We start from the raw sequence: 254,074 nt of genomic DNA on the forward strand, positions 1-254,074 counted from the left end.
TAGTGATTTCAAAGCCATGTGAATATATTAAAAATCACTGAACTGTATACTTTGAAATTATGAATTTTATGATAAATATAAATTTTATGGTAAATGGTAAATACCTTTTTAAAAAGTGACGACCGAGTAAAATTAAAATGTAAGTAACAAACCAGAAAATTATTTGCAATTTTACAACAAACAAAATGTTACTATCCTTAAGATACATAAAGTTCTGCTGAAATTCATCTTTAAAACATCAATAGAAAAAATGGCAAAAGACATGAAAACACAGCAAACAATCTCACATAAAATGAAAAGAAATTTAAAGGGTAAGAAGTGGATAAGGAAATACCTATCTCACTGGCAAATTAGTTCAAATTAAAAGGGGATATCATTATTGATTTTTTTTTTCCGGAGTCTTGCTCTGTCACCCCAGGCTGGAGTGCAGTAGCGTGATCTCGGCTCACTGCAACCTCCACCTCCCGGGTTCAAGCAGTTCTCTGCCTCAGCCTTCCGAGTATCTGGGATTATAGGCGGCCACCACCACACCCAGCTAATTTTTGTTTTTGTTTTTGTTTTTGTTTTTCAGTAAAGATGGAGTTTCACCATCTTGGCCAGGCTAGTCTTGAACTCCTGACCTCGTTATCCACCCGCCTTGATCTCCCAAAGTGCTGGGATTACAGGCATGAACCACTGTGCCAGGCCTGATGTTCTTACAGTTCTCTATTTTTAAAAAATATTTTCTGTATTGTGTGTTAGTTTTTTTTTTTTTTAGAATCAAAAAAGCTAATTTAAAAGCTATATAATACAGTTAACCTAAGCCCCTGGAGAATGCTCAGGCAGCAGATGCATCAGCAGGCAGGTGGGGGTCTGACTCTACAAGCCCTGGTAGGTGCCTTACACAGTCAGTTCCTTTTAATCCTATAATATATATCAACCTTCTCTTTACAGGTGGAGAAACTGAGGCCCTGCCCATGATAGGACTCATCAAAGGCCACATGTCAATAATCGGTAAATAACCTGAAAAGTGAGTTCAACCAGGAGCCCTCAAAGTCATGCCACTTCCTGCCCCAGGAAGCACGAGGAACCTCCATCTTCATTTGTGCTGACAACATAACCTTAGAGATGAGAAGTCTTATCAGAAGCCATCTGAATCCAGCCATCCCAGAAGCATCCTGAGCCAAAGCCAAAGTGTAGTAGCCAGGCTGCTGGAGGGCTCGGATGTGGCCTGGACCTGGCTCCACGAAGATGAAGTGCTCCACAGCCCCTCTCACAGGAATGAAGGCAGGAGATAAAGGATGTACCACATCAGCAAGGAAGCAGCCCTTCATGTGTACCTCACAGGTGCAGAAGAGCTCAGGAGAAAACTGGGGACAAAAGGCACTGACTTTGAAAGCCCTGAAAGGCCAGAACACCCACTACCAGGTATGAACAGAAATATTGCAGCAAAGATTTGACACCTAGTGGAGACCTCCAAGGTACAGTGGAGGGGGTGCTTCTTGGGGATGGGGGAGTGCATTTGACAGGGGAGACCCATTAGGAGGGGCTGCCGCTTCATGAGAATCCTCCTCCTTATGATTGCTGGACAATGTGTGTGTGTATGCCTGTTTGGGTGTGTGTATATGTGTTTGCATGCGTGTGTGCCGGTATGTGTGTGCTTGCATGTACTCATCAGAACCTACATGAGAGCATGGATGCATCAATGGCAGCTTCGCATCAAAACACAGTTTTCTCACTGCCTGTGTGGCCTTGGCAACATCCGTTTCTTTGGACTTCAACTTACAGACCCACAACGTGGAGCTAAGGCTACTCCATCACAAAACTGAGTGTGGATCCCCTGGGAGCAGGTTACCACCTGCACAATGCTGTTCTGATGTGAAGGATCTCCTGTCCTTGGGCCAAAAGGCTAAGAAGGCCTTTCCTGGCTTTGTTATCTGTATCAGAGAAAAGTCCTTTTGGAGATTATAGGAGTGAGCCCCCACACCTGGCCAGCATACTTGCATCTTTACAGTTACCCACATTGAAAAGAGGCTGATGCAGGAGTGACAGCTAGAATGTGGGGTCTGGGTTACCATCGTGGGACCTTGGGCAAGTTACCTACAGTCTGTGACTCAGTGTCCCCACATGCACCTACTTCCAGGAACACCATAAGGACAGCATGAGCTATGGTATGGAAAATGCTTAGAGCAGGGCTTGGCATGTAGCGTGGGCTCTGAGTGTCAGTGACTATGATTTTTACTTACTGGAGAAAACATGGACTTTTATATAGGAAACCGTATCTTCTGTACACTGGATATTTTAACATGCTTAGAATCATGCTGGATGTTAAATTTTCTTTTCCATTTAACATTAGTTCATAAAAGCCTGTCTATATCATTAATAATTTTAAGACTCTTAATGCACCAAAAGCTCTACATTTTCATCTGTATAAATATGTGAGCTAGAAAGTATGGGGAGAATGAATACTTCTCCCATGGAAACTCTGCTCATCCTGTAGCTCTTTAACATAAAACTCATTTAAATCATCAGCGTGAGTCTTTGGGGTTATGCAAAGCATTTAGGTAAACATTAAAGTCCTTTCTCCATCCTTCAAATCAATTTAGTGACATCAATTATGAGTCCTCTGTTCGTTGGTGGCTGTGTATGTGTGGATTGGGTCAGGATGATTTAATCTCATCTGACCTGCTCAAAATGAGAGTAAACACATATACCACTGGGAATTTTAATAGGAAGAGTTATTGCTTCTATAATTGTGTAGTTATAAATAGAACAGATTATGTCTGTCAAATAGAATTGCTAATTTTTATTCCAGTTCAGATAATAGAAAATGCAAATTTTAACTATTTAAAAATATTTTCCCAGCTTTTCAATTAGATTTTAGTTCTTCTAATCTTATAAACAGAGTGAGGAAATAGATAAGATTCTTTAGGCAGAAAGTTTGTAACAAATATAGTGGGATTCTTAAAGTGGGGTGCCTGGACCATAGCATCATATCATCTGGGAAATCATTTAAAATGCGTATTTTCTGACTCGACCCCAGACAGACTAAAAAAGAAACCTTGCAAAGGGGTGGGGAGCAACTCAATGTTTTGCAAGCCCTCTAGGTGAGATGATTCTGATGCTGGCTCACATTTGAGAAGCACTCTCAATTACAATAAAAAATGTGGGATAATATTCTTGGTTCTGCGATTCAGCAAAATACATACATACATAATATACACCCATATAATACATACACACATATACAGCCATACATAATACACTTATATACATATACACATACACCCACATAACATACACATGCATAATACATATACACATTCACATATGCACACAGGTACATAAACATACATAATATACACATACCAAAATAGTTTAAGGCTCTCTTGAGACCTTCACAGAACAGGTTCACTCTGTGAATGACAGCCTAAACTTCTCTGCAGCTCAGTTTTTTTGTCTGTAAAAACAGGGTCATGCCAACCTGTCAGTTCTCTAAGAAACGAGAGTTGCCCAGATTTTGAATCAGAACATCACTGAATCCTGGGGTCTGACACTGCAGATCATCCCATCCATCTCCACCCCAGTCTGTGATTGGTGACCTGCCACAGGGTTGTGGCTGGGTGATGGCTTAGCCTGTCAGAGGTGTTTAAACCAGAGCAACTCTATCTTGAATAGGGGCTGGTTAAAATAAGGCTGAGACCTACTGGGCTGCATTCCCAGGAGGTTAGGCATTCTAAGTCCCAGGTTAGATGGGGGTTGGCACAAGATACAGGTCATAAAGACCTTGCTGATAAAACAGGCTGTGGTAAAGAAGCCAGCCAAAGCCCACCAAAACATGAGATGGCGATGAAAGTGACCTCTGGTCATCCTCACTGCTCATTATAAGCTCATTATAATCTATTAGCATGCTAAAAGACACTCCCACCAGCACCATTAAAGTTTAAAAATGCCATGAAAATATCAGGAAAATTTTAGACCCTATATGGTCTAAAAAGGGAGGAACCCTCAGTTCCAGGAATTATCCAGCCCTTTTCTAAAGCTCATGAATAATCCACCCCCTATTAAGCATATAATCAATAAATAACCATAAAAATAGGCAACCAGCAGCCCTCGCGTGGCTTCGCTTATGAAGTAGCCATTCGTTATTCCTTTACTTTCTTAATAAACTTGCTTTCACTTTATGGACTCATCCTGAATTCTTTCTTGCACTAGATCCAAGAACCCTCTTTTGGGGTCTGGATTGGGATCTCTTTCCAGTAACAAGCCCAGTAGTGTCTCTGTGGGTCTTCAGAACCATTTGAGGGGTGAGGCTCAGGTTCTGCCTTGGTTCTACCTCCATCTCCTCAAAACATCCCAGGGAGTGTGGACCTGGGCACTCCATGCTTGGGTAGCATTTGCTGTCATGCTGGGGAACTTTCTGTCAAAGCAGCACGTTACAGCTTCATTTTTAAACGTTTTCATTACATAATATTTAATTGATACAAAGCAAGTTTAAGCATAAAAACATTAAAAGTAAAAAATGTTTTGCACTAATGCCCAACTCAAGCGCTGAATCCTTCCTAATGTTCCATTTCTCCAGTCTAAAATCCTGCTTCTGAACCAGAGGCCATTGCCATCCTGAACTGCATGCTTATTAGGTTCCTGATCTTGTAGAAAAAGTTTTTTTAATGTGGGTGCGCTACGTAATATATAGTTAGCCATAATCCTCATAATTTTTTTTAAAACCCAAAATCATACCTACCACACTCTCAAATAACAGTACAAGAAAATTAGAAATAAATGCTAAGAAAATCACTCAAAACCGTATAGTTACATGGTAGTTGAAAAACCTGCTCTTGAAGAACTTTGGGATAAACAATTAAACAGAAATCAAGAAATTCCTTGATACTAACGAGAATAAAGATACAGCATGCCAGAACCTCTGGGACACAGACAATGCAATGTTAAGAGGGAAGTTTATAGCACTAAACACCCAAATCGAAAAGTTAGAAAGATCTAAAATTAACATCTTATCATCACACCTAGAGGAACTAGAGAAACAAGAGCCAACAAACCCCAACGCTAGTAGAATATAAGCAATAACCAAAATCAGAGCTGAAATGAAAAAAAATCGAGATGCAGAAAACCATTTAGAAAATAAGCAAATCCAAGAATTGATTCTTTTTTTTTTTTTTTTTTTTTTTGGAGACAGAGTTTGGCTCTTGTCACCCAGGCTGGAGTGCAATGGCGCGATCTCGGCTCACTGCAACCTCCACCTACTGGGTTCAGGCAATTCTCCTGCCTCAGCCTCCCGAGTAGCTGGGATTACAGGCACACGCCACCATGCCCAGCTAATTTTTTAAATATTTTTAGTAGAGACGGGGTTTCACCATGTTGACCAGGATGGTCTCGATCTCTTGACCTCGTGATCCACCTGCCTCGGCCTCCCAAAGTGCTGGGACTACAGGCGTGAGCCACCGTGCCCGGCCCGAATTGATTCTTTAAAAGAAGAAATAAGATGGATAGACTGCTAATTAGGCTAATAAAAAAAGAGAGAAGATTCAAATAAACACAATCAGCAATTACAAAGAGGCCATTACCACCAACCCCACAGAAATACAAAAACCCTCAGAGAATACTTTGAACAACGGTATGTACACAAACTAGAAAACCTGGAAGAAATGGATAAATAGCTGGACACATAAGACCTCCCAAGATTGAACCATGACGAAATTGAATGGTTGAACAGACTAATAACTAGATTAAAAATTGAATAAGTAATAAAAAGCCTACCAACCAGAAAAAGCCCAGGACCAGACAGATTCATAACCAAGTCCTACTAGGTCTATAAAGAAGAGTTTGTACTCTTGATACTGGTGATTACTACTTAAACAACTCCAAGAAAATGGAGGAGGGAGGCCATTCTATGAGGCCAGCACTATCCTGATACCAAAACCTGGCAGAGACACAAACGTTAAGTATTGTTAACCTTATGTAATAGTATCTGGGCAGGGGATTGGTGCATTTCTGTTGTACAAAGGATAGTTCTGATAGTTGTATTATGTTAGGTGTAATTATGACCTTATTATTGTCTTTATTTGAAGATTATGTATGATCTCAGGAGATGTGTACGGGTTCAAGTTGACAAGAGGTGGACTTGTGATGGACTTCTGACAAGGAGTGGACTTGTGATTACTACTCCAAGAAAATTGAGACAGGACCTCTCCCTAACTCATTCTATGAGGCCAGCATTATCCTGATACCAAAACCTGGCAGAGATACAAAACAACAACAAAAATCTTCAGGCCAATATCCTTGATGACCGTAGATGCGGAAATCCTCAACAAAATACTAGCAAAATACTAGAATTGAGCAGCACATCAAAAAGCAAATCTACCATAGTCAAGTAGGCCTTAACTCTGGGACGCGAGGTTGCATTCAATATTAAATAAATGAATGTGATTCATCACATGAGCAGAACTAAAACTGGAAACCACATAATCATCTGGATAGGTGTAGAAAGGTTTCTGATAAAATGTAATGTCACTTTATGGTAAATACCCTCAAAAAACTAGTTACTGAAGGAACCTAACTCAAAATCATAAGAGCCATCTATGATAAACCCACAGCCAACATCATACTTAATGGGCAAAAGTTGGAAGCATTCCCCTTGAGAATTACACAAGACAAGGATGCTTTCTTTCCCCACTCCTATTCAACATAGTACTGAAAGTCCTTGCCAGAGTAACCAGGCAAGACAAATAAATAAAAGACATCTAAATAGAAGGAGAGGAAATCAAACTACCTCTGTTTGCAGATGATATGATTCTATGTGAAGAAAACCTCATAGACTCTGCCCCAAATCTCCCAGATCTGATGAAGCAACTTCAGCAAAGTTTCAGGATACAAAATCAATGTACAAAAATCAGTAGCACTTCAATACACCAACTGTTCAAGCTGAGAGTCCTGGGTATTTCCTACTTGTTTTGTTAAAAACGTATTTGTGCATGTATACACTTGTACTATGAAAAGATCTTCATTTTATTTCCTTTTACTTTATCATGCAACATAAGATTTATTGACTTCATATCAGCATTTAAGTATTGTTAACCCTATGTAATAGTATTTGGGCAGGGGATTGGTGCATTTCTGGTGGTACAAAGAATAGTTGTGCTAGTTGTATTATGTTAGGCATAATTATGATCTTATTATTGTCTTTATTTGAAGATTATGTATGATCTCAGGAGATATGTATGGGTTAAAGCTGACAAGGGATGGACTTGTGATGGTTAATATTGAGTGTCAACTTCATTGGGCTGAAGGATGCAAAGTATTGATCCCGGGTGTGTCTGTGAGACTGTTGCCAGAGGAGATGAACATTTGAGTCAGTGGGCTGGGGAAGGCAGATCCACCCTTAATCTGGTGGGCATAATCTGATCAGCTGCCAGTAACTATAAAGAAGGCAGAAAATGTGAAAAGGCGACACTGGCCTAACCTCCCAGCCTACATCTTTCTCCCATGCTGGATACTTCCTGCTCTCAAACACTGGACTCCAAGTTCTTCAGTTTTGAGACTTGGACTGGCTCTCCTTGTTCTTCGAGCTTGCAGACATCCTATTGTGGAACGTTGTGTTTATTTAAGTTCATACTTATGAGCTTATTAAGTATTAACCAATGGAGAAGAAATATATGAAAAAACACTGAACACCACTCATCACTGGAGAAATGCAAACCAAAACCACAATGAGAGACCATCTCACACCAGTCAGAATGGCATTATTAAATTAAAAAATAACAAATGCTGGTGAGGTTGCAGAGAAAAGGGAGTGCTTATATCCTGCTGGTGGGAATGTAAATGAGTTCAACCATTGTAGAAAGCAGCTTAGCAATTTCTCAAAGAACTTAAAACAGAATTACAATATACCCATGACTGGGTATATACCCAAAGAAATGCAAATCATTCTACCATAAAGATGTATATGTGTATATGTTTATCAGTGTTATTCACAATAGCAGACATGGAATCAACCTAAATGCCCGTCAGTGCTAGACTGGATAAAGAAAATGTGGTACACAGACACCATGGAATACTATGGAGCCAGAGCCATAAAAAAGAATGAGATAATTAATGACCTTTTCTAGAACATGGATTGAGCTGAAGGCCATTATCCTATGTGAATAAATGTAGGAACATAAAACCAAATGCTTATATATCTTCGCACTACGTCTTCTCACTTATATGTGGGAAGTAAACATTGAATACACATGGGCACAAAGAAGGTAACAACAGACACTGGGGCCTACTTGAGGGTAGAAGGTGGTAGATGGGTGAGGATAGGAAAATTGCTTATCAGGTGCTATGCTTATTACCTGGGTGGCAAAATAATCTGTTCCCCAAACCCCTGTGACACACAATTTACCTATATAACAAACCTGCACATATAGCTCTGAACCTACATAGACTTTTTTTTAAAGCATAGTAATGACACAAACAAGACACGTAGACCAATGTTAACAGAATAGAAAACCCAGAAATAAACCCATGAATATACAGTCAACAGATTTTTTGACAAAAGTGTCAAGAATATATAATGAGTAAAGGACAGGCTGTTTAATAAATGGCGCCAAAGAACTGGATACACAAGCAAAAGGGTGAAACTGGACGTTTTTTTTTTTTTTTTTTTTTTTTTGAGACGGAGTTTTGCTCTTGTTACCCAGGCTGGAGTGCAATGGTGCGATCTCGGCTCACCGCAACCTCCGCCTCCTGGGTTCAGGCAATTCTCCTGCCTCAGCCTCCTGAGTAGCTGGGATTACAGGCACGCGCCACCATGCCCAGCTAATTTTTTGTATTTTTAGTAGAGACGGGGTTTCACCATGTTGACCAGGATGGTCTCAATCTCTTGAGCTAGTGATCCACCCGCCTCGGCCTCCCAAAGTGCTGAGATTACAGGCTTGAGCCACCGCGCCCAGCCCGAAACTGGACCTTATGTTATGTTATGCCACATGCACACATCAACTCAAAATGGATTAAAGACTTTAACACAAAACATGAAACCATAAAACTAGTAGAAGAAAACATGGAAAGGGGCCGTCTTTCTTCTTATTTATGTATTGGAGACTATAAATTCCTTATTAAGCACTTTTTCCATTGCATCTCTTAAGTTTTGATATTTTTCATTTATTTTTGCTCAGTGTTAAGTATTTATGACTTTTCAGTTATGTCATTTTGAGTCATGATTTATTTAGAAATATGTTTAAAAATTATACATATATAGGAACATCTCAGCAATTTTTTTAACAAAACACATTTTAATTTTATTGTGACCAGATAACTGGTCTGTTGGAATCTGAGTCTTTGAGACTTTTGAGGTTTCTTTGTGAGCTAATATCACGTTTTTGTAAATATTGCATATGTGCCTACAAGAGTGTGTATTCTCTAATTGTGTACAACACAGCTCTCTATGCACAATAAATAAATCTGTTAACAGTGTTGTTCAAAACTCCATTATCTTTACTAATTTTTTTTGTCAGCTTTATCCATTAGTAATTAAGAGACGTGGATTGAAATATACCACTCTAATGATATGTTTGTCAATTTCTCCTCGTAGTTCTAACAATTCTTACTTTATAGATATGCAGTTCATTCTTAGTGTGCAAGTTTAGAATTATTATATCTTCCTGACAAATTGAAGCTTTGGTCATTTTGTTTTGAATTTCTGTATTAATAATGCTTTTATTATTAAAGTTGATTTTGCCTTATACCAACTTTACATTGCTTTCCTGTTTCTTGATTTGTAACTTGTGTGTGTTATTATTTGTAGAGCTCTTGCAAATAATAGATTGCTTAATTTTGTTGGTAGGCCTGGTGTTTATCTTTTAGTTCACTGTACGATGCTGGTATCTTTCTTGGTTCATTTTATTCCAGGAGTACTTCTTTGGAAGTTTAATTATTGTAGTGCAATATTTTGGTGCAATTCTTTTGGTCTTTGATTTTCTTGGAATGTCTTTATTATCTTTTATATAATTTATTCTGCAAATTGCACAATTCTAGGTTGAGAGGTATTGTTTTCTCAGTTCTTTGAAATGATAATCCATGTTTTTATACTTCTCTTTGTTGCTGTTGAAAAGTTTGTTCTCAGTTCACCTGTTGTTCTTGCATAGGTGACAGATCTTTCTCTTCTGGCTATTCTTAGGATCTCCTTTTTATTACATTTTCTACCGGTGGCTCGCTTTTGTAACTACACCTTTAGTTCCTTAAAATGTGATTTACTATTATTGTTTTTTTTTTTTTTTTTTTTTTTGAGACAGTGTTGTGCTTTGTCACCCAGGCTGGAGTGCAATGGCACGATCTTTGCTTACTGCAACCTCCATCTCCACCTCAGCCTCCCGAGTAGCTGGGATTACAGGCACCTGCCACCACACCTGGCTAATTTTTGTATTTTTAGTAGAGATGGGGTTTCACTATGTTGACCAGACTGGTCTTGAACTCCTGACCTTACTCTGTATCTGATAATTACAACATCTGGGGTCTGTGAAGATGTAAATCTATCATTTGTTTTTCTGCTGGCTGTCTCTCTCAGTAGTTTGTCCCCTTATCTCTTTGTTCATCTCTGAGTATGAACTTGGGCCTAGTTTGTTTATCTTTATCTGTGGAGAAGTGAGGGCCTAAATTATGGATGCTTTCCCACAGAGAGTATTTATGCTTCTAATGGTAGCCAAGAGTACTTCTGATCTGATTCTCTAGGCAGGTTCTTTCCTTTCTTCCCTCCCTCTTCCCTTTCCTAATCTTTGACATGAAGACTTTTTTTTTTTTTTTTTGATGCAGAGGCTTGGTCCATCACCCAGGCTGGAGTACAGTGGTGCGATCTTGGCTCACCTCCTGGTTTCAAGAGATTCTCCTGCCTCCTGAGTAGCTGGGATTACAGGCACCTGCCACCATGCCTGGCTAATATATATATTTTTTCCAGTAGAGAGGGGTTTCCCTATGTTGGCCAGGCTGGTCTTGAACTCCTGACCTCAGGTGATTGGCCCGCCTTGGCCTCCCAAATTGCTGAGATTATAGCTTGAGCCACTGCGTCTAGTCAAAAACTTTCAAACATACCCAAAAGTGGAAAGAGTTTTCCTTTACTGAACCAATTCCATGAAAGATTATAGACACAGTGAAACTTTATCCCTGAGCACTTCAACATGCATTGCCTAAAAATAAGGACATTAGTTCATCATTTCCAAATCATTATCTTAAGGAAAGTAAGTCCACTGGCTCTTTAGTCATTCTCTAATATCATTCAAGACCAGGCCATGCTCACATTTCCAACATGTTCCCCAAGGGCTCTATTAGGGGTTTGCTTATATATACTGGGATTCAGTCAAGATTCTTGGATTGCAACTGATGATCAGTATGTTTCTTTTATTCTAGAACAGTCCCCATGCCTTTTTGTATAAAATAGAAGGTTTTATTTTCTCTCACATATAATCATCTAAATGGGAGTGAGTGGTCTAGGGCAGGCCCACCCACCTATATCATGGAATTCCATTCCTGGGTCCAAAGTGGTGACTCCAGTTGTCATTTTCTACCCAGACACCAGGAAGCAAGAAAGCAAACGTGGAAGAAGCATCCTCCTGCAACCCCCCAGTGGGGCCAACCCTCTCCTCCTGAAACTGCCTTTGCAGATTATGGCAGAGAGAGAAGGCTAGCATGGCTTCTAGCCTCACAGGCTGGCTCTCCTCACTCACTCCTGGGCATAGTCCAAGCTAACCATGGAAGGAATTTAATTTATAGTTTAACTTTGAAGCAAGGATGAGAATAGTTTCTCCTTAAAACTGACCCCCTTCTTGTTTAGGGACCAAAACCACTTTTGTAAGACTAATGGAAGGCCACAAGATTAGGATTATTGGATTGGCCTGAATTCTGCTAAAATGAAGGTAGAGTTAAATGATGACCAGCCATTGTTTCCTAGCTTACTTTTCCCTCATCCTGTGCTGCTCAGCAGTCGTGTGGCCAGAGGTCACAAGACTGTTGACTTTCTTAATTGCTCTTCTAGAAAGTAAGATTGGTCTTTTGAGATGTTTTTCAGACTTTTACATTATGGTGGCCAACTGACTGTACCTGAACCCATGACTCATGACTGAACTGGTCCTATGACCCCCCACCCAGGGGGATGGCTTAGCACACAATGACAGGTTTTCTACCCCACTATGATTTTATTCCCAACCAATCAGCAGCATCCATTCCCTAACTCCTTGGCCACCAAATTATCCATAAAATTCCCAGCCTCTAAGCTCTCCAAGAGGTTGATTTGAGTAATTACTCCTGCATTTCCATTTGGATAGCCCTGTGATTATTAAAGCCTTTCTCTACTGCAATACCACTGTAGCAGTCAACTGATTTTATCTGAGCGGCAGGCAGGAGGAATCCATCAGGCAATTACACTCCTCCCCATGTCCACTTCCCTGAAGTGGGGCTCACCTTCTCTTTTTCCCCTCACCCACTCTCTTGTTCCCTCCCCCCAGTGGGGCTAATGCTCCCTTCTTCCCCTCTCCAACTCTTACCATTCCTGAGCTGACCCTCTCCTCTTCCTATCTCCCGCACCCCTCAGTGGCTGATTCTCTCCTCAGAAGGCCCTGGCTGTGACAGTCTGGCTTCCCTCACTCCCCAGTCTCTCAGCAATTCCAGGAAGGTCAATTAATCACTTCATTTGAGAGTTACCCTCCCCTTTACAGATGAAAATGTTGAGGCCTAGAGATTGGAATCTCACCTGGACAGGTGAGCAGAAAGAGGCTGTGGAAGTAAGTAATTCAAAATCCAAGCTGTTAAAACTCTAAATTCTTTTGATTTTGGGGCCTGAGTCATGTGACAGACAGCTGTTACCTATGCAGCTGCAAACTTTTGTTCCTCTGATTACAATTTTAAGTCTTTCTGTTATCTTCATTGTTTTGTAAAACATTGTAGATGACCAAAGGCCACCAGGAAGACCCCTTTTCTCTCTGCTGCTGATTTTCATTGTAGATTAACCTTTCTCACCCAAAACTTCATGGGTATCACATTGCGTTAAGATAGAATGCTAAATACACTCTTTAAGTTGGAAGTTAAATGAATACCAGCTATAAAGAAAACAAACCACACAGAAAAAAAGCCAAACTATAACTAATCAGTTTGTTGTAACTCATAACCAGCCTCGTATAGAAAATGTAATGCTGTAAAATTTTTTATCTGCTTCCTATATAAGCAGTAATGTTGTTTTAACTTTGGAGAACTGACCCCATTTCTCTAAAGTATGTGCATCCTGATATGGCCATCCCCACCTTTTTTCTTCAAGAATTCTTTAAAATGGGACTCGGAGCCTTTTGATTATTTCAGGTTGACAAGGTCAAGGACAAATAATGAACCTGCAGAGTGTGCACTGGCAGACACTGAGCTTCACAGATTTTTGTAAAGTTACTACTCCTCCTAGTAACTCCCTCTAAAACTAAGGTACAGCACCCAGGAGCATCTCTAAGGCCTGCTTGGCATGTTCAAGGGTACATGTGTGTGGCCCAGAGCCAGGGGCACAGGAGGCTTGGGTTTTAGGGCCATCCCACTAGCCAAGAGCCAGCATGATCTGATGTTGCTGCACGTGTCAGGCTGTTCTTGCATTACTATAAAGAAATACCCAAGGCTGGGTAATTTGGTTCATGGTTTTACAGGCTTTACAGGAAGAATGGTGTTGGCATCTGCTTCTGGGGAGTCTCATGGAGCTTTCTCTTGGATTGAAGGTGAAGTGGGAGCAGAGACTATCTCATGGTGAGAGATGAAGCAACAGTGAAAAGTGGGGGAGGGTGCCACACCCTTTCAAACAACCGGATCTCACTAGAAGTCATTCACCGTCACAAGGACAGCACCAGGTAATGAGGGATCTGCCCCCATGACCCAAGCACCTCCCACCAGGCCCCACTTCCGCTACTGGGGATTACATTTCAACACGAGATTTGGAGGAGACAAATATCCAAGCTATACCATTGTACCCTTGTCAGCACTTCTGAGCTGAACCGTTCTTCTGGGTACACATGTAGTGGCATCTCCTTGGAGTTTTAATTCTCCTGTGATGACTACGGTAGCATTTTGACTCTTACCGTTTCTCCCTGTGAATGCTAATTAAGGAGCAATAACTAACCAATTACCCCCTGCTTGTGTAAAGCACCAGGAGAAAAGCTGATGAAAGAAAAGACAGAGTTTGTCAGGAAAAGTTTGTCAGGACTTGGCAAAGGCTTGCATGAGCCAGCCCCACTGCTTTGGGCTTCTAATCCTTTGAGTTGCAAGTGGAAATTATCTTGCAAATGCAATGGTAAAACTATGTGTGAATATTAATAACAAGAAATATATATATAAATATTTTGAGACAGAATCTTTCTCTGTCACCCAGGATGGAGTACAGTGGCACGATCTTGGTTCACTGCAACCTCCACCTCCCGGGTTCAAGCAATTCTCCTGCCTTAGCCTCCCTGGTAGCTGGAATTATAGGCGTGAACCAGGACGCCTGGCTAATTTTTGTATTTTCAGTAGAGACATGGTTTCAACATGTTGGTCAGGCTGGTCTTGAACTCCTGACCTCAGATGATGCATCTGTCTCGGCCTCCCAAAGTGCTGGAATTACAGGCATGAGCCACAGTGTCCCACAGAAATATATATTTGGTCTCTGTCCACACATATGTGTTTCCTGGCATACGGTTCCTGGAACCCTTGGAATCTCTGAAGTCGTAAGTGTCTTTGTATTCTCATGAAATTACTGGTGACTGGGGACACCTGCATAGCTTCAGGATGTGGACTGGTTGCCAGGGGAACCAACCCTGTGGTTAAAGGGTTGGACTCTTCAGCCCTACCTTTGAACTCTGGGGAGGGGAAAAGGGCTAGTGATTGAGTTGATCACTAATGACCAACAGTGTAATCAATCTTGGTTGCATAATGAAACCTCCAAAGAGTTCAGAGACCTTATGCATTGGTGAGCAAGAACACATCCAGGTGCTGAGAGGATGGCACACCCCCCAACTTACAGAGACAGAAGATCCTGTACTGAGGGCCCTTCCCAACCTCACCTGTCAGATCTCTTCCTCTGGCAATTTATTTGTATCTTTTCACGTATCTGTTGTAATAAACTGATAACTTAATAAATACACTGTTTTCCTTGGCTCTGTGAACCACTCAAGCAAATGATGGAAACAGAGACACAGAGACGGGGTTTGTGAGGGGTTATGAGATCTTCCAATATGTAACCAAGTTGGAAGGAAGGTGTGGGTGACCTGGGGGGCCTATTACTTGAGATTGGTGCCTGATGTAGGGGCAGTCTATGGGACCAAGACCTTAACCTGTGGGTTATGAGGCCAACTCCAGCTTGATAGTGTCAGAATTGAGTTGAATTGTTCCACCCCAGCTGGTGGTGTGGGAAAAACACACACATTTTGGTAATCGGAAGTATTCTGTGTTGTGTGTAAATATACAGTTGGGAAAAATAGTGATTTTTCCTATATACTCTGCCAGGTGGACAAGTGATTTGCAGGAGGCCCAGTCTCCCATGGAGAACAAGCAAGGTACATAAATAGAATACAAGGAACAGGTCAAGAGTCCTCAGTGGGGGATGCAGGTGACTGTCAGGCAGGCGTTCTGGGGGAGGGAGTGCTGGGGCTGAGAGAGCACTGTCAGGATTCCACCAGGATTCTCTTCAGCGGGTTTCCTGGCTGCAGCATCCCTCCAATGCATTCAATCACTGCATTTCTTTTTTTAGGATTTTCTTTAGGACTGTGTGCTGTAAAAACACACTCTAGGGGATGCTTAGAGGCACTAAGAAGTCATCAATTTTTTTAGAGCAAGAAATGAATAAGACCCTCTGTACATTTTAGGAAAAATGTGCTGGTGACTGAGTGGCAGAGGGAGAGGAGCCTGGAGGCAGAGGGCGACTGGTGGCAGCTCCAGTGGTCCTGGCAGGAATCCGTGAAGACCTGAATGAAGGCAGCAGTGGTGGGCAAGGGGCGGAGACGCACAGGAGGAAGCTATTTCAGGATACATCTATAGGACTCGGTGACAGATTGGGTGTGGGGAGGAGAGGAAAATGTGGAGTGTGGCTGCCGGGTTCCTGGCTGGGGTTAGGTGGTGCATGGAGAAGCAAAGAATCCAGAATGGGTTGGGTGGGGTCCTGGCTCCTATTCACCACGTGCTGACAGGGGCGTGGTCATCAACCTTCAGTGTGATCAGAGCTGCCACCCTTTCCTGGCTCTTCAGCATGAGAAGAGAACTGCAGTTTAGCCAGAACTCCAAAAGCAGCCAGTGGGACCACACTGGGCACAGGTCCAGGGAGAGCACTGAGGCTCTGCTGAGCCACTGGCCCTCTCCATGAACCTGAAGGCTCATCTCTCAGGTCCCTTCCGTGCAGCCGCTGCATTTATACAGTCTAAGTCCCCTTCCCTTAAAGGAGATGCAACATTTATTTTAAAATCTTTCTGAGGTTTTGGTTTTCTTTTTAATCCCAAATGGCCTTTTAAGCTTCTGGCTCCTATATTTAACCTATCTAATGAGATTTCTTTTCCAGTAATTCCTGAAACTGGTAATCTCTAATTGGGTCAAATTCTCTACCCACAAGCCAGCGATTCTATTTTTAGTGCAAATCCTCAGGCTGAAGCTCCTCCGGCCTTTCAGACGCAGCTGTCAGAGCCGACTTTCTGCCGCGCCCCGCTCTCCCGAGCCAGACCCTATTTTGAATATTTTCCCAGTGCATTTCAGGGTAGGCCTGCCTGTCCGGCCTTCCTGGCCTGCTCTCCATCTTCAGCCCCCAGGATGGCTTACACAAATCCATTTAGCGCTCATCAGCTTAGGTACCCAGTGTTACCATAAATAACGGAGCCCAGAAGGCCCGCTTGGGGAAAGCACCTGAGCCCTCCCCACTCCCGTTGCCTTTTGTCCCAGTTGTGGGTGATCCCCCTGGGAGAAGGACACGTATCACAGCAGAAAGACAACCCCAGCTTCTGTTACCAAGAGCATTCTTGACCCTGAAAGTCACCAGGGATTTGGAGAATTCCTGTCTACTGTCCTCATTTGGCTGGGGAACTCCGCCCATTCTGAGGATGCACACGGCCCAGTCATCCTGCCCGCAGCCTTCTGCCTACCCCCGCCCCACCTCACTGTGAGCTCCTGGAGGGCAGGGTGGGCCCTGTCTAGACCTCTGTGTCTCCAACAGGGCACAGTGTGTCCTAGGCAAGTAATCGATCTTTCTCACAAGGCTGCCCTCAGGGGGGCCTCTGTCTGGGGACACCCTGGCTGCAGCCCCTGTTTGAAGTGCACACATCTCATCTCAGTTTGAGGGTAAAGGAATAGGTGCCAGGGAGAACACAAGCTGAGTTTGGTGTGGGTGTGCATGTGTCCAGAGTACACCATGCTGAGCTGAGCACCAAGGGGACCAGGGCCAGGAAAGCCCGGGCCCTGTTTCTTCAAAAGCGAGGATAGGCGGGGCGAGTGGCTCACACGCCTGTATCTCTGCACTTGGGGAGGCTGAGGCTGGCAGAACACAAGGTCCAGCATTCGAGACCAGCCTGGCCAACATGGGGACCCTCTTCTGTCTCTGTAAGTTGTGGGGTGTGCCATCCCCAACTCTACTAAAAACACAAAAATAAGCCTGGCATGGTGGTGGGTGCCTGTAATCCCAGCTACTTGGGAGGCTGACGCAGGAGAATCAATTGAATTCAGTAGGCGGAGGTTATAGTGAGCTGAGATCACACCACTGCATTGCAGTCTGGGCAACAAAGCAAGACTCCTTCTCCAAAAAAAAGCAAGGATGTTGGTGAGGAGGGAGGCAGGCTCAGGGCATCCAAGGTTTCTCGTCCCCTGTCCAGCCTTTCCCCCAAGGCCTTCAGCCCTCAGCCGTCTCCATTAAGCAACGCTCTCCGCTGGGCTGTGTCCACAATGAGACTCTGCTTTCTCTGGAAGGTTCTTTCCCCCTTCCTACCCTCACAGAGATACTCAAAAGAAGGACACCAGACCAATTTCACCTTCACCTCACAAGCCTCAAGTCTTGGATTAGGGAAGACATTCCTAATTTCAAACAATTTGACCACTGGTACTCTCTGGATGTGACTTGATTTTGATTCACCAAAATAGAGTCATCATAACCATAAGTTTTCCCTTTTGTTGACTTTGGCCAAACTCCCCATGAGGGTTAATGTCATGTGTCAACTTGGCTGGGCCATAGTGCCCAGATATATTTGTGGTCAGACATTATTCTGGATGTTTCTGTGAGAGTGTTTTGGGATGAGATTCACATTTAAATCAGTGGACTCTGGGTGAAGCAGTGTGCATTCCCTAATGTGGGTGGGACTCGTCTAATCAGTTGAAGCCTGAAGAATACAAAAGACCAACCTTCCACAAGGAAGAAGGAATTCTCCCGCAGATGGACTTTGGACTTGAACTGCAGCATGGACTTTTCCCTGGATCTCCAGCCTTCTAGCCCACCCTGTAGATTTTGGACTTGCCAGCTTCCATAATTACATGAGCCAATTCCTTAACATAAATCTATTTTTCCATATATATATGTGTGTGTGTGTATGTATGTATAGACATACACACATCCTATTAGTTCTGTTTCTCTGGAATGCCCTGACTAATATACTCCCCCTGTCCAGCAGACTCCAGATATTACCACAAAATGTCCTTCTTGAGAGAGCTGTGTGAACATGGTTCAGAATCAACCAGGAGGTGCTGGAAGAAAGGGGGCGATTTGTGGCCTGGTTGTACAAGTGCTCCTGAGTGATGTGGTGCTCAGCGGGGAAGGACCCTAGGGCAGCTGAAGCTTCTTTCAATGTCACATTCCCTGAGCACCTTTGGGCATCCTGGTCCATTGAAAACACACCCAAACAGGATATGTGGCAGAGACTGGGTACTACTTATAAAGTCAGCATTTATTCGCAAGACCACTTGGGACATGCAAAAACCTGTCCCAAGAATCCACACTCAAGACTGACATCCTTGATGGAAGCCATGTAGAACATGGATGGGGATGCACCTCAGGAATCAGGAACCCAGGAAGTACCCAGGAGGGTGATGATCCCCCAGTCCAGGATGTGCTGCAACATCCCAGGGAGCGTAGCAAGGACAGAGCTTGCACCCACACCGCGGTTTCCACCAGACAGGAGAGCTCACCTTCACTCTCAAAGTGGAGATTTGCAGTTCCTTAGCATACCTGCTGTAAATCTAACTTCTTTTGAATTTAGTAGAAAGACATTGCAATTAAAAAGAACAAGAGCAAGATGCACCTGCTTTGGGCTCTTGAGCAATGCACGACGTACATCAAGGAAGATGGGTCTGCCTTAGAAAAACCCAGTGGGTGCGGGTGGGCTGGAATTACCTGCTGTCTCCATCCAGGAGTTTGGGCAGAATGGAACAAGCAGGCTACAGGGCTCTGCATAAAGATAGTATTAGGATGTTAAAGTTTTTGCTGGAAGTTCAAGAAGCTGGGGCATCAGTTGGTCTGAAATGGGGAGGGGGAAAAAAGAAAGGGTCTCAAAGGGACTTTGAGGGACATCAGGGTCCTAGTGCACTGGGGGCAATGGAGTTCTGGCAAATGAAGTCTTAGAACATCCATATCTTATGTATAGCTTGAAAATGTCTCTCTCGAGCAGCGCTGTGTTCTCTCTTTCTCTCATCCTCTGTGAAGTTTGCTGTGCAGAAGAGCTTTGCTTAGCAATGTGTTAGAGGATAAAGGAATGAGGGAAGGTGATATGGTGAGAGAAGACAGGAGCAAGAGGCCACCAAAGATATGCAAGCCCCACCCATTCCTGCAAATGTTGGGGATGCTGGTTTTCCCTCAATACAAGGGAAAACCCTCTGCTGGCCCCAGGGGAGAAGGTCATCTTGCAAGCCAGCAGGATTGGGGACCACAGGATGCCAGCAATGGTTACTTATGGAATCTTGGAGATCGCTGCCCTCATGCTACATGGGGCCTGAGTTTTCAGAGGCATCTCCAGCTGTGGTTTGAGTGAGATCCTATTTACATAATCAATCTAATGTCCAGCTCTCAGGCCTGGCCTGGTGCACAGCCTCTAGCCCTCTACCATGGCCCCCATCCTGGGGTCATCCAGACCCTTCCACCCTGGCCCATGGCTGACATCCACTGCTGTGAGACCACTTGCTGTCTCAGAAGGGCAACAAGAAAACTTCACAGGGACTCCAGCTTCATGCAGGTGGGTAGAGCAGCTTCTGCCCACCCAGTGTCAGGGTCCCATGTCCTGCCCCTCTGGGAATACAGGTCTCCCTGCTGCTGCCTATAACCCTTCTTTTCGGGGCTGGGCACTCTTACAGAACCCAGCATAGCCTTGACAACTTGCAGCTCCTCATGCACTGTTATCCGAAATCCATTGCTGTATTCCCTCTGTTTGCATCTCCTTACCCTGGTACAGGCCCCGCCCCCACCCCACCTCCCACATTCAGACCTCAGCAATAGCCTCCTCAGTCTCCTCAGAGAGCATCATGAGGGCCAGATGCTGACCAGCTGCTACCTCACCATCATGACCCCTTTTGGCATGTTGGGGGGCTCCCAAGCCACGCCATAGCCCTGCTCTTGTGGCTTTTTCCTCTAGAAGCACTGGGTATATTTATGGTCACAGATTTAGAATTATTGGGTTAGTGTCTGCCTCTCCCACCTGGCCAGGGTTCCTGACAGAGTGGACCCCCACCTGTTCTGCTCACTACTGAATTCTGAGTGACAAGGACCATACACAAACCTCCTCCTGCCAGCCAGTTCTCCCTGCATACCAGGACACACAGTCATGTTTATCTGTCTCCTGATGTCCCTTAGTCCAGCCTGAGACCCTGGCACAGCACTAAGGACACTGAGATCTCCAGGACCCACGAGCACTACCCACAGTCACATGGAGGTGAGTAGCAGAGCCGGGTCTGAAGCCTTGATCAGTGCTGTCACTCAGTCTTCTTCCCATGATGCAAGGGAAAGCCACACAGTGCAGGAACAACAATGCTTAGAGTGGCCAAATTAGCGAGACCAGAGCCTGCTGCCCTTGTGCACACAGGCTGCTGCCGACTCACCCTCCAGTTCGTTTATCCAGTTGTAGCTCCTGCCTTTAGCTCCAGGACTCTTGCGCTGGGTTCCAGCTGCCTGGGTAGTGCCCTCCCTCCCAGGTTCTAGGAGTGGAGGAAATGGGGGACCAGCAACCTCCACCGTGGTCGTGTATCCTGGCCAGACCGGGCAGAGTGACATGGGCCAGTAGTGGGAGCCACTACCCAGTAGCCCTCTCCAGACCCCGGAGCTGTGAATTTGACTGAGCTCAGCCATTTCCTGCTGAGTGTAGACGTGTTTCTGCCACTACTGGGCCTTCTATTATGACACCCAACACAGTCATAGTTTTGGATTAAGGTAGTTTGAGTTGGCGTTTTCTGTCACCTGTTGACTGGAGGAGTCCTAAACCGATATACATGCTATGGTTTCTAACTGCCATCTGCAAGGGAATTAAAGACCCCTTTCATTTGTCCCCACATGCCCTCAGAGGAAATATTCAGAGAAGGGCTGGGACACACGCTGTGTCTTGGATTGGATGAATTTTGCTGGGAGCTGCCCCTATGGAGGGGAGAGTCAGGGACGAGGCTGCATCTTACGACCGGATCCGTCTGAGCTGAGCCCCACTGCATGTCAGCTGGTTTCCAGTGTTTCACTGTTTCGAGCCTGTTGTGTGGATCATTTGATTACCTAGAAATTGCTGTGACAAAATTAACTCTATGGACTGTCCTATAGACACAAATCAACCTCTTCCCTAACCAGCCTCATTTCCACAAGTGGCTCAGAGTCAATCAACCATAGAGAGGCTGCTCTCTCTTTTACAAATTCACAAGGGAAATTTTGTCCCAAAAGACAGAGCGGGAGTGGAGTATGATACACACTCATCTGGAAGCTGAATGTCTGACCGAAGTTCGTGGAAATCAATGAGCTCTCCCACAACAGAAGCTGGGTAGCTGGCTTCCCTGGCTGTCATGGCTGCTGTCCAGATGCCTAAATGGATATATTTAGCTCTAAGAGTTTGAATGACACTTACCCATTTCTGTCTACCCAGAACACTGAATTGTTAGAGAAAAAAATGGTCTTTACTTTGTGCGTATAAAGTATAGGCTCTGGTTGGGTGCGGTGGCTCACGCCTGTAATCCCAGCACTTTGGGAGGCTGAGGCGGGCAGACCACGAGGTTAGGAGTTCGAGACAGCCATGGCCAACATGGTGAACCCCCATCTCTACTAAAAATACAAAAATTAGCTGGGTGTGGTGGTGGGCGCCTGTAATCCCAACTACTCAGAAGGCTGAGGCAGGAGGATGGCTTGAAACCGGGAAGCGGAGGTTGCAGTGAGCAGAGACTGTGCCACTGCACTTCAGCCTGACTGAAACCCCATCTCAAAAATAAATAAATAATCAAAAAATAAAGTACAGGCTCTGTGTGCATGTGGGCCTCTCTTCCGATGATAATCCTGGGGGCTAGGTGCTAAATTCCCAGTCTACAGAAGAGATGAAGCACAGAGAGGTTGAGTAACTTGCTAAAAGTCACACAGCTGGGAGGGGTGGTGCTGAGATGTTAGCCCAACGACCCACCTCAGGGGTCCACACTTTTACCCATGACACCATGTAGTTCCCCCTGCGGTGGCTGTGAGCTGGGCCGGATGGGCTGAGGCTCCAGGCTGGGCCTATCCTGCACCATCCCCATGATCTGGGCAATTCATTTAGTTCATACAAAGACCAGGACTTTCAGCAGTGATGGGGCTCCAATGCAAAGGTAGACAAGAGAAATCTGTAAATGGTGAAAAGCCACACCCAGCGGTGTTACTGTAGCAAGAAGCACTGCGCAGAAAACCAGATACCACATGTTCTTACGTATGGGTGGAAGCTAAACATTGGCCACTCATGGACAAAAGGATGAGAACCGTAGACACTGGGGACTGCTAGATGGGGAGGGAGGGGAACGTAGACTGGAAAAATACCTGTGGGGCACTATGCTTGTTACTTGGGCGATAGGATCTGTACCTCAAACCTCAGCATCATGAGTATTCCCATGTAATGAACCTGCATGTGCACCCCACGAATCTAAAATAAAAGTTAAAAAAAAAAGCACCGCAGTCATGTCTTGAATAAGGCACCAGCCTCCCGTTTTGGGGAGAGGGAAAGAACTAGAGCCCCCACTGTGTGAACAAGCAGGCTCAAATTACCCAGTGAGTTTGCTTTTACTGAGGAGAAGTATATCTGTGGCTATACGGGGGTAACTGCATGTCACTTCTCCCGATGAGCAGACACAGTGTCAAGGATGATGGTGCCCTGCTATTTGCTGGCCTCTGATGAAGGAGGCAGGTGCTCCCCAGAAGATCAGAATCGCTCACTGTATTCCTCCCAGCCCCTCCCTTGGCCATTGTTCTTTATTTACCCAGTACAAGTGGGAGTGTTAGCCAGGGTAGATTATATGCTAGGTGTATTTGTTGACGTGGGCTGCCATTCAAACCCACCACAGACTGGGTGGGCTTACGCAGCAGACATTTATGGCCTTGAAGTTCTGTAGGCTGGAAGTCCCAGATGAAGGTGTTGGCAGGGCTGGTTGTTCTGAAGGTTCCAGGGGAGCATCTTTCCCAGTTTCTGGTAGTTCCTTGGCTTGTGGCAACATCACTGCAATTTTCACCTGGTGTTCTCCCTGTGTGCCTGTGTGTCCACAGTTTTCATAAGGACACCAGCCATATTGGAGGAGGGGCCCACACTACTCCAATATAACCTCATCTTAACTAATTACATCAGGAATTACCTTATTTCCAGATAAGGCCACATTCTGAGGTGGGGATTAGGACTTCAGCATATGAATGGTGGGGAGAGGGGAATACAATTCAACTTCTGACACCCACAGAGAGGACACCTTGCAATCACTTCGTTATATCTCAGATAATTTCCCTATTATGTCTGATGCAAACTGCCCGTTTGAAGGCCTTCTCCTTCTAATCTGGCAAATGCAGAGACAGTATTAACATATTCACAGCTCAAGTCCATGCCACTGACAATAACAGTTTTGGACTCTTATCCCTTCCAGGGTTTAACGACACGAGTTGGATTCCCACTAGAATCTGGTCCTCTCTGTGCCTTGGGGCCAGCTCTAGAGCATCTCTAGATCTCTGCTTCTTCATCAACAAAATGAAAGTAATGAAATCTGCCTTCCAAGATACCATGGACATCAATGAGAAGTACAGACATGAGAATGACATGTAAACCACACTACAGCATGTAGCCCTGGACGCTTTATTAGGACAAGCGTGTGTGGCAGTAAGCAAGGGATACTGTACATGGAGTGAACCTCTTTCCATCCAAACCCTAATCTAAATCCTTATAAACTCTTTTGGAAGCAGTTGCTGCCACTCCTGCCAATGATTCTTCCTTCCCTTCCCTTCCCTCCCTCCCTCCCTTCCCTTCCCTTCCCTCCCTCCCTCCCTCCCTTTCTTCCTTCCTTCCTTTCTTTCTCTTTCCTCTTCCTTCCTTCCTTTCTTTCTTTCCTTTCCCTCCTTCCTTCCTTCCTTTCTTTTTTCTTTCTCTCCTTCCTTTCTTTTGTTCTTTCCTCCTCCCCTCCCTTCCCCTCCTCTCCCTTCCCTTCCCCTTCCCTCTTCCTTCCCCTTCCGTCTCCTCCCCTTCCCTCCTCTCCCCTCCCCTGCCCTTTCTTGACAGGCTCTTGTTAAGAGACAAGTCACCCAAGCTGGAGTGCAAGATCATGGTTCACTGCAGCCTCAAACTCCTGGGCTCATGTAATCCTCCCACCTCAGCCTCTCTTAAAACTCATTGGCAGCTGGGACCATGGATGCGTGCCACCATGCTCAGCTAATTTTTAAATTTTTTTGGAGATGGGTCCTCTTTATGTTGCTCAGGCTGGTCTCATATTCTTGGACCCAGGTGCTCCTGCCTTGGCCTCCCAAAGTGCTGGGATTACAGGCATGAGCCACTGAACCTGTTCCAATGTCATTTTTTGAGTGAGGACAGAGTTGAGAACCAAAACAGGTAAAAGAAGGCACCATTTATTTGTAAACTTTGTGCCCAGATAACTTTATCATACGTTTTTCGTTTTCATGTAGTCTGATCATTTTTGGATATTATTCAGCTTTTCTTTCATAAAATTGTGAAGATACAAAAATATACCACATCACTTAACAAGGAAATCTTCACTTCAATCTTAACACTTGAAAAATCTTGCAGACTTTGCTACTATTTGGGGACAAGCAGGGGACCAGTGAATAGAAGAAGGCGCTTTCTCAAGCCAGTGACAAAGGGAGGCTGAGCCACGCCATCTTTTCAGAGCCAGTGCTGCCCTCAGAGGGCTTCAGCTCAAAGAAGCGAGGAAGACAAATGAAGAGAAAATGAGGTTACAGAGTGGTGGGTATGAACTTTCATGAAGACTGGGACTGGGAAGAAAGCAATGAGCGGTGCCAGAAGGAACCAAAAAGGTTTCATAAAGGATGTTGTGTTGGGGATGCTATTCCAGAGGGAGGGACCAGCTGTCATCGTGTGTTTGCTGGGGGCCTTTGGTGTGGGCTACTGGGGACAAGTGGTGGGAAAGTGCCCCTACTCTAGACAAAGACTAGAGGTGTCTTCATCTGCAATTATTAAATTGAAGCATATGAAAGAGCTAACGTGACAACTTTGGCCCTTTTACAAAAATGGCAATTTCGGATGGTTCAACCTGACACCGATTCCAGATAAAATGGAAATGCTTCATATTCTAATCTTTGTTCCATATAACTACACGTGGAATCCCTGAGCGTCACTGGAATCCCTGGGGCATTTCTAAAATAGACCAATGCTTGGACGAGATCCCTTAAATCGGGGTTTCTGGGAGTGGGGCCTTCTGCAGGGGGCCTAGCCTCCTGGTCTCCATGATTTCATGGGATTCCAGTTCCTGGTCTATCCATATTGAGGGGATGAGAAGCAACCGGGATAATGGAGGAGACAGGGATTCTGGCAGCGGCTACTCCTCTCCAGGCTCCCTGGAGGGAGCTGATCATCCGGGATCCTCACTGTAAGGGATCCGCAGGCAGCCCAGGGGCCTCCAACCCAGGGGCCCTCTCAGCAACCAAATCACATCTTGTAGTTGAGGCACCAATAAAAAGTTGCCTTCTTCATAGTAAATGAATGCAAGCAGTGGATCATTTTTGGATATGATTCGACTCCTGGGTCGAATTAACCCCCATGGGCCAGCGGGTCCTTCCGTCCCAATTGTCCTGCTAGAAGAAAAGGTTTCACTATCTCCTGGGCGTCCAGCTCCTCTTTAGGACAAACAGCGGCGCCCCTTCTCCTTCCATCTCTTGCCCCATCCCTGCACCCACAGCCTCACACCTTCTTTCCGGGACACAGCACTGCCAGGACCCCAGGCCGGTTCAGTTCAGCACCCAGGTGGGAGCCCTCGGGCCGACTCCCGGGACTTTGTTTCTTGGACTTCCGCCGCCCGCCGCCTCCCTAGCACAGCTCCCGCACCCCGCACCCCCCCACAGGGGCTCCGGGACCCTAGAACTTAGGGAAGAATTGCCGGGCGGGGGTCCCGCGCGCGCGTGGAGGGGACGTACGCCCCAGGCCTCCACCTTTCTTCTGACCCCGGGCTTCCTTGGGCGTCGCTTTTCCGTCTCGGAGGGGCGAAGGCCCTGGGTTCGCAGTCAGACTCCGGCCTCTCTCAAATCAAGTGGCCTGGTTTTATTGAGGAGGGGGAAGGCACACATTTTGCAGGATTGGAGCATTTTCGACTCCCCAGGTGACGCCAAGAGGGTGGGTTCCACTGTGCACGGTGGGGAAACTGAGGCTCGGAGGGGACAAGGCAGGTGCTCGAGGTCACGCGGTTCCTCCGGCGGGCGGGAACGCAGGACGCGGAGTTGGGGCGCGGGCTGTGCGCGCCCAGGTTCGCGGTTCCCGGGGATCGGCTGTCGCAGCGCGGTCGCCGCCGAGGACCACGGTCGGGGCGCGGGCGGGCCCCAGTGCGCAGGCGCGGCGGGCGGGAGGGGACGCGCTCCGGGCGCGCGCGCGGGGCAGCCGGCGCCCCAACTCCGCCCGCCCCGCGCCCCGGCGCCTCGCCGCCCGCCGCCCGCCCGCCCCGGCGCCGCCGCCCGCGCCCCGGCGCCCCGGGCCGGCGAGGGGCGCGCCCGCGGCCGCGGCCGCTGCATGGCGCTGAGATGGCGGGGGCGCCGCGCGGCAGAGGCGGCGGCGGAGGCGGCGCGGGCGAGCCCGGGGGCGCCGAGCGGGCGGCCGGGCCAAGCCGCCGGCGCGGGCTCCGGGCGTGCGACGAGGAGTTCGCTTGCCCAGAGCTGGAGGCGCTGTTCCGCGGCTACACGCTGCGGCTGGAGCAGGCGGCCACGCTGAAGGCGCTGGCCGTTCTCAGCCTGCTGGCGGGCGCGCTGGCGCTGGCGGAGCTGCTGGGCGCGCCGGGGCCCGCGCCCGGCCTGGCCAAGGGCTCGCACCCGGTGCACTGCGTCCTCTTCCTGGCGCTGCTCGTGGTCACCAACGTCCGGTCCCTGCAGGTGCCCCAGCTGCAGCAGGTCGGCCAGCTGGCGCTGCTCTTCAGCCTCACCTTCGCGCTGCTCTGCTGTCCTTTCGCGCTGGGCGGCCCCGCCCGGGGTTCCGCCGGGGCGGCCGGGGGACCAGCGGCCGCCGAACAAGGGGTTTGGCAGCTCCTTTTGGTCACCTTCGTGTCCTATGCCTTGCTGCCCGTGCGCAGCCTGCTGGCCATCGGCTTTGGGCTCGTGGTGGCTGCGTCGCACTTGCTGGTCACAGCCACCTTGGTCCCGGCCAAGCGCCCACGTCTCTGGAGGACGGTAAGTGCCGCCGCGCGCCCCGCATCTGGTCGGACACACTTGCTGGGACGATGCGCGCTTTTTCCTAGGCAGCGGGTGGGGACACTGAGGCTCCTACTGGGGGTGTGTTCAAGGTCACTCCAGCGAGTTGGGGACGCAGTAGGGGCTGCCACCCTCCGGCCAAGGCTCTCTTCAGAGTTACAATCCGTAAAGCGCCCCTGGGCGTGAAGTGTGGAGAGGGGAGACAGGTGTGGAGAGAGAAAGATCTGGCCAAGGTCAGGTAGCTGGTGAGCTGCCAGACGGCGGCCAGAGGGGTCCGCCGCTCTTTTGCCGCACCCATCCCCGCGGAGGGACTGAAAGTGGGCGAGGGGATCGGGCCCCCAGGGTGGGCTCAAAGGTCGGCTCTGCGCGCAGCGCGGGGCTCTTCTCCTGTGCACTTAGAGCGCGTGCGGGGTTCGCCTCCCAGCCCTGCGGACCCAGGGGAGTATATAGGTGGTGGGAAAGGACTTCGGCCCTTTCAGCCTTGCTGGGCACCCTATTGTGGATCTGCCTCCGGCCTGGAAGGAGTGGGGTTTGCCAAGGTCAAACACAGGCTAGTCCTTGTCTCTGCCACTCGGCCGTTGCCCCGAACCTGCCTTCTCTGCTCCCGAACTTTGTTACTGTCTTCCCAGTCGGGCCGGCGAGATGGTTGCAAGGACGAGGACGCTGTCTGCCTCCTGCGGGCTCTTCCTGGGCCCTGGAGGAGCTTGCTCTTCCAATTGTCCGGAGGTGGAAGTGGACCAGGGGTCTTTGCCCCCGGCGGGGCTTTGAGAGCTTCCCCTTGTGCCCATCTCCAGCTGACGGCGGGGATGGGGCTGGGGAGTAGGGGATGGGGAGATTTGGAAGACCTGAGGAGGGTTTTGTTTCTGCCTCTAGCTGCAGTTTAGCAGGGGGATGGTATGAATCAAATGGAGTGGGGAAGCCCATCTCAGGAAAGGAAGCAGTGATGGGAGCAAATTTGAGAGAGGCAAGGGGTCCGAGGAGAAGCTGAATCCAGGGAGATTAGGGAAGAATAACTGGGGGGCGGTTGTGAGGATTCCCTTAGCCTGGCCCCAGGGCACCAGCACCCAAGGATCTAAGGAGGCGTCCTCAGGCGGTGATGCCAGGGGCAGCACACAGAGGAGCCATGAGATGCTCAGCCTGGCACAGGGATAGACACATCACTGGACTTGTGTCTTAGGGTTAGAGAGAGACCAGCATGTGTTCAATCCATGGGTAAGGGCAGGAGGGAAGGAGGGAGTACATGGAGAATTGTCAAAGAGGGCGTCGGAGGAAGAGAGGAAGAGAGGTAGAGGTGAAGGGCAGAGGCAAAAAGGCACAGCTAAAGCCGGAGGAAAGGGGAAAAGAGGCAGAGGACTGCATGCCGGGGAGGAGAGGGAGGCTGGGTTCTTCCACAACCTCTTCCACAGCCTCCTGTGGGCAGCACGTGGCCTTGCCTGACCATTCTCAGGGGGACATTCCTGTATCTCTTACCTCCACCCCCCATCTGTCTGTGTTTAGTCTGGACCTCATGCTGGCCCCCACAGCCAGACCCGCACCCGAAAGATGGCCTCCCCAATCTGACCAGGTGTTAGGGCAGCTCGGGAATAGGGAGGGGCTGAGCTTGGTCCCTGGGCAGGCCCAGGGATCCCAACCACACTGCATTCTCTCTGTGTTTATTACGCCAGGGAGTCAGCTGGTGTAATAAAAGGCTGGGTTATTGTCTTTCCCTTTTGAAATAGACATTTCCCATGTAGCCTTTAGTCATTTCTTTTAGAGAATTAAAGACTAAAAATGAGAGAGAGGGGAGAGTCTGTAAAGGAGTTTCTGGACACAGAGCTCGGCCCCTCCCCCTGGGATAAGATGAGCCCCTGTGACTGTTACTGTAGTGGGGAAGGAAGCCCATCCTAGGAGCAAGGATTCTTAGGGAGCAGACATCTGGGTTTCCCCGCTAGCTGTACTCCCTGGGCAATCCAAACCCTTCCCTCAGTGAGCCTCAGGTTCTCACCTATGTAAAGGGCAGAACACCCCTGCCCCCCCACCCCACAGGGTTGTAGTGAAGACAAAACTTCATATTGGAAAAGCACATTTTGGCCTCTTTAGAATGTTCTAGTCCATGTGTTCAAGTCCACGTGTCTATATAGGTGATAGTGATATTGACAAACGCACAGGGATCAATGCAGGGAAACATACAATGAGGGGAGTGGGGCACATGATTCCTCAGGGATTCTGTCTTCCAATTAGAGAATTCCAGGAGCCTGTGAAATCTGTCCTTAATGAGCTGTGCAACTTGGTGCTTGAGAGGTGAAGAAGACGGCACACACATTTACACAGTGTTGGTGTTGCTGCTGCTCCTCGCTGCTTTACCGCCTCTTCTTCAGACCTGTGCCGCTCTGCAGTGCAGTCACTTGTTGACAGCACCTTGTCCTCCATACTGAATTTTGGGCAGGAGTAGCCATGCTGGGCATGGAGTGGATGACCCAAAAGGGATGAAAGATGGACTGAATGAACGAAGGAGTCTTTGCAGGGGATTTCCCTTGCTGCATACATAGCAGGATGCCGCTTCAGAGTCTGAGATCTCCACGGTGATCTCCTAGTGCTGAGCCCAGTGACTAGGCAGCCCAGTGAGTTCCAGAGTCAGGTTAACTCCATGGGGCAAAGGAGCTCCTTCCCTCAAATCCCACCTGTTTCTCTGAGACCCAAATGCTTTCTCATCAAGGATAGCCCTGAGGAGGCCTGGAAGAATCCTGTGCATTCTGAGGCATGGATTCAAGTCCGTGCTCTGAGCTATGGAGCAAGTTCCTGTGTTGTCTTTTCTGAGCCTTTGCCCCTCTGAAGCAAGGCTCTTGGGGTTCCCTGCAGCATTCATGTTCCATTTCTGGTGCACAGGGCTTTGGGAATGCAGCCTGGGTGCTTTGGGGCATCTGGTTGCTCCTCTGAAAAGCCCAAGCGGGCCAAGGACTCTGGGAGGCAGAGGAGAGAACTCTGAAAGCTAGGGTGCGTGATTATTAGCACAGGTGGAATTGAGTAGCTAGGGCTTAGCTTCTGCCCCGGAGGCGTGCTTGATGCTGATGACCCTGAGCAGAAAGGTCTGTAGGGAAACAGCGTTGTTCCTACCTGGGCCAGCACTGAGGAGGTACCCATAAATATGTGCTAAGTGGCTGGAAATGAGTTTCTTTCCTCTCCCAGCCCCTTGCTTTTGGGTCACTGATTGTACCTAAATGAAATACAATTCATTTTTATTTAGCTAAGCACCTGTCAGAACTGAAAGCATCCTGTTCAAGACATCCATAGCTGCTCACAGTCAGTAGGGGGCAAGGCCCGCCAGGGTGGGCTGGAGATCATAGGGGTGGGGTAGGGGTGAGTGCCAAGGAACATGGAGGATGAGGAAGGGGAGAAAGGGAGACACTGGATGTCTGGGCTTGGCCCCTTGTGATGCTACCCACAGACTCAGAGCCTCAGAGGGAGCAGCTTGGAATCTTGGGAAAGGAGGGCCTGGGTAGGGCCCCAGTCCTTCCCGCAGAGGTCTCCCTCCCAGCCTGTGCCCTGCATTTCGGGGGGAGAACCGGGGTGCAGCACATGTGTGCAAGAGGAAGACACGGTCTCTGCCAGCTCTGAGCTTCCTCCCTTTGCTACTTTACACATCCTTGAAACACCCACTTTTTGACCAGTGTGAATCAGGATATTACATTTTTACTTAATTTTTTTCTGAAGTAGTAAGGGCTCCATTGCAGTGTGCAAATTATATGCTTTCAATTTGGTTGCTTATCAATGTAAATGAAATACATTTCGGTTTCTACTGAGTTCTTAGCTGTAGGCAGGATAACAGAAATCATGATTATCATGGAGAAATGGGAGTCAGCTGAAATTTCCCGGTGTGGCTCTAGTTCTGCCTGAGCTCTGGTGCAGAACCATGGCTTGCTTGCTTGGAGGTGAAACAACCTAACCTCAGGGAGCAGAATTGAAGGGCGCAGGGCCCTGGATGACCTGGTTGTTGATAGCAAAGCTCATGGCCTAGGTGTACTCTGGTGACACCAATCTGCCAGCACTTAGGCTGTGCCCCCATGCCTTTGCACACCCTGTACCCACTGCCCAACCGCTGTCTCCTCCCAGTTCACCCCATGCCCGCCCTGCCTCCCTTTCCCTAGCCTCTTCTTCTGTTGGCCATACCTCCCCAGATGGCCCCTCCTCTGGCCAGGCCTTCTTCCCCAGCTGGAACCCTCTTCTCCCACCATCTCCATCTCCTGCTGCTGGTCCCTCCCCTGGCTGGGTCCCACCTCCCTCCCCTGGCTGGCTCCTCCTCCCCCACGAGCCCCTCCTTTATTTCCCCTCCCACTGGCCCCCTTATCCTCATGGCCCTCAGCCTGGTCCTGTCACCATGGAGTGCCCATCTGCTGTGCATCCCCCTGCCTTGGCAGAGCCAGTGCCTAGAGGGACAGGACTAGGGTTAGAGCTGGGCCAGGGAGGGTGACAGGTGGGTGGTCCTCCTAGCACAGGGGTCAGGCTATGTGAAGGCAGGGAGTGGGCTTTCCTGTCCCCTGCTGCGCCCAGGACTGGCAATTGGCAGGTAGTCTTCTTGTCCTTGGCTGGACACGCTTCTGAGGTCAGCGTTGCTGCTCTCCTGGGCACAATCCCCAGCTCCTATGCTCCGGCCTCTGGCTTTAGTCCTGCTGCAGCCTCACTGATCCTTCCAGCCCCACATTGCCTCCAGGCCCATGTTTAGTGTTTAGGGAACAATGGCAGGGGACATCCATTACGCTGGAACCTGCTCCCCGCCCCCTGTTTTTCTTATAGGGTTGGGTGGTCCCCTGGTCCATTTCCCTTCACCACCTGGCTCATCCTCCCTCAAGGGCAGTCAACTTTAACTTTAAAAAGCTTCCAGAATTGCCCCTGTCAGAGCAGCTGAAATGAGGGTGAGCAGGAAATGGGCCTGGTCAAAAGAGAGGGAGAATGGTTCTGGGCATCGGGCCAGGGGCTCCCACCGGCTCCACCTCTGAGGTGCTCCAGTGGGTCCAGGGGCTTTCCTCTGCCCCTCCACAATGTGCCCTGTAGGGGCTGCACTGTGGAAGGAGCCCTAGACATGTGTTGAGTCTGGTCACACTGATGGACCGTGGGCTGAGGGGCACGGGGGCAGCTCCTTCACCGACCTGAGAAGAGCTGGGAGCAGACACAGGGTGGAGACTGCAGCTGCCAGGTCCTCCCTGCCTCTCTGTGCTGGTTCCCATGACCCCAGTGTTTGGTGCTGGGGGCTGGGGTGCTGGGGGAATAATGGCTCCCTTCCTCTGGGAAGCTGCAGTCTATTAGGGAGACCCTGGCCAATAACTTGGACTGCAGTCCCACGGGGCAGGACATTCAGGTGACCTTTGAAGGTGTGCACAGTGGACAGACCAGGCCTAACCGCTTGAGGAGGCCTCCCTGTGGACTGGGCGCTCAGCCAGGATTCCTGGACCAAGCACAGGCTGTGAGTGCGAGTAGTGGGGCGACTCCCACAGAGGCCCCGGTGGGGCAAAACCACACTGAGGACTTGCCCTTTCTCCCAAGAGCAGTGCTGAGTGTGGTCACAAGGAGGTGGAAGTGGACTGGGGGCTGTGTTGGGACCCGAGGGGACCGCTCAGCAGGCTCCTGTGGGTGTTGTCAGCCCGCCGCTCTTCCCCACCCCCGGCTTTTAGAGCTGTGTGCCTGCCCTTTTGGGGCTCACAGTGGTTTTAGGTGGATGTCCGTCTCCTGTCACATCTCTGAGGTCGGGAGGGCCAGGGATCAACTCCTTAGCTTCATAGGTTCCTACAGATGTCCAGAAATGTCCTTGGACCATTTCCTGGCTCATACGGAAGCTGCTGGGCATGTGAGGTGGGTGACTCCTGGCATTTCAGGGGCTCCAGTGTATTTGTGTGAATTTGGGCTTGCGATCATCCCCATGCCTCAGTTTTTCCCTCACCGAAGGGAACAGTAGCTCCCTCCTGTGGTTTTCTATAACAGATACATCCTCCAGGTACTATGAATCGATTGTGCCTGGGAAGCATTCCCTGTCCTCCCCACACTGCTCTGGGCTCAGTGAAGTGAGACCCACCTCTTACGGTCACATACATAGCTATATGTAGCTGATGACCTGCTAATTAGTCTCTGACTTACTAAAACTGAATAGTTGCAGTGAGGTGCTGGTCTTGATCAATTGTTGGGAGAGACCTGCATGATGCAGGTGGCAGGCGTAGTCTGTTCAGCCCATATTCTCCGCCAGTTGTACTAGTGGAACACCTTGTGAAACAGCCCATTTGGAGGTGGCCTGTGTCCACAGTGGAGGCTGGCATCCCTGTGGCCACGATGCCAGGCTGACCCCTTTTCAGTCAGGTTTTTGAGTTCTAAGAAGCATGGGGGCTGAAGTGGCAGGGGCAGGGTTTTGGGCAAGGGTTTGGGCAGGAGAAGCAGCCTGGATGCCTAACCTTGTCCATGTAACCCCTTGAGGAGTTCACACGGATACGTGCTCCTCCTTTTACCCTGAGAGGCTGAGCAAGGGAAGAGACCTTTCCTGCCTCGATCCCTTTGCGTGCCCTGCGCCCACTGCCCAGCACACCGTCTTCTCCCAGTTCACCCCATGCTCTGCCTTCCTTTCCCCAGCCGCTCCCTCTGCTGACCATACCTCCCCTGCTGGCCCCTCCTCTGGCTGTGCCTTCCTCCCCAGCTGGAACCCTCCTCCCCTACAAGCCTGCCTCCTGCTGCTGGTCCCTCCCCTGCTGGGCCCCACCTCTCCTCCCAGATGGACCCCTCCTTCACTTCCCCTCCCACTGGCCCCCTTATCCTCGTGGCCCTCAGCCTGGTCCTGTCACCATGGAGTGCCCATCTGCTGTGCATCCACCTGCCTTGGCAGTGGGAAGAGACCTTTCCTGCTCTCCATTTGGGCATATGAATTATATCCATCCCTCCTCTTTTCATGAACATATACAAACACACATGCTCATGCGTAAACACATATTTATACACACACATAAACACACACAGACCTGTACATGCACGTACCCACACAAAACACTCCCAGATGCATACAATCATACTCATTCTCCCCCCAGCATGCATGCACATAATCACACAGAAACACACTCATAAACCAGTACATACTCACACATCCATACCGACTTGCATGCGTGCATCTACACATGCACACTCACACGAATACCTACACACTAGCTCACACACTCACGTGGTGCACTCACAAATACACACATGCTCACCCACTTACATAGATTCACACACTCACAAATCAATGCACACTTGCACACTGATGCATACTCACAAACTAATGCACACTCACACATTCTCATGCTCACCTACATTCACTTCACTGTTACTAGTATGTGGGTCTTTTGAGTAGATGTCCTATCCTGTTCTCTGAGGGAGGGCAGCCTGTGCCATTTGTCTCAGCAGCACTACCACAGAGACCTGGGCTGAAGCCCAGTTCCCGCACCTCCAGCTCCGTGACCCTGGCAACCTCAGAATCTGGTCTGCGAAGGGAAACCAGGCTGCCAGTCTTACCTGCATCAAGGAGGTGTAGTGAAGGCAGGTGGGAGGGCAGGCATGTCCACATGGGACTTGGGAGCTGTGAAGGCAGGGAACTGGCCAGTACTCTAAAGCCTTCCTTAGGGAAGGGACTGGGGCTGCCCGCCACTCAGCTGTGCCCCTCTCCAGTGCAGGCCAGGGCTGGCACCTGGGGCATGGGGGCGTGCTGCCTCCACTGCCCAGCCCAGTCTTTCTGTTCTCCCTCCCAGTGCTTCTCCTCTGACTCCTTTAACCCTTCGGCTCCCTGCGCCCTCTTCAGGCTGTTCTGAGCTCCTTTCCCAGTGGAGCATGGTGTCTTCTGCATTATTTTGCTAAGGGGGTCCCATTTGTTTGTTTCCTTCTGCCATGCAGAGATGCCAGCCTCAGGAAGGAGGTATGTGGTGTGTGGGAGTCCCTGGGGTCAGGGTTAGGAGAATATGAGCCCACCACAGCAGCCCAGCTCTGGCTTTGTGCTGAAGGCAGCACAGACCCTGAAACAATCCCATCTCCCTGGATTAAAGGGATGGCAGGAACTGCTTTGATCTCCGGGCTTTAGTGTTCACTGTGCCTTCAGTCTGGGCTGGGAAGAAAGCCTGGAGCTGAGAAGAGCTGTCTGCTTCCCAGAGCTTGGGTGTGACTTTGTAGAGCCTGAACACAGCTCTCTGGGTGGGGCCTCTGTGTGGGCGTGTGCCTGTGCACACATGTGTATGTGGATACGTGCGACTGTATGTACACATCGTGTGGATGTGCATGTGTATGTGTTGGGGCATGCCCATGCACATGTGTGCACATGTGTCTTCTTGCATGTATGTGTTTTCATGCATGTGTTCTTGTGTGTGCATACAAGTGCAAGAGCATTGGTAACATTTAGAGGAACCTGGGAGCAGGTGGACAGGACGCTGCCACAAGTGTGATGGGGTCCCCAGTAGTGCTGGGAGCCCTACACTCCAGCCTCTGAGCCTTGCAGAAGAAAAAGTCCATGCTGGTAGCACATTCTGAATCTGAGCACAACTTTTTGTTTCGATTCCAAAAATACAGAGCAGCTCTTTTATCAGAGTACAGTGCTTCCTTGTTGCCTTCTCCAAAGTAGACTCTTCTCTGAAGTAGACTCTTGTGTTCGAGAAGTGGCTCAGCCTGAGAAAATGCAGATGCATGGTGCTTGGCTGGCCTGGCTCCTCTGTGCTTGGCCACCTGGGTGTTCTTTTCTCTCCGCACCCCCCCCCGCTTTTTTTTTTTTCAGACAAGGTCTCTCTCTGTAGCCGAGGCTGAAGTGCAGTGGCATTATCACGGTTCACTGCAGCCTTGAGCTCCTGGGCTCAAGTGATCTCAGCCTCCAGAGTAGGTAGAGCTACAGGAGAGCACCATCATGGCTGGCTAATTGTTTCACAGGCTGGTCTTGAATTCCTGTGCTCAGGCGATCTCCTGCCTTGGCCTCCCAGAGTGCTGCGATTATAGGTGTGAACCACCGTGCTGGGTCCTGAGTGCCCTTTTCTTTTTTTTTTTTGAGTGGAGTTTCGCTTGTTACCCAGGCTGGAGTGCCATGGCGCGATCTCGGCTCACCGAAACCTCCGCCTCCTGGGTTCAGACAATTTTCCTGCCTCAGCCTCCCAAGTAGCTGAGATTATAGGCACCCGCCACCATGCCCAGCTTATTTTTTGTATTTTTAGTAGAGACGGGATTTCACCATGTTGACCAGGATGGTCTCAATCTCTTGACCTCGTGATCCACCCGCCTCGGCCTCCTAAAGTGCTGGGATTATAGGCTTGAGCCACGGCGCCCGGCCCTGAGTGCCCTTTTCTTACTGACCTGGTTCACTTGATTGTTGTCCTGCTGCATGTGGCACACCCTGTCTCTGGTGGCCCTGACTTCCTGGGAGCACCGATGCTTCTGATGGATGGACCATTGTTATTTACGTAGCAGCTGGCATTGGGCCCAAGGCACCTCATGTCTGAGTGTGGGGATGTCGGACACCCACTGTGGACAAAGAAGATGGCTATCTCACAGCACGGCAGTACCCACTGTGATGAGCAGAGCCCCCCGCTGTCCCCTGCTGTCTGTCTCTAACTGTGGTCCTCTGGCTGGCTCTTGCCCACTAGCCCTAAGGACTCACTTGACCTCTTGTCCCTGGACATGGTCCTTCTAGTGCCCTTTTCTGGCAACTGACCTCAGTGCTTTCTCAAGAAACCTGTTTAATACTGCATTCTTTGGAGGGTGCCACCTGTGTCCTTCACTTACCACATAGTCTGGAGCCAGGTCTAGAGGTCGCAGCCTGTGACCAGCATCCACCCCTTCCACATAAAGCATCATCTTCCTACGCTCTGGGAGGGCCCCTATCCCAGCCTGTGGGGACCTGTAGATTTTCTCTGCTCTACTGTCCAGCCTCTGGAAGCAGCATTATCATAGCAAGCGTGTAGCTGATAAGAGCGAGTCTGCTTAGGAGGATGGTGGAAAGTTCAGGAGATGCCTGGCAGTTGCAGGTATGTGCTGGGAGTCAGGGCAGCTTGCTCTGGAACATTCTGTTCCCCAGGGAGCATGTGGCAGTGAACGTCCTGGTTGATCATGTGTGCCGCCAGTGCAGTGAGCCTGTGCTGGAGCCATGCTCCATGGCGATGCTTCCGAAAATCAGGAGTGCCTTCGCCTTCATTGCCCTAACGCATTGCCTTTCTGAAACAACCTTGGCCTCAAAAAGGGATCTTAAATACTTGTTCGTTGAACTTGTTTTCTCAAAACCTACCTGCCCTGCAGCGTCAATGATTAACTGAGGGAACAGATTTTAGGAAACATTGGCTTAGCCTGAAGATTTTGAAATATCTCTGATAGTTGATTTTTTAAAATCTCTACTTGCAGACATCACAATGTTTCCTGAGCACTGGTGCTGGGTGGGGTCTCGTTACTGGCAGGGTCCCGTTCTGTGGTCACATCTTTAATGCCAAGTGCCTTGGCTTGAATTTGTTAAAGGGTCAGAAATGGGCCTGAGAGCTTAGCTGGTGGTGTGGCTCCTTGTGGCTAGTGTCACAGCTGCTGTGGGTGGGGGTGGACAAGCTGGAAGTGGCGCTGTTCTGAGGTTCTGGTGTGCTTGAGCCTGAGTCACCCTCTCTGGGAGGCTCAGATGGTCACTGTGTCGTTCTTTGATCCTCTGGGCAGGGATGTGGTGAGATACATGGGGAGCAGACTGCCTTTGATGGGAGCTGTCTCCAGGGTGCTCTGCCGCCCAGGCTTGCATCTGTCTTCCTAACTTCCCTGCCCTGTGTTCCTCGCTTTCCTGCTGGTTTCTTCATGTCAGATTCTACCAGTGCTTTTTCCTTTCTCCCTCCTAAGCTGACCTCGAGGTTGTGCATGACCTGGGAGGAGGGGCTGGGCTGGCTGGAGAGGGGCACCATGGAGGAATAGGTTGTATGCGGCCCTAACGCCCCCCTGGAACTGAGGTGCCAGTGGTTACACAGGAAGCACCAAAGACGGCTGCTTCTCCAGGTCCCCATGAGAATCCTTTCCGAGGTCTGGTGAACATAGCTTCATGCATTAGAAACCTCATGACGGGAGCTCAGGGAGAGCCTGCCAAATTCATTTAAAAATAACTTGTGTTATATTATTTTTATTATGGAAAATTCAAATAGACACAGAAGTAGAGAGACCAGCACAGTGATTCTTTGAGTACCCGTCACTGGCTCCAACAGTTATCCGCATTCTGCCGGCCCTCTTTCAAACGACGCTAATTCTAAAATGCTTTTATTAATTCAAACACCAGAAGCTAACAAGCAATTACGTTAATTAAAAAACCCGCTTGTGTGCGACACTGAAGAAGCAGAAATGGTTTAAAGAGAATGATGTCACGCCAGCACCCAGCTCCTGGTGAGCATCTCAGAGGGACTGGATGGTGTCCACCGAGGGCTTAGTCAGGAGGGACCACCACACCATCCAGACACCTGGGAGATGGCAGGCTGACCGCAGTCTGGGAATTTACCAATGAGAACATGCCCAGTGCTGTGTAGGGAGCAGTTGTGTGGGGTCAGCTCCTTCACTGGCCTGTGGCCCAAGTGCTGTTAGTTCACGTGAGAAAGCACTCCCTCCAGCAGGATCCCCTTCCCTGTCACCATGGCCTCTGCTTAGGAGAGGCTGGTTTGGAGGACTGCCCTGCAGCCGTTCTTTTGTCCTCTTGGGTAGTCTGAATGCCACCCTGGCTGAATGACTGTGCTGGGGCAGCCCCGGTGATGGCAGGTTGAAAATGGGAGCAAATTCAATGGAGAGGTTTTCATACCCAATGAGAGTGATCCCGGGTTGAGAAGAGACCACTCAGACCAGTCCAGAGATCAGGAGGCTGCCCAGTGAAAGGAGGGAAAACCCTCTTGGCCAAGGCTGCAGTGAGGGTTGTGGGTCTGAACACGTGCTCTACCCAGAGGTGTGGCATGGCCGGGGGATGTGCTCTATGTGCATGGGACAGGTCAGGGGTGAGTCCAGGGCTCAGCGGGTCTCTAATGTGCTAGGAAGGTGGGGCTCCACCAAGAGTCTGGGTTGAAGGGAGGGTCTGCCTCACACGGACTTTGATTGCAGCCTGATTGTAGGTTGTGCCAGGCAGTGGAGTTGGAGAGAAGTCAGTGGCATAGGGTTGTCAGGGGCAGGACCTGATGAAGGTTTGAGAAGGACAGAGAGAGAAGGTCAGGGGACTTGTGGGTTTTGCCAGGGCAGAGGCCCCTGTCCCTGGAGGGGAGGAAGGACAGGTACCTGGGGGTGTGGGATGATGTCAGATTGGGATACTTTCTCCAAGGACTGTGAGACATCTTGGGTTGGGGGAAGGGCTCAGGGCTCCTGCAGGGTGCTAGTCTAGTGACCATGAGTGGTGTCAGCCCAGTGACCACGAGGGGCACTGGTCCAGGGACCCCCAGTGTGTGATGATTTTCTCATGGTTAGACTGGGGTGTTGGTTTTTAGCAGGAGGCCTCAGAGGACATGTCCTCATCCCATTGTCAGGCACATCTGTCAACAGGACTCATCATGGCCGGTGTGGCAGTTACCAGCTGGCTAAGGTGGCATTGGGAGGTTTCTCTGCCCTAAGGTTTTCTCTTTTCTTTTCTTTTTCCATTTTGTGCTTTTTCCAAAGGAAGTCACTGTGCTGAGCTGATACTCAAGAGTTTACCTTCTTGAGGGTAGAGTAGCTATAAATGATTTGGAATGCTCCAAATTTTTGCCTATTCATCTGTTATCCTTCATTTAGTTTTATTTCATCGTTGATTTATATCAGTGCTGATGTTTATTTTATACGTTCGGTTACAATTCAGTACTGCTTTGTGTTGCTCAAATTGTTCCAACTTTGGCCATTGGGAGTTCTTGTGTCCAATGGCTCTTGTGTCCTTTGACATCCCCCATTTGTGTGTGTGTGTGTGCGTGCGTGAGAGAGAGAGAGAGAGAGAGAGAGAGAGAGACAGAGAGAGAGAGAGGGGAGAGAGAGAGAGAGAGAGGGAGAGAGAGAGAGAGAGAGGGAGAGAGAGAAACAGAGAGACACTTGCCTTACTTTCTGACAAGGTGCTCCAGGCCCATCTGCTTGATTAGCAAATATTTTCTCTGCCTGAGCCCAAGTATCAGTCATTTCTCCAGGGAGTCCCAGCTCCTTTTATTGGAGAATTTTATTAAAGACCATGACCTGGCCTCCTGGTGTCCTTATTGCTCCTGGGGAGCCATTGCTTCTAGTTTTCTTTCATTAGGCAGAGCTAGGACCTATATGTACACACACATTTCTATAAACATTTGTATATGTATCCATCTGTGGATTAAGCCAAACATGAGCCCATCCTGGTAGCTCAGAGTCTGACCTGCCTCTCATAGCAGGTTATGTTTTCAGGTGGTGCACAGTCAAGTAGAGATGCCCCAGGTCCTGTTCCCCCTGGTTGCCTTCCCCAAGCATGCTGGTGCTCAGCCCAGCTACTCCCTGGGAAGCCCTTCTTTTCTCGGCTGTCTGGCTGAGTTAATCTGGCCCATGAAGGTTTCTTCAGGGTGTTTCCAAGTGCTGGCTGTTTGGCCACTGGGAGCTCTTTCAGTTGGCTGCTGTGTCCCTTGACATGCCCCCATCATTGCATGTGTGCGTGCGTGCATGCGTGTGTGTGTGTGTGTGTGTTTAATACTTTCCTTACTGTCTGGCACTGCACAGTGCTCCAGACTCATCCTGATGCCTCAGAGTCTAACCTGCCTCCCACGCAGTGTCCTTTGTTGAGTTTCTCCTTAGGTCTCCTTGAGAAGGTCATTTGGTAGATACTATAATTGCCACCAATGTGCCCGTCTGTTTGATAGAGAGACTGAGGCACAGAGGCGGTGCAGGCAGAAGACAGGGGTAGGGCAGGGTCTGACCCTGGTGAGGACACCTGGACTCCTGTCCTCGCTCGCAGCCCAGGTCAGCCCTTGCTGGGATGAGGGCTTGAGAGGGTGTCCAGACTGGGAGACCAGCAGCCTGGTGGTACTCAGGGCCTGGGTGGTGTGGGCAGCATGTGGCTCTGGGCCACCATGCGGTCAGGGAGTGTGGTGGTGGGGTGCGGATGGCTGGAGCCAGGCCAGAGTTGGATCCCCTGCTCCAGGAGTGGCCAGTGGGCTGTGGTGGGGAGGCTGCCTCTCCCCCAGACTCCTGCAGTCCCTGGAGCCCTCATCCCTGAGTAGCTCATGGTCACTTTAGCCTGCCTTTTTTGTCATTGTGATGTGTGCTAAGCCACATCACGATTGTCTTACCCTGGGACATGCATCTTTTGGACCTAAATACCCCTCTAGCTGTGAGTTCGGCGAGCTTCATCAGGAGAATTGAGAGTTCCAGACCTTGGGGACAGATTTGGAATTCTCAATTCCAATGCAGTGGGTCCATTTGGTGGGTGAGTATGCTCATCTGGGAAAATGCAGGGGCATGCTTGTCCTGGCGGGTGAGCCCTGTGTTCATGGGTGGTTGTGGGGCACTTGGCAGATGACACCCAGCTCTCCTGAAGTGTCCTTTCCACAGCAATCCCTTCTCAATCATCCCCCTCCATGGTTTTTTTTTTTGAAGGGAGGCAGTGCCCAGCTCATAGAGTACTGGGTTGTTTGATGGTGCTTTCCTTTCCCGGGTCCATGGGGGTCTGAAGCTTCCAGTGGGAGTGTTGGTTTCATTGGTGACAGTGCCCCTCAGACATCCTAAGGGCAGGTAGTGATGGTTCCCCATTCTAGTGAGGATAGATTGTGGCTAACAGAAATGGGGGGGCGAACTAATGGGAAGAGAGGAGCGGCTGCTTCCATCTGAGAAAGGGGTCCCTGGGCTCCGAGAGGGCTTGCAGGGGCACCTCCATATAGTGCAGAGATGAGGGGGACTGGCCGCCATTCCTCCCAGCCTCCTTGGGCTGCCATCCCGCACCGAACAGCTCTGATGCACATGGGGAGGGTCGGTCATCTTGATAACTGACCTGCCAGCTGTGCTGTGTTTCCACTTCCCGTGGACTCTTTGTCATATGCTTGTAATCTAAGCCCATTGTGTTCCAGGAGGAAACCAGGGGAGAAAGGAAGCTAAGATGTGGAAGATCTCCAAGGGAAGTTTTATTGTTCCTGATTATCTTTTTTGTTTTAACTGCTGTGGTCCACCTGCCTTTCACTTCTTTTAGAAAGTGGGTGGTGGCCTCTCGTGCAGGCCCCTCCACAGACCTCGCTGACTCAGCTCTGGCAGCTCCAGCACCCCAGGTGTCTGATAACCTTGGGTCTTCCGGCTCCCTGCTCCATCCCTGACCCTTTCCAGACATCCATGGTGTTTGCTGATTCTGAGCACTGAACACATGCTAACATGCTTTGCGTTTTGTTTGTGGAAAAAGCTGGATCTGAGAGGTATCCACACCATGATGACAGCAGCTATGTCATGTGCACTGAGAGGGAAGCTAAATGGCCATATTCAGGTCCGGTGGAGATCTTCAGGGTCATAGTGGAGATTTCAAGGTCACCTTCTTGATGCTCAGGGTCCGGGAGAGGTCTTGCTGCCTTCTCTGACCCCTCACAGGCAACAGCCATCCCACTTCTGGCTTGCAGAGGCTGTGGTCAGGATGGTGCCGTCCGGCAGGGGTAACTTCCTGCCTATGCCTTTGCCAGTGTGTGGTGATTAATGTTGTCAGCCCCACAGAGTCAGGTGGGTGTGTGTCTGACATGTGTCGGGAGCTGTGCTGGGCCAGGGTCAGGTCCTCTGTGGAGGTGTCAGGCAGAGGATGGCTTTTGGCTGGGGCCCTGCAGATTTGTGCTCCCTATCCTCCCTCCCTGTCACCTCCTTGAGAGTGGCTCTGATGTTTCTAGATTGCATGTGACCATTGGTCCTAGGTTTGTTTTTCAGCCTCGTGATGGATGCACCTTTGAGGCCATTATCATACACCTCGGGTTTGAAGGTGCCCCAAATCTATCCTTGCCCCTCCCTGTGGCCCCTGCCCCTGGTCAGTCTCAGCCCTCCCGCCTGCTCCTCAGCACCAGCATCCAGTAGGTGGCCAGAAACTTGTCAGGTCTCCTTCCTCAAGCTGTCTGGGGGCTCCTGTCCTGCTGTCTGTAGGTTCGCCCCATCAGGGTGACACCCATCTCCCCTGTCTCATGGGTCCGCGTCCTGGACTCTCTTGGCTCCCTGTCGGCAGCAGCTGCTCCCCACACTACTGTGTGAGCATGTTTTTGATTTTAGTTCTGTTTCACAGTGTGCGGCACACATTTACATGTGGGGGTGTTTGTGGTTAATCCGTGTGGAGCAGTGACAGCCGGAGCCTTCAGGTTTCTGCTCCTGGCTCAGCTGGCTCAGCTCTGGCATACAAGTAGAAATGCCTGGGCTTAATCAGACAAAAAAATTCTCCAATTTTGCAAGTGACCAAGGGACACTTGTTTCATACAGTACTTACAAACTGCAGCCCCCGACTTGAGGGCCCCTGGCAGGACATGCCATGGCCCTGCATGGTTTGTCAGAGATGCCTCTGTCCAGGCCCAGTGGCCTGCGGGACGTAGAGACAGAACAGTTGAGACCAGCTGCAGGCAGTGGGGAGCAGGAAGTGATCATGGAGGGGAACCCTGGGTCAGGCTGGCACCTGGTGCCTGATGCCTGGGTCTGAGCCTGGTCCTGAGCCTGGAGTGTGGGCACACTGCTAGCGCTGGCCCCTTCTCAGGCTGGTGGCCCCTTCCTTGTGTCTCATCTGTTGAAGCTGAAGTGGGGACAGGACTGAGGCAGTGTGCAGACACCGGGCTCTGGACACTGCATTTCCCCATCTTGTGCTGGTGCTCACTGTGTACCCAAATCAACATATGGGCTGTTTTTTTTTTTTTGTGAGCTCACCTTTCGCCTTTTCCTGAATCTTTCCAGAGCAGTTTGTGCAGGCTTTCTGGGAACAGCCACTCTTTACATACGTATTCTCCAGGGGTCTTGGTTTTCTGAGGCTGCTGTAACGAAGTGCAGCAGACTGGACACCTTAAATAACAGAAATAGTCCGGAGGCTGGAAGTTCAAGATCAAGCTGTGGGCGGGGCTGGGCTCTCCCGAGGCCTTGCTCCTAGGCTTGCAGACAGCCATCTTCGCTGTGCCCTCGCGGGGTCTTCCCGCTGCCTGTGTCTGTGTCCTCATCTCCCTTCTTCTAAGGACACCAGGCAGATTGGATTAGTGCCCACCCTGATGGCCTCATTTTAACTTAATTGCCTCTGTCAAGACCCTGTTTTCAATTAGTCACATCCTGGAGTCCTGGGGGTTAGGACTTTATGCATTTTGGGGGACACAATTCAGCCTTGAAACTAGATCTGGTTACTCCTTATACCCTGACATGCTGTCTCACAGCTGCCCCACAGCTGCCCAGACAGGGCGAGGGCAGGCTTTTTCCTGGCTGGCTCCCTGTGTCCCCGGCCTGCGCTGTGGGTCTGGCCCGGGCGGTGCGGCTTTTGGAGAGCTCATGCCATGTTCTCTGGGTGGCCTGGGCCCTCTTCATGTGTGCGGGATGTCAGGCTCCACACGTTGCCTCCTTCTCTCCCTGCAGCTCGGCGCCAATGCCTTGCTCTTTGTCGGCGTGAACATGTATGGGGTGTTCGTGCGGATTCTGACTGAGCGTTCGCAGAGGAAGGCGTTCCTCCAGGCCCGGAGCTGCATCGAGGACCGGCTGAGGCTGGAGGATGAGAACGAGAAGCAGGTCAGTGGCTTGGACCAGTCAGCCTAGAGGGGTTGGCTGTGGTGCTGGGGAGGTAGAGGGAGCTGCCTTCCTGTGCCTCAGTTTGCCCAGTGGTGACATGGGCCACAATTCCCAGTGGTACCATTTGGTATTTGAGGCTGTGGAGGAGATGCCCTGAGGTTTTTTTAGTTAGCAAACGGGCAGGCAGGCTAGGTTTGCTGCCCTGTGGAGCTGAGCAGCTCATGGGATAGTGCTGGGAAGGGGCTACTCTGAGAACAGCATTTGGGCGCATTGACTTCCAGTTGCAGCTGGAATAGGCCAGCTGCCCAGGGAGGACGAGGCCATGCCTCAGGTGAACGTGACCGAGCAGGTGGTGCTGATCTACTGGCCTAAGGCTCCCACCCGCCCTGCCTTTGGCTCAGTGTCACTGACCCCAGAGCACGCTGTCACTTCTGGAAGGCAGAGGTACCCTTGTGCTGGGAGTTGTAGAGAGGTCACGGTGGCCATGATACAGCACCCACAGCCCTTGGAGTTCCTCCAGTGGCCGGCATCACCCCATTTTCAGGATGAAACAGCCACGAGGGAAAGGGCAATGGCTTGGAGGTAGCCATGCCTGGGTTCCCAACGCCCTCTGTGACTCCTCTTCTGTGTTCCCTGTCTGCTGCCCAGGGCCTATGCCCATCAGGCCCAGTAGGCCCAGTAGGCTGAGGAGGGACCATCTGGGAGTCTCTGGGATAAGCCTGGCACATTCCAGGAACCTTCCCTGGAGGGATCTAGACTCTTCCCCCAGCCTTGGGGCTCACGGGCCTTTGTGACACCAAACTGCTTATGTCTTAGGCCTGCAGCTGATAGACAGGATCTCTTTCTCAACTATGTGAATACAAGATGTTATACTGAATATAAATGTAAAAACACACATACACATTTCATGTATAGACATTGTTTTGATCCCTAATATTTACAAAAAAATAAGATACAGTTGAGAAATAGATCACATATGTGTGTTTAGATGGTGTGTGTATTGCCGTGTATGTGAACATGTAGGAGGATGTGTCCATGTGGACGATATGTGGGTGGTGGCACGTGTCTGTGTATATGTACATGTGCATCCCTGTGCAGTTGCATGTGTGGATATGTGCACATTTGCCTTTGCCTCTGTACACGTGTGTCTGTGAATGCCTGTGCTCATGTGCGTGTGTGCATGCATGCGTGTGTCTTTACATCCAGACATGTGGTTGCATGTATGTGTGGCTGCGTATTCATGTAGATGCGTGTGTCTGTGTGGGCATGCCTGTGTGTCTGTGTGTTTGTGATATGCATGGACATGTGTATGCACGTGTGCTGATGTGTGTTTTGTGTGTGTGCATGAATGTGTCGATGTATATACAAATTGAGCATCTTTTAAGGCTGAGCCCTGAGCATTTTTTCTCAGACCGGAGTCACTCACACTGGGAGAGGCGCCTCCTTTGTGCTTTCTGAGAGGTGATAGCCTTATTTTGTTACCTCCGTGAGATCCCGGAAGTGAATCTTCGGAAGCCCTGCTCTCCCTTTAACTACACCCTCTGTAGTGGAGAAGGCAAAGCCTCTTTCGTGGGTCCTGCCTGTGTGTATTTCTGAATCATCCTTTTCTTTTCCGCTTTTATCTCCCTCCCATCTCCTTTTCCATACCTTTGTGCTTGTTCACGTTCTGTGGTGGTGTTTTTTCATCTCTTTTCTGGCGTTTGCTGCCTCTCCTAGTTACTCTCTTTCCTCCCAGTATTGTCTAGTCTAGCCTTTGCTGCCTGATCTGCAGTGTTTCACTGGGTTTTATAGCAGCTCTGTGAGCAAGGGATTCTCTCCTCAGCCCTGGGAGGAGGCAGTCACACTCAGGGAGGCTCAGAGGCACATCCGAGTTTTAGCTGCAGCACGTACTTAAGCAGGACGTTTTCAAAATGTTCACCCAATCCAGTTAACCCAGCCGAATGCTATTTACTGTTCAGATTTTGTCTCTGTGTGTATTTTTCCCCACATAATTGTCATTTCAGTGTATATGTAATTTTATTTTCTGCCATTTTGCACAGACATCAATACTGGTGTGATAAATGTGATTTAAAACATCTGCTTATTCTTCCCTTAATGCACATTCTGTGGTGTTCTCAGCATCTGACATTTAGATACGTTCTAAGAGAGATTTTTCTTCATGCACATGAAGTATTCACGGAGTAACATTTTTAGCAGTGTAAATATGTCATTTCTCTCCCAAGTTTCTGAGGTATTTTCCCAAATTTTACATCGTATTTATGTGCTCTTTCACATCTTTATAAGTGATGTCTGCTTACACTCTGCTCTCTATAGCAGTCCAGGCCAACCACGGCATCAGCAGCAGTGGGGAGCCTGTCAGGAATGCAGATTGGCAGGCCCCGCCCAGCCCTGTAGGTGGGAAAGCCCAGGGGTTGGGTTCCTGTGAGCTGCTCTGCAGTGTGCTGTGTCCCTGTGTGCCCCTGTCTTTTTCCCCTTCTCCCTCTCCTTCTGTGTATTGGTTTCTGCCTTTCCCCCTCCTTTCCTCCCTCTCTGTGTGAGGACTTGGCACCTCCTGTTTCCCTTGCCCCTTTCTGTTTACTAAGGCGGATGGCAACTCCTTCGTGCTTGCTCACCCTCTGCATTTCTTTGTGACTTGTACACTCCAACCCTCCGCCCGTTATGTTCTGACTTCCCTGGCAGTCGAGTGAACTGCTCAGTGTATAACAGAAACACTGATGCCTCCTCAGAAGGGGCCCCATGTTACCCCAGGTCTGTTCCTCTAGCTCTGCTTTCCCTTGCATTAAAAATTCAATCCTTTTATTTTCAAATTGAAGGATCGTTTACCTTCATGATTTTCTCTGTTGCTTCAAAGCTGAGCTGATGTTTTGACACACGAACACTGAATGAGGACATGCCTTGTGACTTTCCCAAGTGGTTCCTGAGACCTCAGCCGTCCTGACATTCGCTGTATTTTTTCTGTCGATTCCCTTTGATCATTCAGGGTTGTATCTCATGATAACTGTTTGCCTTGATGGCTGGTAATCAGCACTGAGGTTTCTCCTGGCTGCCTGCTGCCCAATGCCACTGCAGGGAGCCTTGTTTCTTGGGGATGGCAGAGGGGAACACTTGGGGCCCAGTGGGGCCCTGCCAGCTCTCGAGGCTCTCAGGTATACAGGCACTTTGTCCCTCAGCCTCTGCCTGGGGCCCGCCTGGCCATCCAGAGAGCCTGGAGGTGGCCATAGCAGCCCTGTCCAGGCCTCACACATGCCAGCATGAAATGGCAGTCTCCTGAGTGACAGGTGATGGAGCCTTACCATACGGCTAGTTGTAGGCATCTGCCCTTCATGTTTTAATCTCGTTAATGACACACTTCCATTCAGCACCTGTTCTCAAAGCCTTCTCCAGCTTCTTGGACCGTCCAAGCAACACAACAGGTGATGGGAGAGGATCGGGGATGCACTTAGGTTCTGAGAGGAGGTATGGGGGCATGTGACCTGATTCTGTGGGGAGATCCAGGAAGACACACCTGGTCCTGGGAGTGGATCTGGGTGTGGACACACGCCAGTCTGGGAGGGTTTCTGGGTGGATGTACCCTGGTCCAAGAGGGGATCTGAGGGAAACACTTTGGTTTCAGGATGGGATCTGGGGGGACACACACCAGTCTGAAAGGGATTCTGGGCCAATGCACCCTGGTCCTGGAAGTGGATGTGGGCATCACTGGGAGGAGGCGGTAGAATGCACTGCACGTTCAGAGGGAGCAGAAGATGGGGGCTGAGTGAGGTCAAGTCGAGGGGAGGCGTGTGGGCAGACTCCAAGCCTTTGCTCCCATGCACAGGCATTGAGGGAAATCATTTCATGTCCTGTGGCCTCAGCTGGAAGGAGATGGCTCTGACCGCTGGAGAGGTGGGCAGGGCTGGCTCCTGCATGTCTGTGCTCACAGAGGGGAGCTTCTGGGCCTAGCAGGAAAAAGACATCATGAACACGTTTTGGGGGTCAGCGCACAGGTAAGAGCATGGAGGCAGGGGAGCAGACACACTGGGGAGTTTGGCGGTGGTTTTCTTTGTTTATTCTTGGGGGATGAATGTGTAATCCAGGGGCTCTGTCGTCAGTGGCTTTGTGAGCAGGGAGAGCATTGTGCTCAGTTCACAAAGCAGGAGTTTGGCTCAGGAGGCTCAGAAAACACCTCCCAGGGATGTGCCTGTGGACAGGTCCACACTTTGTGGTCCCCACTGACTGCCTGGTCTGCAAGAGTCTGCAACAGGGTACTGCTGTTCTGAAATGCAGACTCCCAACATTAAACCCCTCGTCCTGTCCCTGTGGAAGCAGTTTTGTTCCAGAATGGAAACTGATGGAACAGATGGACACGGCTGCAGCAGCAGTGCCCTTGCTCTGGGGCTCCTGGCAGTGCCAAGGGTGGAGGCCACTGGCGCTCGCCCTTCTCCACTCTGTTTACGCATCGGATGCCCCAATGCCAGATCGTTCTTGCCTGGTTTGGTAAGTTATGTTTTGACACCAGTAGTAGGGTGTGCTTCACCTTAAGCCCTGGGGAGCACCTCTCAGTGTCCTGGTTTATGATGCCACTGTTGCCTTTTACCAGCCAGATTGCATCCCTGGGTGCCCTGTCCCTACTTGCTGCTAACTTTTGCAGCTACCCATGAACAAGGTGACAACAGACACAGCCACTAGGCGCTGTCTTTCTCCTTCCTCTCCTATACTGTTTAGTGCCAGTAGCCCTGTGGTTGCCCTGCAGAATGTTAGAGGCTTTAGGAGTCTGGTCTGCTTCTGCTGAGGCAGGTGCCAGCCTCAAGCAGAGAGGCCTCTATCAACATTCTTATCAGGGGAATATTACAGTAGCTCTCCCTGATTTCCCCTTCACCTTCTCAGGGCAGTCCATGAAACAAGAGGCTGTGGAGGACACGGGTGGGGTGGGGATGAGGGCTTGTCTCTTTCCTTGCACTGCTTACTGTCTGTCTGGAAAGTTCTCTGCTGTAGTTGGGTAAAGTTTACCTGAATTGTCAGTGTATCTGAGGCTGATTCCTTTGGGGGGACTTGGATGAGCTAAAATGACCCCTCCTCTCAACACAGCAAAACAAAGAAACAGAACAAAGGGTCACCTTGGGCCCCTGCCCTTCATCTGTCCTTGCCTGCAGGATCTGGGCAGAATAGAAGAGGGTCAAGGTACCAAGATGTTCTTTCTGAGTTGTCAGATCTCTTTAAAATTAATATCAGCCCTCTGTATCATGGTTAGGAATGTAAGGACTTTATTCTGCTTAGTAAATCTGAGAACCGTGGCTCTGAAAATTTAAATAACCCAGGAAAGATAATGGCGTGAATAACAGTGGCCAGTGGCAGAGCCAGGGTGAGCCCAGGATCTTCCAAGGGAACCACATGGCTGTCTCCTCCCTTCGTGGCCACAGACCTCCTCAGCTAAAAAACGCTCACTCAGATGTTTTAGGCTCACAAATAACCGAGCTAACATGCTCCAAAGGGGTGTGAAGGTTCTTTTAACAGGGCTTTTTCCATTTCTGAACAAAAATGTCAAAAGTTGGTTCTTTGAAATAGAAAAGCCTTAGAGAGACTGATCAAGAAGAGAAAGAGCAGACACAAATAAGGAACATGAGGCACGAGAAAGGCTGCAGATAAAGCAGGGAGTAAAAATAGATAGTAGGGAAATGCTGAGAATAATTTTATGCCAGTATATTTGAAGAGAGACAAAATGGCCAAATTTCCAGAAAAAGTGTGAGTTACCAAAGATGATCCGCGAAGAAAAAGAAAGCCTGAAAAATCCTGTAATTATTAAAAAGATTGATTCAGTAATTTACAAGCTCATCAAAAAGTAAACAGCAAGCCCAGATGGTTTTACAGATGAGTTAGACAGAACTTCAAGGAAAACGCGATTCCAGTTTGATCAGTCACAGCGTGGATCGTGCTCTGAGCCCAGGTCAAGCTGGCTGGTGATTATGGAGGACAGAGGTCAGATTCCCACATCTCACAAAGTCCTGTTATGTGAACTGCAGGGAAAGCCTGTTTCTCAGTCCTGTTTCATTAGTGGTTTGGTGCCGAAGTGGATTGGGCGAGCATCAGGTGGACGCTTGGTCCCTGCCCTGCTGCTATTTAATGCACCAGGTTCTAGGAGCGAGGGGCAGGTCGTGACACCTGGTTAGGGTGACATGAATCCTGCATGCCATCAGCCCCTTGCCATTGCCAGGACACTCGTGCAAGTGGAACTGAGGTCCAGGGTGTTTGTGGTCAGTGTCAGAGGCTCTAGAATGCTCCCAGATCCCAACCTGTTGGTCGTATGCTGGGTAGTGGAGGTGACATGCTCCCTGGCCTCCTGGAGCAGCTCCTGCCCAGCCTCCTTCCTGCCTTGAATGCCAGTGTCCTTTTGGGGGACTGTCAGAAGGGGTTCCACAGGGCATCCCCCTCCTGTGTGGATGTCACACATCTGGCTCCATGCTGAGGCATCCTGTTCCCCTGTGGCCCCCACAGCCCTCTGGGTTCTTCAGTCTCCCTAGCTCTCCAGGAGCACCACATTGGGCCCCTGGGTCACTTTCTGCTGCATGGTTTTTGTGGCTTGTGCTTCACAGTTTGCTCTGTATCAGCTCTGGGGATCCCAGTCTCTTCCCTGTCATTCTGTGGCCAGTGCTGCAATATTGCCGAGGAAGATGCCAGAACTGGTTGTCAGCTTGGACTGTCTGTGGGAGGCTCTGCAGCATGTCCTGGGGGGCTGTGAGGAGGTTTGTGGGGACCCACTTGTTTGCTACATCTGTCTGTTTTTTTAGACAGAATCTCATTCTTTTGCCCCACCTGGAGCACAGTGGCACAATCTCAGCTCACCACAACCTCTGCCTCCCGGGTTCAAGCTATTCTCCTGCCTCAGCCTCCTGAGTATCCGGGATTACAGGCATGCATCACTGTGGCCGGCTAATTTTGCATTTTTAGTAGAGACGGTATTTCACCATGTTGGTCAGGCTGGTCTCGATCTCCTGACCTTAGGTGATCTGCCTGCCTCAGCCTCCCAAAATGCTAGGATTACAGGCGTGAGCCACCTGTGTGGCCTTGTTACATCTGTCTTGTTCCTTGTTTGTCTGAAATATGCATGGAAGTTGGAGGTGGTGGCCAGTGTGTGGCTCCTGGACACACTGTGGTCTCCCTGATGGAACAGCCCAGGCTCAGGAGCCACATGCCAAGATCTAGAGCCCAGATGTTGCTGGGAAAGGAAGAGTCCCTGAGTTGACCAGGGCCCGCCTCCATGCTGGCGATGTGGGATCTGCTGTGCTGTGAGCATCTGGTGGTCCGTGAGGGAGAGGGCACATCTACAAGGAGTCCAGCATCTGCAGCCTGGCTCAGATGATTAGGGAACCGGGCCCAGCTGTGTCCAGTATAGTGACATGAAGTGACCCATGGAAGGGACCTCTGACAGGGTGAGGGACTCGGCACACACAGCTGCAGGCTGCAGGGAGCTTTTGCAGTTTCCTACCGGGCTTTCCTGGGAAAACCTGGGCAGCAGAGCCTGAGGAGGGGAGAGTAGCCACGGGAAGGCAGGCCCTGACCCCGCCTGCTGAGGAAGACAGAGCTCGGAGAGCCCGGCTGAAGTAAAGTGGCCCCTTGGGACAGCATGCCAGCTAGAATCTGGTTTGGCTGCCAGTAACTGACCTGGAAAATGGTGGCTTAAACAAAATAGAAATTGTCTTTTCATGGACAAGGTCTGAAGGGAGGCAGCCCAGGGTGGGTGTGGTCAGCTCAGGCTGCATAACAGAGACTGGGTGGCTGCAACAAGAGAAATTCATTTCCTCACGTTCTGGAGGCGGCAAAGTCCAAGATCAAGGTGTTGTCAGGGCCAGTTCCGTCCGAGGCCTCTCTGTGACTTGCCGATGGCCATCTTCTCCCTGCGTCCTCACGTGGTCTTCCCTCTGTGCACACACCCTTGGTGTCTGTGTCTCCTAATCTTTTCTTAGGAGGAGAAGAGGAATCCAGCCACATTGGATTAGGACCCACCCAATTACCGCATTTTAATTTGATACTTTCCTAGAGGCCCTGCCTTCAAATATAGTCGCCACATTGGGTGTTAAGGCTTCAACCTATGAATTTGGAGAGGAGGGTCACAATTTACGTTATAGCAGCCACGAAACATCTTATTTGATTTCAAATAAAAGTCAAGTGTATGATTTAAAAATAAGGAGATGCTGCGTGCAAGTCCTGGATGAGTGTGCCTGGAGTTGTGAGTGCCCAGCTTTGGACTCCCTGGGTGGCTGAGTGCAAACAGAAGTACACATCGCAGCCCCTGTGCAGCTGGTGGAGAAGCAGGCCTGGGCTGGGGGACAGCCCTTTCCTGCTGGGTTTCCTCCCTTCCCCACCGCCACCCCCTGCTCTTACTTGAGCTGCATGTGGCAGGAGGCAGGAGCGAGGATCCTGCCAGGTTTTCGGCTCACTCTGATGGACTGTGGCTGGGCAGCTCACTGACCGGCTCCAGGCCTCAGATCCACGAGCCCTGAGTGTGGCTGTTTGTGGGTGATGAGGGGTGGTGGTATCTAACCTGAGCGCACCGCACCCTTAGCCTGCTCCTCTGCTCAGGGCCTGCTGTCCACCCTGGAAGGAGACTCCTTTTTGCAATACTGCCACAACTGTAGAGACCATTATTGTTTGTTTCTTCCAACCTCTTTCTGGTTTGTCTTGATGCTGATTTTACCCTGTGGAGCAATGGCTGGTAGAGGGGCAGTGAGTGAGTCCTCATTAATAGGTGTGTAGTGAATGAATGCGATTGAGCATGATTGGCGAATTGATCCTGTAGCTTCCTTGGCCCAGCACTCCCAGCGGTGGCCTCTTTGTGTGTGCATCTCATACACATGCTTGTGACCTTGCCAGTGAGCTTGGGGTGAGAGGTAGGGGTGAGGAAAAGTGGAGATGACCCTCACTTTCCAGACATGTCCAGCCTGGAGTTGTTGCCAGGAGAAGGGAAGGAAAGGGGCCTGAACCCAGCCAGCAGAGTGGATGGAGGACACCGCGGCTAAGAACACTCACTGGGCTCGGGGCAGGGCGGAGGGCACCAGCACTGCTCTGGCTGTAGAGATGCTGTCATAGGTGACCAGTGCCAGGGCTTCAGGAGGTGGCCTTGACTGAACTGAGTAGGGACATGCTATGTGGAGGAGCAAGAGTGATCAGGGTTATCAGGGATGAATGAGGGGTTTGCCAGGTAGAGGCATGGAGGCAGGAACTGGAGGAGGCATTCAGGCAGCAAACCGAGTTGGAGGTGGTCACCGGTATTACTTTTGTAAGTGTGATCTCTGCCTTCTGCTTGGAGAGGGTGGGGATGTGGGCTGGAAGTGCAGCTCCACTCTTTGGTAAAGACCACTTGGGGGCTTCAGGGTGTTCATGGCCCCCCACAAGGGTCTAGCCTGAGGTCTGTGCCTGTCACAGCTGGAGAGCATGGGGTGAGAGACACCGGAGGTCACTCTCACCTTCCTCCTTTGCCGCCTGCATCCTGTCCAGGAAGCCCTGTATCCCTGAGTTCAGCTTCCTCTTCCATCATATGGGACTGGCCCCTCCCAGAGCCCTGGCTGTTCCTCAGATGCCATTATTAAATCAGAATTCCAAAAATAATATGCAGCTGTTTAAAGCACATGCTCAATTTGTTGTCCTAACAAGGTAAATGGAACAATTTTGAGTTCTCATCATATGGAGAAATTTATCTAGAGAATGAAGACTTCCATTTAGGTGATGTAGTGTGGGTTTTAAATGGGGCTGGCCCATGGATAGCACCTTCCCAAACCACTGCAGATGGGATTTATTTTTCATTTTTTAAAATAGCTTTATTGAGCTTATATACCATAAAGTTAAATTAAATGAACTTTGTTCAATTAAATGCGTTTTTAGATCTCAGAATTATTATTATGTAGGATTTTACAAGAATCTTAATCTTATTTAATACATATGTCAAATGATCTTATTGTAGAGAATCAGTATGTAATAATCTAAATTTAGGATATTTTTATTATCCCCCAAAGTCACCTCGTATCCATTAGTGGTCACTCTCTATGTATACCCACATAGGCACTCACTACTACTCTACTTCCTGTCTCTGTAGATTTACCAAACGGAATCATATGATAGGTGATTTTTTGTGACTGGCTCCTTCCACTTAGAATAATGTTTTTGAGGTGCATGCTGATAGTAGCATCTGGATTGTATTTCATTCTTTTTCATGGCCAAATAATATTCTACTGTATGGATGGATCACATTTTGTTTATCTGGTTCACAGTTGATACATATTTGGGTTGTATCCACTCTGGGTATAATAAGTAATGCTACTATAAAAAATCATGTACAAGTTTTTGTGTGAACACATTTTCATTTCTTTTGGATAAATACCTAGGCGTAGAATTGCTAGTCTACGTGGTAACTATGGTTAGAATTTTAAGGAGCTACTAGACTGTTTTCCAAAGTGGCTGCACCATTTTCCATTCTTACCAGGAGTATGCAAAGCCTCTATCTGGTTTCTCCATATTCAGAATCTGTTTTTTTAAAAATTAAACTTTATTTTGAACTACTTGTAGATTCACATGTAGTTGTCAGAAATAACACAGATAGATCCCATGTGCCCTTTACCCAGTTTCCCCAATGGCAACATCTGCAGAACTGTGGTACAATATCACAACCAGGATATTGACATTGGGACACCCAAGATATGCCACATCCGCCATATCCCTTTAAATAGCCACATCTACTGAGATTCCCTCATGTCCCTTTAAATAGCCACAGCTACTTCCCTCCACGATCTTCATTCTGAAGACCTGGCAGTCACTAACCTGTCACCCATTTCTATAAATCTGTAATTTCAAAAAGCTCATATAAATGGAATCATACAATATGTAGATGTTTGGGATTGGCATTTTTCACTCAGTATAATTACTTGGAGAGTCATCCGTATTGTTGAATATATCAATATTTGTTTCTTTTTATTGCTAAGTGGCATTCTATGGTGTGGCTGTATCACAGTTTGTTTAATTGTTGGCCCATTGAAGGATGTCTTGATAGTTTCCAGTTTTGGCCTATTAGAAATAAAGCTGCTATGAGCATTCATACACAGGTTTTTGTGTGAACATAGGTACTAATTTTGCTGGCATGAATATCTAGAAGTACAGTTACTGGGTCATATGGAAGTTGTCTATTTAGTTGTTTGAGAAATAGTGAAACTTTCCCAGAATGGTTGTACCATTTACGTACCCAGCAACATATCCATGTCTTTTGCCTGCTTTCTAATTGGGTTTTTTAAACTGCTGAACTTTGAGAGTTCTTTATATGTTCTAGTTAACAGTACTTTTTTGGATATGTGGTTTATGAATATTAAAGCCTACAGCTTATCTTTTTATCCTTTTAACAGGGTCTTTTTGAGAGAAAACATTCTTAATTTTGGTGAGGTTTAATTTATTATTTTTTTTCCTTTTATGGATTGTACTTTTGGTGTTGAGTCTAAAGACTTCTTGCCTAGCCCTAGTTCTTATGTGTTTTTCTAAAAGTTTTATCTTTCACATTTAAGTCTATGATGTATTTTAATTTAATATTTGCTTAAGGTATGAGGTTTAGGTTAAAATTCATTTTTTGTCTATGAATGTCAAATTGCTGTGGCATTTGTTGAAAAGACTACTACCCTTCCTCCATTGAATTACTTTTGAACCTTTGTCAAAAATTTGTTGTGCATATTCGTGTGTCTATTTGTGGATTCTAGATTCTGTTCTATATGTTTATCTGTCAACCAACATCACACTGTCTGGATTATTGTTACTTCACGACAAGTCTTGAAATCAGGTAAACTGATTTATTCTATCTTATTGTTCTTTTTCAAAATTGTATTAGGTAGTATTCTTTCTTTTCCTTTATATTTCAGTGTTAGAATAATTTTGCCTATATGTACTAAAGACTTTGCTGGGATTTTGATAGGACTTATATTAAAACCATATCCATTTGGAGTGGGTTGACATCTTTACTAAGTTGAGTCTTTCAATCCATGAACATGGTATGTCTCTCCATTTATTTATATCTTCTCTGATCTCTTTAATCAGTCTTCTATGGTTTTTTAACATACAAGTCCTATACATGTTTTGTTAGATTTACACCTAAGTATTTCATTTTTGAGCAACTGTTAATGGTATTGTATCTTAAATATCAGTGTCCATGTCTTTATTATTAGTATATAGAAATGTAATTGACTTTTATAGATTGGTCTTGTATCCTGTGACCTTCTGAACTTAATTATTTGTTCTAGGAGTCTTTTTGGTATAATTTTCTTTTGTTTTTGTTTTTGTAACATCCATTGTACTTCCCATGTAAATCATATTAATTTTATTTCTTCCTTTCCAATCTGTATGCCTTTTCTTTCTTTTTCTTAACTTACTGCACTAAAAAGACCTTCCCATAAGATGTTGAATATGAGTAATGGGAGCCAACATCCTTGCCTTGTTCCCAGTGAAAGCATTCAATGTTTGGCTGTTAAGTATAATGTTAGGTGTAGGCCTTTTCTGAGTATTCTTTATGAAGAGATGGAAGTTTTTTTCTATTTTCATTTTTTCTGAAAGTTTTCATCATAAATGGATATTGAATTTTGTCAAATTCTTTCTTGATATCAATTACTACGTGATTTTTATTTTTTATTCTGTTGATGTGGTGTATAGCTTGATTGATGTTTCAATTTTGAATTAGCATTACATCCCTGAATTAAAACCCCATGTGGTTGGGGTGTAAACTTCTTGTGACATATTACTGAATTGCTATCTTGTAAAAGATTGTTACATTTACATTTATTTCTAAAGTGCATTTATAGTTCTTTATTTAGTCATTCTTATGATGGTTGCTTTACAGTCTTTGTTAGTTATTCTTGCATCTCTGTCTTCTTGGTATTGGTGTGTGTTGGTTGCCTTTGTTCACTTGATGGGTTTGTTCTAGTTCTTGCTGTGTTGAATGATGGTTCACTGTAACCTAGACATTTGGAATGTTATGTATGAGGCTCTGTATCTTACTTGGACCTTTTGTATTTGATGATTTTCTGTCACATCACTGTGGTTGGGAAAGGAGGGCTGCTGTCTCTTTACTGCCAGGTGGGGTTAGAAGTTTAGGCTTCACACTGGGCCTCTGTTGACACCATGTGAGTAGGGGTCCTTCTTACTGATGAGCAGGAATAAGAGTTCTAGCCCCCTATGGTCCCCACTGACAGCACCTGGCTTGGGGGAGAATGAGAGTCCCTTGATTCCCACTGACTCTGCAGAGTTGGGGGATGCTCGTTACTAGCAGGTGGAAAAGAAAGGCTTGGCTCCCTCTGGGAGTGGGTGGGTTGGTTGGGGACCCTTTCAAAGCCTGGGTAGAGGTCTGGCCTCTCTACTTGGCCTTTGCTGGTGTGGGTAGGGTTGAAGCACAGACTTTTCAGTGTCTCTGACCTGGGGCAGGGAAGTTATTGTCTGAAAGTTTTCTTCTTGTGAAGCTGCCCAGTCCTGGGCCTTTGGCGGAAGAGAGCTGCTTTTGTTGTGTTTTCTTTTGGTCTGTGCCCACTGTGTTGCTGACTTGCCCACTTCTCCAGCACTCAGTCTGGTATATATGAGACTAAAGAAACCTCAGGAACTCACGTTTATGTCTTTTCTTGGTCTCAAGATTTCTGCCTTCTTCCCTCTGCTTGTTTGATATGTAACATCCAGGACTTTCAGTTGTGCTCAGCAGGAGGAATAGGGAAAAATACTGCTCTATCTTCCCAGAAGTAGAGTCTTCACAGTTGTCACTGAAATATCTAGTTTTTGTTAAGAGTACATATAATTCACTTTGATAGTCAAGATAAATGCGTTAAGATTTTTACATAGCCTTCATAAGACACTGGGGTACTTTGTATGACCCATATTCACATTAGCTTTTATATTTTTGACTTCTGGCTTTTTAAGTTATTTTGTTGGCTAGAGCTTACTGACATGTTGTCTGTTCTCGGCACTAATGTTTATTGTTGCTTGGGGCTTTAGGGTTTTGAGGTTGGATGTGAATTTCAGGTAGAATTCTATTATGTGGATGAGCTACTTTGTCTTTGTTTTTAATCAGAAAATGATGAATGCTGAGTCTTATAAGATGGCTGCTTGCTTCCTGTGGGAAAGGTTTTGTACTTGAGTCTGTGGTTATTAATGTGTGTTGGCTTAGATGCTGCTGTTAATCCAGTGGACAGAGCTAATGCTGAGCCCTTGGCTGGAAATGCAGTTGTCCTTAGGAATGTCGTGTGACAGCGGCTTACTGAAGGGACATAGCCCTTTTTGTGTTATGTATACATTGCAGGTTAGGCACTTTATGGAGATGCAGCAGGTGTGATCCATGAAATCCTCAGCAGTCTCCGTCCAGCTCCCTGTGCCCGTAGTGTGTTGCCTTCATCCTCCCAAACCAAGATGGTAGGTGGAGATCTGGCTGTTATGACTGTATTCCCAACAACAGCAGGAGAAGAAGGGAAGAGGAACAAGCTGTTTTCTTTTTAAAATTTTAAACTTCATTTTAGATTTGAGGGTACATGTGTAGGTTTGTTACATGGGTATACTGTGTGATACTCAGGTTTGAGGTACAATTATTCGATAACCCAGGTACTAAGCATAGTACCCAATAGTTAGTTTTTAACTCTTGCCTCCCTCCATCCCTTCTTCCCCCTTTTTGGAGTCCCCACTATCTGTTCTTTCCATCTTTATGTTCATATGTATCCAATGTTTAGATTCTACTCATAAGTGAGAACATGCAGTACTTGGTTTTCTGTTCCTGCATTACTTCAGTAGCCTCCAGCTGCATCCATGTTGCTGTAAAGGACATAATTTCATTCCTTTTTATGGCTGCATAGTATTCCATGGTGTATATGTACCACATTTTCTTTATCCAGCCCACATTGTTGGGCACCTGTGTTGATTCCATGTCTTTTATTGTAAATAGTGCTGCAATGTACATACACATGTATGTGCCTTTTTGGTAGAATGATTTATTTTGTTTTGGTTATGTACCCAGTAATGGGATTGCTAGATTTGAAGGCAGTTCTAAGTTCTTTGAGAAATCTCCAAATTCCTTTCCACAATGGCTGAACTAAGTTACGTTCCCACCTGCAGTGTATTCCCACCAAGTGTTCCCTTTTCTCCGTGGCCTCACCAGCATCTGTTGTTTTTTGACTTTTTAGTAATAGCCATTCTGACTGCTGTAAGAAGATATCTCATGGTGGTTTTGATTTGCATTTCTCTGATGATTATTAATGATGAGTGTTTTTGCATGTTTGTTGACTACTTGTATGTCTTCTTTTGAGAAGTGACTATTCATGTCCTTTCCCCATTTTTTAAATGAGGGTTATTTGTTTTTTGCTAGAACAAGCTGTTTTTAAGGAACATTTCCAAAGCTTCCACATGACCCTTCAACTTATATCTCCTTGGCCACATCTAGCTTCACGGGAAGCTGGAAAATATGGTCTTTATTACAGGTAGTCAAACACCCCAGTGAAAATAGGGGGCTCTCTTGTCAGGCCAGCAGTGGAGCAGGGCTACTGGGGACAGCCAGCTGATGGCTGGGTAACTGCCACAGCTGGTTCTTGCAGCGCCCCATGCCACAGCTCAGTTGTCCATGTGAGCTCCAGTCCCCCATGCTGGGGGCCATGTGCAGGGAGTCAGGGTGTGTGCCAGGGGCTTCCCAGCAGTCTTTCTTTCCTTCCCTCTGAGATCAGCACTTGTTCTGGATGCTCCTCCATCACCTGTCACTTTGTGTGGCCCCTGGAGGTCAGTATCCTGCATTTTTCAATTCCTCAGATATTATCATCACCTGAGCCAAGGTGGGAGCCAAGGTGGAGGTCACATGGGGGCTGCAGCAGAGTTTCATGGGAGCCACTTAGGGGCTATAGTGGGGGCTCAGGTGGGAACTGCGGTGGGGCCCTTTTTGGGGTGGGTCCTCAGTGTAGACTTTGGCCTTGCTTAGGACACACCTCCAGGCCACAGACCCCAGGCCAGGACCCAGGCAGGCTTCACCTGGAGGCAGAGACCTGGCCCCACTTGGTATCAGGCAGGGCTGGACTTGGTGTTCATCCTCCGAAGTTTATGTGGAAGTAACTTACCAGGGAAAACTTTAGAGTGTCAAGTTTGTTTTCCCATTGTAAAATGGACCATACACATGGAACACTATCTGCCATGTGGAGCAGAGGGGTGAGGCCCTCATAGTCACTTCCCAGAAGTCAGCTGGGCTTTCGGGATGTGGGTGGCTATTTTCATTGTGGCTGCTCCTATGGCCCCTGAGTGTGATGGTGGAGCAGAGGGGTGAGGCCCTCATGGTCACTTCCCAGAAGTCAGCTGGGCTTTCGGGATGTGGGTGGCTATTTTCATTGTGGCTGCTCCTATGGCCCCTGAGTGTGATGGTGTCCGGGCACCTGTGCTCCTTCTGAGAAAGTCACACAGGATGGCGACCGCTCCTGGGTCAGGGATATAGCCTATGTGCTACAGGAGGGATTCCCAGGGGTCTGCCCGGCAGGCCTGTGCAGCTGGGGATGGAAAGGAAGTGGAAGCATCTCAGTGCTAGGCGCTGCGTGGCTCCTGCCAAGGCTCCTTGGAGAAAGGTAGAGTGGCTGGCGCTGAGCAAGGCAGGCCACTGTAGTGGGTCTCTGAGCTGGAGGGCATGGTGGGAGTCATGGAGCTTCTTCCCTCCTCCAGCCCTTTTCCTTGCTTGTCAGTGGGATATTCTACCTGATTCTACATAGGATTTAAACTCTGCTCTTTTGTTGTTCTTTTCAAAGCAGAGTGGGAGGGGCATGGGAAGGACTGAGGGGTGAGTCGGGGACCCTCACACCACATTTCTGGAACATGGTCTCTCAGACATAGGAGTGTGCCCAACAGGTCAAGGGCCAGCTTGGGTTGGGGTCAGGGAACATCCACCTGGTTCTCATCCACTTAGATGAGAATCTAAGTCCTACTTACTCCTTCAGTCCAGACAAGGAAACTGAGGCCTAGGAAGGGGAGAGGATTCTCCAGGATGGCATAGTTTGTTTTGAAAAATCGAAACATTTATTCTTTTCTCTTGGGGCAAAAAAGAAAATGCTTGACCTACACAGCTAAGGGAGAAAGAAGAAGACAAAGACCAAGACAGAAAGCCATATGGTCCCCTAGGCTGCTTATCTGTGTAAGAACAAGGGAACTCTCTGGGTACCCTAGGAGGACAGCTCATTTTTTTAAGCCAATGTGGAAGACTCTTTCTGGGGTGTTGTTGGAGCAGTGAGGGGAGGGAGAAAGGGAAGGTGGGAGCTCTGGTGGAGACCCTGATGTACACTGAAGCACAGCCTGAGACTCAGCAGTGCACCCAGGGAGTAGTGTGAGGGACGCCGCAGAGAGATCTGGGCGTTGGGGAGGCTGTGCCAGCCCTGGCTAATGCTCCTGGAGAGAGTTGCTTGTTCAGTGGCAGTGCAGGCCTGGGCGTGGGCCTCCCCAGGCTCAGGGGCCAGGCATCCTCACTGGGGGGAGGGTGAGGTGAAGAGTGGAGGGAGGGGGCCCTGCTGTCTGACATGGGCCCTTCTCTCCTATCTAGGAGCGGCTCCTCATGAGCCTTCTGCCCCGGAACGTTGCCATGGAGATGAAGGAGGACTTCCTGAAGCCCCCTGAGAGGATTTTCCACAAGATTTACATCCAGAGGCATGACAACGTGAGGTAGGGCTTGTGCTGACCCAGCACAGTGGGGAGCCTGGGAAGCTCAGGTGTGGAGGTCATGGTGAAGGTGGGGAGGCAATGACAGAGGTGGGGAAAGGATAGAGGGAGGTGGAGAAAGAATGGGGGGGTGGAGTTAATGGTGGAGGTGGAGAAGTGATGGAAGTGAGGAGGTGATAGGTGGAGGTGAGGAGGTGATAGTGAAGGTGTGGAGGTGAGGAGGTGACTGTGGAGGTGAGGAGGTGATGGCTGAGGTCAAGAGTTGATGGTGGAGGTGAAAAGGTGATGGTAGAGGTGGTAGGTGATGGTGGGGATGGGGAGGTGATGGTTGAGGTGAAAATGTGATGGTGGTGGTGAGGAGGTGATTGTGGTGGTGAGTAGGTGATGGTGGAGGTGGGGAGGTGATGGTGGAGGTGTGGAGGTGATAGTGGAGGTGAGGAGGTGATGGTGGAGGTATTGAGTTGATGATGGGGTTGGGGAGGTGATGACGGGTGTGTGGTGGTGTTGATGAAGGTAGGGAGGTGATGGTGGAGGTGAGGAGGGGATGGTGGAGATGGGGAGGTGATAATGGAGGTGGGTGGTGATAGTGGAGGTGGAAGGTGATAGTGGAGGTGGTGTGATGGTGGAGGTGAGGAGGTGATGGTGGAGGTGAGGATGTGACAGTGGTGGTGAGGAGGTGATGGTGGAGGTGAGGAGGTGATTGTGGAGGTGGGGAGGTGATGATGGAGATGTGGATGTGATGGTGGAGCTGGGGAGGTGCTAATGGAGGTGTATAGGTAATGGTAGAGGTGGGGGTGATTGTGGAGGTGAGGAGGTTATGGTGGAGATGAGGAGGTGATGGTGGAGGTGGGGAGGTGATGGTGGAGGTGTGGAGGTGATAGTGGAGGTGAGGAGGTGATGGTGGAGGTGTTGAGTTGATGATGGGGTTGGGGAGGTGATGACGGGTGTGTGGTGGTGATGGTGAAGTTAGGGAGGTGATGGTGGAGGTGAGGAAGGGATGGTGGAGATGGGGAGGTGATAATGGAGGTGGTGTGATGGTGGAGGTGAGGAGGTGATGGTGGAGGTGAGGATGTGACAGTGGTGGTGAGGAGGTGATGGTGGAGGTGAGGAGGTGATTGTGGAGGTGGGGAGGTGATGATGGAGATGTGGATGTGATGGTGGAGCTGGGGAGGTGCTAATGGAGGTGTATAGGTAATGGTAGAGGTGGGGGTGATTGTGGAGGTGAGGAGGGGATGGTGGAGATGGGGAGGTGCTAATGGAGGTGTATAGGTAATGGTAGAGGTGGGGGTGATTGTGGAGGTGAGGAGGGGATGGTGGAGATGGGGAGGTGCTAATGGAGGTGTATAGGTAATGGTAGAGGTGGGGGTGATTGTGGAGGTGAGGAGGGGATGGTGGAGATGGGGAGGTGCTAATGGAGGTGTATAGGTAATGGTAGAGGTGGGGGTGATTGTGGAGGTGAGGAGGTTATGGTGGAAGTGTGGTGGTGATGGTGGAGGTGATGGTGGAGAGTTATAGCTTTTGTAAGCAGCAAGGTAAACACAAAGAAAAAAATGCCTATAGAAATTACACAAAAGAGAAAGAAAAAGGAATAAAAGCATATTATAACAAAAAATTAACATAACACAAAGGAAATCAGAAAGAGAGGAAAAAGCAAATAACTAAAATATTCAAAAATGTGTTGAAATTAAACAGCACATCATTGAACAATTATTGAGTCAAAGAAGAAATCAAAAAGAAAATTAGAAAATACCTCCAGGCTGGGCATGGTGACTCACACTTGTAATCCCAGCACTTTGGGAGGCTGAGGTGGGAGGTTTGCTTTAGCCCAAGATTTCAAGATCAGTTTAGACAACATAGTAAGACCTAATCTCTCAAAAAAATGTTTAATAAGTAGCCAGGCATGGTGGCAGGGACCTGTAGTGTCAGCTACTCAGGAGGCTGAAGTGGGAGGATTCCTTGAGTCCAGAAGTTCAAGGCTGAAGTGAGCTATGAGCACACCACTGCACTCCAGCAGTCTGGGTGACAGAGCAAGACCCTGTCTCAACAAAATGAAACAACACAAAACAAACCTGAAAATACCTTCAGACAAAGAAAATGAAAACACAGTATACCAAAACTTATGGGCTAGAACAGAAGCAAGTAATAAGAGGGACGTTCATAGCAATAAATGCTTACATTAAAAAAGATCTTAAATTAACAGTCTTAATATTGCTCCTCAAGAAGCCAAAAATACAAGAGCATATTAAGGCCAAAATTACTAGAATGAAGGAAATAACAGAGATCAGAGCAGAAATAAATGAAATAGAAAATAGAAAGCAATATTTAAAAATCTACAGAACTAAGAGTCTCTTTGTGAAACATTAAATAAGATTTTGACAAGTCCTTAGCCAGACCAGTAAGAGAGAAGACTCAAATAAAATTGTAAATTAAAGAAGAGATATTATAACTGATGCCACAAAAATGAAAAAGGATCATAAGAGACTGCTGTGAACAATTATACACCAACAAACTGTATAACCTAGGAAAATTTGATAAATGTCAAGAAACATACAATCTACCAAGACTAAGTCATTAAGAAGTAAAAAGTTTGAATAGATCTACATTTAGGTATCCTAAATGGAAAGGAGAAAACATAGAGATTAAATCAGCTATCAAAACCCAACAAAGAAAAGTCCAAGCCCAGATAGTTTCACTGGTAAATTCTACCAAAATTTAAAGAATTAATGGCAGTGCTTCTCAAAGTCTTCTAAAAAATTGAAGAGGAGGGTACACTTTCAAACTATGAAGTGAAACGTCGTCCTGATATCAAAGTCAGACAAGAACACTACAAAAAAAATTATAGGCAAATATCCCTGAAAAATATAAAATCATCCTCAGTGAGATACTAGCAGATGCATCCAGGATCACATTAAATGCATATACACCATGATCAATTGAAATTTATCCCTGGAATGCAAAGATAGTTCAACATGCAAAAATCAATTATTGTGATAACAACATGATAAGGGAATAGGGAATACAAATCGTGATCATCTCAATAGATGCAGAAAAATATTTGAAAAAATTCAACACCCTTTCATGATAAAAATTATTGACAAATTTGGATTAAAAAAAAAACCTCAACAAAATAAAGGCTATATATGACAAGCCCACAGCTATGACATATTCAGTGATGAAAAACAGAAAGTTTTCCCTCTAAAATCAGGAAGAAGATGATATCTACCCTCACCACTTCTATCTAGTCAACATAATACTGGAAGTCCTACCCAGAGCAATAAGAGAAGAAAGAACAGCAACAAAAAAGGCATCCTAAATGGAAAGGGAAAAACTAGGAAGCAGAAGGAAAACAGGCAGCCTACTTGGCTGAGACTGGCTAAGAACCAGGAATGACTCCTCAATATCAGGAGGGATGAGTGAGGGTCTTTCTGTGGCTCACTTTCCCACTGGAGATCCAGGTGATGGGAGGGCATCTTGACCCTCCCAAGTTTTGAATCCATCTTAGGAAGCAGTTGGGAGGCTGTGAGCAGGAAGTGCTCCAGGGAGGGAATTTTCCCTGGGTCCCACACCCATTCTGCAACCTCAGTGGCTATAGCAAGATGCCATTTTTTAAATCCTAGCTTTTAGCAGAGTGTGCCTTATTTTGGGATTCATCACTAGACATTTAGGAAACTTGGGCTATTTGCTTGTGGAACTAGAACAAAGCAGGGGTGGGCTCCTGCAGCTGGAACTGAGAAGCAATCATGATGTGGCCTGCAGCCACTGGCACTGGGAAACAGGCACCACTCCTGGGACTTAAGCAGGATGTGAATTGCCACGGAGTCTTCGTCTTGAGTGAATTGCCACTTTCCCCATGGCAGGATCAAACTCTTAGAATTTGATAAATGAATTCAGTCAAGTTGGAGAATAGAAAAATCAATGTACAAAAACCAGTAGCATTTCCATACATCAGGAATGTACTAGCTGAAAAAGAAGTCTAGAAAATAATCTCAATTACAATAGCTACAAAAATAAAATACTTTAAAGTAAATTTAACCAAGATGTAAAAGGTTTCTACAGTAAAAACTATAAAACAATGATGAAAGATATTGAAGAGGACACATAAAAATGGAAAGACATTTCACATTCATGGATTGGAAGAATATTTTTAAAATGACCATAATACCAAAAGTGATCTACAGATTCAATGCAATGTCTATCAAAATATAAATGATGTTCTTCACAAAAATAGAAAAAAAATCCCAAAGTTCATATGGTACTACAAAAGACTGAATAGCCAAAGCAGTCTTGAGCAAAAAGAAGAAAGCTGGAAGCATTATGTTACCTGACTTCAAAATATACTACAAAGCTATATTAACTGAAACAGCATGGTACTGGCATAAAAACAGATGCATAGACCAATAGAACAGAATAGAGAACCCAGAAATAAATCCATGTAATATTAGCCAACTGATTTTTGACAAAGGTGCCAAGAACATACATTGTGGAAAAGACAATCTCTTCAATAAAAGGTGCTGGGAAAACATTATGCATATGCAGAAAATGAAACTAGACCCCTATCTCTTACCATATACAAGAATAAACTCAAAATGGATCAGTCAAAAATATAAGACCCAGACTCTGAAATTTCTAGAAGGAAACATAGTGGAAATACTTCAGGATATTGGTCTGAACAGATGTTCTATGGTTAAGGCCTCAAAAGCATAGGCAATAAGATAAAAACGAAAGAAATGGGATTATGTCAGACTGAAAAGTTTCTGCACAACAAAAGAAACAACAGCGTGAATAGACAACAAAAGAATGGGACAAAACATTGGTAAGCTATTCATTTGATAGTGATTGATATCCAGAATATACAAGGAACTCAAACAACTCAATAGCAAGAAACAAATACTCCGATTTTAAAATGGGTGAAGCATCTGAATAGGCATTTCTCAAAAGAAGACATCCAAATGGCCAAAAAGGAAATGATAAAATGGTCAACATCACTAATCATCATGGAAACGCAAATCCAAACCACAGTGAGAATCATCTCACCCCAGTTAGACTGGCTATTATCAAAAAGACAAAAAGCACATGCTGGTGAGGATGCAGAAAAAGGGACCTCTTATATCTATTGATGGGAATGTAAATTAGTACAGCCATTATGGAGACTAGAGTGGAAGTTTCTCAAAAAGCTAAAAATCGAACTATCATATGATCCAGCAATCCCAGTACTGTTTATATATCCAAAGGAAAAGGAATCAGCATGTCAAAGAGGTATCTGCTCTCCCTGTTTATTGTAGCACTATTCACAGTAACCTAGATGTGGACTTAACCTAAGCATCCCACAGCAGATGAATGGATAGAGAGAATGTGGTATATTGACAGAGTGAAATACTATTCAGGCATAAAAAATGAAATTCTGTCATTTGTGTCAACATGGGTGTTCCCAGGGGACATTATATTAAGTGAAATAAGCCAGGCATAGAAAGATAAATACTGCATAGTCTCACTTTTATATGGAAGCTAAAATAGTTGCTCTCTTAGATGTAGGCAGTGGAATAGTGGTTACTTGAGGCTGGGAAGAGTGAGAGGTAGGGAGGCACAGGGAGAGATTGGTTAATGAGTACAAAATTACAGGTAGATAGGAGAAATAAGTTCTATTGTTCTATAGCATGTAGGGTAACTATAGTAAACAATAATTTATTGTGTTTTTTAAGTACCTAAGAGAGAGGATATTTGAATGTTACCAACAGAAAGAAATAATAAAAATTGCAGGTGTTGGATATCCTAATCACTCTGATTTGATAACAGCATGTTGTATACATATATTGAATTATCACACCATAACCCATAAGTATGTACAATTATATGTCAGTTAATATATATGTGCATATATACATATATTTATACAACACACACATAAGTCACATAAAAGAAGGAAATCTTGCCATTATCAACAATATGTATGGAGCTGGAGGACATTACTGTAACCTAAGTGAGTAAGACAGAAATATCTGCATGATCTCATTTGTATGTGGAACTAAAATAGTCAAATTCATAGGAGCAAAGTAGAATGGTGGTTGCTAGGGAATGGACGCAGAGGTAAATGGGGTGATGTTGGTAAAAGAATACAAAATTTGGCCAGGTGCGGTGTGGCTCATGCCTGTAATCCCAGCACTTGGGGAGGCCAAGGTGGGCGGATCACAAAGTCAAGAGATGGAGAACATCCTGGCCAACATGGTAAAACCCCGTCTCTACTAAAAAATACAAACATTAGCTGGGTATGGTGGTGCATGCCTGTAGTCCCAGCTACTTGGGAGGCTGAGGCAAGAGAATCACTTGAACTCGAGAGGCAGAAGTTGCAGTGAGCCGAGATCACACTACTTCACTCCAGACTGGTGACAGAGTGAGACTCCATCTCAAAAAAAAAAAAAAAAAAGAATACAAAATTTTAGCTAGGCAGCATGAATAAGTTCTGGAGTTCTGACATACAGCATGGTCACAATAGTTAACAATGCTGTATTGTATACTTGAAATTTGCTCACACACACGTAGCTATGCAGAGGTAATGGCTATTTCAGTTACCTTAATTGTGTCAATTATTTCAACCTATGTAGGTTCATCAAAACATCAAATTGTATACCATATATACACATATACACATGAATACACACAATTTTTATGTCAATGATATCTCAATAAAGGTGTTATAAGAAAATGTGTTACATACATAAAATGAAATGCTGTTAAGCCTTAAAAAAGAAGGGAATTCTTCAATATATGACAAAATAGATGAAACTTCAGGACATTATACAAGTGAAATAAGCCAGTTACATAAAGACAAATATTGCAGTATTCTACTTATATGAGGTATTCAAAATAGTCAAATTCCTAGAATTGAAGAATATCATTGTGGTTATAGGGCCTTGGGGGAGGAAGAAATGGGGAGTTACTAGTCAATGGCCATAAAGCTTTATTCAAACAAGGCGAGTAAGCTATAGATACCTGCTGTACAATATTTTACTTGTAGTCAACAATAATGTATAGTACACTTTAAAAAGAATTAGGGAACTTGTAGGTCAGTTGAGATTATCCAGTCTGCAGAACAGAATGAAAAAAAGAATGAAGAAAATGAAGAGAGTGTCAGGGATCTATGGGACACCATCTAGTATATCAGTATACACATATTGAGAGTCCCAAGAAGAGGAGAGAGAGAAAGGGGCAGAAAGAATCTCTGAAGAAATTAATAGCCATAAATATCCCAAAGATTTTGGAAAACATTAACCTACACATCCAAGAAGCTTACTGCACTCCAAGGTGGGTAAACCCAAAAAGACCCACATTGAGACATGTCATTATCAAACTATCAAAAACTAAAGACATAAGGACAGTTTTGAAAACAGCAAAAGAAACACGACTTATCATCTACATGGGATCGTCAACAAAGTTATCAGCTGATGTTTCATCAGAAACCAGGGAGGCCAGAAGGCAATGGAATGGCATGTTCAAAGGTTGAAATAAGAGAATTCTGTATCCAGCAGAAATCACAAGAGCAGCACTTGCTGTTACCTCCGTGCAGAATCCTCTTCTCCTGGTGTCTGTGTACCCATTTCTTCCTCTCCCTTCCTTCAGGACACCCCTGACCAATCCTAGTTGGCAGTACCCACAGCTCCACATCTGACTTCTCTGCTTTTCCATAGTTACACATGTCACCTTTGATGTTCTCTGCATGTCTGCCCCTTCCCTGAATAGAATGGCGTCTTTCTGAGGGCGGTGAGGTTTGTTTGAATCCTTTTTTTTCGTTTTTTGAGATGGGGTTGCACTGTGTCTCTCAGGCTGGAGTGCAGAGGCATGCTTCAGCTCACTGCAACCTCCACCTCCTGGGCTCAAGTGATCCTCCCAGCTCAGCCCCTGAGTTGCTGGGACTACAGGCGCATGCCAGCACATCTGGCTAATTTTTGTAGTTTTTGTAGAGATGGGGTTTTGCCATGTGGCCCAGGCTGGTCTCAGACTCCTAGACTCAAGTGATTCACCTGCCTTAGCCTCCTAAACTACTGGAATTCTGTAATCCCATGAGCCACTGAGCCCTGCCATGAATCTTTTATTCACTGCTAAATCCCAAGCACCCAGAACAATGCTAGCACATATAGCCCTCAATAAGTATTTGTTGAGTAAACAAGTGGTTAAATGAATTAGAATACTTAAAAATTATTATAAATGATTGTAAACAATCACTGAGCTCTTACTAGAGGCAAGGTATGACCTAGACTCTAGTCTTATTCCCATTTTACATGGTGGACATGCGGAATGGTTGGATAAGTTGCTGTCAGTGGTAGAGCTGGATAGTCCTCTTGGAGTCTGAGCTCTGAACCCCGCTCCCCTCATGCCTTTCCAGGCTGGCCCATCTTTGGTGATACCCTGTGTTGTGAACAAAGTAGGTCATTTTCCTTTACTTTGCATTTATTTCCTGTAGTGGTGCTGGGGATGGTCTGGGTTCTGGAAGCCTCAAAGTTAGAGAAAAGCTGAGAACCCCTTGAACAAATGTGAATAAATGATTGGGGCCCTGTGCAGAGCTATCTTAAAGCTGCAACATTTTTACAAACAAAAATAGGTGATTAATTTTTTTCTAATATTTTTCAAAGAGCACGTTTTAATATTATAAGAAGAGAAAACAATAGAAAACATCTTTTAAAAGTCTTATTATCTCCAGAAAAGATGGACGTTCCGCCCTGTGGGTAGACACTGTCTTGTTTAGGGCTGACCCCAGTGCTATAATAAATAGATGCTCAGTACATAGAGTCTTTGATGCAAGACAGTGTGTTTCTTGCTTTCATTGCAGACTGAGGGGGCGGCCCCTTTGCCCAGGAATTTGGGGACTCCTTCCCCTTCCATTGTGAAACACTGACACCATACTCAGAGCCTGGGATTTTTCTGCATTCAGCTGGCAGAAGGGGAAAAATAGGGTGTGGAGGGGCCCCCATGCTTAAAAACACATCACCTCTACCTGGCACTGCTGGCCACATCCCAGTCTCATAACCTCCCCACAAAGGGGAGGTAGGTCTAGAGGAGCGCAGATGGGCTCTCCCTATGTGGTGTGAGGGGTCAGCATGGGGGACGGCGAGCCTTGAAAGGCCTCAACATTGGCTCCCCCAGTGGCCAAGGCCTGGCATCCTGTGGGTTTTCTGAGCCTCAGTCTTCTCACCTGTAAGGTGGGAACCAGGAAGCTTTCATTTCTAGTCTGCGTTGAGGAATAAATGGGGTGACTGATTGTACAGTGGTTTGGAGCTGCGAATGTCTGTACCCCTCTCGAGGTCATTTCCTGAGCGGCTGGGAGGAGGGCAGCCTGGCATCCCTTTCTCTTGCAGCATCCTGTTTGCTGACATCGTGGGTTTCACGGGCTTGGCATCACAGTGCACGGCCCAGGAGCTGGTGAAACTCCTCAACGAGCTCTTCGGCAAGTTCGACGAATTAGCCACGGTAAGTGCAGCGTCTTTCTCTGTTTGAATTAAATTAGAATTGCTTCTGGAGTGAATATGCCAGGTGGATTCCCTGTATTTGGACCATCAACTAAACTGATTGCTAAGCATTTCTTCCAGCAAGGTTATAAATCACCTGTTGTTTTTAGCCTCATCGTGATTCCTTTCCTTGGACTGAAGCCTTGCATTTACCAGATAAGAAAATGCTTGCACAAGCATGGCCAACATGCCTTCCGATTGGGGCTTCCATGCAGAAGGCTTCATTATGCAGGCCACACATAGGTGTGGGCACCTGTGCACCATCCTGCTGTCATCGTGTCCCACTGCAGACAGAGCTGGTGGTTGCAACCCCTCGTTCTGCGGCAGCCTCGGTCCTGGGCTCTACTGGAACAGGCCTGATTCTGGATCTGCCACTCTTCTGGGATTGAAACTTGTCTGCTGGGGGCCCAGTTGTTGAGGCCTCCTGATACCTGGCTCAGGCAGTGGCCACCCTTGCCCTCATCAGACTGTGTGCTGGGGTTTTGAAAAACCTTCCTTGGACCAGTCACATCTGGTAGCCAAGTTCTGCTGAAGGTTGGGCCAAGACCACGCCAACAGCCTTGGTTTGTAACATGCATGTTCAGAAGCAGAGATGAGCAAGCCAGCCAGACCTCCCTGTGCAGAGGTTTGCACTCCTGGGACTTAGTCACCTTGGCCACAAGGCTCCTGAGGCGCCGCCATTGTCCCTGCTTTCTCCCCACAGAATGTGCTGTGTTTAGAGACAGGACATGTGGGGCTGGGATCTCAGCTGCAGAAGCCAACAGATGTTGCAGGCCCAGGGAAAGCACATCTATATCCTCCCCTTCCTTTTCCTCTACTGGCCACAGATAAATTGTACTGCTCATCAGTCACCAGCTCGAAAGCTAGAATGTGCCCTATTCATATGTGGTGGAACTTCCCCTCTTGCCATTCACCGGGCACATCTCTCCTGAGATTCTCACTCCTGGCCTGTGCAGGAAGGGTTGGCTTCTGCAGGACGACTGACCATGACCACAGGAAGTCTCCTCCTTCTAAGGGGGAAGGGGAGGAGGGAGTTCCGAGTCAGGAGAGTCCAGGATGTGATGCTTTTCAGGGCCACTGACCCACCTGGGTGTCCTTGGACCCCAGACACCCAGCATCCCTGCCATTTGAGAATGTGGGAGAAGCACAGTGAGATGGAGCCAAGTTCAAGTTCACCTTGTTCAGCCTCACTCTGGGTGGCAGAGAGGGGTACTGAGGTCAGTGTGAGAGGAAGAGGCAGTGAGCTCTGTTCAGCAAGGCAGCACCTTTCTAGAGGAGGTGACAGTGAAGAGTCTTGGGCAAAAATGTGGATGCTCCATCAATGGAGGAGGGGAGAGGAGGGCATTGTTGGGGGCTGGCTTGTGCAGAGTCCTGAGGGGCATTCTGAGCACAGGGTAGGGCTGAGCAGGGCAGAGCCAGGTGGTAGTCACATGAGCAGTGGCTGGTAAGACTCACCATGCCTGGCAGCAGTTTAGGGGTCCCACTGCAGGTGGGAGAAAACTTGGGAGGCTGTTGCAGACACATTGGTAGTGAGAGAGGTTAGGTAGGAAGGCCAGGGGAAAGAGGGTGGGCACGGGGATTGTGGACACTATTCCCCTTGGAAGATCCTTGTGGGGAAGAAAAGGTCTTGAGATCAAGCTGTAAAGTCACTGTTTTCCATGGTTTACTAGAAAAGCGAACGGTGATTTTATCTTTGCGGGCAGTGACACCCCGTTGATAGCCTGGGCCAGTGTTCCACAGCAGCCTGTTTGGGAAAGGCCGCTTCATCTTTCTGCAGGGCACTGGAGCTTCTGGTCTGCCCTTGCAGTCTTGTCTGGACCGTCCACTAGGCTTGACCCCTGGACTGCGCAGCCAGTTTTGTGTCCCAGGCCTGCTCCTTGCTTCCCACCCCTCCACCAGGAAGCTGGTCATCTCTGGAGCTTTTCTCTGGAGGCTCCCACTTGGCCTTTTATCTCTCACGGTGCTCTGAGCTATGCTGGGCCCTCCACTTCGACCATCTGATTCTGGTCTTCATGGCAGCCCTGAGATCAGCACCTTTGTCCCTGAGGGGACAGGACCCATGTTGGGTCAGCCCAGGCCCTTTGTAGTCCTGCTGTAGACTTTAGTTCTCCTATGAGGCACCTTATTTCAGCCCAGTTGCTTTGCAGTTTCTTCCTTTGATATAGAAGTGCTGGCTCTTAGGAGAGGCTGAGGGTGTCGTGGAGAGCTGCCTGCTGCTCATGGGGCTGTGCTGTCAGCCTGGTCCCAGGCCTTGGCATCTGCCATTCCTTTTTATCTGCGCCACTGTCCAGGGTGTATGGGCGGGGGCTCTGGGCCTGTTTTGAGGCATCATCACATGCTCTCTCATCTCATGTTTCCATATTCCAAGTGGCTCCTTGAAACCTACTTGACTCTTTTGCCAGGATACTGATACATGTCTGGGATGCTGGCTTACATACTTTTGTTAAGAAGAGTGCAGAAGTGTCAGAGTGGGTGATGTACATGGTGGAGACGCCTGATGGGTCAAGTGGAGTGAGAGATGTGTGTGCCTGTATGTAACATGTGTGAGTGTACACATGTGTGAGCATGTATACGAACATGTGCTTGTGTGTGCACATGTGTGTACACATGAATATGTGAACATGGGTGTGCATTTGTGAAAATGTACATGAGTGAGCTTGTGTGCCTGCAAATGCACGTGTGTTATGTCTGTAGGTGTGTTACATGTGTGAGTGCTTATCTGAACACACATGTGTATGTGTGTGTAGGTGAGCATGCATGTGGTATATATGTATGTATGTGTGTGAATATGTACATGTGTGAGTGTGCACCTGTTCTGCATGTATATGCCTGTGTGTCCCGCTGTGGGTCATCACTTTTGGTTGGGGACATTCTCTTGGAGTCCTTTGGCAGCACAAAGCACAGTCACCTCATGAGAAATGGGGACTGAGCTGACATGATGTCGTGTCAGGGGAGTCTGTCCTCCTTTCCTTCCTGTATATGCACATATGTGTGCATTGCAGACACCTGCTGAAGCACGAGGCCCTGCACTCTGCTATCCACTCTTCCCAGTGACCATGCAGGATTGTGGTGTTATCCTGTGTCCAAGAGAAGGAGACTAGGGTCAGGGAGGACCAGCTAATTCCTAGAGGCTTGCTGGATCTGGCCCTACCAGCCCCTAATGTGAGGCTGTCTGCCTGGGGTCAGCTGACTAGGTCTGTGAAGGGCAGATAGTAAACATTTCAGGCTCCGTGGGTTACATATTGTTTCTGTTGCAACAACTCAACTCTGCCATTGGAGCGTGGAAGCAGCCACAAATATGTAAACAAGTGGGTGTGGCTGGGCCCCAGTCAAACTTTACAAAACAAGGTGTGATCCGCAGCCTCAGCATGCCAGACCCTGCTCCAAACCATGACACCTGAATGGTGTTACGTTTAAAGACATCCATATGCCCTGTCTTTGCCATGTGCCTGCCCAGCAGCTGGGCAGTGGCTGATGTGTCAGCAGCTGGGCGGGTGGAGTGTCCTGGAAGTCAGCCCATGGAGCCCCAGGCTGTGCTGCTCCACCTTTGTTCTTGGGGTCACTGTATTTGGGTAGCAGGGCTGACTTCTTTTTCAAAGTGATTTTGGCTATTCCAGGTGCTCTGCTTTTCCATGTGAATTTTAGAATCAGCTCTTCAGTGTCTGTAACAAAGGTTGCTGAAATTTTGAGAGTTTTGTTGAGTCTATGTTAATCTTGGGAGGATTAACATTTAAAAAATAGTCTTTTGATCCATGAACACAGTATGTTTATTTAGATTTATTTAGAAATTCTTTAATTTTTTTTCTCATAAATGTATAGTTTTCAGTGTATATGTATTTCTTTTTTTTTTTTTTTGAGACAGGGTCTCTTTCTGTTACCCAGGCTGGAGTGCAGCGATGCGATCACAGATCACTGCAACTTCCACCTCCTGGGCTCGAGCAATCCTCCTGCTTCAGCCTCCTGAGTAGCTGAGACCACAGGCACATGCTACCATGCCCAACTAATTACAACTTTTTTTTTTTGAGCTGGAGTCTCACCATGTTGCCCAGACTGGTCTCGAACTCCAGCTTGAGTGATACTCCCACCTTGGCCTTCCACAGTTGCAGGGATTACAGGCATGAACCTGCCTGGCCAAAGTATATGTATTTTATATATTTCATCAGATTTATTCCTACGTAGCTCCTAGGTTTTTTTTTTTTTTTTTTTTTTTTGCAGAGTCTTACTCTGTCGCCTGGGCTGGAGTGGAGTGGTGCAATCTTGGCTCACTGCAGTCTCCACCTCCCAGGTTCAAGTGATTATCCTACCTCAGCCTCCCGAGTAGCTGGGACTACAGGCACGCACCACCCTGTCCGGCTAAGTTTTGTATTTTTGGTAGAGACAAGGTTTCACTGTGTTGGCCAGGCTGGTCTTGAACTCCTGGCCTCAAGTGATTCACCCCCTTGACTTTCCAAAGTGCTGGTATTACAAGTGTGAGCCACCGAGCTGGCTAATAGTTCCTAGTTTTTGATAGTATTTTAAATGCTGCTGATTTTTAAGTTTTAATTTCTGATTGTTCGTTACTAGCATAGCAAAGTACAGCTGACACTTGAACAACACAGATTTGAACTGTGTGGGTCCATTTATACATGTATTTTAAAAAATAAATATATTGGAAAATATTTTCGAGAATTTGTAATAATTTGGAAAAACTCGCAGATAAACTGTGTAGCCTACAAATATTGAGAAACATTAAGAAAAGTTTCCCTATGCCATGAATGTATAAATGAGTATACATGTGTTTAGGTGGGTGCAAAAGCAATTGTGGTTTTTGCCTTTAAAATTTATAGCAAAAACCATAATTACTTTTGCACCAACCTAAATAGATACTAGCCTATTTATGTGTTAATCAACTGTTAATGTTATTGGTAAGGCTTCTGCTCAATGGTAGGCTGTTGGTAGCTATGTTTTTTGGGGTAGTCAAAGTTATACATGGATTTTTAACTGTGTGGGGGGTTGAGACTCATAACCTGTGGGTCAGCTGTACAATTGAGTTTTTGTATTGATAAACTATTCTGAAACTCCGCTAAACTCACTTATTTCTAGTAGGTTTCTATATGCATACATTTTCTCCATAAATCATTATGTTGTTCACTGACTAAAACCACCAGTACAACGTTGAACAGAAGCATCAAGAGCAGGATTCTTGTCTTGTTCCCAATATTAGGGGAAGGTGTTCTCTTTCAGCATTAAATATGATGTCATCAGTTTTCTTTTTGTGTGTGGATACTTTTTATCAAGTTGAGCAGGTTTCCTTTTATTTCTAGTTTGCTGAATTTTTTTTTTTGACTCAGAAGTGGATGTTGAATTTTCTCTAATCCTTTTGCACCTATTGGAGGGATCATATGGCTTTTCTTTTTAGTCTGCTCGTACAATGAATTATACTGATTGATGGTAGGGTATCTAAACATCATTTTGTTTCTTGGACAAACCCTACTTGGACATAAAGATTGTCACTGACTTATGTATGCTCTTTGTCTTTAAGATGATGGGAAAATGATACCCATTCTGTACAAACTGTCTTCCTCTTGTGATGTTGGGAGGTGGCAGCAAGCCACAGCTCCCGGTCAGACATGCAGTTTTGACCTTCCATATTTTTCACTTATCACACATTTATTGGATTGTAACCCCATCATAAGTTGAGAAGGATCTGCATTGTATTATCCTTATTTATTGCTGGCTTTGCTTTTCTAAAATTTTGTTCAGAAAATTTATGTTAAAGATATTAGTCTGTGGCTTTCCTTATTCTGTACATGGTGTCAAGATAATGCTTAACTCATAGATAAGTTTGGGAATATTTTCTTTTGTTGAATTTTGGAAGAGTTTTTGTAGAAATGGTATTCCCTCTTTCTTAAATGTGTGGTAGAATTTACCAGTGAACCAGCGAATCCATCTGGACCTGGTATTTTCTTTGTGGAAAGGTTTTTTGCTACAAATTTAATTTCTTTAAATAGAGTTAGTCAGATTTTTTTTCTTTCTTTCTTAAATAAGCTTGGTAGTAGTTCTTCATAGTCCTTGCTTTCCTTCTAATAGCTGTAGAATCACTTCTTTTATCCATGGTTTTGGTAAATTTTGTCTTCTCTTTTTTCTGATCCTTTTGTAGAGATTTATCAATTTTATTGATTTTTCTTAAATAATTGCTTTTCATTTAATTGATTTCTCTAATTTTCTATTTAATTATTTCTTTTCATATCTATATTATTGTGTTGCTTCTGGGTATTTTGTGTTTAATTTGCTCTTTTTTGTAGTTTCTTAAGGTGTCTGTCAAAGCCATTAACTAAATACTTTTTGCCTTTTAATATAAGAACTTAGTGTTGTAAACTTACCTGAAAGTATTTCTTTAACAGTATCCCACAATTTCTGGTATGTTGTGTGTTTTTCTAATTCTGTTCAAAATACTTATAATTTCTCTTGATTTTTTTTTTTAAATCCCATGAGTTATTTAGAGATGTGGTTCAGGGATATTTCAAAGGTCTTGTTTTTTTACTTCCAATTTAGTTCTTTTTTGGTCAGAGAATATATTTTTTTATGATTTGAATCCACTTAAATTTATGGCCCAGAATATGGCTTACTTTGGTGGTTTAGTGCTTTGATTTTGTAGAATTTTATTGTTAATAGTGTGTTCAGTAAGTACCAATTAGGTCAATTGGTTGGTAGAATTGTTCATGTCTTCTATATCTTTATTGATTTCCTGGCTACTTGTTCTTTCCATTATTGAGAGAGGGATATTAAAATCTCCAACATAATCGTATATTTTTTCTTTCAGTTCTATCTCTTTTTACCTCAAGTATTTTTAAACTCTGTTATTTAATTTTTAAATATTTATAATGGTTATGTCTTCTTGATGAATTGACTATTTTATTGTTAAGAAATGAGCCTCTTTATTCTGGTCATATTCTTTGCTTTGTAATCCCATTTGCTGATATTGATAGAGCCATTCAACTTTCCTTTGACTATTGTCAGAAAGAATAGTTGTTGCTTGATACCCACAGGACATTGGTGGTATCCAAACACCTGTGGATACCAAAATCTGGATGCTCAAGTCCTTTATAAAAAAATGGCATAGTATTTTGCGTATAACTTTTATGCACATCCTCCTGGATACTTTAAATCTTCTCTGGATTGCTTATAATACCCAACACAGTGTAAATGCTGTGTAAATAGTTGTCATGCTATATTGCCTGGGGAGTAATGACAAGAAACAAAATGCTGTTCATGTTCAGTATAGATGCAACCTTGATGGGCCTAACTACGTTCTGTCATCTGTAGTTGCTTGGATCCATAAATGCAGAACCCATGGATATGGAGCGTCTGTGTCTTTTTCCATCCTTTTGTTTTTAGTCTGTGTCTTTTTTTTTGTTTGTTTTTAAAGACCTAGCCTCACTCAGGCTGGATTGCAGTGGAGCGATCTTGGCTCACCATAACCTCTGCCTCCTAAGTTCAAGCGATTCTACTGCCTCAACCTCTCAAGTGGGATTACAGGTGCCCGCTACCATGCCCAGCAAATTTTTATATTCTTTGGAGAGAAGGGGTTTCACTATGTTGTGGCCAGGCCGGTCTTGAACTCCTGACCTCAGGTGATCCTCCCACTTCAGCCTCCCAAAGTGCTGGGATTACAGGCGTGAACCACCATGCCCAGCCTATTTGTGTCTTATTTACAGTTTGTGCCTAATTACTTTTCCTTTTATTTTTTGTAACCTAAAATAACAATCTCTGCTTTCATTTGAGGTGTTTGCACTGTTTGCATTAGTGATGTGCTTAAGTTTAGCCTGTTACCTTACCATTCACTTTGGTTTGTCTCATTTGTTCTTTGTTCCCTTTTTTGGTTTTTTTTTTGGCCATTTTGCCAACTTATTATGTTTTATGATTCCATCTTACTGCATTTATTGGTTTGTTAGTACAACTTTTTGTTTTGTTATTTTTGTGGTTGCTTTAAAGTTTATAATAGATATTTTAACTTTTAGCAGTCTACCATCACATGATTTATTAATTACAGTGTAAGAAACTTATAATTGGGAGACAGGATCCAAGATGGCGGTTTAGGAGCAGCTCAGGATTGCAGCTCCCAGTGAAAGCACAGAGGGTGAGTGGATGCCACATTTCCAGACGGATCTTTATTGCCGACAGAACAGGAGATTCCCAGGTGGAGGATCCCCACAGGTCGCCAACGTAGTTATTTTGGCTGGCGCAGCGGCTCTCTGTACAAAATACACTGGTCTGGTTGCCCTTTTAAGCTGGTGATTGGAGCTCCGGGAAGGCAGAGTCACCCACTTATCTCATTAAACAGGGGACAGAAACAGGGAGCCAAGCCAGGAGATTCCTGGGCAGCCCTGTTGTTTCAGCCAGTGCAGTGGGTTGCAGCACGGGAAAATACACAGATCCTGGTGCCTTTTCAACAGGTGATTGGAACACCTGGGAGAGAGTCAACCGTTCAACTTAAAAAAAAAGGCTCTGAGGCAGGGAGCCAGGTGATCAGGCTTGGCGGGTCCCCCCCGCCCCCAAAAAAACAGCAATTGGAAACTCCCTGGGTTGAGAGTTTCATGGCAAGCACAGCTGAACCCAGGATGGTCCAGATCTGTGGGGGAGGGGCATCCGCCATTACCGAGGCACTCCACCCCTACGGAGGTAGTCTGCCATTGCCGAGGCAGCCTCCATTGCCAAGGCAACCTGCTACTACAGAGAGAGTCCGCCATTACAGAGGTGGGCCACCATTGCCAAGGCAGTTCTAACCACACCCATATAAACAGGACTGCAGGGAAGCTCAGCGGCAGCAGGGCGGAGCCCATAGCAGCTCAGCAAAGCCTCTGCAGGCAGACAGTGACTAGGCTGCCTCCTTGCTGGGCAGGGCAGCCCTGAAAAAAGGCAGTAGCTCAACGGAAACTCATAAATAAAGCCCTGACTCCCTGGGACAGAGCACCTGGGGGGAAAAAAGGGGTTTATGAGTTCTGCTGCAGCAGACTTAAGCGTACCTGCCCAGCAGCTCTGAACAATGGAGCTCACAGCTCAGCACTTGAGCTCCTATAAAGGACAGATTGTCTCCTTAAGCAGCTCTCTCACCTGCGTATATCTAATGAGTCACCTCACAAAGGACTGATCAGACTGACATTTGGTGGGTATCATTCTGGGACAAAGATAGCAGAAGAAGAAACTGGTAGCAACCCTTACTGTTTGGCAGCTGCTGCAGGTGATCCCTAGGCAAGCAGGGCCTGGAGTGGACCTCAGCAGTCCTACAGCAGAGGGGCCAGACTGTTAGGAGGAAAAATAAGAAACAGAAATAACTTCATCATCAACTGGACGTCCACTCAGAGACCCAATCTGAAAATCAGCAACTACAAAGACAACAGGTGGATAAATCCACAAAGATGTAAAGAAACCAGTGCAAAAAGGAGGAAAACACCTGAAACCAGAACACCTCTCCTCCTACAAGGGATTACAACTCCTCATCAGCAAGGGAACAAAGCTGGATGGAGAATGAGTGTAATGAAATGACAGAATCAGGCTTCAAAAGGTGGGTAATGAGAAACCTCTATGAGTTAAAAGACATGTTCTAACCCAATGCAAAGAAACTAAGAACCTTGAAAAAAGATTTGATGAAATGCTAACGAGAATGGACAACTTAGAGAGGAATATGAGTGAATTGATGGAGCTAAAAAACACAACACGAGAACTTCACAAAGCATGCACAAGTTTCAACAGCCGAATTGACCAAGCAGAAGAAAGGATCTCAGAGGTCGAGGATCAACTCAATGAAATAAAACCAGAAGGCAAGATTAGAGAAAAAAGCGTAAAAAGGAATGAACAAAGTCTCCAAGAAATATGGGATTATTTTAGGTGAAAAGACCTGACCTACGTTTGATAGGTGTACCTGAATGTGATGAAGAGAACAAATCCAAGCTGGAAAATACTCTTCAGGATATTATCCAGGAAAACTTCCCCAGCCTAGCAAGGCAGGCCAATATTCAAGTCCAGGAAATACAGAGAACACCACAAAGATATTCCTCAAGAAGAGCAACCCCAAGGCACATAATAGTCAGATTCACCAGGGTTGAAATGAAGGAGAAAATGCTAAGGGCAGCCAGAGAGAAAGATCGGTTACCCACAAAGGGAAGCCCATCAGACTCACAGCAGATCTCTCGGCAGGAATCCTACAAGCCAAAAGAGAGCGAGGGCTGATATTCAATATCCTTAAAGAAAAGAACTTTCAACCCAGAATTTCATATCCAGCCAAACCAAGCTTCATAAGTGAAGGAAATATAAAATCCTTTGCAAACAAGCAAGTACTCAGAGATTTTGTCACCACCAGGTCTGCTTTACAACAGCTCCTGAAAGAGGCAGTACACATAGAAAGAAACAACCAGTGCCAGCCACTCCAAAAACATACCAAATGCTAAAGAGCATAAACAAAATGAAGAATCTGCATCAACTAATGGGCAAAACAGGCAGCTAGCATCAAAATGGTAGTATCAGATTCACACATAACAATATTAACCCTACATGTAAATGGGCTAAATGCACCAATCAAAAGACACAGACTGGGAAATTGGATAAAAAGCCAAAACCCATTGGTGTGCTGTATCCAGGAAACCCATCTCACATGCAAGGATACACAAAGGCTCAAAATAAAGGGATGGAGGAAGATTTACCAAGCAAATGGAGAGAAAAAAAAAAAAAAGCAGGAGTTGCAATTCTCGTCTCTGATAAAATAGACTTTAAAGCAACAAAGATCAAGAGAGAAAAAGAAGGACATTACATAATGGTAAAAGGATCGATGCAACAAGAAGAGCTAATGATCCTACATATATAAACACCCAATACAGGAGCACCCAGATATATAAGACAAGTTCTTAATGACTTACAAAGAGACTCAGACTCCCACACAATAATAGTGGGAGACTTTAACACCCCACTGTCAATATTAGACAGATCAACCAGACAGAAAACCAACAAGGATATCCAGGGCTTGAACTCAGACCTGGAGCAAGCAAACCTGATAGACATTTACAGAACTCTCCACCCCAAATCCACAGAATATACATTCTTCTCAGCACCACATCACACCTACTCTAAAATTGACCACATAATTGGAAGTAAAGCACTCCTCAGCAAATGCAAAACAACTGAAATCATAACAAACAGTCCCTCAGACCATAGTGCAATCAAGTTAGAACTCAGAATTCAGAAACTAACTCAGAACTGCACAGCTTCATGGAAACTGAATAACTGGCTCTTGAATGTTGACTGGATAAACAATGAAATGAAGGCAGAAATAAAGAAATTCTTCGAAACCAATGAGTACAAAGACACAACATAGCAGAATCTCTGGGACACATTTAAAGCAGTCTTTAGAGGAAATTATATAGCAATAAGTGCCCACATGAGAAGCATGGAGAGATCCAAAATTGACACCCTATCGTCAAAATTGAAAGAGCTAGAGGAGCAAGATCACAAAAACTCAAAACCTAGCAGAAGACAAGAAATAACTAAGATCATAGCAGAACTGAAGGAGATAGAGACACAAAAACCCCTTAAAAAAAATCAATAAATCCAGGAGCTGGTTTTTCGAAAAGATCAGCAAAACAGACCAACCACTAGCCAGATTAATAAAAAAGAAAAGAGAGAATAGCCAAATAGATGCAATAAAAAATGATAAAGGGGATATCACCACAGATTCCACAGAAATTCAAACCATCATCAGAGATTATTACAAACAACTCTATGCACATAAACTAGTAAACCTGGAAGAAATGGATAAATTCCTGGACACCTGCCTCCTCCCAAGCCTAAACCAGGAGGAAGCCAAAACCCTGAACAGACCAATAACAAGATCTGAAGTTGAGGCAGCAATTACGAGCCTACCACACAAAAAAAGCCCAGGTCCAGTTGGGTTTACAGCCGAATTCTACCAGACACACAAAGAGGAGCTGGTACCATTCCTTCTGAAACTATTCTAAATAATTCCAAAAGAGAGAATCCTTCCCAAATCATTTTAGGAGACCAATATCATTCTGATACCAAAACCCGGCAGAGACTCAATAAGAAAAGAAAACTTAAGGCCAATATCCATGATGAACATAGATGCAAAAATCTTCAATAAAATACTGGCAAGCCGATTGCAACAGCACATCAAAAAGCTTATCCACCATGATCAAGTAGGATTCATCCTGGGGATGCAAGGCTGGTTCAACATATGCAAGTCTATAAATGTAATTCACCACATAAACAGAACCAAAACCAAAATCCACATGATTATCTCAATTGACGCAGAGAAGGCATTTGACAAAAGTCAACAGCCCTTTATGCTAAAAACCCTCAATAAACTCGGTATTGATGGAACGTATCTCAAAATAATAAAAGCTATTTACGACAAACCAACAGCCAATATCATACAGAATGGGCAAAAACTGGAAACATTCCCTTTGAAATCCGGCACTAGGCAAGGATGAACTCTCTCACCACTCCTATTCAATATAGTACTGGAAGTTCTAGCCAGAGCAATCAGGCAAGAAAAAGAAGTAAAGGGTATTCAAATAGGAAAGGAGGAAGCCAAATTGTCTCTATTTGCAGACGACATGATTGTATATCTAGAAGATCCCATCGTCTCAGCCCAAAATCTCCTGAAACTGATAAGCAACTTCAGCAAAGTCTCAGGATACAAAATCAATGTGCAAAAATCACAAGCATTCCTATACACCAATAACAGACTTAAAGAGAGCCAAATCAAGAATGAACTACCATTCACAATTGCTACAAAGAGAATAAAATACCTAGGAATACAACTAACAAGAAACATAAAGGACCTCTTCAAGGAGAACTACAAACCACTGCTCAATGAAATGAGAGAGGACACCAACAGATGGAGAAATATTTCATGTTCATGGGTAGGAAGAATCAATATCGTGAAAATAGCCATACTGCCCAAAGTAATTTATAGATTCAATGCTATCCCCATCAAGCTACCAATGAGCTTCTTCACAGAACTGGAAAAAACCACCTTAAACTTCATATGGAACCAAAAGAGAGCCCGCATAACCAAGTCAATTCTAAGCAAAAAGAACACAGCAGGAGGCGTCACACTACTGGACTTCAAACTATACTACAAGGCTACAGTAATCAAAACAGCATGGTACTGGTACCAAAACAGAGATATAGACCAATGGAACAGGACAGAGGCCTCAGAGGCAACACAATATATCTACAACCATCGGATTTTTGACAAACCTGACAAAAACAAGCAATGGTGAAAGGATTCCCTGTTTAATAAATGGTGTTGGGAAAACTGGCTAGCTATGTGCAGAGCAGAAACTGGACCCCTTCCTGACACCTTACACTAAAATTAACTCCAGATGGATTAAAGACTTAAACATAAGACCTGGCACCATAAAAACCCTAGAAGAAAATCTAGACAAAACCATTCAGGACATAGGAGTAGGCAAGGACTTCATGACCAAAACACCAAAAGCATTGGCAACAAAAGCCAAAATAGACAAATGGGACCTAAGGAAATTCCACAGCTTCTGCATGGAAAAAGAAACAGTCACTAGAGTGAATCAGCAACCAACAGAATGGGAAAAAATTTTTGCAGTTTACCCATCTAACAAAGGGCTGATATCCAGAATTTACAAAGAACTCAAACAGATTTACAGGAAAAAAACAAACAAGCCCATTCAAAAATGGGCAAAGGATATGAACAGACACTTTACAAAAGAAGACATGAGGCCAACAAACATATGAAAAAACGCTCATCATCACTGGCCATTAGAGAAATGCAAATCAAAACCACATTGAGATACCGTCTCATGCCAGTTAGAATGGTGATCATTAAAAAATCTGGAGACAACAGATGCTAGAGAGGATGTGGAGAAGTAGGAACACTTTTACACTGCTGGTGGGAGTGTAAATTAGTTCAGCCATTGTGGAAGACAGTGTGGCAATTCCTCAAGGGCCTAGAAATAGAAATTCCATTTGACCCAGCTATCCGATTACTGGGGATATATCCAGAGGATTATAAATCGTTCTGCTATAAGGACACATGCACACGAATGTTCATTGCAGCACTGTTTATAATAGCAAAGACCTGGAACCAACCCGAATGCCCATCGATAATAGACTGGACAGGGAAAATGTGGCACATATACACCATGGAATAGTATGCAGCCATCAAAAACGATTTCATGTCCTTTGTAGGGACATGGATGAACCTGGAAACCATCATTCTCAGCAAACTGACACAAGAACAGAAGATGAAATACCACGTGTTCTCACTCATAGGTGGGTGTTGAACAATGAGAACACATGGACACAGGGAGGGGAGCACTACACACTGGGGTCTATTGGGGGGAATAGGGGAGGGACAGCGGGGTGTGGGGAGTTGGGGAGAGATAGCATGGGGAGAAGTGCCAGATATAGGTGAAGGGGAGGAAGGCAGCAAATCACACTGCCGTGTGTGTACCTATGCAACTATCTTGCATGTTCTTCACATGTACCCCAAAACCTAAAATGCAATAAAAAAATAAATAATAAAAAAACCCTTATAACTGCAGGCAACTGTTTCTTCCTTCTTGGCTTTTATGAAGTTGTTGCCATACACTTTACTCTTTCTTGTGTTACAAACTCCATTTTACATTTTATTTACACAGTCAGTTCTCTTTCAAAGCAATTTAAACAGTAAAAATATCTGATCTGTTTATTCACGTAGTAACCATTTCCTTTGCTTTTCATTCATTTATGTAGTAAATATTTCTTTGTGTTTTATTTTTCTGCCTAAATAATTTCTTTTGGCTGGTGGTGACGGCTCATACCTGTAATCCCAGCACTTTGGGAACTGAGGTGGGAGGATCACTTGAGGCCAGGAGTTTGAGACCAGACTGGACAACATAATGAGACCCCATCTCTACTTAAAAAAAGAAAAAAAAATTAACTGGGGGTAGTGGCACATACCTGTAGTCCTATCTACTTGGGAGCATGAGGTGGGAGGATCACTTGAACCCAATGAGTTTGAGACTGCAGTGAAATATGATCACACCACTGCACTCCAGCCTAGGTGACAGAGTGAGACCTTATCTGTGAAAAAACAAAAATAATTTTAAAAACATTTCTTGTAGTGCTGGTATTCTGGTGATGAATTCTTTCAGTTTTTGTGCTTCTGAAAGACTCTTTATTTTGCCTTAATTTTTTAAAATGTATTTTCACCACGTAGAGAATTCTAGGTTGATAGTTTTGCTTTGTTTTCTTCAGAACTTTGAAGATGTTCTGTGGTCTTCTCTCATGTTGTCGCCAATAAGAAGTCTGCCATCAACTCTGTCCCTTTGTCTGAAATAGGTCTCTACTTTTTTCTTTTCATCATTGGTTTTAAGCAATTTGATTTTGATGAGAGTTTGAGTTTTCTTCATCTTTCCTGTGCCTGCAGTACATTGAGCTTCTTGCATCTGTAGTTTTACAGTTAAATCAAATTTGCAAAAAAAAAAAAAAAAAAAAACCTGGGTGATCCTTTTTTATATACTTTTTATGACCCCTCCACTTCTTCCTTCCAGATATCAGTTCCACATGTATTAGGGAGTTCCACTCTTGAGGGAGCCCGCAGCCATTGGGGATTAAAAAAAATTTTTTTTTGGATTCTTTTCCTTTCTACTTCCTTCAGATAGTAGCTATTTCCTTCTGCAGTGTATGTGCCGTCATTAATCCTACTCAGTATAGTTTCCATCTCAGACACGCTAGTTTTCACCTTCAGAAGTTCAGTTTGAATCTTTTTTCCCTTTGTTGACGTAACTGCTTGTAAGTTCAAAATTGGAATGACCTAGTTCAGTCCTCCTTTATTTGTGGTACTTTTTTTCGTATTCTTTGTGCGTTGATGGTGTTATGTATTTTTCGAGTGTATGTTCTACTGTAATCTACATGAGTCAATTTTTGAGGAGCATATAGAGGATGTGTGTGCCTCTTATGTGCTGGTCTTGTGTGTGAGTCCCTGGTGTCAGACATGCAGGTGGCCCCTGTGAAGAAGGAGCACGTGAGATGAGTCTCCCTCGGATATGCTGCTGTTATGCCTGGGTGTACAGCAGCAATGGAGCATGTCTTTTAAATGCCATGGTCTCCATAGGGCATTATATGCAGGAAAGAGCTGCCTTTCTTTCTAATGGTTTATAGTGAGTCGTGGCTGCCAGGTGTCCATGCATACTGAAGCCCACTGGTAGCCAGGATGGGTCACGTTTAGTCTGTAAGCTCCAGGTTGTATAATTGACAGCTGCAAGGGCCTGTTTCTGAGTCTCTGGTGTTGGAGATGCAGGTGGCCCCCATGAAATAGGACCACATGGGATGTGTGTTTCACAGATAAACTTGTCATATGTGTGAGGCCCTTGTGTTGGTGATGCAAGTGGCCCCTGTGAAGTGCAGGCTTGGAAAATTACACACAGCTGCGGTCCAAACATATCTTTCTCTGTGAAGGTCTCTGTGGGAAGTTAAACAAACACAGAACATGTTTGCTTTAGTCTTGATAGCAGCTGATGGTTCTTTTACTTCCTTAACCATGGCTGATAGGCACAGATGTGAACAATATTTTTGACCTTTTTCCCATTTATTGGATACTTGTTAGATTGACATTTGCTTTAATACCCATGTATAGTTGGGAGACTGGCCGCACGCCTTTGAATTGATGAGAAACACCTGCCATGGCTCATCTCACTCCACCTTCACCTGTGGAGGGACAATGCCCCTTCTCTGGATGTCAGTTTTCTTAACGGGAACATGAACTGGTTGAACTAAGCACACAGTTCCTTTATCCAGTTCCAGAAGACTGTGGGGCAGCGTGGGGTGTTCACTGTGTGCCATCTATGGAGATAAAACAATCCCAGCTTGGCCGCTTGTCAGCTAGGCTGCCTGTGGCTCCTAGGGATCCTGATCCCATTCCTCAGGTGGATGGAAACACAGCCCCTTAGTTCTGGAAGGTCATAACTCCAAAAACCCTTCTAGGGATCATTTTTTCCTAATGAGAGTACCTCACGTTGTTGTAAGTTCTCAGCCCCACATTGAGTGTTTCCTGGCGCATGCCAGAGAAGCATTCAGATTTCAGATGGTGCAAGTGGGTCCCTGATGGAGGTGAGTGCAAGAATAGACTGGTCAGTATGGCGAAGTTAGACAACCCTTGAGACATTCCCATTCCCTGGACTGGGCTTGAGGTCACCCTGGATCTGAGTCGTCCCGTAGGATATGCTGAGCTAGCTAATGGCCTCTTAAAGTCTGTGTTGTCCCAAACATGGACACATCAGTAGACATTCTGATCCCTGGGACCCAACACAGAGGAGTATTTGAGCAGTGATTTAATGAGTGTTTAAGTTAGGATCACTCACATTCATATAATTTGCTTTAAGGGAATATAAGACAAGTGTGGTGCCGGGTTTAAAAGTCCTCCTACAGGCTGACATGTCACTGGGCCTTCTGGTCACAGATGACAAGGCAAACATACATGGCTCTATGGTGCAGTTGTTACTCAGCTGAGCCTAGGTTTGCTTGCCCAGCACAGTAAAGCCAAAATATCTACATGGAGGGAGAAATATCTGTAGCGGGAGAAATAAGGGTCCTCATTTGCAGGGTGCCAAGCAAGGAGAATTGAGCAACTTCCGCTTCAGATGGAACCTCTCCAATGGCTTGCAAGCAAGGTTTTTAAAGGGAGGGGTAAACTTCAGGAAAGCAGAAGTTACAGACAAAATCATAAATCAATACATGGTAGTTAAACAACGGGTTGGCCTAAAAAGATGGGATATCTTGATAGGGGTTTTCAGGTCGTGGGTAGAGTCAAAGATTTTCTGATTTTTAATTGGTTAAGGAAGAGATGCTTTGTTTAAAAATTTGGGATTGACAGAAAAGAATGTCTGCTCTGGTTTGTGGGCATGACTTCCTCCAGGCCCTTAAGAAAGAAATTTAGGACAAAGATTAGCAGTCGGAGTTCAGTCGTCAGTTCTCCGTTATTTGAGTTCTACATGCTAGAGTATCCACTTGGGGTCTGGGTTTCTAAAAAACAACTCAGGGACATATGTTAAGACGTTATCTTTATTTCTATACGGAACCAAACATCCCGTGACTTTAACTTGCTTGGCTATTGTTTTGAGCTACCGTTACCTTCTTGCTTATCAAGTTGTTCATTTACCTCTCAGGGCTAGCTGACAGCCTGGAATTTCTCTTGAAGGAACTCAGGATTTTCGTTTATTTCCATGCGTATTAAGGGCCTGCAGACCTTAAGAGGGGTCCCTCTTCCGTCTCACAATCTGACCCTTTTGTTCAAACTTTAATTGCCAAAAGATGACATTATTATGGCTTGTGTTAGTGAGGTCACTAATTTTCATTTATTTTGTGTTTACTATGGATATTTCCGAAAGGGACTCATGGAAGCCGGCCCAGGAGACAGAGCTCTCCCTGTCAAGTCTCAGGTTCATGGAGCTGTATATTCACTTCCATCTTTCCTGAGCCCCTCCCAGCCTTTGCTGTTCTTGTTGATCCTTTCAGTGAGCTTGATTCAGGGGCCAGGAATCACCAGGCAACTGCAAGGACTGTACCCACGTCATCCTTACTTCTCAGGCCTTGGTTTCTGTGATTATAAAATGTGAAAAGCACACCGGAGGGTCTGTCCGCCCTTTGCTGCTCCCACACCCCAGTTCTGTGAGCTGCTAAAAAGCTGGCCACACTGGAGGCCTGAAGTGAATTCGCACCCATAATGTAGCTCCAGCAATTGTTAATGTCTGGTTAGTCTTGTTTGGTCTGTACCCTCTGCCTTCCCTCAAATCCTAGACATCAGCTCACTTCCTCCATAAATCCTTTAACTCTATCATCTGAGAATGTTTCACCTGGCACCACCGTGATACCGTCATACCCAACCAAACTGATGAAAGTTACACACCCAGTCTGGGCTTGGTTTACCCCTGTTTCTCAAAAGTGTCTTTTCATCCTGGCTGATGTGTCCCAGTCAGGATACAAATGAGATGGACATATGTTTCCATTGTCCTGTGGGATTTTAATATTTGGAGGTGACTGAACGATGACACAGAGGGGCCCGTGCCTTGAAGGACGTTTATTACTCACAGCCTATAGGCCAAAGGGAGTGCGCGCTATGCTACACAGGGCCACACAGAAGGAGGGAGGGGACAGTGTGGCTTTGAGCCTTCATTGTGGTTTCTGGGGAAGGAAGGGATGGGGCAGGTTAAGCAGCTTATCAGGCTTAGGATCAGATAGTTTGAATAATGTGCATGGGCTCTGGGTTATAGGAGCAGGCCTTGGTTGGTACCTGGCCAGGGGGTGATTTAGGGCAGGTAGGTGGGAATTAGATTAGACGAAGGGTGGTCAGGGCATGGACTGGAGATGGGTTGGTTTGCATGTGAAGTGTGTACTGTTTCTAGGAGTTAGCTAGTCTGGGGATTTCCCTTTCAATCGTTCACAGTGCCCCTCCCTTGCTGGCCCCCTGTCCTCTGTGATATTGTTCTGTGTGTTCCTCCTGCCCTGGGCCGCTCCTGTGAACTGGTGGATCTTCAGGAGACTTAGGAGGTTCTTGGATCTGCTTTTGTTTTTGTTGTTTTAATAACCCTTCCCTGGGTGGCTGTGCACTTCTTACTGCTTCTGTCTAGCAGGCAGGTGCTGGCTGCTTTTCTTCTTGCCAGGTTGAGGTTGATGGCGGAGCGATTATCAGTGTGACCCGTCTGTCACTGGTCTCCCATCCACATTGCAGCCAGTGGTTTTATAGCAGCTGCTTTGCAAGCATGGCTGACATTTTGTGCTGCATTAGAGTTTGCAAGATGGAGGTTTTTAATTCCATAGTTTCTTCAGCATTATTTGCTCATGACTTTTTCTAAAAAAGAATACTTACTTAACTATTTGGTTATTTAAAAAAATAGTAAATGTTCGATTCTTTTTACCTATCGGTTTTCAAAATAATAATCAGCACCTTGTTATGAAGCCATGGATTTTAAAAAATTTGATGTGTTTTGATCAATTGCCATCTTTTTTATTTTTGGTGTTCAAATTTCCTGTTTGGTAAAGTGGGAGCCCGTTCAGGTTACCTTCTGCTTTCTGGTTTTTTTTTTTTTTTTGGCCAGTCACCCCTGAGGAGCATCTTTAGATGAAGCATTTTTCTAGAAGGCCTGGTTTCTTTCAGCGGGAAATAGTTTTCAACCCCATAATCTGGGTTGTCATTGGTCCGAGGCTTTTTAGGGCACTGAGATAGGATTTTTTTTTTTAGAAAAATAAAAATGAATTATGAGTTTATATTGATATTTCCAATTCACTCCACTCCTTTGATTTTTATATTGGTATCTTTTCTGTGATGCTGAACGTTCTAATGACAGTAATATTATTTGTTTCATCCTTCTTTATATAGTAGGCTCAAAATAACATTGCCAATATTATTTTCAGTGATAAGTCTGCTGAACGTAGAGATGGCTTTCTGGTTATTTTTGTCCTTGCATTATATCCTACCAGACACACGGTCAAATAGGCGTTTTCTCTTCGCTCGGAATAATTATTCTCTCTGTGGTCATGCTGGTAACAGGTTTATTTAGTTCTGCTTTTGATCTTTTACGTATCACTGTTTTTAATTTAATTTTTCTTTTTAGGCACATAAAATAATTGTATGGTTCAGTTCCACAGTAAAAACTCGAAGTTGAGGTACATTGAGAGACCCCCTCCCCTGTCCACTGTTCCTCCCATGCGTGTAGTTAGACATTTGTGTGGAGTTTCCCTTCGCCCCTCTGTGGTTCCTTTTTGTTCCTTTTGGATGCTGGTAACGCACGCACTGTGAACCTGTTCCTGGAGAGCACTTCCCGACGGCACGCGCTGATGCCTCAGTCCCTCCTGAGGCGGGGAGGCTTCCAGAGACCCGATTTGATCCTGTTCGTGGACAGGTGACTGCAGAGTTGTTGGGTTTTTTCAGTTCTTCTGCCCTATCTCTGTAGCAGGATGCTTCTTCTAAAGTTTTCTAAAATTTCTCATTTTATTTTTCCACTGCTAGCCAAACACTCACTCTTACAAAGTTAATTGGCCTTCGCCAGTTTGGGTTTTGGATGCAGTCACTTTTGGGCAAAAACTGGATTGATTCAGGCTTTTCATCCTCTCCTTCTATCAGGTTCCAGAACTCAGCTGCTTTCTCAGAACTGGGGTGCTGTGTGTGAGTCCGTACATCCTCCTCTGGCCTCTCTGGACTCCGCTGTTGTAGAGCCGGCCCTAGAGGGGCCTGGGCAGTCAGAGCTCTGGAATTGGCAGTGGATCTTCCTGAGCTACTGACTCTGCTTTCTCCTAGACATCCCTTCAGGGCCCTTCTGGGATGGGTGCTGGGGCTGGGCAGGGTCAGAGTGCTGGCGCAGGTGAGCCCTTGTTATTCTAGACCTTTTCCTGTGGCTGCCTGCTCAGGCAAGGCCATGATGGGTCCAGGCTGTCTGTGAGCCATCTGCAGCTCTTTAGGCCACACCTGGAGCAAATCAGGAGACCTTCCTACCTGGATTATCCAGCAGCTACTCTGTTGTACTGAGAAGCTTCTATTGTCATGTCACCTGCCTGCAGTCCTGTCCCTTTCAAGCCTAGGAGAGAGGGGGCAGCTCTGGTCCCTTAGGGCTGAATGTGTCTTTGAGCCCCTGCCAACCCTCCATCTCATCTTCTTTCTTCTTTTGGAGGAGACACGACACTCCAGTGGTGCTTAGTGCAGTCGACTCTAGGTGCTGTCTTTCCATATTTATAAAAAGAGTCTAAAATCAGAAACACCAAAACCAATTAGAAATACCTTTTTGATCTCTTAAGCTTGCTAACAAAAGCCAGGACCTCTGAGATTAAACACAAAATAAAACAACGTATTCAATATTTGTCCTAAGCTGTCTCCACCAGTGCCAGGGTGGTGGAGGTGGGTGGGAAAGGGACGCCAGGAGGGGCCAGGAGGGTCCTTGGCTTTGCATCTGAGAACAGTTTCCAGAGACTCAAGTGTGATGCTGGGTGAGCTGGAATTGTGTACACCTGTGTGGATGGTTTGAGTCGCCCAGGTTCCCGGAGAGGATTGCTGCTCTAAAGACAACTGTTCTGGATGATTTCTCTGGACTATACAAACCCTCATCTGCTTGTAAGGCCTTGCCACATGGCCATGTGCATGGAGATGGTCCGTGCTAGATGGCTTTGCCCTGGTCCTCACACAGGGATAGGTTCTCCCCACTCACAGCTCGCCCACACCGGCGCAGTGATGGTCACACTTGAGGCTCCATGGGCGTCTTCGGCCTTCATTCCTGTGTGCTGTTTATGCCTCCTCTTCCACGGGACTCCTGTAGACATGGTAAATTGAAGATTCCACCCCAGCCAGCCCCACAGCGATGTCCTTTTCTGCAGTGGCCATGCCAAGTCTTGGTGTCAAATAGGATAGTTGGGGTCATAGGGTGGGCTGTTTGGAGCAGCTCTACTGACAGGCCACCCCCCCCCCGCTTTACCCTGAAGGCCCTGCTGCCTTCAGATCTGACTGGCCCATTCACTCACTCCTGTCAGCAGTCTTGTCCTGCACACCTGTCCACCCCAGGGATAGGCTTGTTCTGGACATGCAGAGATGAGCAGGAGGCCCTGGTACTAATGGGACCCTGGAGAGATAGATGCTGGGGACACAGCTCAGAGCTGAGGTTGGGGCAGGGACACTAGCAGTCACCCACAGTCCCTGAGTCCACTCACGTGCATGAGATGCAGGGATGATCAGGGACCCACATCACCCTCAGTCACCCTCCTTACAGTTGGGGATTGGCGACCCTCTCAAAACCGTGTACAAGAAGAGTTCCAGCAGCCAGTGGGCTTTGTGGTTCTTGTGGGCTTTCAGAGGGGTCTTGAGCCCACCTTTGGGACCTCTGAGAAGAAGTCCTGATGTGTCAGGGCCATTGTCGCAGATTGTGAGTGCTCACGGGGTTTCTAATCTCAGGGAGGGCTGGGAGGTGGTGAGGGCTGGGGTGGAGGAAGCCTGAGTGTGAGGTGTGTCAGCTGCCCCTTCCTGGCCGACCCAGTGCATTCAGGCCTGCTTCTGGGCATTGAAGATGTTTGTGGGATGTTTGGAAGCAGGCCTGAATGCATGGGGCCTGCTAGGGCAGTGCCAATGGGGCAGTGTCCCAGGAGGGAGCCCAGAGCTGACTGTGGCCCTGGAGGCTCTGGTAAGGATGGCTTGAGAAGGCTGGCCAGCTGCATCCCTGGCTGCCTGAGGGGCCCTGCCTTCAGTTTTTCAGGACAGAGACTGGCGCTGGCAGCCCACCTTGGGGATCCAGTGAATGGGCACTGGAACCAGGCAGCAACCCAGTGTCCAGGTCCCTTTTGTGGCCTCTTGGCTGTACCTTCTCTGGGACAGGACCTGGTCCTTTCTGGGACCACTGACTGTGGTCCCAGGCCCTGTCATTGCTACAGTGACAGTAACCATGGTGCCAGCCACTGCATGGAGACCCTTACCCAGATTGTCACTGGTCCCCACAGCCAGCCTCCAAGCAGGCATTTCCTGACCCCTTTGAAACATTTGGACACCTGGGAAATGGCAGCTGTGGGGCCAAACAGCCTGCCCTTGGGTGGAGTGAACATGAGAACCCACCCACTTTTGAACTTGTGCTCCTAGGCCCCTCATGTCAGCCCCAGCTCAGCCTGCCAGGGGATGAGGGCAGGTGGGAGGACCCCCTTCAACAGATAAGGAGGCCAGGGTTCTAAGGGTTAAGTAGTTGTCACAGTCATGCAGAGATGGAGGGGATCCGAAGTGGCCAGACCCTGGATGTCTTTGGATTGTCACCTGCCTTTCTGTGACCAGCTGCTTGTCAGCAGGAGGAGTGTGCCGGGCCCTGACAGAAAAGACTCAGCCCCTGGGCTTTTTGAGGCTTGCCTCAGTGTCCACTCCACAGACCGAAGTCTCTGGTCACCTCCTCCCCTTTCTCCCATCCACATCTTGGAGTGCTGAGGGAGGCTCAGCGGTGGAAGGAGCTGGGCACAGAGCCAACTGCATGCCCAACAGCTCCGCCTTCTGAGATGCTGGGTGGTGGCCAGAGCCATCCCTTAAGGTCCCTTCAGCGCCAGGCCCGAGGGCAGCTCAGGACAGCAGCAGGGTCGTCAGCTGTCTGCTCAGCTCTGGGAAGATACTTCTATGGACAGGCCATTCAGCTGCTAGGCCAATCCCTGCTCAGCCTGGAAACTGGGGCTCCCAGCGGTCAGTGTGGCCTGTCCCTGCCCTGACACTCTGTGCTGGCCCAGGTTCCTCTTCTGTGAGAATGTGGGGCACAGGTGAGCACAGGGATCATGAGAGCTGAGCATTCTCATCCCAAATACACTTGTGTTAACTCAGCATTCGAGAGGACCTGTACAAGCCACCAATGTGTTCTCAGAGTGGGGCTGGAGGAGTTCTGTGGCCTTATGAGACCATCTCGGGGGACCCCTGAAGTCTTTCCTCAGCCAGCACTGTGCTTGTGTGAGGCCGGCTCCTTCATGGGTATCTGCGGAGACAGCGCAGCGCTAAGGCTGGATGCAGAAGTGGGTCACAGAATCCGCTATCTGCCCTGGAGATCACAGAGGCTCACAGAAGTGGACTGCAGTACTGTGCTGCTCATGCATTGTCTTTTGTTTGGGGAAATGTCATGATTTTTCATAACATGTTATTTATGTTAACATGCAGTGGATTCACTATTATTTTTAAATGCATTTGTATCCAAAAAAATTCTTATTGGTAAATGTCAGTAGCTACAACCCACCTACACAAACGGTTTTTGTTTTTAGTGAGTCCTCAGAGATTTCAAGACATAAAGGGGTCCTGAAATGGAAATGTTTTAGAGCTGCTGTTTTAATGTTGTCCCTGAAATAAACACAGCAGTTGTGATGATAATCCCAGTTGACACCGATTGATCCAAGTAAGACACTACAGGGTCTTCATACCACTGTACAAATGAGCAGATGGACGTTCAGCTTTGACCAGTGCCTCTGCCTCCTGGGAGTGTGCCCTGTGGGTGGGGAGGTCAGAAGCTCCAGGGACACCCAGATGGGTGAGAAGTCTGCCCTTTCTGGGGGGAAGCAGGTGTCGGGGGGAATCTAGCACGTTCCAGATGGCTGTCTGTGATGGTCTGCATGGTGGTTAAGGGAGGTGCCATGGGAATAAAGGGAGTTGGGGAAGATTCCTTGTGGAGGAGGCATTCCAGCTGCATCTTGAAGGATAACTCTTTAGGCTGAGTGACGCAAACAGGGGCGATGGACCACCCAGGGGAAAAAGGCCATGAGCGACATATGGGGAAAGGGAGAAGGAGATCGATGCAAGCCTGGTCCTGGCCCTCAAGACTCTGCTGACCACACAAGGGTGTGACCTGGGCGGGGAGGTGATGGCCCTGGTGCAGTGTGTCTTGCTGGTGCTCTGTGGCCACTGGCATCTAGAGGTGGTGGAGCCAGAAGAAGTGCTTGCAGCCATTGCAGCGCCATCTCATACTGTGTGCCTTGCCCTCCCCTGAAGGAGAACCACTGTCGCCGCATCAAGATTCTGGGGGACTGCTACTACTGCGTGTCAGGCCTCACCCAGCCCAAGACTGACCATGCCCACTGCTGTGTGGAGATGGGGCTCGACATGATTGACACCATCACGTAAGTACCCCGAGGGGCTGAGAGGAGCGGCCTGGGGTGTCTGCACGTTGAGTCCTGGAAGCTGAGCCACCTTCTGCCCCACGTGGGTTCCCCACTCAGGACCTCCATTTGTCCTAGTGGGTCTGTCTGAGGTTGCAGAGAATGATGCCAGTATCAAGAAGGTGCTGGGTTCGGGAAGCCCAGCCTGCGTGTGAAAGGATGCTTCCTTGATTCCCACCTTTACATTTCGTGCATGACTATATTTCTTTGTCCACAGGAATCCTGCATATTGTCAGGTATGCATGAGTCATGCAAAAATAAATTAGTTTTTAGCTTAGCCAGGTAAGACATTCAGAAAGGTTTGGCCCCAATCCAGCTGAATTCTCTATTAAAAGGAAGTAAATGTGTGTGTTTCTCTTCACTTGGTAAGGTGACTGGGTCTCAGGTGCTGTCTGTGTGGGGAGACAGGCTTGGGATCCAGGCAGGTGAGTTTTCATGGAGTGAGTATAACACCTGTGAGGCCAGGCCTGCCCCTTTCTTAGTCAGTGTTATATTGTCTTCGTCCTTATCAGAGACTGAGATGAAGACACAGATGTTTTTGTCAAGGTAGGGAAGGTGTGGAACTAGAAAGCTGAGCTAATGTATGGAGAGGAGATGCAAACAGACATCTCAAAGTGTGGAGAGGTGGGTATGCTCCAGTGGGATGGGGCCAACAGGGATTGGGGCATAGCTGCATACCCAGAGCGGGAAAGTAGTAGCGTAAGAATTGTGTAGGGAGACGATGGGTAGCTGTGGGTGAAAGGATGCATAGGCAAACACCCCAGCCAGCGAGGCTGAGAGACAGGGTGAGACGCTGGCTCCCTATGCCACATGGCTGCTTCGTGGGCCGCCCCATGCGGTGCCCCTGCAGACTAACAGTATGACTGGAAAGAGGCGGTCAGGAGGGGGCCAGCACCTCGGGCATTGCGCCCACCTGTGGCACCTGCGTGTCAGAGACATGTGAGCAAAGGTGAACCCTTGGGGCAGCAGTTCTCCAGCAGGGCTTCATGTCAGAGTCGCCTGTGAGAGCCAAAGTCCCTGATGGCGGCTCCACCCCAAGAGCCCGAGGTGGCTTGTTTGGAGTGTGATCTGGGACTGAGAGTGGAAGAGCCCCCCCAGCTGACCTTAGTAGGCAGCTACGCAGGGAGCTGTTGACCTAGAGAACAGCAGCCTGGCTGAAGGGGACGCTGGGCAGAAGTGGGAAGGAAGGAGGACACCTGGCTTGAAGAAGACTTAAAGGTGATGACCGTCTCCTGTCGGGAAACAATGGGACGTTATCACAGCACATCATGTATATTGTATGTTGCGTCTTAGATGACATCAGGCATCACTTTACACCACATATCACTTGTATATTATGTGTCATGTGTCATATGTTACATAACACGTTTCATCTAATACATATCACATACATCACATATCACAAATCTACATATCACATATTGTATCATATATCACACATCATATAATGGTCTTTCCTATTTCATAATAGATCACATCACATCATCATATCACATTATGTCATAAATCACATGATATCACATCACATATATGCTAGTTGTGTGTATATAGATCATATATCATGTCAGATGTGGTTTTGTGTGATATCCTTGGAGGAAAATGAGGCTCTGAGGCTTATGTCAGATCTGGTTTTGTGTGATCTCCTGATCACACAAAATGGGAAAATGAGGCTCTGTAGGTGGAAGCTCTAAGGGGTCAGATGTCCATCCATTCTCTTAGTAAATATTTGTAAAGCCCCAACTTGGTGTGTGCTGAGCACAGACACAAGCAGAGTTGAATGATGTGGGCTGACCTGGTTGACCAGGTGGCTCACAGAGTTGAACCGGATGGTCTTGTGGTCTTGAAGGTTGGTGACCCTAGCTGTGCCGACTGGGGTCCTCCTGAGAGGGGTCTGGTGCTTTCTGTTGGCCCCTGGTCTCCTCACCTGCCTGCTTACGCTCCTGTGCTCAGTGATGCCCCATCGCTCCCATGAGGGCCTTAAAGGGTGCCATCCTTCCTTCCCCTCCTGCTTCTGCTCGGTAGGAATGTTGAAGGGTTATAAGCTGTTTCTGCAGGTGCACCTCTTTCTGGCTGCTGCCCAGGAAGCCCTGCATCAGCCCTCTAGTTCTACACCTGACATGGAGCTGCCTGAAGCTGCAAACCCACCTGGCTTGCTCCATTTTCGTGTTTACTTGCTCCGTAAACCTGTGTCCCCTTGGCCAGCTCACCTGACATTCCAGCCACTGGCTGTCAGTCTGTGAGGTTCTCCAGACTTTGGTCCCTCAGCTCCATATCTTTGGCCCTGTTACCTGAGACTGGTCTATCCTAGTGCTGGGGGCATCTTCCTGGGCCTTCTCTGGCTTCTGTCTGCTTGGGGTCGTGATTCCCAGAGTGTTCCCAGGGTCTCAGGAGTCTCAACACACCAGAGTTCCTATCACTTAGCTTCTTGGCTCTGGACCAGAAGAAAAGCCAGCGAAGACTGAGCGCGGAAGATACTTCCCAGACAAACAAGCCCTTCTTCCTCCTCAGACTGTCACAGACTCTGGGACCCACCAGTGTGTGCTCTGCATGGCTGGTCTTCTGCTGGGACCATCCTGGCATCTGGTGCATCTGCTGCCAGCCACATTGGGCTTGTGTGTTCCTGCCTTGCACATGCAGGATGGAATTTATCAACAGGAGGAGCTTGCTCAGGCAGAGGAGGACACTTTATGTAATGCCTTTCTCTTCCTCCTACCTTGGAGTGGAGTGTTTTATTTGAAAGTTTGGAAACATAAGCACTGCTTGGGAAGCCCTCAGAACAGGTGAAGTGGCCAGAGCTAACCTTTCCCCTCAGGGCTCCACACTGGGCCTGGCAGCTGTCCACACTGGCTCTGTTTGCCCCCTGCCACTTCTCAGTAGTGAGGTCTGCACTCTCATCTACATTTTTTCCTGTCTTAAGTCTGCTTCTGTTCCAGAAAGCCCTTCCCATTTTCAAAGGAGTGGGCCATGCCCCAAGACACTAATTTCAGGGGTTGCCCACTGACTTCCTCTTTTGGTAGAGCTCTGGGTGGCAGGCTCAGTGCCTGAGTGTCCAGGAAGGAAAGGGGCCTGCGGGTCAGATATGTCCCTTTCCAAGGCCCACAGAGAGGTCTGTTCTAGGCTTGGGGAATTCTGAGTGGACAGAGGAAATCCTAAGGCATATAAGGAATGTGTATTAGTCTGTCATCACACCGCTATCAAGAACTACCTGAGACTGGGTAATTTAAAAAGAAATTTAATTGAATCATAGTTCTGCAGGCTGTGCAGGAGGCATGGCTGGGAAGGCCTCAGGAGACTTACAATCATGGTGGAAGGCCAAGGTGAAGCAAGCACGTCTTCTCATGGCAGCAGGAGAGAGAGGGCAAAGGGGGAAGCGCTACACACTTTCAAACAACCGGATCTGGCAGAATTCCCTCACTATCATGAGAACAGCAACGGGGAAATCCGCTCCCATCATCCAGTGACTTCCCACCAGGTCCCTTTCCTAACACTGGGAATTACAATTGGACATGAGATTTGGGTGGGGACATAGAGCCAAATCATATCAGTATGGTTTGGCTGGTTGGAAGACTCTTGAAGCATCTCATGCAGACTCTGTGGTTCCAGAGGCTGCTCTGATAGAGGATGGGGGTTGGGGCTCCAGTGTCAGCCTCTCTTCAGGCCAGTGCTTTGCTGGTAGCACAAGAAAGAAATTGTTGCAGGTGCAAGCAGGCATGCATCCAGAGCTGGCTCTTGGCTTCTGAGCTTGGCGAAAGTCTTTCCCTTGTTGAACGAGTGGGAAATGGTCTTGTTTTTTCACTTTGAAGAATGTTTATTTCTATGGGAAAAACGAATGGACATATTTTCCTTTTCTGCTCTCTCAACCTAGGCCCCCCATGCCTAGCGTCTAGTTATTTTTCACACAGATTGATCATTTGGGAAGAGTCTAGGACCTGTTTTGCCAAATGTCTATGAGCCGAGTGAAGCTCCAGTGTGAATCCAGCTGGGGCCGAGAGAAGTGAAGGGTGGGGCATCTCTTTGTAAAGACAAGGTAGAGAACAGTGGACTTGGAAGTGGGAGCCCAGGGCCCCTACTTTCCTTGGCCACCCAGCTCGGGCAGTCTGGCTCTCTGGGAGCTGTAGCATTGAGAGGCTAGAGCAGTGGGCTGGGGTGTCTCCAAGGCCCCGCGGCTCATGCAGCTGGCCCTGGGCAGTCTGACCCTGCCCCCAGATTACTTGCCCTGACCTCCACTCCTAGATCAGATCCACCTCTCTCTCAAACTTGGGTTTTAACTAGGAGCGTGGTAAATGATTTTAAGGAAATGCCCATTCATTTTTATTGGTGTGATTCTTGGTGAATTCTTTAAAAGTGATATACATTCCCCGTTTGGGCCAGGTGGTTTCTGTCTATGTGAGAGTTGAAGATGGGGTGAGAAGTATCCTAACTGTTCAGCAAGTTTGGCGACTGGGCTGGTCTTGCTCCTGAAGCACTGTGTGACCCTGGACATGTCACTTTTGTCTTGGAGGTTCAGTTTTTCTTCTCTGTAAAATGGCTGATTCTGCCTCATGACATACTGTCTCTGAGCCCACGGAGCATTGGTAAGATGAGGGTGGGAGGACCAGCCTCCAGGCTGCTGCAGCCAGGCTGACAAGGCCAGGCCCCATGTCGTGAGGTTTGGGACCAGTCCTTGACTTTGAATTTCCAGTGCGGTTTCTGCAGGACTCCCATGATGCCAGGTTGCAGGGATACAGGCAGCACATCAGTGCCTGTGTCAATCTCTGACCTTCCATGTGATGAGAGGCTCAGTCCGAGGCTTCCCAATGCTCCCTCTCTGTATTCCATACTTGGAAGTCATGTGTGACACTCTTAGAGCAGAAGGAAGGGGGCATTTTCTCCTGCTAGTGAAGTCACATGAAGCTGAACCCCTCCCTGGGGCCTGGTTTGGGGGATACTCAGGTCTGAGTCCCTCTTCCCCACTGGGGCATTGCTCTGTGTGAGGTCTGTCCTTACCCACCTTCTTCTGCTCAGAGACCCCTCCCCTCTGACACACCACCAGCTCTGCTCCCCTCCCAGAGAGGCCCTGAGTATTAGGTCACCCTAGGAAGCTGCTCCTTGCCAGCCAGTTCTGGCCTAGCAAAATGGCATTTTACAGGGTTTCCACCACTTCATCCCCTCTGCTGTGTATCCTGAGTGGGCTGGGGAGCTTCTGATTTCAGGAATCTGCCAGATTACTGGCTCCCATCCCTCCGGGGATGCTTCAGGTTCCTCGAGCCCTTAATTTTCTCTGCAGTAAAATGGAGGAATAGTGTTTGCATCTCTGAGTTGTTTTGAGAATTTAATGAGCTCTTGGATTAAATGAGCCTGAATAGACTGGGTTCTAGCAGCCACTGTGAGTATTGATTCATCAGCTCCCAGAAAGAGGGAGCCGGTGGCTGATTCTGCAAGATTCTGTCTGAAGCAACGTGGCTCTGTGCACCCATAGGGAAGTGGATTTGTCTCTCTCCACTTCGTGGGGGAAGCCTTGTCCATCACAGGTGATAGGCAAACCATGAATCAGATTTTGAACGGGATCTTCATTTTTCCATATGACCACCAAGTATGCAAGTCACCATTTTTGCTAAATAGCTTCAGTGCAGATGCCTTGCTGGCAGTGCATATTTTCTACATGGAATTTGGTTAGAAGTAATTGGCATGCCCCTTTCCTCCCTGACCCACTGTTGAGCTGCTAAGTTCAGCTTCCGTGTGCTGCGGCTGTCAGTAGAACTCAGTCATCCGCCAGCCTGCATCCCTGGAGGTCGTGCGAGAGGGGATCCCCGCTGGCCTTGCCCACCTGGCACTTGGGCTGTCCCCAACATTATCTCACATTTTAACAAGGCGGCTTGTGTGTAAGCCATGGAGAATGCCTCAGTTTCTCAGCATGAAAATACTTGGAGGATTACTTCCTCTAATTATTGGATTCTGGTTTTCAAAGTAGACCTATTGATAAATTTACGGATGTGTTTTCTGTGGGGGAGGCGATGCCTCTACACCCATCACACATGGTTTTCCCTAAAATTTTAGGGGACCTGGAGCTTCTGAGTCTTTATATTCTAGATTGAGAAGCTACATTTTTACAGATGGGAAAACTGAGGCCCAGGAGGGGAAATGAGGAGCCCAAGTTGAGGTAACAAGCTCGAACCACCTGAGGCGGAAACCATATACCTGCCCTTCCCACCACACAAGGTTGGGGGCTTGGAGGCTGCTGCAGGCCTATGGTGGTATTTCTGGAAATTCTGCCCAGGTGACAGTAAATCAGCCTCTATAGTATTCTCTCTCCTCTTTTTTTCCCCTGTTATGTGCATAACTGTAGCTGCAGTGCTTAAAATAATGGTTGACGCTCAATAGATGTTCATTGAACAAATGAAAGAATGTGTGCTTACCTGTCCTTTCACTTCCGAGCTTCAGCACAGCCATGGCTAGGTTTCAGCTCTGCCAGAACTTACTCATGCCAAGGGGCCAACAGCGGCCCCCTCTGCCAGCGATGGGTTGCTTCCTCATCTCCTCCCTGTTGGGGTCTAGCTCAGAGGACCAAGGTCAGGGATGTAGGCGGTGGGCAAGTTCAGACTTTTCCTCTGCATAAAAAACACCTGTGATAAATACGTGAAACTGAGAGCCCCAATAAAGAAAAAACGTAGTACAAATAAAGGCAAGAAAGGCTGTGGAAATTCTGTTCCTTGGAAATGAAGTTAAAGGTTCTGTTGGATTTAGACAAAGCCTGCTCGGGCATCCCAGGAACGGTGAGGCTGAGAGGAGTCACGATGAGGACGGTTCTGGATGCATCGTTTATTTAGAAGTAAAAGTAACTGTCCAGTTAACTGCAGATCTGATGGTACCAAGAATTGAGATAGTTGAGGCAGAACCAGCTGGGAGAGATTGAAGGTGGGGAGTGCTGGTAGAATGGGGTGGCGTGAATTTGGTTGGAGGCTGGCCGAGGTGCCACTTGCTGGGAGCCTAAAGGTCTGCTGTGGTGAGCTCGAGGGAATCTGGGAAAGAAGGTGGGCATGGGTCCCAGAAGACCCCGTGCCATTTGCCATTTCACGGCTGCAGAGGTACAAACACTAAAAGCGAACAAAAACATTATTAGTATGTTTAGTTATTTGTATTTTCCCATACTCATTTCCTTCTGTGAATTTTGAAAAATAAATTTTTATTTCAGCGTTTGGTTTCAGTGCCTCTAAGAAGATTGGCAAACAACTGAAAAAAAGTTAAAATAAAAAAGTATATTCAAAATATGTAAAACTGCATAGGTATTAAAGATATATCAGTAGTCTAACTTCCACGTGGCATAAATCTGTGGCATGCATACTTGTGAGTTTACTGAGGTTTCTGAATGTGCGCTGGGACTTGCATGTTTCTGAGGTCTGGGCAGCCATCCGCTTTGGAGTGGCTGCCGAGGCCTTCATGTACTATGGTTTTGGGGGACAGACCCTTGTAAGGATGAAGTGGGTAATGATGGGTGGCTGGCAGGGGTTGGGTGGAGGCTGGGGAAGCAGTGGGATTGTGCCAAGCAGGTGCTCTGTGAGCCTTGGCAGGGGCTCCAGAAAGGAGGCCCCAGTGGGAAGTTGGGGTGAAGGTGAACCAGACACAGGCTTCTTGGGTGGGTGGCACAGCCTTGCCTTGCATGTACTGGGCTGTTATTGACAAATGTTATATACGGTGGCCTCCAGAATGGCACTCCAGGCAGGGTTGAGGGCGCAGCGAGGGCTATGCTGGCTTGCTGTCACCACCTGATGGCTCTCCCCGACTCCTCAAAGCTTTTGTTAGTGTTTTCACCCCTGATGGAATAGAAAGAAGAGGTTGACCTCTTAAGCCTTGAGGTGCACTGGGTTTGAGTTTAAATGATTTCAAAGCTTGTCAAAGCAGGAGCTGGGTTATCCATGAGGAAACTAAGGGACAGAGATGGGCATTATGTACCCAAAGTCCCCAGAAGCCCTCAGTTCTCTTACCACCTTCTATGCCTCTGTTCCCTTCCCTAATGCTCTTTTCCAAACTCTCTTGTCCCCACCCCGGCTCCTGGTGAACGCCCCTCATGTCACCAACCTCGCGTCTCCAGGCCTTGACCAAAAGTTTGCACTGAGGCCTGAGGCTGAGTGTGTGTCAGGAAGGGGTGGGATGCTTGGGCTGCGGATCCTGTGGATGTTTCCAGTGGGTTGTCACCTGCATCTGGCCAGCAAGCAGGCTTGGGTCCCTGCGAGGAAGCAGTGGCCGCATGGAGCCCTGTTAGTCTGAACGACATACTCCACCGTGATGATCAGGCCTGCCTGGGCTTTGGAGACTGCCCTGGGCAGGGAGAGCCCTCTGGGAGGCCATGAAGGGAACTCATGGGTCTGGTGTGGACGCGGTGTAAGCTGGCTGGGAGCATGGGCCAGAGCCACCCTTCCTGCCTAAGGTCATCCACCCACAGTTGGGCAGGAAGGCACCGTGTCCACTGACTATGCCAGGAGACTTTCGTGCTCAGGCCACATGCAGCAGGGACAAGGCCCAGCTTCCCTGGTGCTCACAGCCTAGCAGTACAGACCAACGCGGCCCCCTGGGTAAATGCAAGGTGGGCCCCAGCCCCACGCTCTGTGCCTGTGTTGCAGGTCCGTGGCTGAAGCCACTGAGGTGGACCTGAACATGCGCGTGGGTCTGCACACGGGCAGAGTCCTCTGTGGTGTCCTGGGCTTGCGCAAGTGGCAGTACGATGTGTGGTCCAATGATGTGACCCTAGCCAATGTCATGGAAGCTGCTGGCCTGCCAGGGTAAGTCCGGGTTGGAGTGGGGCGGGGAGGGAGGCTGGTGGGGGCTGCACACCCCTGGGCTAAGTTCTTGCTTCAGGTTTTGGGTCATGTTCTTGAGGGCACTTGTGTGAGTGCTCCTAGAGGAGCCTGCCTATCCCAGCTGCAACTGCTGATGAGCCTCCCTGTGGTGGGCATCCCACTCAGCCCAGCTGCCAGCTCTGTGCTGGGCCCACCTGAGCCTGGTGCACATCTACAAAAAGCTGTCATGGGACCAGATGGGTGTGGGGACCTCTGCCCATTTCGTGGTGCTGTCCTCATGGCTTATTGTCACTACCTCACTTCTCTTTTTGTTGTCCTTGGTTTCATTTTTTTCAAATATGCAAATGGTAAGTGCTAGGACTTTAGAGCTCCCCCTCCTCCCCCCATCTAGGAGCTCATGGACATCTGGGTCACAGATGATGCCTTCTTTGAGCTCTCCGAGAAGCATCTTGGGCTATTGACAGCTGTGATCTGTGGCAGGCTAAGCCTTGTCTTAAGGAAGATTTTCAGTGTACTCCTCTGTCACCCCTGGGTCCTGCAATCTTTTTGTGTGATCTTGCAGTGGCTACCATCGCAGGCAGCTTCTCTATAATGCTGGCTGCCCCTCAGTGTGCCCTGGGCTCAGCATACAGCAGGGGCTTCAGTGAGAGCTGGCAGATTCCTCTCCCTTTCGGCTTCCGAAGTCGGGCTATGCAGCCACCGTCTCCATTGCTCAGGGACAGGATGAGGCATCAGCTGAACACAGGAATGCACAGATCTTGCCTTTCTGGAGACCGTGGTGCCTGGAAGTTTCCAAACAGCCTCGGTGACCTTCCTAGTTCAGAGCCAGGCTGATGGGGGTGACGGTGTCCCCACGTGCCCCCAGAGCCCCTTCGGAGGGGCAGCAAGAAGCAATGGTTGAGGCTTGCTGTGAGCTCCCTGCCTGCCCCAGGCCAACAGGAGCTGCTGATGGGGGCACCCAGGGAGCATCCCAGCAGGGACTGGGCCCCGGGATCTGAGCGCTCTGAGTTGATGGCAGGAATCGGCCCCTGTGGACAAGGCAGCACAGGGACGAGCTGAGGGTGGAGTCAGAGAACCTGCCTGTGCTGCCTTCTGGCCCCTTGTGGCCTCTCCTCTTCCTGGCCTGGCAGTCCCTCTCTGTCCCTCCCTCTCCCATCCTCCTGCTCCTCTGGGGATCCCTGTGGGGCCACTGCTGGGAAAGGCCTCCTGAGCTCCCAAGCCCTGTCCTCACCCTCTCGGGACCCCAGCGAGCGAGGCAGCTCTGCCTTCAGGAGACTCTCATCTGAGCTGGGTTCCCTGCTTTTTTCCTTAGTCAGCCTTAGAGTTTAATTGTGAAACCCAGGCTGTTACCCTTCGAGGAATTCAAAAGGTTGTGTGGTGAAGTGAAGAATTGGGTTTGCAGGGAACGTTTTTGGAAACTGAGGAGTCTGCTTCTCACCCCATAAACCTGCGAACTTGGGCATGCCCTGCTAAGGAGCAGAGGCCGTGGGTGTTCAGTTTTCTGCTGAGATGGTGCTAACTGTGGGGAATTTTCCTACCCTCACAGGAAGATTGGCTTGGGGAGGTGTGAACGCCAGGTGCCATGGAGCGTTTCTCACAGCCCTGCTCCCCACCCCACCTCGTGTGTGAACACCGTGGCCAGCCCTGACTTCCTGCTGCCTGATGGGGTCTGCCCACTTTTTGTGGTGCCAGACCAGACCGTAGCTGGGGAGGGACTTCCATTTCTCCTCTCCTCTTTCTCTTTTTCATATCACTGCCACTTTTTTTTGTCGACTTCCCTAATGAATCCTGACATATTCTTTCTCTCCCTTGGTTCCTCTGCTCTCCCTCTGGCCTTGTGTCCCCACCTCAGCCAGCCCCGTGTCCCCTGCCTCAGTCATCCCTGCTCTGTCCCACTGGGCATGGTTCCTGATGGCCCTGCTGAGTCTCTGTCTGCCTGGGCCCTCCCTCATGGCATGGGTGGACTTGCATGGGAGCTCGAATGCTCGCCGCGGAGCCTGCCCTTGGGGCGGGGGAAGTCTCTGCCTGTGCCCCTTCCCGGTGAGGCCCCCAGACTCTGACAGCCATGGTTCTCCACTCATCACATCTCTGCCTCCTCCTTTTGTAGGAAGGTTCATATAACAAAGACCACCCTAGCGTGCTTGAATGGGGACTACGAGGTAGAACCAGGTTACGGACATGAGAGGAACAGTTTCTTGAAAACTCATAACATCGAAACCTTTTTTATTGTGCCGTCCCACCGCCGAAAGGTAGGCACCGGAGCCCCCTTATCTGGTTGGTCCTTAGCTGCTGGGCCTATGCAGAGCTTTACAGATGTGACTGCTTCTGCTTCCTCTCCAAACACCTCCTCCGGGCTGGGAACTTGCTAAGAAGGGGAGGGGTGTCCCCACTACTATTGTCCTGGGCCTTGCCTCTTACTGCTATGGGGAGGGGCCTAGTGAGGGAGCCAGAACCCCTAGTCAGAGATCTGGAGTCACCTCGGGGCAGGCCATTCTGTGTCCTCCTTCCCCTCCCTGGGCCTTCACTGCTCCCCTGCCAAGTGGGCATGAAACCCTGCAGGGGTGGGGACCTCTGTGAACTAAGGGGTGCTGGGCATGCAGGCTAGCTGTTACCATCCTAGGTGGGGCGTTTGAGGTCATCCTGCCCAGAGAAAAGTGGTTTGGACCTGATCAAGAGTGATCAAGCTGCTTTCAGGCCCCGGTGAAGGGTCAGGAGCAGGTTAGAGTGCAGGGCTTAGGCAAGGGGTTCAAGGCTCAGGTGATGGTGCAGCACTTAGGTGAGGGGTACAGGGCTCAGGTGAGGTGTTCAGGGCTCAGATGAGGGTTCAGGGCTCAGGTGAGGGGTACAGGGCTCAGATGAGGTGTTCAGGGCTCAGATGAGGTGTTCAGGGCTCAGGTGAGGGGTACAGGGCTCAGGTGAGCTGTTCGGGGCTCAGGTGAAGGGTTCGGGGCTCAGGTGAGGGGTTCGGGGCTCAGGTGAGGTGTTCGGGGCTCAGGTGAGGGATACAGGGCTCAGGTGAGGGGTTGAGGGCTCAGGTGTGGGGTACAGGGCTCAGGTGAGGGTACAGGGCTCAGGTGAGGGGTACAGGGCTCAGGTGAGGTGTTCAGGGCTCAGGTGAGGGGTTCAGGGCTCAGGTGAGCGTTCAGGGCTCAGGTGAAGGGTTCAGGGCTCAGATGAGGGGTACAGGGCTCAGGTGAGGGGTACAGGGCTCAGGTGAGGGATTCAGGGCTCAGGTGAGGTGTTCAGGGCTCAGGTGAGGTGTTCAGGGCTCAGGTGCGGTGTTCAGGTCTCAGGTGAGGGTTCAGGGCTCAGGTGAGGGGTTCAGGGCTCAGGTGAGGGGTTCAGGGCTCAGGTGAGGGGTACAGGGCTCAGGTGAGGGGTTCAGGGCTCAAGTGAGGTGTTCAGGGCTCAGGTGAGGTGTTCAGGGCTCAGGTGAGGGTTCAGGGCTCAGGTGAGGTGTTCAGGGCTCAGGTGAGGGGTTCAGGGCTCAGGTGAAGGGTTCAGGGCTCAGGTGAGGGGTACAGGGCTCAGGTGAGGGGTAAAGGGCTCAGGTGGGGGGTTCAGGACTAAGATGAGGGGTTCAGGGCTCAGTTGAGGTGTTCAGGGCTCAGGTGAAGGGTTCAGGGCTCAGGTGAGAGGTACAGGGCTCAGGTAGGGGGTTCAGGACTAAGATGAGGGGTTCAGGGCTCAGGTGAGGGGTTCAGGGCTCAGGTGGGGGGTTCAGGACTAAGATGAGGGGTTCAGAGCTCAGGTGAGGGTGCAGGACACAGGTGAGGGGTTTGAGCTCAGGAGGGTCGATGATTCAGATGAGGGTGCAGGGCCATTACTGTGTTGGCTCTTTTTAAAAAAACAATCTATGGGAGCTAGTCATGGTGCACCCCAGTGGATGCAGGCTCCCGGGCTCTGTCACACTGACATAGACAATAGCATCCAGTCCTGTAGGGTGAGGATGAAAGGGGTTGACAAGGTAGGTACATTGTACCGCCCCTCTTTAGAGAAATTTGAATAGTGGGAGGGGAAGAGGGAGAATGCTCGGAAGAAGGGGCTTTTGTTGTTTGGAAGAGTAAAGGAGATTTGTGCCTACCTGTAAGGGCCAGAGAAGGTGAAGGTGAGAGGTGGGCAGTGAGACCAAAAAAGGGGTACCACATTCCTGGAGAGAAGATGGGGGCAGAGCTGCTGGGGGAGTGCAGGAGCTTGGGGCTCACTTAGAAGACAGGCCGGCCAGCAGGAACAATGACAGTGGACATTCATGGGGTCCCACTCTTCTATCACCTCATTTGATCTTGAGAAGGCCGCAAGGGGTGAGTGGGTGATGTTCATCCAATTTTGCATGTGGAATTTTACCCAGAACATGAGGACTGTGAGGGAATTGAGGTTCTGAGCCTCAGCTAGGTGCACCGCCCAGCCCTCCTCATCCTACAGTCTCTTTCCTTGTCCGTAGACGGGGACATACTGGAAACTGATCAGGGTAACAAAGACCTTTACTCCTAGCCCTGGTTGTTTTTCTTGACCAGGGCCTCCAGACTTCCCCCCACTTTGCTTAAGGATCTCCATGTATCACTTTGGCTTTTAGAGGCCTTTGGTGCAGTTTGAGCATGGAATGATTTGGAAGTGGGTTGTGGTTTTGTTTGCTGCTGTATTCTTGGCACGTTCTCCAATGCCAGGCTTGAAGTAGGTGATGAGCAAATGAATCCCAGTGCCCTGGGGCGGCTGTGGCTATCAGGATCACATGCCCAGCCTGAGAGGCAGAATGTGTCTCATTCACAGCATTTCTCCTTGCCCCTCATGTGTTTGGACAGATATTTCCAGGCCTGATTCTCTCAGATATAAAACCGGCCAAGAGGATGAAGTTCAAGACCGTCTGCTACCTGCTGGTGCAGCTCATGCACTGCCGGAAGATGTTCAAGGCCGAGATCCCCTTCTCCAACGTCATGACCTGTGAGGACGACGACAAGGTAGGAGTGGCAGGGAAGCCTGCCGCGCTGGAGCTGCCGGGGACAGATTTCTGTCCCGCCCACCCGATGTGGTCCCCATTTGGCTAGAGCAGAATTCCCTGTTGACATGTGGATAATCTTGTAATTGCCACTCACAGCTGAACTCCTTTTTATTTCCTGCAAGTCATCACAGTGTACCTTTCTGCTCCTTGGCATTCTTCCTATTTGTCCGCAATGTATTTATTTGTACTTATCCTTAAGTTCAAGCTAAAATTCCCCACCTGCTGTCTAAATGGCCTCTGAGGCTGTTCATTCCGGGCACATGTGCTGGGCCCTCCCTCCTTAGGTGGACCTCACCCTAAGCCTGGCCCTGCCCAACCTGTCGTCCTTGTCTCCTGCATCCAAGCCTGTGCCTCATCTGTCTGGGCCTGTGCAGCTTCCGGGCTTCCTCTCTGTGCAGGAGCTCACTGCCTGCAGATGGCCTTCCCCTGGCACTCTCAGTCAGCAGCCCAGCCATGACATCCAGATGGGCAAAACACTGTCTTGTCAGCAGTCTCCACCTCTGACCCCTCGCCCACAGTGCCCGATTCCCCACCCCAGGACCCTGGGCTTCCCAGCTTTGCCCAGTTATGGAAAACATAGCTTTGTGTCAGGTGCCATGGGCAGGGCAAGCCTGGAAGCCTGGGCCTTTGCAGTTCCAGTGTGGCCCCTTTGTCTCCATCTACCCCTGAGACGGGGCTCCCTACTGCTGTGCTGCTGCCTTGTGATGGGTGAAAGCAGGTCGGACATGGGGAGGAGAATAGCATCTCCACTGCAGGAACCATCAAAGGGTGGTGATGGGGGGCGGCAGGTGGGTGTTGTCTGCCAGGATGGCTGTGGTGGTTCCAGCAGGGTGTGTGCCAAAGACACGAGGAGCAGGTGCAGTCTGCGTGCACACAGCAGCCGCCACCTGCAGCAGTCACCCTCTGCGGACATCCAGGCCTGTCACCACTCTCTTCTCACCCCCCTGCCACCCACACTTCCAGATGCAGCCCAGGCCTGCCAGCCTCAGCTTTTGATGGAGCCCAGCTTTGAAGCTGCAATTAGGTATCAGGTGGGAGAGTGCATTGCACTGTCTGTGACCTTGGTGCAGCTTTTGTGAGCAAACATATCCTGAGTTTAGGGGAACGGCTTACAAAGGCTCTTGGACAGACTGGGACCACCTCAAACTGTCTTCTCCCTCAGAGTCCCTGTTCCCCAGCTGTGCTCATTGAGTGGTGTGGGAGCCAGGGCAGCGGGGACCAGCCTATAGGTGGCAGTGTTGCACAAGGGCCCAGTCATGGCCTGGAGGGTGGGAGCTATTTAAGAAAATTATTCACACGTTGGGAGGCCGAGGAGGGTGGATCACTAGGTTGGGGGTTCAAGACCAGCCTGGCCAAGATTGTGAAACCTTGTCTGTAATAAAATACAAAAGTTAGCTGGGTACGGTGGCAGGTGCCTGTAATCCCAGCTACTCAGGAGGCTGAAGCAGGAGAATCACTTGAACCTGGTGGGTGGACATTGCAGTGAGCCAAGATTGCACCACTGCACTCCAGCCTGGATGACAGAGTGAGACTCTGTTTCAAAATAAATAAATAAATAAATAAATAAATAAAAAGGAAAAGAAAAAAAATTATTCAATTACACTTACTAAAACACAGCAAGATAGTCTGTACACAGGACCATAGCTATAGCATAGGAACCGTAGCAGTGGAGTCATGCCTCTGGGGAGAGAGGTTGGACTCAGCTCCTAACAGAAGGAGGGGAGTGAGGGTCAGTGGATGGCAAATTTCTAAGAGGAAACATAGGGGTACGGGGATGCTGGCCAACCAACCTAGCACAATTCTTGCTGAAGACAGGCCCAGGTGATCTGGCTCCCCTGGGGGCTGGTGGAAGGTGAGCAACATGATCAGATGGTGATGGGATATTGAGGGTGGGGTGTTCTTGCTAAAACTGGATTTTATAAGTAAGTGCACCATTGGGCCTAGGAGAAGTTTCAGAAGTTTCAGAGCTCAAACTTGGTCAAGCAGAGAAACTGTCTCAGACCCCACACATCCGATGCCTCTCCTGTAGGTTCAGCTCCACCCCTCACTGAGTGGCCTGGACATCCTCCTGGGGGTTTGGTCTCCCACCCTGCAACAGGGGTGACCATGCATTGTAGCTTCAGGTCCTCCCAACTGCCACTGTCACCAGTGCTGCCAGGATGAGCTCCTGCCATGGACCTTACCCCCAGGGCATTCACGCCGGCTCTGTTTCTTCTCTCTGCACTCTCCTGATCCTAAACGTAATTGGTTATGGAAAATATAGAGAAACACAAAAATGCACAAGGGAAAAACTGAAAGGCATTTATCTGTAATTCCACCATCCCACAAAAAAGCTATCATGAACATTGTGTTCCTTCCCGTTTCTTTTTTTTGAGACTGAGTTTTGCTCTCGTTACCCAGGCTGGAGTGCAATGGCGCGATCTCGGTTCACCGCAATCTCCGCCTCCTGGGTTCAGGCAATTCTCCTGCCTCAGCCTCCTGAGTAGCTGGGATTACAGGCACGCGCCACCGTGCCCAGCTAATTTTTGTATTTTTAGTAGAGACGGGGTTTCACCATGTTGACCAGGATGGTCTCGGTCTGTTGACCTCGTGATCCACCCACCTCGGCCTCCCAAAGTGCTGGGATTATAGGCGTGAGCCACCGCGCCCGGCCCTCCTTCCCGTTTCTTAAGTGTGTGTGTGTCTATGTATTTTTTAGCAAACTCTACTGGATGATACACAGCCAGTTTGGTTGCTTTTGTTTTTTTTTTATTTGCCAATATATCATAAACATTTCCTCAGACTATTAAATGCTTGTGAAAAATATAATTTTTTTGTCATTATTTTACTTTAAGTTCGGGGCTACTGTGCAGAACATGCAGGTTTGTTACATAGGTATACATGGTGGTTTGCCGCACCCATCAACCTGTCATCTAGGTTTTAAGCCCTGCATGCGTTAGGTATTTGTCCTGATTCTCTCCCTCCCTTTGCCCCCCCCGCCCCGAACAAGCCCCGGTGTGTGATGTTCCCCTCCCTGTGTCCATGTGTTCTCATTGTTCGACTCCCACTTATGAGTGAGAACTTGTGGTGGTGGTTTTCTGTTCCGTTTAGTTTGCTGAGGATAACGGTTTTCGGCTTCATCCACGTCCCTGCAAAGGACATGAGCTCATTCTTTTCTATGGAGGCAACAAATATTATTTTTAAAAATCATTATGTAGATTTCCTAAGTTAGAGAAACTATTTACTCAATCAACCTCCATTGATATTTAGGTTATTTCTGTTATGTTTACATGAAGCAGATTGTGGACCGAGCTTTTGGTCATGAAAGTGCATTTACTTCTCTGGTGGTTTTGTGGAATGGAATCCAGAGAGTCGAGTGTCTGCCTGAATGTGTGCAGCCTGTTAGGGTTGTTATGCTCACTGCGCCCACCAGGTGGGGAACGTGCCATTGCCTGTCTGAGCCAGCGTGGGACACGTCTCTGTTCTGGTTTCCTAATACCTGGCAGCACAATTGTCCCCTCTAATAGGTACCCCTAGAAGCCTCCCAATTCAGTCTCTCTCTTTTTATTATGTTTTTGCCCTTTTCTTCACACTTAAATGTTGAAGCTTGAATTAAAAAATAAAAGCTACATCCTTGAAGAATCGCCACACTGTCTTGCACAATGGTTCAGCTAATTTACACTCCCACCAACAGTGTAAAAGAGTTTGTGTCCTTTGTAGGGGCACGGATGAATCTGGAAACCATCATTCTCAGCAAACTGACACAAGAACAGAAAATCGAACACCACATGTTCTCACTCATAGGTGGGTGTTGAACAGTGAGAACACATGGACACAGGGAGGGGAGCAGCACACGCTAGAGTCTGTTGAGGGGGGAACAGAGGAGAGACAGCCGGGTGGTGGGGAGGTTGGGGAGGGATAACATGGGGAGAAATGCCAGATATAGGTGATGAGGGGATGGACACAGCAAACCACATTGCCATGTAGGTACCTATGCAACAATTCTGCATGTTCTGCACATGTACCCCAGAACCTAAAGTGCAATAAAAAATATATATATATAAGCCATATCCACACATGATACAAAAATTAAGTCCTCCAAGATATTTGCTATCTTGTATTTCCTTCTAGAAAATCAATTTGGGTGTGCACCAGAGGTTAATGCAAATAGGAGTTTATCATTTTGTCTTCCGTGCTCTTTTTATTAGGTGACAGACTTTAGAAATCTTGGAGGCACAGACAATTTCCAGTCATTTCTTTTTTTGAGACAGAATCTTGCACTGTCACCCAGGCTGGAGTGCAGTGGTGCGATCTCAGCTCACTGCCATCTCTGCCTCCTGGGTTCAAGCAGTTCTCCTGCCTCAGCCTCCTGAGTAGCTGGGACTACCGGCGTGCACCACTGCACCCAGATAATGTTTTAGTATTTTTAGTAGAGACAGGGTTTCACCACGTTGGCCAGGATAAATCCCATTCATTTCTAAGTGGCTGGATGGCCTCCTGCTGCAGAAGGGAGGGAGGGGTGTGACCTCACCACTGGCTTGTTGGTTGGTGGGGACTTTGTTTCTAGAGGTTGATCTCGTGTCTGCTGGTGTTGTGAACATCCTATTTTAAAATGTCTTAGCACATCTTATGAGGAGAGCCTGCGGTATTTCCTTGCAGTGGGATTGCTGGGTTGAGTGGTGTGTCTGTTTTAATTTTGCATGGCTATATCCAAATGGTTCTCTCTCAAGCACTCGCTGTGCTTGCTCTGGCACCTGAGCCTTGGTTTCCTCAGTGGAGTCAGCACTGTGCTTTAGCTTGGTTTGAAAAATCACCAGTATGCTCAATGCACTGTCTTTTCTTCTCTGCTTCTGATCCACCTAGGGGCTCTCCTATCCCATCTCCTGGGCATTTTGTTTAAATATGGCTAGGATTTTTTTTCAAAATATAACTTCTACCATGTCTATGTGAATTTAAGGAAGATAAAATTTCAGCTTGTTTGGTTCACGGTTTTGGAAACCGATTGCAGTAATGTTTTACTTAATTCTGTTGCATTTTTAAAAATCTATAATAGTATGTTTTTCAAATCGTGGTAATTTTGCTTTCTCTTTTTCATCCTATGTTGAATGATTGTAATAGGGTGAGCGTTTTTTAATTTTGGTCTGGCTTTAATAGTTACATAGGGTTTTACCACTAATTGTGATGCTTTGGGTTAGGAGTAATCGTATATGGCTAATTATTTCAAGAAAGTGAGCCATTTGAGTTGCTTTTGAATTTTTTCTTTTAATAAGTGGATATTGAACTTTAGAAAATACTCTTGAGTAGGTATTAAGATGCTTAGCCTGGTGGTTCCCCGTCTGACTATTAATATGGTCAGTGATATCACTGTATCCTCCAGGGTTCCCTTGACATACAAAGCTTCACTTTCCTGTCCATCTCTGCGGTCTTGGGCTGCTCCCGGTACATTTTCAGAGATTTGCTTATCATCTACTCACTGAGGGAAAGCTTCCTTCCTCTCAATATGTTGGCCACTCTTGTGGCTGCCTGCCACAGGCCAGGATTTATGACTGTGGAGGAATAGCAGGTGAGCTGACAGGCAGAGGATGCAGGGTGGTGACGGGATTTGGAGGTGTGGCTGACCTGAGGGTAACCAATGTCTATCATTCCTGACCTGAGGGATGATTCATATCCATTATCCCTGACCAGCAAATGAACCTGTGTCCATCAGCCCTGACCACAGGGAGGATCTGCGTCCCTCAGTACCTGACTTGAGGGTGAACCTGTCCTTCAGTCCCTGACCTGATGATGGAGTTGTGTGGATCTGCCCCAATACGAGGGTGGATCCACATCCATCTCCCCCGGCTTAAGGCTGGACATGTGTCCATCAGCCCTGACCTCAAGGTGGACCTGTGTCCATCAACTCTTCACATGAACTCTCAGAAGTGTCAGACCAGGGAGCAGTTGACACTGACCACTGGTCTTCCGAACAAGCCAACCTCAGGTAGATACCCAGTGACTACAGGGGACTTAAGTCTGGGTCTGCTTGTCTGTGTGGTAGCCTGAATGGGCAATAGAAAAGCTACTGGGCGCAGCAGAGTCTTGCACTGGCAAGGACTCTGAGCATCTGAGCATGGTTTCCTCATTATCTCCATTCTCAGGGCAAAGATTCCCCCTTGAGTATGGGAGATTTTACCTGGAATCATCCCTCTAAATGGAATCATACAGTATGTGATCTTTGAAATTGGCTTTTTTATTTCACCCAGCGTTATGCTCTTGGGATCCACCCAAGTTGTGTGTGATAATAGTGCCTTCCTTTCATTGCTGAGTAGTCCCTCATAGTATAGAGAGAACACCGTTTCTTTAGCCATTCGCCTGTTGAAGGACATTTCTGTTTCCAGTATTTAACTTTTACAAATAAAGCCGCTGTAAACATTGTGCGAAATTTTGTGTGCCCATACATGTTAACTCTTCTAGGATAGATGCCCAGATGTGTGATTGATGGGTCATGTTTAGATTTTTTTCATAAACTGCTGAACTGTTTTCCAGAGTGTCTGTTTTATATCCCATTCCCAGTGTCTGAAGGATCCGGTTCCTCTGCATCTGCACCAGCAGATTTGGTGTTCTCTCTCTCTCTCTCTCTCTTAAATGTCACTGTTCTGATAAGTATGTAGTGATAACTCACTGTGATTTTATTTTTGCATTTCACGATGGCTGAGGATGTTGAACATCTTTTCATGTGCTCATTTTTTTATCCATATGTTCTTTTGCCCTTTGGTGAACTGTCTCTTCATGTCTTTTGTCTGCTTTCTAATTGGATTATTTGATTTTTTGTGTGCTGTTCATTTTTGAGAGTTCACGATGTATTCTAGAAATGAGTCTTTTGTTAGAGATGTGGTTTGCAATTATTTTCTCCCATTCTGTAGCTTGTCTTTCATCATCTCAACAGGGTCTTCTGTTCTGTCTCACAGAAGAAAGGTTTTCAGTGTTGAAGATAACCAATTTATTGATTTTCCTCTTGTATGAATCATGTTTTTAGTGTCATATCTAAAAACCTTTAATATAACCCAAGTCCCAAAATTTTGACATACATTTTACTCTAAGAGTCTTATAGTTTTACATTTAATAGCTAAATCTATGATCCTTTTGAGTTCATTTTTTTAAGGTGTAAGTTTCACTTGTTTTTTAGATTTTATTTTTGCTTGTGGATATCTGGTAGCTCTAGCACCATTTGTTGAGAAAGTATCCTTCCTCCATGGAATTGCTTTTGCACTTTTGTCCACAGTCAGTTGGCCATACTTTCGTGAGGCTATTTCTGGGTTCTCTATTCTGTTCCGTTTATCTATTTATCTGTCTGTCTGCCAACACCATACTGTCTTGATTAATGCAGTTATATAAGTCTTAAAATCAGGTAGAGCGATTCTTCTTACTTTATTGTTTTAAAGAAAAGTACGCTATTCTAGCCCCCCTCCCTTTCCGTCTGAATGAACGTGGCTGCGCTTCTTCATTTATTTAGATTTCCTTTCATCCTTTTCATCAGCATTGTAAGGTGTTCAGCATATGAGAACTTGCCATGTTTTCTTAGATTTACACCTTGTATTTTTATAAGTGATACTATATTTTAATATTGGTCTTCCTTTTTTTCATCACTAGTATAAAGAATCCATTTTTTTATGTGTATCTTTTAACCTGTGGACCTCACTAATTTGTTCTAGGGGTGGGCGGTGTCCCTTAGGTTTCTTTCTGCCTTATTTATCCCAGACTAGAAACCAGAGAAGCTGGCAGCCAAAAAATGCCATTGGGTGCAGATCAACTTTTTAAAAGCGCCCCCCCGCCTCCCCCTGAAAAGCCAGTTCTTTCTAGGCAAAAAAAAAAAAAAAAAAAAATCGGGCAACCTAGCAAAACAGAAAACTTTTAGGTAATAACCACTCTATCATAGCCAAAGACTGTGGAAAAAAAAAAATCTGTGGCCCCAGCTCCACCCAGGCCAGCAAATACCATGTGGGGAGCCTCGACTTTCATCTTTATTAGGCTGTGAGGAGGCACACCAAGGCCCCACTGAGGTAGTGCCAGATGCACCTGAATAGAAGTGGAGATGTTCATCCCCAGTGAGTAGTAACGAGCTCCCACTTGTATTGTCAGTAGAGGCCTAACGAGGAATCCGAACGTCCATTCCTACTCAGCAGTAACAAGGTGCCAGGTGTCACTTTGTGCCAAGTGTCAGGCTGTCATGGAGGATGAGTGGGAAACCTGGAATTCTACCCACACTGCCCCAAGCGACACCACCCACCCCACACTGTTTTCCTTTGAGTTACAAGGTCCCTGAGGTCACCTTCTTCTTTCCACCTTTCACAGTCTGTGTGTTTTTATTTTATATCGTCAGTGTTTTTACCACTCAGTAGGAATAAAAACAAGTGTGTTCATTTCATCTTTTCTGGAACCGCATGACTAGCCTCTTTTAATGCTCGTATTTTCTTCTCAAATGTATTAAGTAGCAGAGGTCCTGTTTATGAAGCACTGATAGTGAGCTCATGGAAAGAGGGTTTAGATTAGACTCTATTTTTCTTTTGGCAAATGGGTGCTTTCATGTATCCCTCATGTGACATATGGAAGCTGTGGAGGAGAGGCTCACTCTTTGTTCCCATCAGCCCTGGCCAGAGTGAGAGATTGGAGAAGTCACTTCTTTTGCCACCGTTTCTCTCTCTTAGAAGGAGGGGGTTGGACCCCTGCTCTTGTAACCCTGGGGCATCTCTTCCTGCACGTGTTGGGGTTTTATGAATGTAGGAACCTGCTCTTCCTGGGCACTGTTCTCCCTACTGCACACGTGTTTAATCACATAACCTGTGCTGCCGTGCCATCACACCCCCATTACAGGCGTGGGAACCCCAACACTGGCTGCCGAGATGACTCACCTGCCATCTTACCACTAGCAGGGCAAAGCCAGGATTATTAAATCTCGGATTCCCAAACTTGACCCCAGCCTGCAGTGGATCCGGCTGGAGGGAGGATACGGGTGCTTTTCTTCAGTAAGTGGAGAATTTGATGATATTCCTTTATTTCCATGATGGCTCCAGCGGAGGGCATTAAGAACAGCCTCGGAAAAACTCAGAAACCGCTCATCTTTTTCTACCAACGTTGTCTACACCACCCCGGGCACTCGTGTCAACAGGTACATCAGCCGCCTCTTAGAAGCCCGCCAGACAGAGCTGGAGATGGCAGACCTGAACTTCTTTACCCTGCAGTACAAACATGTTGAACGGGAGCAAAAGGTAAGCAGCTCTAGCTTTCGGCTTCCCTGGTGCTGCTTGCGAAGGCGCTACCTGGCTGGAGGACGCCCTCAGCCCTGATGGGTTGACTTCTCTCTCACACAGTACCACCAGCTTCAGGACGAGTACTTCACCAGCGCTGTTGTCCTCACCCTCATCCTGGCTGCCTTATTTGGCCTTGTCTACCTTCTAATAATCCCGCAGTGAGTGTTTCTATCCACGAGGTGGGGAGCTCACCAAGAAGTCCCGGTTTCTGGGGTTCACGTTTGTATTTCTGTTGTATGCTCAAGCTTGGTCTCCCATAGTTACTGTCCCAGTGTGCCCAACATTTCAGAGAAGACACTAGCCACCCAACATTTCCTCATATCCTCAAGTCAGCGGTGTAACAAGCCTTGATGGCATACGGTGTGGCAGTGATCACTTTCCATTTTAAAATGTGAATTTACTCAATTCTAAGACCCCATATATTTTCATGTTTCTTCATCCATGTAACGTGCACTGCTGCTGTAATAATAGCTTTTGGCTGATTGCAGTGGCTTATGCCTGTAATCCCAGCAGTTTGGGAGGCTGAAGCAGGAGGATTATTTGAGGCCAGTAGTTCGAGACCAGCCTGAGTAATATAGCAACACAGTATCTCTACCAAAAAAAAAAAATTAGCCAGGCATGGTAGCACTTGCTAGTCCCAGCTACTCAGGAAGCTGAGGCAGGAGGATCCCTTGAGCTCAGAAGTCTGAGGCTGCAGTGAGCTATGATCTTACCACTACACTCCAGCCTGGATGACATAGTGAGACCGTCTCTCTAAAAATAATAATAGTAATAAGAACTTTTGAGAAGAAACTGCACTGAATGAGCTCATCGGCATTTAAATAACATGTAAACATCATATAAGTCAATGTGACTTTGGCAGCTTTTGGTTTTATTTGGCAAGAAAGACAATGCTAAGTCTGCATTTGCCATTGACTTCCAGACGTACTAATTTCTTAATAAAACCTACCAACCGAATACTGTCTCCTCTGAGCTTGAAACAGGCACATGGAGGCCACCCTGTAACTGCGGAGGAGGAGGAAGCTCAGCCCCGGGTGCTCCGCATCCTCCCCAGCCCACAGACACCGAACACGACAGCCTACCTCACGGCTCTATTTGGGATTCAAGCATTTTCTAAAAATGTCCTTCCCAGACAAAGCCCAGCAAGAGAACAGCTAAGCAAAGTCTGGGAAACTCATCTTTCCGTCATGAGGAAAAGCGCTTCCAGAAAAGTTTTGTGATTCTCAACCTAGGCCAGATCTCTGTGGGTGGGGTAGGAGAACTGGGAGGTAGACTGAGGAGCGGCCCCCTTCTCACCCAGGAACCCCAGATGCCCTCCCCTAAAAAGGGCAACCAGCCTTGGTAATCCCCAGAGACCCAAGTGGCAGGCATTCAGGTTAACGATGCTGTGCTTCCTCCTGAGGGCATGGGATGTGGAGGGAAGGGCCAATTCTCAGGTGTCTCTTGGGTCCATCTCTCCTGATCCCCATCTATCAGTGACTCTCATGTTTTCTGTCCCTCAGGAGTGTGGCCGTCCTGCTCCTGCTAGTATTCTGCATCTGCTTCCTGGTGGCCTGCATCCTGTACCTGCACATCACCAGGGTCCAGGTACGTGGGTGGCCTGTGTCCTCTACCTGTACATCACCTGGTCAGGTATGTGGGTGGCCTGTGTCCTCTACCTGTACATCACCTGGTCAGGTATGTGGGTGGCCTGTGTCCTCTACCTGCACTTCACCTGGTCAGGTATGTGGGTGGCCTGTGTCCTCTACCTGCTCTTCACCTGGTCAGGTATGTGGGTGGCCTGTGTCCTCTACCTGCACTTCACCTGGTCAGGTATGTGGGTGGCCTGTGTCCTCTACCTGCACTTCACCTGGTCAGGTATTTGGGTGGCCTGTGTCCTCTACCTGCACTTCACCTGGTCAGGTATGTGGGTGGCCTGTGTCCTCTACCTGCACTTCACCTGGTCAGGTATGTGGGTGGCCTGTGTCCTCTACCCATACATCACCTGGTCAGGTATGTGGGTGGCCTGTGTCCTCTACCTGCACTTCACCTGGTCAGGTATGTGGGTGGCCTGTGTCCTCTACCTGCACTTCACCTGGTCAGGTATGTGGGTGGCCTGTGTCCTCTACCCATACATCACCTGGTCAGGTATATGGGTGGCCTGTGTCCTCTACCCATACATCACCTGGTTCAGGTATCTGGGTGGCCTGTGTTCACTACCTGCACATTACCCAGGTCCAGGTATGTGGGCGGACTCTGCCCTCTCAGGTGGGATGGGGGAGGCAGTTCCGTTCCCTCACCCACCTGGACAGGAAGAAAAAGTCTGCTCATACAGCAGGTGCTCATGAAGACTCAGTTCTGCACTGGGCACCATGCACTCCTTTGGGAGTATGCCTGAGTGTGCCTATTGGACACAATAGGCTGGTGGTTGATACTGATTTAATAAATGAGCACAAGGTACTGATCCTATTCTTCTAGAATGGTGTGTCTAGCAGCAGGACAGAAGAGGGATGTTTATTCTGTGTTCATGTGACAGACTTTGGAGGGGTGAGATTTTCCAGGTACATCATCTGTGCCGTCTGGTCCCTGATGCCTCATCTGCTTTGCTCTGTGGCCATCTGCAGGAAAGACCTGAGCTTCACACTCTTGTACTGTCTGTGGCTCACTTGGGAGGACTGTATAGTTCCTGGTCCTGCATTTCTTTGTCCCATTCTCTACCTTCATTTCTAACCGGGTCACTTCCCTCACCCTATCCCCGGCTGTCACTTCTGGCAGACCCAGTGTTGTTTTCACATAATTATTGAAAACAGCAACTTTTTGAAAAGATTAAATATAGTTTCATTCATTTACTTTGTCATCATTCATAGGTAATATTTTGAGTTTTTAAATTTAAAAAATGCGATTAAAACTTCATTCCTATTTCTTGGACTTTTTTTTTTTTTGAGACGGAGTTTCGCTTTTGTTACCCAGGCTGGAGTGCAATGGCGCTATCTCGGCTCACCGCAATCTCCGCCTCCTGGGTTCAGGCAATTCTCCTGCCTCAGCCTCCCGAGCAGCTGGGATTACAGGCACGCACCACCGTGCCCAGCTAATTTTTTGTAATTTTAGTAGAGACGGGGTTTCACCATGTTGACCAAGATGGTCTCGATCTGTTGACCTCGTGATCCACCCGCCTCGGCCTCTCAAAGTGCTGGGATTACAGGCTTGAGCCACCGCGCCCGGCCTTCTTGGACTTTTTTATAGATTGATGTTTGGTTTGACACATTTTAAAATTTACCACTTCAAATAAGACTGCCGTTTTTCATATAATTACAAGTGAAAGCAGGACAGGTGGATGATAGTTTTTAAAGCCTCTTCCTTTGTCCCCTATGGTGGGAACCAGTGTGCCCACCGATGGTGTTCATCTAGCGTGAGACATGCAGAAAGTGTGAAAAGCCACTGGGGAAGAAAAGTGACTACAACGCAGAAGCCAAGGAATGCACCAGCTGCCCACGGGGCCTGAGCTTCTCTTACTTTGCCACCTAATCGGAGGGAGCTCCCCATAAGGCCATAGGTGTAAGCTGGGAGAGAGAAGGGAGGGTAGCAAGACTGGGGACTATGGGCCACTTCGTCATGTCACTTACTTGTGCCTTAAGGGTCTCCTCAGACCCGATCATAAATATAAGCACTTCCATTTGATAATGGACGGCTGCTGTTCACACCGAGCTTGGTGGGTCAGGTAATGCCCAGTTCATGATGGGCAGCTCAGGACATACAGTAACTTGGTGGCCCATGGGTAAGGGTTTAGGCTCTACTTAGACCCAGCAGCAGGCCAAGAGCCTTTCTCAAAAGGAGAATGGTTATCTGCAGAAGATGGCAGGGTCTTTCTCTAAAATCCTGTTTGCAGGCCTGTGCTATGGCTCCTGCATGGGGGCCTGCCAGTGGCTGTGGTGGCATCCCTTAGCACACCGATCTCACGCCACATGGAAGTGGGGGGAAGCAGACACCGGGAAGCTGCAGTGGGGTTCAAGGACTTGCACCCACATCTTGTCCAGAGGCCGAGATGGGACTGGGAGGGAAGTGCAGTGAGCCACAGCCAGTAAGGCATTTGAGCTTCACACCACTGCAGAGCAGCAGTTCTGAGATCAGCAGAGACCAGTGGGTTAGTGAAATACAGCAGCTTTGGGACTTGGGAACCCTAGAACTGGATCCCAGATCCATAACCCCCAGCTGGGTGGGCTGTGACATACTGCTCTGTCCTTGTCCATAGAAGAAGTGATACTGGACTGGGTGGCATTTGTGCTGCCTTTTTCGAAATTGTAGAGTGAGGATAGTAATGATCTGACCTCATGTGGGTTAAAGGAATAAGCATGTAGCCCACCAAGGGCACCCTGGCTAGTCGGGGACTCTAGCAGGGTGCGTTGGTGTTTTCTGTAAGGTCCCTGTGGGTATTTCTTTTAGTTTATATTTATACTTTCAGAAGTGTAAGTGTGGAAAGGACTTCTTACTTTTATCCATGAAATCGCTTTTTGAAGATTTCAAAATGTATTTATAATAAATAGATTTAAAACAAAATTTCTAATAACTTAAGAACTCTATAAAACCTATGTGAATAAAATAATAAAACTTATTTAGAGCATATCAAAGAAGACACAAATGAATGGAAATTTGTACCATTTCTGAAATGGAAGAATTCAGTATAATGAAAATGTCAAGTTAATCTATCCATTTAACTTCAGTGCCATTCAAAGTCACAATGCAGGTAGAAGGAAGGGAAGTATTATTCTTTGTAAGTTAAGGACTTCAGGTTTCTTTTTTTAACTTTGGCAAGCTTTTCACCTGGGAGAGCAAACAAATGCAAACAGCCAAGAGCTGTGTGAGGAGGGTGAATAACGGGCACGGACCTAGCCACGTGCAGCTCATTTGCACATTCTGCTATGGGCAGTATCAACTGTGCATGTGAATTGCCTTGGTAATCAGAGAGTATTTTTCTAAGTTAACATTTTTTGTTCAGTGTTTTCCAGGGTGCCTGACGATTCAGATTCGCACTGTCCTGTGTATTTTCATAGTGGTCTTAATCTACTCAGTAGCCCAAGGATGTGTGGTGAGCATCTCCAGCTTGTGGCATGCGCTGGGGCAGGAGAGGTTATGACATGGAGGGCCAGCTGGGAGGCCAGGGCCCAGGGCTGCAGAGACAGAGAGGTCAGCAGAGACATCAGGAATAGGTGCAGGGCCCCAAAAAGCGAGGGTACAAGAGGCTTCAGTAAGCAGAGGAAAACGTAAACTCTCCCTGGTGAAAGGAACCTAGCTTCTTCATACAAAGCAGAGGACAGAAGCAGGGGTGGAAAAACAGGACAGAGATGGGGCAGGAGGAACACAATGGAGCTAGGCAGAAGTAACAGGAAGAAGCTGGGGCAGGAGGAACAGAATGGAACTGGAACTGGGGGTTGGAGTGAAAGGATGGAAATGGGCGGGAGTAACAGGAGAGAGTTTGTGGTGGGAGTAACAGGACAGAGCTGGGGACAGGAGTAACAGGACAGAGCTGGGGCAGGAGTAACAGGACAGAGCTGGGGCAGGAGTAAGGACGGAGCTGGGGCAGGAGTAACAGGACAGAGCTGGGGCAGGAGTAAGGACGGAGCTGGGGCAGGAGTAACAGGACAGAGCTGGGGCAGGAGTAAGGACGGAGCTGGGGGCAGGAGTAACAGGACGGAGCTGGAGGAAGGAGTAACAGGACGGAGCTGGGGCAGGAGTAACAGGACAGAGCTGGGGCAGGAGTAACACGACAGGGCTGGGGGCAGGAGTGACAGGACAGAGCTGGAGGAAGGAGTAACAGGACGGAGCTGGGGCAGGAGTAACACGACAGGGCTGGGGGCAGGAGTAACAGGACAGAGCTGGAGGAAGGAGTAACAGGACGGAGCTGGGGCAGGAGTAACAGGACGGAGCTGGGGGTAGGGTAACAGGATAGAACTGGGGGCAGGGTAACAGGATGGAGCTGGGGGCAGGGTAACAGGATGGAGCTGGGGGCAGGGTAACAGGATGGAGCTGGATGCAGGGTAACAGGATGAAGCTGGAGGCAGGGTAACAGGATGGAGCTGGAGGCAGTGTAACAGGATGGAGCTGGAGGCAGTGTAACAGGATGGAGCTGGGGACAGGGTAACAGGATGGAGCTGGGGACAGGGTAACAGGATGGAGCTGGGGACAGGGTAACAGGATGGAGCCGGGGACAGGGTAACAGGATGGAGCTGGAGGCAGTGTAACAGGATGGAGCTGGAGGCAGTGTAACAGGATGGAACTGGGGACAGGGTAACAGGATGGAGCTGGGGGCAGGTTAACAGGATGGAGCTGGAGGCAGGGTAACAGGATGGAGCTGGAGGCAGGTTAACAGGATGGAGCTGGAGGCAGGTTAACAGGATGGAACTGGGGACAGGGTAACAGGATGGAGCTGGAGGCAGGAGTAACAGGATGGAGCTGGGGGCAGGAGGAGCAGGTTGGAGCTGGGGGCAGGAGTGATAGGGTGGAGCCACTGGGTTGGGAAGTAGGCAGGGCTGATCCCACCTGGTCCTCCTGGGAGCTTCCTGCCTTCTCTGGCAGCCAGTGGGGGGCCTTGAAATGCTGTGAGTTACCATGAGGTCTGCAGCTTGGTGTGGTGGCACTGGGGGTGGGTCAGAGCAAAACCTTGGGGGACCTGCTTGAAGAGGGACACCCGAACATGCTTAGGGGCTGCAGGTCCTCACCTGCCTAAGACCCTCTGCCTCCTCCCTTCCCAGGTGGGCTGTCTGCCCTGGGCCTGGAGCTCCAAGTCCAACAGTTCCCTGGTGGTCCTTTCATCTGGGGGCCAGCGCACAGCCCTGCCCACCCTGCCCTGCGAGTCTACGCACCATGCCCTGCTCTGCTGCCTGGTGGGCACCCTCCCACTAGCCATATTTTTTCGGGTGTCCTCCTTGCCAAAAATGATCCTACTGTCCGGGCTTACCACTTCCTACATCCTCGTTCTGGAGCTCAGCGGATACACCAGGACTGGGTAAGTGTGTGGCTCCTCGAAAAAAAGGCCTAAGCAGAGGTGCTGCTGAATCTGCGCAAACAGAGATGCGTTAGAGGCTTCTGATTCAAGAACTCGTCAAGATGAATTGTGTCAGACAGGTTAGTTTGTGGCTGCTTCTCTTCTACCCAAGTTCTAGGAAGGACCCAGATTTCCCACTGGGAAGTGACTCTTGGCCAGGGTCCACCCAGGAAGCTGTTTCTGGTGAAACCGTTCACCACCTGAGGGTCGCTCTGAACGGTTCTTGGGTTTAATGGCCACGTCTTGCCTTGGAAGCTTAGCACTGACTTGGCTTTCCTTCCTCATCTTCCCCCAGGGGTGGTGCCGTCTCCGGGCGCAGCTACGAGCCGATTATGGCCATCCTGCTCTTCTCCTGTGCACTGGCCCTGCATGCCAGGCAGGTGGACATCAGGCTGAGGCTGGACTACCTCTGGGCTGCACAGGCAAGATGAGCTCTTTCTGCTTTCTGGGGGTGGGGGATTTGGTGGGGGATTTGGAGGAGGAAGGAGCCTTCAGCAATTGTCAGGTGGGGGCTGCCACAGACAGCCACGTGCCATATGGCCCTTGGAGGGCCTTCCTCAGCAGCATGTAAGGCCAGGCACTGTCTGGGGATGGAGAAATCCTGTGCTGGGGGGTGCAGGGAGTGGGAGCCATGCCTGTGGGAAGACAGTTCAGAAGGTTGTGGGGTGTGTGTGATGGAGACCTGCCTGATGGTCAGAGTGTGGCTCTTTCATGAGGCTGTGATTACCCTCACTCCTGGAACAGTGTATGCAGTGGTAGTGCAGAGGGGCTCAGCCTCTGCAGGGCTGGGTGGTGGCAGCAGGTCTCATCTGGGTCATTGGGAAACATAAGAAAATGCCAAAATTCTCACCACCTACTCCAAATTTAGTAGATCAGCAGGTGGGGACTGGGCATCCATCTTTTTACATGTACCCTGGGAAATTCTGACACAAGAGACCTAAGTACCACTCTTTGGGAGACTCCATGGAATAGCAAACATGAGAACTGGCCTCGGGCCCCGACCATCTGGGTACCAGGCTGGAGAGGAGTCACTCTTTCCTGAAATCTGTAGGAATCTTCCTGAATCTGCTTGGATGTGAGCCTGGCAATGGCTGCCAGGTATTTACCTTGAGTTCCTGCTGTGGAGCCACATGCAGAGAGAGCAGGCGCATACCTGTGTCTACCCCATGGCCAGTGGCCAAGGCAGCATGTGGGTGCTCATGTGAGTGTCTTTGTGCATGGCCCCGTCACCCCTGCTCTGTACACCACAAGCCTCTGGGAGGTGAGGCAGTCAAGCATTCAAGACCAGGCTACCTGGGTTCAAATCCCATTTGTGGAATTTGCAAACTGTTTCACCCTGGGAAAGTTGCTCCTCAGGTTTCTTCCCCTGAAAATCACAAATGAAGGCTGATGAATTTAGCTTTAGCAAGAGATAATCTTATTTTGACACCTCAAGAATAGCTCTTAGCTATTGGAGTGATTTGATCTCATTCAGTCTTCAGAACAGCACTGCCCAGGAGCTGGAAACACAGATGAGAAAGCAGGGGCCACTAAAGTAACATGCCAGAGTCAGGGAGCCAGACGATGGCTGGGCTGGGAACCAGCTGCCATCTGTGTGACCTTTGGAGGGGCTCCAAACCTCTGGAGAGAGCTGTGGGGGGGGGGCCGGGGGGACAGGAGCATTTTCACCCTAGGCCTTCTACTCTGCAGCTAGGACTGAAGGCAGGCACAGTCCAGAGTTGGGGTTCAAACACCAGACAGGCACAGCCCAGAGGGTAGCCAGGAGGAACCATGGCCAGGACCAGCTGAGGGCTCACTGTGGAAGCAGGACTAGGCTCGCTACTGGAGTCTTGAAGCCTGTCAATTTCCTGTGCTTGTTCCCGAGGCTGACCGGGCAGCAGGACATGCAGCTGAGTGACTGAAACCCTGGTCAGCAGTAACAGGGGTGACAAAGGTTGGGTCTGGCATCAGGTAGTCCTTGTCCTGAATTCCAGCACCTCCATGTAGGCTCTGTGTGACTTTGACCAGTGATGGGTCAAGCTGTCTTTCCGCTTGAGCAGTAAAATGGGGTGAGAACCCTAATCCAGGTGTGCAAGAAATAATTGAAATTCTTTTCCTGATGTGCTTGGCCATTGGCCTTGTGCAAAGTAGGCGCTCGGTGAGGTTGGGCAGCCCTTCACCCGGCAGCCTGTTACTCGGTGGTGAGCCATATTTTGTGGGGATCTCTTTCTGGGGAGCGGGGTTAGACAGAGGTGAAGAGTAGGTGTGAGGACCATTTGGACGAAAGTTCTCACTTAGGAAAAAAAAATGAACACAGCTGTTTTCTCTAGTTTTATTCATCTGGAAAAGACAGAAGCAGCTTAGTAGGTTCATGTCAGCATGACAGGGCAGGAGGCAGATTTAAAGTGATGGAGATTATGTTGTTGCTTTGAGTAAGGAAAAGAAAGAACAAATACATGTATCACGCATACACACCGTCGTACACATGACTCACAAGTGCTTGGTGAAAAACATGGTTTCTTTTCTCCATCACTGTATGATAGTTTATTGAGATATTTCACATAACACAATTCACTTGTTTAGTGAACAGTAGTTTTCAGTATACTCACAGTTGTATAACTATTACTATAATCAGTATTAGAATATTTTTATCTCCCTCAAAAGAAACCCATCCCCATCAGTTAACACTCCCCATTTCCCCTCAAACCCCAAGCTCTAGGCACCTACTGGTCTACCTCCTGTCTGTGGATTTTCCCATTTCATTTATTCTTCAGCCTGTGTATTAAGTTAGTGCCTGTTCTGGGCAGAAGACATTCCTGTGTGCTACTAGACATTCCTCTGAGCTAGCCTTGGAGGTGGGGAAGACCCAGATTCCCGAGGGACTCACGATCTGGCGCTGCCTTCGCTGCATGCCTGAACTCCAGGTTTGAGAACCCTAGCCCTTTGGCCTCTCCCCGGAAGGGGCTGCTATGTGGTGGGCTCACTGTCAGTAGAGCTGTCTGGACAGAACAGGCTCTGATTCCTGGTGGAGTGGGAGGGACCCTGGTGGGGGCATAAACACATCTGCATTAGGCTGTTCTTGCACTGCTATGAAGTTTTATCTCAGACTGGGTCATTTATAAAGAAAAGAGGTTTAATTTGCTCGGCTTCTGGGAGCTTTTACTCATAGCAGAATGCAAAGCGTGAATAGGCATGTCACATGGTGAGAGCAGGAGCAAGGGATGGGGGGGAAGGTGCCACACACTTTAAAACAACTGGATCTTCTGCGAACTCTATCATGAGAACTTGACTGTCGTGAGGACAGCACCAAGCCATGAGGGATCTGCCCCCGTGACCCACACACCTCCCACCAGCCCCCACCTCTAACACCAGGATTATGTTTCAGCATGAGATTTGGTGGGGACAGAGACCCAAACCATATCAATATATGAAGAATCTGACTTGTCACCAGAGGAATGCAGGCTGTGGCGGGAAGCGAGTCATCACACCAGGCCTGACTGTAGGCACAGTGGGTTGTGAGGAAGTGAAGCCAGGCGTGCCCGGGTAGAGCCAGTGTTTCTTTGAGCCTCGTATGATGCTTCAGGGTTGACTGTGGAAGGATGAGGGATGGGTTGATGGGGAAGGGATGAGGAACATGGCAGAAGGAGGGAGTTCTTCAGTAAAAACTGAGAAAGGAGTCAGAGCCCAATCACAGGGGCTAGTGCTCCCTCCAGGCCTGCTGTGGGCAGTGGAACTGCAAAGGCAGAGCGATAGGACCTGATCACCATCTCCAAAGGTAGCCTGACAGTGGAGTGTGACACAGAGCCCAGGGGGCAGGTGAGAGCCCTATGACCCACAGGGGCCCTGGGGAGAGCAACTTGCATGGTCAGGGGCTGGCAGGAGGGCAGCCTGGAAGTGGAGGTGCACTGGTGGAGGTAGAGTGGGTCTCCAGGGGACTGTGCATGTATCTCAGCCTGGGCTGAGAGCGGAGGGCACTCTCCACGCGGGCGAGGTCAGGAGCCCTTATGATGCTTGGACTGTTTGAAAGACAGGGGCAGGCACAGGGCAGCTCCAGGCTGGTGTGGCACTCGGGGCAACCACAGTGGGAACGGGCCCTAGAACCAGGGAAGAGGGACGGCCACCTGACAGGATTCACCACCTTCAGCTGAGACACGTAGCCAGTCTGCAGCAACCATGCCAAGAGGAACCAGGAATGCTCTCTTCCCTCACTACCGGCTCCTGCTCATGCTCCCCATTGGCCAAACTTGGCCGGAAGTAGGAGGCCCAGGACCCTGTTGTTAGAGTCCTTGCACTGGCCTCCCTGGGACAGAGCTGGTGGGGAATGGACTGCAGACAGCACACAACTGCCCTGGAAGGGAGATCTGGCCAGCTGCAGTTTGCTAAAGCCACACCAGGTAATGCGAAAAGAGCCTCTTCATGACGGGCTGTGTTGGTGAACTTGGTCTTAGTCTGGCTCCAGCTGGCTATCCAGGGTGACCCAGCTGGCTGGTCCGGGAGGAGATGTTGACCCAGCTGTCAGCTGGCCTCTCTGGAGTCAGATCTTTTAGTTGCAAAAACCTACTCAGAGCTTGAGAAGAATGGACTTGGGATGAGCTAGGAAAGCTGGAACAGCCCAGGCCCATGAGATCTGGGGTTTCTGGGTTATCTACTAGGGTACCTGGTTGGCTCCTCACTCTCAAGCAGCAGAGTTGAGCCTTGGCTGTGACTCTTCCAGTTGAGGGACATGTCTGGGAGAGGCATTTGCTCTCATCTGGGTTGACGTGGCTTTTTCTTGGCTTTGATGTTCTTTCAAATGATATTAAATGCAGTAGTTGACCCTGCCGTGTTCTTCTCCTTCAAGTGACACCCCCTAGCAATGCCCGATGAGCATACCAGTCATTTTAGGGCTAGAATGCAATCCTGGCCTTGGGGCAGCCCAGGCAAGTCTGTGGATCCCTGTGCATGTGTGTCACAAGAAAGGGTTGCCCAAATGGGCACAGAACTATCACTAGATTCATCCGGGTCAGGGATTTCTGAAACAGAAGGACAAGTAAGAAACAAGACTTTTGAAAGAAATTGTGCCATGAAGAGATCATTCTGAACATGGAGGTTGGATGGACACGTGATTTTGTTGACAGGAAGAATGTGTGTGCCCACAACTCTTTCTTAAAAATAGAGTTTCCTGGTGGGAAAATCTTACAGACTGAGAATTTCAGTGAATTTTCATCATCATTGTTAAAATATATAACAGTACAACTTCTGCTTGGTTCATGAAAATAAGTGGCACAGGGAAAGATAGATGTTTCCCAGTCAAATTTTAACAAAAATGTTCATATTTGTGGATGGATTAAGAGATATCCTTAATCCATCCACAAATGCAAAGATACAAGAGTACACAGCCATGTTTGTCCACAGACGGGTGACAACAAATGCCACCTACTTTCCCATAACCCCAGCAAAACACAGACTTTGCCTGTTTGCCCTTGGACCTGTAGGCACATAGTACAAACATCAGAGTGCTCAGATTATTGCAAAATTTCCAGGTCAAACACGAGGTAGGTTAATCATTTACAGAGACTGGATCAGTTGTCCAAACCTGCAGAAACAGATAGGCTTTTCCCTTGGGAAGCATCTTCAGCCTCTTCGTCTGTAACTCTCGGATGCTTTTGTTCCGGTGTCATGTCTTTCTCTGCAGTCAGTAGATAATCATCACAGCGATTATAATTTCAGTGTTTATGCTGAATTAACAGCATTGAATGCAGTTAAAACAACTTATTTCTCTACCAATAAATGCTTAATTTGAGGGTAATCCCCATTTTGCAGTTGCCATGATTAACATTTAGAGGGAAGGTTTCCTAAGATGTGGTCATGGCACACGTGGTAGAAGCCAAGTTAGAGACCTGGTTCCACCTCTTATTCTGGTCACTTGTCTTCTCCACACATGTGACGGTAACACTTGTCTCTCACGGTTGCTGAGGAGTTTATGTGATATAAAGCCGTGGTCACTGTGCTTCTTGGACTCTGAAATTCTGTATGCTTGTTAGTCATCATCTTGTTCTCTGTTATTGGTCATAGGGTTCACGTCTGGCCTTTGGGTGAGTACATCCTCACAAACAGCTTTTATGGAGGGATAAATGGTTCCAGATGTATCCTGGCTGCATCCTGCAGCACACTTCTATGGAAATCCCCAAGGAGCCCAACCATGACCCCACATCCATCATGCCCCACGCCCACTGGAAACACACCCTTTGCCCATCTGAGGGTGCACACGCAGCCTCTGGCAGGCCTCTGCTCTGTACCTGCACCCATAGTGCTACCACCTACCTCTATCCAACGGGTGCTTATTGGGCATCAAAGTATCCTGACCCTGTGCTGGGGATGCTCACATGGTTGAGGTATAACCCCTGCCCTCGGGTGCTCGTGGGCTGTTGAAGGAATCAGACATGAGCCACAGAAAATTTCAGTACAGTGAAGGACGTGCCGTGTAAAACATAGACAGGACCCTGACCCAGGCAGGTGGATGTGATATCATTGAAAGATAATACTTCACCACTGAGGTTTAAAGGATGGGTAGGAATTAGCCAAGGGAAGGGCAGAGTGCTAGGTGGGGTAAGTGTGTCTGTCTCCTGAGATGGTTGTTTTTATTGTTGTTTTATAAAATCAGTTCATAATACTATATTTTGTACTTGAAATTTGGTAAGATAGCAGATTTTAAGTGTCCTCACCCCTGCCTGCAGACACACAAATGCTAACTATGGGTGGTGATGGTGTGTTAAATAATTTGATTGTAGTAGTCACTATGCAGTGTATACATATATGAAACCATCACATTGCACACCTTGGAGACACACAGTTTTTGTTTGTCAATTAAATATTTTAAAATAAAGAGGGGTATGCGCACCTCAGGACACCAGATGGTTCAGTGAGGTTTGGGGAGAGCGCATCACAAAGTCTATTTACAGTGACTGTAACTGAGAATTAAGAAATAAGCTTCCCTGATGTTGAAGGATGAACCAGCAGTGTTGACCTGACTCTGGCCAGATGCCCTGTGTTACTTGCAGAAGGGAGGCAGGGATGTCACTTCTGAGACAGAATGAGGACAGGGCCACCCTCCCTTGGCTGTTCCCTTGTAGCAAACATGTTGTTGATTCCAGGTTCTGGGGTTGCTGGTCTTGTTAGTTAGATGAAAGACTGTCAGGCTGACTGTGGGAGTCACTCACAGCACATGTCAGCCAAGTCATGCTGTTTGTTATTTTGTTCTCTTTTACAAGTGACAGGCACCCCAGGATGTGACTTCTTTTTTGAGTTACCACGTAACTATCACTAGATTCATCCTGGTCAATGATTTCTTAAACAGAAGGACAAGTGAGAAACACACAAGCCTTTTGAGAGAAACTTTGCCATGCAGAGAACATTCTGAACATGGAGGTTGGATGGACACGTGATTTTGTTGACAGGAAGAATATTCGATGCCCACAACTCCTTCTTAAAAATAGAGTTTCCTGGTGGGAAAATCTTATAGACTAAGCATTTCTGTGTATTTTCATCATCTTTGGTAAAATATATAACAGTACAACTTCTTGGTTCATGAAAATAAGTGGCACAGGGAAAGATAGATGTTTCCCTGTCAAATTTTGACAAAAATCTTGGCATTTGTGGATGGATTAAGAGCTATCAGGTGACTTCGGAAGGGCTCTGGTAGCCCGTTAATCCAAATGTGGCAATAAGCAGAATGCAGACACAACTTTTGACCCACAATGCCAGAAACGTAGATTCTGGTTTTTAATCAAAGTATATTCAGTTATATTGTTTTCACCAAAATACTATTAACATTAACAATAGTATTTTGGAGAGAGCAACATTTTTGTGCCACTAATAAATAAAGCTATTATTTTAGAAAACATTTTTTACTTTCTCTTCATTTCACCTGCTGAGACCAGCTCAGCTGTGGAGACCCCAGCCCAGGCAGCGCTGAAGGAATTAAGAAACAGACAGAGATAGAAAGTGAAAAGTGATTTCGGAGAGAGTGAGGCAGCAGGGGTCTCACAGCATTTCCAGCTGAGAGCCCAGAGCAGACTCTGACCCATGAATTCATTCTTTACTCTCCAGTGGCAAGTTTTACAAGCAGATGCTCTGTGTTCTTTCATTGGTTAGAGGTAAACTAGCCAGGCAGCTAGTGTACATTTACCATTGGTTAAAGACTAACTAGAAAGTGCTCTTTACGAGAGAACAAAGGAAACAGTCGCATATCCTGTGTTCAGAGAATGAATGCATCTGGTGTGAGAAATACTCATGCTGGTGACTGTTTTCTAACACTTTGAACAGTTTTCCACTTCGGGGGGCCGACTAGGTTTTCTTTACTGCTGCTCTCAGCAAACGATATGATTTCTCATACACATTAGAATTTGCTCTCAACAGTCACCCTTTACAAACCTTTCTTTTGTGTATATTGGAGCATGATGTGCTAACACGTAATTAATAATGTGGGTCCTATAGATAGGTGTTGGTCCAGAATATCATTATTAATGGGAACTTGAGTTGAAAGCAGCCCTGGAGACCACGAGAGACTGGAAATGGAAGGTTTCTGACCTTTGAGCATGACCCGGAATAAGCCAGCACCATGCCCAGACAGCTGCTGCATGGACAAAGCCCAGCTCCAGCCCATCTGGGCAGCCAGACCCCAGCTGTGGTCTGACTGGGAAGGTCATGGCCTCTGGGTTTCTTTCGCCTTCATCTGCCTCTGGCCCACGTGCCTTAGGGAACAAGAAACACCTGGCGCCATCTGTCTCTGTGGGCTGCACAGATTCGCCGGCGTTGTCTTCCCAGAACACCCTTGCACCAGGCCTTCCCTTCATGCCCTGCCTGGCTTCACATACACCCCCATCTTCATGCCTGACTCATACGGCTCGGACCTCCTCACCTCTCTCCTTGGAAATCTCCACTTCTCTGTTTTAGTTGGTGCAATCACTGCATGCTGTCTAGTGGCGTGTTCTTGGCCAACTCAGTTCTGAATAATATCAGTACTGCCAGAAAGCAGCGGTGCCCTTTAGGCTTACTAAGGGGCCTACTGTCCCCTCAGCCCTTGTTAAGTACAACCCTACAAATGGTCCCTCTAAAAGCGGGCGTGTTATACCCATTTTACAACAAGGATACCATGGCACAGTGAGGCTGCCTCGCTGGCCGGGTCACCAGCCACCTGGGGGACATGAACCAGGGGAGCTTGCCTCCAAACCACGCAAGGGCAGTCTGCACAGTTTTTAACTACGTTCAAGAGTTTGATGCCTCCATAAATGCTGACACATACTTAGAATATTCCCCAAGCTTCACTCCTTTCAGGAGTTGGGTTTTGTCTGAGGGAAAACAGGGACCCCAGTGGCTTCTGCTTCCTAGGGCTGTGCTGGGCCCTGCCACCTGCACTTCTCCATGAACAGGGCCTTTACTGTCAGCTTAATCAGTCTCTGCAGGGTCCTGCAGCTAGCAGCAAGCAGACTGGGACTCACCGGCTCCTGCTGTCTGCTCTGCTGTGTCCCCATGGCAGGACCGTTTGAGTCTTTACTCCTTGCTCCAGGGGGCTGGAAGTCATCACTGGGATGAGCTCATTGGCCCTGGATCTGCCCCTGCAGGGTTCTACTTGTCTCAGTGCCCAGAGGCGTATGGGCTTTAGTGAAGGCCAGAGAGATTCCAGAGGAAACAGGAGCCTTAGGAAAGTGTCCCTCCACCCCTCCTGGGTGCGAGGCGTTCTAGGACAAGTGCCCTGGGGGGCATATCAGGAGCGGCCTGGGGGGGCTGGTAGAGCCTGTGGATGGGCACCTGCCTGAGAAAGAGTTGCTGTAGCATCTGGTCCCTAGGAGGTAGCTGGGGGCAGGGCGGACTCTGGAAATGAGGTGAAGCCAGTTTGTCCTTTGGACATTCCAGCAGATGGGGTGGTGACTTAGTCAGACATCTGCGGATATTCCCCGCCCAGTAACATGGATCTAGTCTTGCATGTATCTGGTGCAGAGGAAGGACAGGAACATGGGTATAGACCATCAGCACACCTGGAGTCTAGTTTGGATGATTAGAAAGAAGCGTGCAGTGGGGACAAGCGAAGGCAGCGTGATGGACGGGACTAACCGAGGCTCATGATGCCCCAGGCAGAGGAGGAGCGAGAGGACATGGAGAAGGTGAAGCTGGACAACAGGCGCATCCTGTTCAATCTCCTGCCTGCCCACGTCGCCCAGCACTTCCTCATGTCCAACCCTCGGAACATGGTGAGCACCCAGCTGCACCTGGCTGGCACTGCCCAGCACTGCTCTGTCCACCCCCTTGGCGCTCGCCTGGCTGACCCATCCTGACCTGTTCTTTGAACTTCCAGGACCTCTACTACCAGTCCTACTCCCAGGTGGGTGTCATGTTCGCCTCCATTCCCAACTTCAACGACTTCTACATTGAGCTGGATGGGAACAACATGGGGGTGGAGTGTCTGCGGCTTCTCAACGAGATCATCGCCGACTTTGATGAGGTGAGGCCGCACATCACCATCCTGACCCCACCTGGGAGTGGCAGTGCATTCTGCTGATGGGTGACCAGGATGCCCCTTCACCAAATTAAATTCTTGTGTCTTACCATATGTTACAGTCTCTGTAGCTGGAACGAGAGAAACCAAATCCCAGGAAGCACGGGCATTCTCTCTCCTTTGGGATCCAGACCAACCATGATAGGAGAGGACCCTAGGATAGGGAACCAGGGCCACTGGGTGGGGCTGGGTGCTTGTCCTCCATGTTGTAAATGTCAGGGCTGGGACATCTACAGTGGCCAGGGCTGGGCAGCCTCATCTACAGGTAGGCAGACAGGTGGGCACCTCCAGGCCCTGGTCTACAAATAGGCAGGCAGGTGGGCACCCTCATCTACAGATGGGCAGGCAGGCGGGCACCCTCATCCACAGATGGGCAGGAAGGTGGGCACCCTCATCTACAGATGGGCAGGCAGATGGGCACCCTCATCTACAGATGGGCAGGCAGGCAGGCACCCTCATCTACAGATGGGCAGGCAGGCAGGCACCCTCATCTACAGAAGGTTAGGCAGGCGGGCACCCTCATCCACAGATGGGCAGGAAGGTGGGCACCCTCATCAACAGATAGGCAGGCAGGAAGGCACCCTCATCTACAGATGGGCAGGCAGGTGGGCACCCTCATCTATAGAAGGTTAGGCAGGCGGGCACCCTCATCTACAGATGAGCAGGCAGGTGGGCACCCTCATCTACAGAAGATTAGGCAGGCAGGCACCCTCATCTACAGATGGGCAGGCAGGAGGGCACCCTCATCTTCAGATGGGCGGGCAGGAAGGCACCCTCATCTACAGATGGGCAGGCAGGAAGGCACCCTCATCTACAGATGGGCAGGCAGGTGGGCACCCTCATCCACAGATGGGCAGGAAGGCGGGCACCCTCATCTACAGATGGGCAGGCAGATGGGCACCCTCATCTACAGATGGGCAGGCAGATGGGCACCCTCATCTACAGATGGGCAGGCAGATGGGCACCCTCATCCACAGATGGGCAGGAAGGTGAGCACCCTCATCTGCAGATGGGCGGGCAGGCGGGTGCCCTCAACGACAGATGGGCAGGCAGGCGGGTGCCTGCAGGTCCTTGTCTATAGATGGGCAGGCAGGCGGGTGCCTCCAGGTCCTTGTCTATAGATGGGCATGCAGGCGGGTGCCTCCAGGTCCTTGTCTATAGATAGGCAGGCAGGCGGGTGCCTCCAGGTCCTTGTCTATAGATGGGCATCAGGCGGGTGCCTCCAGGTCCTTGTCTATAGATGGGCATGCAGCGGGCACTCTTGTCTACAGACAGACAGGCAGGTGGGTGCCTCCAGCACCCCCCCAGCCAGCCAGGCACTGTGCCAGCCCCACCACCCCTTGTCACTGGACCCAATTCTCCTGGTGACTGTAAGCTCACCTGTCGGGGGACAGGAATGTGTCCTATACTGTCCTTCCTCACCTCTTCTTGCCAGCATAGTCCTAAAACTTGTCTGCCCAAAGCAAAGAAGACGCATTGCTTTCCTGAATGTGTTCTTCGGTTCTACTGTTGCTTCTGGTGGCTGATGGCTGCAGCGACTTTTCTCAAATGTTATGTCATATTTAACGGTTTTGTGTTTTAAACAAAGCTCATGGAAAAAGACTTTTACAAAGACATAGAGAAGATCAAGACCATCGGGAGCACCTATATGGCCGCTGTGGGGCTAGCGCCCACCTCGGGGGCCAAGGTGAGTACAGCCTGGGGCTGCCTCCTTGGGGACTGGGCCTTAGCCCTGCCTTAAACTGCTTTGGGACGCTGGGTAGTAAGGTTTCTATACTGGGGTTTGGATAACGGGAGCAGCTTGAGTGCTGTTTTTGTCTGTTACTGGCTCACTCCAGACACAATCTCCTAGGGAAAGTCAGCACTGAAGCCTGCTCACAGGAACTTCCTTCAGCCCCAGATCTGCCCTGTTAGAAACTGCACCCTAGAACCCTCCCCCTGCCCCTGTTCCATTCCCTTCCCCACCAGCCTACCTCCTCAGCAGCCCCGCCTTCCTCCCCACCTGCCCCGCCTTCCTCCCCACCTGCCCCGCCTTCCTCCCCACCTGCCCCGCCTTCCTCCCCACCTGCCCCGCCTTCCTCCCCACCTGCCCCGCCTTCCTCCCCACCTGCCCCGCCTTCCTCCCCACCTGCCCTGCCTTCCTCCCCACCTGCCCCTCTCTTCTCGCATCAATGCTGCACTCTCCTTTTCCACAGTAGAACTGTGGATAATTACAAATAATTATTCTGAGTAGATCTAGATTTATTAAAGAAGGTGAATTGATAATTAATAATCTTCCGAAACAGAAAGCACCAGATCCAGATGCATACACTGGTGAATTCTACTAAACATTTAAGAAAGAAACGATACCAGTTCTCTACAATCGCTTCCAGAAGACAGAAGCAGAAGGACCACTTTCTAACTCATTCTGCAGGCCAGCATTACCCTAATACCAAACCCAGACAAAGACATAGAAAAAGAAAATTACAGACCAGTATTTCTCATGAATACAGATGTACAAACTCCCAACAAATATTAGCACGTTGAATTTGATAATGATTGAAGAGAATTATACACTAAAAGCAGGTTGGATTTTTTTCCGGATATGCATGGCTGTTTCAGTATTCCAAAATGAATTCGTGAAATTCATCAAATCAACAAGATGAAGAAAAATTATATAATCGTATCAATGCAGAAAAAGTATTTAAGTCTAACACCCATTCCTGGTTTTTAAAAAAACTTTGAAAAAAATAGCAATAGAAGAAAACTTCCTCAATTTGATTTTTAGAAATTTGCAAAAAACCTAGAGCTTAACATACCTAATGGAGGGAAACTAAATGCTTTCTCCCTGAGATGGGAAGCATGGCGAAAATATCCTCTCTCACCATTTCTATTCAGCATTATTCTGGAAGGCAGTAAGATAAGAAAGAAATAGAAGACATACAGACTGGGAAGGAATCTGCTTGCAGATGACATGACAGTATATGTAGAAAATCAAAAAGAATTAATAACAAAAATAACAGAAAAAAGCCCCTGGAACTAAGAAGTGATTATAGTAAGGTTCCAGGATATAAAGTTAATATATAAAAGTTCATTGCTTCCCTATATGCCGTCAGTGAACAATTGGAATTTGCAACTATTAACAAAATGCCATTTATATTAGTAGCCAAGAAATGAGATACTAGGTATTGCTCTAACAAAATATGTACAAGGTTTATATGAGCAGAAGTATAACATTCTGACGTAAGAAATCAAAGTTCTCAGTCACTGGGAGTCGTGTTCCTGCATAGGAAGAGTCAGTATCATTGAGATGCTACTTCTTCCTAATTTGATTTGTAGGTTTAACACAAGTCCAGTCGGAACTCCACCAGGATATTCTGTGACATTGACAAAATGATCCTAAGTTTATATGGAAAGTAAAAAGACGCAGAACAGTCAACACAATATTGAAGCAGAAGAACAAAGCTAGAGGACTGACACTACCCAACTTCAGGACTTCTAAAGCTATAGTAATCAAGACAGTGTGACATTGGCAAAATAATAGGCAATAGATAAGTGCAACAGACAAGAGAGCCCAGAAATAGACCCACAGAAATATATTCAACTGGTTTTTGACAGAGAAGCAGAGGCAATACCATGGAGAAAAGATAGTCTTTTCAACAAACAGTGCTGAAACAATTGTATATCCACATGCAAAAAAGAAAAAAAAGTATAGATACAGGCTTTATCCTCCTCACAAAAACTAACTCAAAATAGACAATAAGCATACATGTAAAATGCACAACTATAACACAGGAGAAAAGTCTAGATGACCTTGAGTCTAACAGTGACTTTTTCAGTACAACACTAAAAGCATGATTCATGAAAGAAAAAATTGGTAAGTTGGACTTCATGAAAATTTAAAACTCCTACTCTGTGAAAAATATTGTCAAAAGAATGAAAAGTCAAGTCACAGATTAGGAGAACATCTTTGCAAACCACCTGTCTGATGAGGAACTTGTTTCTATAGTACACGAAGCACCTTTACAATTCAACAAGAAAAAAATGAACAGTTAAAAAGTCGGCAAACAATTCGAGCCCGCACCTCACCAAGAGAGGTGCAGATGACAGACAGGCATGTGAGAGGATGCTCAGCATCACATGTTTTAGGGCTTTGCAGATGAAAGACAATAAAATACCACTAGATACCTGTCAGAATAGCTCGAATCCAAAACACTGATGAGACAAAAGCAGTGAGGACATGGAGCAATAGAAACTCTCCTTCACTGCTGGTAGGAGTGAAATATGGGACAGCTACTGTGAGTTTGGTGGTTTCTTACAAAGTTAGATAATGTTACTATATGACCCAGCAATTGTACTTTTTTGTAATTTCCAAATGAGATTAGAACTTATGTCTGTGAGCTTCATTTATAATAAAAACTGGAAGCAAACTAGGTATCCTTCAGTAGGAGAATGAATAAAGAAATTCTGGTATATCCATAAGGCAGAATATTATTGAGTGAGAAGAAATGAGCTATCAAATTATGAAAAGACATGGAGAAACCTAAATACACTTTGCTACATTAAAACAGTCTGAAAAGGTTACATACTTTATGATTCCAAGATATGAAATCCTGGAAAAGGCAAAACTGTAGAAACAGCAGAAGCGTTAGTGGTTGCTGAGGGTCGGGAGAGGGGCGGGAGGAACAGAGAACAGGGAGGATTTTCAGGGCAGTGAATCACATGTAATACTGTCATGGCGGATACATGTCATGCATTTAGAATGCATAGAATGGACAACACCAAAAGAGTGACCCCTAATTAAATTACATCCTTTGGTTAATAATGATATACCAATATCGATTCATCAGTTGTAGCAAATGTGTCACACTCAAGTAAGATGTTAACTATAGGGGAAACTCTGAGGAGAAGGGGTATATGACAACTCTATATTATCTGCTCAACTTACCTGGAAACCTAAAATTGCCCTAAAAATAAAGTCTGTTAATTTTTAAAAAGCATCAGTTTCCTGATTGTGAGGACTAATAAAATTCCCTTTAAAAATAAAAATTAGGAACCTTACAACTGTCACTGTATCACAAGAGAAAGGACCTTGTCAGACACGTACATGATGATACAGCCTCAGTCTCAGGGAATGAAGTTGCCGACTCCCTGGCACGCATCTCTGTCCTTGTTTTGCTCATTTGCCACGGGCAGTGGCAATGCTGTCCAAGCTGCAGTTTGAACACCGGGTTTCCCACTGGAAAGGGCCACCCTACCCTACTCCAGCAGGCAGTCTTGGGCGGGCCCTGTCTCTGCCCCTCAGGAGCTAGGGCTCGGCTAATACCCTGCCTCTCCCTTAGTCTCCTGCCTGTAGAATGGAATGATACATGTGCCCGTAGCCAGGCACCCAGAGAGCCTGCCCCTGAGAGTGCGGCTGTTGACCACTGCAGGTTGGTCCCTGCCCCCTCTTGCCTTGCGCCGCCCAGATGTAATGACCTCGCCTGTTCATGCCTAGGCTAAGAAGTCCATCTCCTCCCACCTGAGCACACTGGCGGACTTTGCCATTGAGATGTTTAGCGTTCTGGATGAAATCAACTACCAGTCTTACAATGACTTCGTCCTCCGAGTTGGTACGTGGCTCCAAACCCATCCTGTCCATCCATGTGGAACACCATTCCTGCACCCGCCTCGGGGTGCGATCAGCTGATGAGGTGCCCTGGTCTTACAGGAAGGAGGGTGGTGCCACCCAGGAGGGCATGGGGACCTGTGCACTGAGTTGCCCCTGGAAGTTGCTGGTGGAAATGAAGATGCTTCAGAAAATGATGTAGGACTTCAAAGATTCATTGTCTAGCTCAGGAAACATACTAGAAATCTTGATTGTCCTGGAGGCGTTCAGATGCTCCTCTGAGTCCACACTTAGCTGAAGGAAAATGCCCCTTTCTCTGTTCCACAGCCATGGCTACATAGTTGAGGCCCCACGGGCTGTCCAGAAAAAGGCCTTGATGGGAGCCCCACTGCGCTCCTGGGCACCTTTCCCCACCTGTGTCGTGAGGAGGAAAAACCACTGGATGCCCAGTTCCTTTCTGGCTTTTATAAAACTGTGATTTGTTGGGTTTTTTAAAATCCTAAATTCACTTTTTCTTGAGAGGTAGACAGTTTACCAGAAAAAATTTCTGCTAGTCCAGGATACAGTTAAAGTAGGTTTGTTTTAGAATTCAAACCTTGGAGCTGCGTATGAGTGTGAAGGGTGGCGGGTGATCCACTTAGAGCCGTGGAGTTCTGATGTCCCGAAGAGCAAGCTTGGCTTCAGGTGTGGTGTCTGGCCAGAGCGCAGGGGCAGAGCGAGCCAGCTGGGCCCTGGGCTCTGGTCAGCAGAGCTCCTGATGTGCCTGGAAATCCATCTGATGGTGAGTCGGAGAAATTCTGCTCCTCACTTTCCCACAATAGGACCAGCTGGCAAGCCTGGCCCTGTGCTTCATGTCTGGTCATGCAGTGGGGCTAGACCAAGGTCTCTAAGGGCCCTTCTCCCCATCAGGCTGGTGCTAGCCCAGTCTTCTTTATGTGGGTGGGGTGCCTGGGGTTAACAGGGGGCTTCCTGACTCCCACCAGCTGTAGCTACCTGGAAAGTGGCCCTTTGGGGTTCCTCTCTGAGTTTCCCATGCCCACCTGCCCCAGCTCACACTGCTGTGTGCCCTGCTCCCATGCTCCTCCCATGCCATGCCAGCCCCACCCCCCTGCCCTGCCCAGCCCAGGACATCAGAGGAATTTACTAGGACAAATTCAGAAAAATTGGTCCACAAGTATGGAAGGGGGAGATAGGAAGTGGCTTCTGCCAAGGCCAGAAAGCCCCAGTTGCAGGAGGTGGCTGCCACCGGCCACCTCTCACAGGAGAGCTGACAGCATGCTTGGCCCCCCTGCTCTCCTGCTGAGGATGGGCCAGGCGTCGCAGCCTGGTGTTTGCCCTACTTACAGGGGAGGAAGACCAGGCTCAGAGAGGGTGAGCACTTTGTGGAAATTTGCACAAGGGGTGACTGGAGTGTGGGCGTGGCTGGGTCGTTGTGTTGCTGTTCAGCCGATCTGCAGCTGTCCAGAGGCCAGTTGGACACTGAGTTACAAAAAGAGAAGGTACCCTGTCCCCTCCCTTCAGAGCATTCTGTACCGTCTTGCTTAGTTCTGAGACCCATGCTCTAAAATAGCCATAGGGTCACATTCTGAGAAAAGGTCCAATGCTGCTATTTTTCTGGAAGAGAGGATGCACTTGGGGACACACCCTGTAATCACAGAGACTGAAAGGCCACACTTCTGAGTGGCTCCCTTGGCAAGGCTCCGCATAGAGGCTGCTGTTCCAGGAAAGGGGACTTTTCTGCAGGACCAGGACTCGTTTTGAACAGCCAGCACTGTTCCCCAGTGCAGTGTCGTGACGGGACCCTGCCCAGGGGAGCCTGTGCAGCAGGGCAGCTGCCTCTCTGTGGTGCTGTGTGTGATGCTTCAGGAAGGAGCCTGGCGCTAGGTGACCCCAGCAAGCAAGGCCCTGAAAGGATCAGCCTTCTCTCCACCAGGAGCAGCATCAAATGCATTTGGTGGCCCTGGTGGGATGAGTTACACTTTTCCCACTGATGACAGGTTGTGCGGGGGCTGTTTTCTAGGCATCAACGTTGGGCCGGTGGTGGCTGGAGTGATTGGCGCTCGCAGGCCCCAGTACGACATCTGGGGAAACACAGTCAACGTGGCCAGTCGGATGGACAGCACAGGGGTCCAGGGCAGAATCCAGGTCAGTTCACCTAGAATCCCCCAAGGCATGGGTGCCCATTCTTCAGGTGAGGAAACTGAGGCACAGGGGGCCAGGATTGAATCCCTACTTTGCAGCCTCTAAGTAGCAGGGCGGAAAGAGCTGCATATCTCGGTCTGTCTGCTCTGGAGGGTATCCTGGCCCGTGCATTCTGAGCTTGCTGTTCGGTTTGTCGTTTAGCCTTGGGGGCTGGCTCCTGAGTGGCCAGGTGCAGCGGTGGGAGCACTGAGTCACTGGATCCCACTGCTGGTCCCAGCAGCTCGGCAGCTCTCATTCACCCTGCATGTCCCAGGACTCTGGCCCCTGCCTGGCTGCCATAAGAAGGAAGGGCTTTCATGTGTTTGAAGGGAGGGTGCTGTGTGTGTTCATCTCCTCTGAAGAACTTGTGGGTAGGTCAGGTGGGCTGACACCCTCTAAAAGCCATGGAAACGTTTAGAAGGCAGCAGCCTCTGCTTTTCCTCAGTGTGGAGGAGTGTGGTCTGGCTTCTGGGATTTCACTTAGAACAAACCTGAAAACTTGATTCGGGCCTGATGACTACCAGGATGAAGCCTCCACAAGTAAGATGGAGCCTATGAGGGGCCACTCAGCCCTGCACCCACCTCCCTGAGAACTGCAGGTCTTCACAGGCCATGGAGGGAAGGCTTGTTCCCCAGGCACATGACAGCAGCTATTCATGGGGGCAGTTTAAGGGACAGGTAGGTCAAAATATTCATTGGAGCTCTCTCCTGCTCAGAACATAGACGGGGCTTCCGTGGAGTAGGTCTGCACTTCTGCTTTCTCTTTTTTAAAGTTTTTTTTTTTTTTAATTTCTTTTATCACGATAAGGTATATGTGGAATTTGTCATCTTTTTTTTTAGGTGTATGGTTGAGTGGCATTAAGTACATTTACGTGGCTGTGCAGCCATCACCGCCGTCCACCTCCAGAACTTTGTGCTGTAAATTTTTTTACCATGACTGTATCCTGTGCTTTTCTGAAGGATCCCCCAAAACCAGACTCTCCAGGGGAGAACTTCATAAGAGCCCCATCCTGTCCACCCGAGCCTGGCCCCTGCCCTGCACCAGCATTGCATTTTTAAGTTTCTCAAATCAGATCTGAGCCTGCCAGTCTTCTATCCTGCCCCTGCCCCACGCACAGGCTGTTCACTGGTCGCCTCCGACTAACCTCTGCCAGGTGTCTCCAGCTGCCTGGGATGTCACCCTTGCACTCACAGGGCCTCTGTCCTCTCTCCCCTGCTTGGGCTTCCTAGCACCCCTGCCACGCTGATGGGGGCCACCCTCCGCAGCTCTGGGCTTTGGAAGATGGGCTTGGCATGGATTGAGCTCTTTTAACGAAAGATGCCAGGATTTTGATGACTGTTTGTGGGAGGGGGAGGAGCAGCCAGGGCGACAGGGAGGAAGAGAGGAAGTTCCAAGATCATTACTCCAACATAACACAGACACTGATCGTGTCCTCTGTTCACAGGACTGACTGTATCTAGTAGAAAGTATTTCCTCCTCCTTTATCTTTTTCCTAACTTTGTGAAACATGAATTCTTTGAGCTAAAATACTGGTTGTTAACCTGTCAAGAAACGTCCCTGTTTTCTCTGGGCAGTTTGCCTACTGCCCTCCATATGCTGGTTCCTCCCTCCCCTGACCCAGGGTTGCAGAGGCAGCTGTGGCAGGGTTCTGTGAACTGGCTGGTTTGCACCACACTGACACACCGCTGCTCCCAAAAGTTAGTTGGAAGTCTGGCTTTGACCTAGACTCTACTCTTTGCTGTCCCTTCCAGCTGAGGGGGATACCTTCTGCCCCCTACACTCTGTATGCCCCACTTGTAAACATCTAGAGCCCTGAACCCAGAGAGTCAATTCTGCTCTTCTCTGTTCCAGCAACTGGAGCTGGGTCCCATGCAGCCTCTGGCATGGAGTGCATGGAACCACCATGGAAGCTCACATCCAGACCTGGTACCAGGTCCCTGCATGCTCTGCCCACCTGCCTGCCTGTCTGGGTGCTTCTTGGGCCACCCTTCTTGGCTCGGTGAACATTGCCTCCTCCTATTGTCCAGGAAACAGGCAGTGAGTCTCCTCTGGGGCTGGCCCCTTAGACTCCTCTGAGTCCCCTGGTTTGCAAGGCTGTGTCTTTTTTACATAGTGACCCAAGCGATTTCAGCAAGAGAAGGGGCCTTGGCTGCCAGGCTGAGCTGGGAAAGCCGGATCCCAGTGCCAGGGTTGGGCAGTCACGGTGAACAGTGACAGATGCAGGATGGAATGTTCTGGTCTCTTCCCAGAGGAGTCCCCCTCATTGCCCTGGAGTAACAGTCACTTCTCTCCATCAACAGGTGACTGAGGAAGTCCACCGGCTGCTGAGAAGATGCCCCTACCACTTTGTGTGCCGAGGCAAAGTCAGTGTCAAGGGCAAAGGCGAGATGCTGACATACTTTCTAGAAGGCAGGACTGATGGAAACGGCTCCCAAATCAGGTCCCTGGGCTTGGAGCGGAAAATATATCCATATGGGAGAGCTGGCCTTCAGGGCAGACGTCCCCCAGTGTGCCCCATGCCTGGAGTTTCATTCAGGGCTGGGCTCCCTCCACACCCCCCGGGCCAGTACCTGCCTTCTGCAGCAGCTGGGAAGGAGGCTTAGTGGAGCCCACGTGGGCCTCTGGGGTGCACACAGGGTGAGAATGCTCCGGGGGTGACACAGGTCACGGTGGCTCCAGCCAGGACCAGCAAGACCAGCAGAGCAGGGAGCCAGTGGCCAGGGTGGAGGTGGAGCATTGTCCAGGCGTGGCTTGTGGCCCAAGGGCCAACCACCCAGCAGACGCAGCACAGCAGTGACTCATCGAGGGGAGGGCACCCAACTGTGCACACTTTTAGGCCTCACTGGAGAGGCATCCACTCCATCCTCCCCTCCGTGGCGTAGGGAGCATTGTTACTTTCCAGCAGGCCTGTTCAGGTTTGGCCAGGTTGGCATCAACATCAAGACCTTCAGAGCATCCACCAGGGTTACAGCAAGAGCCACTGAAATGTGGCTGGCAGAGCAACTGAGGAGCTCCCTGAGAGTGTGGCCCGAGGCAGCCCTGTTCACCCAGCTGTGGTGGGATCTGACATACAGGCAGCTCCAGGCCTGGGCAGCAGCTTCAAGAGCCAGAGTGGGAAGTCAGGCCTCTCTGGGAAGGTCACAAGTGCTGGCACAGTACAAAGCTGTCCACTCTTGGACTGGACAGTTTGGGAAGAATTGAGAAGCTGCCTCTCACTGCACAGATAGTGGTGGCTGCTGGCTTTCAAGTGTGGTTTTTTGCTAAGAACCAGAGGCAGGTCTTCTGGAGTTCTCAGGGGGCCCTGTGACCCCCTCTCCACAAAATGGCCAGCATTGGCTTCTTGCTGCACCTGTGCATTCTCCACCCCTCCACTGACGGCTTCCAGCTCCTAAAACACCTGGACATTCCCCGTCCTGCACCGGCACTGTGTTTGTTCAGAGAAGACGAAGTGTGTCATTTCTTCCTTTCCCTGTGGCGTCTTGGATCCTTTACACTTATCCACAGTGTGAGGCTCCACTTATTTTGAATATGAGCGGCCCTCGAACCCATGAGCAAGTTTCCTTGATGGAAGATGCTGTTTCTCCGGCAGAATCAACCCTCCAGGACGAAGTTTCAGAACTGACTGATGGTCGTGAGTGCAGGTGTCTCTGTTGTAATTTGCAGGGAAATTGACTGCAGGTGATAGTGTTGATGTCTGACAACCTCCCACGTGCGTATCTAAATAGTCACAATGAAGAAGAAGATGAGAATGAGGGGACAGGGGTTCAGTAGGGCCAGTGGGGAGGGACTATCCAGAAATAGCGGGCAGAGGTGTGGACTGTGCAGACCTTGGATCTCGGTCACACGGAGGAAGGTGACTAGAGAAAGGAGGGAAGCTTCTGGATAGGCACCATAGTAGGGGAACGTCCAAAGACCCACCGCTCTGAGATGTGGTCAGAGGTTTCTGTGGACTGCATGTGACGCCTGAGCCCTGCCTCTGCTCAAAGCCAGCAGGCTTGGGGGTCACCCCCCTCACTGCTCCTCAACAGCTGTAACCCCTTCCCGAGGGCCCCGACTTTTCAGAAAAGGAGCAGAGAGAAGCCCAGACTTCCTTCCCTGGAGTGTAGACCTGTGTGTGGGACCTGTTCCAGGCTGATTCCTGTCTGTGCAGGTGGGTGATGTCCTTGGGTGCTGCCATGATGGTGTGTCAGAGGCGGCCTCCTGCACAGGGAGAGCCTGACCCTGCCTTAGCTGTGTGGCCATATGGGGGCACTGGGGCCTGGGGCATAGCTGGGGTAGGCCAGACCCTGGGGGCTTTGCAGGGCAGCCAGTGCAGTGATGCCTGGTGGCTCCAGCTGAGATATGAGTCTGGACAGAGGTGGGCAGGGTGGATGGCTTTGGGCAGGGGAGGTGGGTAGAGGCTGCGTGCAGGGTCCCCTGTCTGCCTGTCCTGAGGGTGTGGACTAGGTATATAGATGGGGTCGTAGGAAGCACTGTCTGCCCTCCTTTCTCTCTGGTCAGGGCTGTGGCCTCTGTGATGGTGCAAGAGGCAGGACGGTCTTCAGACACCTTCCTGCAGAGTGATTTTGACCAATGCCTTTCTAGCACCTTCCCCTGGCTATGACAGGGAGCTCCCGGGCCACGCTAGATGACCCCACAGGCTGGCTGACCTCATGGCCCCACTGAAGACTTTGAGGGTGAAGCCCAGGCAGCTTTCACCTTCCTTGGGTGGTCCTCATGCCACCATCCACTCATGCTCCTGGTGTTCTGGCATCACCTAGTACCAGTGGGGGCTGGGCTCCCATGAACTCCTAGGGCAGAAGGAGAGGGTTGCAGGTCCTCTCACTTCTGGGGCATCCGCAGGAGCTTATGTTCATGTGGAATCTCCAGGCTGCCGTCGAGGGCTTCTGAGGGCTTCCGAGGGCTCCTGAGGGCTCCTGGGGCTCATCCTGAGGATTCAGGGTTGGTCTGAGTCAGCTGTGGGCTGAGAACGTGGCTGGGGCCCTGCTGTCAACCCCTCCTCCAGGCCCTGCCTTGTCCCTGCTCCTGTGCTTTCCTTTCTTCAGGACAAATGATTTGTCCTTAAGGTCACCTTTCCACTAGGATTTTCTCATTCATCCGTCTATCCCAGCCGGATTTGAAGCAGTCAGTTCAAACAGGAGCCACAGGGAGCCCATAAGGGCATAGTGTGGTGGTGGTGAGTGTGGCTGCCCTGGCTCCCCCAGCTCATTGTGGTGCTGTCCTTGACCCATGAGCTATTAAGAAAGGTGCAGAGCCCCTGGCACACCCTGGTTTTCCTCAATCCTGTTGCCCCCACTGCTGCCCACCTCAGGTCATCCAGGTGGTGGGCAGACAGAGGAGTGGCCGCCAAAGCTATCCATGCCCCAGTTCTAAGCCCTGTGGCCAGGGCTCAGTCACACAGCAAAACTGACTTTGCAAGTGGAATTACTGTTAGGGATCTAAGGATGGGAGGAGAACTTGGACTATCTAGGTAGGCTCAGTGCAGTCACATGGCCCCTTGAAATGGCTGAGGGAGGCAGGAGAGCCAGGAAGGATTTGAAGTTTGACAGAGACGGTTCCATCACTGCTGGCTTAAAGACAAGGGGCCATGAGCCAACACCAGAGGCCACTCAGCAACCCCAGCCCCAGTCAGCAAGGAAGCCGGGTGTCACTCACACAACCAGAAGGGACGGAGTTTGGCAACAACCCAAGTGAGCCCGAAGCAGATTTGCCCCAGAGCCTCCAGGCCTGAGCAGAGCCCACCCGGTGACACCTTGGTTTGGCCTATGAGACTGAGCAGAGAGCCAGCCACGCTGTGCTGTGCTGGGACCCACAGAGCCGAGGACATCACACATGTGTGTCCTGGAAGCTGCCCAAGGTGTGGCCACGTGTAGGGCAGCAGGAGGAAGCCGTCGCAGGGACCATGCTGCCTTCCCTGGGCTCACGACTGTTCTGGAAAGGACCCCATGGCAGGCTTGGCAAGGTCTCCACTTCAGGGGCAAACACCTCCATCATCAGCAACTCCAAACCCCAGCCACTTCCTGGGAGTTCAGGAACTGTGTTTAGCCATAACGTTCCTTGGGGTTTGGTGAAAAACAACTTCCTTTTTATTTGTGAGAGAACTGTATTATATTGCCTTATTTATTTTTAATTGTGTACAATATTTATGTACAAACGTTAGAGCCATTCGGGTAGAATTCTCTCTAAATTATTTATTGAAGAGGCTTTGTAAATAGTGCACCAGTTCCAGGTGCTGCCTGTTTACTCGTACCAAAAATGAAGACAAGCCCCACACCCACCTCAGCCCCCGCTTGGCCATGCTGTGGCCCTTTGGAAATGACCCTGTGTGCTCCCCTGGGAACCCTTGCATGCCTTTCATGCCTGACGCCGTAGAGTAGAACACAGCCCCGGAATGCTTCCAGTCGCTTGCAGGGACCGTGCCGGCCCAGGTGGTCCACACCTGCGGGGTGTCTATCCTCTGGGGTGGATGCCCCCACAGACCCAGCAACCCAAGTTGCCAGTCCGTGTTTCTCAGACTTTGAAGCCACCAAGGCTTCTGGAACACCTGTCATAGAAGCAATAACTCCATACTGTATAGACGAGTCTGGTCTGAAGCAGATTGGTAATTTAGAGATAAACCATGCATACAAGTTTGCCCCATTCTCTGGCTTGGGACGGTGGGAGGGGGGGAGCTGCCACTCCCAAAGCCCCCATCCCTTCCCAAAGACCCAGCTCTGACCCCGCAGTTCCTGTGGGTTGGGCTGTCCGGGCTGGTCAGAGCTCAGCACACAGGTCTGGTGGGCAGACAGAGCCGGCATTAAACCCCGGCAGGTCCTTGTCACTACACCCTTGCTAGGATGAGGAAGGAAGGAGGCAAAGGCACTCACCCCGTCCAAGATCAGTTCGATTGATGAGCCTCAGTACCGGCCTCACACTGACCAATGGTGGTATGCTGCACAGTTTGTCGGTGCAGAGTCTAAAGGATAGCGTATCAAGGCTTACCTGTGATAACGCCATTTTAGGAAAAGGTGGCACTCAGAAGGCTTTCCCATTCACCTTCCACAACGCTGGTACCATTCGGGCAGAAGAGCCCTCTGGACAGGACATCAGACCCAAGGGCCCCATGCTGGGCTTGCCTGGGTGTGAGAAGGTCAAACTGGGTGGCTTAGGCCTTCAGATTGAGCTTGGCAGTGACCAAGAGAGGGTTCTTATTCAAGGAGCTCACATACCCCAAATAACCATCGGTGCACAAATCATTCCATGGTCTTTGGCCCCAGGCAGGAGATGCTGCAGGCAGGTGTCCATACTTGGCAAAGTGGGCAGTAAGGGGAATGGAGTTGCTTCAAATTTTCTCAGTCCTGGCCCTCACTGCACCCACCAAGTCCAGCAGAGCCAGGTGGGCTGAGACCAGTGACCCAGCTGGACTGAGCCTGTGGGGAGGGCCTGGAGCCAAGGAGCCCCCCTGGGTGGGGGTATCAGGAGAAGGGGCAGGGTCTGAGGACTGCTCCCCCTGCATAGTGGGCAGGTGGGGATGGAACCCAGGGTAGACTTTGAGGAAGGCTGAGTAGGCTCAGCAGAAAGAAGGCTCTTCTCAGAGTTGTGGTTTTTCCACAGATGGATTTGGGTGATCTGAGGGTGGTCAGGCCCTGCTATCGGGGGGATGAATGCCACACAGGGCATTTGTGGAAGTTGTAGTGTCTGTGATTCTGTGTGAACTGACAGCAAGGAGCTGAAGGGCAGGCCCAGCTCTTTGGAGAGACCACGGCATGGTCTGCTGAATGCAGGGCTCCCAGGGCTGTGAAGTCAGAGGGGTCGCTGGAGGCAGACAGGGCAGGCTGGGGACCAGCAGCAGGGGGCAGGGCCCCAGGCAGGGTGGCTGCTTCCTGCACAGACATTCCTCCAGCACAGGGCTAAGTGCCCATGAGCACAGCCCCAGACAGACACACGGTGGGGAGCTGGGAGCTCTCTGCTCACCTAGGGGAGCCCTGGGACACACACTGGAAAGTATTCGAGGGGCTTCCTGCCGTATTCTGTTTGTTCACACACTTAGCGAAAGCAGATCCTGTGCTAGGATGTGAGGAAATCTGTCACCTCTGTGGTCCATTCCATAAAACCAAATTCAATTTCAGGTGCCACACATTTTGGGGCTCGACTTCCCTAAATAACATGCCATTGTGACATGATGCATATATTTGTATCTTTAAATTTCTCTGAAAATTTAATCTCTTCTGTTCCATATGCAGTCTGTTCACTCCCTTAAAAAATAGATACTCCACTAGAGGCTGTGCTTAATTCAAATCCATGTGAGTGCCTGTTACATGTGTGAACACGTGTTCCTGTCATGTGTGTCATGCATATCTGTGTGTTGCTCAGCATAAGCCAAGTGAAAATTAATCATTTGTTCATGGGATTCATATGGGGAACAAAATTAAATTTGAATACAGCAGATAACCACCATGCAGGGCATTTAGGAAAATCGTCCCCAAGTGCCCTGGCTTGATTTCTCTTAGAAAATCCTTGTTATAAGAGGAGAAGGTGTGGGCAGGGGCAGCAGCACCTCAGACATCTAGTCAACTTTATCATCTACTGCATCAGCACTGAAGTCCAGGGGCACTGAGACACTAAGTGGTTTCCATTTTCTTTGGTTTGGTTGGTTATTTTTGGGGGAAGATTCTTGGTTTGCACAGAAGCCTGTAGAGAGAGCCTCAGGGCAGTGCCAGCTATAGGAATTTGGTCCTCCAGCTCCCCTCCAGTTCCTGGGAGCCAATTTGGAGTGTGTGTCAGTGTCAGTCTCTCTCAGCTGTGCAGTGGAGGAGCAACAATAGACAGGTGGCCTTCTTGGGTTGTGCTTCACAGTGGATTTTCTGTTTGAAATGAGGAAATCAGGCTGGGTGCAGGGGCTCAAGCCTGTAATCCCAGCACTTTGGGAGGCCAAGGCAGGTGGATCATAGAGGTCAGGAGTTCAAGACCAGCCTAGTCACCATGGTGAGACCCTGTCTCTACAAAAAAAAAAAAAGTTAGGCCTGGTGGTGGGAGCCTGTAGTTCCACCTACACAGGAGGTTAAGGTGGAAGAATTGCTTGAACCTGGGAGGCAGAGTTGCAAGTGAGCCAAGATTGCGCCATTGCACTCAAGCCTGGGCGACAGAGAAAAAAAAAAAAAAATGAGAAAATCGACCATAATGGCAGCCACCTGGCCTAACGCTGTGTCTTTTGTACCTAACAGGCGTCACTTATTTTAGGTACAACTCCTTTGTTCTTTGTGAAATCAGTGAGTTTCCTTCTACGCGTCACTGGATTCAATGTGTTCTGTTACTACACCGGTAATCACCGGGGAAAGGCACTTGTTGCTCACCTGCCTGGTTACAACCATCACCATGGACCTTTTGCTGTGACCACAAAGAAAGGAAACACTCATCACTAGTATCTAAGTCGGGCTTTATAGTAACTGGGCACCTTATGTGTGCTTCATGTCACTCTCCTTCCATCAGCCCAGGGAGGGTTATACTCCTCATGTTGACAGTGAAGAATCTGAGCCCCAGAGAGGTTAGGGACTTGAGTAAAGCCACACAGCCCTGAGAGGTGGGACCAAGGCTCCACCCCTGCTCTGTCCAGCTCCAAGCCCTTGTTTTCCATGACGTTTAGTGCCGCTGCCAGCAGCAGCATCTGCAAAATGTGTGTTGGCTGTGATGGATAACTCTAGCTCATCCCCATACACGTGCCGGAGCGGTGGAGCGGCCACCTCAGTACGCGGGTTCTGAATGCAGCCAAGGCTGGCCCCCCAGTGGACGAGACTCACTCTGACTGCCCGCCCTCAGAGCAGGTGCCCCAGTCCTCACGGGCACTGGCAGGCCTCACCTCACGTTGCTAAATTAAAGCAATGCAATTCCTCTTGGGTAGGAGGAATTCCTTCTCCTTTAACAACTGGTCCTCAGCAAGGAAATAAAATATTAGGCTTTAAAAAATCCCTATTTTGTCATATTAGACTATATTCTAAAACTATGTTGAGCCAAACTGTCATTGTGTGTAATTTCAAATATGCAGAACCTCCTTAAACAGGAGAGCTGTTACCGTCTTTTTCTGTTAGGCCTCTCTGACATCAAATGGGGAGAAACAGTGGCACCCCCAGACACTCCCAAACTACACACCATTTCTTCCCTTACCCTGAGTCAACCCAGCTCCCGGTTTCTGGTCAGGAGTTCTGTGAGCTGTGGGAAGGCCGTTGGTTGGATTTGCCACTTTTACTGTCTTCCTCTGCTATAGAGCCATTGAATGTTATTGTCATATGCTACTGGTGAGGTATAGGTGGGTCCAGGTGCCTTCCCAGGGGTTAGAGGATGTTCAAAGGGCTGATTTCAGCAGGAGTGTTCAGAAGGCAAGAGAGGGCTTTATGATGGATGGTGAGAGATTTGACAGCCACCAGAGCACGTGTGCCTGTTACACTCTCCTGGGCATTTGTTCCTGCTGGTACCAGGCGGTTCAGACTTTCAGATAGGTTGCTTTCAAAAGAGCTTTCAGGCCCTTATTGAGAATTGATGTTTAAACAGAGATAATAGCCTAGATGAACTCCCAAGACATCTATCAAATCTCTTGGGCTGAATAAGTATCTCATGTGGGACTGTGCAACAGTTTCTGAGTGTCCTGCCTGTGGGCATCCACCTCCTGGGCGAGCACAGTGGGAAGCTGGCCTCATGGCAGCCGGAACTTATTTCTTACCTCCCACCAGCAACCCCCCACCCAACTCTGGGCCCCAGGCACATGAAGCACAAGTCTCAGGGGACCATTCCCACATTAGGGGATCCCAAGGGAGCCCATCGCTGCCTCTTGCATACAACTGTCCACTAGGAGACACACACACGCCCAGTGTGGGAGAGGAGTGGTCTTGCCTTCATCCCTGTAAAAACTGCACATATGCAAGCCATTTGCACTCTGGAACTGCATGCCGTGAAAACTCCTATGGTGTGGAACTTAGTTTGAATTGGAAATCACGTCACATGCACAAAGGGACAGACCTGGGCCTGCCCTCAGGTCATCCACCTGCTGGCTGCAGAGCATCCCCGGGAGCCATGAAGAGACCTGTGGAGCCTGAGCTTTGTGTAGCTCGTGCCCTTATTATTCACCACCTCCCTTTAGTCGCCACTCCTCTTCCTCCGCCATCCTCATTTATGCCGATTGCACACCCCCTGAGCAAACAACAATGTCCTTATGACCATCTCGTAGTGGTAGATGATTCCATTCCTATTTAGGGTAAGCCCAAAGCCCACTTTGGGATTTTCTCTGCTGTCTGAGAAAAGTGTAAGCACCTGTGTCCTTCTGGGTTTAGCTGGATAGGGTTGTGTCCCTCTATGGAATGGAGAGTGATGTGGGCAAGGGTGTCATTATCTCGCACAATACAACTCACCGAGGATGCTTCTGTAGAAGTGAGAAACACGATGACTACATTCAGAATTACAATAACTCACTCTCACTGGGTAACTTCTCATGATAGATTTGTATGATCAATACGGGTCTATTTTTATGTCAACTGAACACTGTAGAGTACCTTCCAGTCTTTTTCAAGATTGTTAAATTGAGACAAGTAATTGAATAATTTGTCCTATTTTTATTTTTAAAAAAGTGAATGGGCTGAAATGTTAAATGTGAATGTACATTTCTTAATTGCAACTTTTCTACTGAGTGTTTGCACTATACTTTCTGGAATCTTATTTAACAAAAATAAAGGGAAAAAATTGCTTGACTAAACTCTGTGGCCATTTCAGTTGAAAAATAAATGGCTATATGGATGTTTTAAAGATACTCCTGCCTGTTTCACATACCTTCTGGTGGAAGTTTTATTATTCAAAGTATTAAAAACTATGTGACCCTACGTAGACTAAACCCTGTTATCCCCCCATTACATACTATTGTCGTTGTTGTTGTTGTTATTATTATTATTTAGACTGAGTCTGGCTCTGTCACCCAGGCTGGAGTGCAATGGTGTGATCTCAGCTCACTATAACCTTCACCTCCCAGGTTCAAGCCATTCTCTTGCCTCAGCCTCCAAGTAGCTGGGATTACAGTCACACGCCACCATGCCCAGCTAATTTTTGCAGTTTCAGTAGAGACAGGGTTTCACCATTGCTGGCTAGGCTTGTCTTCTGAGCTCAGGTGCTCAGGTGAGCTCAGGTGATCTGCCCTCCTTGGCCTCCCGAAGTGCTGGGATTACAGGCGTGAGCCACCACTCCCTACCCATTACATGCTATTCACATCCAGTGTTTTACTCATATACCTTTTGAATCTCACAATTAAGACATTTTAGATCATATTTAAAATGTAAGATAAACTCTCCGTTTTACTAGCCCTTCTTGTATCTTAGGATATCTTGCTGGGATAATATTGCTTCTTTGGTCTCTTAGCAGTTACTCTAGCTCAGGATGCAATGATAAGTTCATTTTACATTCATCTTTTTAACACTTTATAGAATGTTCCACCTCATGTCGTAAAAGATAAAACTGATTACTCGATCAGTTGATAATTTTTTTTAAAGTTTGACAGTATCATCCCATTCAAGTTTAGTTGAATGGTGAAGATGGCTTCCATTGTTGTCATTGAAAAATCTTCTGTCAGGCCGTCTTTCCTTTGTGTGTTATCCTGGGGTTCTTCAAAGAAACAGAACCAAGAAGGCGTGTGTGTGCTGTCAGAAAGAGAAAGTGAGGGGGCAAAAACAAGACAGAATTTATTTTAAGGAATTGGCTCACGTGATTGTGCGGCTGGCAAGTCTGAAGTCTACAGGAAAGGCCAGCAGGCTGAAGACCCAGGGAGGAGGTCATGTCGCCACTTGAATCAGAAGGCTGTCTGGAGGTAGAACTCCTTCTTCCTTCTGGACCTCAGTCTTTTCTCAAAGGCCTTCAACTGATTGGATGAGGCCCACCCACATTATGGCAGGCCATCTGCCTTACTCAGAGTCTGCTGATTACAAATGGATTTGTAATCATTGCATCTAAAAGATACCTTCACAGCAACATCTACTCACAGGGACATCTACCGCTGTGTTTTACCAAACACTGGGACCCATGGCCCAGCCAAGCACATCTAACATTAACCATCATATGTGATCTATAGTTTTTCTCTGATTATCTCTTCAATTTCAAATGAAATCAATTCCTAATAAAGAGAAGTGAAAAAAATTATGAAGAGAGCAATAATCCAGTAGAAAAATATTCAAAAAGCACAAACAGAATTATAACCACCTGAGGGGTTCTTCCTGCCCACTGCATAATGACCATGGCATTGTAGTAGAGAGGGTTTAAGAGACCCAAGGCCATTCATGCCACATGGGAGGAAGAGTTTGTACTTGAATCATCTTGTGCTCACAGGTTAGAGGTTTTTCAAAGGCAGTCTGGGGAAAGGGGTGGGGATGCTAAGGCAACAGTTACTTGCTGCTGATTGTTGAGACCAAGATACAATCACAGGGTGTCTGAGCTATCCTCTAGGCTGAATGGCTTCTAGCTGGGGCCATAGGAGCAGGGTTGGTGGGTCCAAGTGGAGCCATGGGTGTCAGACATGCAAAAAAATAAAAACCTGAAAAGATACTCAAAAGGCCAATCTGCAATAGTGGTGTGATTTGCAGGAGTAACTGGGGAAGGTGCATATCTTATAAACCCTGGAATAATGGCTGACACTCGTTTATGTCTGCACCTTAGCAGGACCTGTGCTGTCCTCCTCTCCCCCAGCCTGATGGCCTCCTGTTAGCTCTACAAAAGCAGCTGAGTTTTGGGGGAGGTTTGTTATCATTTAAACTATAGCTTAAATGTCTCTTGGCCAGGTGCAGTGGCTCATGCCTGTAATCCTAGAACTTTGGGAGGCCAAGGCAGGTGGATCACCTGAGGTCAGGAGTTGGAGACCAGCCTGGCCAACATGGTAAAATCCTGTCTCTACTAAAAATAAAAAAAAATTAGCCAGGCATGGTGGTATATGCCTATAATCCCAGCTACTTGGGAGTCTAAGGCAGGAGAATTGCTTGAACCCAGAAGAGAGAGGTTGCAGCGAGCCAACATGGCACCACAGCACTCCAGCCTGGGCCACAGAGCAAGACTCCATCTCAGAAAAAAAAAAAAAGTCTCTCAGAGTTAGCTTGGCTTGATAGCCCAGGAATAATTAAGGGAAAGGCAAGATGGGGTCTGGGTTAGCTCACGTCTCTTTTACTCTCATAATTTTCTCACCAATAGAATTTTCAGAGGCAGTTTCAGAATTACCAGAGAAAGAAATACAACTAAGCAAAAAGCATGTGGACACATTTATGTTCAATGAAACTGTTAAATGCAAATTGAAAACAATGATGGACCACAGTCATCTTTCAATGTGCCAAATGTTTTTAAATGTATTATGTTACAGGAAAAGGGTCCCAATCCAGATCCCAAGAGAGGGTTCTTAGATCTCAGCAAGAATTCAGGGCACATCCATACAGTAAAAGTGAAAGCCAGTTTATTAGGAAAGTGAAGGAATAAAAGCATGACTACTCCGTGGCAGGAACAGCCTTGAGGGCTGCTGGTTGCTTATTTTTATGGTTATTTCTTGGTTATATGCTAAACAAGGGATGAATTATTCATGCCTTGCCTTCCCTTTCTAGACCAAATAGGGTAACTTCCTGCCATTACCCAGTTGTAAACTGTCAGGGCACTGGTGGAAGGGTAGCAGTGAGTGTTAGGTGCACTCCGAATGAAGAGATCACCTAAGCAGGATCTGTGTGAGCAACAAGGCTACTTATTCACCCGGGTGCGAGTCGGCTGAGTCCAAAAAGAGAGTCAGTGGAGGGTGGTGGGATAGGAGTAATTGGTTTTATAGGTTTGGGGCAGGCAGTGGAAAGCTACAGAAGTTACAGTTCAAGGCAGTTTTTGCAAGCTGGGGGTGTTGGGGACCCGGTGTCACAAGGTCCAGAGTCATAAGGTTGGGTTATCAGTTAAGGCAGGAATGGCTGAGGCAGGAACAATGGTACAATGTCACAAGGTCAGTTAATTGGGCTTTTCCGGAGCTAACCATTCTTACTTACTTCAGACTTTCTGGCTCCAGGAGGCCTATCCAGAGATGTATGTGCCAATCACGGGGGTTGCCATGGCTCAACTAGGGTATGGCCTATAGTGCAGTCAGTTCAAAGAACCTTGCAGTGAGGACGACCAGAGGTCACTCTTGTGGCCATCTTGGTGTTGGTGGGATTTGGACAGCTTCTTTACTGTGACCTGTTTTATCAGCAAGGTCTTTGTAACTGTATTCTGTGTTGACCTCCTATCTTATCCTTTGACTTAGAATGCATTAACTGTTTGGGAATGTAGCCCAGTAGGTCTCAGCCTCGTTTTACCCAGCTCCTATTTAAGATGGAGTTGCTCTGGTTTAAATGCCTCTGACAATAATGGTGACAAAATGACAGTGAGGTCACACTTGGACACTGCTCCTGGGAATTCATACCCCATTAATGGAAACATAGTAGGGACAATAAAGCATTCACATCCTTTAACAGTCAACTTCTGGAGGCCATCTAACAAAATTGGTAGACACAAGTACAAGGTTTTTTTTTTTTTTTTTAATGCAAAGGTTATCACTGTTTTATAATGAGGAAAAATTGGGAACTGTCCTAGACAGAATTTTAAAGATGCTCCTCTACATTCCATGCCCCCAATCTCCAGAAGCTGTGAGTGGGATGAGACACTACTGCTGCTAACAGTGCGACGGGCTCTGTGATCTGGCATGCTGGGCCTCTCATGAACCCTTAAAGCAGAGAACTTCTGCTGGCAGCAAGAGCAGCCAGTTAGAGGGATTCCAAACCCGAAAAGGTTTCGTTCAGTCCCCCACGCCTTGAAGATTGAGGTGGCCAGGTGATGAAGAATGGAAGGGCCTTTAGGATTTGACAGCCAGTAAGGGAACAGACCTCAATCCTACAACCACAAGGAACTGGATCCTGCCAACCTGAGGAAGATGGAGATGGATTCCTGCCCAGATTCTCCAGGTAAGGAGCCACCGTCTCACCTGGAGAGAGCCCAGGCAGAGACCCAGCTGAGCCACCACGACTGTGAGATAATGAATGGATCTTGTGAGTGCTGTTTGTGGTCATTTGTTATGTTGCCACAGGAAATTAAAATGCAGCAGAAACAAATACACTAAACTAATAGAAAGTAGTACACGATAGAAAATTGATAAACAAGTTAGATGATTTAAACACATAATGTAGATGTGTAATATAATGGAATGCTGGCAGTGCCCAGAAATCAGGTCTTCGAACCACACTTAGGTATAAGGGGGCAGAAGAGCTCAGGTGTTGTGTATAAATACAAAATTTATTTTAGGGAAAAGGGGTTTGATTTCAATAAAGATAAGAGTTTGTGGGCATTTTAAATTGAATAGCAACTGTAGCAAGAATGCATTTCCTTTCCGCATAGGTTTCAAAACCGCATTTTCTGCAAAATGTATGGGTTTACATACACAGTGAAAGTTGAGATCTTTTCTTATTTTTTTGAGATGGAGTTTCACTCTTGTCGCCCAGGCTGGAGTGCCATGGTGCAATCTCAGCTCACTGCAACCTCCACCTCCCAGGTTCAAGCGATTCTCCTGCCTAAGCCTCCTGAATAACTGGGATTACAGGCATGCACCACCATGCCTAATTTTTGTGTATTTAGTAGAGACGAGGTTTCACCATGTTGGCCAGGCTGGTCTTGAACTCCTAACCTCAGGTGATCCCAAGTAATTGCTGCAAGTTACATGACGCTTAAGTGAACATTGTTGGCATCATTGCCAGGGCTATTGCTTATTATTTTCCTCAAAGATGATCATTAATTTAGAAATCTTGCCCTATGTCTAACCTAAGTGGGAGGCACCTGTTTCCCCATGTCCCTCAGTCTGAGAACAGGACTGTCTCCTTTTCCCAGTTTCTCATCATCTCCTGTCCCCAAGAACTTGTAAAGCTTTAGAGCAGCCAAATAGAGACTCAGTTCCATGGGTATGCCTAGGCACTGGGACAGCAAGACTTGGTCTGGCTTTAGCTGCTTCCTGTAGATATCTTCCCATGGATGGAACATGTGATGTGCACTGTCTTATTTGTGAAATATCCAAGAGCTTGCATTTTGCACACTTTAACTACAGTACCTATGGATAACTGCATATACTCCAAGTGTGTAAAGACATAATAAGTACATTTTGTTAATACACAGAAGAGAAGATGTAACATGAACATCTAGGAAATCATCTTACATGTGAATACTTTCTTCTGAGTGCTGGTAATTCCCAATATTTCAAGAACATATTTTCCCAGAGTCACTCACATTATTTTTCTTCCTCCCTGGACTAATTTTGAATTTGAATTTTATTCTTTGGAAAATGATATAGAATTCACATGACTATCTATGCCTGAATCACTGTGCATAAAACACAGACCTTGGGAATAGTTTATATGATAATAGCTTACTTTTAATAGTAAAGACTGGAAAGAATTACTCTGTAGCATTTATTGTGCAATTATAGTATTTATTGTGTAGTATATGTTGTGCGATTACAGGCCATTTTTTTGCTTCTTTATACTTTTTAATTTGAAAAACAAATGTTTTTTAAATCTGATAATTTTGTAACCAAATAATAGTTTTAACAAAAGAAAAAGGTAAACTTTTTAAATAACTTACACAGGAGGAACTAGTTCATAAAACTTAGAAATGTTTAAACACACTACAGAGTAAATAAATTCTTATCACTCATGGAGAACGTCCAGTGACATGTGAAGTCCCTGTCTAACTGCAGCCACTGTATCTAACCCTCCTGTGAAGGATCTCACTCTCGGTCTGTCGGAAACCTCCGAAGAAATGTGGGTGTTTCCAGGGAGAACCCAATTACTCATCAGGAATATTTTCCACCCACCCTGCAGATCTACAGTAAACTTTTCACCTTTCTCTTAAAACTGAACATACTAGACCTTGCATGCCCTTAGAATCTATCACGTCCTATCTTTTAAGCCAGTCTGAGATTTCATCTAGGGGTTGCCCTTTTCGCTTTGACTCTAGATGCCAGCCTACCTGCCCACACACTTGAAGACGGCAGTGTAGGACTAGGCTGGAAATGTATGCATTCTTTTTAGAAAGAAAAAAGCAAACTTTTTAGAGTGGAAGATGCAAACATTTATATCAATAAACCCTAGCTCTGTATACCATAACATGTCCACACACATAGGTCTTGCTGAGGCGTCTGTACTTGGGAGATTTGATGGCGGTTTTGTGTTAAACTGAAGCTACCTGGACAGCTCTTTCTTCTTCCTCACAATATGTATTACCTTCATGTTATTGATGACTTGGCTGGGACCCTGATGTGAGGCAGGGAGCGCAGCACTGGAGAGGGAGAGTGTAGGGGGTTAGCCCATGAAACTGCTGGAGTTTTAGCTCCTCTAGCCCTACACACTAAACAACCACAGCCAGCATCCTCAGATTTCCAGAATGCCTTCCAGGTGAGAATAAGGGTTTTAGGGCTTTCCTGGAGTGGCATTTCAGGCTCACTAGGACACCTATCCTGACCCTGATACTAGGTGTGGTGACTCCTAGAGCCTTCCCAGCCATGCAGTGTGGGTGAGCTGGCCTCTGAGTTCCCCTGAGCTTCCTTGCCTTTATCTGCAAACATCCTAGGATCCCACAGTCTGGTTTCTTTTACAGCCTATTGGAGAAGGAGGTGGGTACCCTCCAGGGGTGGGACTGTGGGCACTCCCCTCCTCTTAAAACCTGGTCCCCCTTCCACATACAGGAAGGAAACATACATCCCTCACCATTGGTGCTCCGATGAGACTGCTGTGACCATAGGGTTGGAAACCCACCATCCAGTGCAGAGGATTTTTTCCAGTTCCTGCCTCATGTCTTGAATCCTGCTATCCTGAATATGCTCATAAGGCATTGGCCCAACTCTTTCTTGAGGGTGATGGCAGGAGGGAAGGAAGGATGGAGGTCCTCACCCAGACATCAGCTCTACACTTTACATCAGTCTGGGATGGGGTTTCCTCATGATTCGGGGAAGGAAGCAGAAGCTGAGGCTCCGACAAGCAGACTGTTGTCCTCAAGACCACAGCTGGATGGTAGAAAACCCAGGGCTCAAGTCATACACCATGCAAAGCCTTGTCTTCTTTAACCTGCCCTCTCTGCTAACTGTCATCAATGTCTGTGATGAGGGCCTCCCAGAAGCACATTTACAGGCTGAATAACAGGATCTTCTCAAACCCATTCTTCCCACCCCATGGAGAAGGGCAACAGCACTGGGGGTCAGCCCAAGGAGGGCACCGTGCGGACAATTAAGCCAGCCCCAGGCAGGCAGCTCTGGAGCACCCCACCTTCCCATCCTGGCACCAAGCACTCACTCAGCTTCGATGGTGAGCTCGTGCTGGGTGGCTTCCTCGATGTTCTGAAGCATGTAGATCTCCCACTGTCGCACGCGCTCCATCTGTTTAGAGGAAAGGCATCACCTCATAGCAGCATCCATCTTTACTGGAGACAAGCTCTTCTGCTGCAAAATGTGCTTAAGAAAATAAATACCCACCCAGACCTGCAGACCTTCACCCAAGGTCTGCAGGTGGTCCAGTCAGTCCTATAGGATTCTGCCTCTGTGTGCTTCAAACATACTTCATATGGGACTCACGTGGAGACAGATGAGTATAGGTGAATGGGGTAAGGTACAGATGAGGTCTGTCTGACAAAGGAGGGGACAGGGAAAAGAAGTGCCAGGGAGAGGCCAGAAAGGCTACGAGCATGGAGTGCAAGAGCCTGCATGGAAACAGGTGCGTAGGTCAGTCTAGATGGGATTTTGCAACAGTGCTCTCCAGAGGCCCTTCTTCTAGGAGGCTGTTCAGGGCAGCTGCAGCAGGGAAGGAAGGAAGCCTCCCCTGTGCAGCACAGGGAAGACAAAGATGGTATAATTCCTGACACTAAACATAATACCAGGACAGAGTAGAGATTGGAACCTGGCGATTTTGGGTGGCTTAGCTAGATCATGTGGGGAGTGGCTGGGGTCCACTGGCCAAAGATGGCAGGCCCACTGTGGGCAGCCATCAGCCTCTTCCTAATGTCCTGAAAGTGTAAGACAGAAGAAAACCCATAGGACTGACAATGAGGAATGTGAGGAGCCTCCAGAGGGCCAGCTGTGAGAGCAGAAGGCCTGAGCCTGAGCCAGCAGGAGCCACCAGGAGGCACAGCGACTCCTGCTGGAGCAGAGCCGGAGTGACCAAGGTTCCAAGCACCACTGCAGGCCAAGAGAGAGAACCAGGCTGGGGTCTGTGAGACCTGTGATCATCCAGCAGGAAGATCAGCAAATTCCCAGTGACCCCCATCTGCCTGAAGCTGGGGCTGCCCTCCTAGTGCCCAGCATTCATGTCCATCCACAGAGGGTGACCTCCAGGGAGGCTGCTGAGAGCTGAGGCTCTCAGAGGGCTGTGCACTACAGGTACTGCCTGGAACTCCCAGGAACTCACAGTTTGCCACAGCGACTTAGGAAGATGCAATAGCCTCTGACCCTGCAGAGGGGCCTCGTGGGCATCCAGGCTCAGCTGGGGGTAACTGGGATGCTTCATTGGGAACATTCAAAGCATGGGTTCCACAATAAGCTCTACCCATGGTGAGACCTGCAGGCCCCTTCTCACCTTCAGCTCCCAGAATACCCCAGCCAGTCCCACCTCTCCTGGCAACAGGTGGGAACATTAACCCATGGGGATGCTGACTAGCAAGAGGTGGCTGATGTGGTGCACCGAAGCAGCAGTTAAGCCCCGGGCGGCCCTTGGTGGACAGTTCCTACTCAGAACTTGAGACCTTCCATCAGCTCCCACCCGGCCCTGTGACGGCCCCCTCCAAATAGGGAGGCAGTGGCCAGGTATGGCCACAGGACAGCAGGGCATGGAAGAGAGGCTGGAAAAAATCCACAGCAAAATCAGCACCCTTGGAAGGTGAGAGAAGACAGCAAGCAAGCCAGGGAAAAGAACACGGGGGAGTGCGGTGCGAGAATCCTAGAAAATATCGTCATCACGCAGGAACCTCGAAAGTCAGAACTGAGCAACTCTTCTAAAAAGTAGAAGAAAAGGCTAAATAGCAAATAGAAAAGAATCTCAAACAATCTATCAGGATGTCCAACATCCAAATGCAGAGGATCAAGACAGAGAAAACAGAGGTCCTCCAAGGTTACAAAAGAAAACTACGGGGAGGTCTCCCAGAGTCAAATGGGCCGAGGGAGTGTCCAGCACCTCAGCAAGACTAGTCACCCCAAAACAAAGCTCAGCACCACCAAGAACCACAAAAGGGACCTGGAGAGGCTTAGGCAGGTAAGAGTCAGGTATGGGGGCACACAGGGCCTTCCAGTTCTGACGAAGAGCTCCCAGCCTGCTGGCTGGAAAAGTGCCCCTTCTCAGGAAACTACTAGAACAAGGCCAGTGAATAAACCAGCAAATGGGCAAAGAGGTGGAACTCTGCCAGGAGAGGGCCAGGGCAGCTCCCAACTGCCTGCTACCCTGGGGATCAGAGCCCATGTAATCCTCTTTTCATTGGGTCCTTTCGGCTTTATAGCATCTCCAATTAGCAAAGGAAGAGGATGACCTGTGAGAGACAAAGATGGGTCTCAGACAGTGTGTGCCCTGCTGGTTCTCCAGCTGTGGCAAGGGCCTACAAACCTGGCTATGGTGAAGGTGGGACATCCCTGTCACAGTGGCCCATGGGAAGGCACTGGAGTCACCCTCTCCAGGTCCTTAGAAACTCAGGAGTGCTCCAGGAATGTAATAGCTCCCTCTTCAATGCATAGGAAGAAGCCAAGAGACTCAGCACAACAAGGCAAATTTTTACTAGAGTAGTCTGCTTTCTGCTATTCTGTAGCAAGACGACTTATAGACCTTCCCTGTCCCAATATGGCTGCAAACCCCCCAAAGATGAAAGAGAGTCACTACCCAGACTCCTGTGAGCTAAACAGCAATGGCAAAGCAGCCAGCCACCAGCAGCCTGGGTCTGAATGTCGGACCACGAGGCCAGGAAGCTCATGTTCGCCACAGGCAGCACTAGTCATGGGGGCCCTTAGAGCAGAGAGCTGTCTTGGGACAGGGCAGCAGCAGGTGTCCGAAAGGTTGAAAGGCCTTGATCTGGTCCCATGTGACCTCATGTGCAGAGTAAGGGCGTGTTGGCCCCCGAAGCCACAGCCATGGGAGAATTAATTGGGGGAAGGAGGGTGTCGAGCGCTCTATGGCCCAAGCAGTGCTCACTCCCCTAAACTTCAACAGGGACCCAGAACTCCTGGGGGACAGGGATGGGGACAGGGACAGAGATAATGCATACCGCAGCTGCCCGCTTCTTCGGGTCTCGTCTCTTCCTCCCAGCTGTGTCCAGGATCCCAGGCAATCCAGGGTTTTGTGGCCAGCTCTTTGCCTGGAGGGACTCCTGCTGCTGCTGCTGCTGCTGCTGGGCTAATGAGGCCGATGTGGGCGGCCTTTCCCCAGGAGCTGAGAGGTCCATGCTAGACTCCTTGGAGGCCCAGATAGTAGAAAGCCTCCTTTTCCTGACAGTGGCTGGAGGGCTAAACCCTGATGGGTGGGATGCAAGGTCCTGAGAGAAGTGTGCAGGTATTGGAGACCCACTGGGATAGGAGGTATCTCCTGGTGGCCCCCGGCTCTGGCCCAGGGCTGCCTCCACAGGGGTGCTGTGTTTCAGGGGCTTTCTCAAGGTGGGGCTCTTGGTCATTAGAGAGAGGCTGTCATCCTCAGGGGAGCTCAGTCCTGGATTCTGCAAAGTAAAAACAGAGTTTTAAGTCCTAGAAGGTTGTGGGGAGCCTTGAGACGGCACTAAATCCTGACCCTGGGCGCATTCTCACTTAAGCATAATGACCCCGTGAAGCAGACCCAAGTTGTCACCTGGAGAGGAGAACGTGCAGCACCCAGGGGCAGAACTGCAGGCCCCGAGATGGAACCCTGTGCAGGGCTAGACCACACCCCTCTGTGCTCGCCTTTTCATCGACATTATTATCAAAACAGTAAGCATTGGTCAGAGATGTGTTTTTCAAGGATAGGATTAAAGCATAGTTAACTTTAAGGTAAAAATTTTTTTCCACCAAGAAAAATCTGCAAGGCATTGTCAATGAAATCGTTTTGACGTGTAGACTCACCACGTAAAAAGGCAAACCTGTTGACAACTTTGTAGTATTTTATGAACAAGTAAAGCACGTTGGGCAGGTGGCTCACAGTAGGTGGCATGTGCCCTGGAGGTAACATCCCAATTCCAAGCCCCAGGAAGAACTGTAGTGATTCCATCACAGCCAATGGTTTCTTCCAAAAGAATGCCTTGATTAAGTGAATCATGCTCCTGCACTCACACCCTTTTCTCAGATGCTGATGAACTATATCTGGCAAGCACGTTTCTGTTCACCATAAGGTATGTGCCTCTGCAGTGCCTGCTGAAATCTGTCCATGTCAAAGTGGCCTGACAGCAGATGGAGTTGTCCAACTGCTTTGTAATGATCTCTTGGTGTCTCAGACACACACATGTATGCTCCTAACTGCCATCCCTGCTCATCTGGCTGATTTACTACCTATTGAAGTAACTGCCAGAGCAACACCAGATTTTTCATTTTATGTTTAATCCCACTCGAATGGAACAATTTCCTGCATTTATTTTTTGGTAGTAGGAGTAACAGTGCCCAGTTACAATGTCTGCTGCTGGCAATGACATCCTAAATCTAGTAAGGGAGACACTGTCATTTAGGGTGGACAAAGAAATGGGAACTTTTCTAAAAGAAGAGAATGTAGTAAGAAAATGGGATGATTTTGACATTTCCTGATACATGTCTGCCAGTACTGTATGATTAGCAAGTGCATGCCCATTGCCTGGACAGAGCCAGCAATCACGGAATGCAGAATGTACCTGGGAGACATTCAGGAAAGTACATCCCTAAAAGCAGGTCCCCTCCAGTCTAAGGTGAAAGCCTAAGGACTGCACTCAGGAGTCCGCTGGCTCAGGACTGTCTGTGGCTTCTTCCTGGGGAGATAACTGTGTTATAAGTTCAAGGACACCACTACTTTGCTAAATTATTATATGCATTGTGCACAGAGATTATCTGGTAGTTAATTTTGGGGGAGGCACAGCTAGAAAGCATTTTGATGATGGTGAAATAAAGAGCTAAGATTCTCTTAGAACAAAGAGATAGATGAGCACTTGCTTTAAACCTGAGCTGGAATAGGAATATCCATTTAAAGTGGTGGGAAAGTGTACTAGTTATTTACTGGGTAACGGACAGATCAAAACTAATTGGCATAAAACAGACATCTGTAATCATGACTTCTACAGGTCAGGAATTTGGGAGCAGCCTCTCTGGGCAGTGCTGGCTTAGGATTTCCCATGAGGCTGTCATTGAGGTGTTGGCTTCATTCGTCTGAAGATTTGACTGGGGATGGAGGGTCTATGCCAAGGTGGCTTACTACCCACATGACCTACAATTTGGTGCTAGCTATTGGCAGAAAGAAACTGAGGCCTCTCCATGGGGTGTTGAGCATCCTCCAGAGACAGAACTAGTCTCCAGGGAGAGTGGGCCAAAAGAGCACAACATGGAGGCTGCAATGTCCTTGTATAATCTAACTGCAGAAGTGACACTCCTTCATTTCTGCAAAATCCACTGCTTGCACTAGTCAGCTTTCTTCAATATAGCTTCAAAACTCCACAAACTCATGACTACCAAACTGTGATGGTGACTGAGGGTCATCTTAGGAACTGACCGACATAGAAAATATAGTGATGATCACATTTATGGAGAAACCAGAGTCCCTGGTCTGTGGCTTCCCCCTTTCCATTCCCAATGTGAGGCCTCAGGACTCCGCTCACTCTTCAGAGCACAAATGACAGGACATAGAATGGAAAGAGTCTCACATTACTCTAGGAGACGAGTCCTGTATTTTTCAAAGCCAGCTCTCTGACATGGTTTTTGCATCCATTCTAGGCAAGACTCTTCCTCAACCACCCCCCATCAGCTTTCAGGGAAAGGGGCTGTAGCGCTTCAGCACAGCTCTAATTTGTAAGTGAATTCACCTTGTTAAAGTCAAACAACACAGAAACAAACAAGTTATACTAGTAAGTATGGTAGAAAATCCAGTCTTACCCCTTCTCTAGTCCTTCTCCCTCTAGGTAACTTCCTTTAGCAATGTGTTACCTCTCCTTCCGGTACATTTCCATGTAAGCAAATGTGACGCAGGCGTCCCACATACAAAGGGGAAAACTTAGCTAATTGCATACATGGTATCATCATACGCTTCATTACATAGTTTTTTACATCCTTGATGATTTCCCATGTCACTGACTCTTTTGAACAAAACATGCACAATAGAATATTTGGACGTGGCATAACGAGATAGTATAAAAACATCTATGTGTTTTACTTCCCACTAAGGCCTTAGAATGAGGCCAGGGCAGAAGCGGTTTGAAAACAATGTGGTCTAGGGAAGGTTCTTCCTGGAAGCATCTATTCAGCAGAGTGTGCTGGGACATTTAAAATCTGTTCTCACTGATTTCTTACAGCATTCTTATGAGGTGAGTGTGACTGCAGTCAAGTCCGCAAGGGAAATATTCAAACCCAGATGGTTGATTGGCCTGAAACAGAGCGGCAGCAACAATGAGATGTGAACTGGAGTTGGTAAAAACAAGGCTTCCCCAGGAGCAACTGTTCTGCAGAGGTCTGGCTTCACACCCCAAACCCCTCAGGCTTGGCCCAAAAGAAGGGAGGGAGTGCCTCCTCCTTTCGGGTTGATGAGTTGATCACAACAATTTATAGAGCTTCTACTGTGTCACTCTTGGGGTATGTTTATTTTGTACATTGTTTCCTTCAGTAAAACCTTTAAAAATGGATTTGTTTCAACTCCAAATAACCTGAAGGAGAGGATTTACTCCAAGCGTGAGTCAGCATCAGAAACTGCCACGCTGCTTTCCAACCTGCCTGAACCATTTTTCCGCCCCACCAACCAGCATTCCTTACATCGCTGGTGGGCTGGAAGAACGGTACAGGCACATTGGAAAACTGCTGCTCTACCGTTTGGCTCTTCCACATCCTTCTTTTTGTGTTTTTTGCGATGGAGTCTCGCATGATTGCCCAGGCTGGAATGCAGTGGCGCAACCTTGGCCCACTGCAATCTCTGCCTCTTGGGTTCAAGCGATTCTCCTGCCCCAGCCTCCCAAATAGCTGGAATTATAGGCATGTGCCACCACATCTAATTTTTTGTACTTTTAGTATAGATGGGTTTTTGCCATGTTGGCCAGGCTGGTCTGGAACACCTGCTCTCAGGTGATCCACCCACCTTGGCCTCCCAAAGTGCTAGGATTATAGGCGTGAGCCACCACGCCCAGCAGTTGCTCTACATTCTTACCAGCATTTGGCACACCCAATGTTTATTTTTTTAAAAAGTTTTCTGACAGGCTAATAATGGCATCTCGTTTGCACGAGGGGCATATTACTTGCATAGTGGTTTTGATTTGCATTTCTGTACTAAGTCTTTTCATGTGTTGATTTACCATTGCTATGACTCCTTTGGTAAGCTAAAAGAACTAAGAGCCAAACATACTTTTCATGTTAATAAAGGCAAACAATAAACTCACCTATTACAACACTACGATGGGATTAGAAAGCAGAATCCAGTTATACCTTGTGTACAGTGAGACGTATCTCAGACAAAGTACTGTAGAAAGATTCAAGGTAGAATTATGGGCAAAGGCGATGCCATAGAAGTAAAAATGAAAAAACATGGACATTAATATTTATATTGGAAAAGGTTGAATTTATGGCAGAATATGTTAAATAAGACCACACTGAAAGTACAGTGTAATAAAAACCAAAACCAAAATGCATAGCTGTTATGATTACTTTACAACAGACAATATAGCATCAACATTCATAGAGCAAAACCCTCGGAAAAAATAAAGGAAAAAGAGAAATAAAGTAGTAACTGAGACTAATTCACCTTTGTAAGCCCATGCTAGATCACAGCTGGAGGGGGACAGGGTCAAATCCCATGGAAGATTATCTTGTTTCTTGGAGGATAATCAGCACTTGGAAAGGAGACTCTAAATTCTTTTACTTCAAAAGATGAGATCTCAGAGTAAAGTTAAGAAACGGGGGTGAGAAGAAAATCTGCGAATTCTTGCAAACAGAAACTGCAAGGTAATATGTTTTTATTACCAGAAACTACTTTTAACCTATTTACAGAAGTGAACTAACATCAAGAATTAAATGTTGGTAATTTGAGATTTTCTGATAAAATATTGTAACATATGGAAAGCTTACAGAGAAAACAATTTGGTATTGTTTTACAAATATATGCCCAGAACAGATGACCCAGACATACACATGAGGACTTCATGTGGCAAAAGGTACATCTCAAATAATCAGAGAAGAATGTTTTTGTTCTCTTTCATCATGTGTTCTTCTGGCTGATTGGCGACTTGGGGAAAAAAAATCAACAGTGAAGCCAAGTCCCTATACCTCATGGCTTACACTAAAATAAATTACAAGGCATCTAAGATTTTAAAAATTCATAAATTACCAGAAAATAAAACGGAAAAAACTTTAAAAATCTGAAACAAAGTTGGGTTCTTATATCACATTGTTCACCAAGACAAATGCCAAGTGGATTAAAGGCGTACATGTAGAAAACAAAGCCCTCACAGTATTGGAAGGAAATATCAGTGCATTTTCTATAAGCTTATGTAAGGTTTTGCTATGACTCACAACATAGAAGCCATAAATGAACTAGACTACATGCAAACTTTTAAAACCTTTTACAAAAAAGGAAAGAAAAAAGATGCACCAATGAAAAGATAAAAGATGAACCACAATTTCTGTAAAAGAGAGACAAGCAGCGAATCATTTAGAAAAATGCCCAACAACCTGATGGAGAAATCCACAAAGTTTCTGAACAGGTCACATAAGCTGGTCCTTCAGTATACACACGCTGAACCTCATTCTCAGGAATAAAAATGCAGATCAGAATGAAACCAAAGTCCCATTTGGTTTTAACTATTGGACTTTTAAAATTTAGAAGTATGAACACGTAAGGCAGAGAGGAAATTGGAACATCTTCTGTGGAAGGCAATTCGGTAGCACTCAGATGTGTTAAGTTAGTATTTTATTTGGCCACCAACTCCTTTCTGGAGAGTTACTCTACAGAAGGATATTCTTGAAGCAGCTAAAAACAATGTTTCCTTAGGGTGGGGGAAGGGCTGAGTGGAGGACAGCAGCCGTCACTGTGGATCTTATGCTTTTGATCACTTTTGAAACCATACGCATGCATTTTCTATTTATAAATAAAAAATAAGAAAAAGAATCCCTACTTCTCTGAGAGAAGCCCGGGCACAGGGAGATTAGGAATGGGGGCCCAGGGCTGCCAGGTTGGAGACGGAGTTACAGAGCTGTATGCAATGCCAGGTGCTAAGGACAGGTTTTAACTTCAGGTGGGATTGCGATCCACTTCTGCAGGATGGCATTTCCTTTTGCACTGTGCCCTGGGGCTGCTGGTCCCCTCGGTGGCCTGGCTTTCTTGAAGCGCTGTGGCTAAGGTGGCTCTTAATGCTAAGGTTCCAAAGTCTTCATGAGACAAGCCAGGGGAGGAGGAGGACCAATGCCCAGTGTCTCTGGACAGGACACCCGACCCCACCTGATGTCACTGAGATTGAGCATGGGCTCTGGGGATTCTGGAAGGTCCAGGACACACCTGGGGCCTCAGAGCCCAGGCTGGGGAGATGTGGAGGCCCAGGGGCTCTGGCAGAAGGTCTGTCTTGCAGGCCATGATGTGGACATCAAGAGGAGACTCTGGGTAAGGCTCCCGAGGACCCCAGGGTATTAACGCCTGGCCTGCCCAATTCACAGGCAGCCAGGACCAGGCCACAGCTTTGTTCCAGCTCAGGACAGGGCCAGGACTAAGGCCAGCCCTCACCCAACAACCTCCTGCTCTGGCGGCCTTGAGCTCCCTCCCTTCCTACCCACCTGTCACCTCTTACTGTATCTAGCTAGATCTCACTCCCAGGCTGCACCCCTCCCTACCTACCTGTGCCCCAGCCTCCATCCTGCTTTGCCTCTGGGGCTGGCTTCCAAGTGGACAGTTGCAGCACCCACCCTGGGGCTTTCAGCGCCAAGAAATACCTGCTGTGTCTTCACTTAGACCCAGGCAGGTGTGCAGGAACCCACCTGAGCCCAAGTGAGCCTGATAGCCACACCACTGCGCAGGTGCGGGGTAAGTTTCCCTTGCCCTCTAGCTTTTCCCCTTGTTGGTTTCTGTCGTGTGCACCTGAGCCTGTGGGAAGTGAAGGCCGGCAGGGGCACTTGTGGGCACCCCAGCAACAAGTCACCTGTGCCAAATACTGTTTGATGAGCATCCTCACAAAAACTTAAAGGAATGGCGAGTACCACCCGACTCAATCCACAAGGCAACTGAAAACAAACACACTGTGAAGCTGAGAAGACCCACAACGATTGGACTTCGAGATATGTTTCCCTGCAGAAAACTCCTCACCAGTCCTTCATTTAGTGCTTCTCAAACTTGAGCTGCTCAGAACTTCCTGGGGCCTAGTTAGAGCTGGGAGTGCTGGGCCAGCCCCAGTTCCTGATTGAGCGGGTCTGGGCGGGGACCAGTGATTAGTATCACCTGACGACTCCCAGGCACTCCTCTGCTTTAGGTTCACTTAGGAACCACTGCATGAAGGAAAGGCAACATGTGCCACACAGTAATGGTAAATTAATCTTTACCAATCTATACGAAAGCTGAGCTATACTGATAGCAATCTCTTGCCATGCCTTAAGCTTTGTGGGGGATGCAACTGAATAGAGCCATTCAGAAGCTGGTAATGGCCCGAACGATCCCTGGTAGTTTGTTCTCAGACATAATCTCAGTTTTCTAACAACCCCAAAGCAAAGTGTTTAGTATGCCTGCTTTATTTTATTATTCATTGACTCACTTTTTGTTGGTTTGTTTTTGAGACAGTCTTGCTCTGTCTCCCAGGCTGGAGTGCAATGGCATGATCTTGGCTCACTGTGACCTCTGCCTTCCAGGCTCAAAGGATCCTTCTGCTTCTGCCTTCTAAGTAAGCTGGGACTACAGGTGCATGCCACCATGCCTGGATAATTTTGGTACTTTTTTGTAGCGATGGGCTTTGCCATGTTGCCCAGGCTGGTCTCGAACTCTGTGAGATCCGCCTGCCTTAGCCTCCCAGTGTACCAGGATTACAGGTGTGAGCCACCACGCCCAGCCAGTAAACCTATTTAAATAAGGGAAAGACGGACCACAGTGGTGCGGCAAATTGCTGGAGTTCAGCTAGTGGTATTCAGCAGAACCGAGACAAGAACCCAAGACCGTCTGACTCCAGAATAAATGCTTTTTAACCCTTGCTACTCTGTATTATTTTTCTGAATTTTGCCACTAAGTTGCCGTGTGATTTTCGTGAATGAATGCTGTCACTGGCTCTCTCCTTTCTCTGTGACATGAAATGCTATGTGAGGGCTTTACCAACTCTGAAACATCTGCACATAGGAGCCTAAATGAGGAGGTGTGGCTACAGAGCTAAGGGACTCCCAGAGCCCAGGCCTGCGTGCAGCACGCAGAGCTGAGGCCTACAGTGGATGCTCACCCTCACCCTCTGAAAGTTCGCTTTCAGAACACTCGATGGCAAGAGAAGTTGAGATCCCTGAATCCTGAGTTCTTCCAAGGCTTCAGAGGGCACTAGGGAGGGTTTGCCAGACAGCAGGCAGCCCCTATGAGACCCATCCCAACTTGTACTGGTTGGCACAGAGCAACACAGCCAGGTGACTGGCTGCAGGTTCAAGTGCTGGAGGTGGCTCGAAAGTGTTCTTGGGGTATAGCCTTTCTGGAATGCAAGTTGGTGCTAATGTACGATACACTTAAAAGCATGGATGGGCTGGGCGCGGTGGCTCACGCCTGTAATCCCAGCACTTTGGGAGGCTGAGGCGGGCGGATCACGTCAAGAGATCGAGACCATCCTGGCCAACATGGTGAAACCCCGTCTCTACTAAAAATACAAAAAAATTAGCTGGGCATGGTGGCTCATGCCTGTAGTCCCAGCTACTTGGGAGGCTGAGGCAGGAGAATTGCTTGAACCTGGGAGGTGGAGGTTGCAGTAAACCAAGGTCGCACCACTGCACTCCAGCCTGGCACCTGGTGACGGAGTGAGACTCTGTCTCAAAAAAAAAAAAAAGTATGGATGGCCTCGAACCAACAATTCCACTTGTATGAGTGTGTCAGGAGATAATCAAACAGAGTTGCTCCTTATTTCCTGTTACTGGTAGCCATGGAGTATTATCTTTAAGAGCTCAAATAGATGCAGTGTGCATAGCCAGGAAAAGGACACTGATGACATAAATTAGAACGAATCTGAGGGAAGGAATACTTTGCAGCCAATAATATGTGAATGTGAACATGTGTATGTGCCTGTATGTACACATACATGCATATATACACGACAGACAAGATGTTTGTGATATATTAGAGGAGAAAAAAGTGACAGAATAGGCAGTATAGTGTGATCTCCTTTTAAAAATGACACAGGGCCAGGCAAGGTGGCTCACACCTGTAATCCCAGCACCTTGGGATGTCTTGGTGGGTGGATCACCTAAGGTCAGGAGTTCGAGACCAGCCTGACTAAAATGGTGAGACCCCCCCCATCTCTACTAAAAATACAAAAATTAGCCAGGCATGGTGGTGTGCACCTGTAGTCTCAGCTACTCAGGAGGCTGAGGCACGATAATTCCTTGAACCCAGGAGGAGGAGGCTTCAGTGAGCCAAGATTGCACCACTGCACTTTAGTCTGGGTGATAGAGGAAGACTCTGTCTCAAGAACAAACAAACAAACAAACAAACAAACAAACAACAAACAAACGAACCCCAGCCCAGACATAGATTTACACACATATCCAAAATGAGACACACGGAATTGGTAGTGTTGGTGATATCCAGATGGCAGGATGGTGGATAAACTTTAATATCACTTAATTGCTTTGCACTTTTCTAAAAACAACACATAATGAGGAAGAGTTTTTGAAAGTAAAGCTCCCTTAGCACAGTCAGTTTATTTTCCAGATGGGGAGACTGAGTGCCGCAGAAGGGAGAGGCTTGTCCAGAGTACTGGAGTGAGGCAGTAGGGCTGCTTCGTCCTGGTTTCCGGTTCCTGCTCAGGTCTTTCTTCCCCGTGCTATGCTGCTTGGGCATGACTGAGGACAGAGTGATTTGTTCTAGACTGGAGTCCTGAATTACTTTTGAAAGCATAAGAGTCTAAGATCCCTGTCATAAGGCCCTGACAGTCCCAGGCAAGGAAGAGACAGATGCACAGGACAAGTATTTGTCAGAAGTACCACTTGGCTCCAAAGTAGTGGCCTGCGGAGATGATCACGTCCTATTCCCCTGAAACTGTCAATCTGTTCTGTTGCACGGGAAAAGAGATTTTGCTGATGGAATTAAGGGTGAGACCTTAAAATTGGGAGAGTGTGCTGGGGAGTCAGAGGACAGCAGAGTGTGCCCTGGTTAGAGGGGGTCAGAGGGCAGGAGAGAGGAGCAGACAGCATCAGCGAGCCATCAGGGTGAGCATGTAGAGTCTTGTAGGGGACAAAGAAACCACATTGACTTTTCTGGAGGGCTCTCCTGAGCACAGGGCCAAGTCCAAGGAAGAAAACAGTAACTCCGATAACTACCATGACCACCCGCTTCCCCCAGGAAGGAACCCTGACCTCCCACAGTGCAATTATTTTCTACCGCAAGGACTGGTGCTATTCCATTTGTCAATGGGAAAATTGAGGCACAGAGACATCAGGCAACTTTCCCAGGGTCACACTGCTGCTAAGGACCCAGCCTGGACCCCATCCCATGTCCCAAATGCAGCATAAAGCTGGCCAGGCTACCCCCAGGGTCCTTTCTGCTGACCAGGCCACCCCCAGGACCTACTGACCTCTAGGTCCCCAGAGTTGCCTTTTGACTCTAGGGTTGCCTTGACCTCTTGATTTCAGGGTTGCCCTGACCTCCTGAATCTCAGGTCTCTGTGACCTCCTGACACATAGGTGCACAGGTTTGAGCACAGTGTAAGGATATTTTGTTTGTGTCTGTGAATAACATAATTGGGAAATCGAAGTGTGTCTCTACAGAGTGGTGTTTAGTCTGGCACTAGGTGGCAGCTGTCAGGTACTGTCATGGCCATCACTGGACAGCAGGCAGGGGAGAAGCCATGCACCCACCTCCAAGCTCCTGGGTCCTGGGTCCAAGCCTAGAGCCTGACACATTCCCTACATTGGGTCCTAGAACAGCTCTGCAGCACAGAATCCCAAATCCCTCACTGTACAGGACATGCAGGCTTTGAATTCAGATGCGATCCGAGTCCAAGCTGCTGGTTTGGGTTGGCTGCTAGTCAGCCATATCAAAACTCCATTAGGGTCACACACAGTGCTTGTGGCGCGTGCCTGTGGCGCGTGGCGGCTCAGAGCCCAGCTCTAGTCATCGTGATCACACAGCCCTGGACAATGAGAGCCCATCACTCGGTCTTGTGATAAGGTATAGGAAATCCTCAAGACAGCGTGTGGTATGTGGTAAACTCAACAACTTTTAGCACCTTCTATCACTACGTCTTCTACCCACATTATTACAATCATGCTTTTCCACCAGGATTTTCCTTCTCTGTTCCCATTTCCATCGAATCTGGTTTTGTGGAAATTCCACCACAACAGATAACGTGTTGTTTTCTACATAAGCAATGTGCTCTAGGTTGCTTTTGACCCCAGGATATAAATAAGCAGCTAGAGGTCATACTCTTTGTAAAGCACCACAGGGCAGGGAAAAACTATTGTATTAGTCTGTTCTTATACTGCTATCAAGAAATACCTGAAGCTGGATAATTTATAAAGAAAAGAGGTTTCATCAGCTCAGATTTCTGAAGACTGTACAGGATTCTGCTTCTGAGGGTGTTTTAGGAAACTTACAATCATGACAGAAGGCAAAGGGGAAGCAAACACTGTCTTCACATGCTTGTGGAGCAGGAGACGGAGAGGAAAGGGAGGTGCTATACACTTTCAAACAAGCAGCATTAGGGGATGGTGCTAAAACATTGGAAACCACTCTCATAATCCAATCACCTCCCATCAGGACCCTCCTTCAACACTGGGAATTAGAATTCAACATAAGATTTGGTTAGGGACATAGAGCAAACCATGTTATTCTGTCCCTGGTCCCTCTGAAATCTCATTTCCTTCTCACATTGCAAAATACAATCATTCCTTCTCAGTTCCCCAAAGTCTTAACTCATTCCAGCATTAACTCAAAAGTCCAAGTCCAAAGTCTCATCTGAGACAAGGCAAGTCCCATTCTGCCGATGAACGTGTAAAATCAAAAACAAATTAGTTACTTCTAAGATACAATGGGGGCACAGGCATTGGGTAAATGCTCGTATTTCAAAAGGGAGAAATTGGGCTGTCAGCCCCCATGCAAGCATGAAACCCAGCAGGGCAGTCATTAAATCTTAAAGCTTCAAAATAATCTACTTTGGCTTTACATCCAGGCCAAACTGATATAAGGGGTGTGCTACCAAGGCCTTGGGCATGTCTGCCCCTGTGGGACTGCAGGGTATAGCCCTTCAGCTGCTTTCACAGGCTGGCATTGAGTGCCTGCAGCTTTTCCAGGTACACAGTGCAAACTGTCAGTGGAGCTACTATTCTGGGGTCTGGAGAGTGGTGGCCCTTTTTTCACAGTTTTACTGGGTGGTGCTCCAGTATGGCCTCTGTGTGGGGGCTCCAGTCCCACATTTTACTCCCACACTTCCCTAGTAAATTTTCTCCATGAGGGCTCTGCCCCTGTAGCACTTTGGCCTGGTCACCCAGACATTTTCATACACTCTCTGAAATCTAGGCAGAGGCTCCCAAGCCTCAACTCTTGCCCTCTGTGCACACACAGGCCCAACACCACATGGAAGCCACCAAGGCTTGGGGCTTACACCCTCTGAAGCAATGGCCCAAGCTGTACCTTGGCCCTTTTGCACCATGGCTGAAGCTGAAGCAGCTATAATACAGAACACCATGTCCCAAGGCTGCACAGAGCAGCAGGGCCCTGGGCCAGGCCCACAAAACCATTTGTCCCTCCTAGACCTCTGGGCCTGTGTTGGGAGCAGCTGTCCCTGTAGGTCTATGAAATGCCCTGGAGGCATTTTCCCCATTTGTCTTGTCTATTAACATTTGACTCCTCTTTACTTATGCAAATTTCTGCAGCTATAAATTCCTCCCTAGAAAATGGGGTTTTCTTTTCTACCACATGACCAGGCTACAAATTTTCCAAACTTTTTCTCTCTGTTTCCCTTTTGATTTCCAGCTTCAGATAATCTCTTTGCACATGCACATGAGCTGATGCTGTTAGAAGTAGCCAGGACATATCTTGAATGCTTTGCTGCTCAGAAATGTCTTCCAGCAGATACCTTAAATCATTTCTCTCAAGTTCAAAGTTTAACAGATCCGTGTAGCAGGAGCAAAATGCCGCTGGTCTCTGCTAATGCATAGCAAGAGTGACCTTTTCTCCATTTCCCAATAAGTTCCTCGTCTCCATCTGAGAAGTCCTCAGCCTGTGCTTCATTGTCCACATCAGTATCAGCATTTTGGTCCCAGCCATTCAAAAAGTCTTTAGGAAGTTCTAAACTTTCCCTCATCTTCCTGTCTTCTGAGCCCTCCAAAGTATTCCAACCTCTGCCCCTTACCCAGTTCCAAAGTAGCTGCCACATTTTCAGGTATCTTTATATCAATGCCCCACTCCTGGCATCAATTTTCTTTATTAGTCCATTCTCACACTGCTATAAAGAAATACCTGAAACTGGGTAATTTATAAAGAAAAGAGGTTTAAGAAACTGGGTAACTTATAAAGAAAAAGGTTTAATCAATTCATGGTTCAATGGGGTGAACAGGCTTCTGCTTCTGGGGAGACCTCAGGAAACTTACAATCATGGCAGAAGGCAAAGGTGAAGCAAGCACCATCTTCACATGGCAGAGTTAGGGAGGGTGGAGGAGGTTCTCCACACTTTCAAACAAGAAGCATTAGGGGGTTGGTGTTAAACAATTAGAAGCTGCCCGCATGATACAATCACATCCCACTAGGACCCTTCTCCAACAGTGGGAATTGCAATTTGACATGGGTTTTGGTTAGGGACACAGAGCCAAAGCATGTCAACTATAAGCTTCATGAATAATTAAATAAGTGTGAAATAACCTAACACAATATTGCTTTAAAATTACTGAATCTGACCAGGTGTGGTGGCTCATGCCTGTAATTCCAGCACTTTAGGAGGCCAAGGCAGGCAGATCATCTGAGGTCAGGAGTTTGAGACCAGTCTGGCCAACATGGTGAAACCCTGTCTCTACTAAAAATACAAAAATTAGCCGGGTGTGGTTGGAGGGGGCACCTGTAATCCCAGCTACTTGTGAGGCTGAGGCAGGAGAATCATGTGAACTTGACAGATGGAGGTTGCAGTGAGCTGAGATTGTACCTCTGCACTCTGGCCTGGGTGAGTGAGTGAGACTCTGTCTCAAAAAAAAAAAAAAAATTCCCGAATCTGCAAACATGAAAATGTCAACATACAAAACTGGTGATATTGCAGTGAAACTTATACTCTCATACATTGTTGTTGATTGTGGAAATTGTGATGAAGAGGAGTTTAACCTGTGAATCTAGAGCCTTAAAAAGTCTGAACTTGAGTTATTTTAAACTGGGAATTTTATCCTGAGGAAATATCACTAGAAAAGGAAAGATTAAAATGATTGCAGCTTATTTGTAATGAAGAAAACTTGGAAACAAAACCACAGTCCAAGTCACCCAAAAGTAATGTGCTGTAGTTCTCATAAACATATGATGATGCTCATACTGTGACTCCAGTGATGGCACCCCATGTGACATGCACACCATATGGAGGTGATGGCACCCCATGTGACATTCACACCGTATGCAGGTGATGGCACCCCATGTAACATGCACACCGTATGCAGGTGATGGCACCCCATGTGACATGCACACCATATGCAGGTGATGGCACCCCATGTGACATGCACACCGTATGCAGGTGATGGCACCCCATGTGACATGCACACCGTATGCAGGTGATGGCACCCCATGTGACATGCCCACCGTATGCAGGTGATGGCACCCCATGTGACATGCACACCGTATGCAGGTGATGGCACCCCATGTGACATGCACACCGTATGGAGGTGATGGCACCCCATGTGACGGGCACACCCTATGCAGGTGATGGCACCCCATGTGACATGCACACCGTATGCAGGTCATGGCACCCCATGTGACGGGCACACCGTATGCAGGTGATGGCACCCCATGTGACATGCACACCGTATGCAGGTGATGGCACCCCATGTGACGAGCACACCGCATGCAGGTGATGGCACCCCATGTGACGGGCACACCGTATGCAGGTGATGGCACCCCATGTGACATGCACACCATATGCAGGTGATGGCACCCCATGTGATATGCACACCATATGCAGGTGATGGCACCCCATGTGATATGCACACCATATGCAGGTGATGGCACTCCATGTGATGGGCACACCGTATGCAGGTGACGGCACACCATGTGATATACACACTGTATGTAGGTGACAGCACCCTGTGTGATGGGCACACTGTACACAGGTGACAGCACCCCATGGCATGGGCACACTGCGACTTGGGGAATGAGAGCCCCACTCTTTTTACCTTAGGATCATTGCTGCCTGGCCATGTCATAAAGTCCTGCAGAACCAGGGTCACCAGTCATTAGTGCCTGCAGCTGTGCTGTAATTGACAGCCTTTGCTCCAGTCAGTGTGTGTAGGGAGTGCAGCAAGGGTCTGGGGACCTGAGGAGAATAATTTGACAGCTTTATCCTGGGGTGAGAGAGGTCCTGCTGCCCCTGTGGGGTGGCCTACTGTGGGGTGGGGTGAGTGGCAGCCCAGGTGTTTGCGTTGGACTGATGGCCTCACGAGCACACTGAGGTTTCTTGCTGAGAGAATGCCCAAGTCTAAATGAGAGAGATGGCAGAGGCTGCGGTTCGAGGGGTGAGTTCACTGGGTCAACCTGGTACAGGAATTTTCACCTCACCAAAGTGATGGACACTTCCCACTGTCTAGTGAATTCAGGCTTAATCAAACAACACTGTGCCTAATGTAGTAGAGTCATGACTTTCCTGAAGCTCATGCATGGTCCCAGATGAATGCCATCTTCTACCAAATCACCTGAGTTTGTATATGGGTAGCAAAGATTCTTGGGGAAATGAGACGCAAGTGTCTCCGGGGAAATGAGACGCAAGTGTCTCCGGGGAAATGAGCCACAGGGAGCTCTGGTGTCCTGGTGGCTGCTCCTCATTTCCCTCCACCACCCAGGTTCTCACCACCCAGCTGCAGCAATGATAGCTCAGCCTCTTTATTTCTTCCCTCAAATGTATCTGCTACCCTCATCTCTCACTTTTTATGGCGTGGTTTTGTGCAAGTGCAGGCCTAGAAGGGCTTTGTGAACTCATGGCCTCAGACTTGAGCATGCAACAGATTCTCGCAGGGGGCTTGCTAAGTAACTAAATGTAAGGAGCATCCCCAGAGGCCAGAGTCTGGGGTTGGTGTAGGGTAGGGCCTAGGGATCGGCATTTCTACTCATCTAGGTAGAAATGCCAATTAGTGGTCTATAACACCCCACTTTACACAGAGTTAAGCTATTAGGAGGGGTCTGTGGCCTGAGCAGCCTTGATACAGGGGAAGCACAACAGAATGAAGACGAAGAGCACCTGCTCTGTGTTTGTCACTTGGTACCTGCCCTCTTCTACCCACCTCATGGCGCCCTGAGTGCAAATGCATTGGGATGGCCTCGCTTCCACCACCAACACTGAGATTCAGACCCGGATCTTCTGACAGGGCCCCTGGGGCTCCGACCTGGACACATTTGTGCTCCTCCTGCATTTAGAATCTGGGCTTTGTTGACATGACAAGAGCTGGGTGACTTTTCCACTTTGATTAGCGGGGAGCTAGTTTTTCAAACTTTTTTTCCGTTTGCTGAGCGGTGCTCTTCATCCTTGGGAGATAAGTGCAGGACGTAGGGCCTTTGCTCAGCTTTACATCATACCCTGTGTTGATCATGGAACACAAACAGAACGTCACTTTGTTTTTCTTCCCCCATGTTAAAACAACTTCCTTGGTGTCCCTGGATTGCAGCATTTCTTCCCTTTGAAAGTTTGACTTTGCTCTTGACTCTTGCATTGTTTATCAGAGCATGGATTGCCCAATTTTCAGCTGCTGGTGAGTAAGCAGCACACTGCACGAAGGCACAATTGGGAGCCGTGGATGATGGAAGTGCCCGTATGATTGCACCACCCCAGAGGCCCCAGCCTCTGCCTGTGGCAGTGGAATGAACCACTATGCAGCTCAGGATAATAGCTCCTGTTCATGCAGTGCTTTCTTGTGCCAAGTACTCCATCATCCCCATCTTACAGGGTGAAAAAAACGGAGGCCTGGGGCCTTAAGCATCATGCTAGGAGATAGAAACCTAAGGCTCATGCACAGTCTTGCTCCAGAGCTGCTCTGCTGCTGACACTTCCCAGCTTTCATAACCTCCCCTTCAAGGGCTAACAACACTGTTAGAGTTGAGTTGTTAAGTGCAATCGGCAACACTTGTTCTTGCAGTTCCCACAACAAAAAGACAGATGCATAATGAAGTGCCATCAAATTACTGGCACAGGCCATGTGTGGCCCTATTCATAGGCACCCAATCGAGTGACACAATGGGACTTCTATGATGATGTGTCCCTCACCTTTTCTTGGCCACTGATAGTGGTTTCCTTTTCTTTGCAGCACAGAGAATTTGCAATGAGGCAGGAAGTCTCCTGGTCCCTGGTTTAATATCCTTTTTCACTCAGTTGATTTAATACAAAATCCATATCTAGCACTGAAAGCTTTCCACACTTACCCCAAACAACTGTTCATCCCTGACTCCCAAAATACGCTCCCAGTTGCTGCTGTACATGCAGACATCTTTGGCCCTAGCCCATATCAAGTGCCTGTAAGGTATGGCAGGAAGGGTAAAGGCTTTGATTTCGGCAAAGAAAGGGCTTCACTTCCAGTTGGTGGCGATGAGAACTACTGGCAACTTTGGCATGTGTGGCTTGGCATGAGGTATGCCCAGTATAGTAAGCACTTATGAAACACTGGCTCCTCCACCCCTCCCTGCTCTTGTGCTCTGATTCCAGGTGCCCTATGAAACTGGATTCAAAGTTCTTCATCAAATGGGCATGGGGCACCTATTGGTGCCTGTGTCGTGCTGGGCAGAAGGACATCTACGTGCTTGACCCTGTTCACTAAACCAGGTGACACACACACACACACACACACACACACACACACACAGACACACACACACACGTAGATAGGTATTTATTTTAGCTCTTCAGCATGAGTATAACCCAATGTGACATCAGGTTTCAGGCACATACAGGGGGCCACTGAAGTCAGGCTGTGCAGAGGCAAGACATTTATGGTGGGTCCCCAGAGATGGAGAAGGGGTCATAGGAGCAAGGAACAGTACCATGTCAAAGGCCCCTTAGAGTAGACGGTGACTCCCAGAGACCATACGGAAGCACACCGTGGTGTGGGCGGCTCCCGGAAGTCCACCGGGCCTTGAGCCAAGGCAAGGACCTCGTCTCCGGCTCTCTGGCCTTCCTTATCCGTCTCCAGCTCTTCCTCTCACCAGTTTTGGTGGCTATGTGGGCCATCCCATCTGAAGCATCGTTCCATGTTCCCCTTCTTGATGTTCTTTGCTTTCTTTCATGCATTAATCACAATCTGCAGTGCATTTGTTAAAGTATTTGCTTATTGGTTTTCCTCCTCTAGATCTTTGTTTTTTTTTTCTTTGAAAAAAAAAAATAAAGAAAGAGAGAGAGAAAGAAGAAAAGGAATGAAGGAGAGGAAGAAAGAGGAAGAGAAAGAGGGAGAGAGAACGGGAGTGTCTAAAAATGGGTATTGAAAATCTTTTATGCCAATAATTGTGCTTAATAATGGCCAACCAATATTTCATTTAAACCTGTGAGTAGGTGTGATGTGGTACTGATAAGAGTGTATATTCTGTGTATTTAAATTGGAGTGTTCTATAAATGTTTATTAAGTTTACTTGTTCCGGATCTGAGTTCAAGTCCTGGATATCGTTATTAGTGTCTATCTCATTAATCTATCTAATATTGATGTTGAAGTCTCCCACTATTATTGTGTGGGTGTCTAAGTCTCTTTATAAGTCTTATGTATCTGCATGTTCCTGTATTGGGTTCATATATATTTAGGATCATTAGCTCTTTTTGTTGCATTGATCCTTTTACCATTATATCTTTGTTGCTTTAAAATCTATTTTATCAGAGGTGGGAATTGCAACTCCTTCTTTTTATTTATTTATTTATGCTCTAAATCTTTCTCCATCCCTTTGTTTTGAGTCTTTATGTATGCTTGCATGTGAGATGGATCTGGATGCAGCATACCGATGGGTTTTGGCTGTATCTTTTGATTGGGGGATTTAGTCGATTTAAATTTAGGAATACGCCATTTGATGTTAGCTGGCTGTTTTGCCCATTAGTTGATATAAATTCTTCATTATGTTGATGCTCTTTACTTTTCCGTATATTTTTGGAAAGGCTAATACTGATTTTTCCTTTCTATGTATAATGCTTCTTTCAGAAGCTCTTGTAAAGCAGGCCTGGTGGTAATAAAATCTCTGAGTACTTGCTTGTTCATAAAAGATTTTATTTTTCCTTCGCCTGTGAAGCTTAGTTTGGCTGGATATGAAATTCTGGGCTGAAAGTTCTTTCCTTTAAGGATGTCGAATATTGGCCCCCACTCTCTTCTGGCTTGTAGGGTTTCTGCTGAGAGATCTGCTGTGAGTCTGATGGGCTTCCCTTTATGGGTAACCTGACCTTTCTCCCGGGCTGCCCTTAGTATTTTCTCCTTCATTTCAACCTTGGTGGATCTAACGATCATGTGCTTTGGGGTTGCTCTTCTTGAAGAATATCTTTGTGGTGTTCTCTGCATTACCTGACTTGAATATTGTCCTGCCTTGCGAGGTTGGGAAAGTTTTCCTGAATAATATTCTGAAGGGTATTTTTCAGCTTGGATTAATTCTCTTTGTTGCATTCAGGTACACCTATCAAACGTAGATTAGGTCTTTTCACATAGTTCCATATTTCTTGGAGACTTTGCTCATTCCTTTTTATCCTTTTTTTTCTATTCTTGCCTTCTCGTTTTATTTCATTAAGTTGGTCTTCGACCTTTGATATCCTTTCTTCTGCTTGATCAGTTCAGCTGTTAAAACTTGTGCATATTTCATGAAGTTCTCGTGTTGTGTTTTTCAACTCCGTTAATTCATTTATAGTCCTCTCTATATTGTCTATTCTTGTTAGCATTTCATCAAACCTTTTTTCAAAGTTTTTAGTTTCTTTGCATTGGGTTAGAACAAGTTCATTTAACTCCCAGAAGTTTCTTATCATCCACCTTCTGAAGCCTACTTCTGGTAATGGAACACAGTCCTTCTCCATCAGGCCTTGTTCCATTGCTGATGAGGAATTGTAATCCCCTGTAGAGGGAGAGGCGTTCTGATTTTGGTATTCTCAGCCTTTTTAGGCTCCTCTAGTTCTTTGAGGGTGAGGTTCTGCCTCCTTCATGGCTGATCCTCAGCTTCTGTCTGGGTGTTTGGTTGGTGCTAGGAAGGGTGGAGGAATAAGGGGTCCCCAGGCACCTACTCCCTCCCTGGTGATCTTTCAGAACCAACCTTCCTTCCTTCCTTCCTTCCTTCCTTCCTTCCTTCCTTCCTTCCTTCCTTCCTTCCTTCCTTCTTTCCTTCCTTCCTCTCTCTCCTTCCTGCCTTTCTTCCACTCTTTCTTTCTTTCTATCCCCCGCCCCTCTTTCTTTAGACAGGGTCTCACTCTGCCATCGAGGCTGGAGTGCAGTGGTGCAATCATAGTTCATTGTAGCCTCAAACTCTAGGGTTCAAGTGATCTTCTCACCTCAGCCTCCTGAGCAGCTTGGACTACAGTCATGTGCCACCACACCTGGCCAATTATTATTATTATTTTTTTTGTAGAGACAGGGTCATGCTTTGTCACCCAGGCCGGTCTCAAATTTTTCCTGGCCTCAAATGATTCTTCCACATCATCCTCTCTGCGTTGGAATTATAGGCATGAGCCACTGTGCCTGACTCAGAACCTCCTTTGGAATGATGTCCACTCTCTTAGCCTGCTTGTACCTCTGTGGTGGTGTCCTGCTGCCCTAACAAGGAGCCTAAATCCCTTTGCACAGCCTCCAGGTCTCTTTGTGCCTGCTCCCCTGGCTGCTCCCCTGTCACTCCCTGCCTGTTATTCCAGCTCCCAGGGAGGAAGAACTACTGGCTCTTACCTGAGCACACTGCACTCTTCCCAGCTGTCTGCTATCACCCCACCATCATCTCTGTTCTCTCACATTGCACACCCCATCCTTTGCTGGTTAGGAGAAGCCCACTTACCCTCCAAAACCAGCCATGGCCAGCAGCTTATGGAGATGTTCCCAGAAACGAATAGACCTGCTGTCTCTTCCTACCTCATTTATCGTAAGGGTGAGGTTGCAAGTAGCCCTTGACAGACCACCCTCCTGCTAGAAGGGGGCAATATTGGGGCTCAGAGTAAGGCATCCCATCACCCCTTTCTCTCACACCTGCCCCACATTGGAAGGGTACCCTTCCCCCCTGCTCCGCTGCACTCACTGTTGGGTGAGGAAAAGAATGCAGACAGAAGCTTGGGAGCTTGAGATGGAGAAGCTGGAAAGCTGGAAAAAAGAGCAATTCACCCTGAAGGGGTGGCTGCGGGAGGTGGAGGATGTCAGCATAGAGTCCTGAAAGAAAGAGCTTCTGGGACAAAGAGCTTCTGGGATAGATGGAAGAGACCATGGACTTGAAGAGCATAATAGGGTGATGGAAGTTCAGGCACTGAGATCAGCAAGACCACAGCCATGGGGCTAGTGTCAGTCCAGCTGAGGCTGAGGTGCAGTAGGTCAGGAGGTTTCTCTCTGAGGGCCTACCCTGCATTTCGCAGAGCTGAGAGATGCACCTCTTTTCATGTCTTCCTTGGGTGCTTGCCCAGCTTGCCCAGCTAGCCGTGAGAGTCAGAGCACCAAAAAGAGGCCAGGCTGTGACCCCTGCCGGGGGCAGTGGGGCCTGTGACTCCGACCTGCCAGGGCAGGGCAGCTCACTCCCACACGGGATGGACAGATGGACAGACGGCCTACACAGACAGGGAGAGAGGGGTCTGGCTCCATCTGTGTTGACAGAGGGTCAGGAGTAGGAGGCGGGCTCTGTCTTGATTCGGGGCTGTTTGGTTTGCTATCGCTATGAGGCAAGCAAGGGAAACATTTGGGCAATCGATCCTTGGGGGGAGGAATTTCCACTACGTGCAGGACAAGTGAGACCTCAGGGAGGATGGGTGGGATGAACACTGAGCAAGTACACAGCCGTCCAGGGCCGAGTGCACTGCCCAGCACGCAGCAGGTGGCCTCCAAATATTTACCAGAGAATTGCCTCTTTACTGTTAAGAAAACATTTCAAGTGTGGGCACTGATCGCAAGCTAAGGAAGTCAGAAAGAAAATCCGGAGCACACATTCTTCTTCCGGAAATGAAATTGCTTAGCGATCGACCCTAAAAATAATGTCAAAAAATTCAAAACGTTGGTCAGATCCTTTACCAAACACCAAACTCTACTCTGTAAAAAAAAAAAAAAAAATGACAAATAATCATAAACTTCCTACTGCAATGGCCTCACTGACGGTGTTCTGCTTGCTGCAGGAGACCCGAGAGGCGTTACTCTTCAGAGACTTTACAGGTAGGACAAACGCCAGCTTAGCAAATCCAAGTCACTTCCTGAAGGCCACAGAAACAGGAAAGTGGTGAGAAAAAGAGGTCAGCAATTAATTTTGACTCGGTTTTTCTTTTTTTTGAGACGGAGTTTCGCTTTTGTTACCCAGGCTGGAGTGCAATGGTGCGATCTCAGCTCACCGCAACCTCCACCTCCTGGGTTCAGGCAATTCTCCTGCCTCAGCCTCCTGAGTAGCTGGGATTACAGGCACGCGCCACCATGCCCAGCTAATTTTTTGTATTTTTAGTAGAGACGGGGTTTCACCATGTTGACCAGGATGGTCTCGATCTCTTGATCTCGTGATCCACCCGCCTCGGCCTCCCAAAGTGCTGGGATTATAGGCGTGAGCCACCATGCCCGGCTAACTTGGTTGTTCTTTAGATTGACAGTGTAATAGACAGTTTAAGTACATTTACAAATTCAGAAGATTAAAAAAGGGTATGTGAGGAAAACCAGTCTATATGTCCGTCCCATTTTTCACCACCAGCCACTAGAAGTAATTGCTATTAATTTCTTATGTATTCCTCTCAAGACATTCAATAAATGTAGAATCAGTCACATACATCCATCTTACTTTTATTGTACACAAACAGAACCACATTCTGTACTTTCTCGTTTGTACTTAGCTCGGAGATTTTACTTAAGTTGAATCACTTTACTTATTTTAGAGATTTTTCTCTATCGGAAAATCAGAGTTGCTCTTTCTTGTTGATGGCTGTCTATCTTCCAGTGGAAGGACGCCCCAGGGTTTACGTATCCAGCACCTAGAGATGGGCGTTTAAGTTGTTTGCAGTATGACTTCAGAATAGAGATTGGCTCATGTATTTTTTCACATATGTGTAAAATGATCTCTTATGTCTGTCTCATCATCTGTAGGATAAACGGCTGAAAGTGGCATTGTTGGGACAGACATCTCTAGCCCAGCTTCAGAATTTCAGGACAGTTATTATTTTCACCTACACCTGCCCTGAAGGAAGCAGGAGGGGTCATTTCCTCGAATGTAAGAATGACTGTCACTTGAGATGTTTCAGCAATGCTCTGCCGTTTTAGAGTGATTTAGCCAGATTACTGAGAAAGGCATTAACTTAGGGCTTGCTTACAGTAAACAGGTGGGCATCAGAAATGTGAATTCTCTTCCAGGATGCGCCATTATAGCCTCTGTGACTTCGATCTGGCAATATCATTCCTTCTCTGGCCTCAGTGTTCTCCTCTGTAAAACAAGGGGCTGGAAAAGCCACCTCCAATTTCCCAGTTACCAGTGCCTGGAATGGGAGGCAAAGATGGTGGCAGGTGGGTGGGAAAGTGTGGGGCTTGGGGTTCACAGAAGTGGCCAAGGGGCAGGCCTGGAGCGTGGCACACTCCCTGATCACAGCTCTCCACTGGAAGGCCACGGAGAGGGTGCTGGGGAGAGCCTGCAGCTCCTGGAGATGAGCCTGTTTCTCACTTTCTTTGAAAGATTTTTTATCTTGTGATTTCTTCCATGTGAAAGAGAATATCGAAGAAATGAGAATTTTAAAGAGAACACCTTTGTCTTTGCTACTGATAAGTGTCTGGCCTATGCCTGAAAGTCATGGGTGCCCTGGGTCCTGGCTCACTGCTAACGAAGCCTTGGTAGACTTTCTTAACTGCTGCCCCTCTAAAGAGCTGAAAGGCCCCTGGAGGTAGAATGAGATTGGGGAGGTGGCGGAGCCCTAGGATGAACTGTATTTTTTCTTTAAATAGGTTGGAGGCTTCCCCCCCCCCGCTGCCTGCTGAAAGAGAAGCAGTTCTAGGCTTTTCCACAGAAAACATGCAGAGACCTGGATTCTAACCGCATCTCTTCCCTCACTCAGGGCCTTGGTTTCTGCATTTGACAACTGCTGGGTGGGCTGATGTTCCTTTCTCTGTGTCAATTAAAAAGCCTGGCCAGCTAGGCCTGGGCTGTCTTTGTAACAAAAACAAACGCCATCCCCCTCCCAGCTGTGTGCTTCTTAGAACTGGACTTTAACTCAGGGCCTGAACCCCCCTAACAACGGGACAAACAGTTTGAAATCAAAACCATTTTCCCTCCTCCCACCGAAAGTTTGCGTAGGGCCTTGGGCGCACAAGCAAAACAAACTTAATTTGAACTCCCGGCTCCTAGCGTGCCGCGCTGCCAATCATTAACCTCTTGGTGCAAGTGGCGTCACCTGTGTCCTTTATAAGGCGTGCGCTGTGTCCAGCAAGCATAGGCCACTGGCATCCCATCCAGTGAGTATCTGCCTCCGCGCCACCCTCCCAGAGAGCATCGGCTGGGTCTGCTGCCCCCGCCTGGAGATGTTAGAGGTCCTCGCTGCCGGCGTCTGGCCGGTCCTCCTCCTGCTGACTGCCCAGGTGACAGCTGGCGCTCGGTGGCAGTGTGAGCCTTGCCCCCCCGAGAAGCTCACGAACTGCGATCCGGTGCCCGACTCGTGCCTGGAGGTCACCCGGTACGCCAGCTGCGATTGCTGCCCGGTGTGCGCCCTGACTCTGGGAGAATCGTGCGGCGTGAAAACTGCACGCTGCGCCCAGGGACTCACTTGCCAACCGCCGCCGGGGGAGAAGAAACCGCTGCGCTCCCTCCTCCTCGGCAAGGGCGTCTGCATTCAGAAGTCTGCCCGAGCGGAGGCTACAGGTACCGCAGTCCCGTCCCCGCCCGGTACCTCCTGCCCTGCCGGCACCTCCTGTGCCCACTCCCCTAACTGCTGAGTGGGGCTGGAAACTGCATGGGCTTGTCTGCAGCTAGAGCTTGAAACCAGAGCATCTAGTTGGGGAAGGAGCTGTGTCACCCAGTGAAGACCGATCATTGCATGGTCTTGACAGGACATGCCCCAGGAGAAGGAAGAAAGATGTTCCAGGGCACACACATCTTCGTGGAGACTCAGAGAGGAAGCTCGCACTTAGCCCTGGTAGTCCAGTGAGCCTTAGAGACCCAGACGGCAAGAGTAGAGGGGGGAGGTGGGGCTGCCTCCGCAGTTGGGGTGCGACCCTGGGACCCCCACCAGTCTCCCTGCCAGCGCTTGGGCAGCTCCAGTGGCTGGAGCATCCGGGAAGGCCTAAGAAGGGAATCCCTCCTGCTGGCCTCCCCAGGAGGTGTTTGGAATGTCCTTTGTAATATACGTCCTGGATACAATATGTGCTTCCCAGATGTTTACAGAACATAATGTGAGAGTTGAGGCTAAAAGCTTCACTTCCATTCATTGCCATAGAAAAACAATGTTTGATGTGTATGTTGTCCCCTAAGAACATGACAATCAGGTTCTTTCCTGGATTTAAGCAGGGATTTGTTTGTAGTGGGAAGTGGAGGAAATGCCTCTTTCTCTACCCTAGCCCCTATCTCCTCATCTGGGTTGCTTGCACGTCCTGAGCCATTTTTGGAGGAATCAGGACTTCCATACCCTGACAGGAATCTGTGTGGGAGTGAGTGACCCTTCCAAGGAGGGAACAGGGTTTTCCTGCGGATTCTCTGCCCTTTAGAGGAAATGAAATGGAGTTGTCTCACTGATCCTCAAGGAGATGGATTTCTGCAGGGGATCCCTTATAGCCAGTTTGCTGATTCTGTTCATGCACATTTAGACTGTATCCTCTTGGCATGGTGGTGGGAGGTTGTAGAGAAGTCCCTTAGGATGTGGGAAGGCGGGGGCCCCAAAATAGAAGGGCGTAGTACTTTGGGTCAGGAGAACTGCAGTCTAGGTCCCACTTCTGTCAAGACGAACTCTACCATCTACTCAGGGATATTAGTAAAATCTCCATTTTAAGGATGGGGAAGCGGAGGTTTTGAGGCTCCCCACGAATGCTGTTAAGAATTGAACTCGAATCCTGCCTGGCTTCATTAGGGTTGTTCTCAGCCTCAGCAAATGTGTATGTTGCTCCCCTCCCCTGCTGCTTTAAAAGCAGAAACATTGGGCGCCCTTGCCAGGCCCTGAAACTTACTGTTGTCAGGAATGGAGCTGGCATTGCTGTTGGGTCGTCACTCTTCCTGGAAACCATTACAAAGTCATTTAAAGTGAGAGTCAGTGAAAATCTGGTTAAGGAACGTGGCCATCCTCATGTCCCAGCCTGGTTTCGAGGGCAGGAAGTGATCTAGTGGAGACCTGAGAGGTGCAGATGCTTTGGGAGGGCTCATGGGATCTGTAATGTTTTCCTTCCAGATGACATGGATACGCCTGGGGAGGAACTCAGAGCCAATACCCGTCGGCCTTCCTCTTCTCTACAGGCTGACAGCAGGACGGAAATCGAAATTACCAACAATAATTCAAAGGTGAGGCCCAGAAGGTGGGTGGTGGGAACTCTCCTGTCAGAGGCTGTAGCTTGAGTCTGCTGTGACAAGCAGGCCTGGTCTACTCCTACCTGGTCCTGAGGCCCTGGAAAGAAATGCTTTTCCCCCAAAACCTAGGGGATCTTTTTCAGTCAAACTTTGTCAAGCTGTGAACACAAGGACTTTTAAGGGAGAAGCCCCTGGATGCAAAGAAAATGTAGTTCCTGATGATACGTTACTTCATGTCTCTGAGCTCCTCTGTAAATAAGAGCGTGGGAGCATTGAGTTACATTGTTCCAAAACTTAGCACAAGGGCCTAACTGCTCTCACCCTCATTGTATCATTTGCCTCCCTTTAAAAACATTCTCATAAAATAGACATAACATAAAATGTACTGTTTCAGCTATTTTAAAGCACAGGTTTCAGTGGCATTAAGTAATAGTAATTAATGCCCAGTATTCTGCAACCGCGACCAGTATCTACCTGCAGAACCTTCTATGTTCCCAAACTGAAACTCTGAACTCGTTAAACATCAACTCATCTTAATTGACGTCTGTTCTGAATTCTACCACTTGAGGGCGACAGAGAATCAAAGTCGGCGTGACTTCAAATGAGAGAAAAACAATTACTTCCACAAACATGCCCACCCAGAAAAAGGGAGGATTAAACCATGTTCTCAACACTTCAGAATTTCATCTGAGAATAACAATAAATGGAGGAGCGTTAAATTATCCGGATGGATGCCTTAATCCTCAATGGATTTAGTTTATGTAAAATAACCTTATAGATGGCAGAGATGTGCAAAATCTGGAAATCTCCTCTGCTAAATTCCTAATTAAGAGCTATGCCCACTCTTCTTCTAGCCAGATGGCTGCAGCCAGAAGTATTCAGTAGGTGGCAGGGGCAGTGGGAGGAGTTTTGTGGTATCAGAGAGGCTATGGCCAGGGGATGTCTCTGCGCAGGTGTTGAGAGTGATTGGTGAGGGAGAAAATGGTGTTCTTGTTCTTCATCTGAACAACTCAAGACAGAGACTAACCACAGGTGGAGAAAAGAGGCCCAGATGGGGCACATCACATGACACCTAGTCCCACGACCCCTTGGCCAGATCGTAGGGTCACTCCTGCTTCTGTAAAACCTCTTCCATCAGTCGTCTAGGCTGATGATTCACTTTCTCTTGTTATATATGCTAATGCCAAGTTATTCTCTTAGGAGCCCTGCCGAAGAGAACTTTACAGAGTCCTAGATAATTTAGCCAAGATCGAGGAGTCAACAGGAGAACGAGTTTACAGATTTTATCTGCCAAACTGCAACAGGAATGGATTTTATCACCCCAAACAGGTAGGTGTCCTTGCCAGTGTGGCCTGTTAGGGGAAGGGGACTACTGCCCTACGTGCCTGCCAAGCCATGATCATTCACGGCAAAGACTGTCCACTCCCAAGAAGACACTAGAACTGGCTGTACTGAGCCAGATCCACTCCTCTGGGAGCCTGGGGCAGCTAGGTCAACGTGTCACAGCCAGAGGATGAAAACCTGTGCTGGACCTGGGGCCTTCGGGCTAAGCCTGAGCTCCATCACTCAGCAAGCCAATAGCTATAGAAAACTTTCCTAGGTGCCCTAACGCTGGCATCTTGGGTTCCTCACCTATTCAAGAGAGAAAGGGAACAAACTTAACTTAGGAAAGCAAGTATCTATTTGGACAGCTCTTCTACTTTTTTCTCCCTGACAAAGAAAAAGGAACTGTCTAATAAAACCAGTATTTCTATGGCTTGGCAGATAATAAATGAGATCAAACAGACCCAGACATCGTGCTGAGGAGTGCTTTAGGCCTTAGTATAGTACAGGTTCTCTGGATTTTACCAGGAGAAACTGAGGACTAGGCCCTGCTTCACAGGCAATGAACAGTGGGGCATGCATGGGACAGGCTCCCTCTGGGTTGGGCTCCCCTGATATCGGGCTATGAAGCAGATAGCTGTGTGCATACTGTACTGTTTAACACGTGTGGGGAGTCATTACTGCACATGCCACTCGGCCACTGTCCAGGAGGGTGTTGGGTTTGCCTGCACAGCTGGGGCTCTTGGCTTGGCTCCGCAGTGCTCGGCTGCACTGATAAAGGGGCCAGCTATGGCTCTACTTTCCCTGTCAGCTTGTCATCTGCTGCTCTTGACCTTGGTCTTATCTTTGCAGTGTGAGTCAGCCTTGGATGGAGGGCCGAGGCTCTGCTGGTGTGTCTATCCTTGGAATGGGAGGAGAATCCCAGGGTCTCCAGAGTCCAGTTCAGACCCCGACTGTGACTTATATCTTAATACACAGAGCTGAAAACAGATGAAATAACCTTCTGTCACGTGAAATATTTAAGCATATAGTATATTTGTACTGTAGAACACACACATTTTAATATATATGCATATGTTATATAGTAACTACTTTTTATACTCCATATATAACTTGACATATAAAGCTGTTTATTTATTCACTGTAAGTTTATTTTTCTACACAATAAAAACCTGTACTATATCAATTTGTATATCATGAAACACTTCTCATCATATTGTATGTAAATGCTTGCATTTCCACTCTTCCAAAGCTCCGGCATCTGTTTTAAAGAGCGTGGAAAGATACTGCCTAGAAAATGCAAAATGAAATACGGGGTAGTTTTCAGGTAGTTTAAAGGAGGATGGGTAACTTGCAGATCCAGCCATTCACGTTTGATGTACATGTGTAGGGAAAGTTAACGTGTTGATTACATAATCAAAGCTACCTGTGGTGATGTGGCTCCCTGTTAAAATATACATCGGATATGCTGTTAAAACACGTGGCTATAGTGGAAACAGTTACAATAAATATTCTGCATGGACATACTGTTTTCTCTGTGGATTTTTTTAGTGATATTATCTTTGTTTCTGAAATCTCCTTGTCCTTCACCCTCACCTTCCTTATGCATTTTGTGCTTTTGTGATATCAAGATGGTGTTTTGGGTCTGCAGAGCCCCTTGTCTCAACTACTCTAGATCTTACCCTGGCTGCCCCAGGGTTCCTACTTCCCAGTGGCATTGGGACATTCCTCCTCTGCCTGGCCAGGCTGGGCATCCCTATGTCCCACCTCTTCCCTAGTCCCTTTCCTCCCCAGGGTCCTTAGCCTCTTCCTCTTGGTTTGGCTTGTCTCTTCCCTTCAACTTGTGAATAGGCACAGGGTTTCTTTCCTCTTAAACACAAGACAGAAGTGCTTCCTTGGTTTTGTCCCTAGCCTTTCCCTCGCTCACCCTCCCTTCCTGCTAGCCTCCTTCTTCCGCAGGGCTCCCGCTCCTCTTGTCACTTCTCTTTCCGTGACTGAGCCCTGACTGCATCTCTCTTCTCTGCTTCTCAGAGCTCTTCTTCCTGAACACTGTGCCCTGCTTGGTTTGCCCAATGCTGCCACTCTTAACTCTTGCCCACCCTGTTGACTGCTCTTTTCCTCCCCTCCACATCTTTCCTGGCACCTTGCCTATCCTAGGGGATTCCATTCTGTTTTTTGGTTGCCTCCAGCCCTGTCTCCCCAACTCCCCCTATTCTTTGTCAGGACAGCCCATGCTTCTTCTCACCCCAGGCACCTCTTGGAGACTGGACATCCATGGCTGCTTCTCTCATCTGTGGGGCTGGTGGCCTCCCTGACATTCTTGGTTTTCCCTGGAGGCTCCAGCTCCCTATCTTGGGCCTCCCCCTTAACCCTCCAACCCCACAGCTGCCAGGGTGCCATCCTTTCTGCCAGGCCCCCAGAGCTGGTATGTAAACCCAGTACTCAGACTTGTCAAGAGCAGAAGCCAGCCCGATTTGGGATAGGAACAGACTGATGATCGCAGCCCAGGACCAGGAGGTGTGTTCATTTGCTCAAGCATTGAAACCACATCTGGCACAGCAGCTGCAATTCGAATCACCTCTCCGTTAAGCTTATAATGCTTCACTGTTATTCAAGATCTTTCTTCAGCACAGGCCAAATAGCAGAGTTCAATGGGGGTGTGGTGAGAATCACCATTCCCACATCTTTCATGTCCTTGATGATGGCACTAATTTCTGCCATCTCTCTGGGAGTGCAATATTGCTTCTGAACAGATCAATGTCAGTTCAGAGTTAGTGCCCTAAGTTCCTGAAAGTTCTGATTACTTCTTTTTCCTCAATGTACAGTTACCCTGGTGAAAGCCCTTAGGTCCCTTTGGAGAAGACTGGGAGAAATACTTTCAACAGTGTACTGGGGTCCTTTCTCAAGGGGGCCCAGTCTCCCCTTTATTCAAGGGGTTCTGGGTCTGTAAACTGGCTCAAGACTGAGACTCGATTGAGGGGCCAAGGCTCTCTGTTTTTATGATTCGAATTAGATTTTTGTTCACTTGACCTTGAACTTTCCTGCTCATACAAATCAATAACAGTTTAGTAGGCTTCCTATCAATTTCACTTCTAGGAGTTTCATGATCAAGTAGCCAACACCATAGATCCACAGGAGTCTGACTCTTCTGAGTGCTGCCTTGGCTCTGCTGTCTGTTAGAGTAACTGTGCCCACCTTGGCTTTGTTGGTTGAGTGTCTCCCCTTTGTCCCTGCCACCCTTGGGATCCCAGTACTTTCATGGCATTTATGTATCCTGATTCAGCAGCTGCAGCTCCAACTGTAAGGTCTGGCCTTCAGGGAAAAGCAATGCCAGAGCTCTTCTTGTATGCTGAGGCTCCCCTCACAAATGTATTCCTCACGGTCAAGGTGCAAGGTGTGTCCTTTGGACCTTCCCATGGTGGGTGAGGTCTTAAATGACAAATTCCCTCTAACATTCTAGTCTCCCTAAGCCTTTGAGTTAATTTCTACTGTATATCAAGGCAGGTCTTGCAGTTCAAGGTCTTTTGGCCTAAGCCACTTTTTGGTCTACATTTCAGCCAGTTAACTAAGTGAAGTGCTGGAGCCATTTCTATCTTCCTGAATCGCAGCCCTAAACACAGAATCTCTGCTTAGTGAGCCTATATTAATAAGTTCAGCCTAATCCAAATTTTTGTTCCTTTCACCATTACCGCACACCTCTAATATCAATTCCCACACATATTTTCTGGATTTCTATCATATAAGTTAGAAAACTCAAGTAGTGTTTTTGAAATGTGGTGCATCTCCTCGTGGGTTACATTTTGTACCCCACTTTTAGGGGTCTTATGGGACCTGAGTCTAGTTATATGTCTAGAACCAAAGAAGGGTGTTAAGGGTGAGTCCTGAGGAGAAGCAATATTGTTTTGCATGGCAACTGCCTCAGGGGAGGCCATTACAGTATTTTCAGGGAATACAAAGTTATTCCCTCAGATGGGGGTGGAGAGTCTGCTTCTACTGGCAAAGAAAACTCAGCAGAATTTAGGGTCTCAGTGTCTCCATCTTCATCAGGGTCTCTCCCCGTACATTTCTAATGCTGAAACATTATGCCATGGACTATCAGTGCTGTTTTTATTACTGGAAAGGGAGTTATTCGTGTCTTTAATTATAATCAAAATAGGTAGCCAATTCCAGAAATCCCAGAATGAATTCAGAAAACTTGTCCTTAAAATCAGATGCTGGAGAGAATGTGGAGAAATAGCACTTTTACACTGCTGGTGGGAGTGTAAATTAGCTCAACCATTGTGAAAGGCAGTGTGGTGATTCCTCAAGGACCTAGAAATAGAAATTCCATTTGACCCAGCAATCCCATTACTGGGTATATATCCAAAGGATTATAAATCATTCTACTATAAGGACACATGCACACGAATGTTCGTTGCAGCACTGCTTGCAATAGCAAAGACGTGGAACCAACCCAAATGCCCATCGATGATAGACTGGACAGGGAAAATATGGCACATATACACCATGGAATACTATGCAGCCATAAAAAAGATGAGTTCGTGTCCTTTGTAGGAACATGGATGAACCTGGAGACCATCATTCTGAGCAAACTGATACAAGAACAGAGAATGAAATACTGCATGTTCTCATTCATAGGTGGGTGTTGAACAATGAGAACACATGGACACAGGGAGGGGAGCACTACACACTGGGGTCTGTTGGGGGGAATAGGGGAGGGACAGCAGGGGGAGAAATGCTAGATATAGGTGAAGGGGAGGAAGGCAGCAAATCACACTGCCACGTGTGTACCTATGCAACTATCTTGCAAGTTCTTCACATGTACCCCAAAACCTAAAATGCAATAAAAAAAAATAAAAAAAAATTGAGTTACTGCAAGTGCCATTATCTTGTCCCTTTTTATGGCTGACTAGTATTTCATGGTATACATATACCACATTTTTAAGTCCACTCATTGATTGATGGGCTGTAAAATCAGCACTCGGACTCATCATTTGGTTGGTTCCATATTTTTGCCATTGTGAATTGTGCTGCTATAACTTAGATGAAACTGGAGACCATTATTCTAAGTGAAGTAACTCAGGAATGGGAAACCGAACATCATATGTTCTCACTCATAAGTGGGAGCTAAGCTATGAGGACCCGAAGACATAAGAATGATACAATAAACTTTGGGAACTCAGGGGAAAGGGCTGAAAAAATTCGGATTTTGGCTTAGGTTGTGTAAGAGCATTAGGGCTGTGGGTGGCATTCCTTCTTTCTTCTCCTTCCTTCCTGTTTCCCTCAATTTCTTCCTTCTATAAAAATTACTTTTTGGTTACAGTACTCTTATATGAGGAAAATACATTTATAGTAGAAATAGGAAACAAAGAATTTCTCATAGGTAGTCCTTATGTAGATACTGATTATGTGTATTCATATATGATATTTAAAAATGTTATGACAAGAATAAATAAATTTTTAGGAAATAAAATTAATTTCATAAGTCTTGTTATATTGTACTTAAGAATAATTGACTAAATGTTTAAAAAATCATAGTGCTACTCAGAGACTCATATTAACAATTGTCCTTAAGGCCCTTGGTTGAAAGCTGTAGACTTTACTGAGGCGACATTGAAAACCATTGCTCTATATCTCTTAATAATTCTTTGGTTTCCCCAGGAAGCATGTACACTCACGCCCTGCCTTTCTCTTACTGCTTCTTTGGCTATGACAACAGATTTGGCACAACTCTAGTGGGCATCTTTCATGTTGTGTTCTATGGGCTCCAGGATAGGGCATTCACAGACACTGCAATGTGAGTTGTGTCCCCAGCATGGTACAGGGGCTGAGTACCACCACTGAGTAGGAAGGATGCTATCAGCTTCAGTTCCTCCATGAAAGAGAATTGGTTGGTTGTTGCTGGTGGACAGAAATAAAATTCACTTTTACATTTTTTTATACCTGGGAATACTGCTAAATACTCTGATTATTTATAATAATTTGTAGATTCTATTACTTCCATGTAATACCTGTAAGTAGTGACAGTATTTTTCAACTAAGTCTCTTTTTTGTCTTACTGTGCGATCTCAGTTCTCTCATGCTGTGTTGAATGGAAATGGTGAGAGTGAATACCCTCGTCTGATTTATAATTTTAAAGAGATTGCTTCTAATGTTTCTCCATTGACGATGGTGCTTGCTGAGTTTTGTTCTTCAGTACATGCACATCAGATAATGGGTGTTCTGTTACATTGTTAATTTATTAGAACATAATAAATTTTATAAACTGCTTTTACTATTTCCACTAAATATCCCTTCTCTCTTTAATATATTGTGATACATGTGTGTATATATTTTGTAATGCTAAATTATTTCACATACGTGGAGTAAACTCAAGTTGGGAATGGTGTCATACCTTTCATAGGGACTAAGGAGTTTGCTTTATTAATAGTTTCCTTGGGGCTTTTCACTGATGAACAAAATGGGCCTGTATTTGTCTTTGCTTGATTTTGGCTTTGGTTTTGTGGAATAACTTAAGGTATATTCTTTCCTTTAACAGCTTCGTAGAAAGTTTTCACTGAATGGGACGATCTGTTTCTGAAGCACTTGGCAGAACTGATTTGGTGTTTTCTTTGTGAGAATGTTCAGACTATTTCTTCAAATGTGCTGTAGTTACAGGAATATTGATTCCTGTAAATATTCTTCCAACTGACTCTTGAAAATAATATTTTCTAATAAATTTTACGTTTTGTTGACATTTTCAAATTCGGCATCATATAGTTTGGCTGACACTTTCTTGTATTCGATTCCGCTTTTTCTGCCAATCCCTTGCTTCACCGATCATGTTAATAATCCTAACTTTTCTTTTCCTCTCGATACCCTTTCCCAATGTTTGCCTCTTTTGTTGGATTTTTCAAAGAAGCAAATTTTGGTTTTGATGGTCTTCTCTGCTGCATTTTCTTTCTTCTCTGTCGTTGCTTTTCACCCTCAGTTTCACGACCTCGTCTCTTCTGTGTTCTTTGGATTGACGCTAACCTGTTGAGGTGATCACGGAGTGGTTTTCAGGCTGTCCTCCCCCAGTGTGGGCTTCAGGCGTCTATGTCCTTGGACCCTCAGACCCTGCTTGCCTTCAGGATCATCATTAGCATTATCTAGGAAGTTTGGCTTTCAAGACTGTTTTAAATTTCTGCACAGTTTTTAATTTTAGTATTCATTAGTCCTTTAACATTGAATTATTGTCTGTGTGCTTTTAAAATTTCTAAAAATGTGGGGATTTAAAAAGATTATCGCTGTAATTAATTTAAAACTTAATCACGGTTATAAAATTCTGTTTGCATGGCATCTGTTCTTTCCATTTTGGAAGTTTCCTTTATGACCTAATATGCAATTGATTTTTAAAAATTCTTCATATGTTATTGAGAGAAACATGTATTTTTTTAGTTGCTCTAAATGTGTTCCTTTTGTTAGGCTTGTTAGATCTGCTAAATCCGTACTGATACTATGTCTGTTTAACTATCAATAATGAAAACAGGGTAAACATTTAAATTTCTTCCCACAATTATCTTAATTCTAGTTAAAATAGTTTGAAGATATTTAATAGGTGCATACATTCTTGGACTTGTTAAATACCCTTGATTTACTTACCTTTCTATTATTTCATAGTAACTTTTTCTATCTCTAAGAAAATATTCTTGGTCTTAAAATCTATTTTGTCTGATATTAACAACTACTAGCTTTGTCTGATATGTCTTTCCCATCATTTTTCTTTCAATTCTTGTCTGTTGAAATAAAATACATGTTAATTTTTAGGCATTAAATCTGTCTTCATAGTGGTTAATTTTAGCATCTGTGAAATGTCTCGGCACTATTGGCAATTTGGTGGGATAATTCTTTTGCGGGAGGTGGTTTACTGTGCATTATAGAGTAGCATTCCTGACCCCAGATGCCAGTAACATTGTCCAGTTGTGAAAATCATCAATGGCTCCAGCCATTGCTAGTTGTCCTCTGTGAGCAGCATTTTCCCTGATTGAGAATCACTAACTTTTTAGTATTGACAGTTCAATATTTTAATATCACTTTGGTTTATTATTTCTGTTTATTCTAGTCTTTTCATATTTATAAAGTACTGATTATGCCTTTTTTTACTAGACAAGCTCTTTTTTTGATACCCTCTAGAAATTTAGTGTACCACATTATTTATTCTCTTTCACTTTATATATGTCTTCAGCATTTTCAAGATTTGTTCCCTTCTTATAAAAGGTCTTCCTCGAAAACGTTTTTAATGTGCTTCTTTTGTGTGGCAAACATCCTAGATTTTCAGTACCTCAGGATATTTGATCATGCTCTCACTTTTAAAGACAGTTTAGCTGGGTGCAAAACTTTAGCTTCTAAATTATTCCCCTCATTTTCCTGTGTCTAGAGTCACTATTTAAAAATTTGGTGTCAACTGACACTCATTTCTTTATCTGTGATATGTTCTTTCTGTGCTGAAACTTTGCTATTTTAACATTTCACCATAATTTACCAAGCAATGCTTTTGAAATTGTATCCCTTTTTACATTCTATGAGGCCTTTCAATATATATATATTTTTAAATCCTAAAGAAAATTATCTCTGTGATTTCTTTAGGTATTTCCTAGGACTTCCATTATCTATACCTGTTTCTGTCCTTCATTTCTCTCAACTGTTCTTTTGAATTTCCCAGTCATTATTCTTTCTGGTTCCTTCTAAGAGAGTTCCTTAACTCTTTTTTTCTCTTTACTAAATTGTCCTTTAACTCTTTTTTTTTGGGGGGGGATAGGGTTTGCCTTGTCTCTCAGGCAGGAGTGCAGTGGCACAAACATGGTGGGCTCAAACAGTCCTCCCACATCAGCCTGCCAAGCAGCTGGGGCCACGCTTGCACACCATCATGCCTGGCTATCTATTTTTATGTAGAGATAGCGTTCTCACCATGTTGCCCAAGGTGGTTTCAAACTTGTGGATTCAAGTGATCTTCCCACCTTGGTCTCCCAAAGTTCTGAGATTACAGATGTGAGCCACTGTGCCTGGCCTAGCTGTATCAATTTTTAAATTCCATCTGATTTATTCTTTATTTCAAGTATTAGATATTTCTTACTGTTCTGGCTTGAATGTGTCCCCTCCAAAATTTGGGTGTTGAAACTTAATGGCCAATGTGATGGTAAGAGATGGGGCCTTTAAGGGTAATTATGTCATGAGAGATCCTCAATAATGCCTATTTCAAAGGAGCTCTAAGGGAGGATTTTGAATGCTCTCACCGCAAAGAAATGATAAATGTTTGAGATGATGAATATGCCAATTACCCTGACTTGATTATTATACAATGTATACATGCATTATATACATGCACACTATATCCCATAGATATGCACAAATTATTTGTCAATTAAAAACAAACAAAAGAGTAAACCTCTCAATGAGACCTTCCTTGGCTAGCTTTTCTAAAAATGAAGGAAAGGAAGGAAAGAAGGAAGGAAGGAAAGAAGAAGGAAGGAAGGAAGGAAGGAAGGAAGGAAGGAAGGAAGGAAGGAAGGAAGGAAGGAAGGAAGGAAGGGAGAGAGGTGTGTGCAGGTTGCTTGAGTGCATGTGACCTTAGGAGATAGTGGAAGGCTGCTAGTGTTAGATGGACAACACGGGACACAACCCCAAAAAGGCAAGGACCAGTCAGGTAGGTGAATGTTGCTGACCTGATCAAACCTGCCCGCAGTCTGTCTCAACAACACAACCTCCTAGAATTGGACCATCTTGCAGATATGATGTAACGCCTCCATAGGCTGGGTTCTTTTGCTAGAGATGAAAGCAGGGTAATGTTTGCGTTTGTGAAGTTTTCTTCTACAGCTAAAATGTTTTCCCCTTCCAGGATTATTTTATTAGTGATACAAAACCCGGAGACAGTCAATAACAAAGGGAAAACGCGTTTTTTTAATGGTAAAAACTTTATTTACTACTTATAAATACATTGCAAGACAAACTTCTCAAAAATACTTTTTCCCCAAAAACTTAGTTAAAAAAAAATAAAGAAAAGCTAATAGGTAAGCAGAATGTCTTGAGACCCCTGTGTGTTTACAGGGAGAGCTCTGTGCAGCATGTGTCCACACCGAGGGCTGCAGCAAGGCAGAGTCTCCCTGAGCCTGACTTTGCCAGACCTCTTGGGTTTGGCTCCAGGAGAGCAGCCAACCCCTGGGCGTGAACTCCTTTCCTCAGTCATGGCCACAGTCATAACAGAGAGCATCTCTAACATTTCATCTAGGATTATCTAGTATAGATCTTAATATATTTGGGGCTATATTGAATACAATGTTAACAAGAACGTAGCTTCTCTGCATATATGTGTGAATTAAAAAGAAAAGGATGAGAATGACTCTAAGGTCAACAAACACCGGTGATTCTCTATGCGTTCTTAGTGTCCTGGATGGGTTCCCCAGCAAGCCATCCCTCCTTCCTGTTCTGATACTACTATTCTTTTTTACATTGTGCCAAGGAGGACAAAAGATGCGAGATGAAAATAAAGCTTTGCCTTTAAAGAGCTTATCTTCAGAAATAAACTTCGTCTTGAGTTACTGAACTACAAAACACTATTTTCTGCAGTCATCCAAAGAACCGTGCCATTATTTGTGATGCCTCTGAATGTGGAGGCTGACTCTCCCTGTCTCCCTGTCTGTCCTACTCCGTGGGGCCACAGCAAAAGCCATCCTGGGCCTTCAACTGGGCCATGTCTTCAGGAAGCTTCCTGAAAAGGAGGGCCCGAAATATCTGCCTTTATGGGTTCCCAGAGTGCCCTAGAACATTCTTGGTCAATTTTTTTTTTAAACAAGTAGGAATCCACCCTATTTTCTCCAGTAGTCTCCAAGCAGTATAGATGACTTGAAGATACGAACAGTTTTCTTGCCTGAGGGACCCAGGCCCTTACTTGAAAAATGATACCACGGAAGGCTGTGAGCCCCAGGAGTGTGCGTTGGGATGTCCAGATGACCGGGGTTTAAGGGTTTTCCTATTCTCTATAAAGCATGTGCACACTGTACAGGGAGTGGGGGTGAAGCGTATTCTCTACATAGGCAACACAGCTGCCTAAGTCACCAAGGCAGTGGTCAGCCGCTTCGGCTGACGTGTGTTAAGCATTCAATGGCGGGGGGTGAAGCTGGGTGCTGTGCTCGAGTCTGAGTATTCTGATAGGAAGCGACAAGAAAGCTCAAACTGCTTTTTGCTGACTACTGGAAAGTGAAAAGATGCTCAAGTTCGCCGTTCAAAGAAACCTCAGGCATTTCAAAAACCTCCTTCTAAACTTTGGTTTAAAAAAAAATCAGTTCACCACAAACAGAAATATGAATCAAGGCTGTAGCCAGCTGCTGGTCATGTCCTTGGCAGTCTTTTGTGCAAAATAAGGCATATTTGAGCTCCACATTAACTGAAACAAAAAGAAAAAGAAATATATTGAAATAATTTCCCCAAATCAAAAGAGCTGGACTCTCGCCGAGATATCCAGCATAGCCTGCAGACTAATGGCACTGGGTCTGCAAGTGCAGTGCTGGGGTCGCAACCCACATTTTTAAACAAAGCCAAGAGTACTATATGTGCTCTCAGGGTTCATTGTCAAAGAGTTACCCTCAAATTAGAATTACTGTTTCCATCTTGTAAGGAAAAAAGAATCCCTTATAACTAAACAAATTTCTTCTGCTTACTAAATGTGTCTTAATAAAATGAAAGAAAATGACTTATTCATTTCCCCCAATAGTTCCCTCATTGATTAAAAGAAAAAAGAATACTAGATATGATAGCATTCTTTAAAATGATCATTTGAAATTTTATTTTTCCATCAGATTTAAATGAGGTTTATTAAAATTATATTAGCCACAGACTAATATTTATTCATAATATATTTTACGGGAAAAAAATAGCCACTTGTTCAGACTAATGCTCTCCCAACTGAGCTGTTTCAGCTGTCTCCTATTCATATCTTTAATTCAGTAGATTCTTTTGGATTAAAACAGTTTCCCTGTGAGGATAAACAGACCACCAGACTTCACAGGTAAAGCCTAACTGACAATCTTCACTTCGTGTGTGGACGAACGACAGCTTAGGTGCTGTGAGTTCTCTGAGATAAAGCAGGGCATCCTGAGGTGCCCTGGCTGGCCTCTTTCCCCACGCTTGTTTGGTTGGGTTGATGGGGTCTCCCTCTCCCTGCACCCTTCTGAGGGCTCCATCCTATTTGCTTGGCTCTTCCTGGCCCTGAGCTGCAGCTCCTGGGTTTGCAAGCCTGGGGAAGGGCCGGTGGCCACGCCTACCCCCTGAGGCTGGTCCAAGGACAGTGAGGCCCTGGAGCTCCAGGCTGCCCCTTCTGGGTGCTCACCCTTGGCAGGCATCTACTTGCTCTGCGTGCTGTAGCAATGCACATCCTCCTTCCCCTTGGTGGTGTAGCCTGGGAGAGGCTGCCCGTACTTATCCACACACCAGCAGAAGCCGCGCTTCCTGCCTTTGGAAGGGCGACACTGTGAGAGAGAAACAGAAGACAGAGAGGTGAACGGCCTGGGTCTTGTGTCAGGTGGGTTGCCAGGGCCCAGGAAGGTTTGCCAGCATGACTCTGCTATGCTGACAAAGTACAACAGAAATTTCAGCTAAGGCTACATAAGAGCCACTTGTGCCTAGGCTGCCGAGTGTGCAGCTCTGCGTGTGTGTGGGTGCAATTTCCTTCTCCAAGAAAGACGGAGTGAGGGCAGTTTGGTATTTCTAGGAATGTAAGGTGGACACCAGCCCCTGTAGAATCTGCTGACTTATCTGCCAAATGTGGGACTGCATTCCGTCTGTCCGGGAATGTCACAGCTGTGCCTTTGGAGCCCATATCCAGCCTCACATGACACCTTCTCAGTAGGAATTTGTTGAGTGAATGACTGATAGGCAATGTGGGCTAAAGAAACAATGGGAGTAGGGGAAGGCTTAGGCTCTCTGACTGTGGCCACCACTACGAACTCTGGAATATGGTTACCCTGTGGCCACTGTGGCTGAGAAGGTCTCCAAAGGCCAATTCTATAGATACTATGATATCAGTTGTCCAATTAGAAAGTCAACGGAAATAGTGCCATCACACAACACGAAGTGTATAGAAGCACATTTACTACAGCTCGATGTTGCTACATCTTCAATTTACCTGATGGTTTTCAGCTTGTTTAATTGGGATTCTGGGCACATAACTAAATTTGGCGGGGGCTGATGTGTAGCCAGGATTCTCACTCAATTTCTTTTCCAGGAATGGGACTGTGCTGTGATGTACAGATTTTGAAAAGACTGTCATTTGATATTGATGACCCTCATTCTTCTCACTTGGGCTTTCTAAGGAAATGCCAGTGAACTGGAGGAAGACAGCAGCACGGCCAGTTGGGAAAGCTTGGCTGTTCCCAGCATGGATGGAGTGTTTGATTTCACGTTCCATCCCCTCCACGCCACGACAGACACCTGGTGTGTGCTGGGGACGGGCCGGGCTCCCCAGGCTGGTGGTGCTGCAGTCTTCCCCTGCCTCACTAGCATCTGCTTGAGAAGCCCAAGGGAGACAGAGACATGGGAGTCATCAACATCAACAACAGCCTTTTCAAAATCTTAACACTGCAACCGGCTCACTATCGGGAAGGCATCGGTAGGAACGGGGGAGCCTGTGGGATTTCAGGGTAAACTTTTTGCGGTACTTGTTTAAAATGTCACTCCCTGACGCAGCATTAACAATGTGTCAACATGTCCACTTGCAGTTTATAAAGGGTGCCCCTGAGCAGCATCTCGTCCACTCTGTGGGTTAACCATTGAAAAGTCAGGAGTGGGAAATGGGTGGCAGACAGGCACTGGGGCTGAGGATTTTGGACGATCTAGCAGCACTCAGAGCAACAAGCCAAAGCAGCCCTCGGTCCCCCTCCTGAGACTGGCACCAAGTCCTGGACATTTGGCATGCCCAGGCTCAGGGTTAGAGCTATGGCCAGAAGAGCCTGGAGGCTGGCGAGGTGAGTTTCTCTTCTGTGAAGAGGAAGAAAACACGCCGAGGACCTCACTTACCTGCTTTTTCTTATAAAATCCCTTCCTGTCGCAGTTGGGAATGTGGATACCCCTGGGACTCAGCACGTTGAGGAACTTCAGGTGGTTCAGCGTGTCTTCCATTTCTCTACGGCAGGGACCCTGGGGATCAGGAAGGGCCGGAGCAACAGAGTCATTGTTATTACTCTACAACGGGTGCTTAAAAAATCTTACAATGCCACACGACTACCAAAAGTGGGACCTGTAACATGTTTCTCAGATACCTTATGTCTGATTTAGCAAGAAAGTACCCCAAAGAAGCTAAACATCATTCCCTGCCTCCCTTTTGCTCTTCCCAGAGTAAGGCACAGAAGCTGGTATAGAACCAATAGCAGGCCCATAAGCATAGAGGATGAGTAAATAAAATAAAATTATCTTTATGAGAATGTATTTCATTATCTGCAGATGTCTTTATGACATCCCATGTACTTCCAGGTATGTTATTTCAGCTTGATCCTCATAAGATTCGCCAAAAGGGTCAATATTCTTTATGTAAGGAGAGGAGAGAGGTGGGGCACAGCAGAGCTAGGGACTGCCCACCCATCAGTGTCATGCTGGGGCTTGTGGAGTAAGAATTGCCCTCAAGAGGCTCTAAGTACCCAGGCTTGACAGGTCTTGCCCTCCTACTTTAACAAGAGGAAAAGCTCTCACGTATTCTGTCTCCCGCCTGGACTCAGAGGAGAAGTTCTGGGTATCTGTGCTCTGAGACTCATAATCGACTCTGTAGCGCTGGCTGTCTTTAGCATGCCCTTTCTTGATGATGCCCATCTTTGAATGGTGGGGCTGGGACTTGGGATCAGACAGCCGGTGTGTGCTGGAGACAGACAGGCTCTCCACGCTGCCGACGCTGTGGTCTTCCTCTGACTCACTAGCATTTCCTTGAAAAGCCCAAGGGAGACAAACACATGAGAGTCATCAACATCTATCAACAGTCTTTAAAAAATATTAATGTTGCAAGCAGGTCACATGTAAATGACAATATTAGTTGACAATCCAAACAAGTTTCTTTTTTAAAAAAATACCTCAATGAAGCATTATTCCATACTACTACTTGCTACATGGTGGTTGTTCTACCTCAAGAAATTATCTCGAGGTAAAACCAATAGCAGGTCAATAAGCATAGATTTGGAAGTCCATCTGACAGCCTCTTCTAAGTAGCTGCAACTAAGGAAGGCAGCCAAATGCTTAAGGGCCCCCCAGTAGATGGTGAAGGCAGTATGTTTCATCTCCCACCGGCAGGGGGCAGATCCGAGCCACAGAAGGCTGCCGCAGCGCCGGCTCAGAAATTCTGCAGGCAATTCCAAGCGTGGTCCTCCCACCCGTGGGAGCAGCGGCAGCCTAGGGGACTTGGAAGAAATGCACATTCTCCATTCCAGAAATGCTGGACTGGAGGCAGCAGTCTGAGTTGTAAGAAACTCTTTTGGGAATGCTGACATTCACCCAAGTTTGAGCAGTACGGTCCTCAATGCTACCAGGTAAACAGGCTTATATGAGCTTGGTGTCCAGCTCAGATATGAAAACTGAATTCATATCTGTCAAGTGTTTTGCCTCATGGGCTCAGGATCATGCAAGCACTTTGTGGCTTGTTTTCTAGGTTCCTGTTACATCTTTAAGATTCAAGGTCCACACAGACCCTGTGCATCCTGCTGGTTCCCTCCTGGGTGAATCCTTTCACCCTTGGTGAGCGCAGGAGCACACGGATGCAGACAGTGCCAAAGTCCCATCCACAGCTCAGACTTCTAAGTGCCAAAGAGCTTTTCCATCCCCGGGTGGGGGTGGGGGAGGACAAATCCCCCTCAAGCAGATCTCCCTTTGATAATCAGAAGTGCTAGATGAAGAAAGTCTGATACTTAAAATGGATGCTGGAATATTAACCGTTTAATTGGAATTTTAAGTATATGACTAAATTTGAGATCGAATCTGTAGGCAGGATTCTCTCTCCATTCCTTTTTCAGAATGAACTTGGAGGGGCTATAAGACCAGACCCCTATGGGGATCAAAGGCTACATTCAGAGCCCATGCTCCCAGGGCCTGTGTACCATGCTAAGCTCAGCCCAGTGCAGATCTCTGATGGGTGTCAGCTTAAGTCCATAATTGAAAGTCATGAAATTCCTGTACTACAACAAACAGGGCTATACTGTCTAACCCTAGCAGGGAGCTCAGGTGGCCCATCTGCTCCACAATCCAATCTAGAAAGCTACCAGGGGTTGCAATGATTTGGCTGCAGATGCTCTGCTCTCCTCTGAAAGTGGCTACTGGAAGGTCACTCACTTAGGAAAGTCCCTCTCCTCTCTGGGTCTCAGTTTCCTCACCTGCCAAACAGCTTACTGGTGTCCTGCTGCAAAGTTCCCCAAGGGGTTCAGTGCCTTGGGAAGCATATATTCCCAGGGTCCAGCCCAGAGCTTCACAGAGTAGGTTCCTACCTGCTAGGATCTGGTTTCAATTTCTTTTCATCTTAGCTTTCTTTCTTTTTCAAGAAAATACTGACATAAAAGAGATACTAAGAATGTAAATATTCTAAGAACATGTAAATAAACAGATTTACATTTCTTTTCCAAGGACCTTGAATAATTTCTTAAATTTCCTCAGTTTCTTCTTAATGCCTGGGCTGCAGACTAGGACATGTAAACAGTTCTATTTAACGCAACAGATAATTGTGACTTTTGACGTCGTAAGTCTACCCTTTTTTGTCAAATGGATTCTAGAAGTCACTTATATCTTTTTATAATCTTACAACCCACATCAACCTATTCTACAGAGCTACTAAGGTGGGAATCATAATGATTGCTAAACCCTAAGAATGACAATGTATATCAGTAATTCTGAGATCACTTTTTGAGTACCCCCAAATGTACAATAAAGTACAACATTTGGCAAATGACATAACTTTGTCCCGAGGGACAAATGCCTCCAGCAGCTCTAACAGCTGAGCAGACCCATTGTGAGCTTCGGGCATCTGGAATCTTGCCTTTCCACCACCACTGTTTCTCAGGGATGAACAAAGCCCGCCTTGCTTAGCAAGGAAATAGCCTTACCTGATGGTGAAAGGAAATCTACAGTTACATAAATTATAAAGGGACTGTTCATCCTGCTAACCCTAGATGGGGGCCTGCCCAGTGACATCTGTCCAATGTGACTGTTGGGGAGTTGGGGGGATCAGGATGGGGAGAATTCTCCCAGTCTTCAGCTGTGCAGGGCAGGAACTTTATTTCTCATATAACTAAGTGAGGCTGGCTAAGAATGCTGAAAACCTGAATAGCTGCCAAGCCCATTAAAAAAAAAAACCCTCTTTTTTAAGGGAACAATGTGATGCCCTTACCAGAGTTGCCACCTGCCTGATAGCCTGATAGTGGCTGAGCCAAGAGAGTATTTATCAAATGTTTGAATTTTTCCTCTTCTGGGGCTCTCCTTAACAACATCTCATTCCCCCTATTTCAGATTAAGAAGGGAAACAGCCCTAGCACTGATTCCAGTTTCCTTCCCTGTCACTGAAATTGACTTGGTCCACAGTCCCCACACCCCCCAAGCACCAAGAAGTTTGTTTGAGGTTGGTACAAGTGCAGGGGTGACCTGGGGTATACCAAAGGGATAGTACTTAAAGTGGCACTTTTTCGACTTCAGGTTTTCCAGCCGCAGAAGATACCAAAACCCGAATCCACTTTGTTTTTGGAACCAGGACTAGACATTGCTTTGCAAACCAAAGGTATTGTGCAAATGTCAGTATTTTAAAAGAGAGGTAACATTTCCTACAAGGTGCCTGCCCACCTTCCCTGGTCCAAATCCATCTCTCTATGTCCCCCATCCCTAAGCATCCCTGGAATTGCAGTCTACATCCCCGTGCTGGGCTAGGAGGATCTTCTGTGTCCAGGATCTTTCCAACAGCTAAGCTCCCCTCAGTCCCGGAAACCCTTAACCGGTTTTCACTGAAAGCGCTTTGCAATTTACAAGCACTCTGCAGTTGGAGAATCGAGCAAGCAGAGGGCCGGCTGGGGAGGGTCCCTTCGGCGGCTCCCTCACCCGTCGGGGCCTCAGTTTCCCCACATACTATCTCCAGTGAGAGGAAAACCAGAGTCGCCCGCAGCAGCACCCAGCAACCTCCAAGCCCTCCGGCGCCAGTCCTCCGGGTGCTGCGCGCAGCGCACCTGGCGCGGGAGGCTCACCTGGAGCGGGCGGCTCTGGCAGCAGGTGGGAGCGCGAGCGGCTGACAGCACTGGCGTTGACGCAGAGCCCACGGCCGTTCAGCAACGCCTGCAGCGGGCGCGCCTCGTCGGGTGACGGCTGGCAGCGGAGGCCCGAGCCACAGCGCTCGGTGTAGACGCCGCACGACTGGCCCTCGCGCAGCGAGCAAGTCAGACAGCAGCCGCAGCCCGGCTCGCGCACCAGCTCGGCGCACCCGGTGGGCGGAGGCGCGCATTGGGCCAGTGCACGCGCGTCGCACGGCTCGCAGCGCACCACGGGACCCAAGCCCGCCGAGCTCGCGACAGCCTGCGCCCCCGGCGGCCCGCCGACCAGCACCAGCACAGTCAGCGCAGCGGCGCAGAGCATGAGTCGCGCCCGCAGCATGACGTCCGTCAGTGGGGCACGCTGCTTGGCAGACCGGGACGCGCAGGGACGGGGCGACAGAACGCGGCGCGAGGCTGTGGGATCCAGGCAGGAAGCGGTCGATCCTTAGTGCCCAGTCGAAGCGTTCGCATCTGGGCGGCCCGGGCACGCCTGCCGCTATATAGAAGCCAGGGTGGCTGAGGACACGCCCCGGAACGGCGCGCCCAGGAGTGGGGGCTGGGGGGGCGGGTCGGCGCAGGCACGGCTGCGGGGGCCGGTGCCTCGCCCTGAGCAGCGGGGGCCGAGCTCGGGGGCGTGCAGCTCACGACTCGCCCGGGCACCTGCTCCCGGTGCGCACGCCCGGAGCCGGTCACCTTGTCGTCTACAGGAACCAAGATGTGCCCGGCCACCCCGGCACCCGAGGCCACTTCAGCGCCCTCGGTCTCCCCAGTCACTCCTGGCTAACTCAGCACCCCTACCGCCTCGACGCCGCCGCCCTTCCCCAATCCGCTCTCCGGGTGAGGTCGCCCTGCGGCGAGCCAATGTCGGGGGAACTGGCATGCACCGCGCGGCATTCGTTGTGTACCTTGCGGAGCTTTCTAAAATTTAATTCCGCTGGCAGGGGCAGTCTTGGGACAGTTCTGATTTACATTTGGGTCTCAGGGAGCCAGGGCCTCTCCCCGCTTTCCTGTCCACCTCTTCCCCCATATCCATGCAGCTTCCTTTTATACGTATATACCCCCCTTTTAGAATGGAAAGACCGATTTCTTTGTCTTTGGCACCGAATAAATAAATAAATAATTGGACCTCTGCAAAGAAAAAGAGACCAAAGACAAGAACAGACAGACAGAAATTAAACTGTGGGGTTGAATTTACACCCACTGGCTGTTCACATCCCCAGGCGCCCACACATAAGCATCTGAAGATGCTCCCGGGGCCTTCGAGCCTTTCCTGGCTCGCTTCTCCACGCAGGAAGACTCACACCTACTGCTACACCGCCAGTCCCCAAATGAGAGCGGACCGGCAAGCGAATGCGTCCTTAAGGCAGAGCTTTTCAAATATTTTAAATGACAGCTGTTCTTTTTGTTTTGGGTGTTCTCCCTGATTATGTTTTCAAATAGAGTTTAAACCTACGACAAAAGAATAATAAAGGCAATATAGTGGGCACTTCTGAAGCGTAATTAACCAAATAATCCTTAAAATAGGCAATTTCCGTTGTCATTTTTTGAAGGCGACTTCGTATCCCTGTACTAAGTTGTCTCTGATGCGTTGGGATTCTCGCTTATCTTTGCAATCTGAACACTTTGCAGTAGAGTTAAAGGTCGGGGCGCAATTGCGCGCTGAGGTCACTGTAATTGCCGTCAGCCTTCTCTGGCACTCGAGTCTTCAGTTTTGTCTGCGCACCCCCTCCCTTCGGTGACCAACAGAGGACGCTGGTGGTCCAGGATTGGATTGAGGATTAACTTTTTCAAGGCGCTTTCCAAAGAGTTTGTGGGGGTGGAGTGGGAAGCGGTGACACCTCCTCCGGAGGAGACTTTCCTGGACGCTGTTGAAATTGGAAGGTTGCCTTGGGAGGTGAATAGGTGACTTGGAGGAGCCCTTTGCAGTTTGCGGTAGTAACAGCAAATCAGGAGCTCCTCCATTTCCCTCCAGCACGAAGCCTTTGGTGAAGTTAATCTTCGTTCATTTCTGTCTCTCCCAATCTATCTCTCGCCCAGTGTCCCTCCTTGTCCCTCTCCCTCCCTTTCTCTCTCTCGTCGTCTCCCCCTTTTGTTTCCCCTGTCCGCCTCTTCCCCCATATCCATAAATCTTCCTTTTATACCTTTATACCCCCCTTTTAGAATGGAAAGACCGATTTCATTCTCTTTTGCACTAAATAAATAAATAATTGGACCTCTACAAGAAAAAGAGACCAAAGACAAGAACAGTGGAGGGCCCCGGGATGACAGAGGCCCAGCACCATCATTTTCTTATGAGCTCTTCCTCCCCAGTACTTCGGCTGCGCTACACTCAACCCTACTTACAGGAAACCGTGCCATAATCGTCCCTTGCTGTTTCCTTTCTCCTGTTATCACCCCCTTCTAGTATCTGCGTTGACATCCAAGAACAGGATCTCTGATTTCACTGGAAAATTGATGGAAACAAAACGAATCCCCTAGGGTTACAACGGTTCCTTAAATACCCGCAGAGACCTTGACTCTGAAATTAGACTCGGGTTCTGCGTCCAATGCAATTAATTCTTGAGGTCCCAGGTGGGCAGTTCTGGTTAATGCAACGTTACAGTGGAGCCTAGACTGACCACTAACCAGTGGTCAGTGTAGCACTTTTTACCCAGCTTTATTATCTGGAGCGTGGACAGGAAAGCTCAGAAAGAATGTCTTTTTGGAAAGGATTTTAAAAATACGTTTTATTCTTGGTTCTCTTCTTTTTTTCCCCCGCGTTGCGGTTGGAGAAGCTTGTTCCGTGCCGAATGGCTAGGGGGCGCCAAAGAGCCAGGCGTCCAGCGCGGCCTCACGGACCACCGGACACACGACGGAAACGCAAAGTTACACCGTAACTTTCAGAGGCCATTCCAAGAACAATGTTGTATATAGATTGCCATCACCTCTATCATGACATCTTGCAACAGCAGAATAAATTCGAGGCAGTGACACGGGGAGAACTGTGTTTTGTTATCTAGCCAGTTTTATTGGATAAAACTGCGAGCTCCCTGCCCCTCCCGAACCATAATTGTCCCAGGAACGATTTGGACGGGACAAAAGTTATTTTTGTGACGTGCTCGTTGATTCTGTTAAACTTTCATCTGGTTTGTAGTTTTTAACATAAACTAGTGTTTGGTGAGAAAGATATTTTACCCCCTGGTGAAGGTGCTTGGCATATACGATTGCTAATCATCGTAAAAGTAGCGAATAACCATACGAATAGATGTCAGGAGGCTGCGTAGGTCTCTTTTCACTAACGGAGTCCAGTTGACCTGATTATAATTAGTGTTTCCTGGGGTCAGCCTCGTTATTTTCACCAGGTGACCTAAACCACTCGTTTCTCTGAGCTCACTCCTGCCGCTGAAGGGCACCTGCTTGCTGCCTGATACTGGCTCCCTTGCTTCTCTTCTGCCCCGGCCCTGGCTGGACAAGTGTGCCTCCTCAGGCACTTCTGACAGCAGCAGTGTCTCTCAGTGTTCCCTGGGGTGTGGCTACCAGGCTTGCCGACCACCAATAGACTGAGAACAGAAAGAGCCAAACTCCTAGAGACGAGCAATGCTGGGGACCCAGTTGCCAGGACTCAGTGGCTCTCAGCCTAAAGCTTCAGTGTTTTTTTTTTTCCTCCTTAGGGGAGTTATTGGAGTGGACAGAAAACCTGATTTTCGCTCCATCAGATCACCTGCTGGGTGAGCCTCCCAGAGTTATGTATACAGGGGGCTTGGAGATGCTTTGGGGACGATCAACTGCCAGCATCAGGGTGGCTAACAACACCACAAATGATTTTTACTCACAAATAACATCGTTAAGAGTTAATCTGTCTACTTAGTCTATACATGATCACCAAGCACCTCTGTGTGCTAGCTGCCGGGTTTCACAGGCTGGCTGGAGAGACTCATCAGAGACCAGACAGTGGTAGGCAGTGCGACAGCACAGGAAACAGAGGGGTTCGCCCGGTGCATTTATAACCTGCTGAAGGGTGGCAAGCCTGTCAGAAAAAGCTCTTGAGAGGTGGTGGCATTTGAGCTGAGTCTTAACCAGTGTGGGAGAGTCCAGCTGAGAGAAGCAGGCAAGAAGAAAGTGTGGGTATCCACGGAAAGTCATTCTGTGTCCCTGGAGGGATGAGGGTGAGGGCTCACAGGGGACGGTGTTGGCATCGTGCATGTGTCCTGTGGAAGGCAGAATTGGTGTTGGCATTGTGCATGTGTCCTGTGGAAGGCAGAATTCTGAGATTTGGAAGAGAAGAGAAGGCAACTGGATATTCTGGATTGGGACAGTGGTACCCGTAGCCCTGGAAATCCATGTTCCAGAGACAGGGCCTCCTCAGAGTTAGTGCTGTCCCGCATTGTCAGACAATTTGGAGATGCACGAAAGACCTCCAGATAAGGGACCTGGACATGTTCTGAACAGAAGACCAGCTCTCCTGGGACCTGCCGCATGGAAGGGAGGTTTCTGCTTAGGAAAGTGATTCTCCTGTCCTGGCTTTCTCTCTCACAATAGTGCTACCTTTGTGAGATAGCACCCACACCCTTGCCTACACAGTAATTTACATGACAAGAGCTACCTCTCTGTCTCCTGGCCATTCAAACAGAGACAATTCCTGGCTCTAACATCCAACTTTTTTTCAAGGTCGAAACTTCAGAGCAATGAGAGAGACTGGGGACTTTGATAACAATAGACTTGAGTTTATTCTTACCTGCTTGCTCAGTTCTCCTCTCAATAACTTTCCACCATTGGGCAGGTTCTCCGCCTCAGTTCTAGGACCAAGTAAGGGCACTAGTACCTGTCTTACAGCACTGATGGAAGGATGAATTCTCTCTCTTTTGAAGAAATTTTTGGTGTTTCTGTTTATTGAGACTGCCTTTTCTTGGGGCTGGCTGTAATAAATTATATATATATATATATGAATGTGCATATATACATATATATACACACATATATATTTATATGTGTGGGGAACTTTAAATTCTGGGGTACATGTGCAGATCGTGCAGGATTGTTACATAGGTATACACCTGCCATGGTGGTTTGCTGCATCCATCCCCCCGTCATCTACATTGATACTTCTCCTAATGTTATCATCCCTCCCCACTTCCCCCTACTCCCTGCTATCCTTCCTAGCTCCCCCACCCCCTGACAGGACCCAGTGTGTGATGTTCCCCTCCCTGTGTCCATGTGTTCTCATTGTTCAACTTCCACTTATGAGTCAGAACATGCAGTGTTTGGTTTTCGGTTCTTGTGTCAGTTTGCTGAGAATGATGGTTTCCAGCTTCATCCATGTTCCTGCAAAGGACATGAACTGGAAGGATGAATTCTTAGACAGTGTTTTCTCGTGTGTGGGAAATTAAAGTTCATCTTTGTGTTCACATAGCCACCTTAACAATCTTAAATTAGAGGTTTTACTCTCAATTGGGTCCTAGTGCACAGTCCACATACCTTGTCTCCTTAGTACAAATGTCAACGTGCTTACAGTTGAGTCTACCTGTGGGCATGACATACAGTCTTCAAACTGGCCATGAGTCTAATATGATCTCCTGTACAGTGAGGTCTTTAAAGGGGCAGGGAAGATTTTAGGAGCACTTTTCATTCAGCTGGTTTGTCCCCAGGACCAGGGTCAATCCTGTGCCCTTACTGAAGGGCATCTTTGGTGCCACTTCGAGCTCCTTTACCAGCTTTGCAAGGCCCAGGTGGAAAGGAGAAGATTCCCAGTAGCTCTCCTATCAGAGCTAGAAGAGTCCTGAGAATCCTGTTATCTATCCCTTTCACTGGAGATTGAGAGACAGAGGCAGGCGCTCTTTGCTGGATTTCCTAGATTATAATCCACAGATTCCCTGGTGACTCTCTAATTTGATAGACAAAGAGACAGATTGTTCTTTATCATTGATGTATAATTAACATACAATACACTACACAGATTGGAAGTGTGTGATTTGACAGGTTTTGACATATGTATACACTTAGGAAATCGCTAACATACAAATGAACCTTTCCATCATCCTCAAAAACTGCTTGACCCTTTACAATCTTCAGCCCTCCTTTTCTGCATTCTTGTCTCCTGGAAGCCACTTAGCTCCTTTCTGTCACTCCAGATTAGTTTGTGTTTTCCAGAAGTTTATGTAAGTGGGATAATACAGCATCTACTCTTTTTCTCCTGGTTTCTTTTACTCAGCATAATTCTTTTGAGATTCATCCCTGTTGTGGCATACGTGAATACACCACTCTTTTTGTTGAGTTGAATTCTATTAAGTAACCAAGATTACCATATAGTAAGTTTTAAAATTGCATAGTGTGGTTCCTCTAAGTTTATTCTTCCTTAAAAATTACTTTAATTGTTTTTAACCTTTTTATATAAATTTTAATCTACAAATTTTCTGTTGAGATTTTAATTGGAATTGGATAAAGTCTTTATATGGATTTGGAGAGAGTTAGCATCTTTATCAGTCTTCCAATCTATGAACATGGTGTGTATCCTTATATATTTAGATATTTTAAAGTTTATTTTATTAGGGTTTATAGTTTTTAGCATAAAATTCTGTATGTATTTTATTATATTTATACCTAAATATTTTATGTTTTGGAGCTATCGGATTTTTTTTTAGTTACAAATTCAGTTGCTCATTTTGGTATACAGATATACGATGGAATTTTCTTTGTGTTGACATTGTATCTTGTGTCCTTGCTATACTTATATGTTTATTCTATATTTTTATAGATTCTTTGAGATATTCTGCATAGTCATACTGTTTGCAAATACAAACACTTTTATTTCTTCCTTTCTATTCATTCTGACTCATTTCTTTTTCTTGCTTTATTTCGGTGTCTAGAACTTCTAATACAATGTTTAATAGAAGCTGTGAGAAAGGACAACCTTGCCTTGTTCTTTATCTTAATGAGAAAGCATTCATCTTACACTATTAAGTATGATGCTAGCTGTAGAATTTTTTATTAATGCTTTTATTAAATTGAGAAATTTTCCTACTGTTTTTAACTTGATGAGAAATTTTATCATGCCTGGATGATGAATTTTGTTAATTTTTTTGATCAATTAATATGATCATATTCTTTCAAGTCTTAATATAATAAATGACATTAATTTAATTTAGAATATGAAATCAGTCTTACATTCCTAGGATTAACTCCTTTGGTCATGGTGGAATTAAAAAAATACATAGTGCTACTTTTTATTTGGTAAGAATTTGTTTAGAATTTTTATTTGTATACTCACATGGGATAGTGGTTTGTATTTTCCTTTTTTGGTTTTATTTTGTTTGTAATTGACATAAAATAGTCACATATTTATGGGGTACAGTGTAATGTTTTACTACATATATAAATTGCATAATTTTTGAGTTTGTTATAAAGAGTATCCTGGCCTCATAGAATAAAATGGGATATATTCTCTTATTTCCTAGAAGACAATGTGTATAATTTGTGTAATTTTCTTCTCTTTAGAATTCACTAGTGAAATTTGGAGATTTCTTTTTTTGGAGATTTTAAAGTATTAATTTCATGTATAAATAATGACAGTTAATATGGGTTTTCTATTTAATCTTGGGCAAGGTTCAGTATTTTGTGGTTTCAAGGTACTGATCTATTTTTTTTAAGTTGCTGAATTTATGTGCATAGAGTTGTTGTAGTATTCATCTATTATTCTTTTACTCTATGCAAGATCTATGGTGATATCTCCTATTCTATTTTTGTTATTGGCAATTTGTATGTTCTCTCTTTTGCTTGTCAGCCTTGGTAGAGGCTTGTTAGATTTTAAAAAATTTTATTGCTATTTTCATTGCACATTTCAATCAGTCTTTTTGTCCTGTCCCCCCCGCCCTCTGTGTGTGTGTATATGTGTGTGTATGTGTGTGTGTGTGCGCGCGTGTGTGTATGTGTGTGCGTATGTGTGTGCATGTGTGCGCGCTCGTGTATGTATGTGTATGTGTGCGTGTGTATGTGTATGTGTGTATGTGCGTGCATGCGTGTGCGTGTGCATGTGTACGTGTGTATGTGTGTGCACATGTGCGCGTGTGTGTATGTGTGTGTGCCCGTGTGTGTGTGTGTATGTGTGTGTGTGTGTGTGTCTGCTTTCTTCAACCATCTGCAGGGTTATTTGAGCATTTTGTTTAAGTATAACATTTTAATTATCTAATTTATTTTTGATTTTATCTTTTAAAATAATTTTTAGTTGTTTTTTAAAAAATTGCAATAGATGTACTTAAGCCTTTGGTAGTCAGAATCAGAATTTTACCACTTCAAGAGAATTGACAATCTTTCCATCATGTAGGTCTCTTTACCCTCCCGTTTGTATTGTTGTAGTTGTTTCATGGATTACATCCACATACATTAAAAACTCCATCAGATGATGTTTTTGCTTTCAAGCATTAAATTTCTTTTAAAGAACTCAACATGAGAATAGTCTGTTGTATTTACCTAGATGTGTACTATTTCTGTTGAGCTTCATTTATTTATCATTTATTTATTATTATTTTCTTGACTCATTCCAAGTTTCCCTCTGGTATCACTTCCATTCTGTTTAAGTGACTTCCTTTAGTAATTCTTTAAAATAGATGTGCTGACAAGAATCCTTTTTGTATTTGTTTACCTGAGAACATATTAATTTCACCTGTATTTCTCAGTGCTATTTTTCCTAGATATACAACTCTGAATTGACTATTATTTTCTTTAAGTTTTTTTCTTTGGGGCTTGTTAGGTTTCTTTATTACACAAGTATATTTCTTCAATTAAATTTGGGATATTTCTGGGCAATATTTCTTCAATTTTTTTGTTCTAATGCACATTCCTTCTCTTTTCCTCTGGAGAATGTTAGACTTTTGTATCACCTACAGGTCTGTTAACACTTCCTTTATCTTTTCCCTCTTTTTTTCTGATTAAATCATATTTATTTATCATCAAGTTCACCGACTCCTCATTCATCTTTATTCTGCTGCTAAGCACATCTAGAGAAACCTTTATTCTGGTTATTGTATTTTGAAGTTCTAAACATTTTATTTGGTCCTTCTTTATAAATTTCTATTGCTGTCTAGGCAAAAATCTTTTTAAATTTTTCCATAGGTTATTGGGTTATGGTGGTGCTTGGTTACATAAGTTCTGTAGTAGTGATTTGTAAGATTTTGGCACCCCCATCACCCGAACAGTGTACACTACACCCTATTTGTAGTCTTATTCCTCACCTTCCTCCTACCCTTTCCCTGAAGTCCCCAAAGTCTATTGTATCATTCTTATGCTTTTGCATCCTCACGTAGCCGTGAGAACGTAAGATGTTTGCTTTTCCATTCCTGAGTTACTTCACTTAGAATAATAGTCTCCAATCTCATCCAGGTTGCTGCAGATGCCATTAATTCATTCCTTTTTATGGCTGAGTAGTATTCCATTGTGTATATATATCACAGTTTCTTTACTTGCTTGTTGATTGATAGGCATTTGGATTGGTTCCACGGTTTTGTAATTGCAAATTGTACTGCATAAACATGCGTGTGCAAGTATCTTTTTTTATATAGTGACTTATTTTCCTCTGGGTAGGTACCCAGCAGTGGGATTGCTGGATCAAACGGTAGTTCTGCTTTTAGTTCTTTAAGGAATCTCCACACTGTTTTCCATAGTGGCTGTGCTAGTAGCCACCAGCCCTGTAGAAGTGTTCCTTGATCACTAAACCCACACCAACATCCTTTGTTTTTGATTTTTTAAATATGGCCATTCTTGCAGGGGTAAGGTGGTATCGCGTTGCGGTTTTGATTCTCATTTCTCTGATCATGAGTGATGCTGAGCATTTTTTCATGTTTGTTGGCCTTTTGTATATCTTCTGTTGATAATTGTCTATTTATGAACTTAGCCCATTTTTTGAGGGGATTTTTTTTTTTTTCTTGCTGATTTGTTTGAGTTTGTTGTAGATTCTGGATATTAGTCCTTGGTTGGATGCAGAGATTGTGAAGATTTCCTCCCACTGTGAGACTGTATATGTTTGTATTTGTTTCACGATTGTTATTCCATACTTTTCAGAGCACTTTCGTAGTAGCTACAGAAAGGCTTCCTCTTATTATTCGAATACCTCTGTCATCTCTACATTGGTGTCTACTGACTGATGTTTCTCATGTGAGTTGATGTTTTTGGTATTGTAAATAATTTTGGATTCTTTCCCAGACATTTTAAATATTTTGTTATGAGACTCTGGGTCTTGTTTAAATTTTTAAGAAAACTTCTTATTTTTATTCTAGCAGGCTCTTTACTCAGTTGAGTTTAGGCTGCAAGTTCTGTCCAGCCTCCTTTAGGCTATGATTTTAATGCCTTTCCCATTTTCAAAGGCTTTGCAGTAGTACTGTTGGGATTTGTCCTGAATATGCACCACTAAGTGGACAGTGCGGCTTCAGTGTGAACTCAGGAGTTCAAATGTCTTATGGGGTTGACTTCTCAGTATCCTCCTTCTGTATGATATCTCACAAGCTCTCTAGTTTCCTGAGCTCCTGATTTTTCATCTTCTAACTGGAAAGCTGTGGCTTTATTCACCCTGAGTGGAAGGATATTATTACTGTGTATGTCCCATAATTGTGCCCATGTCTAGGCAAGCAACAGGAGACTGATGGGAAAAAAAGCAATAAGAGTTTGCCCTAATTTTTTTTTTTAAACCATCGCTGCTCTGATTGCAAGGGAAGCTTCCACTGACTCAGGGTTTTAGGTACATGCTCCTGTAATTGTCACTGACTGTTACTATGGGGTTATCTGAAGACAGTGATATGAGACAACAAAGAGGAAAAGTGGGGAATTTCCTCTCCTATCTCTGAGGGATTAGTTTCTTTCTTGTTTATCAAGCTAAAACCAGAGGATTTATCCTAGAAATTTCCCTGTACTCCAGTGCCCAACTATAGATTTGGGGATGCCTCAGGTCTGGGTCAGGAGATATAGATATATAGAGGAAGGGAAAGTGCAGAATAGCTCCCAGTACCGAGGAGATGCTGGGAGGGCATGAAGCAGTGAGAAGGCTGGGGTACGGGCTTGCTCCCGAGACCCACCCAGGTACTGGATGCACGTGCAGCCCGAGGAGAGTGGGGGTCAAGGTGCTGAGAGGAGAGGGATTTCCAGGCACACATCCCCTGTGCCTCAGGGGAGTTGCTGGAAGTCAGAAAGCAGGTCTTTCTTTTCCCAAACTTGGTTTAGTTCTCAGGTGTAACAGGCACCAGGAGTGACACTCTGATCAGGCGCCCTGGGTGTGAGTCCTCAGGCTTCTCCTGCTTCCTCTTTATACTACACCTTTTGGAACCCAAGAACCTTCTGCCAAAGGAAATGTCAGAAAGCAAAGGAAACTTAAGCTCCACTCAGAGAAAAGAGAAGATACCAAGAAGTCCAGGGCAACAGACTGTGGTTAGATAAATGTGTCATATATACTGATGGGGCTGAAAGAATGATCTGGAAAGCCAGGGCATGGTAGTCAGAGAGTGGGGTCCATGACGAGACCCTATCAGGGCAGTGCTGGAGTTACTGCTTGTGCAGGTCTGGGAGTGGAAGGCTGAAGTGGTTACAGGACAAGGTCCCAGGAGAAAAGGAGGTCGAGAAGAAAAGCAGGTCAGACAGGGCAGGCTTGTAGACAAGAATTAATGTAGCCAGTGTTTTGGAGGAAATGACAGAGGCACTGGAGGTAGAATCACCCAGGAAAGAAGGGGAGTGGCCTTGGAGGAGGCCAGAGCAGCATCAATGAGCAGTAATGGGTAAGGGACTCCACTAATCTAAGAGCGGCTCAGCCAGGAACAAGAGTCAGGGAGAAACAGGCGTGCACCTGCAGGAAACGAGTTACAGTGGAGAGGCAGCAGCGCCCTGGGGGTGGGGGGTGGGGGCACCGATTCCCTTCAAAGTAGGAGGCAGCAAACTGCCGCTCAGGGGCCACAACCAGCTACCTGTTTTTGTAAATAAAGATTTATTGGAACACGGTGGCCCTCATTCATTGGCAGTGGGTTTTGCTATTTGTGGGATCAGAGTTTTCCTAGTGTTATGCTCTGAGAGGGTTACTTCGATAAATAAGATGACTATATTTTTTAAGCAGAAAGGTCATATGATTATATGTAAAACTTTACTTGCTGATGTGGGAGTTTATGAAAATGAATTTAAACCTAATTTTAATTATGCTTATATTCTTATCCCACCTGTTGCCATTCCATCCTATGCATGACCCTAAACCAACAAACACTTAAATTGTCTGTTTTTAATTACACCATGAGGCTACATTTTTATTGTTTTACAAGACATAGGTAAAAAGCACGGAATTGAAAACAAGTGGACTGGGGCAGGGAGGTGGGACTGGGGCTCACGGCAGTCAGAACCCCGGGTTGGAGGTCTTGCTTCCTTCTCTGCCAGAAGCCATCTCTCTAACTGTGGACAGATCTTGTTCCGGAATGGACGTTGTCAATATTTCTTCCTGGAATCTGGTGTTTGCTGTAGATCTTACTATTTTGTTTGCTGTGGCTATAGATACCCTTTATCTGGTTAAAGGAAATTATTATTTATTACCATTTTGCTAAGTTAAATAAAGCGTGATAGTACCCCAAAACCTAAAATGCAATAAAAAATAAAAATAACAACAAAAAAAGCATGACAGTTGAAATTTATCAGATACTTTTCTCTGCACCTATGAAGACGAGCAAATGAACTCACCATTGGTTTATTAATGTTGTGAATGATACTGATTTTGCTCCTAATGTTTAGCAATCTGTCTTCCTGATCATTATCAAACCTGGTTGTTACTTGTTCTTCTTCCCCTTCTTTTCCTTTTCCTGCTCCTGCTGCTTCTCATTCTTCTCTTTTTCCTCCTCCTTCTTTGAAATTACTGCATTAAGTTTGCTAATTATTTAATGTACGATTTTGGGGCTTACATACTTTTCTTTCTTGTACTGCTCTTGTTGACTCTTTAAAAGATGTTTAATTTTGAAATAATGTTAGATTTCTAGAAGAGTTGTAGAGTACAGAGAATTCTCACATACCCTTCACTCAGTTTCCCCTCATTCATCTGACATGATCATGGTACATTAAGATTAAGAAATTAGCAAGGTATGCTGGCTCATACCTGTAATCCCAGCATTTTGGGAGGGCAAGGTGGATGGATCACCTGAGGTCAGGAGTTTGAGACCAGCCTGGCCAACATGGTAAAACCCCGTCTCCACTAAAAATACAAAAATTAGTTGGTCATGGTGGTGCATGCCTGTAATCACAGCTACTCAGGAGGCTGAGGCAGGAGAATTGCTTGAACCCAGGAGGTGAAGGTTGTAGTGAGTTGAGACTGCACTACTGCCTGGGCAACAGAGCAAGACTCCATCTCAAAAAAAAAAAAAAAAAAAAAAAAAGAAATTAAGAGATTAACCTTGGTACAATGCCATGAACTAACTGGCGACTTTATTCAGATTTCAGCATTTTTTCCTCTGAGATCCTTTTTCTGTCCTGGGATTCCAATCTAGCATACCTTGTTGCATTTAGACATCATATCTCTTCATTCTCATTCAATCTGTGGTCGTTTTACATTTTTTTCTTTTTTAAATGACTTTAATTTTTTGAAGAGTAATGATCAGGTGTTTTGAAGAAGGCCTATCAATTTGGGCTTGTCTGTTATTTTCTCATAATTAGACTAGAATTACAGGTTTTGGGAGGAAATGTCATAGCGGCAAACTTCTCTTCTTCACACATTATATCAGAGTGTCAGCATCACATCATAGTATCAACTTATTCCCAGCATGTTAACTTTGATCACTGGCTACAAGGTTGTCTCACTGAGTTTTACTAAGGTTTTTCTAGTCTGGTAAAATAAGTTAGGGAGTATATCTTCCCTTTCTTTCACTCTCAAAGAGTTGGTGTAAGGCCATAATCATTTAGACATTCTAGAACTCACTGTAGAACCATTGAAGTTGGAGTTTCCTTTGTGAGAAAATTTAATATCAGAAATTTAAAATTTCTTATTGAATGTCTTTAAAAGTTTTAGGACTGTATGTTTTCTCTTTCTGCAGTTGTCAATTTTTGCAGGTTATTTTCCCCTGAAATTATTCTTTTCAACTACATTGTATATTTATTGACTTGAGAGTTGGTTACAATATCTTCTTGCTACCTTCTTAACGGGGACGGCATCCAAATTGCGTGTTCTTTTTCATTCGTGATACTGATTATTTTGCCATCTCGCTTGTTAGACAGTTTCTTGCCTGTGGTTTTGAGTTTTATTATTAGTTTTTACAAAGAATAAACTTTTTGATTTCTTTTGGCTCTCTGTTGTTCTATTATTTATCTTCTGTTTCATTATTTCTGCAATCGATTTTTATTATCTGCTTCTTTCTCTAAGCTTATTTTAGTGTTCCTTTTAAATCTTTGGGAACAGATGTCTAGATTGTTAATTTTTAGCTGCCCTTTTCACACACACACACACACACACACACACACACACACACACGTGTTTGACAACAGAATGTACTCTACAACTTTTGGATGCATTGTTCTTAGGTCAAGTTAATGAATCATGTTTCTTAGATTTTAGATAAGATCTGTATTTTTTGTGTGTTTTATTGTTACTTACTGCGAGATATATCTTTATTTATTTATTTATTTTTTGAGACGGAGTTTCGCTCTTGTTACCCAGGCTGGAGTGCAATGGAGCGACCTCGGCTCACCGCAACCTCCGCCTCCTGGGTTCAGGCAATTCTCCTGCCTCAGCCTCCTGAGTAGCTGGGATTACAGGCACGCGCCACCATGCCCAGCTAATTTTTTGTATTTTTAGTAGAGACGGGGTTTCACCATGTTGCCCAGGATGGTCTCGATCTCTTGACCTCGTGATCCACCCGCCTTGGGCTCCCAAAGTGCTGGGTTTACAGGCTTGAGCCATCGCACCCAGCCACTACTGCGAGATAGGTCTTACAATCTTCTACTCTTATTGTGAATTTGTCAGTTTATTCTCATGGTTCTGTCAATGTTTGTTACATATTTTTGGGCCATGTGAATTAAGTACATATATATTTACTATCTTCTTTGTTTAGCAAATCATTAATCATTATAAAACAACTGTATTCACCTCTAGTGATTCTTTGGCCTTCTCTAGAATTCTTTGCATCTATTCTCTTCTGAAGTTAAACAGAACTACCCTGACTTTCTTTTGGTTAGTTGTGTGTGCTATCTACACAGTTATTTACTCATATAAGTTTCAACATGTACCCAGTACATTTAAATGTGTGTCCTTCACACAGCACATCATTAGAGTTTGATATTTAAATCTAGGGATTGAGATTTCACTCAGATATCCAGTCTATTTACCATTACTGTACTTATTAATATACTGAAGGATAAACCAACTGTCTAATTATGTGTTTTCTATTTGTCTGATCTTAAGGATTTTCTCTTTCTTGCCTTCTTTTTTGGGTTGGTTTTTCTTTTCCTGATTTTTTCTTTGTTTACAGTAACACTCACTGTTTTTGGTATACTGTTACATGAGATTGGTGAATGCACACACTCATGTGACTGCAAGGCAGCGTCATCACAAAGCTCTCCCCCACGCTGCCCATTTGCACTCAGTCATCTTCTCGCCTTCTCTCTCTGGCAACAACCAGTGTGTTTGTGTTCCTCCAATTTTGAATTTTCCAGAATGTCTATAAGTCAGATCATAGTTGATCATGGTTTCCGTCAGTTAAAACAATGTGTTTGAAATTCATTCATGTTTTCTGTGTGTGTGTGTGTAATAATCCATTTCTTTTTAATACCGAAGAGTATTGGCCAATGACATTAACTTTGGATGCACCACGGCTTTTTTACCCAGTTACAAGTTGAAGGACGTTTAGTTGTCTAAGCTGCATTCCAGGACCAGGCACACCCTGGGGGGAAATCTTGGAGCAAAAATAATGGGAAAAATAGGGGATTCCCATGCACACTCTTTAAGCCTCAGGAGCCTTTTTTTTTTCAGGACTAACATACAGAATCTGTGAATTCTTAAGCACCAATGTTGAACCTTCTGTGATTAGGACTGCCTTTGGGTCCATGCTGTAGGAGAAAAGAGGAAAAAACCAAACTAGAAAACACCTTATTATAGATGACTTTGCCATTTGACTCCCCACAATTGGTTGACTTTTGTTTACTAGATATTTTGGTTGTAATCAGTGATTTATGTAGCCGTAGAAGTCCTATCCTAGTTAGAAGGAGCTTTCCTAGTTGATTAGTTTTATGATTTTATTATACCTCTTCCTGGTAGTTGTGAAGTTTTTTTAAAGTCATCCTGTAGTATTTCCTAGAAATTATGATGAGCCGTCTTCATTTATAAAATTCAAACATTAATTGATATTTGTACTTTATTCCTGTGAAGCAAAACACACTCAGACATTTTAGTTCCATTTGTCCCTTTCCTGATTTCTATGCTCTGGTTGTCATGTATTTTAATTCCACCTGTATAGTCTACATCCTAAAAATGTTACTGTTCTTGTTTTAATACAGAGTGTTCATTTGAACATAGTCTCACAATTCTTTTGATCCCTTTCTGCATCTTCAATCTTCCACCTGTGCTAATGCTCCTTCTGCCTGAAGTTCATGCTTTTTTACATGTTTAGTTTTCTATTGTATTTAGTATTCTATTCTAATACATAAGTTATTTCAGTTTTTGTTCATCTGAAAACTTCATGTTATCTTATTTTTTTAACCAGCCAGTCAAATATCTTGTATAAAATGAAAAACATGCATTTATTATAGTAGTTTCTGGTTAATGTTATGTAGAAAAGTGTAAGATTACTTTGTTTTTTCTATGGAATAAACCTCCTATTTTTGATCACTTAAATTGAATTGCAAGAGTCAGATGATGTGATCTATATATTTCTTTTTTGTAATATATTGATAAATTATTTAAGCGATCTCAGTTTCTTTCTTTTGCCTTCCTTGGTACATTTCATAAAATAGGTGTTATTTTCAGTTTTGCTGGTACAAAGTTAATTTCATGATTCTTTTACGTTTTCTGCAGCAAGTCATTTTCAACATGTATTCATTCTCCATTATTTGTATGCTGAAAAGCATTTTCATTAGCAACGTATTTTTCTGTTTGCTTGCTCTTAAATATGTAGACTTCTAGTTAGGTGTGTGTGTGTGTGTGTGTGTGTTTATATGAACAGTGAATAATGGCTTTGTAGGTTTCCTCATCATTCTTTCTGAATACGATTGTAGATCCTAAGGTTTAACTCTTGATGCCAGTTTAGTGAGTGGAAGGAGGGAGCTAAAGCTTTGAATAATTTTTGGAAAGGAAATTTGCTTCTCATCTGTGTCTTTTCTCCTCTGGGTTTGACAAATCTCATTTTTTTTGGAGTCCCATTCCTGGTGGAGGGTAGAGAAGCACATTCCTTTTTTTAATTTGGAGAGGGGCTAACTCCCCACCTTGCCCGTTGTCTTCACCTGAAATGGTGAGGGATCCTCCAGGGAGGCCTGCCTGAAAGACAGATGAGATGCAGTCGCCACCTCCAGCAGCTTCTCCAGCATCCACCACTGTCTCCTGGGTGTGGGCCTGGCCTTGGAGAACCAGCTCAGTCCCTTGCCCGCTGTGTCCCCTCTGTGGTCATTTGTTAATTGTGCTTTCCTTTCCCAAAGTCAACAGAACAATGCACAAAGCCCCTTTCATTCTGCAGAGCCTATTTATTTGTTTAGATAGAGCTTCAGAGAGTTGGCAGCCCTTGCTTAGCTGCCCGCTGCCCATCCCAGGCAGGAAATGGAAACCCCCACACAATCGGCCTGTTGTGTAAAGCACAGCAATGATCATCAGGAGGTGGCTCAGCCTCCCAGGATGGGGGTGTCTGCTCAATATGCAACATCTCCAAATGCTCCCTAGTTACCGGAATCAATGTGCTCTCCCCCTCCAGGGGTTTCCTTAACAGCCCATGTCCTGACACATGTTTTTCAGCCTTTTCCTACCTCCAGGCTACTCACACTAAACCCTCTGGTCAATGTCAGTGTCGCCTCTGTGATGGTCAGTGATGCTCCGTGTGTCTGTCGGGGCAGCACTCAATGAAGGGCTGGGAAAGTTCTCTCCTCCCAGAGGCAAGAGTTCGCAGGTAATCTATGAACTCTTGCCTCTGGGAGGAGAGAACTGGCTGGTTCATGTGGAATCACAGAGAAGGTCCCAGAATAGAAATATCCTATACCTCCACATCCCAGCCACATAGTCCCTGGCCTGGGAATTGAGCCCAGCCCATGCCCTCACTGCTCTGCTCCCTAGGTTTGAATGCAGAGCCCTGTGGCCTGAGTTGACCCTGCTCTCACCTTGAATGTAATGGCAGATTTCCATGGGCTTCCAGCACCTCCTCAGTGCCCACTGGGGCCTGGTCTTGGGGACAACAGCAGAGGTGAAGAGGGAGTGACAAGCTGTCCCTAAAGAGCCAAGTAATATTGAGTGCATGGGTAAGAGAACAGCATGATCTGTGGGTACACACAGGCCATGGGAGGCTGATAGGGAAGGCTATGGCTGAGCCCCTTGGGGGTGCATGAGGCACATAGAGCTCAGTGCTCAAAGGCTGAGACACTAATGGGGAAACAAGGGTATGTGTAATACACTGACAGCTTTTAAAGTGTGCCCCAAGGCAGGTGCCGGAGCTAATCCACAGCCAAAACAGATGTGTGGTATTGATCCCTCCAGGGGTAGATGAGGCAGCACCACAGACTGAATGCTCACCCGGCATCAGCATCATACATCCTAATTCTCATTCGAATGGGGTTGTATCTACCTTGTAAAGACGAGGAGATTCAGTAATGCTTTTGCAGACATGCTAGAGCTAGTGAATGGCAGGAACTCCTATCTCTGCTCGAGGGTATCTGTCTCAGTCCGTTTAGTGTTGCTATAACAGAATGCCTGAGACTACATGATTTATAAAGAAAAGAGGGTTTTCTGACAAAACCTGAAAAGCCTGCTAGACAAATTCTTAAAAGAGCTGTAACACTTAAGAAAAGAGGTTGATTTGGCTCATGGTTCTGGAGGCTGGGAAGTCTGGGAAGCATGGTGCTGGCTTCTTGTGAGGGCCTTGCTGCACCCTCACATGGCAGAGAAGCAGCAGGGGAAGCAGGCATGTGCAGAAGGCCAGCCACGAGAGGCCGCCTCAACCTGCCGCAACCTGCTCTTGTGAGGGTGAGTCCATTCCCGTGAGAACTAACCCAGTCTTGTGAGAATGGCATTAACCCATTTGTGTGGGTGAATTCTTGACCCAAACACCTCCCGTTAGGCTTCACCTCCTAACACATTAACTTTTGGGGGACACACTCAAAATGTAAGCAGTGTCCTTGTTCTCAGGCACCCTTCAGGTGGGGGTGAAGGCTGGGCACAACAAAACTGGTGTGAAGACTGGTCCCAAATGGATGGGGCACCTCTTCCCTACAGGAGAGTCCACAAGGCAGTTCCAAGCACTCAGCCTCCAGGGCCAGCCAGCTGCATGGGCAGCATCACAGGCTCCCAAGAGGGCTGGGGGCTGCCAGTGACATTTCCACTTCCCTTCAAGGCACAGAGGCACTGAGACTCTGAGGATGATGCCCAGAGGGAGGGTTTGGATGAGGTCCAGGAAGAAAGGAAGCTGACGCCTCTTTGGGCAGGTGAGGGAGATGGCAGGGGCTTGTGGTTTTAAGACCATGTAAAGTGAGATTGGACACTCAGCTGGGTCAGCCCAGAGGCTGGATCCTGAGGTTGGTCTCATGGCAGCTCCTGGAGACCCCACGTGCCCCTTCTTCAGGATGCCTCTCTCTCCTCGAGGCCATCAGTGTGGAGTGAAGCATCCTCCAGGACCCCCGATGACTCAGCACTGAGGGCACTGGGAATGCTCAGCAGGACAGTGCCCAGCCTCAGCACAACAGGCTTGATGGCCCCAAGAGGATGCTCCAGCCCCTCCCCTGCCATCCTCTCCAGGGCTGGGAGGTGAGGATGGGCATGGTGCTGCCCATGCAGTGCCCTGGGTTCCACATCTGGATTTCCAAGCAGAATGGGGTTTCAGGAGTCCCCTTAGAGAACCAGCTAATCCAACCTCATTAACCAGATAGAAATCAAAGGTCCTGGGTGGGGAAGTAAAGAGCTTCATGCTACAGACATATGGAGGTGGTAAGGGCTCCTCCAGCCACCTGGGAAAGGGATTTGGTGTGAGTCCCTCCTCTGCCAACCTTAGGAGGGCTCCATCCATCTCCCCGACACTGCCAGGGCCTACAGAATCCTGATGTCTGCTCCAGGTGCAACCCATATCCCTGTGTGCATCCCAGGGATGATTCTCAAATACTGCTGTGGTCTTGGTGTCCAGAGTCTCCTTGGCAGGTAAGGCTCACCTCTCTTTAGCCTGTTGGGATCAGCTCAGTCAGCCTGCTTAACTGGCAAGGAGCTCTGAGCTTTATAGTAGAACTTACTTTGTTTTCCCCACAACTTTGTCTTTCCATGTCTGCAGCTGCCATTGTGTGGGGCTTCTGGAGGATGGGGACCCTGTTCTCTCAGCTCCACCCCCACCACGCCATGGCCTTGAAGCAAACATTACCAGGTGTACCCAGCAAGGCTGGTATCATCTTTGGATTCTCTTTAGAATGCTATGGGAACATAGAAAGATAAAGCTCAAAGTGGAGGGTAATTTTTGGGTGTTAGAAGTGGAGCAGCTCTCCTGGACCCCAGCCCCCCAGCAAAGCCGCCCTCAGGTACCGTGTGTGGGCTGTAGCGAGTGTGTTGATTTCTCATGGGGTTATGCCCTCCTCAATGCTTTTGCAGTTTACATAATACTAGATACACATTATTTTTCTTTATCTTCATACAACCCTACCTTTTCAGCATTCCAGGGATTGCCACAAGCCCCACTACCTGGTGCCCAGAAAGACACGGGACACCCTTGGAGTGGAGAACTTGGCTTCTTTGCTGCCCTCGGACTTGGCGCAGGGTAGCGGGCAGCAGGTGCTGTGGATGGGGCTGGGTAGCAGTGATGGTGCCATTTACTCTGCTCCTTTTACCTCCAAGGTTCTTCATGGTCTGTGACTCCAGGCTTTGAAATGATCTCATTTACCCCACATGATAGATGCAGTCCTTAGAGATGAGGAGTTCAATTGCATGGTAGAGCAGCCAGAGAATCCATTAAAAACAAGGCTCAAAATAAGGAGCAACCACAAAATGAGGTGATTTATAGAGGCGCATTAACTTGTTTCATTTGAGAAGTGGCATTTTATTGGGTAAAGAGCACTAGGTTTTCAATCTCAGAGTCAGCTATAGTTAGGGTTCTGCTATTTGTCTAAAGATCTTGGGCAAGAGTGTCTCCTTTCTTCCCTTGCAAAGGAATGAATGGGAGTCTCCACCTTAGAATCTCTATATCATTATGAAGCTGGAAGTAAATAAGGGACATAGACGACCTTTCAAAGTCAGCAAGGGTTATCCCAATAGGGTGTTGGTCGATTTGTCTTTCAAGAAGTACTTCATGAAAGAATATCTCAGGGATCACAGTTTGACCGAATCCAGATTATTGTTTTGACCTGTATTGAGGAAAAGACAGGAATTCAGGAATTTGAGTGCATTCAGGGTGAGCTGGCATTTTTCAGTTCTTGCCTCTCCATGCAGAGATGCTGTCTGATGGTCCCAAAGGAACTGTGTTTGCCATCCCTGACCAGAACCTCGTCAGAGCCTGCTGCAGCCAGGGGGCTGTGCTTGCCTAAGAGTCAGGAGCAACTGGTCCCAAGTGGGCATTGCAGGGTTAACTTGTGTATCTGGCCAAGGCACGGAATCAAAGTAGGATGAATCACCTCTTGTGCATTTCTCATTTCAGCCCTCCTGCCACTTTAGCAGTTTCTAATGTTTAATTTCCTTGTTTCATTCCAGAGACAGAGAATGCTGATTCACCCTGCGCTGGAACATGCCTAACGTGTCAATAGCTAAATGGCCAGTGACAGTGTGGTTGTCTGGGCAACGGAAGAAGTCACCCACGCAGACACTTAAAGGTGAGCTGTGAGAGTGAAGCACGCGGGAGCTTTTCACTGAGTGAACTCACGTCCTCACAGGGTGAGTGTTCAGACTCACAGGACAGCTCCAATTATGGGGAAGGTCAGAGAATTCTAGGCTCTGAGGAGTCTGAGGCAGCATTCCAGCTCATTCCTAATTTCATATTCAGGTTGCTTAAAACAAAAGCTTCAGTAGGAGACATTCACACCCTTTGCATGTTACCAGCTGCAAAGTTTGAAAAGCATTTCCTTCCTTGGTGTCTCTGAGTTGCCCTCAATGCTTTCTTTCAACCAGCAGGACAGGGGCACTGCGCTTTTGTGACTACTTAAATCTTGGCATCAGGCATGGGGCCCCAGAAGGTGCTAGTGTTTCTGGAACGACGGATATCAGAGCAGGTATCTTGCACTTGGCCTCCTTGTGCGTCGGTGCCTGGAGTTATGGGACAGGGATGAGCAGGTTCCTCCCCGTGAGGAGGTCATGGGCAGTACGGGAGGCAGAACAGACAAAACTCAACCGGACTATGACTGTGGCCCTGGATGACCCAGAGGCCCCAGAATATATTGGGCAAGAGTATCGTACTTTTTCCTCTGTAAAGGGAGTAATGGGAATCCACACACTGTAGTTATTATGACAGGATGTGTGGGTGCGGGTGGGCAGGGGATTTGAAGAGGCCACTGCATCCAAACATTCTTTTCTGCTGATTATTTCCTTTAAATAACTTCTCCTGGATATTGCTTACGAGCAGATGCCTTGCTAGGTGGGAAGGGGGATGGACATGGAAATACATAAGCCATCATCTCTGTTTGTGGAAGTCAAGGTCAGGTGTGGAGAGGGCTGAGCAGGTGAAACTGAGTCTCCAGGTTGGGGCATGACCCAGGGGCTGAAAGGGGCTCTCCCTGTACTGGCGGGGAGGATTCTCTTCTTTCCTGCTCTGTGGTTGCACATGGCCCGCCAACCCTTTCTCTGCCACACGGTGATGCAGTCATGGGTTGTCCACTGATTGATCTCTGGCATCTGTGGTCCTCCTCAAGGGAGGACACATGTTGGGTCATCTTTTTCTGTGATCTTTGTCCCTGCTGTGCCTGACCATGCTGCTGGTGGTCAGGAGGGAGCCAAGCTCACAGGTGTGCCCAGGTGTTTGGTAGGGTAAATGCCTGGGCTGACACTCTACAACCTTGGGCTTGAGCTTTCCCATCTGTAGGACAGGAGCAGGGCCAGCATCCTAGGTTTGTGGTGAGGACTGGTTGAGGGTCCACACCAGGCTCCTGGATGTGGCTGGCTGACCAAGGCTGGGTAACACTGGTTGGCAACAGGGAAGAACAGGAATTGAGAGCAAACCAACGTGAACTTTTATAGCGGTTAGGCAGAGTAATTTCATATCTGTTGAATCTAACAGAAATTGAGATTTGTGTTTTGTCTTCCTTCATTTTATTTTTCTAGGACCTTATGTATTTTATGAGAGGAACAGTTTTCAGTGAAACAGATATTAAAACACACACCTGGATCCCTTTACCACAGGTGCTTTGAGAGGCACCATCAAGGACAGTGATCTAATGCAGGTAACTCAGGTACCAGGGCAGTGAGTTAACTCAGGTAATATAGCTAAGCCAGGCTCCCCAGCTCACACAGCCAACACCTGGCAGTGGGCTAACACAGTTAACTCAGGTGCTCAGCTTGGGCACACCCCCAAGGCCCCCGCTGCAGTGGTCAGGTGGCTGTTTACATGTGTCTGTGTCCTGGCAGGAGAGGGGACCCTCAGATCCTCCCTCAGCCACCTAGGGCAGACATCCTCCACGTGGCTTCAGCTGCAGCTGTCAGTTGATTGGCCAGCCAGGCCGTACTTGGGATAGTCTACCTGGTCCTCGATGAGGCCCAGCCCCTCTGACAAGCATTTGGAGGTCTGATTATTTGCTCAGCCTGTCTGCTGCTGTCATATGCTAGTATTGGTGCGGCAGCTGCTTCTCTGAGTCCTAGTGTAGGAACGTCCTGGAGACGAGGCCACTGCCTATGGGAGACCCTGCAGCCTGGAAGGGAAGGTGCCTGTGTGGTCCAGCCCTAGCGGCAGAAACTTGGGTCTGCTCTGTGTTTTGTCTACAAGTGTCCGCTTGCTTCCTCACTGACAACAGAAGTCCAAGAGAGTCATAACAACTGACTAAATAACACAGAGTCTGAGCAAATGTTACAGAATGCGGGAAATTGCAATGAAATTCTGGAAAAGGAAATATGCTCAACTGAGACAACGTGGAACCTTGCTTCTGAAGGAAGGGGTAGGGTGCCATCTGGAAAGTTCTAGAAGACAAAGCACTAGCAAAAGGCAAGAACGTACTGTGAACAACTCAGGAGAGGGATTCTGCATTTTTTTTTCTCCACTAGGACAATCCTGTACTGAAGAGAACATGGGGCTCTGGGCAAACCCTTCTCTCCCCCGAATCTCACTTTTTTTCATTTTGTCTGGAGTGGGGCAGCCATGGGTGAGATGCTGCTAAAGCCCCTTCCAGGACCCATGCTGGGAGTTTTCTTTGAAGGGACACAGTGGCTGCTCCTTTCTGCCCTGATGGCTTCCTCATTCCTCTTCCTCCCTTGCCAGCCCACATCATCTCCCTGGAACTTTGCTTGAAATTGGCTCAGAGGCTGCCTCCATACCTACATTCCTACTGTGCTGTAAATACAAAAGGATTCTTGCCAGATTGGGTGGAGTGGGGTGGGTCTTACCCCTCCCAAGAGAAGTCTATGAACTCTGACTCAGTGAATTAAGGAGAACCACTCCTCAGGTGTGAAGAACACATACACCGCTGTGTTGAAGGTGGTGCCTGGCAACCCCGAAGCAGCCCCCAGGAGCCCCAGGAGCAGCCGTTGGGGGATGAGCCGCATGTGGTCCAGTAACCTGTGTCAGGCTGGCTTGCAGGATGTGAGGGCCCTCATGTTGGTTTAGCAAAATTTAGCTAAAAAATATTCAAACTACCTTAGCAGCAAAAATACTCTTCTTCAAACAAAATCTTATACGGAGGCTGAATTTATAAAACTCCTATATTAAAGACAGCATTCTGCAAATGCCTTTGTGATTTCCAATTGATGACACTTACTTATTTGGAATTAAGCCAGGCAACAAAAATGTAAAGGATCTTTTGATCAAATTGGATACTTTCAGTTATTTCAATGTTTTCCCATCTTGACTTTCCTCATGTGGTTCCAAAAAATTCCAATTCATAAAGATAAGTAGCAATATAATAATTTTTATAATTTTCTTGAACGGGTATGTCCAGTTCTAAATTTCGGGGAAATAAAAGAACTTCCTAATCAAAGACATGCCTGAAAGAATTTGACTTGAACTCGTAATATCTGAGATGATGGATATGCTAATTACCCAAATCTGACCACTGTACATTCTATGTATGGAAGCTTCGCTCTGCAGCCCATACATGTGTATGACTATTATGTGCCAATAAAAAAAAGAAACTTGAAATACACTTGTGTAGGAGTAATGGAGCATTTTTTAAAATTGAGGAAAAATTCGCATATAAAATTCACCATTTAAACCATTTTAAGGTATAAAATTCGGTGATTTTTACATTCACACTGGTGAGCCACCACGGTCTCTATCTAACTGTAGAATATGTTCATCACCCCCAAGAAAACGGTTTCTATTAAGTATGCGTATTTTCACTCCAGTTTTGAAGTAGTTAACACAGATTGAAATGAAATGGAGGCAAACCAGAATAACCAAGATGGTTTTAGGTCGTGATAGACGCCATGAAGGGAAAGTGATAGATAATGAGAGGGAGGAAAGACGCTTGATTGAAGACCCAGATAATGGGACGGTATCTGCAATGTGAGGGACCAAGGAAGGCCCTGAAGGAGGGAAAGGGAGGGTGTGCTGGGGCCCTGAGGCAGGGATGAATTCAGCAGGTTTAAGTGTGGGAATGAGGTCTGTGAGCTTGGAAGGGAATGTGCCCAGGAAAAATGGGAGGAGCCACAGTGGGCTGCTGGGGTCTGAGGTGAACTTTAGAATCCACTGAACAATGTGGGAGCTCTTGGTCCAGAGCCCAGCCATGGTCGCTGGCAAGCTCTGCAGGCGATCCTAGTGAGAAGCTGGGTCACAGATATCTGATGGCCGCTGACATGTTTGAGAAGTTGATGTGAAAAAATGGTCTGTGAGTGTCAACCATGAAACTCAGGAGTTTAGCTTGGTTTCTTCTCAGTCTATGCATCTAACAGCTTTAAAATGTTTCTTTCTGACATTATGAATCTTGATATCATGAACTAAGAAGAAACATCAAGAAAACAAAGCTATGCTGGGTGAAATGTTGTCATTAGCAGTTACAAAAAAAATCCCATTATCTCCTTGCTAACTATTTTCCAACAACTTCCAAGATTTTATGACATTTACTTTATTGAAAATAATCAGTGCCCACTGGCCTGTAAGGCAGCTGAGAGGGAGGTATTGTCCCAGAGTCCTCTGCTGCAGCCTCTTCCCCGAGGTCCAGGGGCTCCTGTTCCTGTGTCTGCTCTTATCCCTGTAGGCGCTTTTGTAGCAGGTGTTAGTGGTTCTGGGCTGATTAACAAAGGGAAGTTTAATTCTACTGGTAAATGGGAACTCGGAGATTCAGTCTGATCTGATGCTTGCCAATCTCAGGCTCTTGGGTCTAAATTATGGGAATTTGGATTTCCTTGGCTGTTCACCATCAGAAATCAGGAGATTTCTGCAAAGGAAACCACACAAGACTCCAGCTGTCTAGGTACCATCTGCCAGAAACGGGATGAGGCTGCTTCTGTTTTATAAAAATGCTGGCTGTGGAGCGTGTGTCTGTCCTCCAAATCCAAGGCTTTCTAGCCTGGCCCTGGGGTCCAATGTAAGGAGGGAGTCCAGCTGTGAGCTGGACAAGCCTGTGCTGTGTTTGGGGGAGATGGTCAGGGACCCGGAAGCCACTCATGGAACCACTGTGTGGCACATCCTCGGGAGAAATCCAGACCACCTACAACCTTTGGGGCTGTAAGCGAACTATCTGCTCCTGTGAGCCTCAGTTTCTGAAAAATGGCCTGATGATAGTTTGTTTCTTAATTTCAGCTGTCCTTGTCCTGTGTTCTGCCACATTCACTGGAGCAGCTCGGTTAGAAGCAACCCTGACCCGGACCTGACCCCCCTCACTGTGGGGCCCTGGCCAGCTCACTTTTGGGATGGGAGCTCCCTGCTGGGCTGACCCACAGCTGCCCTATGGGATTGATTGAGTGACAGCATTTGGCCGCCATCCCCTGACCACACCTGGCTCCTAGTGCCCTTGGGCGTCCTGAGCTTTTGGCTGTGGGGGCAGAAGTCCCAGGGAGGCTCTAAGAATAGAGTCCTTTCCAGGACTCTCATTTCCAAAGTCCGAACTGACTTTGCAATACTAAATAAATATTGAACAAAGTTGACCCTCTCTCTCCTGCCAGAATTTCCAGCTTCTTTTTCTAAAACCTATGCTAATAGCTTCTGAAACTTTCCTTCTGCAAGAAGCCCCCTCTTTTTCAGAATACTTGCTGAAAAGCTGGTATCTCGTAAAAGACAAATGCACGAAACTACCAGGAACTTAGGAAGTCCAAGGGAGTCTGAGACAAATCATAACTTGGTAAGAAAATCTTAAAAAAGATTTTTATTAGCTTCTTGAGCAATGGAATTTAGTCAGGACTTCAGACAGAGCCAAATTTGAAATTTGTTATTATTTAATAATATCCAGCACAAAACTGCTCTCCATTTTAAGCAATGGTTTAAATATTAATTCTCTTTAGAGAGCTTTCTGCTTTCAGGACAAATAACAGTCCAACCGAGCACAAACTTGAGTAGGTGGTTGTTTGCCTAAATCCCCAGAGATTTAAGGTCAGAGATTTCCTTCTCATTGTCCTCTGGCTCTGACTGAGTCTGCTCACCTTTAAGTCTTGCTGTTGACTACCGTCTACCTGCCTCCATTCAGTGCCTTCACAACTTCCCCCGACCAGCTGGAGGGGACTGGCTCCACCACAGAACCCTGGAAACCTTGCATATATCCACCAGGCCACGTGGCAAGACTGTCACTGTGGCTAAATCCAGGTCTTTGCAGAATGTCTTGTGGTCCTCTTAGACCATGGGATTGATCATGAGAAGCTGCCATTTCTCAGTTGCTTCCCTGGGATTGAGGAGGCTGAGGTGAAAATTTCTCATGGTCTCCTGGCTTCTGAGGAGGCCTCCCTTCGGGCACAGCTACAAGTGATAAAGCTGCCTTGCCACAGGGTGGCAGGGCGTCCCATCCCTCATTCCTGTTGCTGTTGTTTCTGTGCTGTCCTGAACAGGGACCTGGGGAACTGACATGTGCAGCTCCTCTTCTTTTTGCCGTCCATGGGCACAGTAAACTCTCCTGACCTGAGAAGGGCTCCTTGTTGCTCTGCCTGCTGAATCAGTCCTGTCAGCCTCTGCCTTGTCCTGTGCTTGATATCTCCTTTCTTCTATGCTTCCGGCCCCCTCCCAGAGATTCAAGTCTGCTTTTGGGGCTCCTCACCTGCTCTGCGGCACCTCTTTCTGAGATGCTGCTTATCCATCCTAACTTCAAAGTGTGGAGTGGTCTGTCTTCTCTGTAGCGTCTTTGCTCTGCCCTGCCCAGCTATGGGCTGGAGTCTCCAATGTTTCAAGTGATGAAGGTGGTAGAATATGTCACCTGTGAAAATGGGGAAGCTGCCCTGTCTCCTTCAGTTGCACAAAGCTCCAGCAGGGGCAGCACACTAGGGGTCTCGGCGGAGTTCCTTTCCAGCTCTGAAAGCTCAGTATCCACCCAGAAGTGCACCAGTCTCCTTGGAAGCTTTAGAAGAGGTGACAAGATTGTTGGATACAGGTGGCCAAAGGAGCCCTCTTTTTTTTTTGAACATTGAAGAAGCAAATCAAAGTGCTACCTGCATACGTGGTACTTAAAATACCACTCTGCCCCTGAATTCCCCCATTCGCAAAATAGTAATACTAATATTTACCTGTCCACCTGTTGAGATATACTAATATTGAGTAATACTAATATTTATCTGTCACTCTGCCACTCCAGGGCCTGCTACCACCTGTCCTATGGGAAAAGCACAGACATGAGACCAGAAAAATCCTGGGTCTCACTCTAGGTCCCTTCCTCAATAGCTGGGAGAAAACCTTCGTTTTCTAAAGTGCCATATGAATGTAGCATTAATAGCTAACTTGTGAGGTTTCTGTGAAGATCAGTGAGATTATTAACAAATATATATATATGAGAGTTCCCAGGCCATAGGAGACAAGTAATACACGTTAACTGAATTGATGTCTGAAGTTGCAGGCTTTGCACACCCTGTTGGCTTAAGACTGTTTAGAGATACGTACTGTAGCCAGGAAATAAGTACCTAAAACCCCCACCACATTGTGTGAGGAAGGCAGTGTGGAGCTGCTTGATGGCTTTCTGAGTCACGTTTCTTCCCTGGAAGCTCATTAGCCAGCGTTGCAAAGGTCTGCTGCCAGAGCCATCCGAGGGCTGTGTCTGCTCTGCTGGTGCCTGACCATGCTGGGGCAGAAATGACGCTGGCTGAAGCTCCGCGACCATGACAGGAGCTATGACAGGCTGCTGCTTCTGCAGAACCAGAGGACCAGGGAGAGGCCAGAGCTCAACACAAAAGCCCCAGATGAAGCCCTAGTGAGGCCAAGACCTGGCTGGGACTCTGCCACTGGGGTTGCCTGTGCATGGCTGAGACTGGCCCCCGCCCCCAGCTCCTCTACTGGGGTTGTGCTGTTCTCATCCCCGTCCCCTGGTGCAGCTACACACGTTTGCTCAGAAAGAGAGCTCCCAGAAGTTTAGAGTTCAAGATTTTCTTCTTGGAAAAACACAGTTTTTGGAGAAATAAAAATGGCAAAATGCTAAATGCTGGTGTGAGTCGAACATGTGTCTGGAGTGTGTCAGGTGTGTGTTAGGCCTGTGTCCAGTGTGTGTCCTGTGTGTGTCAGGCCTGTGTCTTCCTGCGTGTGTCCGGCATGTGTCAGGTGTGCATCAGGCCTGTGTCCTGCATGTGTCAGGTGTGTGTCCTGCATGTGTCCAGCATGTATCAGGTGTGCGTCAGAAGTGTGCCCAGCGTGTGTCCTGTGCCTGTCAGGTGTGCGTCCAGTGGTGTCAGGCATGTGTCAGGCTTGTGCCACACATGTAAGGTCATCCTCTGTGTTGTTTCCATGATTCCTTCCCAGCATGTTGTGAAAGACGCGTCTTGTTCGCACGTCGAAGAGGAAATGGAGGCCCAAAGGGTACAGTGCATGTCTACTTTGCATAGCCCATGGAAGGCAGGCCCAGGATGGGTGGCCCTGGTACTGCAGACTCTGAATTCCTTTGCTGTGCTGTGATCACTCCCATCGTAATCATGATGCCATAGCCACTGGCACTTGCACAGCTCTCTTAACCTTGGAGACTCTCCCCTGATACTGTGTCCTTGGATCTTAACCTTGCCCAGTTGGTAGACAAGCTGGTCATACCCATCAGAGGAAGGAAGAAGCCCGTGGAGAGTTGGCTGCCCTGCCCTGCCCCTGCCACCTAGAGAAAGGTTGGGAGAAGAGGACTATTAGAGCCACCCACAGAGACCCAGGTTGGGACTGCCAGTGCAGAGCAGGTGGGTGATGCTGTCTGGACAGTGCCTCTTCCTCCATGAGAGTGGCCCCCTGTGGACTGAGAATGTGGCTGGAACAGGTAATGAGAACCATGGGCAGTGGGATGTGGCCATGCTAGGGAGCGTGTTCCTGAACCCAGGGGTGTGGGTAGCACAGGAAAGGGAGGTGCAGAAGATTGGGGGTGGCAAAGGCGATGGACCAGCTCCTTCACTGCATCAGTGGTCCTGATGGTTGACAGGATGGGCTGAACAGGGCTGGCAATGGACAGAGAGGAAGCATGGCTCCAAAAAGCAGCACAGGGCCATGTGCTCAGCTGAGGGGCATGCAGGATCCTGAAGCCAGCTCAGAGATGGTGCATCTGGGTGGCAGCGAACTGTGGCATGGGGCAAAAACACTGGAAGTGGGGCCTGCAAGAGCCTGGACAGCAACGACCTATCACAGATGGAACTCCTTGCTTCCGATCACATGATCTGGAGGCCAGAAACATTTGGGTGCCCCACAGGACAGAGCATGGTGTGGCAGGCTGTTTGGGGAGATGACCTTGAGGCAGGAGGGGAGGCTGGAGAAGGTGAGACTAGGCTGCGGCAGGTCCCTGTGGCCAACAGCCCCAGGTGTGAGACCTGCAGTTCACAAACAGGCTCACACCTACGGCTGCTTTTACCTGGGTCCCAGAGGACCCTGAGTTTCAGGAAGTCTCCTGGAATTGCCTGGGGTCCTGGGACCTGTGCTGACAGACATCACCAGGACTGGCTGAACTCTGCCGATGGGACACATGAGTTCCTGTCCACTGCAGAGGGACATAAAGGGGTGTGGAGACTATGGGGTGGAGGGTGCTTTATGGCACGTTTACCCTCACATGATCAATAAGTGCTTATACCTTAGACCCTCAGAGGCATTCAGAAACAGCTTTCCCAATGTCAAAATGAGTGAAATCAGAAGCTGAAGCAGCCGTGTCCTGGCTCCCTGCAGCATACGTGTTTTCCTGGTGTCACTGAGCTCCTTACCCTGCTAATGGCTCCACATTGGCCCCTCAACCTGGAGCCAGCAGCCCCAGTGATTGGGTCAGGGGTGCTCCTCCAAGGACATGGTCTATGTCCAGTCTAGGGAAAACCTAAGCTGGCAGAAGATGAAGCCACTTTTATTTCTATTAAATACTGTGTGGGTGGTAATAGGGACACTTGTACAGGTTTTAAACCACATTCAGCCAACACAGTCTGATGATGTATTAAAAGACATCTGATAGGGGTCACCTGTAAGAGCAGGTGAGGTCGACTTTGATGTTGGAGAGTACATAGGACATTTGAGTTTCTTCTCACCCATGACACAAGGTCAAACCCAGAGAAAAAGTTAAGCCCATTTTAGTCCTTCCTAGTTTATAAGTGTGGACCTACTTTCTTCTGAGCTCGGGGGAGCAACAGGTACTGCAGAATTTAGCTGGGAAGTGCACATTCTCTGAGGTCTCATTACCCACTCTGGTGCCAAGGATGCTCATGAGCACTCTCTGGCTCTTCCATAGCTAGCTTTGACATGGGGGCCTTGAAGGATGTCCAGAGACACCGTTCACCTTTGGGTGTCAGCCAACCTAGGGAGCAAAGATTTCCCAGGCAATACAACTGTTTAGTCCCATTCACAAATGCTCACTGAACACCTTCTACAATTAGTCATTGCACTTCACAGAGGGGCAGAGACGTGAGGAATTCATAGTCCTGGGGTCGGGGGGCCAGGTGTACGTGTGTGTGTGTGTGAGGTTAATGATCACCCCAGGAGATGGAGCAAACTCCCCACTCCTCAGGTTGGGGCACACAGAGCAACTTCCATCCACAGAACATAGCATGGAAAATGGGAAGGGAGAGGAACTCTATGGTGGAGAAACTAACAGGACCTCCTCCCGGTCGTCAAGGCCAGCACCCACAGTGATGAGTCGCATTGACAGTGTGTACCCTTGAGGTGATGCAAGGCCCTTCACCGCTGTGGGCTTCCTCCCCAAATCCAGACCCCAGTCTAATCATGGAAAACCATCAGACAAACCCTATTTTGGAGACATTCTACAAAATACTTGACCAGTCCTCCTTAAAACTGTCAAAGTCATCAAAAACCAGAAAAATTCTGAGAGCCAAGAGATGTGACAACTAAATGTCCTGTGTTATCCTGGCACAGGAGAAGGACATCAGGTAAAAACCAAGGGAACCTGAGTGGTTTGTCAATATTGGTTTATTAATTATAACAGATGTTCCATACAAATGTATGGAAACTGGGTATGGGTTACACAGGAAATCTCTTCACTGTTTTCATAAATTTTATTTACTAAATTTGTGACTTTTTAATCTAAGTCTCTTCTGAAATAGAAAGTTAATTTAAGAAAACCACTCTACCCAGTAGGCAGTAGCATGTGACCTGCCGAAGAGGTGGAGCCAGACTTTACTCATTGCCTGGGGGCAATCAAGATGCTGGGGGATGGCAACAGATGCATCTAAGACATGACAGTGATGAGGTAGTGTCCCAGACAACAAAGGTGACACCCCAGGAGCGTGGACCCTTTATGGTGGCTGAGATCCTTGGAGGAGCAGTGCAGTGGGAGTTATTATGGCTACTCTGACCCATCAGTAACCAGACTTGTGAGATTGGCGGGAACCCAGAACAACATAAACCTATGAAAGTGGAGGCTCGGGGCCGGGCACGGTGGCTCAAGCCTGTAATCCCAGCACTTTGGGAGGCCGAGACGGGTGGATCACGAGGTTAAGAGATCGAGACCATCCTGGTCAACATGGTGAAACCCCGTCTCTTACTAAAAATACAAAAAATTAGCTGGGCATGGTGGTGTGTGCCTGTAATCCCAGCTACTCGGGAGGCTGAGGCAGGAGAATTGCCTGAACCCAGGAGGTGGAGGTTGCGGTGAGCCGAGATCGCGCCATTGCACTCCCGCCTGGGTAACAAGAGCGAAACTCCGTCTCAAAAAAAAAAAAAAAAAAAAAAGTGGAGGCTTGGAGAAGCCTGAAGAGTGTAGCCAAGGTCGTGTTGAGATCAGAGCTCACAGCTAACAGATAACAACGCAGCAAAGGCATGAAGCCCATCACGAGTGAGGGGTATAAGTGGTACAGACACCAAGATGACAATAGGAATGGTCCAAAAGGGTCACCCTGAAAATTAAGTTGGTGTAAGTGTCTATTTTTTCTTATTTTGCAAGACCTCCCTATTTTAGTTGGGGAATTTGCCTCTCCCCAGTCTCAGCAATCAGCATGCTTGCTCTTTGTGACATAGGGAAACAAGTCCATTCACTAAAACTAATCTTAGACATAGGAGAGGACTGCTCTTTCTGTCAGATGAGTCCTACTAGAGCCTGAAATAAAGCCCAAATGCAAGTTGGCAAAATTAAGGTTTGGAGAGAGACAGAGACTGCACACATGCTTGGTAGTGTTTAGTTCCTGGATGCAGCTGTTCCTGAAGTCTACACCTAAGCTTGCAGCAATACGTTTTGTTTGTATTTTGCTTAAGCCAGTTTGAGCGTGATTTATGCTACTTAGAATAAAAGGGTTCTGAGAATCTTTCTACTACTGAGAAAGATTGCAGAATAATGAGTGCTTCTGTCCCCAGAGACACTCCTGGGAGGCAGTCTGCAAATGGTCGGGGAGGAGATGAGATTTTCTGAAGTCAGATTGTGATGAACAAGGCATACCCTCAGGAAAGTACAGAATGCCACAGCCAGCCAGGCTCTGAAAAGTTCTCTGGATCCTGGAATGATGCCATTTTTCTGAAGTTTTGTGTCATGTCTAAACTCACTGTCCTGTCCTCCTAACAGTAGAATGGAGTCCCAGAGACCTAGGAGGAGAAGACAAAGTGTCAGCCTCTCAGCGTCTGCAGTGTTGCCAGGAAAAGAGCTCTGGTCCCAGGGGCTACCCACTTCTGCAGGTAGGAACATCCCTGTGAGGACTGGAACCTTAGCACATCCCAGATCCATCTGCAAAACTTTTGCAAACGTGGAACTCCGTCACTCTAATGTTATCAGAAACTTCCAGAGCTGAACCTTGATTAATCTGGATACAAAGAGGATTGAAACACCACATAGTAAGCATTAACAGGAGGGTGTTTCCTTTACCCTTGAAGCTTGATGGATCTATGATGATCTAGCGCATTCTCCTCCCAAAAATCAGGATCACCCTCTGCATGTGAAGAGACAGACAAACACTCAACTCTACCACTTTGAGAGGGATTGGACAGCAAGAGCCTTCAATCACATCTCTTGGATAACCAAGGGAAGCTGGATTCCTGCACCTGAAAGAATGGAAGCACAAACCATACAATAAATACTCTCTGTTCAAGTTTAAGTTCTCAAATAAGGTATCCAATTAACTGATGTATTAATTACATGGAAAATAATAATCTCATAGGAAGATTTCAAAAATGTCTTATTTTATATCTAGCAAAGATTTCAGACATTATGTTTAATTTGTATGTAGAACTCAGAGTGAACATGCCAGTGACAGTGGCAGTGAGAGGGGTAACCGGGGGCCAGAAGTCTGAGGGAAAGGAGAGGAGGGAGCAGAGCACACTCATGGAACCCTGAGCCATGTAGGATAAGCAATGGGGCAGAATAAACAGGACATACCCATCTGTTTATTCTCGCTGTACAAAGTTTTATTTCTCTTCGTACCCCAACTAACTGCACAGCTCAGGAAGTTGCTGCCAGAATTAGAAAAAGAAAGTTGCATATTCTCAAAAAGCAACAGTACAGTGCAAAGTACACTTGACCCAACCCCTAATGAGCTTGTGACCTTGGGCCAGGCAGGCAGCTCCCAGGCTTCTGTTTTGTCACTGTTGACCGCTTCTGACTGCAGTGATTCATTTCCAGACATAGGTTGCTTCAGCTCACCTCAAACTCTTCTTATAGCCTGTTCTTTGAGAAATGGTAAGGTATCTCTTGAAAAGTTTCTTTTTTTCTTGCGAAGTCATCCAATTCATAAGTTAATGAGATCCCACCAGTGATATGATTGCAGACTCACAAATATTACTAACTGAAAGGAGTACAAGGAAGGTGGTAAATGCAGACACACCATGGCTGGGTGAGACCAGCCCTGTGGTGAGCCAGGTCAGAAGGACATCTGCCTAGACGAGGTGGAAGCTTCTCAGCATTCTGAGGAGTGCCACCATCTGACTTCCAGTTTGAAGATATCACTTGGGTTGCTGTATCAAGAATAGACTTCAGGGAAGACAAGGTTGAACGCAGCAACACCAGTGAGAAAGGGGACATGGCAATTCAAATGCAAGGTGGGAGTGGAGATAGGATTTATATTAGAGAGAGTCACCAGGATTTGATGACTGAGCTGTGGAAGAAAGATCAAAGTCAAGAATAACTCCAGTGACATTGTCCTAAGCAATTGGAATGATGAGATCACAGGGGTTGAGATGGGGAACCTGCACATGGAGTGGGTCTGGAGGAGAGATTTGGTGTTTGGCTTTGGACATACTGAGTTTCAGATGTGTTTTGACACACATGTGGAGGGATTACACTGGAATATTTGAGTCTGACCTTTGTACTGAGATGTTTCTATCCTACTTTCTCCTACATCTCCCCTGCAAAGGACTGACCATTGTATCTTCGGTGCCCCCGCAAGGCTTTGTGCATACCCCTAGAATGTCATATTTATTTTAAATGGCTTTACTGAGATATAATTGCTACATCATATAGTTCACCCATTTAAATTGGACAGTTGAATGGTTTTTAGTATATTCAAAGAGTTGTGCAGCCATCACCATGATCACTTTTAGGATATTTTGTCAACCCTTCCCCACTAAAAATACCCATAGCCATTAGGAAATGCTCTCTAGTTCCTAGCATGGTATTTAAAAATAGTGACAATTCCTATTTTCAAGCCTGTCAGTAAGCCTCTTAATGGTGGGGACCTCCATGTTATTTGTTTTTGCATTTCAATCTATAACAATTACTAAAAAAAGCTTTTGTATGAATGAACCACAGTTTGAAAAATATGACCCCAAGATTGTGTGTCTTTAGCGAGAACGACCCCTTTGCATTCCTGTGCTCTTCATGTGGCTGCCTATAGCATATTTCAGATCTATTTGAGAAACTGAGTGGAGAATGTGGAGATAAGCCTCGTTACTCTTTTCTTTCTTGGCTATACTTCTTCAGCATCTGTTGTAAACAAAACAAAAAAGTCTTTCTAAACCTGGTGAAAAATCTCAGATGCAAGGAAGCCAATGATGAAAAATGCAGTATTAAAGTTCAGGCTGTTATAAACACGTGGCATAAATCACATCTGCTCATTAAATTTATTAGAAAGAATGATAACAAAAGCAAAGAGCTGTCTGAAAGTCTCTTGGGAGAAATAAAGTAGCTGATAAATTCTTGGTTTTAACCATTTTATGTTACAAGGATGTATATAATTTCATTTTGGCCAAATGTTTCTGGACTCAGACTTGGAGATGAAGGCCACTACAAAGGCAACCTCCTCTAACACCTTCATTTCAGAGTTGATGAGCTAGATAGTCATGCCCTGTGACCTCTCAGCAGGTTATGGCAGAATTGCCCAAGAGCAAGGGACATAATGTATTAATTAGTTTAAACCAATATGCATTATGAACTAACAGGGTCTGGGCAGATCAGTAGCATCTAAATAGTATTCTAAGGGCCAGAAGCTTTTTTTCCAATAAAATCTTATATTGAAAACAATAATGATGGCAGCATTCTTCTGATGGAGGCTGGGTGTGGGGGGGGGGGTGAACTGCTTTTTCCCTCTGCTGCTGCAGCTCTGACCTGGTTTAGTGAGTCCTGGAACTGTCCCTTTGACATCCCTCCTCTGTGTTCTTCTGAAATACAGGACCCATTCGCTGCATCTAGTCACTAGTTTTCTTGTTTCTCTTCCTTCCTATACTGTGGAATCTCTCAACATAATGATGCATCTTACACAAAACTGCATATCTCAATTTCTGAACTCAGGAAATATTAACTTTGTTCTTTGTCTTGCCAGGTTCTTTTCAAGGTGCTGGTGACACAGATGTGAGGAAAACAGGGCTGATGGAGCTTATATTCTATGGGGCAAGAATGAGCAGAGGGTAAATCATCAAATAAAGAAACACGTATAGACATATTTGTGGGAAAATACAGTAGAAGAAGATAATAGGAAGTATCAGAACATTTGGAGTGGCTAAATTTGCCATTTTTTTCCCAGAAGGTGGACAAAAGGACATATTCAACAAAGTGACATTTATATAGACACATAAGGAAATGAAGGGGGAGCCACGCATATCAAGGAACACAAGTGCAAAGGCCCTGAGTTACAAATCCTGCATGGTGATTTGTAGGAACAGTAAGGTCAGAGTGGATGACAGCTGCAATAGGGTGAATTAGGAGGTGTGGACAGAGTGGTTGCAGGGAGTCAGGTTATTTAGGACTCTTGTCGACCATTGTAAAGATCTGGGATAGGACCCTGGGCAGAGGAGTAACATAATCTTACTTCAGTTTTCTAAGGTTCACTCCAACTGCTCTGTTGACAATGGATCATAGAAGACTGAACATGGAATCAGGGAGACCAGTCAGAAAACTCCTTCAGGAATCCAGCTCAGCAATGGCAAACTCATCCTTCCCCATTATTAGGCCTCTCCACTCCACAGTTTTCATTGCCTACATTCCAATCCATCTGCAAGTCCTTTGGCTGTACCACTTAAATCTGCTCAGAATCCAATCACTTCTTACCACCTCCACTGTTCCCCATTTAAGGCACCCTCAGGTCTCATCCCATTATTGCTGTTAGCTTCCCAGCTCCAGTCCTTTCTGTTGCTTCCTCTTAACACAGTAGCCTGTGGTTCTTTTAAAACATCAATCAGAAGCAGAAAATGGCAGAGCAGGGAACTCCAAAACTGTTTCTTCACTAAAGCAACAATGAAGTTGGTATAAACTATTAGAATTAACTTTTTAAAACTAAGAAATCTAATAAAAAAATATACAATAACAAAGTAAATGTTTCACAAAGAAAGAAGATCCTAAATTTCAGTAAAAGAATATTGTGGTGCTTTAGTTTACCTATACAATTTACCACTTTCCAGCTTGGTGGTAGCCATGGGGATGGCTGCTCATGTTACTGACATAACTTAATGGCCCCAGAGGAGGCACTACAGGCCTTAGTCTCAAACAATTATGATTGTATGTCTGTCTGGTGGCTCCCTGAGTGATTGCTCAGGGGATTTCCTTGTTTCATGTGCCTCTGAACTTTCTCAGTGCTGAAGCAGCCTCCTGGGTGGCATT

General features: G+C 47.3%; 4 protein-coding genes, 1 long non-coding RNA gene and 1 other non-coding gene across 6 annotated transcripts; 3 read left to right on the forward strand and 3 right to left on the reverse strand.

The window, feature by feature from the left end:
* Nucleotides 1–27,004: 27,004 nt before the first annotated feature.
* On the forward strand, nucleotides 27,005–154,951 carry ADCY1 (adenylate cyclase 1). The gene is made up of 20 exons (XM_035253349.3): nucleotides 27,005–27,778; nucleotides 45,272–45,421; nucleotides 62,946–63,064; nucleotides 72,409–72,520; nucleotides 98,042–98,169; nucleotides 106,806–106,964; nucleotides 109,090–109,231; nucleotides 111,782–111,937; nucleotides 121,008–121,202; nucleotides 121,305–121,402; nucleotides 122,747–122,831; nucleotides 126,217–126,306; nucleotides 127,970–128,223; nucleotides 128,558–128,684; nucleotides 138,354–138,470; nucleotides 138,575–138,721; nucleotides 140,364–140,462; nucleotides 144,252–144,366; nucleotides 146,383–146,507; nucleotides 148,845–154,951. The coding sequence occupies exons 1-20, from the start codon at nucleotides 27,140–27,142 to the stop codon at nucleotides 149,145–149,147; spliced, it is 3,360 nt and encodes a 1,119-aa protein (XP_035109240.2). The 5' UTR covers nucleotides 27,005–27,139; the 3' UTR covers nucleotides 149,148–154,951.
* Nucleotides 154,952–162,180: 7,229 nt separating this feature from the next.
* LOC144578328 (uncharacterized) lies at nucleotides 162,181–173,351 on the forward strand. Its single transcript, XR_013523865.1, has 2 exons — nucleotides 162,181–162,500; nucleotides 172,036–173,351. It is a non-coding gene; the product is annotated as an uncharacterized LOC144578328 (long non-coding RNA).
* CCDC201 (coiled-coil domain containing 201) lies at nucleotides 165,866–169,724 on the reverse strand. Its single transcript, XM_078342138.1, has 3 exons — nucleotides 169,713–169,724; nucleotides 168,814–169,257; nucleotides 165,866–165,952 (listed from the first exon to the last, which is right to left on the reverse strand). Exons 1-3 carry the CDS (start codon nucleotides 169,722–169,724, stop codon nucleotides 165,866–165,868), a joined length of 543 nt encoding a protein of 180 aa, XP_078198264.1.
* A 17,968-nt stretch (nucleotides 173,352–191,319) lies between the features above and the next one.
* On the forward strand, nucleotides 191,320–198,531 carry IGFBP1 (insulin like growth factor binding protein 1). Its single transcript, XM_002751403.6, has 5 exons — nucleotides 191,320–191,453; nucleotides 193,582–194,054; nucleotides 195,571–195,680; nucleotides 196,887–197,015; nucleotides 197,862–198,531. Exons 1-5 carry the CDS (start codon nucleotides 191,320–191,322, stop codon nucleotides 197,991–197,993), a joined length of 978 nt encoding a protein of 325 aa, XP_002751449.3. The 3' UTR covers nucleotides 197,994–198,531.
* Nucleotides 198,532–206,922: 8,391 nt separating this feature from the next.
* IGFBP3 (insulin like growth factor binding protein 3) lies at nucleotides 206,923–215,751 on the reverse strand. Its single transcript, XM_003733559.6, has 5 exons — nucleotides 215,216–215,751; nucleotides 211,707–211,933; nucleotides 211,038–211,157; nucleotides 209,353–209,491; nucleotides 206,923–208,410 (listed from the first exon to the last, which is right to left on the reverse strand). The coding sequence occupies exons 1-4, from the start codon at nucleotides 215,616–215,618 to the stop codon at nucleotides 209,366–209,368; spliced, it is 876 nt and encodes a 291-aa protein (XP_003733607.6). The 5' UTR covers nucleotides 215,619–215,751; the 3' UTR covers nucleotides 206,923–208,410; nucleotides 209,353–209,365.
* An 18,407-nt stretch (nucleotides 215,752–234,158) lies between these two features.
* On the reverse strand, nucleotides 234,159–234,221 carry LOC118143968 (U7 small nuclear RNA). The gene has a single exon (XR_004728446.1). It is a non-coding gene; the product is annotated as a U7 small nuclear RNA (small nuclear RNA).
* Between the last annotated feature and the right edge of the window lie 19,853 nt (nucleotides 234,222–254,074).

Source organism: Callithrix jacchus, chromosome 11 (genome assembly GCF_049354715.1).
Source record: "Callithrix jacchus isolate 240 chromosome 11, calJac240_pri, whole genome shotgun sequence".
Lineage (NCBI taxonomy): Eukaryota > Metazoa > Chordata > Mammalia > Primates > Cebidae > Callithrix > Callithrix jacchus.

Excerpts from the sequence above, each read along its gene's own strand:
- ADCY1 (XM_035253349.3), top strand. The coding sequence starts at position 27,140 with ATGGCGGGGGCGCCGCGCGGCAGAGGCGGCGGCGGAGGCGGCGCGGGC. Across the intron at positions 72,521-98,041 it reads AGTTCGACGAATTAGCCACG|GAGAACCACTGTCGCCGCAT; the intron begins GTAAGTGCAGCG and ends CCTCCCCTGAAG. Across the intron at positions 111,938-121,007 it reads CCTGTGAGGACGACGACAAG|CGGAGGGCATTAAGAACAGC; the intron begins GTAGGAGTGGCA and ends TGATGGCTCCAG.
- CCDC201 (XM_078342138.1), bottom strand. Across the intron at positions 165,953-168,813 it reads CGAAGAAGCGGGCAGCTGCG|ATGGAGCGCGTGCGACAGTG; the intron begins GTATGCATTATC and ends TCCTCTAAACAG.
- IGFBP1 (XM_002751403.6), top strand. The coding sequence starts at position 191,320 with ATGGCCTCACTGACGGTGTTCTGCTTGCTGCAGGAGACCCGAGAGGCG. Across the intron at positions 191,454-193,581 it reads GCCACAGAAACAGGAAAGTG|TGGCGTCACCTGTGTCCTTT; the intron begins GTGAGAAAAAGA and ends TCTTGGTGCAAG. Across the intron at positions 194,055-195,570 it reads TGCCCGAGCGGAGGCTACAG|ATGACATGGATACGCCTGGG; the intron begins GTACCGCAGTCC and ends TTTTCCTTCCAG.
- IGFBP3 (XM_003733559.6), bottom strand. The coding sequence starts at position 215,618 with ATGCTGCGGGCGCGACTCATGCTCTGCGCCGCTGCGCTGACTGTGCTG. Across the intron at positions 211,934-215,215 it reads GCCAGAGCCGCCCGCTCCAG|GAAATGCTAGTGAGTCAGAG; the intron begins GTGAGCCTCCCG and ends GGGCTTTTCAAG. Across the intron at positions 209,492-211,037 it reads GATTTTATAAGAAAAAGCAG|TGTCGCCCTTCCAAAGGCAG; the intron begins GTAAGTGAGGTC and ends TCTCTCTCACAG.